The sequence below is a fragment of the Bos grunniens genome, chromosome 11, assembly GCF_055505025.1.
Source record: "Bos grunniens cultivar Pamir isolate PY7600 chromosome 11, Bosgru_T2T1.0, whole genome shotgun sequence".
Lineage (NCBI taxonomy): Eukaryota > Metazoa > Chordata > Mammalia > Artiodactyla > Bovidae > Bos > Bos grunniens.
Genome location: NC_141175.1, coordinates 6333691 through 6616519, shown reverse-complemented (window position 1 = coordinate 6616519; position 282829 = coordinate 6333691). Strand labels below are relative to the sequence as shown.

The window sequence follows — 282829 nt, the reverse complement described above, 5'->3', positions numbered from 1 at the left end:
TCTGGGCAGGAGCAGAGTTGGGGTGGGCGTGGTGACGGCTGGGGGCGGGGCTAGGGCGTGGTGACAGCGGGGGGCGGGGCTAGGGGTGTGATCATGGCGGCGACGGGGGCGAGGGGTGGGGCGTGGTGACTGGGGGTGGGGAGAGGGGCGTGGTGACGGTGGGGTCCGGGGAGTGGGGCGGGGCGTGGTGACTGGGGGCGGGGCGAGGGCGTGGTGGGGGCCTGGTGACTGGGTAGAGGCGAGGGGCGGGGTGGGGCGGGGCGAGGGGCGGGGAAGCAGGGGTGGGGCGGGGCCGGAGCGTGCCAGTCTAGCGGTCCTCACGGACCGGCCGGATCTTCATCTCGGAGAACTTCAGTGAGTACTGCCAGCCAGTCCAGGAGGACCACTCGACGCCGTCGGCATAGGAGGCGTGTGCGCCGCGCAGGTACTGCCCGTTGAGGTTGGATGTGTGGCAGTTGCGGTACCACCAGGCGCCGCGGTAGAAGGCGGCGCAGTTGTTCTCCGAGTGGTCACTGTCACGGTCCTTGGTGGTGAACTTCATGCCGCTGTGCTTCAGGAGGGAGTCCCCTGCGCAGGTGCACACAGGTGTGTGTTCAGTGGGGCACAGGTGCGTGCACGTGCTTCCCGTGCACGATGCACACACGTGAGCATGCGCGCACCTGCCCCTTCCCACACCTTTGGTGTCCACAGGCAGCCCCAGCGCCCCCCTGATGGTCCCGGCGGCTGTCCCCGCAGCCTCTCCCTCCTTCTAGCTTTGTCACACACCCTTTCCCGGGTTTTCTTGCCTCGGCCCTGGGAGGAGAAACCCAGCCCAGAGTGGGTGGAGAGGCTCAGCAGAGCTCAAACTCCAGATGTCCTGATTCCTGGCTCTGGGCTCTTTGCTTATCTGCAAAATGGGTGGTTCTGTGGGAGAGGCCCTGCGAGCTTTATGTGGCTGGGATGAGGACTAGCTGGGATTTGGTGGTGGTGATGAGAAGCCTTGATGCTGGCCCGTGGCCTAGAAAGACTTCCTTTGTCCTTCTAGCTGCGGAGGTGGCTGGGCTGCCCCGGCCCTTCCCCACCCCCCACTGCAGCCTGGACCCCTACCTGCCGTGCCCGAGTAGTCGGCCACGGTGAGCGGGTATCCATCTTCCTCAGGGTCCACAGAGAAGAGCCCCACACCAAAGCTCCCATAGTGGGCATAGGCTGTGCCATTGTCAAAGTCCTCTAGGTCCACATGTAGCTCATAGGCTGCCTGAGTGGTCAGAGCATGGATCCTCTTGAGCCCTGAAATACAGGAGAGAATGATGAGAGAAGTTGGGGGCTGAGGAAGTGACCTCCCTGTAAAGAACCAAGGGGAGATGAGAGCTAAGCTGGTGTGGCTGGTGACAGAAAGGAACAACCACCACCAAGGGTGTACTTTCAGCCCTGGGCTACTTCCTTCTTCCTGCAGAGCTGTGTTTGGCAGGAAACAGGACTGAGGGTTTTTCATATTTTGTGTTTGCTTTAAATCAGGCTGTGCTTCCCAAATGTTTTAAGCTGAAGGCTGGTAGAAAGGCTGCAGGAGTCAAGAGGAGTCTGGAAAACCTTCTGGGTTAGGGGTGATGGTGCCTTTATCTTCTCTGACACTCTGGGCTCTGGCCATATGGGATCTGGTCCTCAAATGCACTCCCTGGCCTGACAGCCTTTGCACATGCTGTTCCCTCTGCCTGAGACACTTTTCCCAACTCTCGTCACCTGCTTTGATGTTCTTTAGTCGCTCAGTTCTGTCCAACTCTTGGCAACCCCATGGACTGTAGCCCACTAGGCTGCTCTGTCTATGGGGTTTCCCAGGCAAGAATACTGGGGTGGGTTGCCATTTTCTTCTGCAGGAGATCTTCCTGACCCAAGGACAGAACCCACATCTCCTGCATTGGCAGGTGGATTCTTTACCACTGAGCCACCAAGGAAGCCCCGTCACCTGGTTATTTTCTGTTCATTTTCAGATCTCACTTCCTCAGGAAGACTGCCTGACTTCCTGTCGAGGTGGAGGACCTCTGCCAACCCAGGTGCCCCCTGTTGGTGTTTATCATTCTGGTCCCAGCTGCCTATTTCCATGTCGGGCTCCCCCACTCCACCAGTGTGGAAGCTCCATGCGATCAACATGACTGTCCCGCTCACTGTGGAACCCCAGCATCTGAGGTGGGCCAGCTCACAATAGGTGCTCAATAAATGCTGGCCTAGTGGACGAGAGGCAGAAGACCATGCCTGGCTCTGGACACCCCTCAGCATACCCTGTCCTACTTCCTCCCCCACCTCCACTGTCCCTCCCCTCTTGCGCTCTCCTGTGCCCACCCTAGGGTCTCATGCCAGGCCCTCCCCTTCCCCTTCCACCCCACTCCCGCCACTCACACTCAAGGTGCTTCCCTGCCAGTTTGATTACCTCTTGATTAAGAGGGCTTTTAATTAAACGCCTTACAAGTTATCAGCACCAAGTGACATTTCATCAGCCTGTCCCTCCTGCCTTCCTTTCCTGCGTGGGTCAGTGTGTGCATGCCTCCAGGGCGGGAGGGCTGTGTGGGCTCCTCCCCAACCAGCCCAGAGGGAAGACTCCGGTCCAGGTCCAGGGCAGAGAAAAAGGAACCATGACGAGAGCAAAAGCCGTCCAGACAGCCAGAACCTCCCTGCATCCACTGAGGACCCGGCTGCCAGGGGCCTCGTCTCCCTGGGCTAGAGCCTCATAGCAGCTGCTGGCCCTCTCTGGGCCCCAGGCTGCACGCCTGTGGAGTGAGGGCCAGAGGGCCTCCCAAGCTGCAAAGGGCAGACCATAGGCACCGCTGACAGAAGCCCCCACCCCCCAGACAGCACTTACAAATGCCAGGCGCTGCTATGAGCGCTTCACGTGGATTAATGAAGCCGGGGGGATTCGAGTGAGTCCGATTTAATTAAAGGGTCCCTGTACAGCTCTTAGAACAGCGCCTGGCCCACTGCACACATGATCCAGGTGTTTGCCACTGCTGTCGTGATCCAGTAGATGGCTGCTAGTATTATCCATGTTGCATAGGTGAGAATGAGGCACCAAGAGGTGAAGTCACTGGCCCACGTCACACAGCTGCTAAGTGGCAGAGCTCAACCCAGGCAGGCTCGCCCAGACTCCATGAACTCATTTAGTTCTTGCCCAGGACAGATGATCTGATCCAGGTATAGGGCAAGAGGGAGCCCAGCCCCAGGGGATGCTGGAAGATTCCTTTCCCCACCCCCGAGTGGGCCCCATGGACCCCCATTTGGACAGCACTCTGCCGGGATAAGCAGAGTTCCACTCCTTAATGGGCCAGCCCAGTGCCTACGGGGGGGCCCGGGGCAGGTGTCCTGAAGGAGGGGCTGGGGTCTCCCTCCTCTCTACCCTTCCTCCCCTCAAGGCCCCCTTCCCCCTGCCTCCACCTCCCTCATCTTTACTCTCTGGGTTTCTCCAGTCCTTGTTGATCTGCCAAGATGCTCACAACCCCCCACTTCCCTGGGCCCCTTGGGTGACTGGAGTTCCATCCCCACCATCCATCAGAGTTCAGATCACAGCGCGTGAGGAGGAAGATGCAGAAACATACTTAGACCCCCATCGTCACCCCAGTGAACTCCCAGGTGGATTAAAGAGCTGAACCTACCATCGAAAACTGAAAAGGCATTTTAAAAATAGACATTTTTATGACACTGAGAGAGAAAAACAGGGCCTAAAACTCAGAAGATATGAAGGAAAAGACTAGCACAATCAACTACATAAAAAAAAAAAAGTTAAAACTCCTAGGAAATAAGCAATAATGTTACCAAAAATAGAGAGGCTGAATGACAAATGACTGGGAGTAACTATGTATCAGGGGTATCTGACAAAGAATCAATAACCTTAATATATAAAGAGCTCTCATAACTCAATAGGAAAAGAGAAAACACTGGATGAAAAGGTGGCAGGGGAATGTGGAAAAGCAGAGGCAGGGCACATCACAGGGCAGCTGAGGACTGGGCTCCCACCGACATTCTCATCAGGGCTCCCTGCCTGCCAGGAGCTGGCCAAGGCTCCACTCAGATGCTTTTCCTGCACTCAGTGGCTACTGACAGATTTCAGTTAAGATGCCAGGAGTGGCAGGGGCACCAGTGCTGCTCTGGGGGGGTGGGTGCTGACCCTCAAGGGGAGCGTGAGGGTTGTCCTGGTCTTCCAGCACCTGCATCGGCCACAGAGGCCTGAGCTGGGACAGAAACCAGGTCCCAGGGTGCCCGCAGCGGGACAAGCACACATCCTCGCGGGACCCACCCACAGCGAGCGCACCGCCCTGGGATTCCTGCTCCTAGAGCACATTCCACTGGACGCTCAGGTCCCCTTTCCATGCAGAACCTGGGAGCTGACCTGGGCGTGAGGAGGTCATGGAGACCTGGCTGGCATCCATGTGAGGAGGGGGCTCATGCCTGACAGCGTGCATTGCACAGGGAGAGGGTGGGCCAGGCGTCAGGCAGGGGTCTCACCTAGCCAGTGCTCCCCCGTGAGCTTGCCGAAGCCATCACGGTATGCCTCCCAGCCTCGGAAGAAGTTCACGGAGCCATCCTCCCGTCGCTGAAACACCTGAGAGCGGATGAGAATGGAGAGCTGGTCCCAGCCTTCCCAGGACCTCACATGCGTCCCCTGGCCCCCCACTGCACCTCACCTGCCCACTCGGGGAGCACAGGGGCTGAGCCTCAAGTCTCTCAACAGCTCTCGCTGGGACCTGGACCCGGGAGGCTCATGGTATTCCAAGGCGGGGGGACTGACCAAATGCCCCCAGGCCCTCAAATGCCCCCTCAAGGAGGAACTGGGGTGGACTGGGGTGCAGTGGAGAAAGCCAGACTTCTAGACCCACTCTGCTGCCTTGCTGTGTGACCCTGGACTGGTCCCATCCCTGCGGGGACCTCAGTTTACCCACTGGTCAAATAATAAGCGGGTGAACAAGGGTCTCTGTACCTTTTCCTGGGTCAAAACAACACTGAACAAAAGCCCATTCTTGAGTTGTTAAAGCCCAATAACACACACACACACAGGGTGTCCCTGGTGGCTCAGATGACAAAGCATCTGCTTGCAATGCAGGAGACCTGGGTCCGATCCCTGGGTCAGGGAGATTCCCCAGAGGAGGGCACAGCAGCCCACTCCAGTATTCTTGCCCCGAGAATCCCATGGACAGAGGAGCCTGACGGGCTACAGTCTATGGGGTTGCAGAGTCGGACACGACTGAGCGACTGACACTTCACGTAACACACACAGAGACACACACCCGGGCTTGGCTGGGTCTCTCAATGCGCCCTTGCTGCATTCATGTACATCCCCACCAACTCTATTAAAAAGCCCCTGGTAGGGGATCGGCAGGGGGCCCTGGGAAAGCTGAGCCCCGGCCACCTCTCAGGGGAGCACCAGAAGTCCGCAGCCAGCCTCCGGGCCGCTTCTGTTCTTCATTTTAATAACATTCTTGATTTGGGAGTCCGGAATCCCATCGGTTAAATTGCTTTGAAATAAGTAGCACGCTGGTCCAGGCCAGAGCTGCCTTGAGTATTTACAGGATCCGCTGACAATCCTGTTCCCCAGCTCGCAGCCCCCCGCCCCCCCTCCGCCCCCAAGCCTTTCTGTCTAACAAGCCTTTTTCTTGCTCATTTGCAGAGGCAGCACTCGCCCCCACCGCCTCCATCTGCGCCCGCGTCTGAGGTGTTAGAGGTTTGGCCGCGGCACAGAGCCACCCGATCCATTACTAAGCAGCCGGGCTTCAGCCGCCTGGAACCGCCCTGTGCCGCGTCTGCCCGCAACTGCAGGTCTGTCCGCAGGGCACCGTCCATCACCGCGGCTGCTTGGGCAGCTCTGACGTCAGGTGGCGGGAGGGGAGGGAGGCGGCGACACCTTTTTCCTTTGCTTCGCTACCTTCAGCCCGGCCTGGCCCTGACACGTGAAAGCCCTCAGAAGGGACGCGAGCAGAAGGAAATTCGATCAGGCTCGGAGATCAGAGAGCCGGTGGCGAGCGGGTATTGATGGCTGCGGATTGGGACCCTGAGCACGCGCCCTTTGAAAGGCCTAATCCTGGCAGAAGCTCAGACACTCCCCCGAGAAGGCCTGGACAGCAGAGCCTGTTTCTACAAGAAGAGCCGGGCTGGGGGTGGGGTGGGGGGAGGGCTGCAGGGGCCGAGGAAAGGGGCGGGGCGGGGAGAACAGTGGTTCCCAATCTGGGCTCTACAGCTCGGGTTCTGCCACTTAGAGTGCCAGCCAGTGACGCTGCCTCGCTGAGCCTGTTTCCTCATCTGTAAAATGGGGATCTCAGCATCAAACCCCCCTGACCACTGGCTGTAGATAGCTCAGATTGTTAAAAAACAAAAACAAAAACTGCCTGCAATGCAGGAGACCTGGGTTCAGTCCCTGGATGGGGAAGATCCCCTGGAGAAGGGAATGGCAACCACTCCAGTATTCTTGCCTGGAGAATTCCTTGGACAGACCAAGGGGTTGCAAGGAGTCGCACAGGACTGAGGAAGTAACACTTTCACCCACAGACAGTCCGCTCAGGGCCTGGCACATGGGCGGTGGTCAGCCCATACCAGCCAAGGAGACCCACAGCCCCAGGACACGGGCCACCAGGGCCTCCCCTCCTCCCTTCTCTCCCGGCCCCCGCCCCAGGCCATATTCCTCCCAGACTTGGGCGTGTCTCCTCCAGAACTGTCCCAGGGGCCTGTCCCAAGTCTATTCCCCCAAATGTCCCACTGAGCACATCCATGTCAGGCACCAGCTGGGAAATCCAAGTCAGGGCCCTTGGGGCAGGGAAACACAGAGTGAGGCCTAGTTGAGGGGATTCCCGCCCAGGCTGGAAGCAGGGCAGATCAGAGGAATAGTGGATGGCCAGAGGGGCTGGCTTCTGGGAGGAGATCCAGGGTGACCCTGGAGCAAGGGCCCATCCTGGCCCCCACGTGTCCCAATGTGTGGCCCAGGAACATCATTCCTGCCCCCGGGGCCACGCTTGCCTCGCCCACCCTCAGCTCACCCCCCAGACCTCAGCGAGGAATAAATCACAGAGTAGTTGGTATCATTATTGCCATCACTGTTGTTTTTCCTGTTCCCGCTATTATGAAGTGGAAAGTGGGGGTGTCACGCTTGCAGGCATAGGCAGAACATGAACCCTAGCCGCTGGGACAGACAGACCGGCTTGGGTTGAGAGCTGACCACAGCCGACGCTCAGGCTAAGTTCTCCTTGTCCGGTGCACACACTTCCTTACCCCTACCCCAGGAGCCCGGTTCTGGGTCCCCTGACCCGCCCCACTTTCCATTCCAGGAGATAGAAGCTCGGACACTGGCCAGAAGTCAGGCAGCTATGGGTGGACAGTCTGACTCACCCCTCACTCCGTAGCCTGGGGCCATGCTGGACACCCGGAAATCCGCGTCTCACCACCCACATCCACATGCTCACTTGCTACCCACCAGGGGCGTCCCAAACCTGCCCCCTTGTCTCCTTGCGAGGCCTCTCAGGCCAAGAGCTGATCTCTCAGCATCCTCCCACCTTCAGCCCCGCTTTCCCGCTCCCTTTCCAGGTTGGGTGCCGGTGGCAGGCATGGCCCCGGCTGGGGCTCGGTCTGGGAATGATCAGAGGTGGTGAGCACACGTTCCAGACCACGGGGCCTCCCGGCTGCTCTCCTCCACCTGGGAAGCACCTGCCGTCACTGACAGCAGCAGATGTCTTGACAGTCCGCCGCAGCTCAGAGGTCAGAGCATCGTTTGCCAACACGGGCGCTCTTCCGAGTGGTAACAAACCATGACCGACCCCTTCCAGGGCCGAGACACAGCTGTGGCGCAGTTCCAAAGAAGTGGCTTTTAGACTCTTGGACCGTGACCCAGGGAAATGTAGTTGACATCCTGACACACATACTCACAGCTCTTTGTATCTGAAACAAAAGCTTCCCGAAACGATACTTGTCCTTCAGATGGAGGGGTGTTAATATTTTCCACCCTGTTCTTCTGTTCTATTCCACTCCATTTCATTAAAAAAAAAAAAACAAAAAAACAAAAAACCCATGTTGCTCACAACCCATTAAATTGATTTTTCCACCAGCCAATGGATCACGACCTGCAGTTTGAAGTTGTCGGCCTTTGCCATGGGCTGTCTTGATCCCATAGCTCCAACTCTGGGTGACCGAGCATGCTGGGCAATGGCTGGGATCTCAGACTCGGAAGCCCTGGTCTTGCCCTTGAGCTGACCACGGCATGCCATGCGTTCCAGGTCGGCACAGGCCACAGGTCATCCGCAGGTCCTCCCAGGCTCCCAGGAGTGTTTTCTCTAACTCGGGGTTCAGGGTGAACTGCAGTTGTGGCTTCAGATTTTTGGAAACCAGCTGGGCTTTGGGGACCCTGGAGGGCCAGATGTCACCCACTAGAAGGCCTTCAATTACAGAGCAAGGATCAGCCAGACAAGAAGATACAAAGAAGAAACAAGGGACTTCCCTTCTAGTGGTTAAGACTCCACGCTTTCACTGCCAAAGGCCTGGGTTCAATCCCTGGTCGGGGAACTAAGATTCCCACAGGCTGCTCAGTGTAGCAGGGGGAAAAAAAATAAAAAGACCTCTTGGAACTTCCCTGGGTTCCAGTGGCTAAGACTCGGCATTCCCAATGCTGCGGGCCCGGGTTTGATTCCTGGTCAGGGAACTAAATCCCCCATGCTACAACTAAAAGGTCCCACGTGCTTCAAGTAAGACCTGGTACAGCTAAATGAAAAAAAGGGGAGAGGCAGGTAAAGGATTGAGGCGTCCACCTCCCCCTCCTCTGTCCCAGCCATGGAACAGGAGTCTCCATTTAGGCACAAAAGGTGGGGGAAAAGTGGGGAAACAAACGATTAATTTTAGGGCTAAAATATCCACTGGCCCAACTCTTGGGGCCTCTCCCTCGGGTTCTGGCTGCAAAGTGATTGATGGAGAAACGCTTCTGCGGCCTCTTGGGCAGATGCCACGAGTGGGAAGACAGACGGGCGCGTTTTTCTGGTACGGATTCTCAGAAGCCAGCCGCCTGCCGCCCGGCATCTTCCAAGTGCCGCTCAGGGAGGCTCTGCCAAGGGAGCGCTGGGCCCACATGGTCCTGCAGATGGTGCCCGGAGGTTTCAAAGGAAGGAGCCGCTGCATTTGGGCGGCAGGAGGGGGTGGGGGGAGGAGCAGAGTGGCCGACTGTCCCCTGTTTGTCAGACAGGCTCCTGGGGCCTGTCTCGCGCTCCACAGGTTCAGTGTCCTCTGGGCCTCTTCCTCCGATAGGCCCCGGCTGATCTCGTTAGCCACGCCGCCCAGAGTGCGGAGACCTCCTGAGAGTCAGGGTCTGGCTCTTTGGTCACCCCAGTGCCTTCAAGGATGATCTCAGTCCTCCCCACCACAGCCCAGGAGGGAGGGGTTCATGCTCCCATTTGACAGATGAGAAGACTAAGGTTTGGAGAGGTGGGGCCACCTCTGCGGAGTAGGAGTGGTTCAGGGCAGGGGCCCACTGAAACCTGAAGTAGGGAGACTGACAGTACACAAAGCTGAGGGTGGCCCAGGGGGGCCCCATGGCTAAGGGGGTGGACGTTGCCCCCCAGGCCTGTGAGCCCCCCATCCCTCCTCATCATAGCTGAGCTGAGCGGGTCCCAGGAAACGCACTGGGCTGGCACCCAGGAGATCCAAGTTCTAGCCAGGCTCCAGCCGAGGGCCATGCGACCATCTGAGTCTTGGTTTCTCTCTTCCGCAAAATGATAGGGTTGCTGCTGCAGACCCCGTGTGGTGTGCCTGGACTGGTGGAGGGACTCTGACTCTCAGAGAGCTCACAGCCCCAGAAGAGAGGGATGCACAAACCAGCAGCCTCAGGGCAGAGCAGCTCCCAATCTGAGGTGTTCTTCTGATCTTCGTGCCTCAGTTTTCTCATCTGTAAAACGGGAATTGTAACAGCTCCAACTCAGCAGCATACGGGTGACGTGGTTAAATGGGCTGGTTGATAAGAGTCCATAAGGGTCACACTTGTTACATTTGTCCGGAGCTCAGAGGAGGATGAGCCACCTGTTGGGATGGTTGGGAGGGTGGGGTCCTAGAGGGCTTCTCGGAGGAGGAGACGTTTGGGTGAACTGCAGATTGAGCAGGGTCTTGGCAGGTGGTCAGAGGAGCTGAGGCGCAAGAGACAGGCACAGGGTGGGTCCAAACACTATGAGGTGGTGGGGGGGGGGCGGTCTCTGCCGCCATTGAAGGGTCCCCAGGAGGCAGCATCTGAGATTTTTCCTCAACTCTGATGAAGTTGCTGCGGAAACCAATTACAGGCAGAACTGTGTTGGTTGTGCTCCACCAGCCTTCCCAGGCCTCCTGAGCAGGCGGTGCCGGGAGGAGGGGTGGCAGGCGATGGCAGAGGCGGATTCTTGTCTCTAAAGAACAAAGAACTTAGACGTGGAACAAACGCAGCCCTTCAAAGCAGGCCCCTGGGGATGCTCTGCCGGCTTTCCCAGGAGGCAGCTGCTCCTCCAGTCCTTTCTGGACACCTCTGGGCAGCAGCTCCCAGAGCCTGGGCTTGCTAGCAAGAGCACTGTTGCTGGAATAAGGCTGAACTGAGTTCAAATCCTGGCTGTGCCTCTCATGGGTTGTGTGACCTCAGACAAGTCACAGGACCCTTTCTGAGCCTTAGTTCCCCTCTCTGTAAAAAAAAAAAAAAAGAAGGTTCCAACAGGGACTTCCCTGGGGGTCCAGTGGCTAAGACCCCGAGCTCCCCATGCAGGGGCCTGGGTTTGATCCCTGGTTAGGGAACTAGACCCCTCACGGCACGACTCAAGATCCCGCAGGCCACAACTAAGGCCTGGGCAGACAAGTAAATAAATATACATGTTTTCAAAGGCCCCATCAGCAGCCCCTTTGTCAGCCTCGCAGGGTCACAGTGAAGATGCCATGCAGGAAAAGGTAGGTGTGAGCCCGGTGGGGTCGGGGAGAGGCACGGTATGTCTAACCTCCCTCTTCTTCAGAACCAGCCACCAAAACCCAGAAGGAAGTGGGCCCACTCCTTGTCTGTGACTGCAAATGGTACCCCTGGGCCTGGCGCCCCGCCATGTTTCCCAGGCTTGGCAGGCGGTGGCTGTCGGCTCCAGGCAAACAGCGCTCAGAGCTGCCATTTATCAGATGCTGAGGCGCCGGGCTGAGCTCCACGTGTACCCCCCCACCTCGTCTACGTTCAAAGTTTGAAAAATCCTAAACGCTCCCAGCGGATCACTCATGGACCAGAGGGGTGCCGTCAAGCAGTGGACGTGGTCATTACTAGCGTGCGCTTGGAGGACTCCCCCAGAACACTGGGGAGCTGGGCGACAGCCACTGACGTCACGGCAGGTCTCCTCCTGCCTCCGCAGCCCCTGGGACACAGGGAGGAGACCGCACCCTGGCGGACCCCCAGGTCCTGCTAGGCAGCGCCCCTAGTGTGTCCCACAGCAACACCCCCCCATCACCTGCATCCTGGCATCCTGGCTGAGGCTGGGAGCTTTCATCTCTCCTGAGCCTGATCCCCTGCTGGGCTGGGCTCTGTTCAGGGGTTCAGCTCCTTTGATGTCTTCCCAGTAAGAGAAGGATTTTCCTCAGCCTGGGGAGCACAGGTAGGGAGGGAATGGACACGGTAGGAGGGGAGGTTTGCTCTCGCAGTGGAGCCAATTAGAGGCCCGTCTGAGCCAGCTGACCCTGCACGGCAGTAAAAATGCCTGGCAAAGAACGCAGGCTCGGGCACTCGGCTGGTGGGGCCGGGGGAAAGCTGGCGGCACCGTGGATCTGAGCGGGGGGCGCAGAGCAGAGTCAGTCCTGTTGCAGGTCCCCGCGGTAGGAGACGCTGAACTGGACCTGATTTCTTGACCTCGACTGGTGATTATGCAAAGATGAGGGCTTGGCAATCACGCCGGCTGGCAGCTCTGCTGAAGCAACCCTGGTGGGGACAAGGCTGTGTCCCCGGGGCCGAAGGGCAGGACAGTGGGGGATCCAGCCTGCAGACGCTGGCTGGACCCTCCCTCCAACCACAAAACCCGAACCAGGCCCTGGGCCTGGTCACCCTGTTCCCCAGCCCTGAAAGGTGGCCACGTAAAACACAAGGGCCACCCCACTGGCCAGATGAGGAAGGGGACGCCCCAGAGGGAATGTGACCTTTCCAGTCTCTCAGGGCCCCGGGGATGAGCTGGAAACGGCTGCTTCATCCCACGAATCGCCCTTCCAAATGAGGAAATTTGGCTTCTGTTTTTAACACATCTTCCTCCTCTTTAAAAACACCGCTTGGGATTCCCCCAGTGGTACAGCAGTGACGACTCTGCCTTCCAATGTAGGGGGCGTGGGTTCGATCCCTGGTCAGGCAACTAAGATCCCACGTGCTGTGGGGTGCAGCCAAAATGGTAAAAAATAATGAAAGACACTTTGACTATAAGATCCTACAGGGTAGAGCCAGTTCTTCTGTTCTCAGGGAATCCCTAGGCTCAGCAAGGACCCTTGGTGCCCCTCCCTCTTCCTCTGCCCCTGCCCCACAAGTGAGCAGCCTGTGGGGGATTCTGATGGCCCCCCCACCATGAAGAGCACTACTTTATTCCCATTTAACAGATGAGAAAAGTGAGGTTCCAAGAGGGGAAGTTATGCTGCCAGAAGATGCCAATGGTTACCCATCCGGCAAGTATTTAGGAGCACAGATGGTATGGAAGCACCATGTGGACGCCTGAGCTACAGGGGCCACCAGGTGACCAGCTGCCCCTGCAGAGCTCTAGCCTGGTGGGGACACAGACGGACAACCCGTGACAGGTGCAGAAAGGGAGCATGAGTGGGGGACCCGGGAGGACTCTCAAATGACCCAGCGACCAAGCTGGGCCCCTTGCCCAGGGTTACAGGTGAGCAGGGGCAGACTGTGCATCCTGCCTTCCTCCTCCTTTTGCGGGGCGGGTGTCGGTGGGGTGCACGGGGCAGGGTCAGCAGTGGCCTGGCTGATCAGCTTGACCCCGTGTGGCCTGGGTCACTGGTCAATGATGAGTGTGTAGAGGGGCTGGGGCTCCTCCAGGGCCAGTGAGCAGAGAGGCCACCTTGAGGCCTGTGTCCCCCTGTCCCTCGACCTCATTCCCACATGGCGACTCCCACGCCCTTTGCAAGGGTTCAAGGCCCCTGCAACCCCAGCTCCAAAGCTGCTCGCACACTCTCCACCTTGGCTCCACATCTCTGGGTCACTCCCTCCCAAGAGCCCACCGTGCCCCCAGGGAGAAAGCCAGACTCCTATAGCATCTGCAAAACCATGCTAACCAGGCCGTGCCTGCTTCCCAACCCGTGCCCGGCCCCCCGAGGGCTACGCCAGCAGAACGGAGCCACCATGGTCCCAGAACAAGCCCTGCCCCACTCCGTGCCACCTCCGCACGTGTTCCCTTTGCCTGGACATTGTTCTCACCTCATCTCCCTGTGCCCCAACCTCCCAGTCCAGGAGCCTCTCTGGCCGCCCCAGGCAGGGTAAGGGGGCTCTCCTCTGGGGTCTCCCTGGACCCCTAGCCCTGCAGCCTCCATACAGGTTGGCTGACTTGTCTAGCTCCCTGCAAGGCTGGCACCTTGCTGCGGAATCCTCTGGCCCGTGGTTGGCACCCCATAGTTGAGCCATAAAGTGACAAGTGACACCGTTGACAGTTGGTTCCACGAACTTGCATGAGGCTGGGCTGCTTATTTGCCAGGTGCGTGCATGCTGAGTCACTTCAGTTGTGCCTGACTCTTTGCGACACTGTGGACTGTGGCCAGCCAGGCTCCTCTGTCTGTGGGATTCTCCAGGCAGAAATGTTGGAGTGGGTTGCCATGCCCTCCTCCAGGGGATCTTCCCGACCCAGGAATTGATGAACCTGCATCTCTTATGTCTCCTACATTGGCAGGCAGATTCTTTACCACTAGCACCACCTGGATGACCTTGAACAAACCTCTTGCCCTCTCTGAGGCTGCCCTGTGGGTCTCCAGGGGTTGGAGGAGGGCTGGAAAAGTGCCAGCAGGGCCACAGTATATAAAGTGTAAAGTGCCCCTAGGCAAACAGGGATGCTGCCTGCCAACCTCTTGCAGCTCCGGCTCTCTGAGAAGCAGGTTCTGGTTGGTGTGTCTGGCCCCAGGCACCCTGTCCCCGAGTGTTGGCACTTGAGGCCCGGCAGTTTGGACATGGAGCCTAAATGAGGATGGATGGTATTCGGGTCCGGCAAAGCAGCAGCCAGCTCCCTCCCAAACAGCAATTGAGTTTCCGAGAGATTCCGTGCGGCAGAGAGGTGATCCTGACAGACGCCCAGAGGTATCCGGGAAAAGATTGCTTTTGACGGAAGCCCAAATGGATATTAACGTCTGTGGGCCTCGCTAGCCCTTCTCTGCTGAGAATGGCCTTTCTTCCAGGCTGGCTGATCCAGATGTCTGGGTGGGAGGGCTGGGCAGACCTGTGCACCTCATCGACTCCCCTCTAATCGCCCCCGAAGCCCAGGCCCAAGAAATTACTCGCCTCCCAACCCCAACCCTGATTGACTTCCCAGGAGACTGGCTTCCACTCCACCCGAGTGGAAGATGCATGGTCTGGGCCGGCATCCTGGTCTTTCATTAAGCCTGTCCTAACCCTTAACTCTGATTTCTGGGCTCTGGCTGGTGTATCAGAGCTGTTCTGCCCGCCGAGGGGGTCCCAGAGGTGGAGGCCATAACTCAGATGCTCTGAGATAGGAAAACAAAAGTGCTTTTAGGCTCAGATGTGAGTCCAGTGCATTTAAATGCTCCTCTCTCCGGAGCTTGTAGGGATATTTAGAAGAATGTTTGTCTTGGGGTCCTCGGGGGGCTCTCAGCGGCTCTCACACCAGCTCCTGATGGCAGCTCTGCCCTCCGAGAGCATCCGCTTGGGCCCTGCCCACCTGCCTCACTCGGGCCTCCCCGTCTCGCCTCCTGCTCCATTTGGCCAACCCCCCTGCCCTCACCCTTGTATGCCAGCATGCACCCCCAGGCGTTTTAGTTTTGTGGCTACATTCCCCCTGCAAAGCCAGAGTTGAGGACTTGCGGCGCAGACCAGGGGAGACCTGTGTGTCGACCCTGCTGTAGAAGGGGCTTCTCCGCTGTCCAATCAGGAGACCTCCAGGTCTTCAAACCAGGGCCTCTGCCCCGCCACGCCACCTCCTCCTTCTCTTGGCCCCGGGGAGGTCTCGGGCCACCTGTGGCTCTCACCCTTCCCTTTCCATTGCTCCCAATTCCCATCAGGGCAGGAATCAGGAGGTGCAAGGAGATGGCGACAGCCCTTCGCCAGGAGACCCTGGTGGCGGGGGGGGGGCTCTCTGCTCACAGCAGCTGTGCTGCTCCTTGTGTCTCCTGCACACGCACCGTCTACTGAGTAACTGAAAACCTCCGCCCTCACATTAGCAGCCGTTAGTTCCAGGACCCAATCTCAGCAACCCCCACCCCTCCAGAACCACTGTCCAGGGTGGGGGCGGGGGCTGCAGGCTCAGGGAGTGGAAGGCGGCTCCACTCAGACATGGGGATCTGACACCTGCTCCCAAGTGGCCCCCACGTGTCAGCACATGCCCGCCACTTGCCCTGTGGAGGCTTTGGTGAGATTACGGGCAGGTTTGTGATGGCTGGTGAGCCTCTGGGCAGGGCCAGGCAGAGCACCCCGGCTCACGTGCACAGCCTCCTGGATCACCCCAGCATCTGCCCCGACCATCTGCAGGGCCCAGAGGAGGCGGGGCCTGGCCCAGCCGGCCGCACACTCGGGGAGACTCACTGTCCAGCCGCCTCCATCTGTGCGCATGTCGCAGTAGACCTGGAAGCCGGCGGGGTCGTGTGTGGGGAAGACGGAGTAAACGCCGTCCTCCTGCTGTCCGCTCAGGAGGACGTCCAGACAGTCACGTGGCCGAGAGCCTGAGACAGGGAAGACCGTCAGGGCACTGGGCCCCGCACCCACGTTCCTCCCCTCTCTCCTGTGTCCCTGGGTCTCTGACTTGTCTGTCCAGCAGTGTCAGGTGGGCTCCAGAGCACTGGCCTTGGGGGCAGACTGTGGCTCTGCCTCTCCCTTGGTGGATGTGGTGAGTGAGCACCCTCTCTGAGCCTCAATTTCCTCATCTGGAAAATGGGTGCAGTGAGCTCCACCTCATCGGGCAGGGAGAGGGGTCAACAGGAGGGTATAGGTAAGGTGCTCAGGGCTGCCCGGCAGCAGGAAGTCCTCGGCACACAGAAGCAGTGTAGCCTTGTCAGTGGGGCAGGTGGGGGACGTTGTGGGAATGAACCTGGGCACCCAGGTCATGCAAGGAAGGCAGTCCCCACCTCACTCACCGTTGGCGCAGCCGCGGGGCCGCGATCCCCTGGCAGGTGCCCTCTGAAGGTCAGCCTTGACGTGGGGTCGGGCCAGCCCCCGGTCCCTCTGCAGGGCGTCCAGGACATCGCTGACCGAATTCACCAGGTGAGCCATGTGGCCTTGGCTCTCAGAGAGAAGCTGTGGGGCACAGAGGTGGGTGGAGCTCTGGGTGGGTGGAGTTCCGGGTGGGTGGAATTCCGGGTGGGTGGGGCACTGGGTGGGTGGAGCTCCTGGTGGGTGGAGCATTGGGTGGGTGGAGCTCCTGGTGGGTGGAGCATTGGGTGGGTGGAGCTCCTGGTGGGTGGAGCACTGGGTGGGTGGAACTCCTGATGGGTGGATCGCTGGATGAGTGGAGCTCCTGGCGGGTGGGGCCCCAGGTGGGTGGAGCTCCTGGTGGGTGGGGCTCCGGGTGGGAGGGGTTCCTGGTGGGTGGGGCCCCAGGTGGGTGGAGCTCCTGGTGGGTGGGGCTCCGGGTGGGTGGGGCTCCTGGTGGTGGGGCCCCAGGTGGGTGGAGCTCCTGGTGGGTGGGGCACTGGGTGGGTGGAGCTCCTAGTGAGTGGAGCACTCGGTGGGTGGGTCGCTGGATGGGTGGAGCTTCGGGTGGATGGGGCTCCGGGTGGGTGGGGCCCAAGGTGTGGAGCTCCTGGTGGGTGGAGCACTGGGTGGGTGGAGCTCCTGGTGGATGGTTTGCTGGGTGGGTGGAGCTCCTGGTGGGTGGGGCTCTGGGTGGTGGGGCCCCAGGTGGGTGGAGCTCCTGGTGGGTGGAGCACTGGGTGGGTGGAGTTCTGGGTGGGTGGAGCTCCGGGTGGGTGGAATTCCGGGTGGGTGGGGCACTGGGTGGGTGGAGCTCCTGGTGGGTGGAGCATTGGATGGGTGGAGCTCCTGGTGGGTGGAGCACTGGGTGGGTGGAGTTCCGGGTAGGTGGGGCTCCTGGTGGGTGGGGCCCCAGGTGGGTGGAGCTCTTGGTGGATGGAGCCCTGGGTGAGTGGAGCACCCGGCAACACCTCTGGCGCACACATACTAGTCCTCAAGGTGGAGGCACTCCCCTGGTGCAAGCCCCTGATTTACTCTGGCCGCCGCCCACGGCGGTCTCAGCCCCGGTGTGCAAAGGAGGGGGCTCAGGTGGGAGGGGACACCTGTGCCGCTGCTGCCTGCAGGCCCCGTCCTTCATCCATTTCTGTGCCTTCAGCCCAGCTGAGCTGACTAAAGGAGACCCCGCTGTTCAAATCCCAGCTCACCCACTTGCCAGTTACACCGCTGCAGGTGAGTGATTAACCCAGCCTTGAGATGGGGCTAACCTAGCCTCCCTGGCCCAGCTGTCTTGGGGATCAGTCACAGCGTGCGGCCCCCAGCAGGGACTCAGCACTCAGCACCTGGGTGCCTGCCTCAGTATGGGAATTCATGAGGCACCTTCCAGATTACAAAACACCTTCACTCAACATCTCTTCTTATTGCCCAGCAAGGCTACAAAGCAGGGGTGCTGGGTCTGCACTCCACAGGTGGGACCCTGGAGGCCTGCACCACCCCATGAGAACCCGGCTTTGACTTTCCAGGGCTCTCTGATGTCCACCCCTTCACCTGACCCCATAGCAGTGCCAGGTAGAAGGGCTTGAGGTGTCATCCCTTATTACAGATGGGGAAACTGAGGCCCAGAAGGGGAGGTCCCTGTGGGGGACACACTCAGGCCATGACCCGCGGGCTGACTGGCAGGAAAGGAACCCAGGGCTGTGCCATCGTGCAGGGAGCCTAAGGTGGGGGCAGGCCGGGCGGTGATTTGGACCCAGGCTCTGGTGTTGATTCTGAGTTTTGGCTCAGGACCCTCCTCCAATCACTTTCAAATAACCCTGGAAGGGTAACCAAACCCCTTTCACATTAATCTCCTCCCCACGAACCACCGCAGTGGGCCCTGTTTTCTGGGGAGGGGGGAAGGTTCACGACAGCATGTGTTCAGTCTTCCTTCTCGATTTGTACCATCCCCACTGTGATTGCGGTCCAGAGGTTTGGGGCTCAGTTAGTGCAGCTCTGTTCCACCTGGGGTCTCTCGGTTGTGCCTTCTGTGGTCTGTCACCTCCCCACCCCAGGGCTCCAGGGGGAGGGAGGCAGGGTCACGGGCAGACTGCAGCCAGCCAGTGAGCATGCAGCTTGCTGGGTCTTTACACACCGAATCTGTCACTGGCCAGATAATAGCTCGTTCGAGGAAGGGAAATAGAAATATACAGTGCCAGCAGTTCACAAAATATGATTCTCGGCTTGTCCGGGAGCAGGGGCCCGACAATGCTTTTAGTTTCCTTGTCAGTTTCCCCTCTGCTGAGCAGGTGATTCAGTGGGGGCTCAGGCCCGGGGAACAGGCACCCAGATGGGTGGAGAGAGCATTGAGGCGGGGTGGCAGCTTTCTCCTGGGGTTTTATTGCAGTGTCCTGGAGACAAGCCCCATTGGAGGAGCCCTGCGGTGGGATGCAGGCAGCCCCAGGGAGCAGGGGTAGGGGGCGGCCCTGCAGGATGTAAGCAGGAAAGATCACCGAGCCCATCGGTTCAGTCAAATCTGTACTGCCCATCCTTCTGTGACGAGGCAGACACACTCGAGAAACTCAGGCACGGCCAGCTCTTGCTAACGGGCAAGGAAGACCTCAGTTTAAACCAGCAAATGATTAAAGTTGAAAATGTACATAAAAACATGCCCCGAATTAATGGGGAAAGTCAGTCCCTGCTCGCTGAGCCGCACAGCTGCATTCAAGAGGACTTGGCGACTTTCAGAGGCAGTGAAATCGGAGCTGCTGCTTCCAGCACTTCTCAGTTGTTGGAGCTTAAACAAGTCGCTTTGCCACACTGAGCCTCAGTCTGCCGCTCCGCAGAATGGGGATAACGATTCCCTCCACTTCCTGGGCTTCCCCTGTAGTAAAGTAAAGAATCTCCTGCAATGTGGGAGACCTGGATTCGATCCCTGGGTTGGGAAGATCCCCTGAAGAAGGGAAAGGCTACCCACTCCAGTATTTTGCCCTGGAGAATTCCATGGACTGTATAGTCCATGGGGTTGAAAGAGTCAGACTTTCACTTTCACTTCACCACCTCCTAGGGCTATTGTACTACAAAGTGCTGATTACACACAGTGTGGACCAAAAAAAAGATTTTCAGTGGTGGCTCCCCATAGGCTGAAACTTCAGTTTACAAAGTTTCTACCATCATAATAAAAGAAGTGGGAATGTGTAGACAACATCTCTCACATGCCACACGCCCACCAGGCCCAATACAGCTATGAGTGACAGCATCCTACTGGGCATGGACCGTGCTAGCCCCATGTTACTGGTGAGGAGGGCAGTGCCCTGCCCAGAGAGGGCACTGGAGGTGCTCAGGGACGCACAGCTGGTCCTCGGTGAAGCCTTGACTCTACTGACTCAAACCGTGAGGGCAGGAACACTCAGCTCTGCCGCTCCTGGGCCAATGGGTCTTAGACACCTGTGCATCAGTGCACAGGAGTCACCCAGGTGCTTGTCGACCTGCTGGGACCCGGGGGTTTGGGGGTGAGGTTCAGGGACACGCCTTTTAATGAGCAGCTCTGGTCACTCCAACAGGGAGTGCCGTGGGCATTCCTCTGAGAAGCCCAGGTCTCGGGCTGACAGCGGAGGGTCTGGGAAGCTCGTAGAAGGGGAACTAGGAGCTATGGCAACACAGCTCTGCAAGACACATGGTCTCTGAAATCACCTTGAGTCTGTGGGAAATGAGTCAAATTAAACATTCTTGTGAGAAGTGAATATATCAGGTGAGCTGAGGCAGTGCTGGGCCCCAGAAGAGCCATTAGTCTTCCGGGGACGGCTTTAGGCCTCCATGCAGGTGAGCGGGTGGGAGGCCCAGGGCTCCCACCCAGTCCCCCGCCCCTGCCCTGAAGGTGAGCATTTGCGGGCAGGCCAGGCTGTCCAGGGCTGAGCCACGGGGAGAGCAGAGTGAGGCGCCCACATGCCCCAGAAAGTCTGGAGGTCTCCCCGAGTCCTGAGGATGAGGGGCAGGGCCGCTGCAGATGGAGGGGCAGCAGGAGGGCAGCTGAACATCCCCCCAGGATGGGGAGGCCGCTTCCCCATCAGTCACCTAGACAGGATGACGAGGACTGTAATTTCTCCAGCTGCAGCCTTCGGGGGAGGGAAAAGGCCCGTCACTCTTGAGCTGGTGAGTGACCAAATGCCTGGCCATCTCACATGTCCGGAATGTGGACCCATGGCAGGGGTGGGGCTCGCCTCCCAGTCCCTAAGGACCTAAGTCATGGGGGTGGGGGATGGGCAGCAGCAGGGTAAAGGCTGGAGGCTGGGCAATGCTCCAGAGGCCAGATGCCAGGCCTGACCTGGCCGCTGTGCACAAGCATGTGGTGAGTCGCTTCAGTCGTGTCTGACTCTTTGTGATGCTATGGGCTATAGCCTGCCAGGCTCCTCTGTCTAGGGGATTCTCCAGGCAAGAATACTGGCATGAGTTGCCATGCCCTCCTCCAGAGGATCGTCCCGACCCAGGGATCAAACCTGTGTCTCTTATATCTCCTGCATCGGCAGGCGGGTTCTTTACCACTAGCGCCACCTGGGGAGACCTGGCCACTGTACCCCGGACAAATCACTGCTCCGCTCAGGCCCTTAGTTTTCTCTTCTGGAAAACAGCAGAGGGCCAGTGAGCTGATCCTGAACCCTGATTCTATGAGGGGGAAGATTCTTGCTGGTGCTGCAAGCATGGTCAGTGTTAGAAACCCTTCACCCAGATCCACCTGGTGCTTGCTGGGACCTACCTGGCTGGGCTCTGGTGGGGGCTGGAGTGGGGCGGAGGTGTTGGGGACACACTAAGGGTCTGGTTGAGCTCTTCAGTTGGTCCCCCCTTCCCTGGAAGGCTGTGGGCATCAAATGGCAGTGGATGGGGTGACCTGGCGGAGGGGGTACGGCTCTCTCTGGCCACATGGCACAGCCGAGGGTGTGGGGGCTTGCCACTGGGCACCACATGACCGTGAACTTCTATTAGCCTGATGACCTTGAACTTCTATTAGCCTGATGGAGGCCACATCCTGCCTCTCCTGTGTCCACTGGCACGGGAGCACCTGGGAAGCCCCTCCAGGCCTGGATTTGACTCGATGGATGGATTTGACTGATGGAAGGACCACTGCATGCCATGGAGATTACACTAACACCCAGGTCACCAGGATGGCCGCACAAGCTGTGTGACCTTGGGTGAGACTCTCACCTCTCTGAGCCTCATCTGCTTGTCCACAGACAGGAATCACAACAGCCCCTGGCCCTGGGACGGAGTGATGCTGAGGGCACCAGGCACTCAGCAGGGCCAGCAGGTGGTGGCAGCCACCCCACCCACCCCTGCCCAGACCCCGAGGGAGGCACAGACCCCGAGGGAGGCACAGACCCCACCTTACCTGGATGAGGCGGCCCTGCTCGCTCTGCAGGGCGCTGAGCCCCTGGCCCAGGGCACCGTGCCCCTTCCGCAGCCCAGAACACTCGGCCTGTAGCTCCGAGGCCCGGGCGAGCAGCCGAGGGAGCTGGTCTGCCAGCGTGTCCAGCAGCTCCTGCTCCTGCTCACCCGGCAGCCGCGGCTCGGCCTGGCGCTGGCTCAGTGCCTGCAGCACGGAGGCCTGGGCGCCCTCCAGGCGGGCGAAGCCATCGGCGAGGTCAGGGCACCGCGGGTCAATGAGGATGCTGAGGTGCGAGCTGTCGGCCCTGTCCACGGTGACCAGCGCGCTGTTGGCCCCAGCCGGCCCGGTGCTGACGACGGGCGGGGGCGCCGTGCCGGGCACGCGGGCGTGGTTCAGGAGCAGCACAGCACCGGTGACCGCCACAGCCAGCAGCACGGCGAGGGACAGCAGCACGGTACACAGCACGCAGCTGCAGCTCGGCCGCTGCGGGCCAGCCCGGGCGCATGGACGCAGAGACGGACAGGGACAGACGGGAGAGAGAAGGAACAGCGTCAGGGGCAGACCCGGGCCTCCGGCTCCAACCCTCGGACGGGGCCCTCTGCCCTTTGTGAAGCCTGGACGAGCCTCCTTCTGGGGCATGAGAGAGGGGAGTCTTGGAAAAACAGCCCCAGAAGGGAGACAGAGAAACCAAAGACGGCGAGCTCGAGACAGCAAGAGAGGCAGGGAGACAGAGATGGGGATGGCGACAAGAGGAACCAGGGCAGAGAGCCAGGAGATAGAGGGACAGTCCCTTCTCCCTCGCTGCCCCTGCCCCAGGTGGGCACATCGCCCCACATGGAGCCCTCCCAGGTCTAGTAAGGGCGAGCGGGAGGTGGACTCCCACTCTGCAGCCAGACAGGCCAGGCTCAGGTCCCCAAGCTGTCATTTTCTGCAGGGTGACCTTGAGTGAAGGTCTTTGCCTCCCTGAGCCTCGGTGTCCTCATCTGTGAAATGGGGGCAATGATGACTCGCCTACCCCATAGTCAGGCGCCCGATGCCGTGCACACTCGGGAAGGGGGAGCTGCGATGGTGACACAGCGATGCTGCAAATCATCGCGCTGTCTCAGCGGAATGGATGCCTTGGGGTCATGGGCTGCTGTCACTGACGGTCTTTTCAACCCAGAGCACCCACACCCCGCGTCCTGAAGCCACTGCAGGCCCACGAGGCTGCCATGAGTCCCCAGGCCGGGGATGGCCTCCCGAGCACCTCCCCACCCCCTTTCCTCTCCTGCCTGCCCTTCCTTCCTCCCCCTCTTTCACAAAGCACCCCCGCCACCCCCTGGACCCAGTACAGCTTGTAATTAAAGGAGGCACCGTGATGGAGCACAAATCCAGACTCACTGGCCCGCATCACTCACGGCCCAAGGGAAGCCTGCAGAGCAATCACAGCCTTTGACACACGGGGACACTGAGGCCCAGAGAAGGCCAGGGGCTTGCCCACGGTCACCCTGCAGATGAGAAGCTGGGCTTGGACTGGACCCCCCACCTCCCGCCTCTTCCCGGGGCCAGGAATGTCCAAGCGCTGAATTTGCCCCACATTTTCAACTTTCTGAATCCAAGAGGCATCTTTAAATGAGTTAGTATATTAAAGCACTTGGAGCCATGCCTGGCATACTGTGTTTGCGCAATAAATATTAGCGGCTTTTATTATCTCGTGATCAATGTGCACAGAGCATCTGGAGGTGTCGGGTTTTTTATTTTCCACCCAAAGTGCTATTTCTGTGTCACTGATGCTAGAATGTCCCTTCCCCCCCTTTTTTTTATCTCCATATCTCAACATCTCTGACATATGGGAGGATCTTACAATTGTGATTGACAACTTTCTTTCTTGGTGATACATAAAGTAGCCTCTAGGGACGTCCCTGGTGGTCCAGTGGTTAAGACTCCATGCTTCCACTGCAGGGGGTGCAAGTTTGATCTCTGGTCAGAGAACTAAGATCCCATGTGCAGCAGGATGCAGCCAAATTAAAAAAAACAGCCTCTTATATACAGTGTTTTTCTATGAGAAAATATGGTAGAGCAAATAGCTACTTTTCCCTAAATTCAAATTCTACAAGTAACTCCTGAATCTCCCATTTGGCACCAGAGGAGGAAGGGGTCAGGGGTCTGTGTTGTTGGAGAGACAAGGGAGAGGGTTCCTTAGCCTGTCCCTGCAGTGATGGGACTCAACATTCTACCCCACCTCTCCCCACACCTGCCCAGACATGCTGGGACTCCACACAGTGGGACAATTTATTCCAGCCAGACCTGAACACGTCAGCTTCCCTCCGTCAGCTCTACACAGGCTGCTCCCTCGGGCCGAGGCATCAGCCTCCCCTGCTTCTCTTCCACAGCTAAACTCTCTTTTTTCAGGGCTCAGCTAGATGTCACTTCCTCCAGGAAGCCTTCCTAGACTGTTTCCTCAGCCCTCCTCCCAGTTTGGGTGAGGCTCCTCCTCAGTGTTTCCACAGCTCTTGCTCCCAGCTGAAAAACACAGTCATCACCTTTGACTGCATTCATTCACTCAAACATCCATTCAGTATTACCAGGTGTTCCCCCTGAGCCAGCGTCCAAGCCAGTCCCTGAGGGGTAGCAGTGGACAGTCATGCCAGCCTTGCCCGTAGGGACCTCGTGTCCCATGGACTATGACTCTTACCCTCTTTGGGGGCATGGGTCCCCTTGGAGATGATGAAAGCTGTGGATACAAGAAAGCTAGAATTCTGGGGCCTGCAGAGCCCAGATCTAGGAAACCTGCTCTAAACCGTGAGCCCCCCCACTCCCCCAAAAGGCATAGAGCGGCTGGTTGTTGGATGGATGGAGGGCAGGACAGACGGGCTAGGTCATTTCTCCATGACCTTGTTGGCGTGGGAGGAGGTGAAGGCCCTGGGACCCATGGTGCGTGGCAGGGCAGAGGATCATGACCTCCATGCTGAGCCCTGTGCCCACCCAGGATGGCCTGGCACAGAATGAAGTTTGCCTCCAGGCTGCCCCAACCCTGCCACGAGTCGGCAGGATCCACAGGGGCGGGCATTGCATCATCACCACTATTACTTGAGTTTATGCTGTGTTCCCACCAGTGAAACCTCCAAACATCCCCTTGTTGAGGTTGGTTACATTTTGCAGATGGGAAAACTGAGGCTCAAAGAGTGAAGAGCCTTGCCCAAGGTCACAGGAGCATGTGAACCCAGGCCTGGGTGACTGGGTTCAAACCCATCGCCCGTTTGTGCGGCTGTTGCTGAGCCATCTGACCACAGTCCTGCCTTGTGGGAAGCCTGGCCCGGGTTTGAAACAAAGCCCTGTGTCAGCCAGTGAGTCCCTGTCAGTCCCCTCCCGGACTCCATCGAGAGACACCTTGCCCCGAGCAGCTCTGAGCGCCGTCCTCCACAGGAGAGCGTTAAGGTCCCCAGCTGGGGAGGCAGAGCAGCCAGCCACGTCCCCCATGTGCATCCCCAGGTCCTCTTGGGCATCTGCTTCCACCCAGGCCCTTGGTCCCTGGCGGGAAGGCCAAGGGTGCAGAGGGGGCGTGCTGCAGAAGGCTGCAGGGGGTCCCCTGAGGGGTAGGGGGATGCCGGAGCCTGGAGATGAAACCGGCCACTCAGCAGAGGAGAACCAGTCTTCAGAGATCACCTTAAACGTGAAGTGCTGTTCGCTTTTATAGGCTGCAGTTTACGTGCCTTGCAAAGAAATCTATCCGAGACCATAAGGGGGGCTTCGGGTGCGCGCTGCCCGGCGGAGCGTGTGGGGGGCTGGCGTTTAACTCATCAGCCCTTGGCCGGGGCAGAGCGGTGCATGCCTGGGGTCCCCACCTCCCGGGGCAAGGAGCCTGTAGTTTGGGAAGGCATCCCAGGAGGGGGGTGGGGGGCATTCGAGGAACCCCAGGGTCTGAGACCTGCTGCTAGTGCTAAACGCCTGTGCAAGCTTCCGGCTGGGGGGATGTGGCTTCGTCCCCTGCATCAGCCCTAGTGCTGGCCCGTGGTCCAAGGCGGCCCAGGACGCCCCAGCCAGGGTAGGACATGGTGGGCTCACGCCAGGGGAGGCAGGAGGAGAAAGCCCCAGAGCTGCCTCATTAGAGGGGTGGTATGTGTCCCGACTGCCTCCTCTGAGTCCCCAGCCTCCAGGGATGGCCACGGGGTCTGGCTGAGACTAAGAGAAGGAAGGGCTCACGGCTACAGTGCTCTGCCTGCACTGCACCTCACTTCTTGTTTTTTTTTAAGGCCATACTGTGCAGCATGTGAGATCTTAGTTCCCCAACCAGGGATTGAAACTGTGCCCCCTGCACTGGGAGTGTGCAGGGGGCCACCACCAGGCCACCAGGGAAGTCCCTTTCCCTATTTTTTTAAGGGAGCTGGGTTGTGGTCCCGTGAGTAGGCTGAGACTACACTTCTTGTAGCAAAGTGGGAAGAAGAAAACCTCCCCGAGGGGGAGGCCAGGCAAGGTGAGATCCAGGTGCAGGCCGCTCCCAGCCCCCCATCTCCTAGGAGCACCCCAGCCCCAGAAACCCACTGTGTGGGTCTATGTTGAGAAAGCCAATGTGCGGCAGTGTGGTCTGAGCCTGGCAGAGACTCAGAGTTGCACCTGGGCTCGTGGATCGTCGCGAGCAGGGCAGCCCAGCCCCTGCCCAGCCCAAAGGCCCTGGGGGAGTCTTCCTCCTCTCTCCCCAGGAACACACATCTGCTGCCCCAGCCAGGCAAACAGCGCCTGACCTGGGCTGGGCTCTGATGCTCTGGCCCTGGCAGAAGGAGGGTCCCAGAGACCCCTTAAAAAGAGGAGGTGGTTGTTCTGCTTAAAATTCTGGGTGGGGTCCCAAAGATTTAGGAAGAGGGCCTGCTGGCTCACTCTATGAGTCCTGGGGGAAGAGCTCCCTGTCTTGCCAGGGGCCTCTGAACATGACCCACGTTGAAGGCCATCTGAAGCCTCAGGCCACCAGGAAGTCCCCAGGAGACTGGCCGGAGGTGTTCTAGGGACAAAGAGGAGGGTCTGGGAACTGCCTGCGTCCACCCCTCCCGAAGGAGCTGAGCCGCCAGCCTTGTCACTCCCCATAGAGCACTCAGCTCTGAGTCCATTTCTGATGAGGGAGGGTCTCTTGATGTATCTTGTGAGGGTCTTGCTCACCCTCCCCACCCCCCAGATCTCCAGGCCTCCAGCCCACTGACCCCTAAACCAGGCTCATTCCACTTCAAACCTGAGCCCTCCTGAGAGTTCCACCCAGGGATGGTATCAGCCTCACCAGCCCCCTCCAAAACCGGGGACCTCCCTGGGCTCCCCTCCCTCACCCCATCCCCAGCCAGCACCTGGCTGCGTACACTCTTACCTCCTCGAATCCCCAGGGCCCCTCTGTTCCTATGGCCCCCCAGCCCTGATATGGTCCAAGCCCCATCGTCTGCTTTAAAATCACCTCAACCATCTCCCCGTTAGCCTCCCCACCTCCTCCCAGCCCTACCAACCAATACCCCACCCAGAGGCCCAGGACCCTCCTGATGGCAAAAAGCCCAGGACGCTCCGGCCAGACCACTGCGGGGCTGCGGAGGCCTCAGGAGCAGGTCCCGCCCCACCCCCAGCCTCCGCTATTGCAACCTCCCCCAACCCCCACTCCTGCCCAGCTCTCTCCAGCCGCCTGCCTGCATGCTAAGTCCGACTCTTTGCGACCCTATGGACCATATCCCCCCGCCAGGCTCCTCTGTCCGTGGGATTCTCCAGGCAAGAACGCTGGAGTGGGTTGCCATGCCCTCCTCCAGGGGATCTTCCCCATCCAGGGATCGAACCCGCATCTCTTACGTCTCCTGCACTGGCAGACGGGCCCTTTACCACTAGCATCACCTGGGACGCCCCCTCTGTCATTTCCCCCAACACACGTTGGTGTCACAGATCCGACAGATGCTGTCCAGCTTAAATGCCCGAGTGGTCTCTGACCTCCCACCCCAGCCTCCGGCCTCCTCATCACTGCCGCACGCTGGTCTGGGGGTGAGTTCCATGGAGAGGGGCCCAGGAAACAGAAGGGGAAGGAAGGCCCTGTTCTCTTCAGCCTCCTTGTCGTCCAACCCGAACACAGTGACCTCCGCCCAAAGCCCAGGCAATGAGGACCGAGGCTGCATGGTTTTCTTTACAGTGCCCATCGAGGTTTGTCATAATCCCATGATGCGAGTGTGTTCCTCCCAAGAGACTCTATAGAAGTTCCCAAGGCACAGGTTTACAGCTGTCTCTCCTAGAGGAGGGAGCGACTCTATAAATAGCCACTGAGTGAATTAAATGCAGCAGGGTTTAGGTTAGACATCAAGAAGAACTTCCCAATGAGAACTGTATTCCCTGTCTGGAATATTTTTCAAAGTTTTGAAAATATCAAGAGACACTGTCTGGGACGGTTCAGAGGTTGACCTCCCTGTGGGGTGGTTTGACTCAGGGATTGCTCAGAAATGAGCCTCCCCGCCACCACCCCCCCCACCCTCCTGCAACAAGAGGAGATAGTTACAGGGTGACTTTCTGCCCCACACTAGAAGATTAGGAGAATTGTGACTATTTCTGGGTCCTTTTATCTGAGCAACTCCGAACTCCTGGCAAATATCCCACCATCACCTGCTGCCCTAAGGGTGTGAGAGCCCCTTGGTTTCACAGGGGAAGGAGTGAAGCTCTAATGAAGTTGGCACCTTGTCCAAGGTCACTTGGCAAGTGAGGAGCTGAGGCCGGACAGGCCCAGGACACAGCCGGCCTGAGGCTGTCCGCAGAAACAGCAACACTTGGATGTAGGCCCTTCAATGGCAGTGGGTACGGTGTGTGCCCTGGGGAACCACGCACTAGGTACCAGAGCCCTCTCCTTGGGAATTACATAATGTGCCCGAGCAGGAGGAGCCAAGGGCAGCCAGCCTCTCTTCCCTTAGTCTTCCCAAAAAGGCTCATCAGCCACCCAAGTTCAAGTCCTGGTTGCAACTCTCAGCCTTAGTTTCCTCATCTGTTTAATGGGTTGATCATTCCTGCTGCCAAACTCTGAGAGTGGTTTGATTCAGAAACGAGAAGTTATGCAGATGAGCACAGCTGGCACTCAGACTGTGGCTTTGGCACCTTTTCTGGAGGAAGTGCCTTGTTAGAGAACCTCAGTCAGAGTCTTCTGGAGGGAACTGGGGGGTCATATTGCTTTCCCTGGTGGGCAAAGGGGTGATCAGGACATTGACAGCCTGGCAAAGGGGTCAGGCTGCTCTGAGAACCACCTTCCTCAAGGGTGTACAGCGCTTTACAATTTGTAAAGCATACCATTATTTCACTCAGCTCTTGTTAAGTCCTTGTGAAGTGAGGAGGAAGCAGTGATTGCTGTTCCCATTTTACAGATGGTAAAGCCCAGACTCAGAGAGGGGACATAACTTACCCAGTCACAAAGCATGTCAGTGGTGGAGATGAAACTAGAAGCAATGGATGCAAGAAGGCCAGGCCCAAGGGAACCCTGGTTCCCTTTTGATGGTGGGCACAGGAAAGGGCTTGCCTCCTACCTGAAGTTTCAGACAAGCCTGGAGCTGGCAATGGGATAGCCTGTCTAACATGTTGGATCACCAAAGGGGTGGAGTGAGAAGGTGGTGTTTGATATTGGCCCAGGCCGCTGGGACCACAAGCTCTTGGCAGCCTCCGATGCCAAGGGGCAGACAGCTGAGCTCTGGCCTGGTGGCAGTTGGAATATATACCCCACGACGCAGCAGAGAGGCCAGGGCTGACCCAGGAGGCCTTAAAGCCACATTTCAAATACATCCCCCAGAAGCCACCTCCCCTTGAGACACATCAGCACTTGCTGCTCTCCCAGCTCCTTCTGGCCGGGCTTCATGCAGCTCAATTCAGCAAAAATCCCTCAACTCCCGGTCTGAGCTGCATGGAAAGACAGGAGCCTGGACCCAGGGGGAGACCCCAGGATGGGGGCCCAGAAGAAGCATATGTGCAAAGGGAGCTCCTGCTAGAGGACGGACCAAGGCTAGGGAACAAGGCAGGGAGATAAAGGCAGCTGAGTGGCACAGGCTAACTGCTGCTGGGAATCAAGGTAAAGCCCACGGGGCATCAGGCATCGGGGAGGGCTTCCTGGAGGAGGTGGCATCTGAGTAGGTTTTGAAGTATATGTAGGGTTTCCCTGAATGAAGTGTATGTGTGTGTGTGTGTGTCTGTGTCTGTGTGTGTGTGTGTTTGGGGGACGATGAGGCAGCAAACGTTTGGAAACAGGCAGTCTGGTGTCATTTGCTTGTTGGCAAATGACAAGCAGTCAGTACCTGTAAGGGGGCTCACAGGAAAGGGGAATGGACCAGGAGGTATTGGGAGAGGCATGGAGTCAGACCCGGCTTTGAAACTTTGCTCTTCCGCTAACATGCTGTGTGACTTGGGTGCATGCCTCGACTTCTCTGCACCACCATTCTCCTGCGACAAGGGCACATGCACCCCTGCCTCCCCACCCAGGCTGCTGCCGACAGCGAGGTTGTGCAGACGGTTGGGAAAGGGCTTTGCAAAGTGTGGAGGCATGTGGCTCCAGACAACGCTCACTCAGGCTGCCGCTCCCAAGAGAGTGAGGGGCCCGCCAAGGCCCGCCCCTGCCACCCCCCTCCTGCCTCTGCAAACAAGAACTGTTCCTTCCCCAATGACATCTGTCTGGGAGAAATTTGAAATTTAAAACGGGCAGCTCCATTATTTCCTCTCCTTGGCTAGCAGACCTCGGCATCTCGCCTGCCTGCCCCAGTCCCTTGGCAGCCCAGCCTGGGGCGGCCCCGGGGCTGCCCCTCCACTCGGCTTCCCATCCCTAGCCCCCTCTCCGGCCAGCCCTGGAGCTCTGTCCTCACCCCCCTTCCAGTGCACAGCCCTGGGCATCTTCCACGGCCCCCTGAAGAGGGGGCACAAAGCATGGGATGAACAGACCTGCAGCCCAAGGACCTGAGGTTCAAATCCCAGCAGAGCCACAGGCCGGGGGCAGAAGCAACTCTCTCTGAATCCTGCTTCCCTTGTCTTAGGGCTGGAGAATCACAGTATCCAGTGTTCTTACAAGAGGCAAATATTTATTGATCCTCTGCTGTATGGGGGTAGGGATAGGCTGGCTAAAGTGTGAGGATTCAGAGGAGATGAAGGGGAGGGGGTCGCATGCCAGGCGCCTGGCACGGGGTGCTGCCCAGGGTGGGATACTTAGTAAATGGTTCAGATGCCCATTGTAGAGATGAGGAAACAGAGGCTCGCGCTCAAGTGCTGGTGACACTGTAAACTCTGTGGGTCCCTTACTTTCTCTGTGCAGGCGTGCACCTGAGTCCGTTGGAGGAGCAAGGGGGCTCCTGCAGGGGTGCCGCCCCCATCGGCAGCCCGAACCCCAAGTTCAAGTGTCTCCTCTGGAGCCGAGGAGGGTGCCCGCCCCAATTCGGGCCTGTCGAGCCTCACGGGAGGTACGCCCCAAACTCCAGCCCGGGTCCCCAGCCCGCCGGCTGGAGCCGCCACCGCCTCGCCCACCGCGCGGGACCCCCGTATCCCCACGCCCCGGGCCCGCGGGTACCTGCGGCTTGTCGCGCGGCCGGTCCTCAAGTTGGGAAGCGCCGCCCATGGTCTTCCACCGGTCGTTGACCATCTTCCGGCAGGACCGCCGGCGGGGACGCTGGGCGAGGCGCGCCGCTGCGGAGCGCAAAGGCGCCGAGGTGGGCGCGGGCTCGCTCTGTTCGCCGGCTTCCCGCCTCGGTGCCCCGCACCTGGACGGCCCGGGCCAGCGGGCGGGTGTGCGAGTGTGTGTGTGTGCGTGTGTGTATGCGTGCCGGCGTGTGCGCGGGTCTCTGCGGGCGACAGCGGGAGCGGGAGCGCGAGAGCCGCCGGCCGCCCGCCGCCCGCCCGCCGCTCGCGCTGCGCGCCGTCCCCGCTCCCGGCTCCCGCGCCTCCCCTGCGCGCTCCTCCCTCCTCCCTCCCTCCTTCTCAATCTCCGTGTCTTTTTTGTCTCGGACTCTCTTTGCCTTTTATTGCTCCCCCGCTCTCCCTCTGATACACACGCACACACCGCGGACGGCAATGGGGAAACTCCACCTCCCCAAAGGCTAATTAATAGAGAAGACGCGGGCGGGCCGAGACCCCCGGGGCCAGCCCGGGAGGATAGCAAAGAGCTGCGGCCAGCCCTCCTCTCTCCGGGCCCGGAGGGGCTTGAGAACCCCGGGGGCCGCCTCCTCGCAAACTTCCTCCCGGGCCGGACCCGCGCCAACTCACCGTGCGCGGGGAGCGCGGCGCCGGGCAGGCCCCGGGGTCGCCCCCGAGGGGGCCTTCGGCCGTCTCCGGGGAGTGGCGCCGCGCTCCTCCCGGCCCCCTCAAGGTGCAGGGGCTCACCCTGAGACCCGTCGGGGTCCGGGGGGTGGGGGCCAGCCGAAGGGCGCCCCCTTCGGGTGTCCGAGATATGGGTCCTGGTCCCGGGGCAAGTGCGCCCAGGCCCGGAGTCTCCGGTCACCAGGGACTGCCCGCTCCCGACCCCGACCCGCGAGGCCGGCCCTGGGGGCTCCTCAGCCAGAGCCGGTAGGCCTGCGTCCGGTGCTCGCGGACGGACAGCCGGCCCCACGCCTTCTTCTCGCCCAGGCGGCCCGCGGTGTCGCGTGCGAGCCGCTCCGCGCTCTGCCCGCGCTCGCGGCCGATCGCCCGCATTCCCCCGGCGCGCCTAGCGCTGCCTCGGCCCCCGCCTCCTCCTCTGTCCGGGAGAGGAGGGATTTGTGCCGGGAGGGGGCTTCTTAGTCGCCCCCTCCCACCGGCAGCACTTTAAAAAGCATTTAATCCGCCCGGTGTAGCCTTCAAAGGTAATTGACAAAAGTCCTTAATCTGCGCTGTTAACGAGCTGCTATTGTGACTCCTGACCGGGAGGCGCCCACACGACCGAGGCCGCACTCCCAGCTGGCCGCCCCCTCCCCCGGGCCACCGACTGCCCCTCCCCCGCCCCTCTCTGCGGGGGCCCCCCATCTTCGGCTCCCCCAGCTTCAGAATAGACTCCCGTGTTCCCTTCCCCACGCTTCTCCCCAGAGCTGTGTTCAGGTTCCCGGGGCGCCTTGGCCCACCAGGCTGTTCCCTGGCACCGTCTTCGTCTCTCTCCCACCGGCTGCCAGTCTGTCGCCCCGTACTCGTCCCTCTCCCGGGGCCCTCACGAGTGCAGCAGACTGCCTGGGGGTGGGGGCCCCAGAAAGCTGGGGTTGGGGCGCACTCGCTGCCCCTGGAATCCGAGTGGACTGTCACTCACCCACAGAAGGTGGATTCCCAACCTGCCAGCCGCCTCCTCCTTCCAGAGCTGTCTGCCGGCCTCACCTGCAGCCCACTCCCCAGGCCCAAGGGAGGCAGTCGGGCCACCTGGGAGTTTGGGTCCCCCAGCATCGACTGGGAGTCGGGGACCTGGGTTGGAGTCTTGGTCCCTGGGCTCTTTCTCGATGTCATCTCTCACTTGAGGCCTTTCCAGTAGGTTAAATGGATTGGCAGGGGGGGCCATCAGCCTTGCGGAGAGGCATGTGGTGGCCAAGTGGCCTGGGGCAAGCAGCTGTGCCTCTGAGCCTCGGTTTCCCCACGGTTGCTAAAGGGCCAACAGCACCCTCTTCAGAGGGCTCTTGTGAAGTTCTGAGAGTGCGTTGAAACACTTGGCAGGATGAGACCTCAGACTTTCCCACTGTGACCTTGAGCAGATTCCCTGTCTTCTCCAAGCCTGAGTCTCCTCATTGAACAAGAAATCACCACCTCCCCCTTCTAAATGGGGACTTATGAGGTTTGTAGACGTGAGGCGGGAACTGCAAACCTGAGTCCGATTTGGGGAGAGGAGGTAAGCTCCAGAAGTGTTTCTGTACAGACAGAAGGTCACCCTTCTGGAGGACCCTGAGCTGAGATTCTGAGTGGAGGGGGTGCTAAGGGCCAGCAGAGTTTTGGGGGTATCTGCTCTGGATGGGCGGGGAAGACATCCTAGAGGAGGGGGTGGGGTACTGGGCTGTGAAGGTGGAGACACCTGGAATGTTGGGGGCAAGGCATTCCAGGCAGCAAAGCCGCAAAGCAAAGGCAGAGGATGGAAAATGACAGCTCCCTGGCACAGGCAGGTACCAACCAGAGGACACCAGCCAGAGGACCTGCTCCCAGGCCTGCAGAAGGGCGGTTGGACAGGTAAGCGGGGGCCACCTAGCGGCTGCTCATGGCACTGTTTGCGGTCAGCCTGCCTCACACGCTGGGCCACAGATTCCTCAATTTCCCGCCTGCGGGGGTGTGGTGAGTGCATGTGTGGGAGTGGTCTTCACCCATGACCCCCGCTGTGATGATGGCCCCTGCTCAGCCCCCCCAGGAGAAGAGCCCACCCAGAAGAAGGAGCCCACCGGCGTTTGCTCAGCGCCTTACAAGATACCCTGTCTGGGGGAGAGGAGGGTCTGCCCTCTGTTTGTGAGCTCCAGATCTATGTGAGCAAAAGGGCAGCTGACCCCATAGAAGGGCCAGTGCCCCTGCCTCTAACTTCCTTTGGGCACAGTTGGTGTCCACAGAGCCCCCGGGAGAGCCCAGGTGTGCTCAGTGGACTCAGGGCTGGAGGAGGGCACTCCAGCCAGGACCTCAGCCAGGACCTCAGGGAAGCTGGAACCCGGGACCCCCAGGCTGCTCCGGGACCCCGCCCACTCCTTACACATCGCCTCACCCTTCTCCCTCTGGTTCACTGATTCCCCGTGTTCCTGTCTTTCCTGCCTTTGGCCACTTGGACATGATGGCCGCACCAACAGAAATCCCTCGTGGGGGATTTTTAAATTCCCAAAAGAAGTGCTCTGATTCATCCTGCTCATCTTTTGGAGCCAGGACATGTCACTCATAGGTCATCAGCTGTCTTTGGCCAGGTGCCCACCGTAGTGTGAAGGAGGGGATGGCTGTGGGGTCCTGATGCATGGTACCCCCTTTTCTTTGTAGGGAGGGGGTACAGGACAGGCTGTGAGGCCTGCCAGCCTGAGAGGGATAGAAAGGAAGAGACCCTCTCATCAAGGAGATGAGCGTGGCCAGAGATGCCGGGTGACAACATTCAGGGTTACTGCTGTCCGACTGGCTAGAATCCATTGCCCCTCATTCCTACACTCAGCCCTGCTCCGGGCACAGAGCATCCTCCCAGCCACCCTCATAAGTGAGAGCTATTGTTATCCTTGTTTCACGGATGACAAAATTGACTCCCAAAGGTAAGTTACATAACTTGGGTAAAAGTGCTATTAGCAAAAATGATATAAATAATAGCTACCATTCAGAAAGCATTTTTCATGTGCTGTGTACCGTTCATTAGCAATAGATCTTAATTCATGTGGTTCTCCACAAAAGCCCGTGGATGTTATTGATATACCCATTTCATAGATGAGGCGACTGAAGCTCAGAGAGGTTAAGTCCCTCAGCCAAGATCACATAGCAGCTGACGGAGCCAGAATGTGAACTGGAGTCTCCCACTGCTGGAGCGCGTCTTCCTTTCTTCCTCGCCTCTGTCCTCCTGCTTGGCCAGCGCTGGGCCTGAGCCCAGCACTACGAAGCTGGCCTGTGGCAGGAGCTCAGCACACGTGGGCTGAATGTTGAATATGCTTTGTCTCATGGGGCCCTGGGGACCGGCTGACCGGGAGGTTGGGACCTCTGGCCTTTGTCCACCCAGCCTCTGCCCCGGGCTGCCTAGGGTGCTTGACTCTCACCGTAAAGCTGTCTCAACTTCACTCTGACAGTCACATTTATCATTAAAAATAAATTTATCTTGGCTTCCCATGGCATGGAAAGCTACCGTGCAGTGATTCAATGGGCTTGTCACCCCTCACGGTTAGGCACGGGGAGCGGAACAACTGGATGGTCTCCAGCGCTGGCTCTTCATTTTCTGCGGCTGGAGGCAGAAACGTACAGTGGGCTGACATTTAATTTAGAATCCAACATACCTTGACATAAACCCATAATACAAAGGCGGGGGCGGGGGCGGGGGCTGCCAAGCCCGCGGGGGTGGGTGGGGGGGCAGTCCAAATGACAGGGCGGATTTCTTTCATTTTATTTTTTATTTTTGCTTTGTCAACACTGAGTGGTGATGACAGACTAGAGGCCGCGATCAAAGGCAGGAATTAGCATGGAGTGAACGTGCGTGTGTGAGCTTTTGGCGTTGATGCGCTGTGCATGGGCGGGGGGGTCTGCACCCCGGGGTCCCCTGGGATGCTGTGTGTGGTCACCTCTGCCGCCAGCCTGTCGGAGGGTGCCAGGGAAATGCAGGCTGAGGCTGAGGCTGAGGCCGGAACCTAGCAGGATAACTCGGGCCTGGCGGGCGAGACGGGACCTCCCTGTGGGTCTCAGTGTCCCCAGCCCTCTTCCCACGTCCTCTGAGATCAGCGCTCTGGAAATACGGAGCAGGGAGGGAACACTGGTATTTTTAAAGCTAGAGGCAGAATTCTGGCTTTTTATTCAGCAAAACATCCCGATGGACTACTTGGGTGTAAAAAGCTGAGGCTCAGGCTTCACTGGGGAGGGGAGGGCAGGACCTGGAGAGGCGGGGAGGTAAGAAACTCAGGGAGAAATGTGGTTTCGGCAGAAGCAGCTGGAAGGGGAGGGGATGTGGGGGAGGGGAAGGGAGGCAGAGGGAACCAGAGAGGGAGGGACTGAAGCCCACCCAGCCGCATGGGGGCCTGGGGAGAAGGCTGGCCTGGGAACCCCAGCGCTGATGTGAGTGTGAGCGGGATGTTTGTGGTTTCCGAGCTGCGATACAGGAGAGCGCATCTGTTATCCCCCAGTCTTTGGTTAAGAGTCTGCTTTGCTCAACAACCTGTGTTGGAAAGGCTTGGGAGAAATGAAGGGAGTGGGCCCTGCCCCTACCGAGATCAGCGCAAGGCACAGTTAAGGGTCGGCTATGGCAGGGGACGGGAGGGATGCTACGGCTGTGGTCCAGAATTCAGGCCAAGCAAGAAATCCAGCCGGCAGGTGACTTAAGCTTTCGTTATAGAGGAATCAGGATAGGTGCTGTTTTACTGAATGCCCGCTACGCACCACGTAGGTGATTTGAATTTTCTCACGGAAACCCTGGCCGGTACCTAAGAGGCAGATTGCTAGCATTTCTTATGCCACTTCACAGATAAAGGAACAGCTGAAGCAGGCGAAGGCTGAGTGCCTTGCTCAAGGTTATACATCTGATAAACGTCACAGCATCAATTTGACCTCCGCATTCTGGCCCCAGAACCCACTCCTTTAGAATTCGGGGACCCCTGTATGGTTAACCCTCAGGTTCCCAATGTTTGTTGTTGAATGAAAGAAACTGGGTGTAGAAAAGAAAATATCTTGCAACCAGTGGCCACATCCCAACCTACACGTGGCCAAACTTTCAAAGACGGCGTGCCTGTTTCTCTGCTTGTCTCCTGTTCTCTGTGCTATGATACTGGTTCACCATCTCGAGTCCCTGCACCATCTCGAGTCCCTGCTAATTCTGTTGGTCGTTGAGTCTGCCGACCCTCACTCGTGGTGACTGCTTCCCCGCGTGTTCTGTAATTTTGGATCGCGTGTTCCAATTTGGTCAAAATTTTATCTTTGGGAATCCAGTGTGTTCTGAGCTGAGAATTTGTCCTTCCCGGGAGGAATGGCTTTTGTTTCCATTAGATAACCGAAGATACTTCAAACTCAGAGCTACTGTAAGTTCTTATCTTGTATATAGAACGAATTCAGACCCCAGATCCTCATGAAAACAGATTTCTGTTTGGTCATCCAAAGTGGAAACTTTTTCCTGGGCCTTTTCCCTTCCCAAGGTGGAATTTTTCCTAGTCTGCCCATCTCCAGGCAGGTTCCCTGGCCCCTGGTTCTTCTTGGTTTCTGGCCCCTGTTGATTCCTTCTTTATTTTTCAGTCTAACTACACATTTAAAAGAATATCTACGATATCATATCCAACTTTTGCAGCTTTGTTGTTGTTGTAGTAGGTGTCTGGGGTGGTATTTAGTCACTAAGTCGTGTCTGACTCTTTGTGACCCCCTGGACTGTAGCCCGCCAGGCTCCTCTGTCTGTAGAATTCTCCAGACAAGAATACTGCAGTGGGTTGCCATTTCCTTCTCTTGGGGATCTTCCTGATCCAAGGATTGAGCCTGGGTCTCCTGCACTGCGGGTGGTTTCTTTACCGACTGAGCCACCAGGTAGGAGTCTAGTCTACCATATTATTAAAAACACAAGTCCCTTCTTCTCTCAAGACTTCCCTGGTGGCTCGGACGGTAAAGCGTCTACCTACAATGCAGGAGACCCAGGTTCAATCCCTGAATTGGGAAGATCCTCTGGAGAAGGAAATGGCAACCCACTCCAGTACTCCTGCCTGGAAAATCCCATGGACAGAGGAACGTGGTAGGCTGCAGTCCATGGGGTCACAAAGAGTTGGACACGACTGAGCGACTTCACTTTCACTTCTTCTCTCATGCTTATTTACTTTTTTTAACTAAAAAAATAAATAAATTCTAATTTATGTATGATAAAATGCACAGCTCTTTTTTAAAGATTTTTTTGATGTGAACCATTTTTAAAGTCTTTATGGAATTTGTTACAATATTGTTTCTGTTTTATGTTTCGGTTTCTTGGCCTCAAGGCAGGTAGGAATCCTAGCTCCCCGACCAGGGATTGAACCCATACCTCCTGCATTGGAAAGTGACGTCTTAACCACTGGACACCAGGGAAGTCCCCAAATGCACAGATCTTAAGGGTAGAGTTTGGTGAATTCCAGCCATCACTCCTGTCCTTTCTGTCAGCCTAGGAAGTTCTCTCCTGCCCCTCCCCCATCACACACGGTCCCCCCAGAGGTGACCACTGCTCTGACTTCTGTCACCACAGCTTCATTCTGCCTTTTCTTAAATTTCACATAGTGGGACCACATGGCGTGTGTTCCTTTGGATCTGACTTCCTTCCCTCAGCGTCAGGCTGAAGAGACGCGTCCATGTTGTGTATTTCAGTCGTTTGTTCCTTTTTACTGCAATAGTATTTTATTTATGGTTCTGCATAATTGGCTTAACCACTTCGCTGGTGATGGACGTTTGGGCTGTTTCCACGCGGGGCTGTCAAGCCCGGCGTTGCTGTGAGCATTTGTACGCCCGTGCTGGTACACACATGTACACAGTCCTTGGAATCGCTGGCTGATAGGGTGGGAGGAAGTTTAACTGTATAGGAAACAGCCAAGTTGCTTTCCAACATGGCTGTGCACCCTGACACCCCACGGGCAGTGTCTGGGGGGTGCAGGTGGCCCGTGACTTACACCTGGCTTCCTCCTAGGTGTAGGGCGCCTGTGGGTGCCACATGGGTGATGGTGGCTCTCATGTGGGTGTTCGAAGCCCCATCGCTTGTTCCCTGTCATTCTGCAGACATTTCCTGAGCACCTCCCCTGCTTTGTCCCATTCATTAGGGCCTCGGGATGGCTGGGCGTCCTGCCCGCTGGTGCCACTCTGCCCATCAGGGTGCCCTCTCCCAACACACCCGCCTGAGGGTCTGTCTCGTGGCTGTGGTCGGGAGGCCAGCTCGGCTGTCGTCTGTGCTCTGAAGCTGATGTCTTGCTCAAACCTCAGAAACCTGTCAGCGTGTGGAAGCGCCTGTCAATCATCATTCTATTTCCCAGTCTGCCCCTCCCCGCTCTCTATAGCCGCACTGCCCAGCACCCAGCAGCATCAAGGGCTGAAGGCCGTGCCTCCTGAAACAGTGGTCCAATTGCTTCGCAACGTGGTTGTAAGCCTTTGCTCCTCCCATTAGCAGCATGAGGGGGAAAATAAAATTCAAAGCCCAAATTGGACTTCCCCGGTGGTTCAGTGCTTAAGACTCCATGCTTCTGCTACAGGGGGCACGTGTTTGATCCCTGGTCATGGAAATGAGATCCCACATGCTGCATGGCCCAGCCAAAACAAAACAAAAAACCCCAAATCTCCACGAGAACAAGGCTCCAGCCATACACTTGTGGCAGATGTATTTCCTTAAACTGCTCCTTCGTGTGGGTGGGTACATCCTCAGTCTCCTCCTTCACTGAGGGTGTGGCCCCGGCTTTCTGCCGGGTTCTGACTCCCTGCCTTCCCGGATCTCAAGGCCTTGGAGTGGGAGGTTCCAGGTAGCCTCTGTCCCTTGCTGCAGGTCTCACCTGAGTGACAGATGAAGCTAGACAGAGAAAGCCCGGCAGGCAGACAGACCCCAGGGAGGTCCTCTGGGCCAGAACATCCCAGCAGGGATTGGCCTGCCCTCTACCGGGGCCCAGGGCTCAAGAGCCATGGTTCCCATACCATCCGTGTCCCCTTCTGGAGACCCATCTGGAAGCTCTGCGCACCCAACACCAGACCCGCTGAGCACTGGCTGAGAAACAGATGGGACAGACTGTGGCAGGGGCGACCATGAGGAGCCCAGGGATGGGAACACTCAGACGGGAGCCTTTCGGGCTTAGATTCGCAGGTGATGCCATCTGTCCATCTGTGTTTCTGTCTTCAATCTCATCAGTTTTTCCAGTTGTAAAAATCACCTAGTTTAGCTGTGTCCAGACACGACTCTGGTTACCATTTCGGGGTTCTTCCTTCTAGTCTTTTTTCCAAGTATTTGCCAGAGACTACAGGCTGTGGGACTAGCAAAGGCTTGGGAGTCTATCTGTATGTACCGATACATAACACAGACGGGAGAGGATCTTGGCAGTGTTTTTCTGGGCAGGCCGGTGGGGCTGAGATGGAAAATACCAGCAGCATTTATTCAACATTTACCAGATATCAGTGCAGCGGGCACTGCTGCATCTCTGTCCATGTGGGTACTCATGGTTCCAGAATGTGCTGTACCTTCTCCCCAAAGGGCAGCCCTTGGCCAATGACAGAGTGGAGTCAGGAGCTGCTGCTGCTGCTAAGTTGCTTCAGTCGTGTCCAACTCTGTGCGACCCCATAGACGGCAGCCCACCAGGCTCCCCTGTCCCTGGGATTCTCCAGGCAAGAACACTGGAGTGGGTTGCCATTTCCTTCTCCAATGCATGAAAGTGAAAAGTGAAAGTGAAGTTGCTCAGTCGTGCCCAACTCTTAGCGACCCTATGGACTGCAGCCCACCAGGCTCCTCCATCCATGGATTTTTCAGGCAAGAGTACTGGAGTGGGGTGCCATTGCCTTCTCTGGGAGTCAGGAGAGTGAGGGGTAAATCCCCAGCTCCCTCACTGTTTGTTGAGTGCGTGGTCTGGCCCATTTCCCAGAGTCCCCCGGGGCTGGTGCCCCAGATGCCACGGTGCGATCTGATACACATTCCCCCCACCATGCTGTCTGCCTCCCTGCTGCCATGTCACCCTCCTCCTCCCCTGGCCGCACTTCCTGGGATCACCTCCAAACAAACCGCTTGTGTTTACGTCTCTGCTTCTGGGAAAGCCCACGTAAGGCAACCAGGTGTTCTGTGTATAAGCTTCACCTGCGTCTCCATCCCTTCTCACAGTCATTCAGCAAATTCTAGTGTCACCGCACTCCGCTTGCTGCTGCTGTGTGCCAGATGTGGACCATGACCCATGCACCGATGCAAGTGGCCCGGCATCTGTGCCCCAGTGACCAGGTCTCACCCTTGACCCAGAGGAGGGCCCCAGGCAGCGGTGGAGATGGTTATTTCTGGCACACATCACGTTTCACCAGATGGAGGGCCTGCGGTACATAGCTTCGCGTAACCTAATTGTGAGAGTTGGCCCATGTTCTTCGTGATTCCAGAACTCACTGTTAGAGTTAGGCTTGTGTCAGAGCTTCCCGGGTGGTACAGTGCCACCTGGCAATGCAGAAGACATAAGAGACACGGGTTCCATCCCTGGGTTGGGAAGATACCCTGGAGAAGAAACGGCAACCCACTCCAGTGTTCTTGCCTGGGAAATCCCATGGACAGAGGAGCCTAACAGGCTACAGTCCATGGGGATCACAAAGAGTCGGACACGACTTAGTGACTAAGCAATACCACCACAAAGCTATCAGCCAGTATGTACGGGAGGGGATCTTTGCACCAGGAGCTGAGCTTAGCCTGCTCAGAGAGCTGATTCATCAGACCCTTACAGGTGCCCATAGCTCAGTCCTGTTATTCTCCCCATTGACAGAAGAGGAAGCGGAGGCACAGAGAGGTCACCGCTGCAGACAGGAGATTTACATCCGGGTCATCGGACTCCAACTCCAGAGTTGGGGTGGGAAGGGGACATGGCATTTACAAGCCTGGCTCATTTTTAGACATTTATCTCTATTTTCCAGTTGTTGTAAACAATGCACAGCTAACAGCCTCCTACCACCCCCCATTGCTGTCGGTCTTGCTAATTACTTCCTTAGGGTGGATTTCCAGGAAGAGAATTACAGGGTCAAAGGACAGGACTGTCTTTAAGACTCTTCATCCCCATCGCCCTGCTCCGGCCTTGCTTCTGGAATCTCTGGCCTTCTTTCCCACACTGTCTTGAGCCGAGCATCATTGGGAGGTGTCCAGCCTTGGCCTCCTTCCGCCTGGCCCCCGCGTGCCCAGATCTGTCCCTGACCTCCAGCCTGACATCCCGGGTCCTGTCTTGTATCCCCGCCAAGGAGGCCAGAGGCTCTCCATGAGTCAGCTTTTTTCCAGAAAGGATGGTAGAGGAGAGGACAGGAGGGTCTTAATGGAGGGACCGTGGCTGCTCCTAGCACACAGTAGGGGCTTGGTTATCTCTAAATGAATGAACAAACAAACAAGATGCCTGGCCTGCCTGGATCCACTGCTGGTTGCCCAGCAGCTCCTTATGAAGCAGCTTTCCCATGAAGCAGCTTCCCCACTCTGGAGCCCACAGGGCCAGCAGCCATGCCCACAGGGCAGCCCACCCCCCACCACTGGTGGGCAGGAGGGAAGGGACCCCTCAGTTTTGCAACCGAAGCCCCAGAGCCATCCCTGGTCCCATCTCACTGTGCATGTGACAAGTGCTTTTCTTTCTGAGACAAGTGCTCCAGCCAGGGCTCCTTTGCTTAAGCCAGGTCCCTGCCAGGACACCTTGGAGCTCACTTTTCTGGTCTGAACAAACCAGGGAACAAAATTGCCTATTATATTGGTTATCAACTGCACCATTACAAATTACCCTGAAACCTAGCAGCTTGAAACAACAAACACTTATCATCTTACGCAGTGTATGGGGGCCAGGACTTCAGGAGCAGCTGGGCTGTGTGGTTCTTGCTCAGTGCCCGCTCTGGAGGGTGCAGAGAAGATGCTGACGGAGCTACATCATCTGAAGGCTTGACTGGGGCTGGAGGACCCACTTCCAAGGTGGAGAGCGCATGTGGCTGCTTGGCGGGAGGCCTCAGTTCCTCCTCACCACATGGCCCTCTCGAGAGGGTGACGAGCATCCTTACAGTATGGTCCCCGGCTTCCCCCATAGGAGCGGGTCAGAGAGAGCAAGGAAAGCCACCGTGCATTTTATGATCTATGGTTAGAAGTCATACTTCATCATTTCCTCCACATTCTGTTCATCAGAAAGGAGCCCCTATGGACAGTCCGCACTCAGGGGGAGGGGAATTAGGTTTGCCCTAAGAAAGGAACGGATATTTTTTTCAAAAGCCCACTGCTGCTGCCTCCCAGGGGTGCTGAGAATACATGGAGATGGGTCTGACAAGCTCTGAGCCTGGCACTGGCACCCGCAGGCCCTCTGTTTTATTTTATCTACCCAGCACCCAACCTGATTACAATTATCCAACACCCAGTCTTTGTCAAATGGCACCAACAGCTGAGTCAAAACTGGGATCCAGAGTGGATTTGCCTGCAGCCTCAAAGAACTGGTACACCTGGGAGATCCCGACGCAGGCAACTAATGCAAGAGGACTTTCTGCCTTAGGTGTTCAGGAGGAGAAATGAGGCAGGGTTGCCTGGAACAGTTGTCCAGGCTGTGCACTGCACAAGGGCACCTGGCTATGGGACTTCCTAGGTGGTCCAGTGGCTAAGACTCCGAGCTCCCAATTCAGGGGGCCTGGGTTCAATCTCTTGTCAGGAAACCAGATCCCACATGCCACAACTAAAGATCCTGTGTGCTGCAACGAAGACCCAGTGCATCCAAATAAATGATAAATTAAAATAATTAACAAAACAAAAAACAAGGGCACCTGGCTGAAAAAGGTGGTAAGAACTGAAATGGGCGCCTTTCCCTAATTCACCAAAAGCACGGGATGGGATGATGGGGCTGCAAAGGCCTTAGTATGTGGCTAGAAGGCAAAGATTTGGAGAGGATGGTACAGGCTCACCCAGAACATTCAAACCAGCAGTGGTTCCCTGGAAAGACTGAGACTCTGGACCCAAGAGTGTGGCTAATGGGCAGGAGGGGGTTAAGTTCAGCTCAGCAAGGGGAAGGGGCCTTGTCACCATGCCGACCTGAGATGCAAGGGTGAGTCCAGCAGCTCCATGGACGCTGTCACCTTGGTCCTGCTGCCTCCTGGGGCCGGGAGAAGGGCCCGGCCAGGAGCCTACTCAGAGGGCTGGAGTTCTGCAGGCACAGAACTGGAGCCACCTGCTCCTGGGGTCCGGAGAGCGCACCCCAGAACCTCCAGCAGTAACCAGAGCTTGGCAGGAGGGTTGGGGCCTGCCGGGGGCCGGGGGGGCCTCTAGATGTACCTGGTTCATCCCGGGGGCCCACAAGTAGCTGTGATCATCTCCACCACCACTTCTGGGGGTGGGGGTGTGGTAAGAGCAGCCTCTGGAACCTAACCCCAAAGCAGGCACCATTTAGCCACATCAGGCCCCACAGTGTCAGAAAGGAGAGTGGGAAGCACAGTCCCTTCCCCATGCTGATCCTGCCCTGCGTGGGCTCGGAGGCCCCTTGCTCTGATCACGTGAGGATCCTGCCTTCTAGGCTCAGTCCAGGCCTCTCGCTCCCAATCCAGGGCCTGGCTCACTCGGCGTGTCCAACCCCCTTCCCTGGCATCACTGCACTGGGCTCCCACTTGCCTCCTGGCTTGCACCCTGGGGCCTGTCCTGCCCCCTTGGCCTGAGCTTGGTTGTACTGGGACCCCCACCCCCGCCCCAAGGAGCGCTTCCAACACAAGGCCTCACTGGCAGCCCTGCCCACCTTCCAAACCCTACAAAACCCTTGGCCTAGAGCAGGAACAGCCGTCCCCTGAGGGTCTGCCTTGTGCCCAGCAGTCAGGGAGGCAGACCGCCCCCTCCCTCCAGGGCACCCAGGTGATGGGAAAGAGCAGGGAGTGTGGGGACCACAGAGGAGGGGGTTGGCTCAGGGCTGTGCGGGGGTTGGGGGGAAGCCAGGGCCTCCCAGATGCCCCCAGCTCCTGGCACCAGCTCTGTTCTGCCCGGAGCCCCATGGCTGAGCCCTGAACTCAGAGCTGACAGCCATGCTAATTCCGTCTCAGGCTGGCAGCCGCCCCCGGCCGGGAGGGGGCACTGAGCCACCCCGGAGAGCTGCTTCGGAGTCCCCATTCGTTGTGGATGGCAGAGTGGTGCCACTGGGAGATTAGCTACACCCGGCTGGTCCCCAGCAGCCGGCCCCCCGGCGCTCGGAGAGGAGGCAGTGGGCTATTAAGGAGAGTCCTGGGAAAGGGGCTAGGCGGGAGGAGGGCTAATCAAGCCTCCTGATTGTAATTGTCCGAAGGTGCCGGCCTCCTCGTGAACACGCAGACCGCACGGCCTGCCTCTGCGGCTCCGCGGGGCTTCTCCCTGCTGGGGCCTTGCTGGCTAATGTTCTTTCGGCATAACTCTATTTAAATTCACATTTCCATCATCCCCCAGAGGAGCCGGCGAGAGAGCTGAGCTGCGTGGTATAAGCCAGCAAAGGATTAGATGGGGTGGGTGTTATTTTTTCCTTTTCTTTTCCTTAGCGATGGAGGTGAGGTTATTGCGGGTCACGGTTCTAGAATCCTGCACTATCAGAGTCAGAAGGGCCATCAGGCTGTCCAGTCTAACTCCCTTCAATGTCTGGGGGGGGAACTGAGGCCACAGGGCCCTCAGCACATGGAGCAGGGGCCCCTCCCCAGATTCCTTCCGGGGCAGGTGTCCAGGAAAGACCCAGAGCCCAGATCTCTTGCCCCTTTGGAACTGGCAGGTGAGACCACCTCCCTTGAAGCTGAAGCCTCCCAGAAGCCCCCCAGAGGCCCGCCCCTCCCCGGGTGCTGACTGAGCAAGCTCCTGTCATGAGTCACCTTTCTCCAGAGCACAGCTGGGGCTTTGTTTGCTCCATCAGAGGCCCCCAGGGGCTGGCAGAGGCCATGGCCTCCAGCATGCGGAGGAGGGAGCGGGTGAGGGGTCATCAGACGGGGACCCAGGCATGGGGCCAGCTGTAGCTGCCAGGCCAGGAATGTGGCTCCCTGGGGAGGCTAAGCTGATGGGGGAGGGAGAGGGTGGGGGGCAGAGGGGGACCTGGAGGGAGGAGAGGGCCCTCCCTTCATCCTGCTGCCCACCTGGAGGGTGTGGGAAGCGTAGGGCAGAGACAGGCGGCAGCAGGGGAGCGGAAGTTAGCTGCGTTTGGGATGAAACTCATGAATGCCAAAAATGTTCAGAGAAGCATCTGGTTTTGTTTTTTTTTTTCAATCTCCCCCATTATCAACAGCTTGGGTGCTGCGCAGGGGGCTGCAGCCCAGCCTGGAGGTCCCCCCCGCCAAGAGGCCCTACGGGTTCTGTGTGCGATGACCTCCTCCAGGCAGCCAGGCATGGCCCTGGGTTGCCTGGTATCCCTGGGACCCACAGCTCAGCAGCTCAGAACGGCTCTTCACCTCCGAGGCTCCTCCTCTGAGACCGGTGGGCGAGGGGGAGCTTTGGCTTCTAAACCACCAGGATGTGCTGGGTCCTCTCCTCCAGGGTGAGGACGGTCCATCCTTGGGTGGGGGGGATCGGTGGCAGGGTAGCCTCCTGCGTGGATCCCAAGGCTCTGGGCTGCTACCACTCGCCCTAGCGTGAGCCCTCTCCTACAAGCCTATGGACCAATATGTTGTCCCATTCCATGGCCTGTGCTGAGTCCCGACCCAGGCTCAGAGAGGTTGAGACATCCACCTATGATTGCACAGCCAGGAGGTGCCCTCATCGTACCTTGGGCTGCCTCCATTTAGGTGAGGCCTCAGACCAAAGTAGGAAGAAGGCGGGTGGCCTGAGGCCAGGATGGGCTCTGCTGACCACCTGGCTGGGGACCCTGGGCCCAGACACTGAAGAGGGATCTCCAGCTTTTAGAATCTTCCGACTGCTGAATCTGAGGACCAGAGGCTCTTAGAATCATGAAATCATGGGCCTCCCAGGATGTTTGGGATAATATTTAAAAAAAAAAAAAAGAAAAGTGAGAGATAGCAAATGGCAAAGGAATTTGGTAATTCTTCCCAAATGTGAGCACGGCTGATTCCTTTGTGCCTCTTGGCGGGTGGGTGCGGGGTGTCTGGGAGGGGGTTGGAACACGGAGGGGGCTGCTGGAGAGGCTGCTAGGACACCTGCTGCTTCCTGAGCCGGAACCAGAGACCGACACCCACTCCAGATGTCGCCCAGCCCCCCACCCACTCCCACCTTTTCCTGCTAACTCCCACCCCTGCGGCTGGGTCCCTGCTAGCCTGGGATGCCACTGTGACCAGGACGAGCCCCCAGCCCAGTGCCCCCTCCCCCCAGGCCCTGCCCCACCTCCCCCATCTTCAAATGAAGTCTCTGGATTTGATTTTAGCCGAGATACTCTGTTTAAAAGAGATCTTTTATGGAACCCTGCGGTTGGAGAGCAAAGTTGTTCTGAGGGGGTGGGGTGGGGGTGCTGAAAGCCCCTGGCTCCCTGCTGACCTGCCAGCCGCCCTCTTCAGCCCCTCCTGCCTTCAGCCCCGCAGAGCCGCTCCGCAGAACCTGAGCTGGCAAGAGAGACATCTTTAACCCCTGGCCTGGAGGGATGCTCTGCAGAGGTAACATCAAACCTGCCCACACTGGAAAACCCTCGGAGTCTAAGACAATGGGTCAGCTCCTCAGATGCCAAGGGAACCTGGGCTCCTTGCCAGGTTGGCCAGCCACTCTGCTCGCATCTGTGACCAGCTGAGCAGGGGCCCAGATGTCGGCCAGCAGAGATCACTGAAGGAGGTGGGGGTTGGTGTGTCTGCTCTGAGAAGGGGCCTTTCCCCCCAGCCTTGCCCTTGAAACCCTCCATGGAGCAAGTCTGGGAGGAACTCTTGAAACCTTCCGTGCGGCAGGTCCTAGAGGTTAGGACGTGTGTGTGCTGGACTGTGGGTGCAGGTCATGTGTCATCTCTGCGCAAGGGATGACCAAGGGCTAGAGATGCTTCGGCAAGTCTCAGGGACTCCCAGTTGGACCTTGGGAGTTGAAACTTGCAATACTTGGGGCTACATGGTGCTGCTCTGGGACCCAGGGGACCAGGCCTGGCCCAGGGCAGGTGCTTATTAACTACAGATTAACTGACACAGAGGGGGTCATCTCTCATCTCGGCCTGAAGCTGGGCTCCTGGGTGGTGCCAGGAGTCTTAGAGCAGAGCCAGCACCCCTTGGGCAGTGAAGGGGTCAGCTGGTACGGGGGCTCACCCAAGAGCTATCGAGTGTCCTCTGTGAGGTGTAACTCTGGGAGGCAGGAACCTCCTTAGGGGTCTGACCTGGTCAGGAAGGGTCAGTGGAGGAATTGAGGAAGTGACAAGGAATAGAAGAGATGGGAAGGCTAATAGGTGTTACAGGTGAGGAGGGGAGGGAGCCAGGGCCCTGTGATGGGGATGCGGGGGACAGCTGGGAGGGAGGGGAGGGAAAAGGTGTGTGATAGGGGCTGGTGGGAAGAGCGGTCAGACTCCACATCCCCTGCATGTCCTGCTGGGGACAGAACTGGGAACTCACTGATGGTTTCAAACAGGCACTTGGTGTAATCAGATGGCACTTCCGGAAGTCCATTCTGATGACAATGGGAGATGGACTGGGGGCCCATGAGCGGGCTGCACAGGGGTCAGGAGAGGTGCTGCCCACTTGGACCAGCCTGGGGAGAAGAGGGGGAGTTGGGAGGACAGAGTTGGTGGGGCCTTAGGAAGGACAGTGTCAGAAACAGGTGAACAAGAGGTGGGTGTCAAGGGGTGACCAAGCTGGCATCTGGTGCAGGCATTTCAATGATGGGGTGCTATTCAACAAGGAACCCAGGTGAGGATCAGGCTTGCGGGGGGAGCAGATGTAGATCTGAAGCTTTCTACTGATACCCTAAGCTGGGGGGAACCCTTGAAACCTTCCATGCGGCAAGTCCTGAAGGCAGAGGTCCATGTGCTGGACTGTGGGTGCAGGTCATGTGTCATCTCTGCACACGGGATGATCAAGGGTTAGAGATGCCGTGGCAAGTCTCAGGGACTCCCAGCTTGAGAATTCCAGGTCACCGTCCTGGGCGGGGCACCTGCCATGTGGCCAAGGAGAGCTTCCTCCATCAGGTGGCCAGGGCAGGATATCAGTAAGGACTGGTGGCCTCCTTGTGGGAAACCCCTGGGGTCCCTGGAAGGCTCTGGGTGGCTCTGAGAGTAGACAGAGGCCACACAACCATGTGGATGGTGCTGGTTCAGCCGCTCAGTCGTGTCTGACTCTTTGCGACCCTGTGGACTACGGCACGGCAGGCTTCTCTGTCCTTTACTGTCTCCTGGAGTTTGCTCAAACTCATGTCCATTGAGTGGATGACGCCAGCTGACCATCTCATCCTCTGTCGTCTCCTTCTCCTCCTGCCTTCAATCTTTCCCAGCGTCAGGGTCTTTTTCAATGAGTCAGCTCTTCCTTCACATCAGGTGGCCAAAGTATTGGAGCTTCAGCTTCAGCATCAGTGCTTCCAATAAATATTCAAGGCTGATTTCTTTTAGGATGGACTGGTTTGATCTCCTTGCAGTCCAAGGGATTTTCAAGAGACTTCTCTAGCACTACAGTTCAAAAGCATCAATTCAGCCTTCTTTATGGTCCAACTCTCACATCTGTACATGACTACTGGAAAAACCATAGCTTCAACTAGACAGACCTTTGTCAGCAAAGTGATGTCTCTGCTTTTCAGATGGTGAGGAGCAGCAAAGTGAGTTCTGTGGCTCATGTGGGTTCGTCAGAACTCATAGCTGCCTGGCCGCTGGGATGTAGGAGGGTCAGTAGCAGCTCTTCTAAGATGCCGTGAATCTATGAATCTGTGACCTCTGATTCCCAGACACTGATCTCTGAGTCAGGGATTGGGGCCTGTCACGAGCAAAACTCCCAGGAGGGCTGTCTCCATGCCCCACTCCCAAGGATGCCTCCTGCTGACCTCTCGCCCTCGGCAGTGACCCCTAACACTAGTGGAGGGTCAGAGGATAGAGACGAGGTGGGGGGCAGCCTTCCCACAAAGGTCCCACAGGCTGGGGACTGCTTGGAACGGGGCCAGGCCAGCCTGAGTTGCGACCCTACTCACACAGCTCCTCAGACATCCGCATGATATTAATAATGGAAGGGCCTGCACTTGGCTCCCGAAGGAGCTTGGAATGCCAAGCTGTCCCACCACAGACAGATGAGGGGACTTGGGTGGGAGGGGGGCTGCCATGGGCAGGGTGGCTCTCCTGCAGCCTGCCCCCACCCCTGGGGGGCTGTCTGAGCCTCTGTAAGAATGCTTTGTTAAGCCCCATTAAATATGCATCGCCCCTTTAAACTTTAATGGCCTACTTTGAGGTGTCACATTTTTCACCTCCTGGGATGAGTGAGGGTTGAGCTGCTGAGAGTTGATGTCTGGCACTGGGTGGGGACACCCCTCGACCAGGGCCTGGTCCCTGGACAAAGCACAGCTGGGAGACACTACCCACGGATGCCAATCTAACCCTGGCGAGGGAGGGTCCTTCCAGTAGAGTTTCTTCTCTGGGCAAAGCTGGGCCAGCAAACTTTTCCTGTAAAGGGCTGGCAGTAAATGCTTTAGGCTTTGTTTGCATGTGCGTCTTAGATTTCTTTCTGCAACCCTTTAAGCACGTGAACACCTTTAGCTTACGGGCTGGAGTTGAATTTGACTGTGGGCCATAGTTTGCCAATGCCAGGGCTACCATAGTGTGCCCAGAGAGGGAGGAGCAAAGGGCTTTGGAATCAGGCAGACCTGGGCCAGGAGTGGTGACCTTTGAAATAGTCACCAAGCTGTGCAACTTCATTCCACCGATCAGAACAGGTGCCAGTCGTGAGTAGGGTCCCTGCCTGGGTCCTCCTGGCTCTGCTGCCCAGCCCCCATCCTGTGGAGAACCTCCACCTCATGACATCTGTTTTCTCTCTTATTATAAAGTGAGTACAAAAATGGGGCCTCAAAAGACTGCTGTGAGAAGTAAAAAAGATGGGGAAACACTGACCAAAGCAAGCCTATACCGCAGGCTGCCCGTCAGAATCATCCCAGATCCTGAAAAAATACTCTGGGCAAAACCACCATGAAGCAACAAAGCGAAGTTGTCTGCTTTTGCCACATCTGTTTAACGTAGTGTTAGAAATTCTAGCCAAAGCAGTTAAGCAAGAAAAAGATAAAAGGCATCCATCAGGGAATCCAAATCAAAACCAGAGATACCACTTCACACTAATTAGGATGGCTATATATTAAAAAAAAAAAAAAATCGGAAAATAGCAAATGTTGATGGGGACATGGAGACATTGGCTTTCTGTGCACTGCTGGTTACAACGTAAAATGTGGTTCCTCAAAAAATTAAAACTAGAACGATCAGGAATTGCACTTCTGGGTACATCCCGAGAAAATATATTCCCAGAAGAATTGAAAGCAAAGTCTCAAAGAGATATCTGTATACCCACATTCATAGTAGCTTTATGCACAATAGCCAAAAGATGGAAGCAGGGACTTCTGTGGTGGTCCAGTGACTGCTGCTGCTGCTGCTAAGTCGCTTCAGTCGTGTCCGACTCTGTGCGACCCCATAGACGGCAGCCCACCAGGCTCCCCCGTCCCTGGGGTTCTCCAGGCAAGAACACTGGAGTGGGTTGCCATTTCCCTCTCCAATGCAGGAAAGCGGGCCAGTGACTAAGACTCCGCAGTTTCGACTCAGGGGGCCCAGGTTTGATCCCTGGTCGGGGAACTAGCTCCTACATGCTACAGCTAGAGATCCTGTGTGCGGCCACTAAGAACTGGCACAGTCAAATAAAGAAATATAAATATTTTTTTTTAAATGGACGCAACCCAGTGTCCATCAGTGGAATGATGAATGGACAAACAAAATGTGGCACGTCCGTACACTGGAAAATTGCTGAGTCATAGAAAGGAATGACGTTCTGATCCCTGTTACAGCATGGCAAACAAAAAAGCCAGACCCAAAAGGTCGAATACTGTATGAGCCCATTTATATGAAATACCCAGAATAGGCGAGTCTGTGGAGACAGGAAGTAGAATAAGTAGAATAAATGGTTGCTGGGGTCGGGGTGGGGACTGGGGGAGGTGAGAATGGAGACTGACCCTTTAGTGGATATAGGGTTTCCACTGGGATGATGGAAAAGTTCTGGAGCCAGATGATGGAGGTGGTTGCAGGACATTGTAGATATATTGAATTCCATCACGTTATACACTTTAAAATGGTTAAAACAGCAAATTTTATGTTTTGTGTTTTTTACCACTATAAACAATTATCAGGAGATATTCAGGCTGGTGGAACTGGACTGTGCTGTGTGAGACACAGGAATCTGGGCCTCTGATGTGCAGCCGGGGTTGGGTGGCAGACATCTAAGGGAGGGGTCTTCAGGAAGTGCACGTTTGGAGAGGAAGCTCTCGGGAGAGGGGGAGTGGGACAGAGAGGGGAGCACTTTCTCTCAAACCCTGTTCTACTGAGCCCCAAGGCCCATGCAGCGTGTACACTGCAGGAGGGCTGGACCACTGAGCCAGTGCTCTGCAGAAAGAGTCCCTGGTGGCTCAGTGGTAAAGAATCCGCCTGCCAATGCCAGGAGACGTGGGTTCAACCCCTGGTCCAGGAAGATCCCACGTGCTGCTGAGCAACTGAGCCCGTGTGCCACAACTGTTGAGACTGTGCTCTAGAGTCTGGGAACCGCGACTACTGAGCCCACTTGCCTCAAGTACTGAAGCCCAAACGCCCCAGAGCCGGTGCTCCACAATCAGAGAAGCCCCCTCCAGGAGAAGCCCAAGCTCCGCGACTAAAGAGTAGATCCCGCTTGCCACAGCTGGAGAGAAGCCCTCGCAGCAACGAAGACCCAGCAGGCCCAGAAGTAAATCAATTATTCAAAAAAAAAAGAAGAAAAAGGAAAAGAGTCCAGCTGCTGCTTCGCTGGATTATGGTGACAATTCCTAGACCAGGGTGGGGAAGGCCTTTTGCTCCTCGCGGAGGCAAGAATCCAGGACCAAGCTCCAGAGATGTGACCACACCAGTGTGGCCACTGAGCGAGGCCCTGGGCCCCAGGAGGTGTTGCTGGGCGACAGGCCTGTCCTGGAGGGTGGGAGGGTGGTCGAGAGTGTGGGCTGGGGTCCCAGTCCTGCCATCGCAAGCCGTGTGACCTGGATCTGACCCCTCCCTCTCCCAGCTGTTGAACAAAGCTGTGAAGATCTCCCCTTCCTGCAGTGGCGAAGCTGAGAGGGGCAGCGTGTGGGCCTGGCACGGGGCGGGCGTCCAGCAGATGCTCCAGTGGTGGCCGCACGGATGCGGCCCAGGCTGGTCTGGTGGGGCGAGACAGGCAGGCCCCTGAGACGGATGTCCAGCTGCAGCCCCCTGTCCCCTGCCCTGCTCTGGGGGGCACACCAGCCAAGATGTGAACCTCGCACAGATGAGGGTGCACGTTATTGCTGAGCTTGGAGGAGGCCTGAGGTCCCACAGTCCACGGATAGCCAAGGACACTCAGAACAGCCTCCGAGGAACAGTGGAAGGGACAGGAGATAGCTGGTTTCTAAAATGTTGTTTAGTTATCAGTAATCTGTGATAGCCAGATAATTCACAAGTGTTCAAGAAGGGAAAGAATGAATGAGTGAGCGGATGGGGGGATGGATGAGTGAATGGTTCTCTGCCCTCCAGGGTGGACGTTCACCTGGTTTTTTTTTTTAATTTTTTTTATTTTATATTGGAGTATAGTTGATTTACAGTGGTGTGTCATAGCAAAGTGATTTAGCTATACATATTTGTATACCCGTTCTTTTTCAGATTCTCTTCTCATGAAGGTCATTACAGAATATTAAGTAGAGTTCCCTATGCTATACAGTAGGTCCTTTTTGATTATCTGTTTTATATATAGGAGGAGAGCATGGCAACTCACTCCAGTATTCTTGCCTGGAGAATCCCTTGGACAGAGGAACCTGGGCGGCTACAGTCCAGGGAGTCACAAAGAGTCAGACACGACTGAAGTGACTTAGCACGCACGCCGTGTGTATATATTAATCCCAGCCTCCAAGTTTTTCCCTCCCCTGACCATTGCCCTTTGATAATCATACGTTTTCTATGTCTGTGAGTCTGTTTCTGTTTGGTAAATAAGTTCATTTGTATGTCTTTTTTTAGATTCCACATGTTAGTGACATCCTATGATATTTGTCTTTGTCTGCCTTACTTAGTGTGATCATCTCTAGGGCCATCCATGCTGCTGCAAATGGCGTCATTCCCTTCTTTTCATGGCAGAGTAATATTCCGTTGTGTGCGCACAGGTCTTCTTTATCCATTCCTCTGTTGATGGGCGTGTAGGTTGCTTCCATTTCTTGGCTATTCATTCACCGTACTTAACACAGGACTTGTGCTGTCTGCTCCTAAAAGTGGTAGAAACATATTTTAAGGTTGAAAGAACAGGAAGGGGCCAGTGTCTCATCTCATCTCTGCGAAGGCGGTTCTGCGGCCTCAGGCGAGTCACTTCTCTTCTTGACCCCCCGTGTTCTCATCTGGAAATGGGGTCTCTGTGCCTCACTCACTGCTGGACTCCCCGGGTCCCCAGATGGGCCTGGCACATCAGAAGTTTCTGGAAAGGGTAACTGCTGCTGGACTAGTCTCTGTGGTCGTCACCTCATTTAACCCTCGAGATCACCCTGGGAGGCGAGAGCTGGGCCTCCTCCATTTCGCAGATGTAGACACTGAGGCCGGTGAGAGGTGGGCTGGCCCCAGGTGGGAGGTCGCAGCCCCGCCCGTCCCTCTGATTGTCACTCTGAGCACTGGGGTAGGGGTGACCACATGCCTGCCCCACTGCCTTAGAGCCGGAGGACCAAGGACAAGACCTCGAGGCTGGAATGACAGCGGGCCCAGGACTCCAGCAGCTTCACTCGAGCTCCCCAGGAGGCTCGGACTCCACAGCTCTCCTCCCCCGCCTCTTACATCCCTCTCCCACAGCCCCCCGATCGTGTGCATCCCCCGTTCCCCGGGTGTCCGCCTGCAACCCTGTCTGTCTGTCTGTCCCTGTCTGTCTGTGCACGTGTCTGTCACATGTGTCTGGTGTACGGTGGGGCTGGTGGGTGTCTCAGTGTCTGTCTCTCTGTGTGTCCCCCTGTTGGTCATGTATTTATCTGTGTCTGTCTCTCTCCATCCCCCTCTCTCTGTGCATTTCTACCTCTATCTCGCTCTGTCATACCTCTCCATACAGAAGTGTCTCTCTCTAGTCTCGTTCCTGTTAATCCGTGTCTCTCAGGGTCTCTCTGTGTCTCTCCGGGTCTCTCCATGTCTCTTTATGTCTCTCCAGGTCAGTCTCTCCCCCTCCCTCTGTCCCTCTCCTTCAGTGGAATATCGATCAACCCAGTTTATTATGCCTCGCTTCTTCTCAGAACATTTGCCTTTGAAATTGCAGCAGGTGGGCTGTGGCCTCAGGTGGCCCTTGGAGCTGCACAGGCCCCCTGGCCTGCTGGGGACCCAACCGGAGGGTGCAGGGCCCACCACCCCCACCCCCTATTTGTGCAGTCCCCAGTCGGCCCTCCCGACGTCTCTGTCAGCACCTGCGGCTCCTAGGCTGTGGGGACCAGATGAACAGATGCTCTACTATTTGGAGGGAGAGCCGGGCCGGGGTTCCTGCACCCCCATCTACCTGCTCTGGCCCAGTAGTGGCCCCATCTTTCCATGTCAGCTTTCCTTTGCGAGAGCTAGTCACATGTCCGTGTCTAACTTCCAGAGGGCACGAGCCGATGCCCAGTGTAGGGCAGGAATGACTCTTTCGAGACCTCATCCCCAGGCCTGCCTCCCTGTCCCTGCCCCTTTGTTCCCTTAACCCCTAAGTGGGCAGTGTGATCCGAACCTCAGTCACCCTGCCATATCCACGGGCCAACCATCACATATTCACAGGTCCTTTTCTTCAAATCCACTCGTTTGTTTGTTCGCTTTGCCAGGCAAGGAGAGGGGCCCTAATTCAGGAGTGTCTAACTGTCCCCCTGCACACGGAAGATGCTCCAAGCATGCAGGGCCACGTTGGTATATATCCAGGGCTCCCCCACAGTACCTGCACCGAAAGTCCTGATGCATAAAAGATACATGAGGCCCTGAGCTATGCTTTCCGTGGCGAGACTTGTATTAGACATGATGCAGAGTGTGGAGTGATGGAAGTGTGTGATGTGTGCGCCTGTCACATCTACAGTGAGCCCCGTGCCTTCCTAGCAGAGAGCAGGAAACAGAGGGGACACCAACATCTGAATGAGGACATGCCAGCCCCATGAGAGGCCATGAGTGGGGGGGCATGGGTGAGAGCCCAGGGCTAGGCACCTGGCTGTGCTGGTTTGAATCCTGGCTCCACCACTGGCCAAGGGTGTGACTGACAGCAAGTAAGCTAGGGACTCTGGTGTCTGGCCGGGTGCATGCATGCCAAGTCACTCAGTCATGTCCAACTCCTTTCAACCCCATGGACTGTAGCCCGCCAGGCTCCTCTGTCCATGGGCTTCTCCAGGCAAGAATACTGGAGTGGGTTGCCATGCCCTCCTCCAGGGGATCTTCCTGACCCAGGGATCAAACCCACGTCTCTTAGGTCTTCTGCATTGGCAGAGGGTTCTTTACTCCTAGCACAACCTGGGAAGCCTGTTAGGTCCCCAGAGCCCCCCAGTGGCACTGGTGCCCATCTGCCAGCTCCTCCAGCTTTGCCGAGAACTGTTTACAACCATTGGCTTCAGTTTACACAGAAGCCCAGCCACTCCTCCAATGAGACAAACGCCGAGCGTACAATCTATGTTCCCGTGCTGAGCCTAGGGCCTGACCTGAAATCACACCCTCATTGGCCTTCTCTCTATCCTGGTCCTGCTTCCCCTGTTCCTTCTGGCTTCTCCTGGGAGCACTTCCTTCATAAAATCACTTGCCCTGAAATCCTCGACTCAGGTCTGCTCCTGGAAGAATCCACCTAACGTAAGCAGGTGACTTTGCCTCTCTGAGCCTCACTTGCCTCATCTGTAAAATGGACGTGACATTCCTCACTGCTAGCATGAGGGGCCTTAGCATAGGGCCTGGCACACAGTAAGGGCTCACTAAATGAAATCTCTTCTGATTACTGTGGAACACACCGCAGTCCTGTCAGTAGGGTACTCAGGAATGAGGCATTGCCCCTCGGGCAGTCGGGGTTGGTTGTCCCAGCTCACTGGCTCAGTGACTGGGGAGAAGCAGCTTTAGAAATGTCTGTTGGGACTTCCTGGCGGTCCAGTGGTTAACTCTGTACTTCCACTGCAGGCGGCAAGGGTTCGATCCCTGCTTGGGGAACTAAGATCCTGCGTATCATGCAGCGTGGCCAAAAAAGAAATGTCTGTAGCCGCCTCTGAGTCCTGTCCCACCCACCTTTTCCCATCAGAGTTTTCGTCCTTGGCTCTCTGATTAGAACTGCTCTGCCCAACTCTCAGGCCATGGGTTGGTGCCTTGGGGGTGGTGAGTTAGGAGAGCGGGTTTGTCCTCTAACGTGGCCATTTCCTGGAGGCGTGGCCAAGGCCATGCGGGGCTCCGGGTTAGAGAGTGATGACGTTTTACGGTGAAGCCATCCGCATTCCAGGCGGCCTCAAGGGTCTCTGAGCAGAGGGCAGAGCCAATGGGCTGTCAAAAAAAAGAGTCGTGGGTGGGGGCCGCCTGGACCCCCCCCCACCCCCACCCCAGGACACCCACCTGGGTCTGAGATAACCCAACTGGCTGAGAACCCCTTGGCAAGTCATGCTGCGCCCTGCCAAGCTTGTGGCCATGGCTATAAAGAGGGACAACATGCGTGAGTAAGGGGTCAAGGCAGAGACGTGCCCTTGCCCCGAGCAGGCCAGGGTTAGCCTCTCTTCCCAGTCCAAGGGAGATGATTTGCTGTTCTGCAGGCTGGTTCAAAGAAAAGGAAAAGGAACAGGGAAGCTGGTCTCGGTCCTGTGCCCTCCAGTTCTTGGGTGGACGTCCCAGCCAGGCCATCTAGCCCACCACAACCACGATGAGGGCGGTGCTGGCCTATTGGAGGGGGTGCCCACTAAGGGCAGCATCTCACTCAACCCCCTACCCCAGGGGGAGGGACACTATTACACACACCCCACCCACCCTGTTCTGACGAGGAAAAGGCCACCCGCCTGTGAAGAGGGGAGTCAAGGTCAACCAGGGTGAGCTCTAACCACTGGACTGCTATACCCAAGTCTGTGGAATCACTGACCCACACTGGTCCCTCCAAGGCTCTGCCCCTGCCCCCTGGGGTGGGGAGACATATGGGACCCGAGGACTTTCCCCACAGCCGGGCCTGGCTTCCCCATCCCCCCAGGACATATCTCAAACCTGCAGTTGGGGTTTTCCAGCTTCCCCAGAGCTGCCTTTATTCTTATTAAGTCGGCAGCCCCCTGTGGAAGGAGGGCGTCTGATTCCTTCTGGCTCTTCCCTCCTACCCTGCCCCTCCCGCTCCCACCTTTCATCACAGGGAAAAAAAAATCCCAGGAAGATGACTAACATCAACTCAGCCTGAGTTGCCAAGACAACCTACCCTGCCCACCGCTGGCTGGCGGGAAGGGAGAGAGGCTGGAGGGGAGACCCCCCCCCCGACGCCGGCTCTCCCCCACGGCCCCCACGCTCCAGCGGGGCACCCCTGCCATGGGGCTTTCAGCCCCACTCGAAGGCCACGGCTTTCATCTGCGGGACACGGTGGTCGCGGTACATTTCATTCCTCAGGTTCCTGGTGCTGAGATAATTGAGGAGGGAGAGACGAGCCGATGGAACGAAATCCTCTCCTCTGTGGAAGGAGCTGGGTCACGCTGCTTCCTCTTGCTGCCTGCTGCCTGGCCTGTCTCAGGCGGGGATGTGCGGGCAGGATGGCACAGGGGCCAAGACGAGGGGGCCCTGGGGGTCAGACCTGCCTGAGCGCCAACCCCAGCTCCACTGTCTCTAAGCTCCGTGATGCTGGGCAACTTACTTAACTTCTCTGAGCCCCAGGACTGACCCAGACACTAGTTATAGTCTTCAGGTGTTCGTTGGGACATCAGACAAGAGATGGTGTGGACAGCCCCTCCCGGGCACGTGGCACCCAGGAAGCGGGCAGTCAGTGACAGGGGCTGGTGTGGATGCTGCCCCTCCGCCACAACCGCAGCCTCCGGAAGAGAAGGGGTTGGATGGTCACGTGGAGCCGGCTAGGTACCAGGCCCTGCTCGGGGCCCCAGGAGGAAGCGTCAGACCCTGCGTGCGCTTGGTTTGTGTAACGAGTGGGATCCCGAGAGAGCGAGAGCTACAGCCCTACCGCATTCTCTCAGCAGGGAGGGCGAGGTGGTGGAGGCCCGCCAGGCTGGTGTGACCCAAAGCCCAAGGTCTTCCCCGGAGCCCGCCTTCTGCAAGGAGCAGCCCCGCTTTGTGGCTTCAGCAGCGGCGGACACGGGGCCTGCAGCGGACAACGGCGGGGAGACTGGCGCCTCCTCCAGCCCTTGAAGAGGTCCAGTCTCCTAATGACCACCCACTCCTCCTCCGACTCTGGTTGGGCCTCTTCCAGGGCGGTGGCCAGGCTTTCTACCCACCCCACTCTGTCCTCGTAGTGACCTCAGAACCGCAATAAAAGCCCTGAGAGACACACAGAATCCAATCACCTGTCATTAGGAGTCCTCCACGTCGCCTCTAACGTAGAGGAAGGAGAAGAGTCCCGGACGGGAGGAATCAGTAAACTGATTAGCTGAATCCAATCCTCTGGGGAGGGGGAAGACGTGGTGGGGGGCTTCAGGCGGGCTGAGCAGAGGAGAAAGAGGGGCCCAGCAGCATGAGCCCACCAGCCAGGGGGGCCCAGGGAGCCCCGTGCTTTCCATGCTGGGTTAGCATCTATCGGACCCAAGAAGCTTTTGGGTGGCAAATAGGCACCCCGAGACTTCCCTGGTGTTCTGGTGCTTAACAAACTGTCTTGCGATGCAGGGGACGTGGGTTTGAGCCCTGGTTGGAGAACAAAGATCTCACATGCTGCAGAGCAACTTAGCCCGCGGGTTACAACTACCGAGCCCTCTCGCCACGACTAGAGAGTCCTTGCATCATCACAGATGATCCGTGTTCCACAACCAAGACTTGGTGCAGCCAGATAAATAATATTAAAAAAATAAAGAATAGGCATCTCCAAGAGAATCAAAACAGCAATATCAATATCTTTGTCTGAAGTGTGTGCGGGTTGCGTGGCTTACGCATTTCTAAGTTTCAGGAGCATTTTGCTGTTTAAAGCTCTAGTTCAGCCTTGTGATTCGAATTTAAAATATGAGACTGAGCACTTGATTTAGACTTGGGATTTCCGGCTGTACTCTCGGGAAGTTTGGAAACAGTGCTGGAGTTTATAGATTCCGTATATTAGATGTACAAAGGATGCACTTAATTCTGCAGTGAGGCTGGCTTCTCAGTCGGATCACTGCAGTACCTAAAGGAAAGCGGGACATATTCAATCTGTTTATGCCGTTTCAAATGCTTTAAGGAGTTTGATTAACTAGTTTTGTAAATGGGAACAAACGGTAATCAGTGGCCCTTGAAAGAGATTGTGTAGATGTGCTACATTTATAAATATAGAAATAGAAATAAAATAGCTAGATGTAGACTGACCTTAAGAAAGCACAGCATTTTTGTTTTTATTTTTATTTTTTGGCCACACCATGTGGACTGCGGGATTTTAGTTTTCCGACCAGGGCTTGCACCTGGGGGGTCTTCCCTGGTGGTCCAGTGGCTAAGACTCCACTCTCCCAACGCAGGGGACCTGAGTTCGATCCCTGGTCAGGGAACTAGATCCCACACGTTGCAACTAAGAGTTTGGGTGCCACAACTGAAGCTCCCCCGTGCCGCAAGTAAGGCCTGGTGCAGCCGAATAAATAAATACATAAAATATATATATTTTAAATGGCTTGAACCTGTGCCTTCAGCAGTGAAAACTCAGAGTCATAACCACTGAACTGCCAGGGAATTCCCAGAACAGCATTTTTTAAAATATGAAATATTCACGAATCAGATCTGAATGTTTAAAGTCAAAGGCATTGTCTGAGTCACCTTTTCTTAGAACAAAAGTCACCCAGGGAACAAAGCAATCCCAAGGCTACATTCGCGCCTCCTTTCTCAACTTCCTCCCGTGCACCCCACCTGCCATGTCCCTTCCCAAAGGTGAGCTCTGGAGGTGACAGCCTGCTTGAACTCGTGGGTTTATGGTTAACAGGATAACATCTGGCTTCAGCAGGAAACACCAGGACCTTTGAATCTGGCTTTGGTCTCTGATGGCGGGGCTGCCCGAAGCCTTTAGCTGACCCTCCCAGAGGGAAGAAGCTCCAATATGAACCAGGAAATGTTCAAGGTACTTCACCAGACAGCAAGAGCTAACACAGCTACGGTGTTATTATGACCAGGGATAGTAGCTCATGCGATCACCATAATGACCCATTTCACAGAGGAGGAGCCTGAGACACAGAGCTGTGGGGGGCAGAGCTGGGACTTGACTCCAAAGAGTCTGGTGGCAGAACCTTCACTCTTCATCAGGCTCTTCTCCTTCAGCCTCTCCCCCAACCTCCCACCTCCGTGAAGCAGACACTGTGGTCCCATTGTGCAGATCAGTCAACCGAGGCTCAGAGTCTAGAGACTGGCTCAAGGCTGCGTGGCCTGCACGGGACAGAGACTCTGCAGCTTGTGGCCCTTCCAACATCTGTGCAGCCCAAATCCAGCGGGGCAGATGATTTCCACCCACAGTCCCTGGGTGGTTCTGATATAATTACAGTCATGGCCAGTGTTTTGCAGGCAGAGCACAGGGGCTCAGAGTGCATGGAGCAGGGAGACCGGGACTGGTCTGGGCACTGGAGTGGGTGCAGGGGAAGGAGACAGTGGGGAAGGGGCAGGCCGGTTCCGGGTGGGCAGCCCCTCAGAGGTGTTTCCTGGCTTTGGACTTATTTCTGAGACCAGCTGGAGGTGACTGGGGGGTTCTGAGCTCAGTTAGACTCATGCTTGAGGGCTGTCTGTCGCGGGAGGGGAGCAGGACCAGACAGGGCGACCAGAGAGGGCACTGGAGCCTGGGTCAGTCTGATGGCTGGAAACTGAGCCAGGTAGGTGCATGGAGATGGGTTCAGAAGGCAGCCTGGATGGGTTTGAGGAGAGACTGGACGTCAAGGAGGACTTCCAGGGCCTGACCGGGCCCGGGCACCTGTGTGGACCACCCCTCTCCACACGGAGACCCTGGCCCATCGCACCAGGGCCCAAAGCCAAGGGCCTTCCGCTGGCCTGGAGGGCGACCAGAGGGACGCAGAAGCACGGCCGCAGGGCCGGCTGCAGCAAGCCGGCTGCCCTGAGGTGCCCTCACGGCGACCTGGACCGCTTAACACCCCCCAGAGGAGTCCGGGTAATTCAGTCTCTGCGTTTACTCCCACGGCGAGTGCCTCTGAATCTTTCAACTTGACTGCTGACTGTATCAAAATTCCCGTGGTAATTGGATCAGGTGCAGTATTTTCCATGACGATATTAAATCAGGCCTTCTGCCCGCGTCCAGAGCGATCCGTTTCAGAATATAAAGACACAGGAGATGGCATTACCCGAGGAATTTTTCCTCCTTTAAACTTTCTCCCCTACTCTTAATCATGGCAGCTCTTTATTTGTTGCCAAATAAATTGGGTCGTCCTCCCCTCTCCCAGTTATCAGCCAAAGGAAAGGAAAGACGCCTGGGGGTCGAAGAGGGAGGCTGGCAAGGGTGTGGGGAGGCAGAGCCCAGGTTTGCCCAGGACTGTCCCACCTCTAGGGGACCCGTGGGCCCAGGCGGAGTGGTCAATGGTGTGTGTGTGTGTGTTGCAGGGGGAAGCGGGGAGGTGTGGATAACCAACCCCTTCACTGCCCCTGGTCTCTCCATCAGGCCCCTGAGAGGGTCGCATGGTGTGAGGGTCACGTGGTGGGAGGGTTGCGTGGTGGGAGGGGGTGCTTTGCATTGGATGGGAGTCCTTGGTCGGCCAACCTTCAACGGGGGACTTTTTGCCCCCAATATTTATTAATATTTATTTATTTGGCTGCATCAGATCTTAGTTGTGGCACACAGGATCTTTATCACGGCATGTAAGATCTCGTTACCTGACTGGTGATCGAACCCGGGCCCCCTGCGTTGGGAGCACAGAGTCGTAGCCACTGAACCACCACGGAAGTCCCAAGGTGGGACCTTCTGCTGATCTGTAACCTCCATGGGAGAAAGCTCCAGGTCACAGCAACACTCAGAGCTGGGAGTTGGAAGCGCAGAGGCATCTAGTTTTTTGGAAATAAAAAAGATGGGGGTGGGAACTATTAAGGTCACACCAGGGGTTGAAGAGGCCACATCAAAATGGCTGTGGTTCCCTGGAGAGGGAAATGGCAACCGACTCCAGTCTTCTTGCCCGGAAAATCCCATGGACAGAAGAGCCTGGCAGGCTACATACAGTCCGTGGGGTCGCAAAGAGTCGGACACGACTGACCACACACACACAGTCAAAAATAAAATTTTTTTTTTAATGGCTGTTGTTTGGAACAAGACAAAGATGGTGGTCGCATGACCATGTGTCTGCAGTATTTGTTACCAGATCGTGTGCTTTAAAACGGTTACTTTTGGGACTTCCCTGGTGGTCCAGTGGTTAAGACTCCGCTCTCCCAGTGCAGGGGGCCCAGGTTCCATCCCTGGCCAGGGAACTAGATCCCACATGCCAAGAGTTCAGATGCTGCAACATTAAGATGCTGCGTGCCACAACTAAGATCCAATTCAGCCAGATAATAATTTTTTTTAAATGGTTACCTTTATGTTACATCGGAGAAGGCAATGGCACCCCACTCCAGTACTCTTGCCTGGAAAATCCCATGAATGGAGGAGCCTGGTAGGCTGCAGTCCATGGGTCGCTAAGAGTCGGACACGACTGAGCAACTTCACTTTGACTTTTCACTTTCATGCATTGGAGAAGGACATGGCAACCCACTCCAGTGTTCGTGCCTGGAGAATCCCAGGGATGGCGGAGCCTGGTGGGCTGCTGTCTGTGGGGTCGCACAGAGTCGGACACGACTGAAGCGACTTAGTAGTAGTAGTAGTAGTAGTTTATGTTACATGAGTTCCATGTTCATTCAAAACAGTGGCTCCACCAAATGCCATGTTACCTGCCACTGACTTGTTTCAGTTATTCGACCAGTACTGACTGAGCTTCTGTTCTGTGCCAGACACTGGTGTAGGCTCTGGGGATGTAACATGGAGCAAAACACATGTGCTGCCCTTGGAGAGCTAGCATCTGGTGGGGTGCAGGGGAGACAGAGGACAACAGAGGGGAAGGCCCAGGCACAGTGGGGCCCATCGGGACCTCAGCTTTTACTGTCAGCAAGCTGGGAGCTTTGGGAGAGTTTTGAGCAAAGGAGAGTTTTAACCTGACAACTGATCCCTCTGGCTATTGAATACAGGATGGACTAGAGGGGCCAGGGACCAGCCTAAGGACCCCAGATGGGAGGCCAATGCAGTCATCTAGGTAAGAGTCAGTGGTGAAAATACAAACAAAAGCCACAGTGAGATCCAGAACATAGCCACCAGAATGGCTAAAATTAAAGACAGATATCACCAAGTGTTGACACACACCTGGAGCAACTGGAACTCTTACACATTGTTGTGGGCGTGTGAAATGTCACTGCCAATTTGAAGACGTGCTTTATATTTTCTGGTAAAATTAAATATACCTCTACCTACCCTACAACCCAACAATTCCACTCACAGCCATATACCCAAGAGAAATGAGGGCTTATATTCCCAAAAAGATACGTACCAGTAGCTTTCTTAGCAATTGCCTCAAATTAGAAATAGCTTAAATGTCCATCCACAGGAGAATGAAAGAAACAAGTGTGTATCCACAACAATGAAATATTTCACAGCAATGAAAAAGGAGGAGCCCCGGATATACTCAGTGACATGGATGCATCTCCTCTACCCTAATGTCAAACAATTAGAAAAGAGACATTGCTGCTGCTGCTGCTGCTGCTGCTAAGTCGCTTCAGTCGTGTCTGACTCTGTGCAACCCCATAGACGGCAGCCCACCAGGCTCCATCCCTGGGGTACTTCAGGCAAGAACACTGGAGTGGGTTGCCGTTTCCTTCTCCAATGCATGAAAGTGAAAAGTGAAAGTGAAGTCGTTCAGTCGTGTCCGACTCTTAGCGACCCCATGGACTGCAGCCCATGGGATTTTCCGTCCATGGGATTTTCCAGGCAAGAGTACTGGAGTGGGGTGCCATTGCCTTCTCCGAGAAAAAGACACTAAAGAGTACATATTAATATTATACAGTTGCATTTTTCTGAAGTTTTAGAACCTGTGGAGTGACCTGGAGTGACTTAGAGTCACAGAGGTGTAGCTCCCTTTGGAAAGGTGACAGTGACAAGGAGGGAGCCGGAGGGGACTTTCCCCAGCGACCCATGTTCTTGGTCTTGATCCTGGTGGTGTTTTTACAACGAGTGTGCTTAGTCACTCAGTTGTAGCTGACTCTTCTCAACCCTTTGGAAGGCAGCCTGCCAGGATCCTCTGTCCATGGGATTTTTCAGACAAGATACTGGAGTGAGTTGCCATTTCCTTCTCCAGGGATCTTTCTGACCCAGGGATCCAACCTGAATCTCCTGTGTCTCCTGCACTGCAGGTGAATTTCTTACCCACTGAGCCATTGGGGAAACCCCTTTATAGGTACATACCTATGGAGAAGGAAATGGCAACCCACTCCAGTATTCTTGCCTGGAGAATCCCATGGACAGAGGAGCCTGGTGGGCTACAATCCATGGGGTCGCAAAGAGTTGGACACGACTGAGTGACTAACACACACCCATGGAAAAATTCATCAAGCTAGCGGACAGCTGACTCATTGGAAAAGTCCCTGATGCTGGGAAAGATTAAGGGCAGAAGGAGAAGAGGGCGTCAGAGCATAAAATGGCTGGATGGCATCACCAATGCAATGGACATGAACGTGGGCAAACTCCGGGCGATGATGGGGGACAGGGAGGCCTGGTGTGCTGCAGTCCATGAGGTTGCAGAGTCGGACACGACTGAGCGACTGAACAACAACTTGTACTTGTTGGTACATCTCACTGAATGTGAAATATACCTTGGGGGGAAAAACAACTGTCATAGGACGAAAGAGAAAGAATCCAGGCTCCAGCCAGGTATCAGGGTGATAGGTGTGCCGACGGAGGCAAAGGGCCTGTAGAAACTCACTCCCCGTCTGCGAGCTCGCCGCTTCCAGGCCCTCACACCTCGTGATGCCAGCTGCCGCCTGCCCTTCCCCACAGACCCCGCCCCTTACTCTGGGTGGAGGCACCTCAGCTGGGCCGATGGGCACTGAAGGGGGCAGGTGGCCTGAGGAAACGCATATTTATCTGGGAGACTCAGCCCGTTTGTCTGATGGGGGAGGGGCTGGTGGTGAGCACCAAGGGACCAGATTCCTGATTATAACTTCATCACGGGCGCTGGCTATTCGGGAGGCGCTGATATTTATGGAATAAATACGACGCGATTTATGACTGTATCTCCCTCTGATGTCCCATCTGATATGCAATTCAATTTCTTTTATTGTCTTTGGGCTCTTGCCATGGAGGAGAATGCATAAATAAATAAATATATGGGCAAATGGCAGCCGGCAGGCTGGGCCGGGTCTGCCAGCCCGCCGTCTCCAGTCCCATATTAGGCCCATCGATCACGGGTTATGAAGCCCAAGCTTGTCCCCCGGCTGGGATGGGGAGCAGACGTGCCGGTCACTCCTAGTTATTTAGGGGCCCCCACTGGCAGGCTGCCCTGCCTGCCCTCTACCTGCCAGAGGGCCCATGCAGCCCTGCTCAGGACCCAAGGCAGTGCCAGTTGCTTGCAGGGACCACCATCCCACCCCCAGGCCCAGGTGTCCCAGCTCTGCCGTGGTGGAGAACACCAAAGACTGCAGACATGTGCTCCTTGCCTGCTCGCCCGTGGGGAGCCCACGCCAAGTGCCAGGCCATGCTTCTGCTGTGGAGTCAAACCACATCTTGAAAACCAAGCAGGGGGCAGCTCTGAGCCTTGGGGGCTAGGGTAAGCCCCCCTGCCTGATCCTTGCCTCCCCATCTGAGGAAAGGGCAGCAGCCTTCATCCCCTGGGGCAGCGTCCAAGACACGGAAGGCTGGCACACGCTGTGTGCACTGGGCTGGGTGTTCATATAGGTGCTGTCCGGGCACCGGCGGCTCGAGGGGCCTTGGGAGCGGGCAGACCTCAACCCTGCCCTCAGCCAGCCCTGCTCTGGGGCTGACAGAGGGCTCTGTGGCCGGGCCCTGGCCCTTTGCTGAGGACACAGTTTGGAGAGGCCTGAGGCAGGCTTCAAGGCTGCCTTCTGCGGCTGTCTGTGGCTCCGTCTCATGCGGACTCCCACACCCCGCGATCTCAGGAGCCTGCAGCGAGCGCCCCTCCCTGGGCCCCTCGGGGACAGTCCTCTAGAGGCCTGAGGCTGTGTGCCCCCTCCGTCTGTGTCTTCCCAGCCTGGCCAGGCCACAGGCTCTATGACCACCCCGCCCGAATCCTCAGGCTCCGGGGCACATCCCTCCTCCACCTTCCCCCTCCCTCTCCCCCCAACCTCCTCCTTCCCCCCACCCTCTCCCCTCTCCCCTCTCCCCATCGGTTCTAGTCTCTCTTCTTCCTCCAGCTCCCATGGGGCCTGCCGGCTGGACCCCTCGTCTCACGGCTCCACAGCCTTCAGCTGGGCTGTGCTCACCCCCAGCTCCGGTCCTGCCATGCATCACACATGCCACAGTTACACACACACACACAAAGACACACAGGTGCCCATAGCCCACACCCATATGCAAAACACACACACCCATGCATGCATGCACACACATGCACACGTGTGCCCATGCCCCACATTGATCATACACACACACACATCCCCCATGCATGCATGTGCACACACAGCCATGTGTGCCCGTACCTCACATTGATCGCATGCATACATGCCACATGCTCACATAGCACTCACAGCTCATGCATGCACACACGCGTGTGCACGTGCGCTTGTGCGCGCGCGCACACATATCCAGATGAAAGCCTGACAGCTCCCGCACATCCCTGACACAGCAGTGTGGGAAAGAAAAGCAATTGCAAAGAGGATCTCCACTGAAGAGAGAAATTTCCCTGCTGGGGGCAGGACAGACAATTGACCTCAGTTGGGAAGGAAGAGGTGGGGGTGGTGAGGGTGTGCCAGCGGCAGGAACAGCGTGTGTGCAAGTGCTCTGTGACCCAGGCAGAGCACCTCGGATGCTCTTGGAGGGAGTTCTAACCTGACATGGATGCTGCGGGCTTTCCTTTGGGTGGTTTGTCTTGGAAATTGGGGGACGTGGGGGAAGGGCAGGGCGGAGAGGCTGCTAGAGAGTCTGAGAGACCTGAGTTCAAACCCCACCTGACCACCACCCCGCTCCCCCCTCGCCAAATAACTCTGGGTGAGTCACTTTGCTCCCTGAGCCTCAGTCTTCCCATCTGAAGCATGGGTCGATATTGCTTCCTAGTAGGATCCCGTGAGGAGGAGCCTGATTGATATGATGAGGGTGAGGGTTCACCCCTCCAAGGCTGCAGCATATGGGGGCCTCTAACCCCCCAGCCCCCACGGCTACCACTGCCTGTGGGACCACACTCTGCCCTCCCCTCTGTCCTCCAGGTGCCCCCCAACGGCCCACACCCTCCTAGGGGAGGCACAGACTTGGCAACCTCACCGCTTTATTTTCTAGATGTTCCTACTCCCACCTTGGCCTTGGATTGGCCCCAGCAGGTGGCATAAATTTTCCACAGCCCGTGAGGGAGCCCCATTAAACCAGCACAGGGGATGCTAATGGCCCCACCTGGTCCCAGGCCGAGAATCCCAGCCTCTCCCTGACATTTGTAAAGTTCACATTTTCAAAACAGAGTCACGTGAAGGGCAAGGTGTGCTTGTAGATCACGTTCCTGTCGTGGGTCATGGGCTGGGGAGCTCCCTTCCTGCCCTCGGCCTTCACCCACATTCACCAGCAGCCTCGCCCCCAAACCAGAACCTGGGCCTCGCTGCCAGATTACTTTATCCCTCTCTCCTTCCCTCCCTTCCATCTACTTCCATACACTCACTCATTCACCCCATATATTCAAGGGCCACCGAGCGGACACCCTGCCTGGGGTGCACGTCAAGGACAGAGCAGGCAGCCACAGGACCCTCGTCCTCTGGGGCCAGCAGCCCAGTGGGAAAGAGGAACACGAAACGATGATGGGTTAGAAGGGCCATGAGGTCAGGGCTGGAGCGTCCTGAGAAAGCGACATCATCTCGAAGTCTGAGGCCCAGAGTGGGAGCAAGAGTTGGGCTGCTGAGAGGAGGCAGAGACACCAGCAGGTGCCAAGGTTCCTGGGGTTGGAAGGGACCCGGCAAGTCTGAGGGTCTGGAAGGTGCTGGACAATGATGCAGGGGTTCTGGGGTCTCAGGATCTGAGTTCTCAGAGGCTGCCTTGACCCAAAAGGAATGTGAGCTCCTGCAGAGGCATGCAGATCTGGGGGACAGACAGGGGTCTGACTCAGGTCTGGGGGTCCCATCCTGTTCCCAGCGGTGCTCACAACACTGATGAAGAGTCCCTGGGGGAGCTGGAGGCTTATCTGTGCCTTCCCCTCCCTGGCTGGGTTCTGGCGCTGACTTATAATCGCTGTTCCCTTGTCCTCAGCTGAAAGAAAATTGCGGAAATGCAATTACTGTTTAAGCTGCGGCGGGGACTGCTGGCAGGGATCAGTGTCTGCATATAACCGGTCACTCCGCTGAGGACGCTGTGCCCTCATCTGCTGCTCTGTGTCCCATGGATTCATCCCACCAGTGTCCCCGCTGGGCAGCGGAAGGGGTGGGGAGCACAGATGCCCACCCTCAGGAAGCTCCCAGTCTGCTGGGAGAGGAAGACCACAGAAAGACAAGCAAGGACGAGTCGTGTGTCGGTTGTGGTGAGGGTTAGGGAGGAAAACACCGCCCCGTGCAGGAGCAGGAAACTCAGGGGAAGGCCAAGAGGACGGTCTGGGTCGGATCTCCATGTGGGGACCCTGGGGAAGGGAGGGACGCGGAATCTGGGGGAACAGTGCTCTAGGCATAAGGCACAGCATGTGCAAAAGCCTTGAGGCAGGAATGTGCTCCGTGTGTGTGGGAAGGAGACCCGTGTGGCTGGAGCTGAGCGGCCAAAGGGAGAGGGTGGCAGGTGCAGTGGGCGAAATGGGGAGGGGGCCCCCAGATTGTGCTCCTAGTGGGAGGGTAGGGGCCCTAGAACTGGGGGCAGAGGCCGTGTGAGGAGAACCAGGGAGAGGTGCTAGCCTCCCACGCGCACGCACGCATCCAGCACAGTCGTCACCTTTATCATTGTCTTCTCCATCATCACCACCATTGTCACCGTCGCCATCTTCATCACCACCATCAGGATTCACTCATCCGTTCATTCACCATCCTCCCATCCATCCATTCAGATGCTCTCATTCTGCACGTACTTTTCATTCACTTACCATCCCTTCATCATGCATCATCCTTCATTCATTCACTAGGCATTCTGCAAGCACCCACTTTGCTGCCTCCCCAGGGGATGAGTCACACCCCTCCTGCCTACCCTCCAGGGGCCCCTAGTCTGGCAGGGGTCGGGTGGGTGTGGCAGACAACTAAGAAAGCCCACAGAAGAGCAGCTGGGCTGTATGATCCACCTACAGTTTGGGCCCTACATCCCGGTATTCCTGGCTGACCTGTCTCTGGTCACTTCAGCTGTGCGTGGGCAGTGTCTGGCACAGCAGAGATGTGACTGAGTGGGCTCGGCCACGGAGTCTCCCCAGGGAGTGCCAGGCCCAAGGATTACTGCAGTGGACCCTTAGTATCCAGAGGAAGAGGGAGGGGACCTAGAAGGGGCCAGAGGCTGGGTCTAGGGCTGGAGCCTCTTACTGGGGGGGAAGGGGAGTGACTGGCCCCTTAGGAGAAGTCAGAGAAGAGAGGCTGCTCTCTGGCAGCCCCCACGTGGAGTCCAGGTCTTCAGCAGGACATGTGAGGCTGGCCCTTGCCCACCCCACCAGCTTGCCCTTTGTGCCACCCCCAACCCGTCTCTTCCCAAACTCCTGTCTCCAGCCACTCTGGATTCCCTTCAGTTCCTCAGTTTTGCCTGTAAGCCTTATACATGCTGTTTCCCTCTCTTGGTATGTTCATTTCCATCCCCTTTACTGGCGGTCTCCTCCTCTCTGGGTCTTAGCTGAGACCTCACCTCCTCCAGGAAGCCTTCCCTGACTTCTCCAGACCAGGGTAGGCACCTTCTCTTTATTCTCACTTCCCCAGAGCTTACTCTGATCACTCTGTGTTGTCATCACCAGTCTATTACTGGGGCCTGCCAAGTGCAGAGACAATTTCACTAATGCATCATTCTGTCCCCTGTGTCCAGCCTGGGCCCTGGCATGTGGACTCAGTAATTGTCCAGCCAGTGAATGGATGATGAGTGGACAGCCAGTTATACCTCCTTTGCAATCCAGCCTCTGGTTCCTGTACCACCCAGAAGAGGGGGGCAACATTTACCCATCTGGGCCCCCTGGATTTGAAGGGCTATCCAGGGTTGACTCAACCCTAGACCCAGGCCCTGCTCAGGCTGGGGACAGAGAGGGGTTGAGACAGTTGCTGCACTGAGGGGTGACATGCCTCGAGGCCAAACATGTCCCTGGGCCTGTCTGAGCTTGTTAACTCCAGGGAGAAGATGTTCACTGAGGGTGACAGCTGAGGGGCCCCTGTCAGCTCCCATCAGCATGAGCCCTCCCTCTCCGCCCTGCCCCCGTTCCCATCTTTCAGGTCTGCGCTGTGCTGTCACCTCTTCCAAGAAGCCTCCCCTGATTGCCCAAACTAAACTTACTTCCTTGTCCTGGCCCCTTGTCTATTTCCTTCGTGGCTTTTACCATGATGTCACTACCTAATTTATCAATTTGTTTCTCGGGTCACTGTCTGTCTCCCTAATTGTCTAGGAAACCACGTGAGATTGTGAAATACCCACTGCCTGTACCATGGCAACTCCAGTGGCTGGCACAAGTGCAGTCTAAAGGGGTGAATGAATGAATGAGATGAGAGTGAAGTGGAAAGCGCATTGGCTCTGGGACCAGGCATATAGGGCTTGAATCCAGGCTCTGGGGTGGACCAGTGGGGTGGTCTTGAGCAAGGACCTGCCTCTGGCTGAGCCTTGGCCTGCCTCCTGGTCTGAACTTACCTGCAGCTGGTGTGCTCAGCCCAGCTGGGCCTGGCTCCCAGAACGCCTCTGCGATGGCCACCTTGTCCTTGCTCAGAGGTGCAGGATGGTCACTGAGAGGGGCGGAGAATGATCACAGTGTAGACAGATGGGCTTGGGCCTGACAGCAGGGTCCTAGGGAGCCGGTGTAGCCCTCCAGACCCCCACTTTTGACCTCCTGCTTGTCTGCCTGTCTGCTGAGCAAGTGAAATCTACCCACTTGACAGAAAGGAAGACTGAGGCCCATACATGCAGACAGAGAGCACAGACTTAACTGCCTTGGATCCAGACAGTGCATCATGAAAAATCACCTAGACCAATGCTTTTGCTGTCCCAATGGGGAAAACGAGATGCCCCAGAGGGACAGTGCCCACTCAAGGCACCACGATGACTCTGGGCCAGCCCCGGCTCCTTCTGAGGCTGGGGGCTGGGGCTGCTCCTCCTCTACTAGTGCCCTCCCCCCCCCGCCCCCCCGCCCGACTCCAACAAGGCTATGGAGCTGTCAGGCCAGATCAGCAAGGTCCTGGCTCCATCTCCCCAGATTTAATTAACAGGCCTTTCAACTCTGTCCTGAAGGAATCTGCTCTCTTCTGTCTTCTTAATTAACATTCATTAAGCAAATCAGAACAGGGCTTTTCTCCTCCTCTCTTTGCCTGGAAGGTTTTAACCCTTGGTAGGTTGACTGTCTGTACCTCTGCTTGCAGCTCCAAGCGGGAGGTCAGGCCTCTGCAGGGGTTCCCCAGGTCCCCAGGATAGGCAGAGCCCCCCACCCACCCACCCCCATCAGCCACACCCAGGCAGCAGGGCCACCTCCCACAATACCTCCATGCCGCCGATTCTTGAAGGAAACTAACATGGGTTCTGCTGCTCAAGAGGCTTCCCAGGCTCCCTGCCATCGTCCCAAGACGATGAGTTAGGACACTGGGCAGGTTGTGGGCCCTCAGCTCCAGGCTGCAGGAAAACTGAGGCCATGTGCACCCGTGGCTTCTGTGGCCCCACAAAGACCTGGGCTTCAAGTCATGTGTGTGCGCAGACAGGGCACAGGCCGCAGGGCACAGATCCTTTTGCTGGGATCATGGCAGGTCCTGCGTGGAGCTGACCTTCAGACTAGTCTCTCCCTCTCCTTTCACTTTTTTTTTTTTTTAATTTTTGGCCATCCTGCTCAGCTTGTGGGGTTTTAGTTCCCCAACCAGGGATCAAACCCATGTCCCCTGCAGGGGAAGCATGGAGTCCTAACCACTGGACCACCAGGGAGGTCCCACTCAGCGCTTTCCCTTGATGGAGGGTTGGCGGCATGCATCTTTGGTTGCCCTTTTGTGGTTCCTAATGGCGACTCCCACGGTCTCCTGGCTCACTTCCTGAAGCTGCACAAGTGTTTGTTGTCCCTTTATCATGCAGATGTGAGGAGTTATCCTGAGATTTTGTGGGTGCACAGACACCCCATGTTTGGAGGCCACATTCCTAGATGGCTTCCTGGCATCTGGGAACCCCAGCCCCTCCTTGACTCCCATCCTGGGAGGAGCTGACCCCAGGGATGGGAAAGGCCTGGGAGAACGTCCTCAGTGAACCACGTGCCCTCTCTGGGCCTCAGTTTCCCCATATGTGTAACCAGTGCCCTTGGGGCCCAGTGACTTTATTCTGGTCCATGGTCCACCGTCTGTGCAGGACAGCAGAGTTGGCCTTGGCCGCCAGGGGGCGAAAGGAGCCGGTCCTGTAATGTGGCCAATGTCGCCACCTGGTGGTGGGTCGGAGGGAACAGGACCAGCCAGACTGGGAGCGCTGGGAGGAGACCTCGTTCAGGCGGGACAGAGGTGGCTATCCAAGGCAGGATGGTCCACTGGAGAGCTGCTTCCAGGAGCCGGGTAAGGCCAGGGAGCACCCAGCTGATGCCTCTTAAAGGAGCCATCATCTCAAACCCGGCTCCTGTAGGATAATCCTTTGCCAGCCATGTGGTTCCTGCTCAGTCCCCAAACATTCCCTGAACTGTGTGTTCACACAACGGGGACACAGGGTGAGGTACCCAAGGTCCCTGCCCCCCACAAACACACAGCCCTCAGCAGCCGCAGAACCTCTTCAGGACAAAGCCCCAGTTCATCACCATGGTGTCCAGCATCCCACTTAATCCGGCCTCTGCACCCTGCTCCAGTCTTAGCCCCCAGGACTAGCACCCCACCTGGAGCTGCAAACACACATCAGGCTTCCCTAGCCATTCAGACCTTTGACCCTTTGCACACGCTGTGCCTGAGATGCCCTTTCCCCCGTTCATCCATTACCATGTAGTTTGCTTATCACGTCTTCTGGGAAACACCCTCTAGGTCCAGGCAGAACCATCTACCCTGCCCTCCTTACATCCCAAATCCCCCACGCACAGCCTTCTCTTACATCCTATCACCCTCTTCATGGACATCAGTGGCTATGCTGTCTACTTCTGCTTTATTGACTACGCCAAAGCCTGTGACTGTGTGGATCACAGCAAACTGTGGAAAATTCTTCAAGAGATGGAAATACCAGACTACCTGGCCTGCCTCCTGAGAAATCTGTATGCAGGTCAAGAAGCAACAGTTAGAACTGGACATGGAATAACAGACTGGTTCCAAATCGGGAAAGGAGAACGTCAAGGCTGTATATTGTCATCCTGCTTATTTAACTTATATGCAGAGTACATCATGCAAAAATGCTGGGCTGGATGAAGGACAAGCTGGAATCAAGACTGCTGGGAGGAATATCAATAACCTCAGATATGCAGATGACACCATCCTTATGGCAGAAAGCGAAGAATTAAAAAGTCTCTTGATGAAAGCAAAAGAGGAGTGTGAAAAAGTTGGCTTAAAACTCAACATTCAGAAAACTAAGATCGTGGCATCCAGTCGAATCACTTCATGGCAAATAGATGGGGAAACAATGGAAGCAGTGACAGACTTTATTTTCTTGGGCTCCAAAACCACTGCAGATGGTGACTGCAGCCATGAAATTAAAAGATGCTTGCTCCTTGGAAGACAAGCTATGACCAACCTAGACAGCATGTTCAAAAGCAGAGACATTACTTCGCCAATAAAGGTCCATCTAGTCAAGGCTATGGTTTTTCCAGTGGTCATGTATGGATGTGAGAGTTGGACTATAAAGAAAGCTGAGCACCGAAGAATTGATGCTTTTGAACTGTGATGTTGGAGAAGACTTGAGAGTCCCTTGGACTGCAAAGAGATCCAACCAGTCCATCCTAAAGGAAATCAGTCCTGAATATTCTTTGGAAGGACTGATGTTGAAGCCGAAACTCCAATACTTTGGCCACCTGACTCATTGGAAAAGACCCTGATGCTGGGAAAGATTGAAGGCGGGAGGAGAAGGGGACGATAGAAGATGAGATGGTTGGATGGCATCATCGACTCATTATGGACCTGAGTTTGAGTAAGCTCCAGGAGTTGGTGATGAACAGGGAGGCCTGGTGTGCTGCAGTCCATGGGGTCATAGAGTCAGACAAGACTAAGCAACTGAATTGAACTGAACTGAATGGATCCTCCTCCCACTTCTACCTTCCCAGTCTCAAGCAAGAACATCTGATAGTCCTGAGCATGTTTAGAAATTTATTCCTATTTTCTTTAGAGTTTTTCTGGGAAAGGCTACTAAGTTTTATCAAGTGTTTTCTCTAGCATGTATTTATATGAGCATATGGCTTTCTCTCTTGGTTTACTAATTTTAATGAATGGAGAATATAAGAGGACATCTCCTGGGGGTGGGGGAAGGGAAGGCTTCTCTCTCAAGTGATGTTTGCGGATGAGACACAAATCCTTGGTCACAAATATCAGGTTAGAACCTCTGCTTTAAGAGCAGAGAAAAGCCAGCAGCAAAAGCAATTTTTAGAGTTAATGGAACCGTGCAGACGTAAGGAACCATTGTAGGATCCTGCCTAGGGTGACTTCACTGCTGGGAGGAAACATGCAATGGGAAAGACCGGATTTTTAAAAACCCGCATGTCCCCTTTTATCTCAGGACTTGAAAGGCACTGGGGAGAGGTTTCCACGTCAGCAGCCATTGAAACCTCACAACCGCGGTAATGAGCCTGTATCACCACCCATCCCATTTTACAGATGAGGACACTGAGGCTCAGAGAGCCAAGGTTCTCCCAGCAGAGCCAGGGCAAGGCAGCCGCGGGGCTGAGTCCCCAGCCGGGCACTCCCGGGCACGTCCACCAGGTGGGAGTGAGCGCCCAGGGACGGAGCGGTCGGGAGGTGGGGTGCTGCCCGCCGTCCGTCCCTCCCTCCCGCAGTGGGGCCCGCCCGCCGAGGGGAGGCGCGGTCCGCGCCCACCGGAGGAGCCGGACACGAGGCGGGCGCGCAGAGCCGGGCGCGCACGGCTGAGCGCAGGGTCGTCGGGGGGCCCCCGACCATGGGCACGGCGGCGGCGCTCCTGCTGAGCCTGGCGCTCCTGGCGCCGCGCGCGACTGGAGCGGGCATGGGCGCGTGTTACGACGGCGCGGGGCGCCCGCAGCGCTGCCTGCCGGTGTTCGAGAACGCGGCGTTCGGCCGGCTCGCCGAGGCCTCGCACACGTGCGGCCGCCCGCCCGAGGACTTCTGCCCGCACGTGGGTGCCCAGGGCGCGGGGGCGCCGTGCCAGCGCTGCGATGCCGCCGACCCCGCACGCCATCACAACGCCTCCTACCTCACCGACTTCCACAGCCAGGACGACAGCACGTGGTGGCAGAGCCCGTCCATGGCCTTCGGAGTGCAGTACCCCACCTCGGTCAACATCACCCTCAACCTTGGTAAGCGCGCTCCGGAAGGGAAGCGGGGGCGGGGGGGAGGGGGCGGCACTACCGCCCCCTTGTCCCCTTTCCCACCATCGCGGGCTACAGGTCCCCTGGGTTAGCTATAGGATCCAGATGGGGGGCAGGGGGCGTTGCTCAGGAATGGGACAGCGAGTCCTGGCCTGCTGCAGTCCATGGGGTCTCAAAGAGTCCGCTGCTACTAGGCGACTGAACAACCACCACAGCAGGAATGGGACCTATGTCCGGAGCTATCTGAAAGGATAAACTGATGGGTGTCCCTTGGGTCTGGGAGGGGTGGGAAGCCTCCTGGGAGCCCTTTACAGAGCAGTGGATTTGGGTGCCAGAGCCGTGCCAAGATTGTCCATCCTAGACCCAGAGCTGTTCTGGGTGAGGAGGGGGGTGACCCACCTGGGGTCAGCTGGTCGGCTATCTGGGGCCTAGGCTCCTCGTCCTGGCTTAACGGGTGCCTTCCGGGGTTCAGTGAACCCCTGAGGTTGTGTGCCGTCCCTGGGGGTGTTCTCGGGGATGGAGCCAGCCTGTTCATCCCAGGGAGGGTTATCTTCAAGGCAGGAGCCAAGTTGCACCGGGCTGCCGGGTAACTGGACCAGATGGCCTGGCCCCTCTGCTGTGTCCAAGCCTCCCTCCACCCAACCCCAGGCCAGGGCGCAGGAGCCCTCGTGTGTGTTCACTAGTGGCCAACTCTGCGACCGCATGGACTGTAGCCTGCCTGGCTCCTCTGTTTGTGGGATTTTCCAGGCAAGAATACTGGAGTGGGGTTGCCATTTCCTACTCCAGGGCACCTTCCCGACCCAGGGATCGAACCCATGTCTCTTGGGTCTCTTGCATTAGCAGGCGGAGTCCTTACCACTGCAGTGTCTGGGAAGCCCCTTAGGTCCCTGGCAATCAGAATCCAGAGTCTGGACCCAGCCCTTCACTCCTGGCACTGCCCCCATTGCAGGGAATGGAAATAAAACATGCCCTCCTGGCCTCCCACCCCCTCCAGACCCCTCTCAGGGAGGGAGTGTTTCAAACTGTCCCTACTCCCTTATCTGTGGGTTCAAAATCTCCCAAAGCTTTGAGAACTCAGAGTATTTTTATACACTCATTTTGGCTGCTCGACCTGCCCTGAGGCTATTTATAGACCTTCTTGATCCTAGAGTGAATAGTCATACGTTTGGTTACTGAGATGTTATTTGAATATGGCTGTTGGCCCCAGACCCAGCTGGGGGTGTTAACACAGTCCATGGTAAAAGGACTGTATCATCTCTCCAAACTCTGGAAAGTTCTGAATTCTACACTACATCCAGAGCCTGGATAAAGAATTACGGGAATGTATCCCTATTTTTCAGATGAGAAAATTGAGGTTCAGAGAGGTTAAGTCTTTGGCCCAAAGACACAGAGCTGCTCAGTGTTACCGGCCTCTGTGTACATCCAAGAGCCGAGCATAAACTCCTTGACATGAGTTCCACCCACCTGTGGAGTCTGTTCTTCCCAGCTCTGGGTGACAGTGCCTTGGGGAGGGCTGGGAGATGGGACTGAAGTGGTGGGTGGGGGAACCCTGAGCCTTCTCAGAAGAGCAGGCTGGTGCTGACTGCCACCCCAAGAAGCTCAGTTGCTCTGGGGTCTTGACGGGCCTTGACACCTCCCATTGACCTGCCAGGCCTGCCAGGTGGGGCTTGTCGATGGAATGGGACAGCTGGGATGGGGCAGGGTCTCTATCCAGGAGGGCGACAGGAAGCCAGTGTGGGGAGAGAGGCTGGGGGAACTGGCTGGACTGGCCTGGCAGGACCCCAAGGCCACAGGAGAAGGAATCTGGGACTGGGTGGAGGCTGTGGGAGACACTGTGTTCCGTGACAGAGGGTGTGGGGTTGGCTGATGTGGGGCTTGTGTGGGTGGAGCCCAGGGCAGGCACAGATGAGGCGGCAGGGGCGGGGAGCATCGGTGAGTTTCATCTGGGGCACTTCCTGTTTATTCTCGCTGTGTGCAGGGCCCTGTGTGGGGCGCGCGCACACGCACACACACATAGACACACCATACACATGTGCACACATGGTCACACACGCTGCATGCACGTGCACACACACACCACACACACATGCAATACACACCCCGCACATATGCACTTACCACACACACACACACACGCACACATATACACCATGCACCACACACACCACGTACCACACACACACACACACACGCACACCATTGTTCTTCCCATGTATTCTCGGTGTGTGCCGGGCCCTGTGTGGGGCACACACACACAGACACACACACCTTGTTCTTCCCATTGTGTTGTGTTGTACAGCACCAGGCAGGCAGGAGGGGCTCTGGAAGGGTCTGCACAGTGAATGAATGAGTGAGTGACAGCATCACCTCCTCCATCCTGTGCTCTGGGCCCAGCTCAGGGCTCTCTTTTGCTGCCTTGAGGACTCAGAGCAGGCTTTGCCCTCGGGCCCAGCACAGCCACTCGCTGCGTGACCACCACCCCCTCCCCGTGCCCTGTCAAATGGGGTGAGAGCCGCCCCTCCTGGGGTGGTTGTCCCGGCCCCCCGGCTCAGGTCGGCCCAGTGCTTACAGGAGCTGGGGCCGTCCTTGTGTGTGACCAGGGGCCTCTGCTCAGAGCGGCTCAGGCTGCGGCTCCCCTTGAAGGCGGCCTCTTCCAAAGGGCTTGAGAAACATTCGCCCAGCAGGCTCCCAAAACACGTCCTGACCCTGGGTTCCGTCTATGCAGGAGGGGTGCTAGGGACCCACAGCAGCCCCGGACGTGCCCCGTCTTTGGTTCCATTCCACTTTGGTTCTCTCTACCCCGAGCCACGGATGGCACAGTAACGGGGAGAACAGGTCTGGGGTCTTCAGGAGCTCCCAGTGGGGGCCCGATCTCAGAGGAGGTGGTTGGGGGAGCCTCTCCCAGCCCTCGGGCCGCCTCTACCGACCTCACCCCCTCTCCTTGGGTGGCAGCTCGGGAGTGGGGGCTCGAGTCTTCTGGAGGGAGAGGGGTGAGGGGCGGGGGAGGGACAGGCGGCCGTCAGCCCTGGAAGGAGGTCGCCGCTTTCCCAGCCCCCCACAAGCTTGCAGACATCTGCTCCGAATCCCCGAGTCCAGTCGCCCAGCTGAGCCTTCCTGTCTGGGATGAAAGGCAGCGGTGGGGGCTGGCGGCTCCTCGGCCTCCACGGAGGCCCTGGGAAGTGGACAGGCTGGAGCCGGGGGTGGGGAGAAGTGTGAGGGGGGAGGTGGATGTTCATCGGGGGATCCTTCCCATGTGCTGGGAACCCCACCAAGCCTGCACCCCCATCCCAGCACCATCTGAACCTGTATAGACAGGGAAGCTGAGGCTCTGAGCGTGAAATCAGTGCCTAGGGTCCCACCGGATACCTTGGGACCCTCCCCACCGTGCTCTTGCCCTTGTGGAAGGTAAGCGTCCAGGTTAGGCCCGTCAGAGCCTCAGCCTTTGGCTAGGCTCCGGTCAGTGGGGTCTCCCTTCTGCTTGTCCATTTTCTTAAATTCCCGAGAACCTTCTGGAAGGACCCTTAAGTCCCTGAGCGGGTGAGCCCTGAGCCCCCGAACTTGGGGAAGGCTGCAGGGGTGTGGGGGATGGGCTCCTTGCTGGGGGCTGCCCAGGGTGGACCAGTTCTCTGGCATCCAGCATCCGGTCAGCATCTGCCCTGGCATCATGGAGCAAGAAGATAAGCTAGGCCCCTGGAACCGTGTGGATAAAGATTTACGCTCTGGGGACATACCCAGAGTGGACCTCCTAGAGATCTGAAGGGTGGCGGGAGCTGAGAAGGGAGGACCTTCCAGGTCAAGGGAACTGCACAGGGGGACTAGGAGGCCGCTCTGTGTGTTCTTGGAACTGGCGGTCTGGCCGGCCAGAGTGGAGGGAAGGAGAGGACAGCGGGGCCTGGCCCGGTGGGAGGTGACGTCAGAAGGACCTGCCGGCCCCTGTGGAGCCCGACGCGGGCTGCGTCTTCTGAGCCTGGCTCCACTGCGTCTTCCTGTCGAGTGGGCGTCCGTGTTTGCATTGGACCAAGTCCTCCTTCCTTCTCCCTGGGGGCTCTGGCTGGAATGCTGGGGCCCCAGGCAGGTCAGGGGGTCAAGGCAGCAGCCACGACTAGCTTCCACCACAGAAGCGGCCCCCCACGGCCCTGGGCCCAGCTGGCCCTGGCCGCCTCGCCCGGCTCTGGGCTCAGGATGGACCCGGCTGTTGTAGGAGCGGGAAGTCCCCAAACCCAAGAGGATGCAGACAGGCTCTGGATCGCCCCCTCTCCCCAACTCTGGCTGCGTCACCTCCACGTCAGCAGGGCCCATGATGGCCAGAGACTGCCTCTGTCCTCTCGGTCTTTGCCTTTGCTGTTGCATCGGCCGGGATGACTTCCTGTTCCCGACTTCTCTCGGATCACCCGTATCATTCATAAAACAACCGAGTGCCTACCACGTGCCGGTCCCTGTACCAAGCCCTGGGGATGCAGCAGTGGACAAGCTGCTCTCTCCCCTGCTAGGCTTTGAGATCACCTCCTCCAGGAAGCCTCCAGGTTCTGGCACTGGGCAGAGGGCCTGCCTCTGTGTTCTTGCAGCCCTAACCTTCCCTTGTCCCAGTTTAGATCATGAGCTGAGCTTTTGGTTCGTTCGTGTCCATCCCTGGCTCCAGGCTGCAGGGAAAATGCCCGTTTTCACAGCTGTCCCCCAGCACCCAGGGCAGGGCGCCCTGTGCACTGGCGCTGTTGGTTGGGTAGGTGAATGGAAGAGCAGCGAGCGTTTAGTCACGTGTGTGCCAGGGACTCTTCTAAGTGCTTTGCGGTCATTTATTCACGAATCCATCTTACTGTGATGCCCGTTTTGCAAATGGGGAAACTGAGTCACTCCGCTCCAAACACACACCCAGTTCACACGAGGGAGGTTAGGTATTTCACACAAGGCCACAGAGCCGGTAAGCAGGCAGCGGAGCTGGAATGTGAACCCCGTTCATGACGGCCGCATTGTGTTCCTCCCAGGAACAAGGAACCTGTGGATGAATGCGTGAATGAATGACCACCGACCCCCCCAGCCTTCCAGATAAATCCTGACTTCTGAGCTGTGGCCTCACCCTTCCTCCTCGCCCTGCCTCTCCTGCCCAGCCCGGGGCTCCAGCCGCTTCACCCCCACCCTTCCCCTGCTCTCTCTCGACTCCCCACCAGCCCTGCCACCAGCTGTGCCCTCTCCCCGTCTCATGCCCCCTGGCTTTGTCAAGTGGGGTCATGGTCGACATTTGGGGCTCCGCCTGCACCTATAGCCCAGGCTCCCACCTGGACCTTGACTGGGTCATTCAAGCGTTCACCGGAAAGTCAGCCCTTGAACGTCGCGCGGGGTCCGAAGATAAAGGCGCCGTGTAAACCATGCCCGAAGCAGCATTATCCACAGTGTCTGGGGCCTGCAAGTAGCCCGGCGTCCACCCACGAGTGAACAAGCGAAATGTGCCCGTAGTCACACAACGGGATGCTTTCAGCCTTAAAAAGGAAGGACACCCGGGTCTGACCCCTGCTGCTACGTGGATGAACCTCGAGGGCGTTATGCTCAGTGAAATAAGCCAGACACAGAAGGATAAACGCTCCATGATTCCACTCATAAGGGTCCCTAAAAGAGTCACGTTCATAGAGATAGGAAGGAAAATGGTGGCTGCCAGGGGCTGGGGGCGGAAAGAAGGAGTTAGTGTTCAATGGGTATGAGGTTTCGGGAGAAGGAAAAGTTCTGAAGATGGAGGGCGGAAATGGTTGCACAACAATGCAAATGTGCTTAATACCAGTTATTCATGTGCTTAACAATGATTAAGATGATAAGTTGTATGTGTATTTAAAATTCAAAAGTAAAAGCATCCTTCTTTCCCCTGGTGTCTCACCTACCAAAGCAAGGAACTCAGGAATCAACTGCAGTTCTTCCCTCCTCATCCTCTGACTTCAGCGTTCACCAGATCACTAGACCACTCTCTGGAAGTTTCCTTGTCTTTGCCTCCCTCCCCATCATGCCCACTCAACCCCTCACGTGTTTCCTGATTTATTGCAACGGGCTTCAATATCCTGCCACGTCTCTTTGCAAACATGTATTGGAAGAAAAACTATGATGAACCTAGACAGCATATTAAAAAGCAGAGACACCACTTTGCCAGCACAGGTCCATATAGTCAAAGCTCTGGTTTCTCCAGTTGTCATGTTCGGATATGAGAGTAGGACCATAAAGAAGACTGAGTGCTGAAGAACTGATGCTTTGACATTGTCGTGTTGGAGAAGACTCTTGTGTGTCCCTTGGACTGCAAGGAGATCAAACCATCAACCCCAAAGGAAATCAACCCTGAATATTCATTGGAAGGACTGATGATGAAGCTCCAATACTTTGGCCACCTGATGCAAAGAGCCGACTCATTGGAAAAGACCCTGATGCTGGGAAAGATTGAAGGTGAAAGGAGAAAGGGGCGACATGATGATGAGATGATTAAATAGCATCACCAACTCAATGGATATGAGTTTGAGCAAACTGGAGGACACAGGAGCCTGGCATATTGCAGTCCATGGGGTCACAAAGTGTTGGGACATGAATTAGCAACTGAACAGCAATAACAACAACATTTCAGTCACATCTCTGTTCAGACTAGACCTCAGAATCCTTCTTAACACAAAGCCATAGGAAATAATCAGACAAAACCTGTTCACTCTCTCCCCAGGTTAGATAATAAACTTGGCAATTTTGATCCATATTTGGGGTTTAGACTCTCGGCCCAAAGATGAGGGAACTGTCATGGGCCCAGCCCTGATCCAGCCAGGCTGTCATGGTGTCTGGTGCTGTGACAGACACCCAGCTTTTCACGGGGATTCTAGTTCTAGTTTAGTCGCTCAGTCGTGTCCGACTCCTTGCCACTCCATGACTCCCAGCATGCCAGGCCTCCCTGTCCATTACCAACTCACGGAGTTTACTCAAATTCATGTCCATCGAGTTGGTGATGCCATCCAGCCATCTCATCCTCTGTCGTCCCCTTCTCCTCCTGCCCACAATCCCTCCCAGCATCAGGGGCTTTTCCAATCACTTCATGGGAAATAGATGGGGAAACAGTGGAAACAGTGTTAGACTTTTATTTTTTTGGACTCCAAAATCACTGCAGATGGTGACTGCAGCCATGAAATTAAAAGACGCTTACTCCTTGGAAGGAAAGTTATGACCAACCTAGATAGCATATTAAAAAGCAAAGACATTACTTTGCCAACAAAGGTCCATCTAGTCAAAGCTATGGTTTTTCCAATGGTCATGTATGGATGTGAGAGTTGGACTGTGAAGAAAGCTGAGCGCCGAATAATTGGTGCTTTTGAACTGTGATGTTGGAGAAGACTCTCGGGACTCCCTTGGACTGCAAGGAGATCCAACCAGTCCATCCTAAAGGAGATCAGTCCTGGGTGTTCATTGAAAGGACTGATGCTGAAGCTGAAACTCCAGTACTTTGGCCACCTCATGCGAAGAGTTGACTCATTGGAAAAGACATTGAGCTCCAAATTGCCAAGAGCTAGCCTGATTCATTAGAAAAGCCCCGATGCTGGGAAAGTCGAAGGCAGGAGGAGAAGAGGACAACAGAGGATGAGATGATTGGACAGCATCAGTAACTCAATGGACGTGAGTTTGAGCAAGCTCCGGGAGATGATGAAGGACAGGGAGGCCTGGCGTGCTGCAGTCCATGGGGTCACCAAGAGTGGGGCTAACACGGGGTGGGAGAGGCAGAGAACCGTGGACAGCCAGGCCCCAGGAGCCCTCTGTGGCGCCCCTGCAGGCCGGGAGCGGCTCTCCCCACCTGGTTCTCATGCCCTTGATGGGCAGGGCAGACACCCCCGCGTTTCCAGCTCAGCTCCCCACCCTACCCCCTCCAGCCCCATCCCCAGGCCACTGCGCCCCAGATGGCTCCAATTAAAGGGCTTTGTTTTGTTTCCATTTTCCCAAAATAAGCCTCTCCTTCGGAGCTCCCTGTGCTCGGCCAGCGCCGGATGTGGGCCGGCCTGCTTCTCTGACTGCCCTGGTGTCATTCCTGTCGGGCTTTATGGCCCAGCTGGCTGGAGAGGACAGGGCCGGGTGCCGCTGGTGCTGGCTTGGCTGACTTCAGCGGTTCTCAGGGGGCACCGGCACCCGCTTCCTAGGCAGCCCTGAAAGGAGGGGTGTCTGGTTCGGCGACTTTGGGGCCGACAAGCCTGCGGTCGAGTAGAGACTCAGCTGTTTTCCACGTGACCTTGGGCGAGTCCCTGTCTTCTGCCCAAGCCTCGGGTTCCTCGTTAGCGAGACGCACACAGCGATGGACACGTTCGGGGGTCTCTGAGATACAGTGTACGTAGAGCACTTAACAAAGTGCCTGGTGGGACTTCCCTGGCGGTCCAGTGGTTAAGACCCCAACCTTCCGATGCAGGGGGCACTTGTTCAATCCCTGGTTGGGGAACTAAGATCCCACATGGCTTGTGGCCAAAAATACATAAATGCAAATTAAAGAAGACTTAAAAAAATAATACAAGGTGCCTGGCACATAGTAGGTACTCAGTAAATGGCGGCTGCTGTTAAACAGACTTATTCAGAGGTCGTGAAGAGCAGAAACTCTGTGACAGCCTCAACCATGTTGTCGGGCTTGCCTGTCTCCACTTGCTCACTGGATTATACCCTCCTAGAAGGTGTTAATAAAAATCATGCTTCATCTGGCAAGCATTTATGGAGCACCTACTGTGTGCTGGGCTTCCTAGGTGGTGCCAGCGGTGAAGAATACTCCAGCCAGTGCAGAAGACCTAAGAGACCCAGGTTTGATCCCTGGAACGGGAAGATCCCTGGAGGAAGAAATGCCAACTCACTCCAGTATTCTTGCCAAGAGAATCCCATAGACAGAGGAGCCTGGCACGGGCTATAGTCCATGGGGTCACAAAGAGTCGGACATGACTGAGCATCTGAGCACATACTGTGTGCTGGGAAGATCCCCTGGAGGAGGAAATGGCAAGCCAACTCCAGTATTCTTGCCTGGAAAATTCCATGGACAGAAGAGCCTGGCAGACTGAAGTCCATGGGGTTGCGAAGAGTAGGATACAACTGAGTGACTGAGCACGCATGCACTGTGTGCCAGACACGATGCTCAGCACTGAGGATTCACTGCCCCTGTCCCCAGGGTCACAGTCTAGTGGGAGGGACGTGCAGGTCTTTACAGAACAGGGTGAAGAGACTCGGGGAAGCTGGGGAGCACCAGTGAGACACCCAAACCCACAGCCTGTGGATGAATAGCCATCAGGAAGGTTGGAAGAAGGTGGTTCCACCCAGGACTCAGGCTGAGGCATGTGATCAGTCTGCTAAGCCAGTGGGATGAGCAGGGATGCATGGTAGCCAGCCAGGTGAGGAGCAGAGGGAACAGCATTCTAGGCAGAGGGAACAGCATGTTGGGTGGCTGGGAGGTGGGAGCCATGTGGTCCTGAGCAGTGTCGCCCCCCCCCCAGTTAACAGTTCGGGATGACACCAGTGTGTTCCCAGCTTTCTTGATGGGAGCACAACTGTCTCAATCACCTAAAGCCCTACCGGCCCCACAGCTTGCAAGGGTCTAGGTCAAAGCTGCAGTTTTCATTCTTGTTGCTGCTTAGAAGACCTCAGTTCCTTTCCCAGCCTTTGGGCTGCCTTTGGCAGGAACCTTTTCATCACAAAGCAGGGATCACCCTGCTTTCTTCGCCCTTCTGATTAATTCTTGTAACAGAAAGTCGCTGCCGTGCCTCTGTGATGTTCCTGTGTCTTCTCTCGCCTCCTGGCTTGGCAAGGAAAGGGAAAACCCGTGATGTTTCCGCGCGTGTTAAGTTCCTCGTTTGCATGAAATCTCGGTGGCTGCCTTTTTCCAATCACGCTTCTCGCTGCCAGCTACCTTTTAAGTGGCTCCAAGCTCCCCTCCTGCGAGGTGTCTGGCTGGATGTTTACAGAGGAGCCTGGGTCGGTGGACCCAGGACAACCTCCACGAACATCCTTTCATGAACGCACGTCTGGGGCGGGTCCCCACCTGGTTCCAAGGCCTGACGCCTGCTCAGAACAGAAGCCGCCACCCCAGACACTGGCTCTGTGTGGGACACATGCTTTCTTTTAAGGGACTCGGAGTGGCAGTGCCAAGCTGTGCTGTAACTTTGAAAAACATCTTAAAACAGAACATGGCAAGGCGGTTGCTTTTTAAAATTTTTTTTTTAAAAATTTGTGTTTTCTCCAGTTTTTAAATTAGAACAAGCTTTGTGAGAAAAAAAAAAACTGGGAAAATGCAGAACAATTGAAGAAGGAAGAAGAGTCCCCGAGTCCTCTGCCCTGAGGACAGTCATGCTTACGCGTTTGATGTCTTTCTTTTCTGCCTCTTCTTCGGGGATTTTTAAATATCATCTGATGATTCCGAATGTAGGATCGTTTGTCTCCTTTTTTCATTCAGCATTTTGACTTTCCCACGTAATATAAACTCATTGTCAACTGTTCCGGTGGATTCAACCAGCCTGTGAGTTTATGCTCTACAATTTATTGAACCCTGATGGTTCCAGTTTTTCCCCTGTTATAAAAGCAGTTCCTTGATGAACTAACTCCTCGATTTAGGTTCAGTGCCTTGTTTGACTTCCCAGAAGTGGGATTTTCTTTTCTTTTTTTTTTAACCAAAGACCGAGAACATTTTTATGGCTTTTCATCTGTGTCGCCACGCTGCATTCCCGAGGGACCAATATATATACTTTGGCCCCAATTTTTCTTTTATTGTGGTAAAATGCATGTAACGTAAAATTTATTACCATAACCTTTTTTAAGTGCGGAGTTCACCGGTATTAAGTACTTTCACGTAGTTGTATAACCATCACCACCATCCACCCACCGAACTTTTTCATCTTCCTGAACTGAAACTTTGGGATTGGAATGAAAACTGACCTTTTCAGTCCTGAGGCCACTGCTGAGTTTTCCAAATTTGCTGACGTACTCAGTGCAGCACTTTCACAACATCATCTTTTAGGATTTGAAATAGCTCAACTAGAATTCCATCACCTCCACTAGCTTTGTTCGTAGTGATGCTTCCTAAGGCTCACTTGACTTCACATTCCAGGATGTCTGGCTCTAGGTGAGTGATCACACCATCGTGATTATCTGGGTCGTGAAGATCTCTTTTGTACAGTTCTTCTGTGTATTCTTGCCACCTCTTCTTAATATTTTCTGCTTCTGTTAGGTCCATACCATTTCTGTCCTTTATTGAGCCCATCTTTGCATGAAATATTCCCTTGGTATCTCTAATTTTCTTGAAGGATCTCTAGTCTTTCCCATTCTATTGTTTTCCTCTATTTCTTTGCACTGATGGCTGAGGAAGGCTTTCTTATTTCTCCTTGCTATTCTTTGGAACTCTGCATTCAAGTGGGTATATCTTTCCTTTTCTCCTTTGCTTTTTGCTTCTCTTCTTTTCACAGCTATTTGTAAGTCCTCCTCAGACAGCCATTTTGCTTTTTTGCATTTCTTTTTCTTGGGGATGGTCTTGATTCCTGTCTCCTGTACAATGTCACAAACCTCTGTTCATAGTTCATCAGGCACTCTGTCTATCAGATCTAGTCCCTTAAATCTATTTCTCACTTCCACTGTATAATCATAAGAGATTTGATTTAGGTCATATCTGAATGGTCTAGTGGTTTTCCCCACTTTCTTCAATTTAAGTCTGAATTTGGCAATAAGGAGTTCATGATCTGAGCCACAGTCAGCTCCTGGTCTTGTTTTTGCTGACTGTATAGAGCTTCTCCATCTTTGGCTGCAAAGAATATAATCAATTTGATTTCGGTGTTGACCATCTGGTGATGTCCATGTGTCAAAATTCTCCAAACTAGGCTTCAGCAATATCTGAACCGTGAACTTCGGGATGTTCAAGCTGGTTTTAGAAAAGGCAGAGGAACCAGAGATCAAATTGCCAACATCCACTGGATCATCGAAAAAGCAAGAGAGTTCCAGAAAAACATCTATTTCTGCTCTATTGACTATGCCAAAGCCTTTGACTGTGTGGATCACAATAAACTGTGGAAAATTCTGAAAGAGATGGGAATACCAGACCACCTGACCTGCCTCTTGAGAAACCTGTATGCAGGTCAGGAAGCAACAGTTAGAACTGGACATGGAACAACAGACTGGTTCCAAATAGGAAAAGGAGTACGTCAAGGCTGTATATTGTCACCCTGCTTATTTAACGTATATGCAGAGTACATCATGAGAAACGCTGGGCTGGAGGAAGCACAAGCTGGAATCAAGATTGCTGGGATAAATATTAATAACCTCAGATATGCAGATGACAGCACCCTTATGGCAGAAAGTGAAGAGGAACTAAAAAGCCTCTTGATGAAAGTGAAAGAGAAGAGTAAAAAAGTTGAGCTTAAAGCTCAACATTCAGAAAACGAAGATCATGGCATCCAGTCCCATCACTTCATGGGAAATAGATGTGGGAACAGTGGAAACAGTGGCTGACTTTATTTTTCTGGGCTCCAAAATCACTGCAGATGGTGACTACAGCCATGAAATTAAAAGATCCTTACCCCTTGGAAGGAAAGTTATGACCAACCTAGACAGCATATTAAAAAGCAGAGACATTACTTTGCCAACAAAGGTCCGTTTAGTCAGGCTATGGTTTTTCCAGTGGTCATGTATGGGTGTGAGAGTTGGACTGTGAAGAAAGCTGAGCACCAAAGAATTGATGCTTTTGAACTGTGGTGTTGGAGAAGACTCTTGAGAATCCCTTGGACTGCAAGGAGATCCAACCAGTCCATCCTAAAGATCAGTCCTGGGTGTTCATTAGAAGGACTGATGTTGAAGATGAAACTCCAATACTTTGGCCACCTGATGCGAAAAGCTGACTCACTGGAAAAGGCCCCGATGCTGGGAGAGATTGAGGGCAGGAAGAGAAAGGGACGACAGAGGATGAGATGGTTGGATGACATCACCGACTCAATGAACATGGGTTTGGGTAGACTCTGCGAGTTAGTGATGGACAGGGAGGCCTGGCATGCTGTGGTCCATGGGGTCGCAAAGAGTCGGACACGACTGAGTGACTGAACTGAACTGGACTGAAACTGTCCCCATTAAACACTCTCGCCCCCTTCGCTCACCGTTCTACTTTCTGTCTCTATAAATTCAACTACTCTAGGGCTCCCTTCAGCAGTACATATACTGAATTCAGCTACTCTAGGGACCGCATATAAGTGGAATCACCCAGTATTTGTCCTTTGATGACTGGCTTAATTTGCTTCACATAATGTCCTTGGTGCTCATCCAGGCTGTAGCATGTGTTAGAATTTCCCTGCTTTTCAAGTCTGCATACTATTTCATTGTGGGATGAACTACATCTTGTTTCTTCATCATCTATCCATGCACACCTGTGTTGCTTCTACCTCTCGGCTGTCGTGAATAATGCTACTGTGAAGATGTGCGTCCAAATGTTTCCTCAAGACCCTACATGATTCTCTGGAGTATATCCTCAGTCGTGGAATTGCTGGATCATATGGTAATTTTATTTTTAATTTCTTGAGGAACCGCCAAGCTGTTTTTCATAGCAAGCGCATCATTTTACACTCCTACTAACAGTGCACAAGGCTTCCAACTTTTCTACATCCTCGCCAACGCTTCGTATTGTTATCTGCTTTAAAAAAAAAAATAATAATAATAGCCATCCTGGGCCCTTCTCTGGTGGTCCACTGATTGGGACTCCATGCTCCCAATACGGGGGGCCAGGGTTCAATCCATGGTCAGGGAACTGTATCCTGCATGCTGCAACTGAAGATCTCACATACTGCAACTAAGAGCTGGGGCAACCAAATAAATTTTAAAAATAGAATAAAATAATAGCCATCCTAATGGATGTGAGGACCAATTTTTAAAATATATAAGACAAATTTATGGAAACATAATTTACCATACAATGCACCCAATTCAAGCACACAATTCAGTGCTTTTTAATATTATTCATAGAGTTGTATACTCGTCACCACACTCCATTTTTGAACATTGTCATCACCTCCAAAGAAACCCTATACCCATTAGCAATCATCTCCCCCCACGTATTCTCCCACCCTCGAAACCCTGAAAACGACTAATCTACTTTCCATTTTTCTGACCGTGCCAATTTGGGACATTTAATATAGGTGAAATCATACTGTATGTAGTCCGTGGGATTAACTTCTTTTTATTTTTGACTATGCTGGGTCTTTTTTGCTGCTCGGGCTTTTTCTCTTGTTGCAGAGAGGGGGCTGCTCGCTAGTTGCGGTGTTCGGGCTTTTCACTGCCATGGCTTCTGTTCTTATGGCGCACAGGCTGGAGCGGGCTTCTAGCTGTGTGTACGGGCTTAGTTGCATGTGGGATCTTCCTGGACCAGGGATGGAACCTGTGTCTTCTGCACCGGCAGGTGGATTCTTTACCACTGAGCCAACCAGGGAAGCCCAGCTTGCTTTATTTATCATATTGTTTTCAAGGCTCATCTCCACTGTAGCCTGTGTCGGCTCTTTACTCCTTTCTCTTGCCAAATAATATTCCTTTGTGTGACATACCACATTTTATTTTTTCATTTATCTGTCAATGAATGTCTGAGTTGTTTCCGGTGTTTGGATTTTATGAGTAATCCTGCTGTGAGCATCCGTGTGGAGGTTTTTGTGAGGACGTATGTTTTCATTTTGCTTGGGCACACGCCTGGGAGTGAGATTGCAGAGCCACATGGTAACTTTATTTTAACCTTTTAAGAAACCCCCAGACTCTTTTCCAAAGCAGCTGCACCATTTTACACTTTTACCAGCTGTGTCTGAGGCTTCCAGTTTTTCCACATCCTTGCAAACACTCCTTTTTGTCTTTTTATTATATCCATCTTAGGGGAGTGAACTGGTATCTTGTTGTAGTTTTGGTCTGGGTGGTCATGTTAAACATCTTCTCCTGTGCACATTGGCCATTTAAATATCTTCTTTGGAGAAATGTCCATTTTTTCAGTTGGGCTGTCTGTCCTTTTTTTTTTTTTCTTTTGGTGGAGCCGCATGGCTTGCAGGATCCTAGTTCCCTGACCAGGAATAGAACCTGTGCCCCCTGCAGCGAAAGCACCAAGTCCTAATCACTGGACCCCCAGGAAAGTCCCCAATTATCTTTTTATTTTTGAGCTGTAAGAATTCTTTATACATTCTAGACAAGTCCCTTAACAGATACATGCTTTGCAAATATCTTCTCCTATCCGGTGGGTTGGCTTTCCATTCTTTTCAGGTGTCTAGAAGCACAGGAGTTTTTGATGAAGTTCAGTTCGTCTGTTTTTCCTTTTGTCACGTGTGCCTTTGGTGTCCCATCTAAGAAGGCTTCACCTAACCCAGGTCACGAAGATTCACTCTTTTGTTTTCTTCTAAGAGTTTTATAGATTTAGTTCTCACCTTGGGCCAAGATGTTTTAAACAGAAGACTGAAGTGACTTGTCCTCAGTGGGTGAGGAAGACTGTGGACAGTGACGGGGGCAGCAGCAGCAGGGCAGGCCTCCTGGGGTATCCGAGACCGGGCAGAAAGGCCAGGGGGAGGAGGTGGATGCAGGAAGGGCTGGGGTATCCGAGACCGGGCAGAAAGGCCAGGGGGAGGAGGTGGATGCAGGAAGGGGACCTTGACAAGTTCTATGCTGCTCAGTCGTGTCTGACTCTGTGCGACTCTACGGACGGCAGCCCACCAGGCTCCTCGGTCCAGGGGGACTCTCCAGGCAAGTATACTGGAGTGGGTTGCCATGCCCTCCTTTAGGAGATCTTCCCAACCCAGGGACTGAATCCATGTCTCTTAAGTCTCCTGCGTTGGCAGAGTCTTTGCCACTAGTGCCACCTGGGATGCAGGTTCAATCCCTGGGTCGGGAAGATCCCCTGGAGAGGGGAATGGCTACCCGCTCCAGTATTCTTGCCTGGAGAATCCCATGGACAGAGGAGCCCGGCAGGCTACCGTCCAGAGCATCGAAAAGAGTCAGGCACGACTGAAGCGACTTAGCACGCACGCACGACTGTTAAATTGGGAGATAAGGCCATGGGTCCAAGAGATGGAGACTTCTCTTGAGAAATTTGGATTGAAGAGAAGTTAGATGGAAGCAGAGGGAAGAGTGGAGTCCCAGGGGAATTGCATTAGGATTGAGGGGGCTTGAAACAGGCTTGTGTCCAGACTCCAGGGGTCTGAAATCACTGGGAGGGAAGGAGGTAAAAAGGCACAGGGGGGACGTCTGGCTTTGTTGGGGTGTAGTAAAAGAAATAACTTTCTAATGGCAGAGCGGACTTCAGGATGTGGCACTATCCCATTGCTGGAGCGATCTGAAGCAGAAAGAGGTGGCTGAGTCAGGGGTGTTACACTGCTGATTGCTGTGCGGGGAGGCAATTGGCCTAATTAAGGGATGGCAAATGCCTGGGAATCATGCCAGCATTGTCCTCTCCAGTGTCCCTGACAGGCATCACTAATGGATCATGGCGTGCCCTGCACAGTGCTCCAGACAGCCTCTAACGATCCATCCAAGATAGTTTCTGCAGCCCAGCCGTTCTGTTCTCCCCGGACCAGGATTCTGACTCTCCCTTCCCTTCTGTAAAATGGGCCCATGTCTCCCCACCGCAGGGAAAGCTTACGAGATCACCTACGTACGGCTGAAGTTCCACACGAGTCGACCTGAGAGCTTTGCCATCTACAAGCGCAGCCGGGCAGGGGGCCCCTGGGAGCCCTACCAGTACTACAGCGCCTCGTGCCAAAAGACCTACGGCCGGCCCGAGGGCCTGTTCCTGCGGCCGGGCGAGGACGAGCGTGTGGCCTTCTGCACCTCCGAGTTCAGCGACATCTCCCCGCTGAGCGGGGGCAACGTGGCCTTCTCCACCCTGGAGGGCCGGCCCAGTGCCTACAACTTTGAAGAGAGCCCTGTGTTGCAGGTTGGAGGGGAGTGGGGTTGGGGGGTTGAGGGGAGGGGCTGGCCCGGACACTCAGGTCCAGGGGACCAGAGGGAAGGCTGAAAGGGCAGGAGGACACGGGGGGTGCTTCGACATCCCCTGGTTTTTAGATTCTGAACAACAGAAGCTTTTGTTGTGCCTAAATCTTTTGTGAATGGCTGCTAATGAAAGAGATGGAAGAGGGTGCCCTGTGACAGCCACCAACTCAGTTAACCCCTTTCCCCTGGGGAAACAGAGGCTCAGAGCAGGGAAAGGGACTTTCCAGGGGCGCCTGTGGGTGGGTGGAAGGGTCCTGAGGGTCCTGACTCCTAGCTGGAGCCCCTGCCAGAGCTCCCCACTCTGGGATGGATGGCCGTGCCTGCCGCGTGTGTCTCCAAGGGCTGTGACGAGGACGAAAGGAAAACGTGAAAAGCACCTGAGTTTGGACTCATGGAGTCGTGGTTTCCATGCTGTCAGGCGGAGCTATCCGACAGGACTTCTCGCAGTGACAGAAGAGAATGATCCCAAGCTGCACGGTGCGCTGGGGGTTGCCACGAACCACGTGTGTCTGTAAGAACACGTGAAATGTGACTAGCCCGACTGAGGGACTGAATTTTCCACTTTATTTTAATGAATTTTAATTACTAGCCCCATGGGGCTGGCTGCTGCCACCTTGGACAGTCAACAAGAAGGTTGCCAGCAGAGTGAGTGGCCTTTAAGAGATGCTTATTCACCCTTTGAAGATGAGATCGTAGAAGCTCATTGATCTTATCTCCGTGACTGTGGCAGTGGGTGTGCACCAGGTCCCCCTGTCTCGCCCGTCTGAGTCCATTCAGGTTTCTGACCCCGCCGGTGTCGGCACCGCCTGGGACAGTGAATCCACCTGGATCTGTGCCATCTTGGCAGCGGGGGCCCCTGTCTTCTTGCCCCATATGTCCCGGATGTTATCCCTGATGGAGAAACAGCCTTTGCAGAAATGAGCCCGTTGCGGCCCCCCAGGCAGAAACCAAGGTCAGAGAAAGAAACCAAGGCCAGAGACAAAGAAAGGCAAGGCCACCCTCCCCTTCTGTCCCCTCTGGGTGCCTCCAGGGTGGTGCTTCCTCTAAGGACGGGGAGCATTTGGGGTGGGGGTACCCAAGGATGTAATCAATTGTGGTGTTGGAAAAGATTCTTGAGAATCCCTTGGGCTGCAAGGAGATCCAACCAGTCCATCCTAAAGGAAATCAGTCCTGAATATTCATTGGAAGGACTGATGGTGAAGCTGAAGCTCCAATACTTTGGCCACCTGATGCGAAGAGCCAACTCATTGGGGAAGACCCTGATGCCGGGAAAGATTGAGGGCAAGAGAAGAAGAGGGTAATAGAGGAGGAGATGGTTCGATGGTATCACCAACTCAATGAACATGAGTTAGGGCAAATTCCTGGAGATAGTGAAGGACAGGAAACTCTGGTGTCCTGCAGTCCAGGGGCCACAAAGGGTCAGATACAACTGAGCGACAGAAAAGCAACGAAGGGTGTGTTCGTGTGACTGCTGCGTCTTGGATCCCTCCGTCCCCCGGGGAGGGGGCCACAGGCCTGGGGTAGAAGGCTGGCCCTCTGCAGGGTGCTGCCTGGGGCAGAATCACTGCTGCCTGGAGCCGAAGCCCCCGCCTCCTGCTACTTACCATTGCATTCTGGCCCCCAGCTCTGTCCAAAATCAACGCGAGAGCCCACTTGCGGTTTTAACTGGGCCATTGCAGAAGTTGCAGAAGCCCATTGCGTGTGTACATGGGGTCCCCAGTTTGCCCAGAAGTGACCTTCAGGGAGTGACCCGAACAATTTGGGCTAAGGGAATAAATTCCCCTTCCCTGTCCCAGCTCCCTTCCTGGTGTCTCAGGGAGAGTCTGATGCTGTTCCCATGGTCATTGTCTTCACAGACTGATGAGCAGGTCATAGGCTGCAAAACAGATGCAGGAACCCAGAGGAGGGCCACTGCAGGCCGAGACCTTGGCGGGTCATTGCCCTCTGGATTCCACTGATATGATGAGGGCGTTGCCGTTACATGCAGGAAGGCAGGCTACCTAGTGGCTAAAGCTGGGACCCTGGGGGTCAAACACGAATCCCAGCTCCTCGCACACCAGCCCTGCAACTTGGAAGCACAGTACTTACCTTCTCTGAGCCTCAGTCTTTCCGGTTATGTTGTTCAGTCGCTAAGTCGTGTCTGACTCTTTGCGACCCCATGGACTGCAGCACACCAGGCTTCCCTGTCCTTCACTATCTCACTCTCTCCCAGAGTTTGCTCAAACTCATGTCCATTGAGTTGGTGATGCCATCCAACCATCTAATCCTCTGCTGCTCACTTCTCCTCCTGCCATCAATCTTCCCCAGCATCGGGGTCTTTTCCCATGAGTCAGCACTTTGCATCAGGTGCTTCAGCCTACTCATCTGTGAAACATGGCTCAGAATAAACCCTCCCCATGGGGTTATTGTGAGGACCTAAGGAGAATGCGATGGCAACCCACTCCAGTACTCCTGCCTGGAAAATCCCATGGACGGAGGAGGCTGGTGGGCTGCAGTCTGTGGGGTCGCTGAGAATCAGACATGACTGAGTGACTTCACTTTCACTTTTCACTTTCATGCATTGGAGAAGGAAATGGCAACCCACTCCAGTGTTCTTGCTTGGGGAATCCCAGGGACCGGGGAGCCTGGTGGGCTGCCGTCTATGGGTCGCACAGAGTTGGACACGACTAAAGCGACTTAGCAGCAGCAGCAGAAAGTCATAACCACACAGTAAGTGTCAGTTATTGCACCTTCCAGCTTAGACAGCAGTGATTTGAGTTCTCTACAGGCACTGTCTCCAGACAAAGAAGACTCTTAGAGCATCAGCTGTGCTCTGCTATGTTCCCACCCAGGCCTTGTCCCTTGCTTCTCAGCTGCTTCAGGGACCCGCAAGCAGCATCAGCAACACCTGGGCACGTGTGGAAATACAGAGTCTCAGGCCCCACCTCTCATCAGAAGCTGCTTTTTAACCAGATCCCTGAATGCACACTGACATTTGGGAAGTGATTCAGAGAATGACACCCCCGGAGGAGCTGACAAACTCCTCCGAGCACTAAGGTCCCCTCTGAAGTTTTCTGGTGCCAGAACATCTCCTTTGCTGAAGCATCCTCAGGCAGAGGTCCTGGGCCCCAGGTCACGGGCTTGATCGTTGCTGAGCCCGAGGGGGGACCAGGGAGGCCTGCTGGCCTGAGTCATGCTGGGGTGAGAAGTCAAGACTCTGCCAGGAGTTCATTTCCTGTCCTGATGGGCCTGATTGCTAAACCAGGGGCTCCTGGGCTGAATTAAAAAGGTGATTAACATTCAGCTGGAGCCACCTCTGATTGTGACAGTGGGCCGATGAAAATGTCAGCCTTCACGTGGGCTCTCCCCCACCACGTCCCCGCCAGCTCTTCCAGGGGGAAGCCTCTCCTCCCGCCATCAGCAAGCATTTACCAAGTTGTCTGCCCCGGGCCAGGCAAAGCCTGGGGCTGGGGATGCCGCGAGGACCCCGAGTCCCTGTTCTCGTGGGATTGTGTTCTGGTGAGACACGTCACCTGGGGCAAGGGCCTTGTCTGTGGGAGGCTGCTCCTTAGCCCGTGAGAAGCCTGTAAACCCAAGGCCCTGGGACGCGCCCTCCCTTGGCTGACCTCTAGAGTGGCAGTGCAGTTCTACTGGGAGGAGTCAGGGGACGCGCACGACACGGTTTTAAAAGGGCTGCTCCAGCCCTTTGCCCAGCACCTCAACCACGTGGCGGACTCCACGCCCCACCCCTAACATTGGCTCTTCCTCCTCCATCACCCTCCTGGGACCGACGTCATCCCTTGTCCCACTTCACAGATGGGGAGGACGTGGAGTTTCTGACCTGCTTCCCCGAAGTTGCAGAGTCAGGATGGGGCTGGGCCCCCAGGTTGACATGACCCCAAAGCACAGGCTTCTTATTCCTGCAGTGCTCTCGGGGTTTGTCTGGGCTGGGCCTGTCCCTGCGTGTCAGGAGAGCCCCCCACCACCACCCCCGGGCCGCAGGCTGGACTGCCCCACAGAGTAGGGTGGGAGCGCACCCTGGAAGCAAACGCTGATGGCGCCCCTTCCCCTCCATCTTGCCCCCCAGGAGTGGGTCACCAGCACGGAGCTCCTCGTCTCCCTGGACCGGCTCAACACGTTTGGGGATGACATCTTCAAGGACCCCAAGGTGCTACAGTCCTACTACTACGCCGTGTCAGACTTCTCGGTGGGCGGCAGGTAGGTGGGGGGCAGGGCGGCGGTGGGGACGAGGGTGGCTGCCGTGGAGGGTGAAATAAGTGAAAGGGGAAGTGTCAGTCGCTCGCTCAGTCACATCCAGCTCTTTGTGACCCCATGGACTGTAGCCCGCCAGGCTCCTCTGTCCATGGGATTCTCCAGGCAAGAATACTGGAGTGGGGAACCATTCTCTTCTCCAGGGGATCTTCCCCATCCAAGGATCCAACCTGGATCTCCTGCATTGGCAGGCAGGTTCTTTACCGTCTGAGCCACCGTGGATGCTAAAGAAGCCATTTCTGGTGCTCTGAGTGATGGGGGGTTTGGGGAGAAGCCAGAGCCTGGTCCCCTGGGTCCAGCATTCAAGACCTTCACGACCTGGCTGCATCCCGCCTCCCGCACCCGTCCCGCTGCTTTTCCCGCATGAGCCGTGTTTCTGCACCACCCGTGGGACACGCCAGCCCTTTGCACCTGCAGGTCCTTCTGCCTGGCGGCCCCTCCCCCTTCCTTTCCTTCCTTTTTTGGGCATCAGACAGGTGCCACATTTCATGCCACATTGCTGTGTGCAGCCGTGTTCCACGCTCCCGTCTAATTCACCTACCCACCGTTCCATGGGACACGTGCTCCAAGTAAGGCTGGTTTACAGTGGCCTCGAGCAGGCCCGGGACCCCCAACTTTCAGCTTCACTTCTTTAAGCAGCACTCACGAGCTTATAACCAATGGAGCTGATCAACCCTGTTCTTCCTAAATCTTGTAAACTTGGGTACAGTAGGGTTTCCTGGGGACATGCGTATTGTTGAAAAAGGTTTTGAGGCATCTCTGCACAGGAGGAATGGTTCAGGCTGCTCCAAAGCCCCTCGGCCCATGACCTGGAAAGGTCGCTGTGGGAGGAGCCGCTGTACATCCATGCTTCTCATGGGGGTCGTCAGGCCCTGCTGTCAGCACGCCTGGTCCTGGCTCACATACTCCTCGAGCTTCAGTCACTGCGTGTTGTCGTTTGTCTGCTTAAGCATCTCGTCTCTCCAAGAAGCAAGGGTCATCGACATCTCGGCCTGCCTTACATGTAGGCGCCCGGTACTGGGCCCTCCAGGCACATGTGACATCCTTAATGTAAATGCTTATCAGGCTCCTTGGAATGGAGAAAAGAGAAAGATGTGTTCTGGCCCCAGGCAGACAGTCACCAGATTAGACCGCAGTAACCACAAACTGATTAAAAACCCAGTAACCATGAACTGTGGTGTTGGAGAAGACTCTTGAGAGTCCCTTGGGCTGCAAGGAGATCCAACCAGTCCATCCTAAAGGAGATCAGTCCTGAATATTCATTGGAAAGACTGATGCTGAAACTCCAATTCTTTGGCCACCTGATCTGAAGAGCTAACTCATTTGAAAAGACCATGATGCTGGGAAAGATTGAAGGCGGGAGGAGAAGGGGATGACAGAGGATGAGATGGTTGGATGGCATCACTGACTCAATGGACATGACTGTGAGTAAACTCCGGGAGTTGGTGATAGACAGGGAGGCCTGGCATGCTGCAGTCCACGGGGTAGCAAAGAGTCGGACACAACTGAACTGTACTGAACCACGCCCCAGAGTAACAGGGATGGGAGACCAGGCCAAGGTGTGCCATTGGTCAGGGGGACCACCCTGCAGACGGGGACCCCGCAGGAGGTCAGGGAGCCCCGATGAGGCTGGAGGAGGTGAGGGGCAGGCATCCTAGTGAAAGAACTAGTGTGCGAGACCCAGGCTTGAGGAACGAGGTGACAACCCTGTGGCTGGAACGGGGACGCAGAGACGGCCGGAAGCGGTCAGTGGGAAGCTGCTGAAGGATTTGGCCAGGTAGCAAGAGGATTGGATTTCTAAAACACCCCAGTCTCTGACAGCATAAGCGGGGAGACGAGAGGAGAGAGAAGAAGTTGGTTGTGGAACTTCCCAGATGGTCCAGTGGCTAAGACTCTGCACTCCCAATGCAGGGGGCTCAGGTTCGATCCCTGGTGGGGGAACTGGATCCCACATGCCTCAACTAAGAGTTCGTATGCCGCAGCAAAAATCCCACATGCTGCAACCAACACCAGGCATAGCCAAATAAATAAATATAAATATTTTAAAGAAGCTGGTTGGGCATAGAGGATGGGAGAGGTGTGGGTCTGAAAGCTAGTTAGGATGGGAAGTCAGCTCAATATGGGAGTGGTGGCCCAGGGGGGTAGGGAGCAGGGGCTTCCAGAAATCAAGGGTGCTTGGAGGGGTGGAGAGAGATGGGGGTGTCTGCGAAGGGAGCACAGGTCCACTTCCCGCACTCAGGGCATCTGCACCCCTCAGAGGCGGAGGCTCGAGAGTGAAGGGGAAATGCGGGAGTGTCTGTGAGGACCCCTCTGCCCCTTCTCCCCCAACTCCCACACTTGACTCAAGTCAAACCACCCTGGGGCAGGGCCCCTCCGAGGACAGTGAATGGTGGTGAGCTACAGCACCTACTGTTAGGGGGCTTCAGGACAGAGAACATCTGGGTCCCAGCTGCCAGAGCCAGACCACCCTCAGGCCAGCAGCTGGCTAGGGACAGTGGCCCAGCAGCCTGTGTCCCTCAGTGGCCCACAGAACTTCAGTCCTTCCCTTGAGATCGGAGGGCTTCATGGAGGAGGCAGTGTTTGCAGCATCCCACTGGGGCCGAGAGCAGTCCCTTGTCCTGAGATGGGTGACCGCTGTCTCCTGAGGCTACCTGGTGCCTGCCTCACCTGCCAGAAGTGCTGGGCATTACCTGCCTACCCTGAGCTCCCAGAGAGGAGCCAATGCCCCACTGGCAGTGGTTGGAGAGTCTTCAGCGCCCACTTAGGATGGAGCATGAAACGCACCTTATGGGGAGACAACAAGTGGCCACAGAGGAGTGTCCAGGAGCTCGGGGTCAGTGTGGAGTAGGAGAGAATTGGGTTCAGATTCTAGCTCTGCCACATAGCATCCGTCACGTCATGACCTGAGCCTCAGTTTCCTCTCCTGTGAAATGGGGATAGTTATAGTCCCTTCCACAGTGGTGGTGAGACTCCAGACAGACAACGTGAGCTGATTGCTCAATTAGGGGCTGAGACAGAGAAGTCTGGGAGCCGGGAGCCATGGCCATCGTCTGAGCGGCCCAGTCTGGCCACTGGGGTTGGGGTGACGGTCCCACAGGGTCAGGTTCAGCGGAGCAGGCTGTGTGATCCCTTGGGCACCTTTGTTCCTGCCTGATTCCACCTGTGTGACCCTGGGGGAGGGCGGGCGGGGCAGGCCCAGGACTGCCCTCACAGGCACAGCCTCACCGGAGCCTTGAGATGAGTTGGGGGCTGTCCTACATGGGGGGCAGTCTCCTTCTCGTCCCTTTAGATGCAAAGGAACGGGCATGGGGCGGCCTCCCTGGCTGCCCCCGCCTCCACCCACTGCCCTGAGAGCTGGCCCACCCCCTCTCTACCCAGGAGACCGAGATGACTTCTTCCCCTGGGTGTAGCACCCTGAGTGTGGGGTCCTAATGGGCTTGTGAAGACGTGGTGGGTTTATACGTGGGCGGAGCTCAGAACAGCCCGCTGCGGTCGGCTCTGTTCCTGTTGCCCTGAGCCCAGAGTAGGTGTGGAAGAAAGGTCGAGTGGTAGAGAACCCACCTGCCAAGGAGACATAAGAGATGTGGATTCGATCCCTGGGTCGGGAAGATCCCCTGGAGAAGGGCATGGCAACCCACTCCAGCATTCTTGCCTGGAGAATCCCATGGACAGAGGAGCCTGATTACGGCCCATCGGGTCACAAAGAGTCGGATACGACTGAAGCGACTTGGCATGCAAAGCTCCGAGGCTGAGCGGTAGAGTCGGGGCTCCCCTGAAGGCCGGGGCTACCTGCTGATTAACCCTTCCTCTGCTGGCGCCTCCCCCAGTTTGCAGACACCCTGCCCCCATGTTCTGTTCCCAGGTGCAAGTGCAATGGGCACGCCAGCGAGTGTGGCCCAGACGAGGAGGGCCGGCTGGCCTGTCGATGCCAGCACAACACCACGGGCACGGACTGCGAGCGCTGCCTCCCCTTCTTCCAGGACCGCCCGTGGGCCCGGGGCACGGCGGAGGCCGCCAACGAGTGTCTACGTGAGTGTCCCGGAACTTTGGGGGCCAGAGGCAGGGGGGTTGTAGGCTTGGGAAACCAAGCCCCCAGCCCTGCTTCTGGGTGGGCTGGCAGCAGCTTGGGGCTGTCACCCCCACATAGGGACCAGGACGAGCCGAGGGAGAGCTGGACGGGGCGTTTGATCCTCAGCCCTTGCCCCCACACACAGAGCCCCAGACCCAGTCTTCCCAGTTGAGGCGTGCGGGGCGGGAGGGCTGAAAAGGACCCCCAACTTGTTCCTTTGTTTTCACCACTCCAACCGCAGCTGCTAATCAAAGCCAGGCCACCCCGGGCCCTGGGAGGGTGCCGACCTGCCCACCCAGCCTCTCCTGCAGGCCCCCAGGCAGCCCTGGGATGCCTGACCCGTGTGATGTGGCCGGGGCTGCCTAACCTCAGAGACGCACGCTGCAGAGGCTGGTGGCACTTTACCTTCCCCGCTGGCGGCTCTTCCCCGCCTGGCGTGCCCCCTCTAGCCTCACTGTGTCCCCAAGCCCTGCCTGCCTCCCCCTCCCCCAACAGTCATCTGACTTGCTCGGGGCTCCCAAGTGTAGCTGGCCGTCGCTGGGCACCAGACCCCGCCTGGTTCCGCGCTGGTGGGAGGCACATCTTCCCACGCATGTGCTCCTGATGGCTCGGCCTCTGGACCCACTGTGCTCTTGGGCCTGGGCTGCTGACACAGAGACCCAGCGGGGAGGGAGGGGACGGTCTGTTCCACGGAACCGGATGCTGTCTGCAGGAGCTTCCCAGGGCCACCGTGGCCCTAATGAGTTCCTTCTGCCCTCGCTGGCCTGCCTCCACCAGGAAGTCCTCCTGGAGCCAAGGAAGCTGGCTGGCTCACCATTCCCAGTCAGGGCTGACTCCATGGTGGGGGCACCAAAGGCTGTGTCCTCACCCCTGAGATCACATCTCTGTCCTCCCAGCCTGGAAGCTGGGCTGTATGCCTGACCCCTCTCACCCACCAAGTCCAGGCAACCCTGAGCCCCGATTTTGATCACATTCACGCCCCTCCAACCCAGCTAACTTTGTCCTTCTGCACAGCCAATACATGGTCCAGCCAGTCACCCCTCCTCTGAGCAGCTAAGACCCCACCTCCCCACTCTCAACCCCCTCACCCCTATCCCCTGCTTGCACCACTTTCAAATGCAAATGCAATTGCAGTCGTCCACTCCAAGGTGAAGTCCTTGCTCCAAGGTGAAGTCCACTGACCCTGACTGCCCAGCCTCCTGGATCAAGCCCTGGCTGACCTCTTGACCTCATAGCTGCCCCTGCACCCCTCTCCCTCCCATCACACTGCACAATGACTCGCTGCCTCCCACCCCCACTCTGGGCGAAGCCTGCTCCTCTGGCTGTGTCACAAAGGGCCTCTCCTTCCCCTCCTTCTCCTTTGCCCTCCCACTTCCCTCCTGCTCTTCCTCCAGGAAGGCTGGAGCCTCCCTGCTTCTCCCGTCACAGCCCCGCCCCTGCAGGATGTTCACCTGCTTGCTGCATCTGTCCTCCGTCAAGCAGTGCGACCGTGTGCAGGAACTGGGCTCCTACCGTTCACGGGTCTGCCCCACGCTGGGCTCACCATGGGAGCCAAGACGGAGCTGATCCGTGATACATACTGTTTTTTGAAAACATGTATTAATGAGTGAATGAAAGGTGACTTGTATTTTTCATGCCTCTGAGTGTCCTCATGGTCACTGGGGATCAGATTCACACACCATTACGGCTTGGGGGGTCCACAGGGGGAGCCAGGCTGCTACTTTAGAAGGTAACCTGTCTGTGATCCATGATCAGGTGACTGTATGTCCTGGCTTGGCTGGGAGGGTCCTGTGTTGGGTGTATTTTATTAACAGTGCCTCTCTTCTTCTTCTTGAGAGTGTCCTATTTTGGAAGATCAACCACCTGGTCTCCAGATCCTTGATCAAGCCGGGCCTGAACTCCATCCTTGACCTTCCTCCTTAATCCTTGACCTTCCTCCAGCTGCCTGCTCACTCACCAAGGAGGCTGATCGGCACCTGCTCCCCTCCTACCATGTGCCACAGCCTTACACTCACACCCTCCCCCGCCTCCTGCCCACAGCTTGCAACTGCAGCGGCCACTCTGAGGAGTGCACCTTTGACCGGGAGCTCTTCCGCAGCTCAGGCCACGGTGGCCGCTGCCTGCACTGCCGTGCCCACACAGCTGGGCCGCACTGCGAGCGCTGCCAGGAGAACTTCTATCGCTGGAGCCCGCAGACGCCCTGCCAGCCCTGCGACTGCCACCCAGCAGGTGAGTGAGCCGCACTGCCCCGCCCCCCCAACCTCACCCACCACCACGGGCCCCTGCTGCCCTGTGCCCTTCCTCCCCAGGCTCCCTGCGCCTCCAGTGCGATGACTTGGGCACCTGCGTCTGCAAGTCCACGGTGATGGGCTGGAAGTGTGACCGCTGCCTGTCTGGGTTCCACTCGCTCAGCGAGGGCGGCTGCAGGTGAGAGTGGCGGGGGCGGTAGGTGGAAATGGTCCAGCAAGGGCACATGGCAGTGAACTTGGGCTGAGTGACGGGAAGCAAGTGGGGGTTCCTGAGCCCCTCAGAAGGCAGAGTTGATGGGCATTTGGATAGATGGATAGAAGGTGGTACCAGGGAGCAGAAGAGGAAGCAGAGATGAAGGCTGACCCCCGAGGTTCTGCTTTGGGCATCTTGGCAAAGGGAAGCCATTCATAGCAAGGGGGACACAACTCAGGAAGACGCTGAGTCTGCAGTGCTCGCGGTGGGGAGGGGCACTGATGGGGACAGAGACAGGCAGGGGCTGCTGGGGTCTGGACCTCAGAAGAGGGATCTAACACATCTGCTATCACTTGATTGAGAAAATACACAGTGACCAAGAAAATGAAGCCGTTATAAATTCAAAAGCACTTTTAAATGAATTTGGCTTTGGTTAATTTCAGCAGTCTTCTTGTATATTTGAAAGGCAGTGGAAATGGCATTGGGAAGGTGGGGGAGGCTCAGATCTCTCATAGAATACCCAGTGGTTCCAGCATAACACTTGTCATTGGGTGGGGACCGGGATGCTTCTGCAGGGTCTCTCTGGCCTCTGGACCTTTGCATATGCCACTTCTATGACCCCAGAGCATTCTCCCCTCACTCAACACCCACTGCCACCTCTCCCTGGCCTGTGTCTGAACAAAGTCCTACTCATTCTTTAGTTGTCAACCAAGGTACAATCACTCAACTTCATCCCCACTCCAGGCATCTCACTGGTGCGGCCATGGACTCATGTATGTTCTCTCTCCGTAGCTTGTATCAAAGTCCAGCATCTACCTGTTTGCTGTCCATCCTCACTGGACTCTAGGCTCTGTGAGGACATCCATCTTGTCAGATGGATGGGTAGACGGATGGGTGGATGAGAGAACAGGTGCGTGGGTGGGTGATGGATAGAAGGATGGATACGTGGATCAGTGGATGGAAGGATGCACAGATGGGGGAGTGAGTGGATGAATGAACACACGGATGGATAGGTGGGTGGGAGGGGGCAGATGGTTAGCTATTCAGGTGAGTGAATAGGTCACTTCCTTTGCTCAGAGGAAGCCAGGGGGCAGGCTCTTGGGTCAGCCTGCCTCCTGTTCCTCTTGTGCGTCAGGAAGGATAGAGAGATTCCTTCCAATGAGGATGGGCTATTCCCACTCTGGAGCTCTCTCGTTGGACACCCTCCTCTTGTCCTGTCTCTTTGGCAGACCCTGTACCTGCAATCCTGCGGGCAGCCTGGGCACCTGTGATCCCCGCAGTGGGCGCTGCCACTGCAAAGAGAACGTGGAAGGCAGCCTGTGTGACAGGTGGGTGAACTGATCCAATAATAAGCCTGCTGGCAGTGACCTCGGTGGTGGTGGGAGAAGCACAGGGCATGGTCCTCCCAGACTTGGGCAACCTCACCACCTGGCTCTCTGCTTAGAGCACAGCGAATCTGACACCCAGGAAATCATCTAAAGACTTTATGACACTGCTTATCCTGTGACACACCACCACTGATAGTTCATAAGCTGTGAAAATACATCTTCTTGAAAAGAAAGAGCTAGAAATGATAGGAGAGATCATCTAATCCAGGGATAGCAACCACATCCTACTGGTACCACAATCCTCCCATCTCCGGCCCAGGGCAGACATCACTAATGGAGCACTACCACAACCCTCCCATCTCCCACCCAGGACAGACATCACTAATGGAGTGCCACTACAACCCTCCCATCCCACAACCAGGGCAGACATCACTAATGGAGCACTACCACAACCCTCCCATCTCCCATCCAGGACAGACATCATTAATGGAGCACTACTATAACCCTCCCATATCCCACCCAGCACAGACATCACTAACGGAGGGCCATCACAACCCTCCCATCCCACACCCAGGGCAGACATTACTAATGGAGCACCACCACAACCCTCCCATCCTACACCCAGGGCAGACATCACTAATGGAGCGCCACTACAACCCTCCCATCTCCCACCCAGCACAGACATCATTAATGGAGCACTACTATAACCCTCGCATCTCACACCCAGGGCAGACATCACTAATGGAAGGCCATCACAACCCTCCGATCCCACACCCAGGGCAGATATCACTAATGGACCACAGCAATCTTTACCACAAGCTCTACTGTAACCTTAGAATCCTTCTCTATGCCCTGCTCCAAGAAGCTCCAACCAATTGAGCTGAGACTCAAGCTTGTTTGCCATCTTTGCCATCCTGTCGTGGTACAAATGGAGCCTCTAAAGCTCAGTGAGGCAGAAGGGCTTTTCCCTAAACTTCCTGCTTCAGGTGTTCCTGGGCCTCCTAGCCCCAGCAGTGGGCTGGGGGACAAATGCTGGTTTATATTCTTGGGCATACTTGTCTCCTCTTCCTGGCTTCGTCTCTGACCTCTGAAAGCTTTGCAGTCAGCATGGGGCGTGCCAGGGCCTCTTTGATCCTCTGGCCACAGGCTATGTGGGAGAACCTGGCCCAGCAGTGCACTGTGGACCCCACTATTGCCAGATCGTGTTGGGCCTCTCCTGGGTCAGGAAGATGCCCAGCCTTGACTCTCACTTTGGCCAGCCCCAGGCCTCTTCCTCACCTTGTCTGCGTGTGGCTTGTGGGTCCTGGAGGGGGAGGTGGACACCCTTCTGGGTCTTCCTCCCGTAAGACCTCTCAAGCTAAGGAGACAGAGTGGAGTTGGAGGGCTAGATCCCACTAACTCTATTCCACTGCCTCTACCTTGAGGAGGTTCGCCTCTCAGCCTCACTTTACCCATCTGTGAAATGGGAGGACTGGGTGACAGGTTTGTTGGAGCAGCCCAGCATTGAGGTAACTGGCAGATTCTCATGAATCAGATTCCTCCACCTGGGTTGGTCTGAATGGGGTTTCTGGGCAACCCCCCCAACATCGTGCAAACCAGGAATCTGCATTTGTATAAGGCATCTGCAGGGCTCATTGGGAAAATGGCTGATTCTGAGGCTGGGGTTGAGAAAATACAAGATGAGCCTGAAGCATTTTGTAGAAAGCAGAGAAGTGCTTAAAAACAAAACCAGACAAAAACAAACCCTCAAAAGCCCCAAACCAGGACGGGGGCCTGTGTCAAAAGGACATAAGCGCCAACCTGGAAGAGTTCCCAAAGCTGAAACAAAATAAATAATAACAATATTGGATTATAACCCAAGAATAAAATAAATATCCATGAGTCCACACTGACATAAATAGATGCCTGAATAAATAAATACACGGGGACAAATCCTCCTTACAGCAGAATTCCACAGAAGAATTAGAAGTGGAGAAGGAATGAGGGGAATACAGAATCACAGTTAGAATATCAGAGTAACAGTCACTGTAGGCCTTAGCCCCTAATAAATGCTGAAATTCATGGGCAGAATTGAAGGAGAAACAAGATATTTGCATAGCCCTCAAACATCTCCCTCAAAAAATTTACCAATGACTGGGACTTCCCTGAAGATCCAGTGGTTAAGACTTGGAGTTTCCACAGTACGGGGCGTGGGTTGGACCCCTGGTTGGGGAACTGAGATTCCTCATACCCTGTGCCCCGCCCAGAAATTTCCTACCCACTCTAGTGGTTTCACCATAGGCCCACAATTCTTTGATTATTTCCCCCTCCCAGAGGTGGAGCTTAACTCCCTTCCTCTTGAGTCTGGGATGGATTTAGTGGCTTGCTTTTGACAACTAAAATATGGCAGTTTTACAGTGGAGGAACCTGGTGGCCAGCGCCTTAACCAAGCGGTGAAGGTTAACATCCCCAGTGATGTCATACATGACCGGTGACATCATACATGATCAGGACATCACACGGGTAGCAGTTACCCCAGTAAGATGTGACAAGAAGGGCACTTTCTCCCCCCAAACCCTTGGCCCCAGTCAGATTATGAAAAACCTCAAATAAACCCAAATGGAGGCATGCTGCAAAGTATTTAACCAGTACTGTCAAAAGTGTCAAAGAAAGACCTACAAGCTATTACAGATGAGAGAGTAAAGATTCAGTGAAATACACCACCATGCCCTGGATCAGATCCTGAAGCAGAAAACAGGCATTTGTGGGAAACGGGGAGAAATCCTAATAATGTGTGCTGCTGCTGCTGCTAAGTCGCTTCAGTCGTGTCCGACTCTGTGCGACCCCATAGACAGCAGCCCACCAGGCTCCCCCGTCCCTGGGATTCTCCAGGCAAGAACACTGGAGTGGGTTGCCATTTCCTTCTCCAATGTTTAGTAAATAACATTAATCAGTGTTAAATTCTTGGTTTTGATAAGCGCACCCTGGTAAGGTCAGACGTTACAATTAGGAAAAGCTGGGTAAAGATGCCATGGGAATTGTGTCTGTCATGTTTGCAACCCTTCTCTAAATTTGAAATTAAAGAAAATTCCCCAGTGACTCCAGGCTGCAGTTGGTCTAGCTGGGCTCCCTGAACGTAGCCAGTTCACAGGCCCCCGGGGGCGTGTCCTGCCTCCCTTGCAGATGTCGTCCGGGTGCGTTTAACCTGCAGCCCCACAACCCCGCCGGCTGCAGCAGCTGCTTCTGCTACGGCCACTCCAAGGTATGTGTGGCCGCTGCCCAGTTCCGGGAGCACCACATCCTCTCCGACTTCCACCAGGGTAAGAAGTGGTCCCCGCAGCCTCCTCCGAGGGCTCTGCTGCCAGCCCAGGTGGGATGGGCAGGCCTGCTTTGGGGACATCCAGTGATGAGGGGGATGGAAAGGAGGGGCAGCCTCAGGCCCCAGCCCCGGCGCCTCCCACAGGCCCACACAGTGGCCATGCCCCTCTGTGCCCTTCTGCACCCCCAGCACCTTCCTGCACCCCGGCTCCCTTCCAGTCCTTGCCTACTCCCTCAGTCTCTAGTAGGAGCAGGGGAGGGATGGGTATATGGCAGCCTCTGGAGTCTGAGGGGGATTTTCATTTCCTCCTCGGACCCCTTGGTATATCCTAGCGCTGGGGATCCAGGCTTGGTCCCCTGGCCTCCATTTGTTGAGCACTTGCTGTATGCTTGACACCCTGCTGAGCTTGTTACATGCATAGAACCTGAGGGATTCCCTGGCGGGTAGATACTCTCATTCCCATTTTACAGATGGGGCAACCGAGACCCAGAAAAGAGAGGTGACATAGTTTAGCTGTTGGCACCCCAGGTTCATCAGCTCCTGAGTTTTGCTCTTCATGGCCGTGCACGGCCTTCTTTCTGAGTCCAGGGTCCAGGGTCCCCAATTCCAGGTGGCTCTTTACAGCAGGAAAGCAGTGGCGCTCTGAACTCTGCCAAACATCATAGCCTGAGTGGGTCCCAGCCATGCCCCACTGAACCTCCTCCCCCAACCCCACCTCCAGCATCTCCAGGGAGATAGAGCCTCAGGGCCAGTTCTGGGGCGCCCCAGATGCAGGGGGCAGTGCGCCCTCTGCTGGACTGAGAGGGGCTTGGAATGGGGACAGCCCTGTGGTCACCTGGCCCAGAGTCAAGGATGTCAGCATCAGATGGGACTTGTTTTAAAAATCTTAGGAGAGCATCGTGATCTGTTCTCACTTGGCCCTGGCTTTGGCGATTCAGCCTCAGCATCCCATGTGATCTCACAAACACCCTCAGCCAGCAGTTCTCAAACTTCTGGATCTCTGGATCCCTTTATGCTCTTGAAAATCAGAGAAAATCTCAAAGTCCTTTTGTTTATGTGGGTTGTGTTTTCTATATTAAACATTAGAACAGTAATTTTAAAGTATCTGTGCATCAATTCATTTACAAATGACCACAGAACACTTATAACAAAAAAATAACTTCCGCCTGTGAAAAATAACTTTTTAAAAGACAAAAAACTTGGGGACATCCCTGGTGGTCCAGCAGGTAGAACTCTGCACTTCCACTGCAGAGGCTGAAGGTGCGATCCGCGGTTGGGAAACTGAGATTCCATATGCCATCGTGGTGTGGCCAAAAAGTTAAAAAAAAAAAAGACAAAAACCTTTGAGAAGAGTGGTACTACTCATGTTACCTTTGTGCACACCTCTTTAAGCCCTGGCTTAATAGAAGTTAGCTGATTCTTACCACGGCTTCTGCCATTTAGTCTATTGTGATATCACACATCTTGTAGCTCCTGGAAAGTTCTCAGCGTGAGAAAGAGAATGAAAAATGCAAATGACATTTTAATGTTACTAAAAAGATTGTTTGACCTCATGGACGCCCCTGAAAGAGTCTTAGGGATCTCCCAGGGTGTTCAGACAAACTTTGAGAACTGCTACTGGGGCCATAAGTACTTCATTGCCCCCCTTATGCATATGAGAACCTGGCCTCAGAGAGGTTAAGTAACTTGCCCAGGGTCACACAGCCAGCAAGGGGGCAGAACCTAGCCTAGCACCGAGCCTAGCACCGAGGAGCTCTGGACTTCCCCTTTCTGACCTCTTTCCCTTTCTTCTTCCCTCCCTCCTCACCCCTTGGGAGCCCCAGGTCTCCACCCTATTCTCTAGCTGTCTTCTGGAGAGTCTCCCCTGGAGGCCACTTGCTGTGTGCCTGACTGCTTGGTGAACTGCTGGGGTCGGGGGAGGGAAGTGGACCGCACTGGGACTGGGTTCCCACCCCCACCTGGCCACTTCCTAACCAGGGAGCCTCCTTGGGTGCAGTGAGGTTCGTGGCACACACACTTGGAAGGACAGGGGCGGTGAGGTCACAGGCGAGGGAGTTCTCTGAAGACCAGAAAAGCAGATCAAGCCCGATCTCATTAGAGACGGCTCACCATGGGGTTCTGGGGCCATGTCCTGTTATCTCAAAGTCCGTTGATGGGGCAGGGCGGGCTCAGAGGTCAGCCATGACCTTGCCCCATCAGAGGTGAGTCCCTGAAGCTTCTAGCTTCTCTCAGGGCCCCGTCCCATCCCACAATCCCGCCCTGATCTGGGCTGGGGCTCCAAGCTGCCTAGGTCTGGGCACAGAGCAAGGTCCCGGCCGGCTCCCACCCCCACCTGGCCTGTCTCTAGAGCAGTCTCTCCCTCTCTGGGTCCTGTTGTTTCAGGCAGCACTCACACCTCTGGGGGTCATCCTAGGGACCCAGGGAAGGGTGTGAAGGGGGAGGGGGCAGAGGTCACCCTCCAGGGCCTCACGGGGGGCTTGTGTGTGTTTGCTGTCCAGGAGCCGAGGGCTGGCGGGCCGGAAGCGTGGGGGACCCAGGACATCCTGCACGATGGAGCCCGGGGGGGCTCCTCCTGGACCCAGAGGACGAGGAGGCGGAGCTCACAGCACCAGGTACCCGGCACAGGCAGGGGCGGGGCTGCCCATGTACTTGCCTTGTGACCGCTGTCACAAAGTGCCACCAACCCAGTGACTACAAATGTGCTCCCTTAGTGTTCTGGAGGTCAGAGTGTGAAACGAACTTGCTGGGCTGAAATCAAAGTGTGTTCTAGCTGTGTTCCTCCTAGAGCTTCTGGGAGAGAGTCCCTTCCCTGGCCTTTTCCAGCTTCTCAAGGTGGCCCGCACCCCTCTGCTCATGGCCCCTTCCACTCTGAGGGCAGAGGCCTGAAGGAAGGGATGATGGGGTGTCCACTGATCCCCTTTCCTTCTGAGTTGTGATTTTCCGCTTAAGTGAAAGTGAAAGTCGCTCAGTCGTGTCCGACTCTGTGATCCTATGGACTATATTTAAGCGCTTGACTAATACAGAGAAACAACAGAGTCAGAAGGCTAGGTGAGGGCCCCTGGTCCTTGGTGTATGTGCCTTTTTTCGGCTAGAAGCAAGTTCTGATTCCCGTGGAAAATGTGGCCCGTAGGGCCATCAGCCCCCCAGCTTAGTCACGCATGTAGCTCTCCTACCTGGGACTTGCTGGAGCCTCACTGAACTCCCACATACGCGGGTCCCTGAGGACTCTGAGCTCATGGGGCGTCTGGCATTGTGAGTGCTACATGAACGGGCAGACAGGTACCACCAGAAATACGGTGTCTCCACCACCAGGCATACTGAATCTCCCCGCTCCCACACAGACTCTGTTGTCCCCTGGCACGTCACTTCCAAAAGCCAAGTTTCAAGACAAAAGTCTTAAGAATGTCAAGATAGGATAACCAACAAGGACCTACTGTATAGCACACGGCGCTCTGCTCAGTGTTATGTGGCAGCCTGGATGGGAGGGGAGTTTGGGGGAGAATGGATACATGTATGTGTATGGTTGAGTCCCTTTGCTGTCCCCGCTGAAACTATCACAACATTGTTAATCGGCTATACTCCAGTATAAAATAAGTTTAACAAAAAAATGAGTGTCAAGATAGCGGCAGCAGAACATTAAACTGGGTGTGGGGCCCCCGGTGATTGGCAGGGTCACATGCCCCTGAAGCCAGCTCTGGCTGCGGAGATGTCGGCAGGCTACCCTCAGGATCTTCTGTGCAGGATCCCTTTGAGTTTGTAGTTTTATCTTTTGAGAGTTTAATTGCCAACAAAATCAATATAGACATTAAAAATCCAGCTAATTAAGTGAAGACTATCAAAGCCTTCATCTCTTGTCTTCAGAGAAGTTTCTGGGAGATCAGCGATTCAGCTACGGGCAGCCCCTCACATTGACCTTCCGGGTCCCCCGCGGCTCCTCACTCTCCACGCAGCTGAGGCTGGAAGGGGCGGGCCTGGCCCTGACTCTGCGGCATTCCGGCTCACCCCGCACCCCGGACTCCGGGCAGGCGGGGGAGGTACGGCTGAAGTTCCTGTAAGTGTCCTGCTGTGTTCTGAGTGATGGGGTCGGGTGGTCGGAGTGGGCCCTGAGATCCAGGCACATCCGTTCCCCTGTGGTCTGGGGCGTCCTGCCAGGGGGTTCTTGGCACCACCGGCCCCTCTCACGACCCCTGGCCTCAGGATCTGCTTTGACCCCTCCCCGGGCCAGGCTGCAGGAGACCTCTGAGGACGTGGACCCTCCGCTGTCTGCCTTCCACTTCCAGCGGGTGCTCGCCAACCTGACTGCTCTGCGCATCTGGACCAGCGGCCCCCACAGCACCAGCTCTTCCGGTCAGTAATGACCAGGACACTGTCCAGCCCCCAAACAAGCGAGGCCCCTGGGGGCTCTTTCATCATAGCCTTATGGAGTCTTCACAGCCAGAGATTATCGTCCCCACTTTAGCACAAAGGGGTCTGAGGCTCAGAGAGGTCGAGACACTTGCCCAAGATCGTATAACCAGTAAGGGCAGTAGGAGTGGATGCTGAGGACAGAGGCAGGGGCTGGACAGGTGAGGAGGCTGAGGATGGACAGCTCTAAGGGACACAAAGAAACCAAGAACCTGACGTGGCCACACCAGGGTGGAATCCACCACTGCCAGGAGGCTGGACCCTGCAGGGCTCTTTGATAATGATGACCACAGGGGCCAGGCCAGGATTCCCCAAGGGGTCGGCTCCCCCTGCTGGTCATTAGAGGTGTTGCACCTAGAAAAAGCCTGGTTTCCAAAACCTCTTGGAGAAGGCAATGGCACCCCACTCTAGTACTCTTGCCTGAAAAATCCATTGGACGGAGAAGCCTGGTGGGCTGCAGTCCATGGGGTCGTGAATAGTCGGACACGACTGAGCGACTTCACTTTCACTTTTCACTTTGACGCACTGGAGAAGGAAATGGCAACCCACTCCAGTGTTCTTGCCTGGAGAATCCCAGGGACGGGGGAGCCTGGTGGGCTGCCGTCTATGGGGTCGCACAGAGTCGGACACGACTGAAGTGACTTAGCAGCAGCAGCAGCCAAAACCTCTCAACCAGCCTGCTGAGTCATCACAGCTTCAAGCCTACCTTCTCACCACCTCTCATCCTGGTCACTGGGTGATCGCCTTGGTGGCCCTCTCCCTGTCCCTGGTTCCTCTCTCTTTCCTAATGTACTTTCTCTCCTCCTCCCCCACCCCGTGCCTATGTGTGCCTAGACCAGGCATCCTCTGTATCCATTTTTAGAACAGATCTGTGGCTCAGTGATAAAGGATCCACCTGCCAATGCAGCAGATGCAGGTTCAATCCCTGGGCCAGGAAGATCCCCTGGAGGAAGAGATGACAGCCCACTCCAGTGTTCTTGCCTGGAGAATCCCATGGACAGAGGAGCCTGGAGGGCTACAGTCCATGGGGTCACAAAGAGTCGGACATGACTGAGTAGCTGAGCACACAAACATGCACCCCTTTACTATCTGGAAATTCCCAGATATTATAACCTACCTAGACACAATTTTTAAAAATCAATATAATATGTTAACTGTAATACACAATAAATTAAAAAGTGAATGATATTTAAAAATAACCATATGGGGACTTCCCAGGTGGTCCAGTGGCTAAGACTTCATGTTCCCAATGCAGGGGACCTGGGTTCAATCCCTGGTCAGAGAACTACATCCCACATCATGCTGCAAATAAGAGTTCACGTGCCGCAACTAAGAAGCCCACATACTGCAATGAAGACCTGTGTGTGTGCGTGTGTGTGTGTGTGTGTGTGAGTGAGTCGCTCAGTCATGCCCAACTCTGCAACCCTGTGGACTGTAGCCCACCAGGCTCCTCTGTCCATAGGATCTCCCAGGCAAGAGTACTGGAGTGGGTTGTCTTTCTCCTCCAAGGGATCTTCCTGACCTGGGGATCGAAACCGGATCTGCTGCATTGCAGGTGGATTCTTTACCATCTGAGCCACCAGGGAAGCTTCATATAAAGGTCTTTTATCCTCATGCAAGCATGTCTTCAGGTCAGATTCCTCAAAATGGAAATGTGAGGCCAAAGAGTGTTTGTTTTCTGTTTTAACGCATGCTTCAGCAAGGCTGTACCTATCTATATTTTGATGCCAACTGTCCACTCTCCTTGTCTATTTGCCTGCTCTAGTTTTTCTCTAGCGTTAACAGATAGTTTTTCTATTTTGCCTCAAGTTTCTAGTAGTTTTCTGTGGGAAAGTTGGTCTGATGGGAGCTACTCCTCTGTTACTAGAGGCTCCCAATTCATCTTCATACATCCCCATGTGTGAGTTCCCCAAGCCACCATCCTCCACTGTCACTGGAAAACGCTCACCAAGCTGAAGGTTGTGAACAATATCAGTGTTTACATGTACATATTTATTTGGCTGTTTATTTATTTATCTGGGTCATAGTTGCAGCATGTGGGATCTAGTTCCCTGACTAGGGATCGAACGTGGGGCTCCTGTATTAGGAGCACAGAGTCTTAGCCACTGAACCACCAGGGAAGTCCCGTAAACGTATGTATCTTTAATAACCAGTGAGAGTAAGCGTCTTCTTGTAAAATTCCCAGCCATACATATTTCTCCTTCTGAAAGTTACCAATTTTTCCTGTGCCCTTTGTCCTTTTTTTTTAATTGCAATTGACCCATCGACTGCCTTTGTGAACGTGGGCCAGTGCCCTGTTACACAGGTGAGTAGGAAGGTTTGGTGGAGAAACACGTGCATGGAGCTGTCTCCTTCTCTCTCTCTCTCTCTGCAGGTCCCGTGCTTCTGACTGAGGTCCGGCTCACATCCGCCCGGCGGGGGCTGTCCCCACCAGCCTCCTGGGTGGAGACTTGTTCGTGCCCCCAGGGATACACCGGCCAGTTCTGTGAGTCCTGCGCTCCAGGATACAAGAGGAACACGCCCCTGGGGGGTCCCTATGCCAGCTGTGTTCCCTGCACCTGTAACCAGCATGGTACCTGTGACCCCAACACAGGCAAGTCTCCCTGCACTTCCGCCACCCCCAGGCCACCTGGGCTACTCCCAGAGCAGCGAGAAGAGCACTGACCTGAATGCGGCCAGCTGCGCGTGTGTGAGTGATCACTGATACTGATAAGACGGTGTCCTCAAGTTCCTCCATGTGCTAGGCACCTTTTTATAAGCTGTATCGTTGGATCCTGCAAAAAGCCCTGGAGGTGCCAGGACCCTTCCGGTCCCATGTCACAGGTGTGGGACCTAAAGTGCAGGGAGGCGGCTTGGCCAATAGGTGGCAGAGCTGCTCCTCTCTCAGGTCACTGCCAGTGACGGTCACCCCCACTTGCAGCAGAGGAAACCCCAGCGGGGAGACCAGTGGCCCTGGGCCGGAGCTGCCAGACTGGGCCTGGACACTGGCCTCTCACATGGGAGGTGGGAGGGCTGGCGCCTTGCTGCTCTTCTGCAGCTTCTAGGGTCTCTGCAAAGGGAAATGCCTTTTCCCCGCTGTCAAAGGACAGTAGCCTGGGAATCAGCAGGCCGGCCGGGGTGGGGGAGCACCCACAGCATGAAGGGCTCCTTCCTCCTGGTGCCCAGGCAGGCATCACTAGTTGAACCAGATGGAGCCTCGTGATCCTTCCATGCGGGGCTCTGGGAGGGTCATCTCATGAGATGGGACTGGTTTGTTGTCCCTCAGAGCCCCTTGCCTTGGCACAACTTCCAGCTCCTTTTGGGCAGGTCTTCATCTGTAAAGGGTGGGGGCACAGTGGTCACTGCTGCCCTTCCTGGGCAGATGGAGGAGTAGTGAGTATGCGGGTGCTGGGCAGAGACAGAGGCCATGGAAAGCACTCCTGGGTGCCCCCCGTGCTCTGCTTGTCCACCCCGGATCCTCTCTCTTTCCTCTATTCACCCCAGTCCTTGATGAGTGCTGCTGGGGGGGCGCCTCTGGGAAGGGGTGGTCTTGCTTAACCCCTTCTGAGCCAGGCTCCTCCCTTAGTCCCTGGCAGTGGCTCTGAGCAGACTCTAGACGCCATGGGGCTAGAGAAGGGGGGTTGCAGTGTCCCCTTCATTAGAAACCAGTGGGCAGGAATTCCCTGGTGGTCCGGTGGTTAAGACTCCACGCCTCCACTGCAGGGAGCCCAGGTTTCATCCCTAGTCGGGGAACTGAAGATCTGTTGTACATAAATAAATAGAAACCAGTGGGCAGGGAGGGGAGTTCCATTCTGTGAGGCCAAGAAAGCCTCTAGAAACCCACAGACCCCCTAAATGGGTTTCCTCACATTAAGGCCGGAATCCTGGGTCCGTGTCACTGTCCCTGAGCTTAAGAGGGCTTGGAGGCTTCAATTTACAGAAGGAAACAAAGAAGCCACTGAAGAGGGGGAAAAAGAATACTAGAAGCAAACACTGGCGGTATCATCAGCTGGTTCATTTATGGGTTTCGGGTTATCAAATAATAATGATGACAGTAATAATTGTGTGTCAGAGGCTGTGTATGGCTGCACTGAATTGTGATGAAAACCTGTTGAGATCAGAGTCATGTGTGCCCATTTTGCAGGTGAGGAGGTTGAGGCCCACGGGTGCCCAGCTTCACATGGTCAGTAAGTGGTGGACGTGAATGAAGGTGGATGCTTCATCCCTGGGCCGTGCTGCCTGCACCGTGGAAGAGGCCGCACCCCAGTTCCCACCCCAGGACGTGCTCGGTGGCCCCCGCGCAGGAGCCCGCCCGTCTTGTGCGGGGTCTGGGTTCAGGCGTGGTGACCAGGTGCTTGTCTCGCCCCTCAGGGGTCTGCCTGTGTGGCCACCACACCGAGGGCCCGTCCTGTGAGCGCTGCTTGCCAGGTTTCTACGGCAACCCCTTCACAGGCCAGGCCGACGACTGCCAGCCCTGCCCGTGCCCCGGACAATCGGCCTGCACAACCATCCCAGAGAGCGGAGAAGTGGTGTGTACCCACTGCCCGCCGAGCCAGAGAGGTGAGTGCCCGGGGACCCTGTCTCTGCCAAAGCTCCAGGAGTCAGTCCTGGGTCCACAGATGAGGGAGGCCTCACTTAGGGGTGTCAGGCCTGACCTTTGGGAATCCTGAGTCTCATAGTCTGATAGCCAGGGCCGTGGGCTGCTGTGGGTTCCTGGCAGAACTTGGACCACTGAGCATATCCAGGTGGGAGTTTGGAAATCGTCGTGTCCAGCCCTTCCCCAACCCACAGAGCCTGGATTAGTAGCTTAAGACGGAGCTCTGGAATCTGTATTCCTGTCATGTTCCTGGGAACATGGGAATTCCCAGGCAGTCCAGTGGTTAGGACTCGGAGCTTTCAGTGTCGTGGGCCTGGGATCGATCCCCGGTCGGGGAACTAAGATCCCACAAGCTGTGTGGTGTGGCCAAAAAAACAAATGTAGAAACAAATAAATAAATAATTTTAAAATGTCTCCAGGTCATGTGTGATGCAAAACTCCCCCCTCCCCAGTCCTCTCCCTGTTCCCCATTCCTGCTCCAGGAAGCAGAGTCATCCTAGACATCTGATAGTGTAAAAAAAAAAAAAGTACACAAGAGCTTTATTGAGATATTATTACTATACCCCCTGACTCACCCATTTAAAGTGTGCAATTCAATGTTTTTTTTTTTTATATTTGCCGTTACTGATTTTTCAAATTTTAGCAAAATACGCATAACTTGCCGTTTTGACCATTGTTAAGTGTACAGTTCAGGGCCTTAAGTACACTCACAGTGCTGTGTAACCATCACCGCTATCCACCCCCAGAGTTTTTTATCATCCTAAATAGAAATTGCAAGCCCATTAAATGATTATCCCGTAGTCCCCCCCCCCCGCCCCCTCCTCTGGCACCCACCGTTCCAGTTTCCATCTCTCTGAATGTGAATATCCCAGGCACCTCAGGTAGGTGGACTCAGACGATATTTGCCCTCTGTGTCCGGTTTGTTTCACTTGGCGTAACGTTCCCGTGATCTCAGATACCTGGTTCTACATTTGGGACCACTCTGAAAGCAGCTCCCTTGGGACTGCCCTGGCGGTCCGGTGGTTAATACTGCATGCTTCCAATGCAGGGGTTGCAGGTTCGTTCCCTGGTCAAGGAGGTTCTGCATGCCATGTAGTATGGCCAAAAAAACCCTGAAAGCAGCTCCCTGACAGCTAGCAGGTTGGGGAGGTGCTCCAGAGCAGGGATCCCCAGGAACTGCAGGAGTGAGGTCCCACCTCAGGACCCTGCCCCTCACCATCATGCTGCTCCTGTGTTTCCATAACCTTCCCCACATTCCCTGGCTCCCCACCTGTGGCTTCCCCCAGTCTACAACTCAAGGGGACTCCACTCAGTGAGAGAGGGCAGACAGAGAAGTTACCCAAGGGAGGACTTCCAAGGAGGAGGACACTGCTGTGCACAGGAGGAGCCCTGGGAAGAATGCGAGGGTGGACATTAGGGCTTTGTGCCAGCTCACGTCTTTATCACGCCAGCATCCTTCAGGTCCCGCCAGAGCTCAGCACACAGGGGACTCACCCACACAGTCTGGTCCGGGACTGACCGTGGTCAAGTCCTGATCCTTGCCTGCCTCGCTTGCCTACCACCCTGACCCCTCGCAGCTGCCTCCTGCCCGGGGAACTGTCCTCAGCTGGTCCCGGGTGGATGGCAAGTTAACTGCAGGGACCACATTCTTCATCACTGGCTTCAATCTGCCCCTTGGCCATCTCACTCCATCTCTGTTTCAGAGTTTCAAAGCCAGTCTACCCTCTACCTTCTGAACTCCATTCAGATTTTTCTTTTCCTTCCTTTTCTCTCTTTTGTCTTCTCCTCCTTAGTCATCCACTTCTCCATGTTCAAGGTTGCCTGCCTTTCATCGCATTAACTTGATTTCCACCTTAGTGACAAACTTTGAGGATGTCGGGAGCCCACAGCTGTTTTTCACAATGACTGTAGCTACTTTTTAGATTATAATTTAAGTAATACTCATTGTAACCAATGAGTAAATTGTTGGGAAAAGTGTAAAGGAACATGAGTGCCTGCAGGCACGAAGATCATTTAAGATGCCCACCATCCTACCGCCCCCAGGTCCCCCATCGTCTGTTTCATGTGGATATGCACAGAGAGGTAGGCATGTTTACCAAGAACAGGCTGACACTGCATGAAGCCCGTGGAACAAGGATGGCCCTTGATGCCTCATCTGTGTTCAGGGTGGACTTCCCAGGCCATGACCCTCCAGAAACCTCCTCACACACTGTCTTTTCCGAGACTCACAGTAACCCTAGGGCTGGAAGATGAAGCCACAGCACCAGATCAAACCCAGGAAGCAGGGCAGGAGTAGGAAATAGATAGTCCAGAGGGAGTTCAGAAGCCATGAGAAGCAGAACAGGCAAAGGGGCCGGAAACCACAAGGAAAAAGCAACCCCAGCTGAGGGAGAGAGATGGGGGAGGGGACGGTGACAAGGAGGGTGGCAGTGATGTTGAAGATGGAGGCAAGGAAGATGACGACAAAGAGAGGGATGAGCAAGATAAGGGTGACGATGATGAAGACCATCAATTGATGCTAATGATGAAGGTGGAGATGGTGGTAAAGGTGACGATAACGAAGATGCTGAGTGAGGATGGAGAGTGATGCCCAAGGCCATGAGGAAGATAAGGGTCAAGATGATGACCGTAGCGATGAGAATGATGGGTGAAAATGATGACATGAGGTGACGTCCACAGAGCTTCCTTGGCGGCTCAGTGGTAAAGAATTCATCTGCCAACACAGGAGACGCGAGTTCAAGAAGATCCCACATGGTGTGCAGCAGCTAAGCCCGGGTGCCCCAACTATTGAGCCTGTACTCTAGAGCCCATGGGCCACAACTACTGAAGCCCACGCACCTTAGAGCTCTGCTCTGCAGCCAGAGAAGCCACAGCCACGAGAAGCCCTCGATCTGCGATAAGAGAGTAGGTCCCACTCTCCGCAACTAGAGAGAGCCCGCGGGCAGCCGCGAGGACCCAGCGCGACTGGAAACGAATAATGCTAAATCAGCCACGGGCGAGAAATCGACCAGACCCCGCATCATCCGGCTGCCACTCACCTCTGCAGATGAAGGTCGTGATGACGATAATGATTATGTGAGGAAGAGGATGGTCAAGGCGCTGATGAAGAGAATGGTGAATGAGGACCAGATGGCTAGGAGGGTGATGATGGTGAATGGGTAATACCAGCCACTGCTGCTGATCATGAACCATGTGCCAGTATCTGGGCTTAGTGCTTTGCTCGCCAAACCTTCTCAAGGGTCCTTTGAGGTTGCTGCCTTTATTGTCCCTGCTTTGCAGACTCGGAGTCCAAGTTCAGCAAGGCCCAGCGGCTCGCTTAAGACCACAGGGCCAGCTGGTGGCCCGGCTGGGCCCTGGCCCCAGGTCAGCCTGACCCCAGAGCCCGTGCTCCCCTCCACCAGGAGCCTTGCAGGAGCTCTCTTGGGTTCCCACCCACCCTCACCCCTCATGGACCCAGCAGGCCAGGCCCCTCGTTTCTGCTCCTCCACACAAGCCTTCTTTCCCAGGGCGGCGCTGTGAGATCTGTGATGATGGCTTTTTCGGGGACCCACTGGGGCTCTCTGGGCGCCCCCAGCCCTGCCAGCCATGTCAGTGCAGTGGAAACGTGGACCCCAATGCTGTGGGCAACTGTGACCCCCTGTTTGGTCGCTGCCTGCGATGCCTGCACAACACGACAGGTGCCCACTGCGGGCACTGTCGGGAGGGCTTCTACGGGAGCGCCCTGGCCCCTCGGCCTGCAGACAAATGCACACGTGAGTACGAGCCTCCCAGGCCCGCGGGGCAGGGCGGGGCGGGCTCCTTCTCCACCAGGTCCAGCCGGCTGTTCTGCAAGGCTCCTGTGCAGCCTTAGGCAGGTTACTCACCTTCTCTGTTGCCTTGCCAAGAAAGTATAAGGGTTTGTTTTCTTCTCCAAGGTTCTTTCAGCTTCGGGATCTGATCAACTCTGACCCTGTGACTTTTTTGTTTTTTTTTTTCCTGCCCGGATGGTTTAGCACTGATCTCACGCTCTGATGTTGGCACCTGAGACTGTCCCAGATGGCCTGTGGCCCTCATCATTTTGTCCCGCCCCTGGGCTTCCAAGATGCTCAGCCCTCTGGGCCTTCGAGGCGTGCACCAGCTTGTGGGAGGCTTCCAGGAGTGGCCCAGGGAGAAGCTCAGCATTTGTGCCCCTGCTCCATGCAGCCCCTGTCGGCCTCTTGTTTTAGGGGGGCCCAGGAGAGCAGACTCAAGTGACTCAAAACAGTGGGAGCCGGGTCGGCCCCTGACCCCCACAACCGAGTTTCTGGCCTTCTCTGCAGCCTTGTAGGGGGCTCAGAAGGGCCACCCGCCACCATGGCCATCTGACCTGTCTCTCCAAGGACATAGAAAATGGGCTGAGACTAGCACCGAGCCCTGGAGCCTTTTTTCAGAAATGGCAACCCACTCCATCGTTCTTGCCTGGAGAATCCCAGGGACAGGGGAGCCTGGTGGGCTGCCGTCTATGGGGTCGCACAGAGTCGGGCACGACTGAAGCGACTTAGCAGCAGCAGCAGCAGCAGCAGGAGTCTGAGCTGAATGGGAGTCATCTCCCTGGGCTCCCCACCTTCTCTGCCTCTCTGGAACCCCCTCGAGGTGGAACAGATGATCTGCAGGGTGCCCTGACACCCTTTCCTTCCCCTACTCCCATCCCACAGCCTGCAGCTGCAACCCGGAGGGCTCAGTCAGTGAGCAGAGACCCTGCGACCCAGTGACCGGCCAGTGTTCCTGCCTGCCCCACGTGACCGGACGGGACTGCGGCCACTGCAGCCCAGGCTTCTATGACCTCCAGCCCGGGAGGGGCTGCCGGCGGTGAGTGGGGTGCAGCTGGGGTGCCCTTCCCCTGGGGGTCCCCCCAGGATGGAAGAATCCACCAGGGAGCCTCCAGGCCCACTGCCAGGTGCCGTGAACTGATGGGGGACAAGGGGACGATCCCTTGGGGGTCAGATTCACCGCCCTGCCAACCCAGGATTCAGGCCAAGAGCAGCCCTGAGGGACGTCCAGGCGGGCGGGAGCTGGTTCGGGCTCTGCTTCCTTGCTCAGTAACTCGGTCGCTCTGTGACCTTTGTGGCCACAGCAGCAGCTTAGATAGCGTATTTAGGGAGCAGCGGAGGGCTCCAGGGACATGCCCCGTGAAACAAATCGGTTTCTTTCTGACCAGACTGTCTGTCTCATGCTTTCAATATGCTAATTGCCTTGTGATTTTCCAACTGAAAGGTATAGTCCAAGATGTATATATGAATATGTCCCCATACCCTTTTCGGGAGGTGGAGGGGGAGAATTTTGTGAGACTGTGCTTCCTGGGCTACAGCTTGGAGGAGACTGTTGGACACGTTCCTGCACAGAGAAGGGACCTCGTCCACAGAGGGCATGGTCCCGAGGCCCCATGCCAGCCTAAGATGACAGAGGCGGGGCTGGGAACGGCCTAGAGCTTGTCCCAGACCAGGGTTCCTTCCCTTCCCTTATTGTAGCTGCAAGTGCCACCCGTGGGGCTCCCGGGAGGACCAGTGCCACCCCAAGACCGGGCAATGCCCCTGCCGTCCAGGCGTCGAGGGCCATACCTGTGACCGATGCCAGCTGGGTTTCTTCGGCTTTTCTGTCAAGGGCTGCCGTGGTAAGGAAGCCGGGTCCTTCCTGGGCTGCCCAGAGACGGAGGCTTCTAGGAAAGAGGATCAGTGGGGGGATGGCTGAGCAGCAGGAAGGAGACAGATCGGATAAGGGGCAGGTCTTCTTGGAGTAGATGTGGGAACGTGGAGTGAATGAACAGAGCAGAGGAGGGGCGCAGAATCTAATCCTAGATGCTACTACTGACCTCCTGAGTGCCTGGGGCCATCAGATCACCTCTCTGCGTCTCACTTATACGTGGACTGCATGGCTGTCCTAAACCTGCCTGGTCCTCAGATCCCGGGGACACTGAAATAACTCAGGTTCTTGATCATCGTCTCCAACCTTCTGAATCAGTCTCCTGGGAAGGACCCAGGAAGGTACTTGAGCTGCCCACGGGGATCAGGAGCATCTGGGTGGCCAGAGTTGCAGGGCACCTGGGGGTTCTCGTGTGGGGTGGCCATCAGGGCTCCCAGTGCCATCTGCACACCCCTCCCCCAGACTGCAGGTGCTCCCCGCTGGGTGCCACCTCGCCCCAGTGCCACGAGAACAGCACGTGTGTGTGCAGGCCTGGCTTTGTGGGCTACAAGTGTGACCGTTGCCAGGACAACTTCTTCCTCACGGCCAGCGGCAGGCAGTGCCAGGAGTGCCCATCCTGCTACGCCCTGGTGAAGGAGGAGGTGAGCCCTCCCCATCTAGGCCCTGCACAGGCCGGCTGTACCTTCTGTTCATTTCATGCCCCCAGCGAACGCCTGCTCTGTGCTGGGCGCCAGGAAGTGCCCACTTATCCTGAGCCCTTGGTCTTTCTGGGACTACCGGCCACCTCCTTCTTGTGCCCACCCAGCCATCTGGCTCAGCTCTCCCCTCTGCCCTTTCCCGGTTCCTGAGTGGACAAGAGAAAAATGGGCCCGGCCTTATGTCCTTCCCCCCTACCAGGCTGAGGTCTCACACTTACTCACATTTGGTGGGATGAGGACACAGGTGGCCCTTCGTGGGGAGGGTCAGAGGGAGGGCGATGCTCATGCTGGAACACAAGTAGAACCTCAAGCAGGGAGGTGACGTGGAGCAGGGGTCAGGAGCATGACCTCTGGACCCCAGGAGCATGACCCCCAGCCCTGTTAGTGGTCACGTGCCCAGGCAGGTGACAGCCTTGGTAAGCTTCAGTGGGTCTCTCCTACTCCAAAATGGAGATGCTTCAGACCTGCGACCCCTTTCCTGAAATCAGTGAGGCCAGCTTTTGGAATGATGGTGCTGTAGAAAGATAGGATGGTGTGTGATGGATATTGGGTACCACTCCCAGCAGTGCCTGGGCCAGCTGCCCTAATCAAGCCCGTTGATACATCTGCAGGAACACAGGTGAATGTTCACACCAAGAGGGTAGATAAAGATCACAGGTAGCCTTGTTCAGAACATTTACACCATGAAGGGAAATAAAGATCATAGGTAGCCTTGTTCTAAGTGAATTCAGGGATTTTTTTTTAAACCTGATTTTGCCATCCTATGCAGAATGGAAATCTTTGAGGATTTTCAGAGCATTTTGGACTTCAGAATCAAGGAGAGAGCTTGGGACCTGTATCCCCCACCCCTTAGGGTGGTTGCAAGGTGAACGTGAGCTGGCGTGTGGCTGGTGGTCACTCACACCTGGCTCCTAGCAAGTGCTCCTTAAATGCATTTATTGTTCATATGATTGAAAGAACGGGGCTAGGAGATGGAGCAGAGTGCTCTCATTCCGTCTGCAAGGATCGCGTGTCTGCTCCATGCCAAGTCCTGGGGACATGGCAGGACAGACAGAAATCCTCCTGAGGCTTCCCTTCCCACCCCCCATCAGCAGGGCAGAGGTGTGATTGGCTGAATGCCAGAAGGCAACACTTGTGGGGATGGCAGGCCAGGAAGAAACCAACAGAGCTGTCCAAGCAGGACTTCAGGCCACCAGCCTCACACACCCTTCCCTCCCTGACCCCTCCAGGCTGCCAAGCTGAAGGCCAGGCTGACCCTGATGGAAGGATGGCTGCAAGGGTCTGACTGCGGCAGGCCCTGGGGACCACTGGAGATTCTACAGGGAGAGGCTCCACGGGGGGATGTCTACCAGGGCCCCCACCTGCTGCAAGGTACAGCGGGAGAGCAGAGTGGGAGACTGGGAGGCCAGGGGAGGGGGCTGACCGGTCAGATGCTCACCGTGGAGCCCCTCAGTGTGGCCTCAGGATGCTTCAAGGGCTCTGGGCTCACCCCTAGAACTCGCTTGCTGGTAGAGCATGTCTGACCTCCCCAGCTGGGTGAGCCCCTCCTGCCGTGCAGTCCTGTCACCCCACGGACCTCTCTTTCAGTATCCCTTGCCCTGTTGTACTTTTTAGCTTTGTTAAGATCAGCCTCTGACTACAGCCTCAGTCCCCATGTCCCCTGCACCACCTAGCCTATACCCGTAAGCTCAGTGAGGGCAGGGGTTGGGTTCATTCACTGAGTCAGTCACTCAACGAATGAACATCAAGGAGCTGTCCCAGGTGCTGAACAGGTAAAGTTCCTGCTGCTTAACTGTTGGCCACTTTGTTCACTGCTGTATCCCCAGCATAGAAAAGTGAAAGTGAAGTCGCTTAGTCGTCTCCGACTCTTTGTGACCCCATGGACTGCAGCCTACCAGGCTCCTCGGTCCATGGGATTTTCCAGGCAAGAGTACTGGAGTGGGTTGCTATTTCCTTCTCCAGGGGATCTTCCCGACCCAGGGATTGAACCCGGGTCTCCCGCATTGTAGGCAAACACTTTACCATCTGAGGCACCAGCACAGAAAGTGAATGGCAAATAAGAAACAAGACTGTCATTAAGTCGAGGTGAAATTTGGCCCTGGGACACTGATGGGGGCATCAAAAGCCAGTTGGTTATTTTGTCAAGTTTTATGTTCAAAAGCACCTGTACTCCTGCACCAGCCATGGGTGAGCTGAGCACTGGTTTGCAAGACTCACAAAATAGGGAGCTATCAGATGCTGTGCATTCAATGTCCGCTCTGAGCCATGCTGTGGATTACAGAGCTGACTTGGTGGGGAGGGTTTACTGTTCTCTCAGGTTCAGGAAGTACTCGCAGTGGCTCTAGAAGGCTTGGCTTCCTTCTAGTCCTTTGTCTGTGGCTGACTTCCTGCGTGGGGGACCTTGGGTCATGATCTGCCATCTCTGGACCTCAGCTTTTGCAGCTGTAAAATGGGGGAGGCTCTTCCTTTAGAGCCAATGCTCAGGCCTGGTGGGGGAGTCAAGCTGTGCCCAGGAGTAGAGGCCACAGTTGGGGCACCTTGAGGCTGTGGGCTTTACTGTGAAATCTCGACTGCTCTGTGACCCCTGGGCTGGGGGCTTTCTGCAGGGGCCCAGGAAGCCTTCTTGGAGCAGGTGACAGGACTTGAGGGTGCTGTGAAGGCTGCCCGGGAGCAGCTGCAGGCGCTGGGCAGGAGTGCCCGCTGTGCCCAGGCTGGAGTGGAGAAGACCTGCATCCAGCTGGCGGACCTAGCGGCAGCACTGGAGTCCTCGGAAGAGGAGATTCTGCATGCAGCCACCATCCTCGCATCTCTGGTACCCTAGGGGACTCCCTCCCCAATCCCTCCCCTTGACTGAGCCTGGGGCATGTCCCCGCTTTGGGAGGCTCAGTTTTCTCATCCGCAGAATAGCGGGTCACACAGTGGCTCCTCTGCCCATTCAGTGAGATGATGTTTGCAAAGCACAAGGCATATTCCAAGTAGACAGTGAATGCCCAGCCAGTGGCAGGCGTTGTTACTGTTGTTTCCAAGCTCTAGGGCTCCGCCCCCTGGATGCTGACTTTGCAGCTGGCTCTGAGCATTTATACATTAAGTGGCATGGCCCAGTTCTCCCAATAACTGAGCCAGATACAGCCCTGAACCTTCAGGGATGGGCCATCAGCTCCCTCTGACTTCCTTCTTTTCTCTAAAGGTGATTCCTCAGGAAGGGCTCGGCCAACCCACCAACTGGAGCCAGCTGGCCACAGAGGCACATGCCCTTGCCAGGAGGTGAGCCCCAGGCCACCGGGAGCTTGGTGAGGTCCTGTTCACAGAACCATGAAGGGAGACCAGCCCTTCTCCTGAGGGCTTCCAGGGTTGGGGCCAGCCCAGTTGAGGTGTCCCCACCCTGAGAAGTTGGAACCATTGAGTACAGGGCTGTATGGTTGGGGAGAGCTGTGCAAGATGCTCACAGCATCTCTGAGCCCAGAGACGTGGGGGTGGGATGCGGGTGGAGCTGCTGTATTGAGATGTAAGCCATGCAAGTCACCTGTTTAAACTGAACAGTTCAATGGTGTTCAGTATATTCACAGAATCATGTTATTATACCATCTCCACAGTCAGTTTTAGAACACTTTCGTCACCACCCCCCCAGAAACATCACTCTCCATTCCTCCTCACCCTCCCCAGCCCTTAGTAACCACTCATCTGCTTTCTGTCTCTAGATTTGCTAACCTGGACATTTCATACACATGGAATCATACACGTGGTCTTTTGTATCTGGCTTCTTTCACTTAGTGTAAATTTTCAAGGTTCATCGGTACTGTACCTTGTGTCAGTACTTCATTCTTTTTTTTTTCACAACCGAATAGTATTATTCCGTGGTTTGAATGTGTCACATTTTGTTTATCCAGTCATCTATTGATGGATATTTGGATTGTTTCATCCTCTGCCTTTAAGGAGCAGCTTAAGATCCTAAAGACACAAGGTCTGAAACAATGTGTCCCTTTGGTTGTACTTTATGGACGGTAGGTCCATTTTATGGATGAGCAAAGAGACTCAGAGAGGTGAAGTGACTTGCCTAAGAACAAATGGTTAGCAGTGGTAGAGCCGGATTCAAACCCAGGCTGTCTTGACCACTCTTTTCTGCGCTGTCTATATTAGGGTGACCGTATAATCTGTTGTCCAAGCTGAGATTTTACGTGTGATGAAAGGCCCCATTATACATTTTGCCAGGACAGCAGGCATAAGCCCAGTATAACAGGAAGAAGGGGCGTGGGTCCTCTTCCCATCAAGTCTTCGCTGCCTGCCAGGCACAAAGGGTAAAGGAGCCTGGCCCCCATGGCTGCACTCTGCGTGGGATGGTGAGAGGCCCACACAGGGGGTGTGGCTTTGCACCTAAGCCCCGCTCCCTGTGAGCTACTGGTAATGGTCAGGCGGGTATTTTCACACAGCCACAGGGACACCGCTGCCAAGATTGAGGCCACGGCTCGGAGGGCCCTGCTCGCCTCCAACACCAGCTATGCACTTCTCTGGAGCCTGGTGGAGGGCCGAGCGGCCCTGGAGGCCCAGCAGGAGCTGGAGGACAGGTGAGACCTCCCACGTGTGGGGCGGAGCCTGGGTTGGCTTCCTAGAGCCTACAGGGCCTGACCAGAGGCCAGTGGTTCCAGAAATGCCTGCCTTCCCTTGAGTCTTGATGTTCCCTGGGGTGGGGTGGGATGCCTGGGGTCTTGGGTCTGCTTGGTCGTGAGTTATAGGAACCCACTCATGCCTAGAGGAGGAAATGGCAACCCCCTCCAGTATTCTTGCCCGGGGAATCCCATGGACAAAGAAGCCTGGAGGGCTATAGTCCCTGGGGGTGGCAAAGAGTCGGACATGACTGAGCACACACACTCACGCCTGGGGGTGCAGCTCAGCCTCTGGAGAGAAGGGACGAGAAACGTGAAGGAGGAGGGTCCAGGTCAGCGCCTCCTCCCCCACCCCACCCCCACAACTTCCCCACCCCCACCCCAGGCCCCTGGGGAGTGCCTCTCAAGCACTAGCTTTCTTTTTGGCCCCTGATTCTCTGCTGAGGAGGGAGTGGCCCGCTCCTATCACCCTCATTCAGAGGGTCAGCGAAGACCCACCAACGTCTCACTGAGCCCAAGTGGACTTCCTAGATGAAAGACTCTGATTGGCCCAGCTTGAGTCAGGTGGCCCGTCCTGAACCAATCAGTATGGCTGGGCAAATCACATGACTCACTCCCAGAGGCAGGGGCGCTGGTTCTCTAAAAAGGGATGAGGGATGGGAGTGACCTCAGGGCGTGGCTTCCCTCATAGCTCAGTCAGTAAAGAATCTGGCTGCAGTGCAGGAGACCCAGGTTCAATCCCTGGGTCAGGAAGATCCCCTGGGGAAGGAAATGGCAACCCATTCCAGTATCCTTGCTTGGAAAAAAATCTCATGTACAGAGGAGCCTGGTGGGTTGCAGTCCATGGGGTTGCAAAGAGTTGGGCACAACTGAGTGACTAACACTTTCTTTCTCAGGGGTGGACCACTCCAGCAGTACCCTTGGTTGGGGGAACTGGCGGGGGGCAAGATGTGGACAGCTGGACCGGAAAGCTATCTTAGTTGACTGATTATAGCACTTTGGGGAAAAAGGCCCCCAGAGTGATCATGCGACTCAGGGATCTCTCTTTACCTGGAGACCAGCATGCCCAAGGTCACCCAAGGGCATCAGGGCCTGGGCTGCTATCCCTCTGCCAGTGCCAGGCCTTTTCCTCTTGGAGATTCATCTAGAGGAGCCAGACATTCACATAATGTGTGACTCTCAAGTGGAAACCAAGCGGGAGCCCCTTCAGAAAAGCGTGATTGAATTAAGTGAATGAAGGAACAAGAATGCAGTGACTCTGTGGCCTTTTCATTCATTAGAAAGCTGCCAAGTGGCAGCCAGCTTCTGAGGCCAGCTGCTGGGTACCCACTCCACAGATGGTGGCTCTGCCCGGGAAGTCGCCAGAGCCCTCTTCCATCAGGGATTCCAGTGGGGGCAGGGGGTGCGGCCGGGACAGCGATCGGGAGGCACAGCCTGCACCCGCTCACAAGCCACCCTGCCTCTGTCTCCCCCCAGGTACCAGGAGGTACAAGCGGCCCAGAAGGCGCTGGGCACGGCTGTGGCAGAGGCGCTGCCCGAAGCTGAGAGGGTGCTGGCCGCTGTGCAGCAAGCCGGCGTGGCCGCGGCCCTGCACCTGGCCTCACCTTCCGCCCCAGCATCACCGGTCAGCTCGGCTGTCCTTGGAGCTCCGCGTTGGGTGGGAATAGGGGAGAATGTGGCGGCTGGGAAACCAGTGTGGCCCTGGCCGAGGCAGATGACGTGGCTTATTTTTAGCTCAATAGTGGTTGATTAAAAGATAGGGCACCTCCATGGCCTGGCAGAGTGCCTGACTGGCACAGAGCTCAGCCAATCTTAATTATTGAAAATAATATTAAGGCCGAGGCCCCTTCTCCGTCACCGTGGCATTGGCAATGACACCAGACAGACATGGAGTTAAATCCCAGCCCCACCACTCAAGGTCTGTGACCTTGGCCAAGGCCCTTCCCCCTCTGTGCCTCGGTTACTGTGTCGGATGGAGCTCACCCTTTAGGTTATTTCTGGGCTGTATCCATCACGGGCGGGGAGGGCATTCATGCCTCACCTCTGGATAAATCAGTTCATCATGACTTCTCAGTAATCCTGAAATCCCAAAACTGGGGAGCTGAACTTAAAAAAAAAAAAAAGACTAAACATATAGAAATGTATCTGGGACCCAGCTGGTTGGGACTGACGGGCCCCAGGCTAAATGCTCAGGGTCCTTGGTTCTCCCGCTGTGTATAAAAAAGGAAAACATGGGTAGTGATATGTCTGGCTCTGAGTGCTGTCCCAGATACTACTGAAGGTGTTAGGTAAGAAGCAGTCCCCACAGAACAGTCTGAGTTCAGAAGTACAGGTTATTGATCCTCTCCATTAACACCTTTCCCCTCCCCAGAGTAAAGCTAGACAAAGGGCCAGTTGGATTGGACTAGATACTGGTTTTCAGGCCCCTTATCCTTAAAAGGAGCCCTACCTCAGATACTCAAACATTCCTAGGAATCACTCTGCTTGCCTCAAACAAACAAAACCAGGAGGTCACTGCTCAGCTAGGATTCATTTCTGCCATAGAAAAAGAAAACGATATATTGAGGGTGTTTCTCTGACTGGCTGTTTCCAGGTATAAGATTATGAGGAATCCTAATCTACCTACAGTTGGTGGCTTCCCCTGTAGCTCAGTTGGTAAAGAATCTGTCTCCAGTGCAGGAGATCCAGGCTCGATTCCTGGATTGGAAAGATCCCCTGGAGAAGGAAATGGCAACCCACTCCAGTATTCTTGCCTGGAGAATCCCATGGACAGAGGAGCCTGGAGGGGTATAGCCCATGCTGTCTCAAGAGTCGGACACAACTTGGCGACTAAACCACCACCACCACCTACAATGGACCAGTCCATGTATTTAATTCAGGCTGGAATTTAGAATCAAGTAGGGAGTCTGAGGGAGGAAACACAGGTCAGGAAGGTCAGCTGAGTTGCCTGAGGCCACGCTTCTAGAAATTGCTGGGGCTGGAATCAGGCCTCAAGTGACAGGTTCCCCAGCCTGGCTTCTCTCGCCCTGGCTCCTCTGCGTCTTGGGGGTCCACATGCAGCCTGACCCCCACCGTCTCTGCCCCTGGGCTTCTCCCATCCTTCTGCCCCTTGAACCTTTCTTGCTTGAGCCCTCCATCTCCCGGCAGCCTCAGAAGTCCCAGGCCGAGGCCGTGAGCCTGAAGGTGCAGACGCTGGAGAAGACAGTCACATCGAGAGAGCACATGGTGACCGAGGCTGCCGGGTCCCTGCAGGCCACCGCCCAGGCCGTGCTGCAGGAGATGGAGCCCCTCACGCAGGTGGGCTCTCATGCTTTGAGGCAGCACCTGGAGGAGGTTGGGGCTGCCCCAGGCGTGATCTGGGGTCAGGGATAGCAGGGGAGGGGGGGGCAAAGACCAGAGCAGTTCTTTCTGCCCCTCCAGCGCCTCCCCGCCAAACTCCAGACAACTTCAGTTAGCATGTGCCAAGGCAGGAGGTCCTGACTGCCTGAGAAGGAGTGAAGGTATGAGAGGAGGCAGGATGGTTAGACAGACAGAGCACCAGCAGCATCCAGGGCCGTGCCTACCAGCCTACGCAGTGTTAATTACGTCTGGGAGGAGTCTCCTTCATTCAGTCTTGAATTCGTTAGTTCACTTGCCAGATATTTTAGCGAACACCTACATCACTCCAGCATTCAACCCCACAGTTGACAGCCCCGAAGCGGAGGGGGTGCTAAGTAATCAGGGAACTCAAGAATTATGAGGTGAATTTAGCCCAACCCAGTGGTTTCCAGACTATTAAGGTATAAGCACCCCTTCAAGTGTGTTTTTTTTTTTTAACTTTTCATCTGAAAATCATTTTAGACTTAGAAAAAAGTTGTGAAGAAAGTCCAAAGAATTCCCCTATACCCTTCACACAGATTCCCCTTCTGTTAGCATTTTACCTAACCACCTTATAAAGATCAGAGTAAAGAAATCAACATGATATTTACACAATGAGCCTGATTTACAGACTTTATTCAAATCCATCATCCACTTATCCCAGCAGTGGCTTATCCCACAGACATCTATATTGTCCTTTTAAAAACAAGGCTAGGGGGGAAGTTTGCTGCCAGCATCCAAAGAGCTGGGCCTTGTGCCTGTCACACACTGGGTGAGCTGTGCTATGTTAGGGTCTCCTGGGGTGGTACTCGTTGATCTAGTCCATCCCCCTGGTCCGGGGAGCAGATGAGGCCGCAGCAGGGTCAGGACCAGACCCCAGTGACTAGCCCGAGCACAGTGCCTCCCACCTTCCTCTCCCAGGAACGCCTCTGCCAGGCGTTTGGAGTAAGACTTAAGACATGAGGGCTCTTGGGCAGCATCTGGTACCTCTTCAAACCCACATGATTGATTGATTGATTGACCAAAATTCATGTGACATAAAATTACCCCACTCTTTTTTTTTTTTTGGCAAGGCTGTGCAGCATGCAGGATCTTAGTTCCCTGACCAGGGATTGAACCCATGCCCCCTGCGATGGAAAGGTGGAGTCCTAACAACTGAAACACCAGGGAATTCCCTAAAATTACCCATTGTAAAGTGTACAACACAGTGGCATTTAGCACACTCACCAAGTTGTGCAACCATCACCTCTCAGTTCGGAAACACTCATCACCCCAGAAGGAAACCCTGGAAGAGAAAACTTATACCCGTCAAGCAGTCACTCCTCAGCCCTCCCTCCCCCAGCCCCCGGCAACCACCAGTCTGCTTTCTGTCTCTGTAGATTTACCTCCTCTGCACGTTTCATACAAATGGAGTCATGTGATACGGGCCCCTTTGTGTCTGGCTGCTTTTGCTTACCGTAGTATTGTCCAGGTTCATCTACGTTATGGTACATATCAGCACGTCATTCTTTTACATGTGATGATGTGTGAAAGTCACTCAGTCGTGTCTGACTGTTTGCAACCCCATGGACTATACAGTTCATGGACTTCTCTAGGCCAGAATACTGGAGTGAACAGCCTTTCCCTTCTCCAGGGGATCTTCCCAACCCAGGGATTGAACCCAGGTCTCCCACATTGCAGGCAGGTTCTTTACCAGCTGAGCCGCAAGAGAAGCCCTGAATAATATTCCACCATGTGGATACACCACATTTTGTGTATCCATTCATCCATCAAATATGTATTCTTTTGAGTATCCAGCCTTATTTAGTGGTGGGTTTCCTTGGTAGCTCAGTCAGTAAAGAATCCATCTACAATGCAGGAGACCCAGGTTTGATCCCTGGGTCTGGAAGATCCCCTGGAGAAGGAAATGGCAACCCCCTCCGGTATTCTTACCTGGGAAATCCAATGGATGAAGGAGCCTGGCGGGCAACAGTCCGTGGGGTCACAAAGATTTGGACACGACTCTTAGCAACTAAACCACCACCATCACCTTATTTAGTGACAGTGGGGAAGAAACTAATTTCCTAGGAGTAAAAGTTGTGTAAGAAACAGATTCTCTGTTTCACATCCTCTTGCTGAGATACAGCAGCATTCTGAAAAGAAACTTTCAGTCATCCATCTTTTTTTTAGTTCTTCGGTTCCAGTGTTCCTTTAAGATTTTGTGGGACAGATAAGCTCTTGGGAGAGATATTCAAAGTTTAACATTGATAGAGTAAGACAAATCAGGTAGTCCTGGTAAACAGTAGAATTCAGCGTCCATTTTGGTGCCCTTTGGGGACCTTGTATATGTGGGTTTGGTGCCCACCCGACTTGGCTCTGCCCAGAACACCCCCAGCACCACCTGCCCAACCTCTCCCATCTCTCTCCAGCTGCACCAGGAAGCCAGAGCCGCCCTGACCCGAGCTTCCTCATCTGTCCAGGCTGCCACGGTGACTGTCATGGGAACCAGGACTCTGCTGGCTGACGTGGAAGGTATGTGTGCCCTGCTTAGCCCCAGGCTCATCAATGCACAAATGCGCATGACAGACACCAGGGATAGGGCCTCACCCTGGGCAGGCCTGGCTGCAGGGGCCAGAGGTCCAGTCACGTGAACATGAGCCAAAGAGACCGTTCCCTGGGCCTCTCAGGACTGCCCTTTCCTGTCGCTGCTTGTCCCTCCCCATCTCGCATACCACTCACCCGGTTCTTGCCCACATGGCCATCTGTCACCAGACCACACACAGAACCCCTCAAGAGCAGATGAGAAGAGAATCTGATGCCATCAGCTGTCCGTCCCTGATCCAGGCCACTCTGGCTCAGTTACCTGGTACAAAAATGGCTGCCCTGGTCCAGTGTCCAGTGGGGCTCTGGGAAGGGATTCGGTGTTGCTCCTTAGAAGGGAGCGTAGGTTGATGCCAGTCCAAGTCTCTCTTGAACTTTAGGAAAATGAGGCCAAGTGCCCCCATTTTACAGATGAGTAGACCAAGAAAGGAAATTCTGCTGCATGAAATGTGGAACAGCCCTTAGCCTGTAACTGTTCCGCCAAGAGAGGGTTTGTGTTCAAATAAGTTTAAGAAATGGAACGTGCTGTAGATGTCCCTGAGGCCTTGCAGTGCGCACCTGAGAGTACTAAAGGCTCTGAGAAGTCCTGCAATAAAAAAAACAGGTTCACTTTTTATTGGCGTGCCTCCATGGAGCATGCGGGATAGTTCCCCCATCAGGGATTGAAACTGTGCCCCCTGCAGTGGAAGCGCAGATTCTTAACCACCGACCACCAGGGAAGTGCCTCGGGTTCACTTCATATAAACTTAGTTGACATTATGCCCTAGCATTTCTCAACACCCTGTAGAATTAGGACTCCCCAGCGTGCCCTTTAAGAAACACCGGTTTTTTGTGTGCAAGAAGCAAAATAGATCTAACCTTTGGATTATCCTCATAGAATGGTTATGTACTATTACGTCCTTGAAAATTATAAGGCTTGATTCTTTTTAAAATTTTACTTTGTCTACCATGGGGGGCGGCCCAGAATGAGATGGTTAGATGGTTAGATAGTATCACCCACTCAATGTACATGAATTTGAGTGAGCAAGCTCCAGGAGACAGTGGAAGACAGAGGAGCCTGGCATGCTGTAGTCCATGGGGTTGCAAAGGGTCCGACACGACTTAGCAACTGAGCAACAACTACAATCATCAGTACCCCTTGGGATAAATTTCCCTTAGCATTTGATCTCAGAGGAAAGGGAGAAGTCTTTCTCTATGGAGAGACACTGCCTTTTATTAGATAATAAAATCCGTGTGAACTGTCAAATTTCCCCTTTTGTCCTGGCTGCGAGGAGGCTAACTGGTGGACAGAGCATCTGGCCCTGCACTGGCATGGTCCTGTTTTCTGGCACTTCTCACTCTTCCTCATCCCCCAAGTTACCTATGGCCCTTGGTTTTTCATTTTAATGGTCCAGTTGATCTATCATGATAAGCTGCCTCAAAGCCTTTGTAGAAATGGGTGGTCCATAAAAACAAAGAACTGGGTGGATCTTTCTATATACCGGGCTGTGGCTCCCATCTCCACTGGCCCAGGCGTTGACCATCATGTAATCCTGTGACTTGTAAATAGAGTTGGCCCAAAAGTCCATTTGAGTTTTTCCATAAGATATTCCATAACCGAAAACAAGATCCTCCCAACTGGTTCAGTGGTACAGAATCCACCTACCAATGTAGGAGACTCAAGAGACTTTGGTTCGATCTCTGGGTCAGGAAAATCCCCTGGAGGAGGAAATCTCAACCCTCTCCAGTATTTTTGCCTGGGAAATTCCATGGACAGAGGAGCCGGGCAGGCTACATACAGTCGATGGGGTCACAGAGTCAGATAAGACTGAGCACACACTCATGCAACCAACTTTTTTGCCAATCTGATATCATAGTATCACGTCAATCTTTACACTCACAGAGCACTATGTCTCATTTAGGTTTTTCCTGGGTGATCCTGAGAAGTAACACACACAGATCTCGTGTGTCTCACTCCTCTGCTCACATTGTCCAAGGGTCTGGGGACGGTCAGCTTCCGGTGGGGACCTCCTGTTGGGCTCTCCAGGCGTGAGCCCAGCCCTCCTGACACAGCCTCGGCTGGGTTTACAGGAATGAAGCCAAGGTTTCCTCGGCCCAAGGACCAGGCCGCGCTGAGGAGGAAGGCGGCCATCGTCCAGGACAGGATCCTTGCAGACTCGAGAAAGAAGACCAAGCAGGCAGAGAGGATGCTGGGAGATGCGGCTTCTGTCTCCTCCAGGGCCAAGCAGAAGGGCAGGGAAGCCGAGCTGCTGGCCCAGGACAGTGCCAAGGTCAGGGCCAGGGACATGACTCCTGCGGCATCCGTGTCTTCTGGGCCTGGGGGAGGAGTAGCATAGAGGAGGTGCCCTTCTGTGGGGCAGCTGCCCTCACACATTTGCTCCCTTCTGTGTGCAATGCTGAGTACTCTGCACTTACCAGGGGCTCCCAGGCTCTGAGCTCTGGAGCTTCACACAGGTGACCCTGTTGATTTCGCATGAAAGAGATGTCACTGCAGTCCCCATGGGACGGGCGGGGACCCTCGGGCCAGCCTGGTTCAGTGGCTTCAATCACATGAGCAGGACTCACACCTCGGTGTGTTGGGCTGTACTCCCTAAACCTCTCGGCTTTTCTTGTTTAATTGGCGCCAAATTTGAATTGATGTGAGTCTCCCCAGCACCTTCACTGGCTTTGTTGCTTGGGTCCCAAGTGAACTGCCTTTATTTTTTTAAGTGTATTCTTTTTAAAAAATTAATTAATTTGACTGAATGGGGTGTTAGTTGCAGCACTCGGGATCTTTCATTGCGGTGCACAGACTCTGTAGTTGTGGCACTCAGGCTTCAGTAGTCGTGATATGTGGACTTATTTGCTCCGAGGCCTGTGGGATCTCAGTTTCCTGACCGAGGATCAAACCCGTGTCCCCTGTTATTGCAAGGCAGATTCTTAACCACTGGGCCACCAGGGAAGTCCCCTAAACTGCCTTCACAGCTGCCTAGAGAAAGTGTTGGATTTGCAGGCGCCCCCAGGCTTGGTTTCTGGTCCTGTCATTTCGATTTCAGCCAGCTCCTCTCTTCTGCAGCTCTGATTCCCCATCTGTGAAATAGCTGGAGTTTCTCCTCAGAGGAGAGATGGGTAGAGTCCAGCAACCTACACTGTGCCAGCATCTGGTACATACCTGTTGAATGAATGAGTGAATGAGCAAACAAATAAATGATCGTGAAGTGATGAAGTGAAGTGATGACCACTTGGCATGATGACCATTAATATCCTTTACCTCTAAAAGGACTCTCTTGGGGACTTCCCTGGCAGTCCAGTGGTTAAAACTTCACCTTCCAGTACAGGGGGTGGGAGGTTCAGTCTCTGGATGTGGGGCTAAGATCCCGCATGTCTCGCAGCCAAAATATAAAAAAAAAAAAAATCCATAAAATAGTAGCAATATTGTAGTACATTTAGTAAAGACTTCAAAAAATGATCCACATTAAAAAAACAAACAAACAAACTTAAAAAAGGGAAAGGACTCCTTCCACTCACCCTCCCCTCTCTGCTGCCTCCCACCAACAGCTCGCCAAGGCCTTGCTGAGGGCAGGGAAGCAGGAACACCGCCGGGCTAGCCGGCTCTCCAGCCAGACGCGGGCGACCCTCGGACTGGCCTCCCGGCAGCTGCCGGCCTCAGAAGCACACAGACAGGAGCTGGAGGCGGCTGAGTGGGTACGAGACCCCCATGCCTTTTCCTCCTGGTCCCGGGAACCAGCTGGGAGCCGCTCAAGCTTTTCCTTTCCCCCTGCCCCTCAAAAGGATGGTGCCGGGCTGAGCCAGATGGAACGGCAGATCCGGGAGTCACGCACCTCTCTGGAGAAGGACATCAAAGCCTTGTTGGAGCTGCTCGCCAGGCTGGGTAAGGAAACCCCACGGCCAGGCCCTGGCCCTCTGGGTCCCTGGCACACCTCTGGGATCTTTCTGTGAGGCCCAGTCCAGGGGAAGGTTGTCTCCTAGCCCTCCTATCCATTGCTTCCCGCATCCTGAGCCTTGTGGTCAATTGCAAGCATTTGTAACTGCTCCAGGCCCCCTCACATAAGGCAGGGTTGGGGTCTAGAAACAAGCTCACTTTGTGCCTCCAGGGGCTGCTAGTCAGGAGGAGGGAACACTCACTACCTGCACAACACCTGTAGGCACCAGGTGACTGGATCCGCCCTCAGTGGTTGAGGATCTCAGAGAAGGAGAGAGAATGTCACAAGAGCAAGCGTAGCACTGGGGACCAGCTGCTGGCTTGGGATCAGATAGACCAGGATTCAGGTCTGGCACTTTGCCTTCCTGGGCTGTGAGATCTTAGGAAAATCACTCACCCTCTCTGAGCCTCAGTCACCCAGTCTGTGAAATGGGGTCACAGAGGGTAATTTACAGAGTGCTTGCCACACAGTGTGGCGTGTGCGTGCCTGTGTGGTCAGTCGCTTCAGTCGTGTCCAACTCTTTGTGACCCCATGGACTGTAGCCTGCCAGGCTCCTCTGTCCATGGGATTCTCCAGGCAAAAATACTGGAGTGGGTTGCCATGTCCTCCTCCAGGGGATCTTCCCAACCCAGGGATCGAACCCACGTCTCTTACATCTCCTACATTGGCAGGTGGGTTCTTTACTGCTAGTGCCACCTGGGAACTGTGATGAGTCAGTAAATCATGAAGGGGACAGCCCCCAGGACGCGGAGCCCTCGAGCAGGGGTGAGGGGCTCGACTGCCTGATAGCAGTTAGGCTGAAGTGCTAAACTTCAGTGAACTTCAGGGAAGCAGTTGGCTTCGCTGGTAGCTCAGTTGGTAAAGAATCTGCCTGCAATGCAGGAGGCCCTGGTTCGATTCCTAGGTCGGGAAGATCCTCTGGAGAAGGGATAAGCTACCCATTTGAGTATTCTTGGGCTTCCCTTATGGCTCAGCTGGTATAGAATCCACCTGCAATACAGGAGACCTGGGTTTGATCCCTGGGTTGGGAAGATCCCCTGGAGAAGGGAAAGGCTACCCACTCCAATATTCTGGCCTGGAGAATTCCATGGACTACAGTCCATGGGGTCACAAAGAATCAGACACGACTGAGCGATTTTCACTGCTGAAGTGAACAGCATGCCGTTTTAAAACACACAAAACATTAAATTTGCCATTTTAACCATTTTTCAGCATACATTTGAATGGCATTAGGTACAACATTCACCTTCCCATGTGGCCCATCACCACCACCCATCTCCAGAACTTTTTCATCATGCCAAGATGAAGCCTGTCTGCATTATACACAAAGCCCAGTCCCCCACCCCCAGCCCCTGGCAACCCCTGTTCCACCATCTGTCTCTGTGAATTTGGCGTTGTAGGCACCTCACCTAAGTGGAATCATACAGTGTGTTTCCTCTTGTGCCTGGTCTATTTCACTCAGTGTGACATCCTCAAGGTTTGTCCATGGGATAGCATGCATTTCAATTCTCACTGTCAATAAGCCAAAGGGAAATCAGCATGTTCTGCATTTCGCCTGGACACCAGACCCCCACTCAGCTATTTGCACACACGGTCGGATCTCATTCGAACCTTTCCAGCCAATGATCCTGATGCTCTTGCTATTCTGCAGATGAGGAAACCGAAGCACAGGGAATTTAAATAACGTGCCCGGGGTTCCACAGCCAGTCAGTGGGTCACGCTCAGGTCTGACTTGACTCAGAGTGTGTCCACTTGTAGCCACGAGTCTATACCCACAAGAACTCAGCACACTGGACACGATTCAGCCCAGCCTGAATCAAACGCTGTGTGTGGGTAAAGCCATTCTCACCACTGTTGTCATTCACTCATTTACGCTGGCACTGGGGTTGACCCGGAGGTGCAGGAGTGACCACGCACACCTGGACCCTGTCCCCACCCCCAGGAGATCCAGCTGGGCAGGCAGAGCGGAGGCTGTACGCTTCTCTGAGGCCAGGCTGTTTGGACTTTCCGGTGGATGGTGGGGCCTCTGAGGGTCTTTGCTGGGAGCATCTTCCCTCTGCGTCTTCCCAGCCCGGGCTCAGCTGCTACAGCTGCCTGCCCTCCAACCCAGCCTTCGTGGCCCAGGAAACTCAGGGCCACGGGAGCCTGTGGGGTCCTGTGGGATTCAAAGCCATTTAGGGGACTTCCTTTATGGTGGTCCAGTGGCTAAGACTGTGCGTAGGGGGCCTGAGTTCAATCCCCAGTCAGGGGACTGGATCCCACAGGCGGCAACCAAGCGTTTGTGTGGCCGCAACTAAAGATCCTGCATGCCGAAACGAAGATCGAAAAATCCCACGTGCTGCGACTAAGACCGGACACGGCCTGATTAATTAATTTTTAAAATGCCATTTAGAATTTGTTTCCTTGTCTCCACCACTCTCCCACCTGGCTCAGCTGTCTTCCTGTTGAGTGTCACCTTAATGACAAGCTGACAAAGCCCAGGCAGGGGAGACAGCCGGTGGATTCCATGCCACCATCATCACCAAGTTCCTAGGTGAGCACCCGGCCCCACCCACCTCGTTTCACACTTGGAGAGGCTCCGGGGGAAGTCCTTCACCCCAAGCAGCAGAGCTAATCCAGGCCCCAGGGCCAGGACTAGACCCCCACTGCCCGCTTCCCAGGCCTGCAGCCCCTCCTGTCCCACGCCCCCTCATTCTCATGCCAGAGACCTTTCTTTTCACCTGGTGTCCCTGCATCCCAGGTGAAATCCATCCATAAGCATTCGCTCTCAGCGAATCGACCGCTTGGGGGAGCCAGCAGACACGTGGGGACCTCTCTCTCACACACGCTGCTTTGTAGATGAGGAAACCGGGGCTCAGGACTCACCCAAGGTCTTCTCTTCTTTAACAGTAAAAGTAATACCAGTACCAAAGCTTAACAGCTTCTCCATGCCACCTGAGGAAAACTTCCAAGGTTGGCATATAAGCTTCAGTCAGTCAGTCAGTTCAATCGCTCAGTCGTGTCCGACTCTTTGTGACCCCATGAACCACAGCACGCCAGGCCTCCCTATCCATCACCAACTCTCAGAGTTTACCCAAACTCATGTCCATTGAGTCAGTGATGCCATCCAACCATCTCATCCTCTGTCGTCCCCTTCTCCTCCTGCCCTCAATCTTTCCCAGCATCAGGATCTTTTCACACGAGTCAGCTCTTTGCATCAGGTGGCCAAAGTACTGGAGCTTCAGCTTCAACATCAGTCCTTCCAATGAATACCCAGGACTGATCTCCTTTAGGATGGACTGATTGGATCTCCTTGCAGTCCAAGGGACTCTCAAGAGTCTTCTCCAACACCACAGTTCAAAAGCATCAATTCTTCTGCGCTCAGCTTTCTAAGCACATAAGCTTGGTGGGGTACAAACCCAGCCCAGGCCCTCACCTACCTCACCACGCTGCCCTCTTGGGCTCTTGCTTTCCTGGTAGCTGGTGGGGCAGTTGGCATCCTGAAAATTTGGGGTTGGGGAGGGCCCTCCATGGGTGGGGAGCCAGCCCCCTCCCTGAGGCTGTCTATGCTCTTCTGTCCAGGGTCGCTAGACACCCACAGAGCCCCAGCCAGGGCCCTGAACGAGACCCAGTGGGCACTGGAGCGTCTGAGGCTGCGGCTGGGTCCCCCGGGGGCCCTGCAGGGGAAACTGAGCCTCTTGGAGCAGGAGTCCAAGCTGCAGGAGCTGCAGATCCAGAGCTTCGAGAACGACCTCTCAGAGATCCGCGCCGACAAGCAGAACTTGGAGGCCATCCTGCACAGCCTGCCCGAGAGCTGTGCCAGCTGGCAGTGAGGGCTGCTGGGCCCTGAGGTGCCCCCAGACCCCGAGGTGCCCCCTTCCCTGGCCCAGGGCCTGCACACCCCCGCAGGTGCGCTGTGCAGACACACCCACCAGAGCCTGCTGCCTGGCACCCTCCCGAGTCCGTGCTCACACCCCCTCCCCTCCGGCAGGAGTGAGTGTGCATTCAGAGTTCACCCAGGCGGCTACGGTGTGCACACCCCCAACAGCGTGCACTCCCTCGCCGTACACGCCTGCACACGCACAGGTACGTGTGGGCACCTGCGAGTGTGCACAGTACACACATGAACTAGTCCATCCGCGTGTGTTGCGCCTCCCCGCTGGACTCTGAACACCCTGTGACACTGACATACCCGGGCAGGGTCGGTACCCAGGAGGCTGAGTCGGGGGCCATCTGCAGAGATCCAGGGCGGGTTCAGCCGGAGCCCGCAGCTCCAGACCTGCCCTCTGTCCTGTAGCGCCCCCACCCCTGACCTATCTGTCATCCACCACGAACACACAGCCCAGCCGAGGGACCAGGCAGGTCAAGAGATGCAAGATGCCAAGGCTTCTCATCAGAGGAAGCTGAGGCCCAGGGCTCCTGGGGCCCTAGGGCAGCCTGCTTGCTTGGCCGGCCGGCCGGGGTGTGGCCCACCCTGGGAAGGGGCCTCGTTGTTGGTTTCAAGGAGTGCCTCCCTTCTCAAGATCCTGGGACTGGGTCGCACTCACTAAAGGAACCGCCCACCCTGGGCTCGCGGCCCCTTTTAGGGTCATGACCCTTTAAAGGGTCCTGGCCTGTCCAAAGAGCTGGGTCTCATGGCCTGAGAGGGCCTGGGTTTTGGAGCTCTTTGTGACCCTGCCAACCCTGGTTGGCCTTTGACCGATCAATACTTCCCAAACTGGCCCTGCAGCCCTGCGGCCCCACCTGCCACAAGGCAGGCCCCGCCAGGTGCTGGGCAGGGAGGCCTGGCTGCCTTTCTACCCTGTCATGCCGGGGAATCCCCATGCGGCCAGGCCCCCTGCCGACCTCTGCCCAGGAGTCTCGGCATCTCCTCCTGGCTCTCTTACCCTTCCCTGGGCCCTCTTCCAGCAGATGGCAGGGCCCTGGCACTGGGAGGGTGGGCGCCTGGCACAGGGAGGAGCCTAGTCCCTTCCCGATGCCCTTCCTGCCTCCCAGGCAGCAGCTCAGACCAACTCTGTTTAACCAGTTCTGTTTAACGCGGTAATAAAGGACTCCCTTACTAGCTGGTGGTGTGCCACTGGTCCAGCAGGGGCCTGGGCTGTGGGTGCACCCAGCGAGTGAGTGGCAGCACATTCGGTGACGCCTCTCGGTCTACATGAGGGGCTAGGACGATGGCAGAGCTGAGACCACCGGCTTTGCCAGTGTCTTCCCATCGCAGGGACTCCGCAGGGGTCCTTCGACCCCAGCCATCTGCCCTCTCCTCTCTGCTCCAAGGGGCTTATTAGACAAAGTCTCAGGGCTGGGAGGGGGCTTCTCTGGTGGCTCAGACAGTAAAAAAAATTACTTGTGATACGGGAGACCCAGCTTAGATCCCTGGGTCAGGAAGATCCCCTGGAAAAGGCCACAGCTACCCATTCCAGTATTCTTGCCTGGAGAATTCCATGGGGTCAGACACCGCTGAGTGACTAACACTTTCACACTTTCACAGGGGCTGGGGTAGTATGTGGGGTGGGGTGCAGAGAGGTTCTCAGCTGACCCCTGGCTCAGGCTGGAGACACTGAGGCAGGAAAGGAACTCAACACCGGCGTCCAGTGGTGCAGGAAGGCTCAGGGAGGGACCCAAGTGAGGAGAGGAGGGCTTGGGGCCAGGCCTCAAAGGGTGGGGAGACAGCAGGGAACATTCCAGGCAGGAGAGTGGGCAGCAGCCCAGCATTTGCAGGGTGGGGGCCTGGCCTGCACGGGTCACTCTGAGAACCCAGGTTGAGGGTGGGATTCTGGCACATGCTCAGTCAGGGCTCTTGACCACAAGGACCACCCCCCTCCTGCTCTGGTTTAAGCAGAAAAGGGGGGTTTGTGGCCAGGGGCTGGAGGCTTACCTCTCCCCTCCTTTCTGTCTCTCCCCTTGTTCTCTGCCTCTGCTCTCTCTGCGTTTACTTTCTTCCTCTCCACAAAGCAGCTTTCTTTGCTTTTCCTGTGCTTTGATGGAAGAGAATGTCCTCACTACCCCTACCGCCTCCACCCAGACCCACTGTGGCCCCTCTGTTGACTTGTCATCAGGTCAGATGCTTGGCAGAGACAGGCTAGAAACTGTCCTGATTCCAGCTTTCCATGAGAGACCAACCCAGCTCAACCAGATTCCCCTACTCCTGATCAGAATAACAAGGGTCTCTCTGAGCTTCCCTGGTGGCTCAGATGGTAAAGAATCTGCCTGCAGTGCAGGAGACCCAGGTTCGATCCCTGGGTCAGGAAGATCCCCTGGCGAAGGGAAGGGCAACCCACTCCAGTATTCTTGCCTGAAGAATCCTGGCGGGCTACAATATCATAGGGTCACAAGAGTTGGACACAACTGAGTGACTAGCATTTTGACACTTCCTTTCTTTCTGGGCCCAAGGCCGTAATGAGAGCTGGGCTGTGCCTCTCCCATCTCTGCCAACCTCTAGCGGACAGCATTCAGAGAAGAGATGTGCTTCTCCATGGAGAAACCAAAAACTGAGGCCAGGGTTGGGGGGTGGGGGGTGGGGGTGACATGGTGCACAGCAGTGACCCGAGGAGTGAGCAGGTAGATCTGGGTGGGGAGGCCAAAACAGGAGGGTTTCACTCTCCCAAGAGTTTGATGATTGATGCCTGTGTAAGTGGTGCCAAGGAGATAGGGGTTCTTTGAAGACCTCTAGGGCAGGGTCTGATGCCCCCCAACCCCTCTTCCTGGCTGACAGAGGCACACAGCTGCTCTGTTGCCTGCTCTTGGCATTCCACTTTTATCTGCCCAAGCCATGCGGGGCTCAGCAAAGCCCTATCCCAGCATCCCCGACGGGTGGAGAACAGGCCTCTTCTCTGTTCCGTGGTGACATACCTCGGGCCTGACATCTCATGACTCATGCAGTCCAGGCATGCTTGGTGTGGAGAGCCATTCTCTGGCCCCAGAGGTGGGGCTGTGGCTGGGTGGAATGTGGCAGTTGCTGAACATCTGGCTAGGCATGCAGCCCAGCAGCTAAGCAGTGGAAGACAGGGCAGCCTTTGCCCTGCTGAACCAAGCAGCTCAACACCCAGGGCAACCAGCTGTCTGAGTCTGGATCAGGAAGTGCATGATCAGGGCCCCATTCTAAGTTTGGATGTTACCCGAAAGGTTGCTGGTTCGGGCCCACCCAGGGATGGGCCTATACTATGGGGCTTCCCTAGTGGCTGAGGTAAAGAACCTGCCTGCCATGCACGAGATGTAGGTTCGATCCCTGGGTCGGGAAGATGCCCTGGAGGAGGAAATGGCAACCCACTCCAGTATTCTTGCCTGGGAAATCCCATGGAAAGAGGAGCCTGGTGGGCTATAGTCCATGGTGTCGAAAAAGAGCTGGACACGACTTAGCGACTAAAACAACAAGCATTCTAAGTCCGCCCTCTTCTCTGGCGTCCAGACGAATCATTTCCTTTTAACCCAGGGTTATAACTCCTACCTGCTTAAACCACCCTCATGGTAATAAAATTTATAACAGCCCCAGCTGGGTGAGATGCATTGTTTCCTCCATTCTGCAGACCAGGAGACTGAGGATCAGAGAGGTCAAGTACCTTGCCCAAGGTCACACATCTGGCCTATATCCAAACCCTAAGTAGGGGTGAATGGGCCTGTGCTGGGGAGGTGGGGCCTGCTGCCCTGGCATCAATCTCCACCTTGGGTTGTCCCGTCTCCACCAGTCTCCACCTGTGTAGCCCTCTCCTTTGGGACAGCCTAGCCACTTCCCTCCCCAGAAGCAGCGGCAGAAAAAAAAGAGAACCAGCTAGTCCCAGGACTTCAATCCTAGGGGTGAAAATGGAGGCTTTCTGCACCCAGTCCCCAGGGACCTGCTCACTCAGTGGACGTGTGGGTGGGAAGTGGTGACCAGGTATGCTCTTCGCCTCCCCTAGTCCCTGTCAGTGCCTGTGACCCATGCATAATTAATTGTTAGGAGTGCCACTGGGGCTTCCTGGTGTCTCCACGGTAAAGAATCTGCCTGCAATTCAGGAGACTCAGGTTCAATCCTGGGTCAGGAAGATCCCCCGGAGATGGGAATGGCTATTCATTCCAGTATTCTTGCCTGGAGAATTCCATGGACAGAGAAGCCTGGAGGGCTACTGTCCATGGCGTCGCAAAGAGTTGCACACGACTGAGGGACTAACCACTTTGCACTTCCAGTTCTTGAGACCTGCTGTTTCAGAAATTAGAGGCTTGGTTTATCATCCTGGTGGACCTGTACTCCAGGCTCCAACTTTCTGACTTTTCTATAACGTGGAGCGGTGGAGTCCTATTTCACAAAGTTTTGAGGATAAAATGATGTAACACATATATCCTGCGTTGATCTGGCAAAGCGTGCCTGGTGCCCAGTGAGTGATCAAGAAAAAGGTTTTATTAACAAAACACCAACTCGTTCTAATTGATTTCAAGTGTCGGTGATACCCGAGAGACACTTTGTCGTTATGCATTTTCTCAGCAAGCTACAAGCTTGTACATCTTTCAAAAGTTAAGAGGAAAGGCTGGGAACGTTGGGCCTGCCTTTCTGAAAGTGCGTGCTGCGCAAAAGGCGAAAGGAGAGTTCAACTCCCGGCAACTGGGACCTGCATTAGATGGATCCTTGGAGTCATTCCACGAAGTGAGTACTAAGGTCGTCCCCGTCTGTTTAACGGGAAACCGCGGCCGGAGCGGGAACGGACTGGAAGAGGTCCCGGGCACTAAGCGAGAGGGAGGCGCTCCCGGGCGGCCCCCGCGCGGTGCATTTTCCGCGTCCTCCAGCAGAGGGGCAGGCCGGCGGGCTCGGCGTCCCGCATAATAGCCGCTTTGATGCCGGCGGCGGGGAGCAGAGGGGAGGGGAAGCGGGGCGGGCCGGGCGAGGGGGGAGAGGGGAGGGGAGTGTCCCGCCGCCCGCGCCATCCCTCCGCCCTTCGGTCCCGCCGCCACACGCCGCGCGAGCTCGGACCAGGCGCCCGCCCCTCCTCCTCGTCCCTCGTTGGCGGCCGCGAAGCCCCGAGCCGGCGGGAGCCGGGTGCTCACCATGTCGGTCGCGTTCAGCAACAGGTTCCAAGGTAGGCATCGCGGTCCCCCCGCCGGCCCGCGCCCCTGCCCCGCCCCCTGGCCCGCCGGCCCGCGCCTCCGCCACCCCTCCGGCCCGCGCCCGGTGGCCCCCGCCCGCCACCTGTGCGCGCGGGGCGCTCGGTGGGGTCTGCGGCGCGCGGGGAGTGGGCGCGGGCCGAGAGCGCGCGGCCCGGAGAGAGACCCCCGGCTTCCCCGGCCGCCTCTTTGTCTCCTCCAGGAGGGAAAGCCTTCGGTTTGCTCAAAGCCCGGCAGGAGAGGAGGCTGGCCGAGATCAACCGGGTAAGCGAGCGCCGCTGCCTTCGCTTTTCCAGCTCCACGCTGCCGCCCAGGGCAGCTTGCCAGTCGCCCCCAAATCTCCGAGCGCCCCATGGGGTGGGTCCCACCTCCGTCTGCTGTGCTAGCTGCAAAATCAACCCTCCCCCCCTCCTTCTCCCGGGCTTTCCCCAATTTCCTCCCTCCAGCCCTGTCTCCGCGCCTCCAGGTAGGTCCCCCTCCAGCCCCTCCACCTCCCTCTGGTCTCGGGTTGCAAGTTGTTCCTCTCAGACTAGGGAGGTAGGGCCCTCTCTGGAGCTCTGATGGCAGCCCAGCTCACCCGCCCTGGGCCCCCACCCCCCACCGCCTCCCCCTCCCCGGGCTGGCCTGGGATCTGACGCAGGGACTTGGCACTGGAAGGGCCCCCCCCCCCCGCCCCCGATGTCTGAGTTGTCCCCTGTTTTACAGCGGCGGAGGGAAGAGAGGCTCAGAGAGGTGAGGTAGCCGCCCAGGGTGGCACAGCAAGTCTGGGTCAGGCTGCTGTTAGGACCCCGGGCTCCAGACTCACAGGCCAGTGATCTCGCCCCCCAGAAAATGTTGGCCTCCTGGCTGGTCCCCCCACTCCCACAACTCCTTCTCACTCCAGCGCTTTTAGGAAAGGTTGCCTTAGATACTTGATGCTTTTCATCCTGATCCTGGTGGATTTCTATAAAGAAATCCTTCCGGCTCTTGCCAGACACACAATGGGACGTTTTAGACCTTTGCTTAAAGACTACATTTAAACTCTAAAAGAAAGGGAAAACTGTCAGGGCCTGCTTGGATTGGTCAGAACTCGAAGGCAGCACCACAAGCCCTGGGCTCAGATCTGGTCTCCATCGTGTACCAGTTCTGCGGTCCCTAGCAAGGACCTCTCCTCACAGAGCCTGGGTCCCTCGAAGGGCTCAGCAAGGGAAGGAATGTCTTGTGATTGGTCCAGCGCCTGGCCCGGTGGGAGAGAAGACTTCCATGAGTGATATTCAGGTGACTTCTTGAGGAGGATGTCCCAGGTTTCTAACTGGTGGCAGAGTCATGGCCACTGAAACAAGGCTGGACATTTCCCCTGCTGGTTCCCTCGGGCTGCTGGGCATCCAAGATCCAAGTGCGGCTCAGAGTCCCAAGTGGACAGCGGTGAGGGTCCGGGGGGTCCTGGGGGGAGGCCGTGTGGAGGCGGGTCCAAGGGCTGCGGCACAAATGTAGCATTAACTCTCACCCGGGGCTTGCAGTCTGATTTCCATGGACTGTCTAGAACTAGGCAGCCTGCCTGGTTTCATTTCACTGGCTGTAGGAAACCCACGGAGGGCTCTGGAGACCCCAGGGTCCCACCAGGTTAAACTCTGGCCCCCTCATCATCATCCTACACCTGGCCTCTTGGTGCCGTCTTGAGTGCAGCTGGACATCCGGACCTGGACGTCTGTCTGGCTGGGACTCTCAGGGGTCCAGGCTGCTGGGCTCCCTCCCAGGTCCCTCCGCAGCTGGCCCAGCCTTGGTGTTGGCTGCTTTTGCCCTCTGGACGGGAGCCTGGAACCCTGACCTCATACAGCCCCCTGGGCCACTCAGCCGGCCAGGTTCCAAGCCAGTTGAATCCACCCACAGCCAGAGGACCCCGAGCCAGAGACAGCTGGAGATGGGAGAGAGGTGACTATAGTCGGACAGGCCAGCGGAGCCGAGAGTGTGCGGGACTTTCCATGCCAACCCTGCCCGTGGGGGATGGGGCGACTACGTGGGGTGGGGGTGAGGCTACAGGGCTGTTCTGGGAGGTGTGCTGACTTGGCTCAGAAAGGGGAGGGACTGTGGCTCTCAGGGGCCAGTCTGGACAGCACTGAGATTGGAGATGGTGAACGAGAGAGGGCTATGTCTAACCACCTTGGGACCCCAACGCCCAGAGAGGGCAAGCAGCCGGCCAAGGCTACACAGAAGCCAGTGACAGAACTTCTGGTCTAATGTCCTTTCCCTGCCTGGATGCTATTCTGAGATCCACTGTGTGAGCCCAGGCTGGGCTGCTGGGATCTAGGCTCTGGGCTCCCAAGGAAGGAGGCACCAGGATGAAACCAGAAGCTTGAGCTGTTCCCCACCACAGCAGCAAGGTTGTCCCACCATAGTTGAGAGTCATGGGTGGAGGGGGGTGTTCACTGGCTCTGTGACCTTGGGCAAGCCTCTTGAGATAACGGTAATATGTTTGTTGTGATTTTTCAGCTGAGATAATCTATGTAGAGTACACAGGAGAGCTGCCTGCTGCCTTGATTGTAATCAGTGGTTTGTTTGGGACTACAAGGTGCAGGAGTGGAAACCGGGGGCAAGGTCTGAGATAGGCTGGCTGTTCAGCCTGAACCAGACCCCTTTGTCTGGCAGAATCTTATCTTCCCCTTCCTGAACTGGGAGCAGAGATGCCTGCTCTGTTCCAGGTCCCTACAACGATCGTCACTAGAGATGATCAGACTGAAGCTCCTTGCAGACTCTCGGGAAATCACTGTGTTTGAAGGTCTGAGTCAATTTCACATATGGCCATGGCCATGGTGGAAGTTCCCTAGGGTGGATAGATTCTTACTGTTGTTCAGTCGCTCAGTTGTGTCTGACTCTTTATGACCCCATGGACGGCAGCACGCCAGGCTTCCCTGTCCTTCACTGTCTCCCAGAGTTTTGCTCAAACTCATGTCCCTTGAGCTATGATGCCATCCAGCAGTCTCATCCTCTGTCACCCCCTTCACCTCCTGCCCTCAGTCTTTCGCCCCATCAGGGTCTTTTCCAATGAGTCAGGGACCCATATTAGCAGCCCAGATTGCCTGCCTTTGGGGTGCAGCTTCATTGCTCCACTGAAGTGGGGCTTTTGGGGTGCTGGGCTGAGCAGCTGCCCGGTGGCCCTTTGAAAGCTGGAAGGCAGGAAGGTCAGGGCTTCATGACTCACTGTATGTGTTTGGGCATCGCTGTGCCTGCTGCCTGGGGCAGAGCCCAGCCTGGCGATGAGCTCTGGGGGCTTCTCTGGGCCAACAGTTTCTCTGTGGCCTTTCTCCTCCCTGGGATGGGCCAGTTTCCAGAGGGCAGCAGGGTAGCTCAGTCTTGGCTATTGTTATTATAAGGGATTCAGGAGTCGAAAGAGAAGGAGACTTGGGTGGACCCAGAGGTCCTGGTGGAGCTGTATGAAAATGCACTTTTGGGGGGTTTCACTCTAGTTTTTGCTGTCATTTTCTGCGCACTTGGCATGTGCTTGGCAGTATGCCAGGCGTGCTTGGGACATTATCTCGTTGGATCCTCACTCCCACCCTGTGAGTGTCTGTTCCATATTGCGTGAGGCGAGACTCAGAGGGGCTGAATATACTACCTGGGCTTAAACAGCCACATGAGGCTTCCCAGGTGGCTCAGAGAGTAAAGAATCCGTCTGGAATGCAGGAGACTTGGGTTCAGTCCCTGGATTGGGAAGATCCCCTGGAGGAGGGAATGGCAATCCACTCCAGTACTCTTGCCTGGAGAATCCCACGGACAGAGGAGCCTGGCAGGCAACAGTCCATAGGGTCGCACAGGGTCAGACACAGTTGAAGCAACTGAGCATGCACATGCACACAAGTAGCCACACTTGACCCCAGCCTTTCCTCTCAATCTCTGAGCTTGACTGGGGCTCCCTTGTGGGCTCCCCTCCATGCTGTGCCTGTGTACGTCTGTGTGTGTGTGTATGTCTGTGTGTGCCTGTGTGTGTGTGTTTGTATATGTCTATGTGTGTGTCTATGTCTATGTGTGTGTCTGTGTGTGTCTATGTGTATGTCTGTGTGTGTCTATGTCTCTGTGTGTATATCTGTGTGTGTCTGTGTATGTCTATGTGTGTGTATGTCTGTGTGTGTGTGTGTTTATACATGTCTATGTGTGTGTCTATGTCTATGTGTGTGTGTGTGTGTCTGTGTGTATGTCTGTTTATGTGTATCTGTGTGTGTATGTCTGTGTCTGTCTCTGTATGCATGTCTGTGTATGTCTGTGTGTGTGTCTGTCTGTGTGTATGTGTGTGTGTCTGTGTGTGTCTATGTCTCTGTGTGTGTCTGTGTGTGTCTGTGTGTGTGCATGTGTGTCTGTGTGTGTGTGCTTGCGCGTGCGCATTCTCTGCACCACTGGAGCCGGCAGGACCTCCTACCCCCCTACATAGCTGACATTCCCCGCACCCTGATGGCATGGCAGGTGACCCCGGGTCAGCCAGACCTGGCCTTATATGGCAACAGGACAGATTCTCTCCAGCTTCTTGCAGGAACCAAGGGAAGCTATGGGACTGGGCGGGTGCCCCTCAGAGTGTCCTTAGCCGTGGGACGGAGCAGGAGCCTGGAGGGTGGTGAGAGCTGCGGCTTGCACCAGCCAGAGGCCGGGAGGCTCATTTACAAAATAGCTTGCGTTGTGCTTTTGCTCCAGGCCTGGTGCTTAGCGCGCCCCATCTCACTGACTCCTCTCAGTGCAACGCCGGATGAGGTGGATGCTCAGCAAGAGTCTGTAAACATCCTCGTGAGACAAGGATTATTCGGCCACCCACTTTAGAGATGAGGAAACAGAGGCTCAGCCAGGTGAAGTCACCTGCCCAAAGCCACCCAGCCAGGAAGTGACAGAGCCGGGATTCTGTCTCCTGACACTGCCCATGGCTCGGCCTGTCCACCAGGTGGCTGGGCCTCGCTATGACACAGGCGTCTCTTGCTTACGTGGATAAGGATCTCTGGCTGCCATCCCACCCTCTCAGCCCTCCAGGGTCGAATGAAGGGCACTCGGCATTCCCTCTAGCATTTTGGTGCCTGATGGTTAGTCAGAGCCCATGTGCCACCTGCGCCAGGAACTGGGCACAGCAGGCCGGGTAGCTCTGCCCAGGGGGTGCTTCTCCCTGGCCCCTCCCCCAGCAGCGGGAGACCTCTGAGCCCTGACCTGGCACTGCACAGGTATGTCTCTTGTCCTGTGGACTGGCAGTGCTACCCTGTCCCCTGCCCAGGTGAATGCCCAGCTGGCATCGCTGGGCACCCGTCTCTCTTGCTCTTCCTTAATATATTATAAGGGAGATGATGGTGATAAGCAACCACGTGAGCCTCTGAGGATTCAGTGTCCCTGCAGGTCCTGCCCCTCTCGACCTTAGAGTAGCCATGTCACAGGAAGCCGGAGATGGAATTTCTGCAGGGTCTGCTTCATTCGGGCAGCTGGTGGGGTGTTTTTCTCCAGCTGCCCCATCTACTGGCAAGCACACCGTGTCCGGATGAGGCCCCAGAGCCACCGTGGGGGAATGTGAGCCTGTTGTCCTCGAGGGTGCACATTACAGGCACCTGCTACACGCCAGGCCTCAGGCCGGGCATCCGTGACCTGGCCCTGGCCCTTTAAGAGCCTGTGGGCTGCATCAGAGGCCACAGGGCCAGGCATGGTGCCACCTGTCCTTGGGGTTTTCTCCCAGGGCTTCGGCCACCGGCCCCTTGGATGGCCTCCAAGATGGTGATATCTGCCCGCCCTAAAATTCTGCTGCAGCTAATACATAAAGACACGCCTGGAGGGCCGGGAGCAAGCATCCGGGAGCAAGTGCTAGAGGTACCAGCCCAGAAAGGGAGTTATGTGGGGTTGGGGGGTGGGACAGGGCAGATGGCGAGGATCGGGAGGCCAGGACACAGCATCCTGGGGCTGCCAACTCCTGCTGGTTCAAGAAACAGCCCCTTCTGGGCATGAGCTCTCAGGGGGTGAGGGGAGACTGGTGTGCACCAGAGAGTGTAGATGACCAAGAGAGGCAGCAGTGAGCCCATGCAGCTGCGGGCACCATCCCTGGGGTCTGAGATGGGCGCACTCTGTCCTCCGTGGATGGCCCATTACTACCAGCTCAGCCTGGTCTCCAAGGACAAAGCCAAATTTGCCCTGGAGGAGGAGCGACCAGGGGTCAAGGCTCACCAGAAGGACTTGATGGCATAATGTGAGATAGAGTCGTGGGTGGGCCTCTTCTCTGCCCTTCCGCCATACACAGTTGTCTCTTGGTGTGGCTCGAGTTTGGGTGATCCAAACACACAGTGATAACTGCTGCTGCTGCTGCTAAGTCGCTTCAGTCGTGTCCAACTCTGTGCGACCCCAGAGACGGCAGCCCCTGCTAACCCTTAGTAAATATACTGGGCTTCCCTGGTGGCTCAGACAGTAAAGAATCCGCCTGCAATGCAGGAGACCCAGGTTCAATCCCTGGGTCAGAAAGAACCCCTGGAGAAGGAATGGCAACCCACTCCAGTATTCTTACCTGGAGAATCCCATGGATGGAGGAGCCTGGGGGGGCCACAGTCCATGAGGTTCACAGAGAATCAGACATGACTGAGTGACTAAGCATACACACAGCAAGTATACTAGAAGTGAGGATTTTTCTATACAGTTCACTCATTTAATCTTTATACCAACCCAGTGAGGAGGTTCTGTTATTATGGTTCCATTTCCCAGGTGAGAAAACTGAGGCCCAGAGTTGTAAAGCAAGTTGCCCTGGGCCACAGAGGTAGTAAGTGCTAGAACTGGGATTTGAGCCCAGGCAATCCAAGTCAAGCTCCCTACCCCATCCCTCTGCCGAGCATGCCCTGCACTTGCTGGAGGAAAGATGGTTTGGTCAAGACCTTGCCCTCTGAGGCCTGTTTCCCCAGCTGTTGACAAAGAGGACCAGCTGGATCTCTGAGGAGTCCCTTCTGGATTCTGTGACTGGGTGGATGTCGGAGCAGCTCTGCCACCTCTGGGGGTCTGGCCCGTGGGCAGTGACCTCCTGGCTCGTGGCTTCTTGTTTTCCACCCCAGGCTCTTTCCAGCTTGCATTTCCTGGTTCTTTGTTAGGAACTGACCAGGCCCCCAAGGGCTCTAGACTGTCTACTCTCAGAGCCCAGCCGGCCCCTGAACCCCTCATACCTGGATGCTCTGACAGCAGTTTCTGCAGCCTGAAAAACTGGTCTGTGGGGACAGTGGGTTGGAGTGGGGGCGGGGGATGGGACTAGAATGAAACATCTGCACACACGCCCCTTCTCAATCCCCTAGAGGGCTATAGAGTGGTTCCCTGGCCTCTGGAATAACCTCTTTCTGTAGCTGCCCAAGAGGAAATACTGCCCAAATCCCAGTATTGACCTTCTTTGCCCAGAAACCTGTGGCCAGGCCTTGTTAGGGGCAGGGAGGGAGCTGGGATGGTGAAGGCAGATAGACCTTGAATTGTGAAAACACTGTGATCTTGAGTAAGCTGAGCAATCTCTCTGGACTTCCGTTGTCTTATCTGGGAGATGAGGACACCCGGAGAAGGGAAAGGGCAACTACAACCCTTCAGGCCTGAATTGGGGGAGGGGGTTTCCTTCCTAATCTGTTTAATAGTTGATGACAGTCTGGATGATGAGCTGGGGGTTATAAGTGGATTGAATGTATAGAAATGTTAAATGATAATAATACAATAAATTGTTGTTTAGTAACTAAATCGTGCAACCCCATGAACTGCATGCCAGGATAATAATAAATCGCTAACATTAATTTAACGTTTACCAAGTGCCAGGCACTGAGTTAAGCACTTTAGGTATATTTACCTACCTACGTAATACTCAGGACAAGCTTATGAGGTAACTATTTTTCTCCTTCCCAGGTGGCACAGTGATAAAGAATTCGCCTGCCAAGCAGGAGACTTGGGTTCAACCCCTGGGTTGGTAGGATCCTCCAGAGAAGAGAATGGTACCCCACCCCAGTATTCTTGTCTGGAGAATCCTATGGACAGAGGAGCCTAGTGGGCTGCAGTCCTTGGGGTCGCAAAGAGTTGGACCTGACTGAGTGACTGAGCATGCAGAGATGAGGAAACTGAGGCCCAGACAAATGAAGTTGTTTCCCCACGGCACTCAGTGTGTTCAAACCTAGGTGTTCTCACTCCAGCTTGCCCGCTTGTTTCTGTTTTTGGTGGTGGTGGTTTAGTCGCTCAATTGTGTCTGACTCTTGCGACCCCATGGACTATAGCCCTCCAGGCTCCTCTGTCCATGGAAATTCTCTAGGCAAGAATACTGGAGTGGGTTGCCATTTCCTCCTCCAGTTTCTTTCTTTGTTTTTCTTCAAACATCTAAGGTGACCTTCTAGTTCCATCTCCTCTGCCTGGGGGCCCAGAGCTAAGGCAGGGGCTGCTGGGGTCTGGAGAAGGCACCCGCCCAGTGGGCATGGCTGTGCCCTGAGGCTGGGCAAGGATGTAGGGGGAGGAGCCTGGAGGGGGGAAGCTGCAGGCTGTGCATGAGCAGGGACCAGGAATCCAAAGCTCTGAGGTGAGGTGGGAGCTGGCAGCCCAGCCAATAGAGCTCCTGTTCCTGCCTCCCGCCTTTCCGCCTCCCCACCCCCTGCCAAAGGCATGGTCCACACAGCTGCCCCAAGCCCGAGGTCAGCATGGGCTGACCCGTAAACAGGTCAGCTGCTTCTCCCACCCATAGCTGCCCTGTGGCTCAAGCATTTGTCACTGTTGCCACTGAGGGAAAATGCCATTCCAGTCTCAGTCCTCTCCAGCCTCTGTCATATGCATAAACATGCTTTTGCAAAGCTGCCTTTTCCATTTCAGGAGGGAGGGTGGAGAAAGTCTTCTTGGGCTGAATGCAGTCCTCCCTGCTCACTCACTGCTCACATTTACTGAGCACCTACTATATGCTGGGAATTGCCGGGTGCTAGGCATCCGTGGGGCAGAGACAGTAAACACATCCTCCTAGAATCTGTTACCAAGAACCTGCCTTCTCATAGCATTCTTCCAGCACCCACTGCCACTTCCTTCCTTCTACTCCTCACCTCTGCTCAGGGAGGGAACCCTAGCCTCTGCTGTGGAGTTTCATCCCAGCCCAGCCACTTGCCAGCTGTGCTGCCTTGATGTTGTTCAGTCGTAAAGTCATGTCCGACTCTTTGCGACCCCACAAACTGCAGCACTCGAGGCTTCCCTGTCCTCCACCATCTCCCAGGGTTTGCGCAAACTCCTGTCTATTGAGTCGATGCCATACACCCATCTCATCCTCTGTCGCCCCTTTCTCCTCCTGCCCTCAATCTTTCCCAGCATCAGGGTCTTTTCCAATGAGTCAGCTTTTCGCATCAGGTGGCTAAAGTATTGGAGTTTCAGCTTCAGCATCAGTCCTTTCAATGAACACCCAGGACTGATCTCCCTTAGGATGGACTGGTTGGATCTCCTTGCAGTCCAAGGGACTCTCAAGGGTCTTCTGCAGCACCGTAGTTCAAAAGCATCAGTTCTTCAGTGCTCAGCCTTCTGTATGGTCCAATTCTCACATCCATACATGACTACTGAAAAAAACCATAGCTTTGACTAGATGGACCTTTGTTGGCAAAGTGATGGCTCTGCTTATTAATATGCTGTCTAGGTTTCTCATAGCTGGAGAAGGGAATGGCAAACCACTGCAGCATTCTTGCCTAGAGAACCTCATGAACTGTATGAAAAGGTTACCTTGATGAGAAAGTTGTTTATCCTCCCTGAGTCTCAGTTCATTGACCCTTCCTGCAAATATTGGCCAAAAAGTTCATTTAGGTTTTATTACAGGAAAACCACTTTTTGGCCAAGCTAGTATTGACTGAGCACCTACAGAGTAGAACCCAGCAGGGGCAGACAGCTAGTGGACAACACCCTTAATAAGCAATTACACTGTAAATTGTGTTAAGAGATAACTCACTGTGGAATGCAAGGTGTTATCTTAAGGTGGATCGGAAGTGGGGGCGGGGTGTCCAGGAGGCTGTGTGGCATTGAGAGGGTGACAGTTGAGTAAGAACCAGAAGGAGGTGACACGCAGCTGTGTGCGTTCCAGGCAGGGGACACAGCTGCCATCCCGCGGTGGGAGCGCACCTGGCATGGGGGAAGCAGAGACAGGAGGCAGGATTGCTGAGGCACCCACTCTGGGGGTGAGAGCTGGGGAGTAGAGGGCAGAGTGAAATAGCATGTTAGATGGTGATCAGTGCTAAGGAGGAAATTGGCTTTATCAGTGAACAGACAATATAGTCTTGGACACCTAGGGCTCTCTGCTGAGAGCCGGGCCCAGGGTCAGGTCCAGAGAGGGGTGTGGCTATTAAGAACCCTGCAGTTCAGGCTGAGCTCTTGCACTTGTGTCTGATTTGTCTCCAAGCCTACCCCCTTGAACGCCATCTGTCTGGAATCCGTAGAGGGGAAACCTTGAAACTCAGACTGGGTCTTGAACCCACAGTCTTTTAACTAAGATCACACACTTGGTCTCAGGACTTAATGAAGCTCAGGTTCTCCATGTCTCATCACAGAAAGAATGAGAGACGAAGTGATAGGTAAGAAGTGGATTTACTTAGAGAGAAACACTCCACAGACAGAGGGAGGGCCATCTCAGAGAGAGGGAGCTGCCGCAGGGTACTACGGAGTTGTCAGTTTTTATAGAGTTGGGTAATTTCATAGGCTAATGAGTGGGAGGAGTATTTCAGCTCTTTTGGGGAAGGGGTGGGGATTTCCAGGAATTGGGCCACCGCCCACTTTTTGACCTTTAAAGCTGAGGCCCCAGGTCTAGTGGAAGTCCACTCGGCCACCGTCTTGGAGCTATTTGGTTCTAATCAGTTTATGTTGTGTCCTCAGGCTGTGTCATTCTTTTAAAGTCATCCCCTGCCCCCTTCCCTCCTGTTTCAGAGGTGGTCAACATATATTACAGACAGGCTCCAGGTTGGTGCAGGATTTCTGGTCAACCAGAAAGAACAGGGGAGTTCAGAGGGCCCCCAGGTCTCTCCCCAGAGGATCTCAGATGTTGGGCTTTGCCTGTGCTCTTGTGCTTCCCCAGGAAGGCTTTCTAGTTCCTAACATGATCAAGTGAAGGGGTCACAGGCACAATGTGGTGAGTAGCCCAAATGGATTCCACTTAAAAATTCAGAGATTGTGAACTTCCTACTTTTACGAAATATCCTTTTCTGAACTCATGGCAACCGTCAATGGTCATTGTTTAAAGACTCAACTTGGCAAAATAAAATCTTGGACGGCCTATATTCACACTTCCCCCTATTTTTTTTTTTTAATGTTTCTGCTTTACCCCAAAGGCTGGAAACCCCTGACTGGTTGGTACCTCTGCCAGACAGATATGGCATCTGTGACCCCGGGAGGTGCCTGGTTGGCACAGGGTCACGGACAAGACTTAGTTGTCCTGCTTTTGGTCAGAGAATGGGGGGGCAGGGGAGAACAGCTAGAGCTATGAGAGGAAGCCGAGAGGAAGCCAAGGGGAAGGGATGGACAGACAGAGCCAGCCGACAGGAGGGCAGTCTCCCAGGCTGCAGGGGAAGGTTCCAGCTCAGCGGAGCCAAGTGCATGCAAGTCTGTGCATGGTGCATGGTAATGAGGCTCCGAGTGAGGCTACGGCTGAGCCAGCTGGACCCCATGGGCCCCGGGGCTGCCCTCCACCTACTTAGCTGCTGGAGCCACGGGCCCTGGGGTCCGATAGATGCGTGTTCCAAACCAACCTTGAGCTTTCACCTTGCCTGGGAACCTTGGACGTGTAATATATTGACCACTTTGGTCCTATTCTGACCTGCAAACTCGAGTAACGGTGGCTGTGAGAACTGAATGGGATCGCATAGTGTCTGCCGAAAGCAGAGGAGCAATCAGAGGCCCCCTGACCCAGCCAGAGAGGCCACATTGGCAGGGCGGTGAGGGGGTTGCCTCCTACTCTGTCAAAGGATTCTGAGTTAGTAGGGAGGAACTTGAACCCTCGAAGGGATCAGATGCTGCCCCACACAGAGTTGTACCTGTTGTTTACTGAGCAGGGACGTTCGAGCCTGGTGCTAACTACCCGCAGACGGTTGTCTCCACTGAGGGGTAGGTGCCTGAGGAGGTGGGTACCTGTGTGCCCATTTTGCAGCTAGTAAGCAGGAGGCTGAGATCCAAACCCAGAGAGCTTTATCCTAACTAAGGTGCTTGTCATTCTCCCACTCTACGCTGCATTTACAAAGACTGGCTGGAGAGGTAGTGAGTTCCCTGTCGTAGGAGATGTGTAAGTATAGTGTATACAGTGTATCTCATAGTGTCTGCCGAAAGCAAAGGAGCAATCAGAGGCCCCCTGACCCAGCCAGGGAGGCCACATTGGCAGGGCGGTGAGGGGGTTGCCTCCTACTCTGTCAAAGGATTCTGAGTTAGTAGGGAGGAACTTGAACTTGGTCATCATTTAGCGGGAAATGATGGCAGGAATTATCAGAAACAGGTTGCATGATTGACCCAGATAATTTTGTTTTCATTTAAAGATCACTTATTGAACTACAAGTATATATTTATATGGGATGTTCCAAAATTTTAAATTAGAATTTTGTAAGCTCCTCCAAATTAATTTGTAAGATATATTTTTCAATAGTAGTTGGCCTAGTCATAACAGGAAAAACATTCAAGAGAATTGTAGAAACCCAAGTTTAGTATCATGATTACCTCTGGGAAGGGAGAGAAATTGGATTAGGGAAGAGCAGAGGGGAACTTCAAACTGTGTATTAGTTAGACCTAGATAATGTTTAACATTTTACTTTATTTTAATGTTTTTGGCCACACTGCATGGCACGTGTTCGAACAGGGATGGAACCCGAGCCCTCTGCACTGGACGCGTGGAGTCTTAACCACTGGACTGCCAGGGAAGTCCTCTAACATCATGTTAAACAGGGACTTCCTGTAATTTTATGATAAGGACCCTGTCTTACCCTCCTCGGTCTCACCTGCTCTGGTCCCTCAAAAACTGTTGAAATAATGGAAGGATGGAGTCACAGCCATGTCCATGTGGCTCAGTGAGAAAAGCAAGGTCCAGGGAAGTAGAGGGGAAATTCTGCAATTCTGGTGCCACGATGGGAGCACACCCTCTGCTTCCTCATCTGAATGCAGGTTCTAGGGCCACTTGAAGATGAGCAACAAGGGAGGTAAGACACAGGAGACCTGAGTTCGATCCCTGGGTCAGGAAGGTCCCCTGGAGAAGGCAACGACAACGCACTGCAGTATTCTTGTCTGGAGAATCTCATGGACAGAGGAACCTGGAGGGCTACAGTCCACGGGGTCACAAAGAGTTGGACATGACTGGACAACTAACACTTTCAATTTCAAGTAAGACACCTGCCACTGTGCCCAGCCTAGCAGGTGCTAATTGTTAGTTTTTGTTTTAAAGTCGGATGAATGCCTGCTCACTGCCCATTTTTAAGTGTTGGGATTAAAGATGCATGCTCTAAGTCAGACAGAACCGAGCTGAAGCTCTGGCTCTGTGAGCCTCAGTTTCCACATCTGTAAAATGGGAATAGTAATTATAGCTACCTCCTGGGCCCACCAGGAGATCCAGAGTGAAGGTGTGGGTAGGTGCTTCATTCTGGGACTGTTACTTAATCCCACTCCATCTCCCCTCAACCCCATCTGGTTCTGAAAGGGCTCAGTTGAGTTTCTCGAAGCTTCTGAGGGGAAGGCGGACCCTGTTTTACAGATGAGGACACAGGTGGGAGGGTAAATGACTTCTGGAGAGAGAGTAATAATATTAATAATATAATAGCTATTGTTTATTGAACTGCCAAGATTCTTGTATATACTCTCCTTGGATTTGCAGACAAGAAGAAGTTAATGATAATTATACCCATTTGGCAGATAAAGCAAGAGATTCAAAGAGGGGTCAACTGGCTTAGGATCGCCTACTTAAGGAGTTCATGCTGGAACCATGTGACTTGCCTTTGCAGCTCACGGCTTTGTGGAACTTGAAGCTGGGGTGCCCAGAGGGGAAGCCCAGGCCCCTGTGCCCCTACTTCAGAGGCTGACTGAAGGTGCTTTGTCTTCCAGAGCAGAACCACTGGGCCTCACCCCCAGCTGCTAAACAAACTTCCTACCCACGGGCTGGACCATGCAGGTCTGCCCCTGAGGGTTGACAGGAGGCCAGGATAAACCTCAAAGCCTCCCGCCCAGTCCGGCCAAGCCCAGCCACCTGGCAGGAGGGGCAGCACCGGGCAGGGGGCTGTGTGCTGGTGAGCTTTGCCTGCTGACTGCCTGCTCCTTGCTGTCCTCTTCCTCCGTAGGAGTTCCTCTGCGACCAAAAGTACAGTGATGAAGAGAACCTGCCGGAAAAGCTCACAGCCTTTAAAGGTGAGCTGGGGCTGGCTGCCCCCCGCCCCCAGGAGAGCTGGGTGGCCCCCCTTGCCCTCACACATAGCGTTCCTCATCCACGAGGCCAGGCTGCACCCCAGTTTCATCCAGAACACCCCACTTCCAGGTGGACTATGAGACAGGGTGCCCAGCCCTGGGGACACCCCTCGCCCACAGGCCCCAGACCCGCCCTGGCCCTCTCTCCCCTCCGCTGCCCAGCGTGGCTCAGGTTGGCTCCTGCCCGTCACTGCCCAGGCCCGCCCTGCTCGCTCCCGGGGCCCCAGGACACAATCGGCTCTTTGTCACTGCGCTTGCCTCCCCTCCTCCGCGGTGGAGCGTCTCGGGAGCCCCTGTGGAGAATGGACGTTTGTGTCGCCACAGTGGGGCAGGGGGCAGAGTTTCTGCCCATTGAATCCCCAGCAGCACAGGATGAAAAGAAAACAGGGCCTAGGAGCCCGCGCGGGGCGGAGGCGGCAGAAAGGTCCCTCTGTTCTGGGCCCTGGTGCTTGGTTCCCAGCCAGCGGCTCGAAAGGAGAGGAGCCGTGCACAGAAGGAGCCGGACAGACCTACCTTTGGTGCCTGGGAGATGCACTCCAGGTGTGGGAGCCCTGGGCGTGCTGGGGAACCACTCGAACTTGGCCTTGTGGGCATCCTCGCTGCTCCAGGGCAGAGAGCTGGCCAGTGCTCCTTGGACTGCTTACAGCTCAGCCGTCCTTAAGGCAGGACACCAACGGCTGAACATGTGCTGACCACTGACCTTGTGCTCAGGGTTGCAGATCTCCCTGCCTCAGCCCAATCCAAGCCTCAAGGAGATGGTGCAGATGAAGAAACTCAGGCTCAGAGAGGTGGTGTCACTTGCCTGGGGTCACACAGCTCACTACTGGCAGAGTTGGGTCTTGAACCCATACTGGTCTTACTCCAAAGCCTCTGCTCTTAACCATTACACAATTGGTGCTTTTTACATCATAAAGAAAGAAAAAAGGAAGGAAGAAGGAAAAGAAGTAGAAGACAGACACCCCCGCCCTGGCAGGTCCTTCTGCCCCTCCCCTCCCTGTGCCAATGCAGAGCGGCCGGTCTCTTTCCTTCTCCCTGAATACCAGCAGGGTCACTCTTCAGAGGTGGCTCTGAGAGGAGGGATAGAGGTCCCAGGGGATCCACGCTCCTGGTCCTCATTGGGATGTAGGATGGGGTCCATCCTGGGACCACAGGAAGATACCTAGGAAGTGAAGGGAATGTGGAAGTTTTAAATCACTCACTCATTTTATCTCCGAATGAGCCCTACTAGGCACCAGGCCATTTGGGACCTGGGGGCACAAGGAACACACACGGGGCGGCCCCCTGGCCAAAGGAGCCCATGTCCTCGTGGGGGAAGGGTGGTGAAGAGAGAGCAAGGGAGTGGAAAGTGTGTCAGATGATAGCAGGTGCTTTGTGGGGGTGACGGGGCCCAGTTAGAAAGGTGGGGGCCCCTGAAAGCAAGAGGAAAGGCCCTGAGAATTCCTGAGGGACATTCCAGGCAGAGGGGTGGCAAGGCTAAAGCAGGAGCAGGTGGGAGATGGGCCAGGAGCCATAATATGCTGCTGGGGGGAGCAGGGTGGGATGGGGTGGGATGGGGGGTTGAAGGGGAGAGGGAGGCCTGGAGTCTGGAGGGCAGATGCTTGTGAAGGTCACAGGGCCTTGCAGGTCACTGGGAAGATCTTGGCTCTCTCATGCTGGCTGCTCGGTGCAGAAGACACCCCGAAGGTTCCGCCCTCCTGTGGCAGGGGCAATCTGCCCAAGGCCACAGGACTTCCCTGCACACATTGCCTTGTCAGGAGATACCAGGCTCATTCCTCCGACCCCTTGATCCCAGAGGTTGAACTCCAAGTCTGTAGTGAGGTTTGCGAGGAGTGTCCGGGGACCCCTGGGCACTATACGTGCCACACTGCGGTCAAGGGCGGGTGCATGGGCATTTGTCCCAAAAGAGCATCAGGTTCTCAGTGAGGCCCATGAGCCCCCCACAAAAGATCAGAACTGTGGGGACTTCTTAGCTTGGAGGTTCTCTCACCCAGCTGCCCATCTGAATCACCTGAGATGCTCTGAAAACCCACCAATTCTGGCCCCCAAGATCTGCTTCCCAAATCCTGCAGATCCGCCTCCCTGGGGCCGGGTATTTATTTCAGTCTCTTCACAGATGGTTGGGATGCGGCCAGCCCGCACTGCTAGGGGCCTGGGGGAAAGCAGCTGCCCATCTTGGCAGAGGGTCAGAGTGGACCCTGGGCACCTTTCTCTACCTCGCCTGCTGTCAAAAGGTGCAGTGGGGTGAGCCCTTTCTCCAGAGACAACAGCTGAGATGACAGGACTTGCATCGAGCCCCCCTCGTGGGATGAGGAGGCTGGTATGGGCCCCCTGAAGACCCAGCCAGTTACCCCCCAGGGGAGTCACTGGGGCCCTGCTAATGCCAGTTTTTGCTCTGTGATTTCCAGAGAAGTACATGGAGTTTGACCTGAACAATGAGGGAGAGATTGGTAAGTGAGACCCCAAGGGTGCTGGGCCGGGGGAGGGGAGGCAGTTTGATGGGTCAGGGGTGGCAGGTCAGAGAGTCCTCCTGCCTCACCAGCCTGTGGTTTCCTAGTGGACCCTCCTTCCAGCATTTCTTCTCCTCCTCTGTCTTCTCTCGTTTTTCTCCTTTTTTGAATATTTGTATCCTGTTTTCTTTAAAAATGAAATGTGAAAGTGTTCGTCATTCAGTCATGTCCGACTCTTTGCGACCCCATGGACTGTAGCCTGCCAAGCTCCTTTGTCCATGGGATTCCCAGACAAGAATACTGGAGTGGGTTGCCATTCCCTTCTGCAGGGGATCTTCCCCACCCAGGGATTGAAGCCGGGTCTCCTGCATTGCAGGCAGATTCTTTACCATCTGAACCACCAGGGAAGCTCTTTAAAAATAGGGCGTTACTAAAATTAATACATCATCACTATAAAATGGTTTGGAAATCACCACAAAGCACAGCGACAAAATACATCGCCACAACCCCACCTCCCAGAAATAGCTTCCTTCCATTCTTTGTGCTAATCACAAGCAGTTTTATACCGCTTTAGAACCTTTTTAAAAAAAATAATATATTGTTTGTATTTTGACATATGATTCATTTTTTTGAAATATAATTAATGGCTGCATAATATTCCATTGTGGGAATGGACTATAATTTATTCACCCAACACCTTAGCATTGCCTTTTCAGACGACGTCTGGTTTTAAGTCTTACTGATAATCCCATGAAGGATGTCTTTGTGCGTGAATCTCTGTCCACACTGCTGATTATTTCTTTAGAGTATATCTCAGGAATTAGGCATTCTGGGTTAAAGGCTTTTGAAGCATCTTGCCAAATTGCCATCCGGAAAGGTCTTGCCAATTTAGTTTGGCCCACAGCGTGTGGGGAACAGTTCACTCCTTCCTGTAGAGCGTTGTCCAGCTTTCATTGAAATGTCCCGGACATCCTGGCACCTCGGTCTGACATCAGTATGGCCCACCCTGCCTCTCCGGGGAGCTGGTCCACCACTCCCCCGGCCCTAAAATTGGCCCCTGCCCTACCCCCACTCCACTGTTTGCTGACCCATTGTTCGTGGAACAATCCGAAGGAAATTGCCTCAGATCTTGGGAGCCAGGAGGTCAGAGGCAGCAGCTCCTCGGGGTGCCTCCCTTGTTTTTCTTGAATTTGGTTCATTTGTTGGCTTTCTTGTTCTGTGGGCTGTTCTGGGCCCTGTCTCCCTTCCAGCAAAGTGGAGCCTGGGACTGTGGGGTGGGAGAGGCAGGTCGGGGAGAAGCTGGCAGCCAGCACCGGGAAAGCAATTTCTGATGCGTGGGTCAGGCCGACTCTCTGATCCCACTTCGCTGGACTCAATTTCCCGGGTGGCTGGAGCAGGGGACTCATGTTCACCCGAACCGCAGGCGGCAGCAGAGAAAAAACAGAATGAAGAGAAGCTGTGTGTCAGGGGCGTCCTGTGCATCCTCACTCCACATAATCCCGTTGACTATTTGATCACTGATGGCAGGAGGTTCAGAGAGATTAAGGAGTTTGCCCCACATCCCACGGCCAAGAATAGCAGAGCTGTATTCCAACCCATGTCTGCCTGACTTTAGAAGCCCACGTCCCTAACCCCTAGTCCATACTGCCTCTGAAGTGGGCAGGGAGGGTGTGATGGGCTTATTCTTCTGAGAGGAGAAAAGTCATTGCCTGCAGTCTCCAGGGAGGGGCCATCCTCCCGGGCTTCTTCTGGGCATGGGGTGCTGCCTAGGAGCTTCCCAACTCGGCCCAGCAGCCTTTCCCCACTTAACAGATCTGCTTCTCCTCTGGCAGATCTGATGTCTTTGAAGAGGATGATGGAGAAGCTTGGGGTCCCCAAGACCCACCTGGAGATGAAGAAGATGATCTCGGAGGTGACAGGTGGGGTCAGCGACACCATCTCCTACCGAGACTTCGTGAACATGATGCTGGGGAAGCGGTCGGCGGTCCTTAAGCTGTGAGTACTTCCTGCCTCTCCTGGAGTCTCTGGAGGCAGAGTCACCATGTGTGGAGAGGTTCCTGGCTCGGGCTTGGAAGCCTCTGACTTACTGGGCAAGGTTCTTAACTTCGCTGAACCTGATGTCTCTCATCTATCAAATGGTCCCGTTAATAAGTACCTTGCTGGCAAAATGAGCCCATAGCAGAACCTAGTAAAATCAGTGCTCACTAAGTGGCGGCGGTGATGGTGATGACAATGACGATAACTGCACAGCTGAGACCTTCTGACCCTCAGCTTCCTCCTTTGTAAAATGACTCTACTACCCCACAGACTGTTGTGAGCATAATCTAGGGCCAAAAACCAGCTCAAAATGTAGGTAGTGTTCAATCTTGATGCTGTTTCTTTTTTTTTTTTCAATTCTGCTTCTTTAAAAAAAATTTTTTTTTGGCTACAGTGGGTCTTTGTTGCGGCACAAGAGTCTTTTGTTGCTTCTCAGTTGTGGCATGCAGGCTTCATCACACCACGGCATGTGGCTCTTAGTTCCCCGACCAGGGATTGAACCTATATCCCCTACCCTGGAAGATAGATTCTTAACCATTGGACCACCAGAGAAGTTCCTCTTGTTGCTACTTCTTGCTACTGAAATGACTTTGGGAATATTACTTTCGGCCCCTGAGCCTCAGTTCCTTCACCTGTAAGACAGAGATGATCATGTGTATCTCGCATGAAGTGTTGTCCTGAGGGTTAATGAGATAATGCGTATGAGGAGGAGTCAAGTCCAGCACCTGGCTGATGGCAAGCACCTAGTGTGTGGTAACCAAAATCCCAGTTTGCATGTACTTCCCCACTGGAGAGCAGCAGAGAAATTCCTTGGAGAGTCCCAGAGTATTTGTTCAGACTGTAAAGGACACTTGCTTGGATTTTATAAGATTAATTTAAAAAAAAATGGAAACAGTTGATTTATGATATTGTGTAAGTTTCAGGTTTAGAGCAAAGTGATTCAGTTATACATGTGTGTGCATGCATGCATGCATGCTAAGTCACTTCAGTCGTGTTGCTTTGGAACCCTGTGGACTGTAGCCCACCAGGCTCCTCTGACCATGGGATTCTCCAGGCAAGAACACTGGGGTGGGTTGCTGTGCCCTCCTCCAGGGGATCTTCCCGACTCAAGGATTGAACCCACATCTCTTGGGTCTCCTGCATTGGCAGGTGGTTTCTTTACTACTAGTGCCATCTTGGAAGCCCAGTATGCATATATTTCTTTTCAGATTCTTTTCCATTAGGGGTTATTATGAGATATTGAATATAGTTCTCTGTGCTATACAGTAAATCCTTGTTGTTTATCTGTTTTATATACAGTGGTGTGTTTGTGTAAGATTAACTTCAAATGTACCAATGTAAAATATACCTGTCTCATTTTACAAAGAGTGAAGCTGAGTGACCTGCTCATGAGCCCATGGGTTCAGGCTGGTCAGAGCATTTAGTGTGGGGTGGGATGATCAGGAGGTGTGCTAGGAAGACCATACAGGTGAGATCACACCGCACCTGAGAGGCTAGGTGGTAGCAATAGGAGTGATGATGCCATTAAAATGACACCTAAGAGTCAGTGGATATTTACTCTGTATTGGGCCCCAGTCTGTATGTTGACTCCTTAGATTTGTCATTTATGAATTCAGTAAATATTTATTGAACACCACCTCTGTGCCAGGAATTATGCTTGGTGCTGGGGACCCATGAATTGCTTACATTCTAATGACAGGAGACAGACAAACACAAAGCAAAAACCCCAAACACCAGGTTGCAATAGGGCAGCACACAGAAAAATAAAGTGGGCAAGAGGAATAGAAAGAGGCGGGGTAGTGGACGGGGAGGATCTCAGTGAGGTGACGTTTGACCAGAGCCCTGCACGAGGGGGATGTGAAGAGATGAGGTGGTGGAAGCTGCACGTGCAAAGGCCCTGTGGCATAGCCGTGCTTTGATGCTCAAGGAACAGCACAGAGGCCCGTGTGCCTCGAGGACACCGAGTGAAGGATGAGTCTGCAGAGATGGGCAGGGGCCAGATGATGTGGGGCCTTGTAGTCCACGGTTGATTTAGCATTATTTGTTTATTTATTTTTGGCTGTGCTGGGTCTTCATTGCTGCATGCAGGCTTTCTCTAGCTGCAGTGAGCGGGGGCTACTCTTCGTTGCAGCGTGCGGGCTTCTCATTGCAGTGGCTTCTCTTGGTGCAGAGCAGAGGCTCGAGGCACACAGGCTCAGGAGTTGCATGGGCTCCAGAGCACGGGCTCAGTAGTTGTGGAGCCCAGGCATAGTAGCCCTGTGGCACGTGGAATCTTCCCAGACCCGGGAATGAACTCGTGTTCCCCTGCGTTGGCAGGTGGATTCTCATCCACTGCGCCACTAGGGAGGTCCCAAGGAGCTGACTTTTAAACGGTCTCTCCGACTGCAGTGGAGGAAGAGTGGCCGCAGGCAGGTCATTAGGAGGCTCATGCACTTGTGCAAGTAAGAAATGAGGTGCTCAGCCTGGAGGGGCTGAAGTGCAGGTGGGCAGGGGCTGTTGGAGTCGGGAGTGATCTTGGAGTTAGAGCTGGCAGGGGTGCTTCCAGGTTTAAAGGAAAACAAGGAGTCTGATGGCTGTAAGGTCTGAGTTCTGAGTGATGGTGCAGTTTGCTTTGAGAGAAGAGCAGGGGGCAGGTGGGAATTGAGCTTAGTTTTGATGTATTGACTTGGAAGTGCCCCTAGACACACAGGGGGAGAGGTTGAGGAGGGAGCTGGCTGTGCAGGTCTGGTGCTCAGACAGAGGCCCTTTGTGGACGATCGAACTTTGGATGGGATTCAAAGCCAGGGGGCTGAAGGAGCCTACCCAGGGAGGGAGGGAGACCAGAGGGAGGAGAACACTGTCGCTTGGAACAGCTCCAGGATGTGAGCACTTTTGGCATCATCACATTTAGTTGGAAACACTGAGCATGTGTTGAGTGTCTTGCTTGTGGCACCAGTTGGGAAGGAGTAGGGCTGGGATTCCTTCCTGAGGCTATACCTTGAACCCCCACCCTCTGCTCCCTAGACTTTACTGTCAGAGCAGTGGGAGATTTTTGAAGATCTGGGTTTCGAGCAGAACCACAGCGCAGACTAGCCCTGCCTCCTCCAGGCAGCGTGGTCGGGGGAGGCACATGACCCAGAAGTCTGAGGTCTCGAATCTCATTCTGTCTGTGTGGCTCTGAGTCACATGGCCCCTTGGCACCTCAGTGTTCTCTGTAAAATTGGACCATCTGCCTGCAGAGGCTTCTGGGAAAATCCCCCTGGAGAGAGGATGCAAAGGCATTCTGTGGTGGACCCTGCAGATGTGAGGGCCGGGATGATCTTTCCCTGGACGAGGAAAAGAGTTCTAATCCTGTTTTGTGTTGTTTTCTTTTTCTTTTCTCACCACTTCCAAACCAGAGTCATGATGTTTGAAGGAAAAGCCAACGAGGGCAGCTCCAAGCCAGTCGGGCCCCCTCCAGAGAGAGACATCGCCAGCCTGCCCTGAGGAGCCCTGCCTGGACCTCCTCGCCCTCCCCACTCTCTTCCTCCCTCCTGATCTCACCCTTCGTGACTCACTGTGACCTCTTATTCATTTTGTTTGGTCGTCGTGTGTTTGTTTTATCAGCAGAATCAGTGATCTCTTTGTATAGCACAAATGATCTGCCTTAAAGGGGCCCTGGGTTGGGGAGTCCAGATCGCCTCCCTCTCTTTTTCCTTGCGTCTCCCCTCCCTGTGCAGAAGGGCTCACATTAAACCAAAAACCAGACGGAACAGGGCCAGGACAGGGAGACCAGAGCCTGTGATTCCCGCACTTGAAACTGGCACTCTTTGCCTTCCAGGTCTCTGAGCTGAGTCCTGGCATCCTGGCCTGGCCCTGGTGAAGACCTCAGCCCACTTTCAGAAGACCCTAGAGTTGGGATAAGGCTGTAAGGTCTCGTTAGGGTTTCCTCAGACAGGGATCTTGGGTGTGCTAGAATGTGGCCACGAAGTGTCACACCTCCCCGGCTGGTCTCCCCCAGCCCACGCCTTGTCTTATTCTCCGTGAGGTGACAAAAGGAGATGAGGAGAGGGGCTTGGCAATGTGAGCCCTTCCAGAAGGTTCCAGAGGAATCCTCTAATCTTGCCCCCGGCCACACCTTTACAGGCAGCTCAGAAAGAGGCTGCAGCACTCCCCTGACCCTTGCTGGGGCTCCAGAGGTAGAGGGGATCCTGGGGCCTTGGGGCGGGGTTCAGCTCAGTCTAGTCCCACCTTTCAGGGAGGATGTCGAGGGCGATAGGGTAGGAGGGCGAGGCTTTAGTGCTCATGGCAGAGAGAGGCAGCACACCACTGTGAAGCCAGGAGCTGAGAAATAGGGTGCCTGATTTGCTTGAGACCTGACTCTGCTTCCCCATTTGCCTTCACACCTTCCTTACACCATTCATTCATTTGTCTTCATTCATTCACTCAGCCACTCAACAGATATTTATTGACAACCTGTTACAAGCTTTAAGCCCCCACCCCCACCCCACTTTGTCCTGACATGTCTGTGCCCACTTTCTCTCTGATTCATCACTCTCTTTCCAAATCACTCAAAACCTTGAGCCTGGGAATTGGATCAGGGTCACCTGTGTTTTTTATTGCGGACTGGAGTTTTAGAGCCCTGAGCCACCCTGTGGGTTAGCTGGGGCAGGCCTCTCAGTTCACAGCTGACAAAACTGTGGTGACCCACAGGGATTAAGTGCCTTGTCCAAGGTCAGGGGTTTATCTGGAGATGGGGGATCTGGACTGGGGCCTGGGCCTTCAGATACCCCCTGCCCCTGCCTCATCTCTGCTCTGGGCTGGCCTCAGTCAGTGATGAAAACAAGGGAAGGGACAGGGAGGGGCAGTCTCCTAGGTCAACCCTCGGGGAGGGCCCTGGGCCAGGATTCACCCTTCCTAGTGCCTCTGAGTCAGGATCCGCGGGACCCCCAGCCTTGACCCCACCTGTATTCTGTAGTCCCTTCTCCTGCCCACTCAGGACTTAGAGGCACTCATCCATTGCACATGTTTATAAGCACCTGTTACCAGCCAATACTGAAAAGGACAGACTCATGGAATTTAGAGTCTAGTGGGGAATTCAGACCCTGGTGATGAATGTTGGGAAAGAGGAAGCTATGAGGTGACTGCATTGCAATCCTGGGGGCCTAACTGGGCCCAAGACTGGGCAAGAGTCCTGCAGAAGACTTTGAAAAACCTCAAGTGGGAAGGCCTGGGGGCTGTTGGAGGCTGGAGCCAGTATGAGCTCCCCGTGGCTCCTCTGACCCGTAATCAAGGACCCAAGGAGCTGACTTGACGACAGTTTTTGAGGAAGTGGAGCAGGTAGGGGGTGGGGAAATGGCCAGGTTGGATTAATCCACTGGTCTTGACCAGTTCAGGAACAAGATTATTCAGCCATGACTGGCTGATCTTCAGTCTAAGGAAGTACTTCAAATGCATAAGCCTAGTTGAAGTTTAAACCCCAGCAAAACATTCCTCCCTGTAAATGTAAAATCTCACCCCCACATCTCCTCCCCTGCTCCCCCGCTACCCCCGAGATCCTTAGCTGAGAAAGTGTCTGTCTCCTCCCCTTCCCACTGCCTCTCCTTTCTGGGACAGGCTGAGACGTTTGAGCAAAGAAATGCCTTCCTTGACCATTCATCATAGTGTATCTGTACCTCACTCAGACAGGAGGGCAGAACCATCTAGGCTTAGTGCAGTGGTTACACACTTTACAAGATTGCAGGAAGCCTCTTTAAGGGAGGAGAGCAAGTGGGTGTGTTCTCAGCTTTTCGAAAGAGCAGGAAAGTGTTCTCTCATTGGATGGGGAGTGTCCTGGGAAACCCCACCAGTTCCTTCATCATTTCTTGGAATTCAGCTCCTGAAGGGAAAGGGTCTCAAGAGTGGTTCCTGGAAAGGGAGGTCTGCATGTATTTCAGACTGTGGTTATTAGCTATAGGACTCTTACTTCTTTGGCTAAGGGCTCAGCTTCTTAGATGTTCAGCTGCCTTTTTTCTGAAAGACCAAATCTAACTAATGTAACCAGCAACTTGGGGACTGCCAAGTATGGCATTGTCCCTGCCATTCAAAAGGAAGGGGTGTGTCAGGCAAGTTCAGGGGGATGCAGTGTGTGTGTGTGCATGTGAGTGTGTGTGATACTGGATATCATCTCTACAGACTGGAAATAAAACACACTTATCAATGTCTTGACTGGTGTATTCTGGGGATGGTTCTGACACTCAGGAAATTCAGAAGAGCTAGCTCATATAGTGACAAAGTGAATGAATATATCTGTGTACCAGGCTGTTAGACATTGAACTTCCTTTACTGCATACAGCAACCCCATGAGTAAGGTTCTAGTGTATCAGCCTTGCTTGAAAAATGAGAAGCAGGCTTAGAGGAGATAAGCAGTTTGCTGAAAACCAAATAGTAAGCAGCAGAATACGCCCCCTGGAGCTGAGCCATGTGATCCAAATTAAGAATCTGCCCTAGAGCGTCTATAATAAAGAAAGTCAAGTCGCTCAGTTGTGTCCGACTCTGCGACCCCATGGACTGTAGTCTATCAGGTTCCTCCATCCATGGGATTTTCCAGGCAAGAGTGCTGGAGTGGGTTGCCATTTCCTCCTCCAGGGGATCTTCCCGACCCAGGAATCAAACTGGGTCTCCCGCATTGCGGGCAGACTCTCGTCTGAGCCACCAGGGAAGCCCAGTATTCCACTACAAAAATCTCTCCTTTGGACTGTGTAATAGTTGGCAATCAGCATATCCAGACATGCTGAATTCTAATCAGGCCTTCACCACTTTTTGACTGAGGGGAACCGGGGAATCTTCTTGACTTTTCTGTGCTTCTAGTTGCCTCATCAGTTAAATGGCAACGATAATCCCTAGGTGACTAGGACGTCTTGAAGATTCAATTACACATGGCTCAGTTGGTAAAGAGACCGCCTGCAATGCGGAAGACCTGGGTTCAATCCCTGGGTTGGGAAGATTCCCTGGAGAAGGGAAAGGCTACCCACTGCAGTATTCTGGCCTGGAGAATTCCATGGACTGTATAGTCCATGGGGTCGCAAAGAGTCGGACACGATTGAGAGACTTTCACTTTCACGGGCTCTTGCTCCAGAAATGACTACCTTGAAAAAAGTAAACAAAGCTGATCGCTGGGGTCCTTTAATCTCCCCTTTCAGCCTTCAGAAACACCAGGGGCGAGGCCCCGTCCCATCAACTTTCTGAACAACTTTTCCTTCCACACCCCGTCCAAAGCCTTTCTCAGAAGCTGCCCCTTGGAAATACTTGTCAAGTTCCTAACACCTTTGAAATCGAAACTATTAATAACCACCTACATCCAAAGATTACTGTGAAGCCTCAACGAAACGAGCGTGGATATCTCGCGCTTGCACTACAGACTAAAGGAAACCCACACGAGGCGAACCCACGCCACCTGCAGACGACAGCGGCGGCCGGGGAGCAGCCGGGCGCAGGCGCAGTGACTGCCAGGCCACGCCTCCTACTCTTCCGAGCCGACCAATGGGAGACGGCTGCTAGGAGGCGGCCGCGCGACTTCAGAAGGTCCCCTCAGCTTTCCTCAGCCACGCCGCGGATCGAAATGTGTGCCGTCACCAAAAGCGCGCCGGAAGTGCGAGTTGTGCAGCTCGTCGCAAGCTCTGAGGGGAGGAAGTTGGCCTCGGAAAGACCTGGGCTGCGTGGGCCAGGCCGCGGGCGGCGGTGGTGGTGGCTCCTTTCACCAACTGAGGGCCGCGCGATGGGAGACGAAATGGATGCCGTGATCCCTGAGCGGGAGATGAAGGTCAGGTGTTGGCCAGGGCCTCCCACCCTTCCTTAATCCTGGTATTGCCTTGGCGCCTCCCTGACCCGGGAAGCGCGGGTGTCCGCTGCCCCGCCTCCTGGCTGAACGGTGTGAGGCGATGCAAGTTCTTGTTACCGCGTCCTGGAGCGCTCTGCCGTGCAGCGGGCGTGAAAGCCCCACGGAATGTACTTTCCGCGTCCCCTGTTGGTCTTGCGCGAGCTTCCTGAGTTATCGTAGTTACTTTAATGTGGTCGTCGGAGTATGGGAATAACTGTTGTTTATTGAGCGTTTGCTTGCATGCCAGGCACTGATAACTATCACAGCGACCCTAGGAAGTACTTGTTAATGTAGAAGAGCAAATAGAGGCTCGGAAAGTAACTTACCCAAAGCCGCCTTTGACGGGCGGACTGAAATCTAGGTTGTTGTGAGCAGTTTTAAAGATTCTCTCCTCTGTCGCTGAACTAGTTCAAGCCTGTAACCCAGGCTTGCTTAACGCAGAGCAGGGATCATCCCTTATCCTACAGGCGCTTTTGTTTTTGTTGTGTTTAGTCGTTCCCGACTCCTTGGGACACCATGGGCTGTAGCCCCCTGGATTCCTCCGTCCATGGGATTCTCAGGCAAGAATACTGGAGTGGGTTGCCAACCTCTCCTCCAGGGGATCTTCCTGACTCAGAAATTAAACCCATGTCTGCCGCCTTGCAGGCGGATTCTTTACTGTCTGAGCCACCAGGGAAGCCCACAGGTCCTTTAATTAACTAGAATTGGAGGTCCGTTTTTGGTACTGGAAATCCTCCTGAAGTCAGGAAACTTGAGAGGATCAGATGATCCCAATTTCAGCTCAGTTCAGTCGCTCGGGCATGTCCAACTCTTCGACCCCATGGACTGCGGCACTGCCAGGCTTCCCTGTCCATCACCAACTCCCAGAGCTTGCTCACACTCATGTCCATAGAAAGGAAATATTAATAAGTCATGGGAAGATTTTAGGCATTTGAACAACAACTCACTGAAATGCATTAGGAAGTAGTAATCCATACCATGTTAAGAGTAGAAGTCTCTTCTTGAGAATCTCTGCCAAGGGTGACCAACCCAGTGAGAGTGTGCCCTGTTCCTCATGTAGGTTGGGGCAGAAGGATAAAAAGGTTTTAGAACCACAGACTCAGAAAATGGTGGTCTCACATTGAGTTTCTGATTACCAAGACCCAGAGGTTATCAGGATGAGAATTAACAAAAAACTGAAAACTTTATGGTGCTGGAGAAGACTCTTAAGAGTCCCTTGGACAGCAAGGAGATCAAACCAGTCCATCCTAAAGGAAATCAGTCCTGAACATTTATTGGAAGAACTGATGCTAAAGTTGAAGCTCCAATTCTTTGGCCACCTGATGCGACTGACTCGTTGGAAAAGACCCTGATGCAGGGAAAGACTGAGGGCAGGAGGAAAAGGGGGCTACAGAGGATGAGATGGTTGGGTGGCATCACTGACTCAATGGACGAGTTTGAGCAAGCTCCAGGAGTTGGTGATGGACAGGGAAGCCTGGCATGCTGCAGTCCATAGGGTCGCAAAGAGTCACAGTGAGTGACTGAACTGAACTATGGTCTCACCTGGAAAGCCGTGTGGATTTCTCATCACCATATGCAGTTGTAATTAAGAAGATTATTTCAGTTACTCTTTTACCAAATATGTTTAAACCTCACATCCAAGTAAATTAGTATGTGGGGATCCTGTAGAAAACACCGTGTAGTGTAGTGAGTGAAAGGCGCTCGGTCGTGTCCGCCTCTTTGCGACCCTATGGACTATACAGTCCATGGAATTCTCCAGGCCAGAATACTGGAGTGGGTAGCCTGTCCCTTCTCCAGGGGATCTTCCCAACCCAGGTCTCCCGCGTTGCAGGTAGATTCTTTCCCACCTGAGCCACAAAGGAAGCCATAGGAAACACTGTAAAGGTACACAAATGAAGGCTGAGAAAGGCTGTCTTTGGTTTTTATGTCTTTTAGAGTGTAAGCAAAAGGAGACTTACATTCTTTTCACTAAAACCTTGATTTAAAGATAGGTTTAGAGTTGAAGGGGAAAAAATATGTATAGTACAACTTAACGTGTGCATGCTCAGTCGCATCCAACTTTTGCAAGTCCATGGACTGTAGCCCACCAGGCTCCTCTTTCCATAGAATCTTCTAGGCAAGAATATTGGAGTGAGTTGGCATTGCCTCCTCCAGGGGATCTGCCCCACCCAGGGGTCAAACCGGCCACACAGTCTTTACTCGCAGGGTAATATATATTTTGGTGTACCAGAATATGACAGATAAGCTAATGTCCTGTTTTCCCTGAATTGATCTTGTTTTGACCCTGCACCATAGGATTTTCAGTTTAGAGCACTGAAGAAAGTGAGAATCTTTGATTCTCCTGAGGAGTTGCCCAAGGAACGCTCAAGTCTGCTTTCTGTGTCCAACAAATATGGCCTGGTCTTTGCTGGTGGAGCCAGTGGATTGCACGTTTTTTCTACTAAAAATCTTCTTATTCAGAATAAACCTGGAGATGATCCTAATAAGATAGGTAAGTTACTTGGTTTACGTTGCATGATAGAGAGAGGAGCATAGTGAAGTGCTAATGTCATTTGCTTCTCAAGTTTACATAGTAAAAGTAAAACTACTCTTAGTAGTTTTGGGGGTCCTGAGGTTGACCCCCAAGAAGAGGAAGTGCTAGATGGGCTGCTGGAAGCCTTCCTGGGTGTTCTCGCTGGTCCTTTGTATTTCTCTTCTGATGACTTGTTCCTCTGAACTCAGAGGGAAGAACGGCTTACCTTTGTGCCACACATTTTTTTTGTTGTTCAGTTCAACTTGGGTTCTGGCTCTCTAGGAGAAGAATTTTGCTGCATGGCCTTTTAGTTGTCACGACAGCATCATCCAAACACATGGGAACGTGTACTGTTTGGAGCATTGTTGCAGAAATATGGTACAGGACTAGATTGAACCAGGGCTGTGGTCACAGTTGGTTTCCCCAGGCCGTATGAGGGAGAGTCCCTACGATACTCAGTGCAGCATTAGCCATCTGTAAGGAAGCTGCAGTGCTTCTGCACAACGTGGTATCAGGGTGCGTACGTTTATGTAGATGCAAGAATGGTTTCACATAGACCTGAATAGAGTTTGTGGCTTATGCTTCAAACATTCCATTTTCTGCTCTCTGTTTTTTGTTTTCAGTCGATAAAGTTCAAAGCTTGCTGGTTCCTATGAAATTCCCGATACATCACCTGGCCCTGAGCTGCGATAGCCTCACACTGTCCGTGTGCATGACGTCCAGTGAATATGGTTCCGTTATTGCTTTTTTTGATGTTCGCACATTCTCAAATGAGGTACGCTGCCGGCAGATTCTAGGGACTTAGGAAGAGTGCCTGGTATTGAATCATAACCTAGAAGTTCCTGGTTGACCTTTGAATTCTTTTTCTAGATTTGAATTCGGGTTTTTAAGAGGTCCTTAATTATAGAATCATAAATCAAGATCTTTGCGATAATAGGGACTTCAAGAAATTATTTTGTAACACCATCTGCCCCAGGGTGCTATCATTTCTCATTTACACTTGAGACAGCCAGAGCTCAGGGACTCTAAGTGACTCGCCTGAGGCCACAGAGTTAGTAGACAGTGTCAGAAGTTCCTGCATGCTGGGTCTCTGGCCTCCTCCTGCAGTGTTCTTCCATCCCAGGCTGTTTAGTAATGGTAGTAGTAAGATTGAGTGTTTGTATTGACCGCATGCCAGGCCCTGTGCTAGTGCTTTGCGTGCCGTGTTTTCATTCACGCCTGCCCCTCTTGGCTCTATACTAGCCTTATACACTCGGTATCATGGTCTTCATCTCAGAGATAGAGAAACAGGCCCAAAGAGTTAAGTAACCATCCAAGAGTACAGCAGTACTTGGGGGGTTTTGTTTGTTTGAGGCACTTTTTTTTTTTTTTAAGTAGAAAGGAATTTCTTTATTCCTCTCCTGGGGAAAGGGGGATGCAGCAGGCTCATGCCCCTGAAACACCATGCCTCAGCTCCAAAGGCTTTGGCAAGGAGTTTCGCAGCAATGGCTCAACGGCGGGGTTGCTGATAGAAGATTAGCGTGTGTGCGGGGCCTGCACGCCTTTAATGTGGCCTCAGGTGGTCTCTCTTTCTTTCTTGTTTTATTAAACATTTAATTTTGTTTTGGGATATAGCTGATTAGCAATGTTGTGATAGTTTCAGCTGAACGGTGAAGGGACTCAACCATACGTATCGAAGCACCTTTTATATCATTAATCTTTCGTTAGCCTTCGACAGCAGATCGTTCACTGAGGCTATTTTGGAATTTTGAAGCCTGCTGGGGCTTCTGCATACCAATTAAAATAAGCTCAGTATTTTAAGATGAACACTCTCTAAAATTCAAGGACCCAACACTATTAAGAAGCAGAGTCTCAGTTTTTATTTTGTTTATGCTCTTTATCCATTATTTTGCATTTGCATATTCCCTGTTGAGAGTCCCTCTGAGTATGCTACAATAATTGATGGCCATTTTCAAAATTATGTTAAAATTGTCTGTAACAAATAGACTGTTGTGTAGAGCTACAGTTTTTTTTCATGGTCATGGGGAAAACCGAACTGTAATTTGAAAAAACTTGCATATTCAATAATTTCCTTGGACCATTGAATGTCTCTGTATTTATCTGTTTATTTTTGCCTCTGGGCATTTGTTTTAAAAGGCTAAACAGCAGAAACGTCCGTTTGCATATCATAAGCTCTTGAAAGATGTGGGAGGCTTGGTGATTGACATGAAGTGGAACCCTGCGGTCTCCTCCATGGTGGCAGTTTGTCTGGCCGACGGCAGCATTGCAGTCCTACAAGTCACAGAGACAGTGAAAGTGTGTGCGACCCTTCCTTCCACAGTAGGAGTAACGTCTGGTGAGTAATGACGTCTTTTACTCTGTAACATATGGTAATGGTCATCTATTTAAAAATTAATCTCTGAGGAAAAAAGCAAATGGGGCTCTTTGTCATACTTGTTTTTTTGGTAGAAGTGGAGAGAGTGTATTTTATTTCTGTAGTTACTGTCCTTGAAGCCACACAGCACACATGATTCACCTTCAGTGTGCATGGGCTTTCTGGTGAAATGTTTGGGTATAGAAATGTTTGGTTTAGAACTGTGTTGTTGAAATAATTATTTTGACCTAAAAGATCAGACTCTGAAACGGTCATTTATACCTTAGGGGGAAAACATTAGAAAATATCCAATAGAAGCAAGAGAAAGATTTCTTGATATTTGAAAACCTTTTCTACCCTCCTCGATTTATCTAAAAATTGGAGTTTTCTGCACTTTACAGCTTTCTGGGCAATATTCCATTGAAAAAGCCTTTTTAGCAACTGATTCAGTGGCCCAGTAACAAATCACAATTCAACTGTGTCATCGACATGATGTTTCTTTTTTTACTTTGCCAAGTAAGGATGACCCCACAGTCTTCCATGGACTGACAGAAAGAGGAACACAAAGTGGTAATTGTTGTCATTTAGTCGCTAAGTCATGTCGGACCCTTTTGCAACCCCATGGACTGCAGCACGCCAGGCTCTTCTATCCATGGGATTTCCCAGGCAAGAATACTGGAGTAGGTTGCCATTTCCTTTTCCAAGAGATCTTCCTGAGCCAGGAATCAAACCTGCACCCCCTGCATTGGCAGGTGGATCTTTTACGCTAAGCCACCAGGGAAGCCTGAAGTGGTGATTACATGGCTGTTTTGGTACATATCTCATGGTTTGCTCCATTTTCTTCAGTTTTTAATTGGTAGTATTTTCTTCTCTGTCCAGTGTGCTGGAGCCCCAAAGGAAAGCAGCTGGCTGTGGGGAAGCAGAATGGAACTGTGGTCCAGTATCTTCCTGTAAGTCTTGCCTTGGGCTTCAGAGCGTTTTTATCAAGTAACTGTTTTGGGGTTGGTTTGGTAGTATTTTTGCTGTTTTTTCCTATTAAAATATAATTTATGTTCATTGCAAAAAATCTGTCTGTACCCAAGAGAATGCAGGAAAGAGTTGTCGCGTGTCCACTCTGTCATCCTTTTCCTGTGGTCTTCCAGAGATAATATTCATGAATACTCTTCAGTATAAATTGGCAGAGAATCTGTGTATGTCTGATCAGACCTGGTTGAGAAGGAGAGGCTCGCGGGCAGTGCCGAGGCCCGTGCTGTCGTGTGTTCCTCCTGTTCTCTGCAGGGTACAGGGTGGTGAACGTGGCGGAATAGGTTTGAGGTTCAGGTTCTGTTTCTTCTTTACCGTTACAAAAAGTTGTTACATGAAATTTGGTACACGTTCTTTTAGGGCATTGGCCTGTAAAATGATAATACAGTTGTTGGATTTTCGGTCTGGGGATTGCTTTGTTTGACACTGTTTTTTTCAAATCTCTTTCAGACTTTGCAAGAAAAAAAAGTCATTCCTTGTCCTCCATTTTATGAGGCAGACCATCCCGTCAGAGGTAACACATCTGCCTTTCTTACTAGGCTGACGTCTAATGAGGCACTGTCTGTAGTGCAGAAATGTTAGACCGTGTGAGGTGCCTGCATACCGGCTCAGGAAAGTGCTGGTGTCCTGTGTGAAAACTGTCATTGTTTCAGTTAGCTAATTAGGTCTCGATCCCTGGGATGGGACGATCCCCTGGAGAAGGAAATGGCAACCCACTCCAGTCTTCTTGCCTGGGAAATCCCCTGGACAGAGAAGCCTGGTGGTCTACAGTCCACGGGTGGCAAAGAGTTGAACATGGCTACATGACTGAGCACAGCGTACACACACGATTAAGTCACTGTAACGGTAATTCTCTAGTAGGTACCTGTGTCACGTGGTAAATGACGTTAAATGGATCCTGACTTTTTTTTTTTTTAATTAGAATTCTTCATTATTTGCTTTGATTATCATCTGCTGGGGGTAAAATACCCCTCTGGAATGAATTTGGGCTTTTTGAATCTTTGTGAATTATATTTAGTGAAGTCTAGACCTTTTTAAAAGCTATAGTAGTTGGATATTTATCTATGAGCTGATAGTTTTATAATGTACAGGGGTTATCCCAAGCACAAAGGTGGTTTATTAGGATGTGTGTCTTTCAGTTCTGGACGTTCTGTGGATCGGCACATACGAATTCACGATAGTGTATGCCGCGGCGGATGGGACCTTGGAAACGGCTCCAGATGTGGTGATGGCTCTGCTCCCGGTACGTGTGAAAGGGGTGTCTTGATTATTTGAGAATTATAGAAGTCTTCTAATAAAGTTAGAGGCTTTAGGCGTCTCTCTCCTTTCCTTACTGGCAGTGGTACCACTTGAGGTGTGAGATTTTTTTAATGCTGCACTAGGGGCCTGAGGACCAAAATGGTGGTGTCCACTTAGAGCACGTTCTATTGTTGAGTCACATGGTGAAAAAATCCTCAAACTTTAAGCTGTAAACTGTGAGTTGTGATAGGTGTTAATCTGATGAAGTCATTTTAGAAAAGCAAGAAAATACCTTGATTTTCAAAATTCATTCACTTTTTCAGCGACTGAACAACAAAGTGTGTCAATATGCAGTGGGACCATTTTTAATCTTTGCCAATTGGATATGAGAAAAAAGTGCCTCGTTTTTATTAACTCTTTTGGGTTCCTGACAATATCAAATTTTAAAAATAAGTTTGTTAAGGTGCCTTATTTCAAGATTCAGAGAAGGCAGTGGCACCCCACTCCAGTACTCTTGCCTGGAAAATCCCATGGACGGAGGAGCCCGGTAGGCTACAGTCCATGGGGTCGCTAAGAGTCGGACACGACTGAGCGACTTCACTTTCACTTTTCACTTTCATGCTTTGCAGAAGGAAATCGCAACCCACTCCAGTGTTCTTGCCTGGAGAATTCCAGGGACGGGGGAGCCTGGTGGGCTACAGTCCATGGGGTCGCTAAGAGTCGGACACGACTGAGCGACTTCACTTTCACTTTTCACTTTCATTCATTGGAGAAGGAAATGGCAACCCACTCCAGTGTTCTTGCCTGGAGAATCCCAGGGACGGGGGAGCCTGGTAGGCTACCGTCTATTGGGTCACACAGAGTCAGACACAACTGAAGTGACTTAACGTAACGTATTTCAAGATTAAGATTTTCTATTCCCAGGGATAATACTAACACTAGCATTTGCTGAGTACCGTTTATGTTCCATGCACTGGATTAGAAACTTTCTATGTATCCTTTCATATCTCACTTAAAACAGCCTTTGATGTAGATTTTTTTAGGTTCATCATTTGTTGTTGCTGTTCAGTCGCTGAGTCGTGTCCAACTCTCTGCGACTGCTTGGACTGCAGCACGCCAGGCTTCCCTGTCCTTCACCATCTCCTGGAGCTTGCTCAGACTCATGTCCATTGGGTCGGTGATGCCATCCAACCATCTAACCCTCTGTTGTCCCCTTCTCCTCCTGCCTCTGATCTTTCCCAGCATGAGGGTCTTTTCTAGTGAGTTGGCTCTTTGCATCAGGTGGCCAGAGTATTGGTGCTTCAACTTCAGCATCAGTCCCTCCAGTGAGTATTCAGGATTGATTTCCTTTAGGTGTAGGTCCATCATACATAGGAGAAAGCATTATCAGAGAAGTTGAGTAATCTATCCATGCTGAAGTGATAGACAGGTTTGAATTCAGTTTGGTCCATGGCCAATGTTTCTGTTCTTTGTATTGTCTTTATAGTGTGTCTATGTATTTTGAGTGTATTTTTTTTTTTTTTTTTTTTAGTATATTTTCTCATAAAACTTAAAGGATTTTATCTTTTGAGATTCTTAACTTTGTAGGATTAAAGAAAAATCACCCATGAGGTTTTTTTTTTTCTCATTCTGTTCAATGTAGAAAAAAGAGGAAAAGCACCCTGAGGTGTTTATGAACTTCATGGAGCCCTGTTACGGCAGCTGTACGGAGAGGCAGCATCGTTACTACCTCAGCTACATTGAAGAGTGGTGAGCTGTGGGCGAGGGGGCACACCTGAGCCATTTTGTCCTGCTTGTTCTGCTTTGTCTCCTCTCTGTGAGAGAGGAGAATAGAGGTTGGAGATGCCCTAAACATATATTCAGCTCATGTTGGATAATGCCTTTCTGACTACTACATCTGTTTCCCCAGTCTTGAATTACATAGCGTGAATACACACTAAACTTAAAAATCCCATTTTCTCAATAAGTCCACTGATGACTTAAGAAAATACAGATATTTAAGGAACATATTAAAAGTTTCCCTCTGAGCTGAAGTGTCCCTTTGAAAGCTGGATTTCTTGAAACAAAGCTTCTCTTCCTTCAGTTAGGTTATTCTCTCCTAAGGGTGGTATATTTGCTGGGCTCTGAATTGATTCTGTAGTGTCTCCCCTTTGTCTTAAGTAAGGAGACAGTTGGCTGAGTCTCCAGGGCTCTGACCTATGAACTAAAAAGTAAAGCTTTATGTCCAAAATCTTACCTTCAACGAGGTAGAAACGCTCGCCTTTCTCCTTGACATCTAGAGGGAAGCTTTGTAGGTGTCACCACTGACTCAAGTCAAGGTACAGCTATTGCGTTTGAATTTAATGGCCTTCCGGTTTTATTCTTTGAAGGGATTTAGTGCTGGCAGCATCCGCGGCTTCCACAGAAGTCAGCATCCTCGCGCGACAGAGCAGCCAGGTAAATGTTTCTCTTTTGCCACTTTTCTGTGATGTTGTTCTCAGAGATTTTGGAGGGTTTAACTGTGAGGTTAAGATTTAGCTGAAGTCACACCCCTTTTATTGAGTTTCCGGATGAGAGCACAGCTTAAAAAAGCTGTTGGCCAAATGGCTCGGGTATTGTGTTGGACAGACTTGGGTGTTAGATTCAACAGTTCCTTCAGTGTTATCTGAAGCCCTCTGTTTGCACCCTCCATGAATACCTCATAACCATGGTCATAATCAAATGTATTCCAATAGGAGTGTACCTGGGTGTGTAGGAGGCTTTTTCTGCTTTGTTCTGTTTAACTGTCTTTATTTTCTCCTTATTACTTGAATCTGCCTCTTCTATTCAGTGAACTATAACCCATCCTTGACTATGGAAGAGACATGCAAGTCAGACCAAACTGTGACTCTTCAGAAATACCTTGTTTGGAAAACCACCAGAAAGCTAAAAGCATCTGTGTAGACAAGCCCCATCTTCTTCTGCTTTGTGCTCCTTGCAGGCCAGAGTGGGCTGAGGTTGTCATGGTACACTACCCTTATGCAGAGTGACTACACAGGAGACACAGCTCCTCAGCCGAAAACTTTCCCGTTTTAAAAGTCTACCTGGAGTTTGAAAATGTTCTGTGCATCCTGTGCCTCTTCAACCATTCAACATTTATCCACCCTTCTCTTGAGTGGCAAGGCGGCCCACCATGAGTGCTTAGCTCTCAGAGTCCAGCACTCTTGATTCGCTGCTCTTGGGTTAACTTCAGTAACAGTCTCCTGATAGCACAAGTATTTTGTGTATTCACACATTAAGAAACTCTTTGATTTTTGCTTTTTATCAGAGTAATTTATGTTCATGGTTGAAAAGTCAGGTAGTGGAAAAGGGCTTATACGTGAAATATCAGCCCTTCCCATCCTGTCCTGGTCTGTCCCGTTCTCCAAAAGAGACTATTTTTAACTTGTGGTCTCTCTCTCTTAATGGTTATCTCCTTATCCCGAAATAATAATCTACTGCATCACTGGTTATCGATTGTTAACTTTAAATTATTGGCCATGATGCAAATGAGGATTTAGCTCACATGTGGCCTTTAGACTTCCCCGTCCTTCCTTTCAATAGGATTAGAGCACTGTTTTAGTCTCTTCTACTTGTTACCTTTGAACTTTAAGTGATCATTTTTACCTTCGATTCTTAAGGTTTTACCGCGTACACTGTGAGAGGACCATCTCAGTACCCACCCTTGCCTTTGGCACACCTGCTCCACGCCCACCTTTCAGCTGTTATCACCTGCATCTCATATTCCACAAAACCAAAGCTGAAATTGGTGTATTTTGCCCTGTAGTGATTAGCAAGCAGTCTTTGTTTTGTGTATTGTTGTATTGCCGATTGTTTTTCAAAGTTGGAACCCATTTCATTTACTAACGTTATTGTGAACGTGACTGTTCACTTCATGCCTAAGGCTTGGATCACGATTGTTTTCTTTCCTGAACAGTTTTTTTGTTTTTCTCTTTCTCGTTGAAAATTATTCCTCCTTTAATTCATGCTGCCCAGTTTTGAAAGCATTGAAAGTTAGACAAAATGTCCATGATTTTTAAAAACCAGGAGTCATTTGTTGTAGGGAACAGATCCCACGCAAGCAAACATGAGCCAAAGGGGAGTTTATTGGAAAGATGTGGTGGCTTCTCAAGGAATCCAGTGGCAGGAAGATTGACCAGTGTGAGGAAATACACTGAGAATTAGGAAGACGAGCTGAGGTCACCTTCTGTCTCTGTGGTCGAGTGAGCACAGGGCATCCAGCAGCTTTCTAGGCTGTGTGCTCACGGCCGCAGTCATTGTCACCTGGCGCTCCTGGTCCCCATCCAGATTCCTCAGCGCAGCTGCTGACTGGCTCCATGCGGCTGTTAGATGGTCCCCCTGTGTCAGGAGTCCACTTGGATGTGGAGGACACGTCAGAGAATGTTCGTGATAGTGATATTTATTCACCAGACAGGAGCTTTGTACACCAGGAACAGATAGAAAGACTTGGAAAAGGAGCCCCTTGCTTTCTGCGGGGTTCATAGCTTTTAGACTGTTTCCAGATTTTAGAGTCCCAGGGAATGCAATACTAAACCAAGTGAGTTCCCTTTTTCTCCTTTCCTGTTTGAACAGTGCTGGAGAAAGCTCTAACCAACACTGTATCTTCTTCTACTTGTTCTTTTTTCCAGAATAGTTGGGAATCTTGGCTGTTGGAGGATTCTAGTCGAGCTGAACTGCCTGTGACAGACAAGAGTGATGATTCCTTGCCCATGGGAGTTGCCATAGATTACACTAACCAAGTGGAAATCACCATCAGTAAGTATAGTCTGTCATAGCTAAGCTACGTGCAGAAATAGTCTTCTTCCCATCGTGGTTAATATTCAAATCCAGCTCTACATTTTCACGATGGAACTTTCTCTGCCATGCGCTTTAGCTTGTCGTAGCGTGTCTGTGTAAAGAGTGAGACAGTGTGCACTATACCACACTCGTCTGATTTAAGTGGATATTCATTGACCGAGGTCACACACTCTGTGTGTCTCTGTGTATGTAAGAATATGGCTAAAATACAGAACACCGACTTCATAACCTTGTTTCTTTGCCCCTCCCGGTTTCCCAGGGCCTCCCAGGCAGGTGGTGTATCCCAGTACTTGGTTCGATGGCTTGGATAAGAAAATGGAGGCCTCAAGCACAGACTTCCAAATGGGGCCTGAGCATGTGCTCTGAGTCTGTCTTCTCCCCTGCTGATATCTTGGCAGGGCTGCAGTCCCATGAAATGTGAACGTGAGAAACGGATCTAGAGAGCAAGCTAGTGGTTGCGAGCAGGGAGAGGGAAGCCGGGAGGGGCATTATAGGAGTTGGGGAGCAGGAGGTACGAACCGCTGGGTGTGAGACAGACTACAGGGAGGCGGGGCACGCGGCCAGTGTAAGTGGGGTGTAACCTGTAAAACTTGTGTAAAGAATTAAGAGAATTAAAAAAAAAAAGAGCCAAGGAGACAGTATAATGAAAAGGCAGCGGAATGGAGTGGAAAAAAAATCTATAAAGCATGGATCTGATAAGGGGTTAATACCCAAAATATATAAGGAACCCATGCAACTCAATAGCAAAGCGAAACAAATAACCTGATTAGGAAATGGACAGAGGACCTGAATAGACATTTTTCTAAAGAAAGCATACAGATGGCCAACGTACATTAAAAGGTGCTCGACATTACTAATTACCAGCATAGGGAACTCTGCTCAATACTCTATAATGACCAAGTGGGAAAGCAATCTAAAAAAGTGGATGTGTGTGTGTATATATATACACACATATATATATGACTGATTCACTTTGCCATACAGCAGAAACTAATGCAACGTTGTCAATCAGCTACGCTCCAATAAAAACTTTTTAAAAGTTTTCACCACACACACAAAATGGTAACTACATGAGCTGAGCGATGTGTTTATTAGCTTGACTGTGGTAGTCATTTCACAGAATGTGTGTCCTTCAGATCATGTTATACACCCTAAGTACATAGCCATTTGTATTTGTCAGTTTTATGTGAATCAAAGTGGGAATGTGTATATATATTTTTAAAAAGGCATATACTATGTGCCTCATTTTAGAGAGGTATCTGCATCAGGCACCACTGAGTTCCTTGTCCTTTCCCTGACCAGACTGTTTGGTCTGATTCACTCAGTTACTTTTGATTCTCACGAAGACTTAATTGACAACATACGTGCTTATCATTCAACTGTGAAGGACTGTAAAGTAATTGGACTCACTTTGCCATGTCCTTCTGTGCGTTTTCCCCAAGAGTCTCTTCTGTCATTTTTCCTGGAGACTCCTGTGTTGGTCGGGGGAATGCTGAACCTGTCTCCCTGACACCAGGACACACATGAAAATCAGAGCTTTGGGAGAGTCAGAGCCACTACGCAACTGCTGGTGTTGCTCTGTGCAGCTGGCAGTACACTGGCTGGCTGATCGCAGCTCTGCTTTAAAGAGCAGATTCATAAGGGCTGTTCAGATCCAAATCAGAGTGAACCAACCGCGGCTTGTGTGCAGATGAGTCCAGTGAGACCCCTTGCACTTCAGGCTGTCTTCGCCTCCCACTCAGGGGCCCTTCCGTTGACTTGGCTCTTCTATTACCTTGGTTTTCTTTTTTAACAGATGAGGAGAAGACTCTTCCACCTGCTCCAGTGCTTATGTTACTTTCGACAGATGGTGTGCTTTGTCCTTTTTACATGATCAATCAAAATCCTGGCGTAAGGTCCCTCCTCAGGACACCGGAGCGGCTCTCGTTGGAAGGAGAGCGGCAACCCAAGTCATCAGGTGTGTGCCTCCACTGCCCGCTGCACCCCGGTTGTGGCCAAGAGGGGGTCCTGCAGGCTCGAACAGGAGTGTCTGCTGGGATGAACACTGTGAGGTCGAAAAGTGTTATCGTTGTCAGCCAGTCTGTCTCTTCAAGGCAGGACCAGTCTTCCCCTTGAACAAATGCACATACTTTCTGTCTCTCACCCCCAAGCTTTATTCACCAACCTTTACTTTAGAGAAAAAGGAAGCTCAACCCGATGGATCCCATTAGGTAATTTACTGACAATACCCTGTTGTAAGACCCCACATTATATGATCTGAAACCCAACATGTTTAATGTGAGAAATTGGTTAAGTGATTGTACATCCATACAGTGAAATGCCATGTAACAGTTAAAAATGTTATATTTATTAACAGAGAAAGGGCAGAACGTGCCATGAAAGAGCACTATGATTCCTTTTTTTGTGAGAAAAAATATACATTAAAAAACAACTTGTAAGATACTAAAAGGTAGATAGTGGCTACTGGTGAGAACATAGAAATTTTCTTTTCTCTTTGTATTTAATTTTCTTTAGTTCCTCCCCCCTGCACTCCCCCGTCCACCCCCGAAGGTATCGCTTAAGTGAAAGTGAAGTAAAAGTGAAGTCGCTCAGTCGTGTCCGACTCTTAGCGACCCCGTGGACTGCAGCCTACCAGGCTCCTCCGTCCATGGGATTTTCTAGGCAAAAGTATGCATGCATATAAATGCCAGTCTGCATTTTCAGCATTTTCTCAATGACAGTCACCTGTGAGAACAAAATAAACTTTTTTAGAAGGTCATTGTTTCATATTTTGGAATTTCACTTGTATTTCTCTTTTTGAATTCTGTGAGTATATAACTAGTAAGCTTTTTCTCTTCTAATATAGTTTTTAAAGCTCATAGTGTAACCAATTCTATATCTGGTAAGAAATATGTGGACCAGTGGGTTTGGATATGGTTGAGAACACTTAAGAGTGTCTTACCGCACTGCTTCCCAGTGCAGAGTGAATTGTACATCATAAATAGAGCCGCTTGGATACTTGGGCTCCTATCAACTGTCAGTGTGACCCCAAGTAATATACTAGGTGCCTTGCATAGACTGTATCGGTGCTGTTGTGTTGGAAAATCTCAATACAGTGTGTACTCTTGAGTTGTTTTCTTCCCTTTAAGTGGTCCTGAGTCCCCTGAACTCCCTACGCCCAGTTTCTGGGTCCATATGTAATAAGCAGTGTGCCCTGTGAAGTCAGGAGCCTGGGGAATGATGTTTGTTTCTTTTTCTTTCTTTCTTTTTTTTAAAATACTTATTTGACTGCTTCAGCTCTTTGTTGTGGCCTGTGAAATCTTCCGTTGCAGCCCACGGTCTCTCTAGTTGAGGCACACGGGCTTAGTTACTCTGTAGTATGTGAAATCTTAGTTCCCCAATCAGGGATTGAACCTGCACCCCCTACATTGCAAGGCGGATTCTTTACCACTGAACCACCAGGGAAGCCCCAGGAAGTATTCATAGATTTACTTGTATTTATACTTTCAAAGAAGTGTGAACATTTACTTGGGGTTCTCTGTTTTCAGAAAGTGGCATTTTTATGTGCTAAATCACTTCAGTCATGTCCGACTCTTTGAGACCCCATGGACTGTAGTCCACCAGGCTTCTCTGTCCTTGGGGATTCTCCAGGCAAGAATACTGGAGTGGGTTGCTCTGCCCTCCTGCAGGGAGCCTTTCCCGACCCAGAAATCGAACCTGCATCTCTTATGTCTCCTGCACTGGCAGGGGATTCTTTACCACTAGTACCACCTGGGAAGTCCAGCATTTTCATGGTTGTATCCTAAGCATTTCATTCTTTTAGATACAGTGAGGATAGACTGTCATCTCTGACAGTTTGAAAGAACCAAGACCTATAAATATTTGGATTGAAAAATATTGCTTTCTTAGTTATTTGGAGATTAATTTTGGAGAATTTAGAGAATTAACTTGTTTATAGAAAGTTTGGAAAATAGAAAAAAATTTAAACTTGTCTTTTTTCTTCCAGTGGTTTTTCATAAACGTCTTTCTTCATAGTTGTGATCATATTATATACATAGTTGGTATGCAGTTCATTTATTTAAATTTTAAGTGTTTTCCAGGTTCTTATGCAATTCTTATGATTTATTTAAGAATGTTTAATATTCTGTTGAATATATTTTACCATTGGGTTGTATTAAATATTTTTCATTTTTTAAGTTATTTCATAGGCATTATTCTTAGAATTGGGATTACAAGGTCCATTTTTTATGATTTTTTTGAGACTTAATGTTTTCTCAAAGATTGCTAAATTAGGTACCTGGTAACAAAAAGTTTCAGGTTTATTTTACCCCTTCACCTAGAGGATTATATGTATTTATATTTTGGTAATTTAGAGAACCAAAGTATGCCTCATTTAATTTGTGTTTGACTAGAGAGAATGTATATATTTTCTTCCTGTGAATTAGATTCCCAGCGTTTACCTGTTAAAGTCTCAGGACCTCCCTGGTGTTCCAGTGGTTGGGACTCTGTGCTTCCAATACAGGAGGTGTGGGTTCAATCCCTGGTGAGGGAACTAAGATCTCACATGCTTCGAGGCATGGCCAAAAAATTTGAGAAATAAATGAAAAATTTAAAGTCCCCAAAGTTTTTGTTGTTGCTTTTATATTTTTGTTTTTTTTTAATTGGTTAATTTTTGACTGCACCGGGTCTTCACTGCTGCGTGGGGTGAGCGATGCTGAGTTGTGGTGGGCAGGGGCTGCTCTTTAGTTACGGCGCTCGGGCTTCTCATTGTGGTGACTCCTTTTGTTGTGGAGCCCAGACTGTAGGGCACCAGGGCTTCAGCGGTTGTGGCGCATGGGGTTGGTTGCCCCAAGGCATGTGGAGTCTTTCCGGACTAGGGACCCAACCCGTTTGCCCTGCACCGGCAGGCAGACTCAACCACGGGACCATCAGAGAACTCCTCAAAAGTTTTTTAAAATCTCAATTTTTATTTAAAAAATAAAACATATTACTGTCATCTGCAGATTTTTTTCAGTATACCTTTTGGTTGTATGCCTATTTTTGTACTTAGTCAAATCTTTATCTTTTGTGATTTTGGGGGTCACTTTTAGGTTTACCAGCTTGTTAGACACTTGGACTTAATTCACTTTTTGCCGCCTTTGTTTTGAGATACAGTTTTATATATCCTTTTGTATATCTCAAAACAAAGGAGATATATCTTTGATTAAACTGGAGTTGTTTTAGTGACTATTAAGAGACGTAGGTCTGAGTTAAAGTTTTTTCCTGATAATAAAATATTGCAGAATGACTTACTTTTCACTGTGACATCGAGAAGTGTTTTTTCTATATTACTCAAGTTGATGTTTATGAAGACCTGTTAGTCTAATGTCTTTCTGCATTTTATTTTTCCTTCAAAGTTTTAGATATCTTGCCATATGGAATGTTTGCTATGGAAAGTTCAACATCAGCTCACATTTCTTCTCCCCACAACTTTTGGAATGAGGACCAATTATTTCTGGCTTCCTTCTTCCACCAACCCTTTTCCACTTGCTTCCTGCGATGTGAACCTCCAGTGTCATGGCGTTAACTTGTCTCTTCCCTTTTCCTCCCTGTGTTTCCTTGCAGGAAGTATTCCCACTACCCCCACCTCCCCTCAGGCCCCGCAGAAGCTCGATGTGCCGGCCGCCGCGGCGCCTGCCTCTGTGCTGCCTTCATCACAGGCCGCCCCCACCTCCACCTTCTCTCTGCCGTCAGCTGTGTTCTCCTTTGGTTCTTCATCTTTGAAGTCCTCTGGTTCTGTCCCTGGGGAGGCTCCTCTGAGTTCCAGTGGCTCTGATGGGGCCAAAGCAGCCCTGGTCTCTGGCACTTCGCCCTTCCCTTTTGCTCCTCCTTCTCAAGCCTCCCTCGCGCCCACGCCTGTGGCCTCTCCCATGATGCCCTCAGCTGCTTCATTCTCCTTTGGATCATCGGGTTTTAAGCCTACCCTGGAAAGCACACCAATGCCAAGTGTGTCAGCTCCAAATATGGGAATGAAGCCCACCTTCCCACCGTCAGCTCCTGCAGTCAAGGTCAACCTTAGCGAAAAGTGAGTAACACTTCAAGTTTGACAGGTAGAGATAGCGCTTGTTTTTCACTTTCATGTGGGATCTTAGTTCCCTGACCAGGGATCTAAGTTCCTCACATTGGAAGGCAGATTCTTAACCACTGGACCACCAGGGAAGTCCTACGTGTATCTTATTTTTTCACTTCTGTACCTGCTTGTTTTGTTCTCACCACCAGAATATAAACCTTTTGAGAAAAGTAGCCCTTATACCTTGTACCCTTTCACATAATTGCCATTGAGTATAAATACTACCAGCTTCCCCTTCCACTCTTCTGTATCTTCCCTTGTTACTGTGGAGGGGATGCCGGCCGCTGTCACTGTTGATAATAAGTTGTCATGCAGCCACTTCATTCTGAAGGTTGCCTAGTATTCCATTGTGTAACACTGATTTATTTCACTAGTCATCTGATACTGTATACTTATATTCTTTACAGACATTTGCTCTTCTAGGTGAAACTTACTTCCCCTTCCTAGCAGACCGTCAGCATCCCAGAGATAGTAACCTGCTCTCATCTTCCATTTTCCTTCCCCAGAGATGATCATCCCACGAGTCCTCAGTAATTTCCTTGACAAAGGGAGGGTACTAAACTCTCCAAAGTCCAGTTGAGTCCCACCTTCTCTTTTCACTCGGCCTGATAGGATAGACAGTAAATGTTTTATATCATGGTAAACTTAGTTTTGTCATCATATTAAGTATTATTTGATATTTTCATTCCAAATAAGCAGATGACGAATGTTTCCATGCAGCCTTCACCTTTTGTAAGAAATAGCTAAACATTTGCCCTTCCTAAAGGCAGAAGAGTCTAGGAAGTTACCTTTTGATGATCACTCATTACGGTTGCGAACAATCCCACAGCAGCAGGCTGTTCTGACCCACTCGGGCTGCCGTTTTCAGGTTCACAGCTGCAGCCACCTCGGCTCCTGTTCACAACTCACAGAGCACAGCCTCGATGCTGCCCTTCTCGGCCTCCAAGCCGGCTTCCTCTGGACCTCTCAGCCACCCTGCGCCCCTCTCGGCATCATCCAGTTCGTTGTCATCCAAGTCCTCAGCCACTCCGTCTGCATCAGGTATGATTTTAAGCAAACATCTTCAAAGCTCAGTCCCGAATTCCCAGATTAGCATTTCTCCAAGTTATTTAAAAATCCTAGCCAACATGGCTGGACTGGATTCCTTTTTCTTGCTTCCTGTAACTCACACTGAAGTCCAGTGCCTTTTGTACTCCAGTGTGGAAAAATTCATAGTGGCTTCAGTGCTTGTCTCTGTCTTGTGGGGCATTTGTCTTCACGTAGAGCTTGCTGTCCATGGAGGTCAGTCACCAAGCAAGTCTTGAAGACACATAGACGATAAGGAACCTGCAGAGGCTTTCTGCTTATTCCTCTGGTGACTGTCCTGGATTTTCACACTCAGCCCTACCATAAGCAGATTTTTTAAATAAAGATCATGATAATGGTTATATCCAGGTTGAAGTGCATTATACAGCTCAACGAGCAAATGTACCCACCCTGTCTTTTTCTTCTTTCAAACCTCGGAAAGGCTGCATATTATAATCTGAATACCATTCCTTTCCCTGAGAGTCAGCATCATGCACTGCTCCTTTATGTCTTTCTTTCTTTTTTAAATATGAATTTCTAGTTTGGTGAGCTTGGATTTTTTTTCTTTTTTTAAGACAAATTACTTTTTGGCTGCACTGGTGTTTGTGCTTTGTGCAAGCCCTCTCTAGCGGTGGTGCGCGGGCGTCTCATCACAGAGGTGTCTCTTGCTGCAGAGCGCAGGCTCTAGGGCACGCAGGCTCCAGTGGTTGCAGCACACTAACTCAGTTGCTCCCCAGCATTTGGAATCTTCCTGAACCAGAAATTGAACTCTTGTCCCCCACATTGGCAGGCAGATTCTTAACCACTGGGCCACCGGGGAAGTCCTGTGTCTTTCTTTTTTAATGTAAATTTTTTTCTAAAACATTGGAAAGTTAATCACAGATATGAAACACTTCACCCCTAAGAACTTCAGTGTCTCTCTCCTAAAAACAAGGGCACTCAATACATTATCACACTAAAGAAATTTAACAGTAATTCAGCCTGTAGCCCGATTCAGGTTTCCAGTGTTGTTCCTGTAATGTTCTTATAGCTTTGTTTTCCCCCTTTGTTTTTCTAAAAGCCACTCAAGGGCTACACGCTATATTCCGATTTTGTCTCGTTAGTCTCAAGCAGTCTTACCGTTTTTGTCTTCCTCAGCATTAACATTGGTGAGATCAGGCCAGTAGTTTTGTGGACTGTCCTTCAGTGGATTTGAGAGTTTCCACACAGTGAAATTTACATGAAACATTTTGAGCAGTAACACCACATAGTTGATGTGTGTGCCACATCACGTGATTTCCTTTTGTCCTGACATAAGTGACATCATTTCGCTCACAGTTGTGGTGGCGTCTGTCAGATATGTCTCTGTTTTTAAGTTTGTTGTTTGCTCATGCCAGTGATAATACCCAGCCAGACGTACCTGCATAGCCATTTGGTGTTTGAGTGCCAGGAATAATTTTATCTTGGTAGATACTGAGCAAGCATTGAGCTGTATAAATTCCTGAAATCCCTCTTAGCTTGATCAAGGACTGCCTTGTAGCATTTGTCAAAGTCACCTCATTCTGGGACTTTTCACCAGATTCTGGCAAGTACTTGTCTATGACCTGAAGAATTAACAATCCTTTTCACATCTCTTTACACTTTAGGGTAGAAGAAATGTACCACACCGCATATACACTTTCTCCCTGTCTGCTGCTCACCACCCATATCTCCCTACTGCCATTGCTGTTATTTAATTCTTAATAGTTTGGTGGCTCCTGGATCATTGGATTGTACTCTAGACCCACTGGGGGAGTCCCTTCTCTCACTGTTTAATCTGGTTCTCTTGAGATGAGGCTTGGATACAAGTTTTTGGTATATTTGTTTTTTAAAAGCTCCTGCTGCTCAGTCACTTCAGTCGTGTCTGACTCTGTGCGACCCCATAGATGGCAGCCCACCAGGCTCCCCAGTCCCTGGGATTCTCCAGGCAAGAACACTGGAGTGGGTTGCCATTTCCTTCTCCAATGCATGAAAGTGAAAAGGGAAAGTGAAGTTGCTCAGTCGTGTCCGACCCTCAGCGACCCCACGGACTGCAGCCTTCCAGGCTCCTCCGTCCATGGGGTTTTCCAGGCAAGAGTACTGGAGTGGGGTGCCATTGCTTTCTCTGTTAAAAGCTCCTAGGTGATTCTTATGTGCAACAGACTTGTCCTAGAGGATTCCAGGAGAGTCCCGAAGGCTCTGTGAGTTCTTCCTAGGGATGGGAATTGTTGCTCTCATGGTCTTTAAACTTTGTCCCCAGTTCCCAGAGGTCATCAGGCTCCTCTGTGAGGATTAGGGATGGGCTGAGGGGACTGCCTCCTGGGCCTGCACACCAGTGCGCATACCTGTTGTCGGAGACACTCCAGTTTACCTGCTTTACAAGGGAGCTTCCTGTTTTAAAATGTTATGTGTGTTTTTTAGGTATTTGGAAACCGTGGATATCTCTTTTGGTAACCAAGATCATAAATGGAGGCCAGGGACAGTGAAAAACTTATTTTATTAGATTTGAGGAAAGGATATTCGTGGTGGAAGAAATAATGGGAATGAATACTGTTTGTTTTGACTGACCTCTTGTTCTTACAGGGAGAGCTGCTCAGGGCAGTCCAAGTCCGGTGCCCTCAATGGTCCAGAAATCACCTAGGATAACCCCTCCAGTGACTAAGTCAGGCTCTCCTCAGGTATGTTTAAACTCAGCCTGCAATACTGTGTTTATTAATTTACTGCCCCAAACATACATGTTTATAAAGTGAGTTTTTTTTGGTTTTAGAATTCACACCTTTGCAAAAGTATTTCGGACTATGTGATAGGCAGTACCAAAGTGGGAGCTATGAATGTTTGTAATGCCTGCTCATAAAAGCCATGTAATGCGACCCTAGAATCTTAGGCCTGTTCTCTCTGCTGACTCCTGAGCTTATCCATGCTATGTCCCATTTGTGGAACCCTACTCATGTCTGAAGACTGTAGTACACCACCTGATTTTTTTCTGTCATTCCCAAAGTAATCAAGAAATCTCCCACTGCCCTCTTTTTTTTCTGCCTTTCCATTACGACTTGGTTCATTTTATTTAATTTTTTACTAACATAGAGTACACATAGGGGGAAGGAGGATACAGGTGACACATATCCACCTGGTTGAATTGCCACCAGCTGAGTACACCTTGGTATCCCACACCCAGAACAAGAAACAGACCATACTGGGGTCCCTGAGTCCCCCTCCTGTGAGCCCTTCTAGACATTACCCTTGCCAAAGAGGTCTCACTGTCATGATTTCTAATAGCATAGCTTAGTTTAGCCTGTGAGTATCTTCTGTAGAATGGAATGATTCAGTATACATTCTGGTATCTGGCTGTTTGGCTCAGTGTTATGTCTGTGAGGTTTTTCCGTATCGTCGTTGCTGTCTGGAATTCACTGGGCGACTATTACTACAAGTTTCATCCCACCCTTGATGGACATTTGAGTAGTTTCGAGGTTGAAGTCATTGTGAATCGTGTTGTTATGACCACACCAGTTGATGTCTTTGGGTGAATATGTGTATGCGTTTCTAGCAGTGGAATTGTTAGGTCATAGAATATGCATATATTCCTTCTTAGTACATTCCCACTAGGCGTATTTGAGTTCAGCTGCACATCCTCACTCAGAGAAGGCAATGGCACCCCACTCCAGTACTCTTACCTGGAAAATCTCATGGGCAGAGGACCCTGGTGGGCTGCAGTCCATGGGGTTGCTAAGAGTCGGACACGACTGAGCGACTTCACTTTCATTTTTCACCTAAATGCATTAGAGAAGGAAATGGCAACCCACTCCAGTGTTCTTGCCTGGAGAATCCAAGGGACGGGGGAGCCTGGTGGGCTGCTGTCTCTGGGGTCGCACAGAGTCAGACACGACTGAAGTGACCTAGCAGCAGCAGCAGCAGCACATCCTCACTAGTTTTGTAGTTTACATTTTTACATTTTTATTTTTAATGTATTTTTATTTACATTTTACGTTTTTATTGTTGTTGTATTTTGTGGTTTTAATTAACATTTCACAGATGACTAGTAAAATTGAGCTTTTTTTCATCTGACTATCTTCTTTTCAGTGGTGTCTGTACAAGTCTTTTACCTGTTTTTCCATTGGGTTGTTTTTCTTATTGACTTGTAAGAGTTCATTCCTAATTGGATATGCATATGCATGTGTAAACACATAAACATATAATACAAATACTTTCTCACTCTCTGAATTGCCTTTACCTTCCCTTGAGGTCTCTTTTGATGACAAGTACTTAATTTTAATGTAATTTAATTATTTTTTTAAGATGAGTACTTTTTGTGTTCTGTTTTGAAAATAATTTCCTGTTTCAAGGTCAAAAAGATATTTTCCTAAAAGTTTTATTATTTTACTTTTCGTATTAGATCTACAGTCTATCATCTCAGTTTATTTTTATAGTTTAAAGAGAATTTTCTGTCCATTTCCCGCTTGATTATTTGAGTGCCCTCAGAACAGGAGTCGTATCTTTTCCTCTGTCTCTCTCCCAGTCTGCTTCCTTCCCCACCCCAGCACATACCTGTGCAGGCTTCACAGGAAATGCCCAGTTTACAGCTGTAGCTTTTGGCATAATACGTGACATGTGGCATTTATTAAATAAAGCTGTTCTACTGAATGCTTATGCAACCTAAAAACTCTTCTATATGTTCACTGGTGAAGGTAACAAATCACTTGAAGGTCCTGTCAAGTTATAACATCTCTAAAGCAGAATTCTTTTTTTTTTTTCCCCATTATTTATTTATTTGGTTGTGCTGGGTCTTAGTTGCAGCATGTGAACTCTTAAGTTGGGGCTTGTGGGATCTAACTCCCTGACCAGGGATCAAACCCAGGCCCCCTGCAATGGGAGCACAGAGTCTTAACCACTGGACCACCAAGGAAGTCCCAAAGCAGAATTCTTGATCTGTATTTCCCAGGAACCTGGCCTTGTTCTGGTAGTCCCATCTTGAAAAGCACTAACCTGGCAGTTTGCTCCAGCCCCTGGTGCGGAAGTCATCCTGGATCCCTCTCTGTAATAGCGCCTGCCGTGGTCCACACTAGCAGAGGTCTTGCCAGCTCTGCTCTGTGGTGTGTTATTTGTCATAAATCCACATCTCTGTCCCTGTTGATATTGAATTTCAGGCCATTATCATCTACCCTCAGTAGCCTCCTGACCACTCTGTTTCTTCGCCTGCCTGTCACTGTCATCCATGCTCTGTTGAATAGCAGGAGGACTCTTCTAATATCATAAATCAAAGGATAGTTTCAACTCTCCTAAAACTCCACTAGTAGTTTTCCAACACACAATAAAATCCGGACTCCTTGGTATAGTCTTCCATGACCTCCCTCTGCCTGCCCCCAACTCCCTCCCTGACTTCATGTGCCCACATTCACTTTTGCCCCGAACTTGCCAAAGTCTTTTTCTGCACTTGCTTTTCTTGCTGCCTGGAGGTGCTTACCTAAACTTGCCATAGCTTTCTCCCTTACTTCATATCTCAGTGCAGAGACAGTGCTCAGTGAAGGCTTTTGGGCCATCTCATCTGAAGCAGTGTTTTCACTTTTATTCTCTCTATATGTTCCTGTTCATTTTTTTCGCGTCACTTGCTGCAATTACTGAAGAATTGTTTACTTCTGATTATGTCTTGTCCCAGTGGAAGGTGAGTTCCGTGAGAGTAGGGACCTTATCTGCCTTGTTTACCTCCATCTCCACTGTCTAGAACATGCCTTATACCAAGAAGGTACCCAGCAAACACAGGTTCAAAAGACTGAATGGTGGAACGGTAACGGTATTGTGAGAGTGCTACACCTGTGGCAGACACTGAGCCACCTACTCCAGGAAGCCATTGCTTGTAACATCTTGCTTGGGGTGTGGGACGCATTTTTAAACCTTTGCCTTTCATTTCAGCCAAAATCACTTCAGCCTCCTGTTACAGAAAAGCAGGGACATCAGTGGAAAGAGTCAGATCCTGTGATGGCTGGAATTGGGGAGGAGGTAAATTTGTTCCTGCAGATTTTTTCCAGAAATAGCTCTGATAGTGAGACTTGAATGGCTCTGGGTGCTGACTCCTGTGTGACTGTTTTATTCTGGCATTGAGCCTTGGCGTGTCCTGGGAGTCTCTGCTATTAGTGGGCCCAGAAGCCGTGACAGGACTGCCACACCATTCAGACTGAGTCGTCTCCTCATTTGTGGCCTTGACAGATCGCTCACTTTCAAAAGGAGCTGGAAGAATTGAAAGCCCGAACATCGAAAGCCTGTTTCCAGGTGGGCACATCTGAGGAGATGAAGATGCTGCGAACAGAATCAGATGACCTACATGCCTTTCTCTTGGAGATTAAAGAGACCACAGAGGTTTGTGTTTTTGATGCTCTTCCTAAGTTAAACATTGTCATCCTGATACTCCATGGGCATATATATTTTCTCTCTTAAAGGACACTGGTAGTGTTTTTTATGTGGACGAGTGGCTCAGCCAGGAATGCCTGACTTCAAACCCTGCCTTTTGTTTTAGTCGCTAAGTCGTGTCCAACTCTTTGTGACCCTATGGATCGTAGCCCGCCAGGCTCTTTGGTCCATGTGATTTCCCATGGATACTGAACAATAAACTCTGTGACATTGTGCAAGTTATTCTAATAGCTCTATGTTTTATTTTTTTCATGTGGAAAATGGAATAATAAGTACTTTGTATCCCATTGGCACAAGGCATTCCATTAAAGTTTATTCTAGTTGTTAGTTTAGTTTAGGTATATTTGAAAATTTACTAGCTTTTTTTCTTGGTATAAAAGCAAACTTTAATGAAGATGTTGTGGGCATTTACAGGAGAAAACTTACTGTCTTTTATAGTCAATTGTTAGGTTATAAAGTGTTAAGTTTAAGAAAAAAGCAGGATACTCAAGAGCATATACAATGTAAAAATAACAAATGTTTGCTGTTCACTGTATTATTTACTGTGTTACTTTTTTTTTTTGGCTGCTCAGGGTCTTAGCTATGGCATGTGGGTCTAGTTCCCCAACCAGGGATCAAACCCAGGCCCCAGCATTGAGAGCTCTTAGCCACTAGACCACCAGGGGAGACCCATGTGTTTCTATTATTACTCTTTACTATGTGCCAGGCATCTCAATATTATCTCAATGAATCTTCACAGCTTTTCTGTGTGGTAGGCACTGTTGTTCTTTCTGTTTTGCAAGAACAGGAAACCTAGGCTTAGAGAGATGAAGTGTTTCCCCAAAGTCACCCAGTTACTGAGTGATGGTGCCCGGATCCCAATTCAGACTGCCTGACTCCAGAGTTCTTGTCTTAAATATCGAGCTTGGAAATAGGAAAGTTCTTGAGGGTGGGGGAGGGGTAAATTGGGAATTTGAGATTAAGAGATACACACTCTATATATCAAATAGATAGACCACAAGGACCTACCATATAGCACAGGGACCTGTATTCAATATCTTGTATTAATAATAACCCATAATGGAAAAAAATCTGAAAAAGAATTATATGTGTGTGTGTATATGTATGTAAAACTGAATCACTTTGCTGTACATTTGAAACATTTTAAATCAACTATACTTCAATAAAAATTTTAAAAGTTAAAAAAGGAGAATTCTCCAAGGTTTTAGCAGTGATCATCTTTATTTATTTATTTATTCTTTATTTTTCGACTGCACCCTGCAACATGTAGGATCTTAGTTCCCTGACCAGGGATTGAACCCACACCCTTGGCAGTGAAAACACCAAGCCCTTCCTTACCACTGAACTGCCAGAGAAATCCCAGTGGTCATCTTTAGATGGAAGGATTACCAGTATTTTTATTTTTCCTGAGTTTCTGATCATTAAGGTTGTATTTTTTTAATGAGAAAGGAAAAAGAAAAAAAAAATGAACGTTAGTATCTTTCTTTCCAAGCAGAGAAATCAGTTTTGGCTCTGTTCAGATGTTCATCTTGTTAAATATTTGAGAAGCACCACCTTGATCTAGCAAGAAAGGTTTATTTCTCAGAAATAGCACTTTTGTATCAGCCCATCCTTGTACCTTTTCTAGTCTCTTCATGGAGATATAAGTACCCTGAAGACAACTTTACTGGAGGGCTTTGCTGGTGTTGAAGAAGCCAGAGAACAGAATGAGAGGAACCGTGACTCTGCGTATCTGCACTTGCTCTACAAGAGGCCACTGGACCCCAGGAGTGAAGCTCAACTCCAGGTAGGAGAACCTCACCAGAGCTGCCGAAAACAGACACCTAGACGGGCACGCTTCTCTGGAAGGTCCAGGTTTGCAGGACTTCCTGGACAAAGTTGTTCATTTCCTCTGAGTGCTAACCCACTTCATATATACCTCCTTGACTGTAACAAAGAAAACAGCACTTTCCCCCTTGAGGTTTTTTGGATCAACAAAAACATAATTTTTAATTAAATCTTAAGCATGGTAGAAAGTAGCTGTTGAAAAAGATATATTTAGAAATCAAATCAGGAATAATAATAATTATTAATGTAACAGCTATTTATTGGCCTGAAAAGAAAAGGTGTTGTTTTCTGGGAAAGAAGGTTGGGAGAGCATTCAGAAGAAACAGCATGAGTTCATGCAGAGATACGGTCACATTTGAAGTGTCCATAGTCAAGGGCCTTCCTCTAGTCACAGAGTACTGAGTTGAAATTTGTGTTTGATGCTAAGGTTACTGCTGCTTCCTAGAATCAGCCTGACTCTTTTAAGTGACATTGTCATCTTCAGTTAGGGCACATACCCTTGTCCAAGAATGATTTTGAAAATACAGTTAAACACAATAAGATCTTGGTACAGATGTAAAAGTATTTCCCAGTGTATAGTACTTCATCTTCATTTGTATACACATTTAATGTAATGCTTCATTTTCATTAGTGGAATGCTCTATTTTATTTATTTTTTTTTACCAATTATTTATTTATTTATTTATTTTTTAATTTTTGAGAGTTAAGTTATGGCGCCGTAAAGGTTAACACTAGATCACAATTTAAAGAAAATTATTGAAGGCCTAAAATGAATTAATAGGTAAGACTTTTAATAATGGTAAATTCCATTTCTAGTACTGATACTATTCTTTGTTTTTGAGAAATGACTTTACCCCCACTGGTGAGATGACTTATGCATTCTATTCTGTGAATAGATAGGTGCAGAATTATTTTCAGTGCTGTTTTGTAGGATAATTTTGTCTGTATTACAGTTAATTTCATGGGTGGGAGAGCAAAATCTAAATGGGTGTACTGTTGGAGTAGCAGAGTACAATGGAAAATTCCTAGGCCATGTGGAGCTACTTTACAAGAGCTGAAAAATGAGAACTAAGCCAGAACATCGGTTCCCTAGAGGCCCTGGGCTGACACACCCTTTCTGTTTCCCTTTTCTTAACACTATCTCTCTGTCACACACTTTAAAAGTTGGGTTTCTCTAACATTCTAATGATTATTTGTTGTTATTTAGTCACTAAGTTGTGTCTGACTCTTTTGTGACCCCGTGGACTATAGCCCACCAGACCCATCTGTCCATGGGATTTTCCAGGCAAGAATGATAGAGTGGATTGCCATTTCCTTCTCCATCTGGTGATTATATTAAAACGTGTTATGTTTTCCTTATTCCTTGTGGTTCTCAGTGTAAAAAGACTTCAAAGTCATTTTAACTGTTTTGAGACACAATCCTGCAAACTCCTAGAAAACCGAGTCATTTTGCCATTTCATTTTTTTCTTGCAGGAAATTCGGCGCCTTCATCAGTATGTGAAATTTGCTGTCCAAGATGTGAATGATGTTCTAGACTTGGAGTGGGATCGGCATCTGGAACAAAAGAAAAAACAAAAGTGAGCGAGATCTCTCACCCACCATCTTGATAGTGCTGTGGCCTTTTAAAAAGATCGTCTAAGAGGGTTTCTGAAAACCCTACACAGGTTCTTTCTCTTTGACACAGTCATTATACATCAAGAAATTCTATGGAATAATAACATTGTTCACAATAATACATAAAAGAATTTACAGCACAGTTAATGAGAGTGAAAAATTGGATTCAGCCTAGTTATGCAAAAGTTAAGAGTAGCTAAATCTGACCACATTTTTCTCTTAAACAAAATACTGTGTAACCGCTGAATCTCATATTCTCAAAAAAAAAAACATGTTAAATATCTTTTCTGAGAAGGCAATGGCACCCCACTCCAGTACTCTTGCCTGGAAAATCCCATGGACGGAAGAGCCTGGTAGGCTGCCGTCCATGAGGTCTTGAAGAGTCGGACATGACTGAGTGACTTCACTTTCACTTTTCACTTTCATGCATTGGAGAAGGAAATGGCAACCCATTCCAGTGTTCTTGCCTGGAGAATCCCAGGGATGGGGGAGCCTGGTGGGCTGCCGTCTATGGGGTTTCACAGAGTCAGACACGACTGAAGTGACTTAGCAGCATACAAAATATATAATTGTGTAACTGTAATTATTAGGTACAGCATATAAAAAATGAAAAAGTTAAGACATGAAGTCATACTAGATGACCTCAGTGTGGAAGTCTAATGTAAAAAAAGGCTGGTAATAAATCTATCAGAATACTCATTTAGAGCTGCAAGATGGGATTCAGAGGGGTTTTTCTTTTACACTTTCCTGTATATTCCAGATTTTCTTTTGCAGGAAACATTGCTAATTAGTTTGGATAACTAAAAGGATGAGAGGAATGACAACAGATAGAGGAAACCCTTCTCTTGTAATCTTCTGTCCATGGATGTTTGGTTTGATGCCTTGTGTTTTCCAGAAGGAATAGAATGCAGTACATTGTGAAAGCAATAAGGTGATGTGAAAAACAGGTCAGCCCTCCAAATGCTAGATTTCTGAAACACCTACACTTGATCAGTGTGATTAGCCTTGTAAGGAAATAAACAGGAAATGATCTGTTTATTTGTTTACAAAACTGTGAGGTCACAGACTTAAGTAGGCAGCCCGAGTGTTATGTCAGGGGCAGGGGTAGAATGTGTTTAAAATCCAGTAAACAGAATTTAATAGATGATACTGTACAGCGTGGAGAAAGGTTTTGTGCCTAACCTGAGGAACCTCAGAGCCTAGGTGTGGTAAGACAGAGGTGAAAATTGATCTTCCCAACACTGGCAGGGGCAGATTCTGTGGCCTGGAGCCCTTGTCCCTGGGGGCAGCTGGCCCCCTTTAGAAGAGGTTTCAGAGTGCACTCCCCTGTTGCCAAATTCATGTTCCTCCCCAAGTGAGAGAATGGCTTGACCTGACTGCGTGAACGTTCTGCTCAGCTTGACGTTGGAATACTGTTGTCTAATTAATACGTTGACTTTTTAAAAAGTGCATGAGGCTAACAAGAAAAGCCAGGCTTTCTTCTCCTTTAAACAACCCCATGGATTTTCTATTAATACTTAATGTGCCTTTTTTAAGTTTCCTTCCTGCAGAGTTCTGATTCTTAAATCTATACGGTTTGCTGGAACGTCTCTCTTTTAGACCCTTCTCTAAATATTATCTGGAACCCCACTGAAATGCCTTTTAAAAATGTATGTTGAGCTAATGACCTTGTCACCAGAAAGAAAGGGACCATTGTCCTTTTCTCCTTTTAATTCTTTTGGGTGGCGACCCCCGGCTGCCAAGTCGTGTGCTGTCCTCTGTCTCTTGACGGCACTCTGAAGATCAGCTTTTTTTTTTAATTAATGAGTCTGTTTTTGGCTGTGCTGGGTCTTCACTGCTGCATGCAGGCTGTCTCTAGTTGTGGACAGTGGGAGCGACTTTCCAGTTGTGCTCGGCTTCTTACTGAGGTGGCTCCTCTTCTTACGCAGCACACGTTTCGTTGCTCCATGGCATGTGGAATCTTCCCGGACCAGGGATCGAACCCTTGTCTCCTGCATTGGCCGGTGGATTCTAAACGACTGGACCACCAAAAAAGTCCCTCTTAGTAACTTCTTGATGTTTCTTTCCCACTAGTGGTTCTTCATTTTATTATTTTCACTGTTACAGTCTTTTCTTTTCTTTCCAGTGGAAATTTCTTTTATTTGAACCATTCTCATACATTCTTTCCTCCTTGCTCTAAATAGGCGCCTGCTTGTGCCAGAACGAGAGACACTGTTTAATACTCTTGCCAACAACCGGGAAATCATCAACCAACAGAGGAAGAGGCTGAATCACCTGGTGGATAGTCTCCAGCAGCTCCGACTTTACAATCAGACCTCCCAGTGGAGCCTTCCCTTGGATGTTCCCTCCCAGAGCACCACACACAGGTGTGCAGGAGAACACGTCTGTTAATGCCGCGTGCACTCAGTAAATGAGGTGGGATGAGTGAATAAATACACAGAGCAAAGTGGACTAGTTGTCGAGTAGTTTAGATGTGCGTTTGAAAGTGACTCTGCTGTCTTTCATCTGTGTGATTGTGGTCAGATTCCTCACCCTCTCTGATCCTTTTTCCCTCTGCCAAAAAGTGGGGCTAACAATAGCCTTCTCAAGTAGCTCAATGGTAAAGAATACCCCTGCCAATGCAGGAGACGCAGGTTCGATCCCTGAGTCAGGAAGAGCCCCTGAAAAAGGAAATGGCACCCCACTCCAGTATTCTTGCCTGGACAGTCCCATGGGCAGAGGAGCCTGGCAGGCTACAGTCTGTGGGGTCGCAAAAGAGCTGGGCACGACTGAGCACTCGTGCACTCAGGGAACTAACAATGTGCACCTCATGGGGTTACTGGAGGGTTTAAGTCTTTAAAGCACCTAGTAGTATGCCTCGGAGAAGGCAATGGCACCCCACTCCAGTACTCTTGCCTGGAAAATCCCATGGACGGAAGAGCCTGGTAGGCTGCAGTCCATGGGGTTGCTAGGAGTCGGACATGACTGAGTGACTTCACTTTCATTTTTCACTTTCATGCCTTGGTGAAGGAAATGGCAACCCACTCCAGTGTTCTTGCCTGGAGAATCCCAGGGATGGGGGAGCCTGGTGGGCTGCCGTCTATGGGGTCTCACAGAGTCAGACACGACTGAAGCGATGCAGCAGCAGCAGCAGTAGTAGTGTGCCTGATGGAACAGGCCCTTGATAGATAATAGCTGGTACTATAGTCATAGCATTATTGTTTAATTGAAAATTAGCTGTTGGGATTAGGTTGATCAACTTGTCTGGAAACTCAGATTTGTCATTTTGCAAGTGTGGAGATTTCAGACCCTGCTTAGACAGTTTACCCCTGAAGTTACCAAAGTGGTAACTGCCTTTAGTCTAAATGTATAGATTTTAATTGCCCTTCCTTCTAGAGCCCTGTTGGGGTTGTGTTTGCTCTGGGGTGGGATGTGATAGTGAGACTGTGATCATTTTCCCTTTGGGTTAATTCGTTGTTTGGTCAGATTTTCCATTTCCATTTCAGGATGCTCTCATCTCTTGCCTTTGTATTTAGGAGGATAATGTGTCATCACCATTACCATGAGTCCCAATTTCTCAGATCATAGGTGGTTCATATGTAACATTGTCCTCTTTCAGTTTTGACAGCGACCTCGAAAGCCTGCGCAATGCTTTGTTGAAAACGACTCTAGAGGCTCACCCCAAACCATTGCCTAAAGTACCAGGTAAGTGCATTCTCCCCAGTCTTTAAACTCTGTTCTCTTTCTGACCTTAAAAACCAAGTTTTAAGCATTTACGGGTTCACGAATTTCTTGCAGCTAAACTGTCCCCCGTGAAACAGGCACAACTGAGAAATTTCTTGGCCAAGAGGAAGACCCCACCAGTGAGATCCACTGCTCCAGGTAGAGGAACCCGGGCCTGAATTTTTAGGATAAACTGTATAGTACATTGTGTGGGAGTAGGATGGGGTTTGTGTGTGTGTGTCTGTGCGTGTTTTTCTTTGGTTCTTAATGGGAGATAGAGGAAGTGTCTCCAGAATCTGTCATCCATCTGCATATGGGATTAAGAAGAAGCTTATACATAGTCAACTCGGGGTGGTTGTTTTGGCTTTTACACTGTGTTTTCCATAGTCCTCAGGTTCTGTGGCAGTGATTGCCAAGGATTTGGGGGGAAGCTGAACTGGTTCCATGGGTCCTAGCCTTCACTTTAGCTAGAAAAGCTTTACTTTTCTGATTCGTGTCGGATTTTGAGTAAGGCTGCATTTGAAAAAAGACATGCTCAGTAGACACGCGTGACTAGTGGCAGTCTAAAGAGAAATGCAGACATAGGGCATGCAGGTGCTGGTGGTTATGAATGGACTTGCTGAGGGACTGTGCTGCACGTTGACTTGCCTCAGAACACTTCGGTGTGGTGCTGTCCAGTAGAGCTTCCTGCAGTACTTGTGATGTTGGATCTGTGCTGTCCAATACAGCAGTTAACCGGTGGCCATTGGGTACTTTAAGGGGGATGGTACAACTTAGAGTTCAAATTTTTCATTTGTTTTTCATCTAAATAACCACACATGGCTGGTGGCTACCAAATTCACATTGCAGCCTAGCAGTAGCCCTAGTATGTTTTTTAATTAAAAAAATTCTTTTGGCTATGGCTGCCAGGCAAGACCACATGCGTGGTTTTCACTTGCAATTGTTTATATTACGTTTGAAAAAAGTGAACCCGTTAGTTGCTCAGTTGTGTTTGACTCTTTGCGCCCCCATAAACTATATAGCCGACCAGGCTCCTCTTGACCATGGGATTCTCCAGGCAAGAATACTGGAGTGGGTAGCCATTTCCTTCTCTAGGGCATCTTCCCGACCCAAGGATCGAACCTGGGTCTCCTGCATTGCAGGCAGATTCTTTACTGTGAGTCACCAGGGAAGCCCATGTTACACTCACATTATGACACGTAAAATCTTGTAGAGTGATGTGTCCGTAGGGCAAATAAGTCAGTAAGTATTAGCAATACTTTTTAAATAACTTGAGGAGGAGAGAGGGCTGTTTTTTGCTTGATTTTGGTGTTTCCAGTACACAGACAGTTACATGACTTCTGAAATTCATGGTAGAAAGTAACATGGCATAAAGCCTTGCCCTGTAGTTTATGGAAGGAGCAAAACAGGGAAAGTGAGAATCGATTTTAGTGATTTTTTTTTTTTTAAACTAATTGTCTCATTCAAAAGAAGCATTGGATTTACCTGGCATTGTTTGAGACCCTCGGAACTGAGGATGTGATGTCTTCTCCGGTTTGTATTAGGCCTGTTCTTAGAAGTTTGTTGTTGGAAGGCAGGGACACCATTGTGACTGCCTGTTCACTCTGCTGTGGGAGTTGGTTGCTTTTCTGAGGTGGCGTTGTTGCCCGTGAACTTCTGCTTTTACACCAATGTGCATCCTGTCTCCCACCTCACATTTTTTTTGCCTAACAGTCAAAATGTTCTTGTCCTATACAGCTCAGTTTTGCAAAACCCATTTAAGCAAAGACTATCTTTGTTCACGTTCAACTGCAGCTGCTTCCACTTAAAATAAGTAATAATTAAGTCGCTTTACAAATTGGATATTTCTCTAGCGACAGTGAAAATTACATAGCTTTTGGACTCGAATTGTCTCAGTTATCTTTTGTTTTGGGCTCTGTAGCCAGCCTGTCTCGGTCAGCCTTCCTGTCTCAGAGGTATTATGAAGACTTGGATGAAGCCAGCTCAACATCATCCATTTCCCAGTCTCTGGAGAGTGAAGACACACGGACATCCTGTAAGGATGACGACGCAGTGGTCCAGGTCCCCCGGCACGCTCCCGTGGTTCGAACACCTTCCATCCAGCCCAGTCTCTTGCCCCAGGCAACTCCTTTTGCTAAATCTCACCTGATTCATGGTTCGCAGGGTATGATGGGAACTTCAAGTAAGTAAACAGTGGGACCAGAAACAATCTTTTCCCTAAGAGGTTCCTAACTCATGAAGGAACTGTGGCTGGGTTTTATTACTAGCACATGCAGAAGTGGTGGGTTCTAGCCCATTTCTGCTGCTGCTGCTAAGTCGCTTCAGTCGTGTCCGACTCTCTGTGACCCCATAGACAGCAGCCCGCCAGGCTCCCCCATCCCTGGGATTCTCCAGGCAAGAACACTGGAGTGGGTTGCCATTTCCTTCTCCAATGCATGAAAGTGAAAAGTGAAAGTGAAGTCCCTCAGTCATGTCTGACTCCTAGTAACCCCGTGGACTGCAGCCTACCAGGCTCTTCCGTCCATGGGATTTTCCAGGCAAGAGTACTGGAGTGGGTTGCCATTGCCTTCTCCGCCATTTCTGCTAATCCTTTAGAAATTACGGACAGAGTCAAGAGATGTGTTCCCCTTGAAAGTGGTTGGTGGGACACTGTGAGGAAGAGGAGGCGCTTCAAGGCTCACGCTGTTGCCCCTTTACGTGGAAGACAGTGTGTGCCTTTCTGACCTCGGCTCATTTCAGCTTGAAGCCATGTCCTGTCTCAGGGCTTACCAGCCATGGTGCTCATTATCTCTGGTGGCTTGTTGACGGGACCTATGTTAGGCTGTTAGATCTTCAGCTCAGAGTGTCAGGACTTTGTACTGAAGTGACTCCTAAGTAGACCAACCTAGGCATGAGGTACTAGAATGGAGAGATTTGTGAGAGAAGAGCTAACCATTCATTGCTCTGTATGGGCATAGAAGTTATATCTCACTCAGTGTCAGAGGAAATGATCATGTAACATATTTTCTCCAGTAGAAGTGGGCAGACAGCATCCAGCATCCTTGAAAGATAAAAGTGCCAACCTGTCAGTTTGCCAGTATTTTCTGTTAATGCTTAAGGATATTAAATCTTCGCATTTTCCCTGCAACCTAACATGGAGAATTTACCATTTTAATTTTTGTGTGTGCTTCTGTTCTGACCCACTGTATCACTTAACTTTACTTTTTCCCTCAGTGTCTACACCTGCTAGCAAAATTATTCCCCAAGGAGCTGATAGCACCATGCTTGCAACAAAAACAGTGAAGCATGGCGCACCTGGCCCTTCGCACCCCATCTCTGCCCCGCAGGCGGCCGCCGCAGCAGCACTGAGACGGCAGATGGCCAGTCAGGCGCCAGGTAAGAGCACCGGTGCAGGGGCTGATGCTGAGCTGTCTGAGCCACAGGCCAGGACATGGGGGCCAAGAAACGGCGGGCCCTTCGCTGCCTTTCAGAAAAGAGGACTGATGTGACAGCTCTCGCCTTCGCGGGGAGACTTCTGAGAGGGCAGCGACTCAGTTGGAAACTTGCCCTTAAAGGGCTGTATAAGATCTACCATGTTCAGTTAAGTTCATTTGCATCATTTCTTTTTAGATTCAACACAAGGATTCATCCCTGTTTTTGAATAATGTCTGCTTTAAGCCCCAGAATTAATCTTTGCTGTTAGATCACCTAATAATGTTAGAGTTGTCTCGTAGTATTTTAAGGCTCCGAGCCACCCTTTGCAATGAGTGTACGTGTGCCCATTTTGCTTTTGAGTAATGCTCGGTTTGGAGAGGCGAAGGTCACCAACCAATATGTAACAAAGCCCAGACTCCAACCCTGTGTTCTTTGTACTGAAGTACAGCTTTTTCTTAAGATTGCAGTTTTAACCTGGAAACGTGAAGCTCTAAGGAACTAATCAGCTCTTGCATTTTGTCAGTGGTTTGTGGCTCTCCATAATCTTCTACATTAAGATTTCTAGGTAATTTGCCTTGGAACTTCAGTTAATCAGTTTTTACAAGCCAGTGCTTCTCAACCAGAGGCTTTTTTACTCTGCCTGCTTCCCCTCCAACAGTTGGCAGTGTTGCTGCCCTGTAGTGGGTAGAGGCCAGTAATGCTGCAAAGAAACTGCCAAAAGCACAAGAGAACCCTACAACAAAGGATTATCCATCCCCAAACGTCAGTAGTGCCAAGAGTGAGAAACTTGGCTATAAATCATATTTTTGTTTTAGCTGAATGAAGTTTTTTAGTTTTATAACATATGCCAATTTACACTAAAATTTTAAAAGATGGAAAAGACATGGTGGTTTGATTTAGCCAAAAATAGTTGCCATTAGATGATTATAGATCTCTAGGGAAAGTTCAGATTAAAACCCTTACTAAGACATCTCAAATAGATATGAAACAGCAAAAACAAGAGAACTTTTTAAGGTACTTTTGAGCATTCTGAAAAATATAAGAAACCCTTGATGTTGTAAATATTAGTTGGACCAAGCAGGATCTTAGCATTGTACTGAACAGATCCTAAATCAAGCTGATTGATTATTTATCAACTTCTAGTCTATCAGGATTTAGGATTAGTCCATTCTCAGCAGGAGGTGGTGTGATCTCTATTATCATTTCAGAAGACATTATTCAAAAACAGGTTTCGAAGGTGTGGGCACCTGTGAGTGTTAAGGATGAAGTATGTGCAGTCATAAGCAGGGCATCCCTGGTGACTCCTGAAGGAAGGGGTGAAGTGAGCTGCCATAGAGCCACCATCCCACCTGGGCTACAAGTTCACCTGTGCCCCACAGTAGTTGGAGAAGATCCAAAAGCTTTGCTTAGGCCTTCTTAATAGTTATTTATAACATGTCATAAAGTCCTGGGCTACAGTTTTAAATTATAAGACACATACAAAAAAGGTATGAAAGCTGATAAGCCTAAGGTAAGTAGGTGTCAAATCAGTCCCTGTTACCATTCCTTAATTCAGGCCTTTTGGCCTCCTTCTCCATTCTGGTTCAATCTCCATTTTTCATATTTTATTCACTGTGTCTGTCTCACTAAAGCATGAACTTCTTTAAAGAAGAAACTATATTTTAGACATTTTTTGTATTCCCAGCACCTAACAGAGTCTGACAGTAATAAGCTCATGTGAAAGAGTGGTTGAATGAATGAATGCACGGTGGAGGCAGAAACACTGGTAATCCTCTAGCTGTTTCTGCCCTTTTCTAGGACAAGCCAACAATATGGCAAGCATCTCAGCTCTGCTCTATAAAAGCTGGCTGGTGAATTCCTTTTTTCTGAACTAGTACATTTGATTAAATTGCACAAGCTTCATTGAATGATCTTTATGAAGGGCGTAGGCCAGGTGTTCTATTCAGCACAGTGCTGCAGAACTACCTAAATTTCCTTTATATAATAAGTTTGTGTTCTGCTTGTGTCCTAGTTATTCATTAGACCTGGCTAGAATTTTGATCCTGTATTGCAATTAACGTGCCTTTCTCTTCTCTATTTAAATAGCTGTCAGTACGTTGACTGAATCAACTTTGAAGAATGTCCCTCAAGTGGTAAATGTGCAGGAATTGAAGAATAATGCTACAGCCCCCTCTGCAGCAGTGGGGTATGTTACTGCCTCATTAGCGTGTTTAAGCCAATGAATCATTCTGCATAGCGTAGGGCTGCCTGCAGGGAGCAGCAGTGCTGTTGTCCCAGTGTGACTTCTTCCTGCAGAACTTGAGGTCCCAAGAGGAGCGGAATGGACAGCTAATCTCAGGCACACAATTGGGTTTCAGGAAATTGTCCTCTCCAACTGGCAGTAACAGTTGCCTCATAAACTTTCAAAGTCTTGGTGTTACGTACTCAGTGTGCCGTTTGCCGTATATAAGTCTGCATGTGGTACACGTTACAGTTATTAAGTCAGGTAAGGTGGACGGTTTGATTTATTTTTTTAAATACTCTTGGGGCTCCTGAGTTGACACTTCAACTCTAACGCAGACTATTGATTGTAAAAACCCAATGATGGTCTCTCCTCCCTTCCTTCCCCTCTCCAGGCATTCGTGTTTTTTCAAGTTTCTCATATTGTTTGTATGAAAAAGCAGTGGTTTAAAAGGCAGAAGCTCTGTTTGGAGACTTCCAGTTTCTCCCATGCCACATCTAAGAGCTGGATCATTGCTGCCAGAACTGACTTTTAAGTGTGAATGTGTGTTTAGAATTCAAGGCATTGACTCCCTCCCACTGGTGTGGGCGGCACGGTTCATAGAACATGCCCGTGTCCTGTTGCTCCCAAGTATTTTGTAGCCAGGAGCTGTGCAGTGTGGCTCAGGGAAGAGTTGAGGGCTGTATCCTCAGTTTGAATGTAGAGATCATGAGGACCAGGGTCATTCAGGGAGTTAGTGTCTGGTGCCTGTGACTAGTCCAACTGCAAGAAGAACAGCCACTAACCCTGTGTTTTTTCCAGTTCACATGAGCCCTCTCCTCCCCCACCCCAGGTCTGCTCACTGTTCTGTTTTGGCTTTATCAAGTGGCCCTACTTCACTAGTCCACTGGCCTTCTCTTTTTTCCACATTGGCCCATTTATCAACACTGCCAGGAATTTCTTAGTTATCTCAGGGCCATGCTAACAGCCAAAAACAAGCCTAGCTTTCCTATCTTATAGTGACCTTGAAGCTTCGGTATGCTGTTTAGACCAAGATGGCATTTGTGGTTGTTGTGAATTTCTCAAGGGAAAGAACTATGCATTAGAGTTTGGGAATTATAGCCAGATTCCTAGTGTAGGGTAGGCAAGGAAAAGCCACCGCAAGGCAGAATCTTACATAAGACAGGAAAAGCCAGCTTAATGGTGAAAGAAACATGGTCTGGTATTTCTGGAATATTTTAGCTGTTCTCACAATATGTGAGAAGCACCTCTTGATGATTTCCTTTATCTTATCTCAGGCTGTGTTTTCCTCCAGTGATTCATCTGAGCTAATCATCGATATGAGCTTTGTTAAAGGAGCAATTCTGGGTTTGCCCTTTTTTCTGACTTAAGAAAAATAGGCATAGAAGTTTAAAAAGAGTTGAAGAAACTCTTCTTTTCTCCACAGGATTGGACTCTGGTTATTATTTAACTTGTATGCCCACCATGGCACCTGGAATGTTGTTTCTTTTTATTATTCTTGTTGAATTCTTGTTGAATAATAGGTGAACTAAGCACAGTTGGTAAGTGGAAACTGATATTTACCACCTTCCCTAATAAGAAAGCTTGAGAGGGAATTATACTCATTATAAAATCACTTACTTTCAGATTCTGTTAAGCAGTAGTTTCCTGAGTGTTTTTTGTATTTGCTTGTTTTGTTTTTGTTTTTGGTGGCACCTCACGCCTTTGTGGGATCTTAGTTCCCTGACCAGGGTGGAACCCATGCTTCCTGCAGTGGAAGCATAGTCTTAACCACTGGACTACCAGGGAGGTCCCTCCTAAGTGTATTTTAACTGTTTAATTTTGCATTTCACTTCTCCTGAGTAACATCTTAAAGAGATTTATTATAGGATGAGGTTATATGTTTCTGCCATTGATATAGCTTATGTTCACTGGCCTCACCCCACTCACCCCTTATATTCACTGACCAGCCATCCTGTTTGCAGGAAGAGGGCTTATCTGGGGCACACTCATGCTAGTTAGACTCCTCTCCAGCACTCAGGCCCTTGATTCAGCAGATTCCCAAGGGGTGTCTGCCATGAACATGATAACGCCCTGGGTATTTGGGGTCCAGTAGTCAGTAAGACCAGAGAAGGCGATGGCACCCCACTCCAGTACTCTTGCCTGGAAAATCCTGTGGACGGAGGAGCCCAGTAGGCTGCAGTCCATGGGGTCGCTCAGAGTTGGACAGGACTGAGCTACTTCACTTTCACTTTTCACCTTCATGCATTGGAGAAGGAAATGGCAACCCACTCCAGTATTCTTGCCTGGAGAATCCCAGGGACAGGGGAGCCTGGTGGGCTGCTGTCTATGGGGTCGCACAGAGTCGGACACAACCGAAGCGACTTAGCAGCAGCAGCAGCAGCAGTCAGTAAAACATACCAAGTCCCCACGTTCACGACACTTAGATGTTAGCAAGAAGGCAGCCCCTAAGCTACCCATTTCACATCAGTTATTTAACTGTAGTATAATGAGTTTGATGAAGGAGAGGTACAGGGTGCTAAGAAGGCTCACAGTGAGGCAGTCTGGGGCTGACGAGGTTGGGAAGGAAAGATGTTTCAGCTGGAAGTTGAGCGGTGACCAGAAGTTGCCAGGCAAAGTGGAAGAAGAGTGTTATAAACAGGAGGTGCAGGATCTGTGAAAGCCCAGACCTGGGAAAGGGCAGAGCAAGTCTGAGTGCAGGTGAAAGGCCAGTTTGTCTAGAGTTCTGGCAGGAAATGGAAGGTAAATGAAACAGGGCCAAATGAGGTGAGAAATATGGTGGAATTTTTTATTGGTTTGTTGTTTTCCAAAACACACCCAGATCATCATTCCTTTCAAGAATTTTGGCATTCGTTTCTTCGTTCTTTCTACAAATACTTAAGTAGCATTTTATATATGCCACACACTGTTGTAGGTGCTGAGAATAACACAGTTAACAAAACAGACCCTGCCCCCCAAAATCCCCAAACCCTGCCCTAGTCACAGAGAGACAGATGACAAGTAAAATTCATCTAAATACAGTATTTTAGAAGGGGATAGGTATGACGGAGAAAATTAAAGCAGAAAAGGGGTTTAGGGGCTTTTGTCCAGACATGGTTGCAGTTTTAAATAGAGGCAAAGAAGGTGCTTCTCCTACGTGACTAATGACTAACATGTCTCAGAAATACCAGACCATATTTTTTTCACCACAAAACTGGGGATTCTCCTGTCTTATATGTTGATAATACTCTGCCTTGCAGTGGCTTTTGACATTTTACATTTGAATAAAGACCAGAGAGCAGGCTCATGAATATCCTAAGGAAGAAAGCCCCAAGCACCAGGCCTGTAGTGAGAGCTTGTCTGGCAGGTTCAGGATGAAGCCAGGCAGCCCCTGGTGGCTGGAGGGAAAGAGGAGGAGAGTGGGGTAGGGCCGGGTTACAAATCCAATAACATCTGGTAAGCCTGGTTGAGGACCTAGCTGACAGCTGGATGCTGAGTAACCTGATCTAATTTACATTTGCTTTTTTAAAGCAGTTTTAGCAATTTTTAAAAATACTGGGCCATAATTAACACACAGTAAAATTTACCTTTTTGTAGTCTAAAATTCCACGAGCTATGATAAATGCAGATTATTTTGTTGACCTGTGGGTTTGGCAGGAAGTTTCTGGTTCTTATATTTAGAATAGATGAGAAGGGCTGGAATGAAGAAGAATAAAAAAAGGGAGAACAGTTAAGAAGCTTTTTCTTTTTTTATTGTGGGTAAATATATGTATAACAAAATTTATTATTTTAACCATTTTTAAGTGTCCAATTCAGAGACATTAAGTATGTTTACAGTGTTGTATAACTGTCACCCTATCTGTTCCAGAACTTTTTCATTATCTCATACAGCAATTGTACCCATTAAATATTAACTCTTTATTCCACCTTACTTCTAGTCCCTGGTAACCTCTAATCTACTTTCTGTTGCTAAGAATTTGCCCTATATGTAGTATTTGTCCTTTTATATCTGGCTTATTTCACTCACATTTTTAAGATTTATCCATGTTGTGAAGTGTTAGTCGCTCAGTCATGTCTGATTCTTTGTGACCCCATGGACTGTTTGTTATCCACCAGGCTTCTCTGTCCATGGAATTCTTCAGGCGAGAATACTGGAGTGGGGAGCCATTCCCTTCTCCAGAGGATCTTCCAAATCCAGAGATTGAACCCAGGTCTCAGGCATTGGAACAGATTCTTTAGTGTCTAAACCACCAGGGAGGCCCATGTTGTAGCATATATCAGAATTTCATTCCTTTTATGACTGAATAACATTCCACTGTATATATATATCCTGTTTTACTTATCCATTCATCTGAAAGTGGACACTTGGGTTGAGTTGACTACTGTGAATAATGCTGCAGTGAGCATTGTTGTACAGCCCTGAGTCCCTGCTTTTCAGTTATTCTGGGTAATGTTTTAGGAGTAGAATTGCTAGAGCATATGGCAGTCTACTTTCTGAGCTAAGTGTAGTTCAAACTTTTCCAAAGTAGCTGCACCATTTTACATTCCCAATAGCAATGTATGAAGTTCCAGTTTCTCCACATCCTCACTAATATGTGTTATTGTCCATCTTTTTGATTATAGCTATCCTAATGGATGGACACGGTATCTCCTTGTGGTTTTGATATGTTTCCCTGTGACTAATGATATTGGATGTCTGTGTGCATATTAGCCATTGTGTCTTCTTTAGAGAAATATCTCTTTAAATCCTTTGCCTGTTTTTAAATTGGGTTCTTTATCTTAATTGTTGAGGTGTCATTTTCTTTCTTTTTTTTTTTAATATTTATTTTTATTTATTTGGCTGCACCAGGTCTTAGTTGAGGCACATAGGATCTTTGATCTTCGTTGAGGAAGATTTCTTTTTAGTTGGAGCATGCAAACTCTTAGTTGCAGGATATGGGATCTAGTTCTCTGACCAGGGATTGAACCTGGGACCCCTGCGTTGGGAGCAAGGAGTCAGCCACTGGGCCGCCAGGGAAGTCCCAGGGTGTCATATTATTTATGTAATCTAGATTCAAGTCTCTTATCAGATATATGATTTGCAAATATGTTCTCCCATTCTTTGTGTGGTTTTCACTTTCTTAATGGTGTCCTTTGAAACAACAGTTTTTAATTTTGATGAAATTCAATTTATTTTTTTCTTTTATTGCTTGCACTGTTGGTGTCTGTTATATGTTTAAGAAACTATTGCTTCATGCAGGATCATAAAGATTTACTCCTGTGTTTTCTTCCAAGTTTTGTAGTTTGAACTCTTACATTTAGGTCTTTGATATGCTTTGAGTTAATTTTTGTAAAATACTGTAATTTGTGGTCCAATATCTTTCTTTTGCATGTGGATACCCAGTTGTCCCAGGGCCTGTCTGGTGGCTCAGTGGTAAAGAATCTGCCTGCCAATGCAGGAGACATGGTGCCATCCCTGGGTTGAGAAGATCCCCTGGAGAAGGAAATGGCAGCCCACTCAAGTGTTCTTGCTGGGAAATCCCATGGACAGAGGAGCCTGGGGAACTACAGTCCATGGGGTCGCAAAGACACGGCTTAGTGACTGAACCACCACCACCCAGTTGTGCGGCACCATTTTTGGAAAAACCTTTTTCCCCTTGGATTGTCTTGGTACCCTCGCCACACTGATTGGTTTTCTAATGTTAAACCAATCGTCAGTAATAATGTATTCAACTTTTTAATATATGGTTGGACTCAATTTGCCAAAATTTTGTTGATAGTTTTGCCTCTGTCTTAATGAGGGATATTGGTCTGTAGATTTTCTTTTCTGGTAATGTCTTTCTTGCATTTTAACTTCAGAGTAATACTACCCTTATAGAATGAGTCAGAAAGTGTTCCTTCCTCTTCAATTTCCACTAAGAGTTTCTGTAGCTTGGTTACTATTTCATCCTTAAATTTTTGTAGAATTCACCAGTAAAGTTATTTTGGCTTGGAAATTTCAGTTTCTTTAGTACATATATGACTGTTAAGCTTATCTACTTCTTTGGTAGTTTGTATATTTCAAGAAATTCATTTCACTTGACTTGTTGAATTTATTGGCATGTTTTTCATTAATAGTCACTGATTATCATCCTTTAAATGTATATAGATTTTATTTTCCTCTTAATAGTAATTTGGGTCTTTTTTTTAACCTCATCAGTCTAACTAGAGTTTTATCAATTTTATTGATCTCAAAGAAGCCAGCTTTTGGCTTCATTGATTTTTTTTTTTCCCCTTCTTGATCTTTATTTCATTTTCCTGCTTACTTTGGATTTTATTTACTCTTCTAGTTTCTTAAGGTGAAAGCTAAGGTCATTAATCTGATGCTGCTCTCTTACAACACAGGCATTTGGTGCTATAAAGTTCTGTCTAAGAACTGCTTTGGCTACCTCCCACAGATTTGAATGTTATTTTTTCATTTTCATTTAGTTCAAAACATTTTGGGTTCTTTGTATACATATGGGATATTTAAAAGTGTGTTTCTAAATAATTGGGCATTTTCTTGATATCTTTTTGTTATTGATTTTTAATTTAATTTCATCATGGTTAGACATGTTTTGTATGACTTGAATTCTTTAGGTTTTATGGAGACTTCTTCTATGACCCAGAACTGGGGTCAACAAGGTTTTTCTTTTTTAAAGGCCATACAGTAAATAATTTAAGCTTTTGGGAGATACAGTCTCTGCCTCAACTACTCAACTCTGCCATTGTAGCCTGAATGCAGCCATAAACAAAACGTAAATGAATGGGCATGGCTTTATTACAGTTCAACTTTATTTACAAAAGCAGGCAGCTGGTCTATTGTTTCTAGTTTGCCAATCTTTGATCTAGAATGTCAGTCATCTTGGTAAATGTTCTGTGCCACTGCTCTTATTGGGTGGCATGTTCTATAAATGTCAATTAAAGTACTTCAGTTCAGTTCAGTCACTCAGTCTTGTCCGATTCTTTGCGACGCCATGGACTGCAGCACGCCAGGCCTCCCTGTTCATCACCAACTCCCGGAGTTTATCCATTGAGTCAGTGATGCCATCCAACCATCTCATCCTCTGTTGTCCCCTTCTCCTCCTGCCTTCAATCTTTCCCAGCATCAGAAGCTTTTCAAATGAGTCAGCTCTTCCAATCAGGTGACCAAAGTATTGAAGTTTCAGCTTCAACATCAGTCCTGCCGATGAACACTTAGGACTGATTTCCTTTAGGATGGACTGGTTAGATCTCCTTGCAGTTCAAGGGACTCTCAAGAGTCTTCTCCAACACCATAGTTTAGAAGCATCCATTCTTCGGTGCTCAGCTTTCTTTATAGTCCAATTCTCACATCCACACATGACTACTGGAAAAACCATAACCTTGACTAGATGGACCTTTGTTGGCAAAGTAATGTCTCTGCTTTTTAATATGCTGTCTAGATTGGTCATAACTTTCCTTCCAAGGAGTAAGCGTCTTTTAATTTCATGGCTGCAGTCACCATCTGTAGTAGATGATGATAATCTTCTGTCTGATTATTCCATCAGTTAATGAGAATAGTGTTGGTATTTTCAAGTGTAGCTATGGATTTGCTTATTTTTCTTTCAGTTCTAGCTTTTTTTTTTTGCCTCATTTGTAGTTCTGTTGTTAGTTGCATAAATGTTTAGGATTGTCACATACTTTTGATGAAATGGAGGTAGATGTATGTTACAGTGCCATTTTCTGCCTGTGGTCCTTTGATTTCTGTTTTCAGTTGTGGAACAGAACATTTCAGGTGAATTTCTGATGATCTCTTCTCAGGTGCATACTGCTAGTAGAATACCGTCATCCAGAATATGATAATTCCAAGTTTGGTGTTTGCATCTCCTCCTGAACATGTCTAGCTGTTGATTTCCATTGTTTTGGTTCATGATCATGTACAAGTCTTTGAACACATTTATTTAGCAGTATACTGTCCTTTTCTGCTTGCTCCGTTAGATCATGGTGGATCTGACTTAATCAGTTCGTTTACTAGCTGAGTGCATGAACAGCATTTATTTCTCTGCTGGGTCGTCATGTGGCCCAGTGTGTAAATACTGTGAATCCTATTTTGCATGTTTGGGGATTTAGGACACCCAAGAGATTTACGGCTTTATCACAAATAAACAGAAGAATAATTGCACTTAGTCTGCTTCATGCATGATTTAATCTACCATCATATCATAACTAAGTTTGAGATATAAATGTTCTAAAGTCGGGTAAATTGCTGCTTTTATTTTTATTCGTAGTTTTTTTTAGCTCATCTTTGAGAAAGCATGAAAGATTTGTACCTCCCTTGTGACTCTCATGAGCTGCAGTCATTTTCCCACCTAAGGTTGCTGTGTCTGCCCAGGGATTTCTCAGTCCCAGCCTCTCATGCATACATTCCTTTTCTTGTTGGAGTGTAAGCAGATGGGGGGGCGTCCCTGTGTACCTGCTCGGTTGAGTATCTCGGGGGACCAGTGTGCATTTCTTCAGAGAGGCGCACATTTGTAGTTGCTTCTCTCTTCAGTAGGAAAATAAAGAGGGTTTTATTGAAAACAACTGCATTTTTTTTCCTTCTCTCTGAATCTAATAAAGTTTGGGAAGATTTTCGTGTTATTCCAAGAGAGTATCCTGAGGTAACTGTAAGATTATTAAGATGTTTGGTAATTTTTTCCCATAAAGCATGGGTTTATTTTTGTCTTTTCTCTCACAAGTTAACTTTTTAATGGAAAATTGTTAATCCTCCTTAAGCGAAAGTTCTGAGAAATAAAACCAGATGCTACAGTTGTTACTGCTATACCTATCAGTCAGAGGAGCTCTGGACAGAGGACAGATACATTGATGAAAAGAGTTGCTCCCTGGAGCCACGAATAGAGCTTTGTGTTGAACAGGGGATTTTTTTTTCCCTCACATATTTACACTAAGTGGGCTTCCCTGATGGTTCAGTGGTAAAGAATCTGTCTGCAGATGCAGGAGATCCAGGTTCAATCCCTGGGTCAGGAAGATCCACTGGGGAAGGAAATGGCAACCCACTCTAGTATTCTTGCCTGGGAAATCCCATGGACAGAGGAACCTGGCAATCCATGGGGTCGCAAAGAGTCAGACATGACTGAGCAACTAAACAACAGCAACAACAAAATTAACACTAAGTAGTTATTAAAATAACAGTTCCATGCATACTATGTTCACGGATAACAAAAGATGGTGAGAACTCTTTCTACGTAGACAGGATGCACTTTTCGTATTGACACTACAACAAAAGTGCAGGTTGGGCACGGAGCTGTGGTTGGTTTAACTCTCCTGTGTGCTGACGTGGTGAGCTCTCGGGGCTGGTTGCTATGAGAAGCTGAGAGCTCTGCTTTGAGAAGATCATATACACCCCGTCGATCCTGATGAACATTTTCTGAGACTTGGAAAAGAGAATCAGGAATTTCCCACATGGTCTGGAATGGTGGTGGGTGATGGGGAGGAGGTGGAGAAAGCTTTCTCTGCAAATAAGAAAAAGATCTACTTCTGAATATCCATAACTTTTTTTCCTTAAAATTTCAGGAAGAAGATACATTTTAAGGTCATTGCTTTGACTTTTGCTAAAGACCAAATTTCATGTAAAGAATTTATTCTTCAATCAGAAACATGTCAAATGATTTTGATTAGGGTCTGAGACATCTGTGTTCTACCCCAAAACTGGTATTACCTTTTTGCACAGAAGGTGGCTCGGGGTTGAGGATGAATTTCCCCCAGTCATGCCTTGCTCCTGAGCGCTTGCTTTGTGTTTTCCAGTTCTTCAGGGCCATACTCTGCAGCCAAAACGCCTCACCCGGTGTTGACTCCAGCGCCTGCCAACCAAGCTAAGCAGGTAAATTGCTGATTTTTGCTTTGCTAATGTGACATGCAGTGACTGTCCTTGTAACTGAAGACAATCTGGTACTAAGTCCCCGCACTGTTTATTTTTTATTTTACTTTAAAAAATTTTTCCCACGTCTTTTAAATGAACTCTGAAAAAAACCTGTGATCCTTTCCCCACAATTTATGATGGTTTTGAGCTAGTAGGTCAGTCAGGACCCGATGATGTCTTTGTTGACCATGTAATATTCTGCATCTGGTAATCTTGGGTCATAATTCTCTGTATGGAGGGTATCTGTATGGAGTTCAAGTTTACTTTCATTTGTCTTAGTTAACCCATACAACAGCCGTATAGACAAGACAGATGTTCAGCTACGTTTCACTAATGAAGAAACCAGGGCTCAAGTGACTGACGCAGGCTTCCACCGGTAGTGAATGATGGAACCAGGGCTGGAACCCATCTTGCAGCTTCTCCCTGCCCACTGCTTTGTTCATTGGACCTTTCAGTATCAGCCTCCAGGGAACAGAGTCTTCTGCTTTCTCCTATCATCCCTGTTTTTCATACTTTGCATCTTCAGTGATGTTTGTTATGTCTACTTGCAGGCTTTTGCCTGATAAACATGGTCTCTTACAAAAATAGGTTATATTGTAGACACTTAAACAATCCAGAAAAAAATAATAGGAGATGGCGGAAAGGCAGATCAAGCCCTCTCTGAAACTTTCCCTAAAAAAACCTGGTTTCTCTGCTACTCAACTCTGTCTCTAGAAAGGTCATTTTAGACTGTGTTTGAGATTGACCCTCAGAACTTGCCTAATGTGAGTTCTCAGACATGGCCGTCTCCTCCGTAGTTTGCCCTGACTTAACATGGCGCTTCAGCAGTTCTCAGACGTGGCCGTCTCCTCCGTAGTTTGCCCTGACTTAACATGGTGCTTCAGCAGTTCTCAGACGTGGCCGTCTCCTCCGTAGTTTGCCCTGACTTAACATGGCACTTCAGCAGTTGGCACTGGTCTTTCTCCTGGAGCTTCCCATCTTCACCTTGGAGGACACGTGGCGAGGCACAAATCGTAACAAACGAGAAAAAGAACATTGACTGGAGATGGAGAAGTTGGGCAGTCCGGCTTCTTAAGCTTACTATGAGTTTTGTTGAGAGCCAGGATGTATTTCATTCATTTACTTCTTCCTTCATTTGTGTTTCAAACACGCTGATGCCTTTCATGTGCTGAGCAGTGCGTTAGGCGCTGCGGACGGAACTGCAGGCTCGGCAAGCAGGACCCTGTATTCTTGTGCTTGTGGAGTATCCCCGTCTCTGAAGTGATATTACATTTAAACATACTGACCTAAATTGAAACTGAAGAACAAAACTTAACTAAATAGAAGTGTTTGTGCTTGCTTATTTTAAATTATGTTATCATTTCACATGTTCCTTTATTCCAGAGACTGTTTTGTAGGTCACATAAATGTTTTCCTCCTATTACAGGGATCGCTGATAAATGCCCTAAAGCCATCTGGGCCCCCACCAGCATCCAGTCAGTTGTCATCTGGTGATAAAGCTTCAGGTCAGTTTGCACTTTTGTTTTAGTGAAAATAAAAGGTGAAAGATGTTTTCCACAGAAGAATTTAATTGTTCTAGATCACAAAGGCAGTTAATGTGAAATAAAGTAAAGACATATTTGAAAAGCCTCAGGGGATGTAGAATCTCCAGAAAGTGCCCTTTGGCAGCCCTGTAGACTTCTGAAATAGGAGAGCAGTAGGAGAAAGCCTGCCTTTAAACGTTTTTCCTAAAAGAAGCACCTGCCTTGTTGGATATCGAAGTTTTGAGAGAAGTGGATCCAAACATTGAACTCTTATTTCTTCTACTAAAGGGAAAGAAAAACTCTCTGGGTTTTTAAGGACAATTCAAAAGCCAGTAAAATATAGAAAGTAAAATGGATCCGTTACAATATAAATGGAGAGCCTCCCTGGTGGTTCAGATAGTAAAGAATCCACCTGCAATACGGAGACCTGGATTCGATCCCTGGGTTGGGAATATCCCCTGAAGGAGGGCATGGCAACCCACTCCAGTATTCTTGCCTGGAGAATCCCATGGACAGAGGAGCCTGGTGGGCTACAGTCCATGGGGTCACAAAGAGTGGGACATGACTGAGTGACTAAGCATAGTACACGATAAGAGGATATAATCCAGTATTGAAAGACTGTAGCTTCACATGCTTCCAACACTCAGGCCTCTTCACTGAAATTAGCCTTTACAGTCACCATAAAGTGCTCTGAGCAGGCATCCTTGCTGGCCTGAGCCCACCTCATGCAGAAGCGTGCTTGTGCATCCAGCCTAGCTTAATGTAGGCCTCTTCTGTTGGCTCCTGTCAGAGCCCACTTCACTTGGCGTGTGTCACTTTTTGCTTCAGGGCTCTTGTGCCACCCACAGCCCAGCATTCTCCCTGTGCTCTGAACTCCAGCTTTTATTTTGATTCTTGCTCTCAAGTGGGTCTTTAAGCTAATAAATTCTGTCAGAGATGCTGAACTTCACATGAGTAGTCTGCCTACCATAATCTCTACATAGTCATGCTATCATCCCAACTTCCTCTGTAGTCAGAAGCTTTCTCATTGCATATTGGGTTTATCCTCAGTAAATATTCCTTACACTCAGAAGAAAATCATTGTGTAGCCAATGCTGTATTCTAGAATTCAGACTAATGCACAGTTTTTATCATATAAGCCTTCCATGAGAAGGCCGTATGTAGCACTTCTCGACTAGGAGCTAAAACTTTAACTTAGAAGCGAAATTTTAGTGCAGTTGTCAAAGACTTTTGAATCATTTAAGATTCAAATTAAGAAGTTTGTTTCTATTTCTGGCTAATATTTTAGAAGAAAGTTTGAAAGATTATATATCCTAACCTCTTTCAAGGATTTTATTGGAGAGTTTTTTGTCACTCTTGAAATTAAGAATCAAGAACATCTCAGGGGCAGTTAGCATGACTTGGAAAGAAATTTCTAAGATTCGTCATTCAATGATGATTGTGAAACATTCGCTCTCATTGCTAGATGTCCTTCTGTTTCTACTTGCCAGAAACAGACTTTTTTTGAGCAGGAAAATTTCCCTGAAAAACACTATTTAAGAGTTTGCAAAAACTTCTAACAGCAACAAAAAGTCATCTCTGAAACCTCTATAGAATAATTCCCGTATTAATTAATAATGGAAATACCTTCATTGTTTTCCTGATTTTAAAACTGTTACAGGACCACAAAAAGTCTATGGTGTGGAACTATATAATGTAGAAAATGTGTAAGTTCCCTATTCCAGAGATAACAGCCCTCAAAGAATTGATGTGTATCTGTTGGTTTCTTTAAACAAAGATAGCCATATCCTGTATATACTGATCTGTAATCTGTCCCCTCTCCTCCCTCCCCCCAGGAAAATATCATGTTTATCTTTTCAGATCTGGTACAAGTCTGCCTCTCTCATTTTAATCCATTCGCTGTACAGTTGTACCCTGTTAAGTTTTTACCAATACTCTGCTGATAGTTCAGATTGTTCTTAACTTTTCAAAATTATAAGTGAGGCTACATTAGACATCCTTGTACACATCACATTGTGCTATAGTAGTGTTTTAGATAATTTTGCAAATCTTTACTCCATACTTATATAAAGAGAAGATGCTTTTTCGTATTGTTTGGGTTGGTTTGATTTGGGCTTCTCAAATATCATTCCCCCAGCCCCCTTCTCCTTTTAGAAAGAGAGGGAAAGGTGGGGGAGAGAGTGTGGGTAATGCCCCAGCCTGTTAGCAAGCAGCCACAGTACACCAGATGTGGGGAAGATGACGGATTACACTTTAACTCTCCACATTTCTCTGTGTGACAGCAGTCGAGTTACCTCTGTAATAAAAAACAAAGAAGCAGACCTGTGATTAACTAATAGTAATACAAGAAGTCTCTGGAAAATACAGAGATGCGGCAAGAAAGCCAATAGCCGTGAAGTTGCTACTCAGAGATATTTCACATGACCTGTTTCCCCTTGGAGTTTCTTTTCCTTTGATATATATCACATTTCAGTATTTGCAAAATCTACTTTTAAAGCCTTAGATTTGAACTGCACTCCAGTTACTTTGAGGTCTTTCCTGGAAAGGTAAAGTGGCATGCCTTGGTTTGAAATTGACAGTGATGGAGCCAGAGAGCCCATTCAGAGACCGTGAGCACGGCTGAGTCCTCACTCGCCCCTTGACTGCCGACCTACAGGAAGCACGTGACCTGGGGCTGCACTTTGCACGGCACTACGCATTCAGTGCCGCAGAGAATTAAACTAAAATGGTGTTTGGTTTTTTGTAATGCTCTTATTTTTTTCCCCTAATTCCAGGACCAGTGGCAACCAAGATAGAAACAGCTGTGACTTCTACCCCGTCTACTGTTGGGCAGTTCAGCAAGCCTTTCTCATTTTCATCAGGGTCAGTTGTGAACTTAAGTTTTGTGGCAGATCACCAGCATCCTTATAGATTGCTTCTCAAATCTTATAGTCAGTGGGTATACTTATATGAAGCCAGAGTTCTTATCTCCACAATGACACATTTAATGATAGTGGGAGTAGCTTAGTGTCCTAATATAAATCTGTTTCCCCTTTTCCGTTCAATTCTATATGTGTGTTCTTACTGACTTGTTTGTTTTGTTGTTTAGGATAAGGCTTGTTTGGGTAGTGGGTCTGTGGTTGCTCTAGTTTATCACACAGATCTTTTCATTCTGACACCATCTGGCAGCTGGGTGAGACCTTGGATTGGCTTCGCTGCCCTGAGGGGTCATGTTGTACTAGACTGCTGAGCAATCAAAACAGTGGCCATTTAAGAATTTGGGTTTTATATAGATGTGCGGAAGTCCATTTCTGTTTCATTTTTTTAAAAGTGATGATGTCTGTACTTGTCAAATTGAGTTACTTTTAAAAACAAAAGGGTCTTCTAACCCTCAGTCCAAAGGAAGTTCTTATTAACGTTGGAGGGGGTGTACCTTTTCACTATGCTGTGAACACTCATCATGAAACCGGTGAGAGTTGGCAGAGCCTCTCTCTGCTTGGGGTGGAGTTAGTCTCTGTGTGGCTGAGATAAATACTCATCCAAAGATTGTTTTCACCGTGAAGGGTTGCACATTCAGTTCCGTTAGAAAAGCCTCAAGCTCTTCCAGTTTATGCTTTGTAACTGGAATCACACTAACCACAGTCTCTTTTCCCTGCTGTGAGTTTGTTTCTTGAACACCCTTCTGCCTAACACATTACGAGAAAGGAGGGTGTTTGAATAGAATTTCAAGGGGGACATTATATATATTTTCCTGTAAATCATTATGTTTTCTACTCCCCAAAGGTAGTTTGGAGCACAATTTTAGAGAGTAGGTCAGTTCCAGGAGCTATTGCATCTTTTAATTAATCTTTACTTCTGTGAACCTGATAATCTTCTTCCCGTCTTTAAAATAACCTGCAGAGGTTTGGGTCATGGGTCAGTTGCTTACCTCTGTTACATCAAATTTCTTTACCAGAGTTGAGACAAAGAAAGAGATTTGTTTTCTTTTTTTTTTAAGGTGAAAAAATATTTAACACATCTTAGGTGGTCTTGGACCATTTGATGAAGCCAGTGACGAATTTAAAAAAAGAAACCTAACTCTACTCTTTACTGTTACTCTGTTTGATATGCTTGGCCCCTTCTGTTTTAAAGCTTTTTATCAGGTTGGCCAAAAAGTTCATTTGGGGTTTTCCATAACATCTTACAGAAACACCCAAATGAACTTTTTGACCAATCCAATAGTTTTTAATTTGCTATTTGAACTTTTCTCAGAATGAGTACTCCATTCTGGCTTAACTGGTGCTGGGTTTTCTTCTTTGGCTGTAGTGTCTTCACTCACAGTGTGAAGAAAATGTACAGAAAGAGAGGAGAGGATGAAAAGAGTCGGAAAGGTTTTTGAGGGACGTTTCCTGGCAGCCTAATGGTTAGGGTACAGCTACAGCGCTTTCATTTCTGTGGGCTGGGTGCGGTGTGGGTCAGGGAAGTGAGATCCCACAAGCCACTTGGTGCAACCAAAATTTTTTTTTTAAAGTTTTTGAACCAAATTTCCCAGCCAAGGACTAAGCGTTTTATCCGAACAGCAGAGACGGTGGCTTCCATTTCATACTGTCTGTTGTCTCCCCCAGTGGCATGTGCTGTCCTGATGTGCTCCCTGGGTGGGTCATAGGCTCCTCCTCATCTAGCCCGTCCCGTCTCCCTCACTAGGCAAGACACCCGCTCTGGCCACCATCCCAAGGCACAGTCCTAGTGCTCCTTCACTTTCCTTGAAATAGGTCCCCACCCCCTCTACCATGGAAAGCCTGGATGTTCCGCCAAGGCCTCCTCACTTGCTGCTCCCCTCTCACCTCACGCACAAATCGCTTCCCCTCCCCACCACCCCAGCTTTGAGAGCTCTGCTCTGCTGCTTCAGAGTCAATGTGCTTGTTGATATTTATCTATGGATTGCAGGTCCCTGGAGAGTAGATTATGTGAATGAATTATAAAATGTACTGTTAAAAGGGCAATGTTGTGCCTTAAGTCTGTTCATTTTTAACTTCTTTTCTTCCACCCCCTAGGACTGGCTTTAATTTTGGGATAGTCACACCAACACCGTCTTCTAACTTCACTGCCACACAAGGTACAGTCTCTGCAGAGTCGCCTCACTTTGGTGTTTCCCTCTAAACAAGTGCAGGTTTGAGGGGGGCAGGTTGGTTGACATTTTACTTGCTGCCGCATCTTGCTTAAAGTATCTGCAGTGAACTTGGTGTTGATATTATGCATTAGAAATAGGCTAGATTTTAGAAACTAGGGAATGACTTTTGTCTTCATAGTTAAAAACTCAGAAAGGGTTTGCTTTGAGAAAGGCAAGGCTGTGCTTTAAATGTGAATGTTTACATGCAAATTAAAATTTCTTTCTCCATCTTTGTCTTATGGTATTTAAAATTATATCAATTTTTAATAATCATAATATGTAGTGAAACTATATGTAACTTTGTTCTGTATTTTCCCAGTTTCCTGTAAAGTGTTATCATACTTCCATAATTTAAAAAAAATTTTTAAATGAAGTCAAAATTGTATCAATTTGTAGGTTGAGATAGGCAATGGTAAAGAATCCACCTGCCAAGGCAGGAGAGACACAGAGATGCTGGTTCGATCCTTGGGTTGGGAAGATCCCTTGGAAGAGGAAATGGCAACCCACTCCAGTATTCTTGCCTGGGAAATTCCATTGACAGAGGAGCCTGGTGGGCTACAGTCCATGGAGTCCGACAGGACTGAGTGACTGAACACACACACAGTACTACAGAAATGAAAGACTAAACGCATCTTTTTTCCTTGATAACCTATCAGGAAGCACACTTGTCTCGTGCATGTCGGTGCATCTGCCAACATCTGTTGTTGCTGTTCAGTCACTGCGTCGCGTCTAACTCTTGCAGCCCCATGGACTGTAGCCCGCCAGACTCCTCCTGTCCATGGCATTTTCCGGGAGTTGGTTGCCATTTCCTTTTCCTGGGGATTTTCCCGACCTGGGGATCGAACCTGAGTCTCTTGCGTTGCAGGCAAATTCTTTACCACTGAGCCAGCTGGGAAGCTCAGACCGACATCTCCCAGCATGTTTTTAATGTTTAAAAGACTTTGAGGACCTATTAGAAACCAGATGTATTTTTTAAGTGCCTTCAAGTTCTCAGTTCAAAGTAAATGAGTTTACTTCTGTTTTAAAAAGAAAGCTTTTATTATAAGTGTTTATATTTTTTATTAAAGTAATATGTTCTAGAATCACACATTGTACCCTTAACCATTGCAGTTCTATTTCCTTTTGGGGTTTTTGCTTCTACCTTTTCATTTAACACAATCCTTGTGAGTTTTCCAATATTAATGAGTCTTGTTTAAATGTCTTGCGGATGTGCCATAATTTATTTAACCATCCCCCTCTTGGACGGTTCAGGCTTTTTCCAGGTTTTCCTATAATAAATAAGACAATGACCATCTTTCAACTTTTCCTTCAGCACCTATTTTTATGAGTGCTTTTCTTTGTGTCAGCCCAAGTGATGAACGTTTTTTGGTAAAAAAGGGATCTCTTAAAATCTGCTAGAGGGATATTCGGGAGCTGAAAGCATACCAGACATCCTAAACCCAGTCTTTGTGCGGCACTTAAAAGGTTGTTGATTTCATTCTATCTTTTCTGTCTGGAGCAGTGATTCCTAAACGGTTCTGCCCACTTAGATGTGGCAGAATACCGTTGAGGCCCACTCCTCTCCCCAGTCTCACTTTCTAAAAGAAAAACAGCTCAATGGTATAAAAAGATTGGCAAGAACAAAATAATTGTCAGAAATCCTAAATGAAATACATTAGGAATAAAACACAACAGAAATTCCATAACCATTGTCATTAATACCAGAACAGACAGCAATCCAAAATCACAAGCAACTCAGTACAACGCCAGTGACACAAAGCGGGGTTTCTGGAAGCTACCTGCAGATAGCAGGGCCTTTGCAGTGCTCCCAGGCGTTTGTGATAGCCAGACTTCTTAAAAGTCTGGCACTTGCAACAGACCAGTTTCCGTTTATAAATATCAAATTTTAGTCTTCTTTGTTGACCACTTTTTTGACCAGGCTTTGTGAGTACTTTACCTACATTTTATTTCATCTTTGCAACAACTCTATGAGGTGTGGCTATTATTATCTGTCTTCCAAATGGAGACACTGAAGCCCAGAGAAGTCAATTAACTTTTCCAGAGTGGCACAGCCAGCAAGTGGCAGAGCCCTCAGCCTCAGCCCCTCATGTCCTTGCCCAGCAGACCACAGTGCCACTGTGAGAGCACTCTGTGAGGAGAGCACTAGGAAGTAGCCCTTAATTGTAGGTAAGAAAGATGACCTGTGGCTTGACACTTTGTCCATAAAAGCAAAGGAAAAACTACCATATGGAATCAATTCCTTGTCTTGTCAAGAAGAGGTCCATAGGCTAGCATGTGCTGAGAATGTTATTCCTGAGACACACACGCGGGAGGAAATGTGCCTGAGGTCTTTTCGTTTCTCTTGTGGACAACTAGGTTAACTTCAGGTACTCTAGATATAGGTGTGTTTGTTGTGACTTAATGGTGATAAAAAGAACGTGCGTTCGTCTCACCTCAGTGAGACAACTCAGAGGTCATGTCCCCACGGAGAAGCACACATTCTGTCCCCGTCAAGGACGGTGCTGTCAGAACAGGCTGTCCTGATGAGGTCAAGTGAGGAGAGAGGCCCTGGCTTAGAGAAGTCAGTGAGGCTGTGATCGGTCATATTTTGTGACAGCCAACCCATCTCCTAATTTCTTTTTCTTGCCAGGGTCAGCACCCCCCACCAAAGAGTCAAGCCAGCTTGATGCGTTCTCCTTTGGCGGGGGAGGCAAGCCTTTCTATGAGACCGTTCCTGAAAGCTTACCTTCCACGGGGACGATGACATCAGGTAGCACGGGAGCAGCTGGTGCCACGCCAGGAGAGTCCGCCCCATCCAGCAGCAGACCTGCAGCCCCTTCTGGAATTTCTCTCTCCACCCCTGCTGGCAAGCTGGAGGCGCCACCGTCCAAGCTGGGTGAGCTGCTGTTCCCAAGCTCCCTGGCGGGAGAGACTCTGGGAAGTTTCTCAGGATTGCGGGTCGGCCAAGCAGACGAGCCCACCAAGCCAGCCAGCAAGGCGCCGTCCCCAGGCGTGACCAGTGCCGGTGCACAGCCCACCAAGACCCCTGCCGCCCCCTCCGGGTTCAGTTCTCCCAGCCCTGCGGCGCTGGGGAAGCCTGCAGAGCCCCCCGAGTCCACCTCTGCGGCGGCACCAACAGCAGCAGCCAGTCCCAGCCCCAGCAGCTCCTCAACGGGCGTCTTTGGCAACCTGCCACTCACCAGTGCAGGCTCCTCCGGGGCGATCAGTTTTGGGGGCCTGTTTTTCAGTGGTAGCAAGACCAGCTTTTCATTTGGAGGCCAACCAACGAGCAGCACAGCACCCTCCTCCACCCCGCAGTCCACCGCCACGCCCCTGCCCACGTCACTCCCCACCTTGCCGTTTGGCAGCCCCCTGAGCTCAGGGTCTGCCCCCACCCTGCCCACGGGCTCTGGTAAAAGCTCAGAAGCAGCCGCGTCATCAGCTCTGCCCGAGAAGCCAGGCAGTAATGAGGCCTCGGCATCAACTGCCTCCCTCCTGGGGCAGCAGCCACCAACCCCGCTTCCCCAGGCTCCGCTTCAAACTCCCGACTCTGGGAAGAAAGAGCCTGTTCTTACCCAGCCTGCCGTCAGCAGCCCTAGCACCGAAGCGGCCAGTACCAGTGTCCTGGTGTCTACGGCTGAGGCTGCTCCAGCAGCCCCTGGGGTCCCAGACGTCAAGACGGAACTGCCGTCCCCAGGCCCCACCGTCTCTGTGCCTGGGCCAGCCACCATCTCAGCACCTGGAGCCTCAAGCAGCATCCCTGTGGCCCCAGAAACATCCAGACCTGCCACCACCTCCAGTGCTGTTTGCAGTGCTGCTCCAGGCCCAGCCACGGAGACCCCGGTGTTTGGGATGGCCACTTATGACTCCTCTGTCTTCACTCAGCCTTCCGCTGCCAGTTCCAGCTCGGCTTTCAGCCAGCTCACCAGCCACACAGCCACCGCCCCTTCGGCGACCCCCATGTTTGGGCACGTGGCCGCCAGCACTGCCCCCAGCCTGTTTGGGCAGCAGACAGGCAGCATGGCCAGCACAGCGGCCGCCGCGCCACAGGTCAGCAGCTCAGGGTTTGGCAGCCCTGCCTTTGGCACCTCCACCCCAGGGGTCTTCGGACAGCCGGGCTTTGGGCAGGCCCCGGCCTTCGGGCAGTCGACCAGCAGCCCCACGAGCAGCTTTTCCTTCAGTCAGCCTGGGTTCAGCTCTGTGCCTGCTTTTGGTCAGTCCGTGTCCTCCACCCCTACGTCCACCAGCGGGAATGTCTTCGGAGCCTCTTCGAGCACCAGTAGCTCCAGCTCCTTCTCTTTTGGACAGTCATCTACAAACAACGGAGGTGGGCTCTTTGGCCAGAACAACCCTCCTGCTTTTGGTCAGAGTCCTGGCTTTGGGCAGGGAGGCTCCGTGTTTGGTGGCACCTCGGCCGCCACCACAACAGCATCATCCTCTGGCTTTAGCTTCTGTCAAGCTTCAGGTAAGAACTTACAGGAGATTTTTCCTTGGTTGTCCTCCGTATATGAAACATTTGCAACAAGTCTACATTGCTTTGGAAATGAAAAGGAAGTGAGGGAAAACAGAAGAGGTTCTGTAAAGTCTGTAAGAGGGCTTGGACACTGGCGGCCCTGGGCGTTTCTTTGGTCTAATCACTGTGGCTCCAGTCTTGCTTCTCCGCAAGTTCTCCACCAGAGTGCCAATTTCATGGGGGAGAAAAACAAGTTTAAAGTCATGGCAAGTAATGAATGATTCATGAGTATGAAATGTTAAATTTGGAAGGTGTTTTAGAGGTCATTATGTCCAAAACTGTCAAGCCTGGAGGTGACTGATCTAATGTCTTTCGGTGCCAGTGGTGGAACCAGACCCAGACTCCAGAGCTCCTCACCCTAGCCCTTTGTTTCATTGTCTTCTGACACCATCTTGCATCCTAGAAGAGCAGATAGTGACATTTGAAAAGTTGGGTTTTTTTTCTATTTTCAGTATAATTTTTTAAAAATCATTTAAGTTTTATAGTTTTTTCAAGTAAAACATAATCCTCACTATTGCATGTCCCATCTTAGCAGCTGCTTTTACTCCAAAAACCAATAGATGGGACACTCCCAGAATCTTTTCTAATCTTCCTTTCTCCATGGTTATCTTATGAAAGGCATTTCTTTAGCAGTCAGGCTCAGAGGGTGAGGGGGGAATCAAAGGTCATTGACTTCTTGGTGGGCAGGGTTACAAACAACTGCTAGTTCATTCCTTTGATGAGAATGTATTTGAAGCTGGCTCATAATTTATTAGAAAGGAAGTCTGTTCCTTCCTGTCTTCAATAACTATTTGCTGAACTCCCAGTATGTTCCACTACAATAAAGGATGCAAGACACAGTGATGCCCGAGAGTTTTGAGATCCACCTAGTGCCTTGTGCAGAGGCTGGTCAGCCTGCTTGAGTGATGGGAAGTGTGGCGGGTTGGTCTAAAGCACAGGCAGAGACAAGGCCTTGTGGGTCTTAAAAGAGAATAGGATATTTACCTATCTCTAGCGCATCTTTTGTTCTGCAGTCAAAACTTGAGAATCCTTGTCTGCAATCAAAACTATTTCAATACAACCGAGAACCTCTGAAAAACTCTTCCTTCCTGTGATAACTAGGAGGAAAGATGCCTGCACAGCCTCCTCCAGCTGTGATTGAGGCACTGAGACCTGCCTGAGCTCCCCTACCCAGGCCAGTAGCAGGAATTAAGACTGGAACTCTTGCTGTCTAGCTCCTTGTCTGGGGCTCTTCTGTTACAATATATAGTTCTGCCTGGTTTCCCAGGCCCCGTTCAACCCAGCACCTAGAAGGAAGATAAACAGCTCTGAAAGAATCTGGCGCTTGAGATTAGAGGAAACCAGAGAGTAGTCATACTCATGATATTAAGTCAGTCATTGGAAACACTTCTTAGCAGCTATGAGTCTAGGGAAAAGCTACTCAGAATCCTCAACCCCACCCCCTGGGGTTTGGTAGAGACAAGGATTCAGTCCCTGAGGCTTTGAGACTTTTTTTTTAACTGTTATAAAATTTCAACAGTGAAAAAAAAGGTTTCAAAACTATTTGCCCGTAATTTTCTCCATTTCCTTGGTAGGGAAACAGATTTTACTCTTGAAATGATTTATTCTGAGGTACTTTCACATACCTGAATGGCATTTAAAAACCAAAAAACAAAACTTTGATGTATAGAAGTTTCATTCGAATTAAACTTCTGTTTTCTTTTATTTTATAGGTTTTGGGTCTAGTAATACTGGTTCTTTGTTTGGTCAAGCAGCCAGTACCAGTGGAACAGTCTTTGGCCAGGTAATGTGGATATTTGCCTCTATTCGGGCCAACACAATCAGTCCCGTTTGCGTTGTGCCTGTATATAGGATGTAATGTGTTGTGTGTCCAGCAAACAACGCTGAGGTTCTCAAGCTCTGCCTTCCGTAGCTTCATTGGGGGCACAAAAGTCTCTGCTTCTGATTTGAGAGAATCATTCCAGTGTTGATCCTCGTTTGAAAGTCCTCTCGGAAAGTGTTTTAAAGCACATTGCCTGGTTTCTGTCAATCTTCTGCCTATTGTGACGTCAGGGATTGGCATCTATGGCCTGTAATCGAAATCTGCTCCTCGGCCCATTTTTTTTTTGAAGTGGTTGTTTAAACAATAATAAGAATATGCAACAGAAATTGTGTATGGCCCCTGTGCTAAGCAACATGTAGTCCAGGAGCTCCTTTTGGTGATTGTCTGGCTAGTGGTTATCTGTGTGCTGGGCCTGGTTTTTAGTGATGCACACACATAGACTTAAAATCATCAGTGCTTGAATAAGGCAAGTGCTGTCATTATCCCCATTTGACAGATGAGAACACTGAGAACCCAAAGGGGTTAAATTTACTGTTATAGAAGCCAGCTGCTTTTACTTTTGTTTGTTTGTAAATATTTGTTTATGTACTTGGTTGCTTCAGATCTTAGTTGTGGCATGCAGAATCTTTAGTTGCAGCACGCGGGACCTAGTTCCCTGACCAGGGATTGAACCTGGGCTCCCTGCATTGGACGTGCAGAGTCTTGGCCGCTGGACCACCAGGGAAGTCCCCAGTCCAGCTGCTTTTATTTATTTATTTGTAATTAATTATTTTGGTTTTGGTTGCACTGGGTCTCTGTTGCTGCTCTTGGGCTACTCTCTAGTTGCAGTGTGCAGGCTCCTCATGGCAATGGCTTCTCTTGTTGCGGAGCACAGGTTCTAGATACACAGGCTCAGTAGTTGTGGCGCAGGAGCTTAGTTGCCCCCCTGGCATGTGGAATCTTCCCAGACCAGGGATCGAACCTGTGTCCCCTGCATTGGCAGGCAGATGCTGCTTTTAGATCAAGGACCTTCACAAGGAGTCCTTCCGAAGAAAGGTGCTCTGACATATTGGAAATGACTGACTTTCTAAAGGTAGAATTGACGTTTGTGCAGAAGCTGGAGAAAGTGGTGGCCATGTTATATGCTTCTTCCAAGTCCTCAGTAGGAGATTTTCTTTTTCACCTTTCTCCTAAGAAGATGGGCTCTGCCCTAGTCAGTGATCTTTGACAGAAAGAAACAGAACTTTTGATTTTCAAGTTCCCCAGTGAAAACAGCTAAAAATGGCTAGATAAACCAAATAAACCATAGATTGGAAAGCACTTATAAGCTAACAAGGTATTTTACCACACCTTATTAGAGGCGAAATGGGAACTTGTAGAAGTGAGTGGCGCACAGAAGCCAGTTCTGCCCTGAGAGCATCACTAGTCTGAGAGCACTCGGACTTCCTGTGTTACCAACCCCAAAGGACAGAGGGGCAGGCTTCACTCTCCCGGGCATGTGCAAAGTGGGAGGGCTGAAGAGCCCCTGTCATGGTCAGCTGTGACTGCACCTCTCTGGTCTTGTAATAAACACGCAGCCTGACCTGCTCCAGGGATGGTAGTGTCTCCAAGACGTCTGGCGGGACAGCACAGGCCACACTGAAGAAGAGTGACTCTAGGCCTCCAGTAATTTTTAAGGACATTGATTCCCACACGTAAATTCGTCACAGCAGGAAATAAGGAGCTATGATCAAGAGCCAGAACAAACATGAGACACACATTTGCAAAGACTCCCTAGAATATAAAACAGCTGTGTTTTACATGTTGCAAAGAAATAAAGGACAAACTTGAAAATACCAGTCAAGAATCAGAAGTTACAAGAAGAGTCATAGCAGCTTGGAAAAAGAAAGGAATAGAACTTCAAGGAAACTGTTACAATTAAAATTTTAACTCAGCAGATCAGACCCAGCTGAAGAGAATAGTAATATACTAGATCACAGATCAGAGAACTTTCTCTGTGAAGGACCAGATAATGAATATTTTAGACTCTGAGAGCTTATACTGCTTCTGTCGCAACTACTCAACTCCACCGTTGTGGCACAAAAGCAGCCACATGAGAGACTGAGGACAGTTATTTTCCCATGAAGCCTTATTTATAAAAACAGACGGCAGGCTAGATTTGGCCCATGGGCTGGAGGTTGCTGACCCTTGAACTAGAAGGTCAGAGTAGGTTATCTGGAATTCATCATGGAGAGCATAAAAGATGGAAAATACAAAAGAGAAAGCAAAAACGCTAAAAGAGAAAATCTAATGTACATTTAATCAGAAGGAGAAGAAAAAGAATGTATGCTATTAGAAGAGAAAAAGATAAGATTTCTAAAACCAACAGCAAATAGTAACCCATAGATTCTGAAGTCCAACATATACCAAGCAGAATGTATAAAAGGAAATTGAATCTAAGACCTGCCATAGTGAAACTGTGGAACTACCAATATAAAATATTAAAAGCACTCAGAAAAAGGACAGGTTCCCTTCAAGGCAGCAACGCTTGGACTAACAGCAGAGTTCTCAATGGTGGCAATGAAAGCCAGACATAACCTATCTACCCAGAATTTTTGAACCCCCCAAAAAATCTGTAAAATGCAAAAAAAAAAAAAAAACATCTGTACATAATGAGGTGAAATCAAGACACTTTTCGGGCAGATCCTGAGAGGATATATGCCCAGCAGACCTGAAGGAAATTCTAAAGGATATTCTTCAGGCAGAAGGAAAATGTGACCTCGCTAAAATTACAGCTTTCTTAATTTTAGGGTAAAACAAGCCATGAAATAGGAAAATTGTAGCCTATATAACCAACAGAGTAATCATATTCAGATATAAACAATACAAGTCAAAAGGAAAAAAGACAACTGCACCCCCACCAGAATGGCTAAAATTGAACGGCTGGTGGTACCCCAGTACCTGGGAGGAAGCAGAGCAGCTGTAATAGAAACACTCACAGCAGGAGTGAAAGTTCATAGAATCACTTTTCTATCAAAACTAGATACATGGAACACCTGTGTATCTACTCCAGATAAGCAGACTGTATCTACTCTAGATAAGTAATGCACAAAATCAGAATGCTGATTAGTCTTAGGACATAAAAAGTGAGGTCTGGGGGAGCCACCCAAAGTACTAACAGTGTTTGATGTCTTAAATGTTGAACATCATAAACACTTATATGCCAAAATTCATTGAGCTTGCTACACATAAGATTGGGACAGCGGAGAAGCGCACTGGCTGCGACGGACCACAGAAAGACTCTGCACTTGGACATTACCAGATGGTCAACACTGAAATCAGATTGATTATATTCTTTGCAGCCAAAGATGGAGAAGCTCTATACAGTCAGCCAAAACAAGACCAGGAGCTGACTGTGGCTCAGATCATGAACTCCTTATTGGCAAATTCAGACTTAAATTGAAGAAAGTAGGAAAAACCACTAGACCATTCAGGTATGACCTAAATCAAATCCCTTACGATTATACAGTGGAAGTGAGAAATAGATTTAAAGGACTAGATCTGATAGAGTGCCTGATGAACTATGGATGGAGGTTCGTGACATTGTACAGGAGACAGGGATCAAGACCATCCGCATGGAAAAGAAATGCAAAAAAGCAAAATGGCTGTCTGGGGAGGCCTTACAAATAGCTGTGAAAAGAAGAGAAATGAAAAGCAAAGGAGAAAAGGAAAGATATACCCATCTGAATGCAGAGTTCCAAAGAATAGCAATAAGAGATAAGAAAGCCTTCCTCAGCGATCAATGCAAGGAAATACAGGAAAACAACAGAATGGGAAAGACTAGAGAGCTCTTCAAGAAAATTAGAGACACCAAAAGAACATTTCATGCAAAGATGGGCTCGATAAAGGACAGAAATGGTATGGACCTAACAGAAGCAGAAGATATTAAGAAGAGGTGACAAGAATACACAGAAGAACTGTACAAAAAAGACCTTCAAGACCAAGATAGTCACGATGGTGTGATCACTCACCTAGAGCAAGACATCCTGGACTGTGAAGTCAAGTGGGCCTTAGAAAGCATCACTATGAACAAAGCTAGTGAAAGTGATGGAATTCCAGTTGAGCTATTTCAAATCCTGAAAGATGATGCTGTGAAAGTACTGCACTCAATATGCCAGCAAATTTGGAAAACTCAGCAGTGACCACAGGACTGGAAAAGGTCAGTTTTCATTCCAATCCCAAAGAAAGGCAATGCCAAAGAATGCTCAAACTACCGCACAATTGTACTCGTCTCACATGCTAGTAAAATAATGCTCAAAATTCTCCAAGCCAGGCTTCAGCAGTACGTGAACCATGAACTTCCAGATGTTCAAGCTGGTTTTAGAAAAGGCAGAGGAACCAGAGATCAAATTGCCAACATCCGTTGGATCATTGAAAAAGCAAGAGAGTTCCAGAAAAATATCTATTTCTGCTTTATTGACTATACCAACGCCTTTGACTATGTGGATCACAATAAACTGTGGAAAATTCTGAAAGAGATGGGAATACCAGACCACTGACCTGCCTCTTGAGAAATTTGTATGCAGGTCAGGAAGCAGCAGTTAGAACTGGACATGGAACAGCAGACTGGATCCAAATAGGAAAAGGAGTACGTCAAGGCTGTATATTGTCATCCTGCTTATTTAACTTATATGCAGAGTACATCATGAGAAAAGCTGGACTGGAAGAAGCACAAGCTGGAATCAAGATTGCCAGGAGAAATATCAATACCCTTAGATATGCAGATGACACCATCCTTATAGCAGAAAGTGAAGAGGAACTAAAAAGCCTCTTGATGAAAGTGAAAGAGGAGAGTGAAAAAGTTGGCTTAAAGCTCAACATTCAGAAAACGAAGATCATGGCATCTGGTCCCATCACTTCATGGGAAATAGATGGGGAAACAGTGGAAACAGTGTCAGACTTTATTTTTGGGGGGGCTCCAAAATCACTGCAGATGGTGATTGCAGCCATGAAATTAAAAGACGCTTACTCCTTGGAAGGAAAGTTATGACCAACCTGCTGCTGCTACTGCTGCTAAGTCGCTTCAGTTGTGTCCAACTCTGTGCGACCCCATAGACGGCAGGCCACCAGGCTTCCCCGTCTCTGGGATTCTTCAGGCAAGAACACTGGAGTGGGTTGCCATTTCCTTCTCCTAGATAGCATATTAAAAAGCAGAGACATTACTTTTCCAACAAAGGTCCGTCTAGTCAAGGCTATGGTTTTTCCAGTGGTCATATATGGATGTGAGAGTTGGACTGTGAAGAAAGCTGAGCGCCGAAGAATTGATATTTTTGAACTGTGGTGCTGGAGAAGACTCTTGAGAGTCCCTTGGACTGCAAGGAGATCCAGCCAGTCCATTCTAAAGGAAATCAGTCCTGGGTGCTCATTGGAAGGACTGATGCTAAAGCTGAAACTCCAATACTCTGGCCACCTCATGCGAAGAGTTGACTCATTGGAAAAGACTCTGATGCTGGGAGGGATTGGGGGCAGGAGGAGAAGGGGACGACAGAGGATGAGATGGTTGGATGGCATCACCGACTCGATGGACATGAGTTTGAGTGAACTCCGGGAGTTGGTGATGGATAGGGAGGCCTGGCGTGCTGTGATTCATGGGGTTGCAAAGAGTCGGACACTACTGAGCGACTGAACTGAACTGAACACACAAGATTTGTGAACTCAATAGAAAATGGATGAGAGACTTCTTAAAAAAGGATAGTGTTAGTTACACAATTTTGTGGAATGTACTTAATGCCTGAATCATACAGGTAAAATGCTTAAAATGGTGCACCCTACCTGGTTGGTGGTGCCTGTCTCATACGAGCCAGGGACAGAGCAACTCCTTGTTTATCTGAGCTTGGCGTTTGGCCTGTGCCCATGCCTGGTGCATGCCCTGGACACATAGTGGAGGGGAAGCTTAAAATGGGAAGTTTTATATACATTTTGCCACAATATAGAAAAAGAAATAAAATATTTTTTGAAAAAGGATAGCCAGAGGACCATAAGTATATTCAACTGAATTAGTAACAGAAACAAAAACCTCAAAGAGCTACCCTCCTGGAAGACAGCACACGTTTTAAAGCCCAGCAATACCAAATGCCAGCGAGCGTGCAAAGCAGCAGAGCTTACATACACTCTTAGTCGGTGGTATGTTGGCACAATCACCTTGGAAAATAGTCTGGCATGATCGGGTAAAGCCCTGCAGTTCCACTCCTAGTTTGTTCTGTAGAGAAACTCATCTGTGCACCGGGATACAGTGTAATAAAAACTACAGACTGGAAGCAACTCAAATGGTTATGGATATACCATTGGGCAGATAAACTTAGATTATCCTGTAATAGAATGTTACTACATTGTGAAATATGGCTGTGAAAATGAACACATTAGAGCTGCATGGGTGACTTTCACAGGCCTTAGTTTTTTCTCTCTCTCACAGGCATACTTTGAGCCAAGAGATTTAAAGCCTATACTGTGATAAACTCCATAATGGTTATTCCCCCACCCCACCACCACTTCATGTTCTTCTTTCACAGAAATTAGGTTTGCCATTGGAAAGGCTGGAAATTCAAATCAGTGGGTTTTTTTTTTTTTTTTTTCCTATCATGGCAGGGGCCTTATCTGTTATAGTCATTACTGTATCCCCAGTGCTTCAGACTATGGGTAGCACAAGATGAGTGTTGTAAAAATGAATGAATTTTCAGGTCGTAGGGGTATTCTCAGAAGACTTTAAGGATACAAGGTAGATTCTGGCCAGGATATAGAACTTCATTTTCTTCATAACCAAGAAAAATCCAGTTAGTATGACTATCACACTGGTTTTACGAGTGTTAGAATTATCTAGTGCTGTTTAACAAATTACCCCCAAATGTAGTAGCATTCTCTAGAGGTTGGCTTGGTGGTTATTTCCCACCTTAACTGGAACTCATGGCATCTATATGTGGCTTCTCTGTGTGACCTGGGCTTCCTTACAACATGGTGGCTGGATTCCAAGGAAGACTATTCCAAGAAAAAGGGAGCCATACAGAAGCTATCCTCAGAAGTTGCAAGCATCATTTATACTGCATCTTCTTATTTAAGGCTGTCACAGACTCCCACCAAGCTCAAGGGGAGAGGACTAAACTTCAGCTCTTGCTCTAGAAGAGCATTTAGGTCTGGAAATATTACTGTGACCATCTTTGGAAAATATAATCTGTCACATGGCCTATCAAGGCATGGCAGAGAGCCTGTCGAATTGATTTCTAGAGAGGGGAGTTAGGTGTGGGTGAGCTTGATGGTACAGCAGCCTCTGGGAGTAACTGTCAGGACTGGGTTTCGAAAAGTGGAAGACAGGCCTTGCTGAAGGAAGTATACTGGCTGGGTAAGAAGCCAGAGGACAGTCTTGGCAACAACGAGGGCAAACACGTGACCAACAAACACGAAAGGTGATCAATAGTGTTAGAAGCGTTAGGAAAATGAGGACCAAAACCACAACGAGACACCACTCCACATTCACTAGGAAGACTATAATTTAAAAGCAAACCAAAGAATAACATGCATTGACAAAGATATGAAGAGACTGGAACCTTCATGTACTTCTGGTTGAAACAGAAAATGGTACAGCAGTTATGGAAAACAGGTTCCTCAAAAAGCTAAACATAGAACTGTCATCAGTTCAGTCACTCAGTCGTGTCCAACTCTTTGCAGCCCCATGGACTGCAGCACGCCAGGCCTCCCTGTCCATTACCAACTCCCGGAGTTCACTCAGACTCACCTCCATCGAGTCAGTGATGCCATACATCCATCTCATCCTCTGTCGTCCCCTTCTCCTCCTGCCCTCAATCTTTCCCAGCATCAGGATCTTTTCAGATGAGTCAGTTCTTTGCATCAGGTGGCCAAAATATTGGAATTTCAGTTTCAACATCAGTCCTTCTAGTGAACACTCAGGACTGATCTCCTTGCTGTGCAAGGGACTCTCAAGAGTCTTCTCCAACACCACAGTTCAAAAACATCAATTCTTTGGCGCTCAGCTTTCTTTATCGTCCAACTCTGTCATATGAGCCAGAAATGGTGCTCAGACACATGTTCCCCAACGCTCATTGCAGCATTATTCACAATGGCCAAAAGATGGAAACAGCTCAGTGTTCATCAGTAGATGATTGGATAGCCAAATATGGTATATTCATACAGTGGAATATTATTCAGTCTTCAAAATGAATGAAGTTGTTCTTCATGTCACATCACAGATAGATAAATTGTGAATACATTATGTTAAGTAAAATAAACCATAGATAAAAGGACAACTATTATATGGTTCCACTTATATGAAATACTTAGAATAGGTAAATCCATAGAGCTGGAAAGTAGATCAGAGTCTACCAGGGGCTGGGGGAAGGCGGGACCAGAGAGTGAGTTACTGGTTATAGAATTTCGGTCATGTGATGAAAGAATTTTGGACATAGTATTAATTGTTGCATAACATTGTGAACATAATTAATGCCATTCGGCTGTATATGAGAAAATGATTAAAATGGTAAGTTTTATGTCGTATATATTTTACCTCAGTTTTTAAAACTTAGATGTAATATACCATAACCGTGGAATTTTATACTTTAAATCAGTGAGTTGTGTGGTACGTGCATTGTATCCCAATAAAGTTACTTTAAAAAAGACTGGAGTCTGAAAGACTTGCAGGTTCAATGTAAAACTGCTCTATTCACCCCTCCCACCCTTTGCTAAGAGTAAGCAGGTAAAGCAGAAAGAACTTGCAGTCTTGCGTCCTCCTGCTCCCTAGAACTGTTTAACCCAAGGATGACACTGCAACTCAGCTGCCTCCTGGCTCCAGGCTCCAGCACGTATACAACAAATAACCCAAATCCTAAGCAAAGACAGTGCTGGGCTTACCAGGGGTGAGTTCATTCTAAATCTGTGAACCATTAGCTCCTCACTTTAGGACAGAGATGAAAGAGTGGTCTCTCACTCTCTGGGGAAATTATTAGCAGTCCTCAGTCACCACAACACTGTTCTTCTATGGTAAGCCTGCTGTACCTAACAAAAAAATTTTGTAATGTATGAAGAGGTAAAACAAAAAGGGGGACCTGCAGTCATATTTTAGAAATCATCAAAAAAATAATAATAACCTTCAGATGACCCACGCATTGGAACAAGCAGGTATAATAACTATTGTGCTCAGGTATTTACAGGAAAATAAAAGAATGGTTGAATAAGGAATCTGAGCAGAGAAATGGGAATTACGAAAACAGTCAATCCGTATCTGAAGTTTCAATACAGTATCCAAAATAGAAAATGATTCGTTTAACAGCAGAGGGAATACTACAGGAGAACAATGAACTTGAAAACATGTCAGTAGAAATTACCTAAACTGAAGCTTAGGGAGACGGAAAAAAAGATTGGACAGAACATCCGTAACCTGTGCAACAGTGTACGGCAATTCAGCGAGGTGTCATCAAGAGTCCCGAAGGAGAGGAGACAGAATGGGAGAGGAGAACATTTTTTGAAGAGACAATGGCCAAGCTTTTTCTTATTTGTTGAAAAACTGGAACCCACAAATGCAATAAACTCTGTGACTCTGAAACAGAGTAAATATCAGAAAACCACCCTTGAACACATTTAGTTAAACTTCTGAAAACCAAATACAAAAAGAACTTTTAAAGCAGCTAAAGAAAAAAAGACTGATGACATAAAGAGAAATATTGTGCAGTTAATAACAAGGCATTAAATATATGACAACCATAGCAAAAAAGCAAAAAAAAAAAGTTTGCTACCCTGGAGTAAATCAGTGCTGCTCAACTGGTGTCTGTTTCCACCCCTAAAGGAATTTCACAATCACAGTGTCTGGAAACTTGTTTGAGCTTCATGAGTGGGGATGCTACTGTAGCCATCTAGCCAGGGATGCTGCTGGACATTCTGTAGCCCTCCAAAGAATGATGTGGCCAAGAATGTCAGTAATGTCATTGTGAAGAAACCATTAGAAAGACAGAGATTTTTCAGAACATGAACCATAAAAGAAGAAACTGAAAAGTTTGTTGGTGTTTAGTCACTAAGATGTATCCGACTCTTTGTGACCCCGTGGACTGCAGCACAGCAGGCTTCCCTGTCCTTCACTGTCTCCTGGAATTTGCTCAAACTCATGTCCATTGAGTCAGTGGTGCTATCCAGCCACCTCATCCTCTACAACCCCTTCTCCTTTTTCCCTTACTCTTTCCCAGTATTGGGGTCTTTTCCAGTGAATCGACTCTTAGCATCAGGTGGCCGAAGTATTGAAGCTTCAGCTTCATCATCAGTCCTTCCAGTGAGTATTCGGGGTTGAATTCCTTTAGGATTGACTGGTTTGATCTCCTTGTTGTCCAAGGGACTCTCAAGAGCCTTCTCCAGCACCACAATACAAAAGCACCAATTTTTTGGTGTTCAGCCTTCTTTATGGTCCAACTCCCACATCCATACATGACTACTGGAAAAACCATAGCTTTGACTATATGGACCTTTGTCAGCAAGGTGATGTCTCTGCTCTTTAATATTCTCCCTAGGTTTATCATAGCTTTCCTTCCAAGGAGCAGTCTTTGAATTTCATGGCTGCAGCCTATGTCATATCTGTAGAATTACTGAAACTTAAGAACCAGCCAGGAGAAATATCAGTAACCTCAGATATGCAGATGATACCACCCTTATGGCAGAAAGTGAAGAACTAAAGAGCCTCTTGATGAAAGTTAAAGAGGAGAGTGAAAAAGCTGGCTTCAAACTCAACATTCAGAAAACTAAGATCATGGCATCCGGTCCCATCACTTCATGGCAAATAGATGGGGAAACAGTGGCTGACTTTATTTTTGGGGGCTCCAAAATCACTGCAGATGGTGATTGCAGCCATAAAATTAAAAGATGCTTACTCCTGGAAAGAAAAGTTATGACCAACCTAGACAGCATATTAAGAAGCAGAGACACTACTTTGCCAACAAAGGTCCATCTAGTCAAGGCTATAGTTTTTCCAGTGGTCATGTATGGATGTGAGACTTGGACTATAAAGAAAGCTGAGTGCCAAAGAATTGAGGCTTTTGAACTGTGGTGTCGGAGTAGACTCTTGAGCGTCCCTTGGACTGCAAGGAGATCCAACCAGTCCATCCTAAAGGAGATCAGTCCTGGGTGTTCATTGGAAGGACTGATGTTGAAGCTGAAACTCCAATACTTTGGCCACCTGATGCGAAGAGCTGACTCATTTGAAAAGATCCTGATGCTGGGAAAGATTGAAGGGGGGAGGAGAAAGGGACGACAGAGGATAAGACGGTTGGATGACATCACTGACTCAACGGACATGGGTTTGGGTGGACTGGGAGTTGGTGATGGACAGGGAGGCCTGGCGTGCTGTGGTTCATGGGGTCGCAAAGAGTGGGACACGACTGAGCGACTGAACTGAACTGAAGAACCAGCAAGACCAAACGTGGACAAGATGTAGAGCAACTTGATCTCTTAATGCACTGCTGGTGGGAATGCAAAATGGTGGGATCACTTTGGAAAACCATTTGGCAATTTCTCAGTAAGTTAAATATACACTAATTTTTATGGTTAGCACTTCTAGGTGTGTACCCAAAGGAAATGAAAATATATGTTCACAGGCAGACTGGTATCAGAATGTTCCTAGCAGCTTTGTGATAGCCCAGATGTTCATCATGAGGAGAATAGTAGACCCTGTCATCCTCACGCAGTGGAATACTACTCAACCGTAAAAAGGGAAGGACAAGGCCTGCAGCCACGTGGATGGACCTCAGAAGCATATGTTGGTTCTAGCCAGGTCAGTTAGGCAAGAAGATGAAAGAAGTATCCAGAGTGGAAAGGAAGAAGTAAAACTATATATGTTCAGATAATATCATATATATAGAAATCCCAAAGGAATCCACTAGAGGACTACTAGAAGTAATAAATGAGTCCAGCAAGTTTGTAGGATGCAAGGTCAGTGTATAAGATTTTAATTGTATTTATATACATTTGCAACACACATCCAAAAATGAAGTTGAAATTAAGAAAACAGTTCTATTTCCAGTATCATAAAAAGGAGTAAAATACTCAGAAATAGACAGAAGCACAAAACATACTCTGAATACGCGAAAACATTATTTCAAGAAATGAAAAATGATCAAAATAAATGGAAGGACATCCTGTATTTATGGATTGAAAGATTTAGTGTTGTTAAAATGGCAATAGAGAACCAGGGCTTGGAAAATTAACATTCATGCAGGAATTCAGTAATGAGTAAGAAAGACAAAAGTGGCTGTGTCCATAGAGCTTACCTTTGATGGGAAGTGGGGGGATCAGTCTTTAAGACAGTTTAATTTCAGGTAATTTTAAGCACTACGAGGAGAGGAACTTCTCTGATAGTCCAGTGGTTAAGACTCCACGCTTCCTATGCGGAGGGTGCGGGTTCAGTCCCTGGTCGGGGAACTAAGATCCCACATGCCGTGTGGCGTGGCCAAAAAAAAAAAAAAGCAAAAAGAGTCCTATGAAGAGAACAAGATGATGTGGTAGTGTTCAGGGAAGCTTATTTAGGTCCCATAGTCGGGAAATGCCTTTCTGAGAAGGTCTCATAAATATCTCTTTTTACATTTGTTTCTTTGATTTAGGATCAAGTCAGGTTCATTCACTGAGACTTGGTTGATAGGTGTCTTCAGGGTCTCTGATTGCCCTTCCATGTCTGTCCTTCTTTTCTTTTTCCTCAGAATACAGCTGTTGAACACAGCAGGCTGTTGGTCCTGTTAAGATCGCCACACTCCTGTTCTGATTACATCCCTGTGGTGTAGCTTCTGAGTAACTTGCTCCTCTGTCCCTTCCTGTGAAATGGTGCTTAGGTCTGGAGGCCGGATGAGATTCTCAGGGTTTTTGGCAATTTTTAAATTCTGAATCTTGAACACTGACTCCCTCTTTAATGATGTAAATGTACTGTTAGTTTTTTGGATGTGGTAAGTTTGTTACGGTTTCTGTTTTGGAGCTTTACACGGTGGATGGAATGATAAGATGTCTGCTTCATACTGATCGAGGATCAGGGGCAGAACATGGGGCTATGGGTGATGCTCAGCTGGCTGTGAGTCATGGGTGAAGCTAGGTGGTGAGGACGTGGCTTCATTGTGCCCCTCCATATGGACTTGCGAGGTCTTCCATAATTTAAAGTTCTTAAAACTATTGACTGTAATTAAAATGAATGGGCTATTCTAACCCACTTCTGAGGATGTAGTTTAACTCTCAATTCACATTCACTTCAGTGAAGTGTTACCCACTTCTACTCATTTCTACAGTTCAGTTCAGTTCAGTCGCTCAGTCGTATCCGACTGTTTGCGACCCCGTGAATCGCAGCACACCAGGCCTCCCTGTCCATCACCAACTCCTGGAGTTCACTCAGACTCACGTCCATCGATTCAGTGATGCCATCCAGCCATCTCATCCTCTGTCGTCCCCTTCTCCTCCTGCCCCCAATCCCTCCCAGCATCAGTCTTTTCCAATGAGTCAGCTCTTCGCATGAGGTGGCCAAAGTACTGGAGTTACTCATTTCTACAGATAGCCATTTTTTTTTTAATCATATTTTTTAAAATAGAGTGAACCATCTGAAGTTGCTGGGGTTTGTGGGGCTTTTTGTTGTGGGTTTTTTTTTTTTTTTTTCCTGTAGGGCAAAAAAAGGTCTATCTATTGGCAATTTTCCTGTTTCAGCTGGATTCATGGAAGTCAGCTGAGAAACCTGGTATTTTCTGTTTTCCGCACACATGCATATTTGTCATGTCTTCGTTCCTTTGGAAGTCAGTTCACTAGTTATCAAAGCCTGTGCTCTTATAATTGGATTTCATTCCAAGTTTTAAAAACCAGTCGTCATTAAATGGGTGTAGTAAACAGTTTCTGTTGTTTTTGAAGAAGTTTAAAGGGGCGGCGGGGAGAGACAAGCAAGTACCTTAAGTAGGTCGCCCTCAGGTAAAAATGAGCCTGTCCTGTTCCAGGCACAAAAGAAGGCGGGGGATAAAGGGTGATGCTGAGAGATGGGCGGGACCAAAGCATGTAGTTTCTTTTCAGAGTTTGTAAGAAGAGTGGAGTGACTGGACTGCTGTTTTCAAGTGTTCTAGCTGCTGTGTGAGCGCGGGTCACGGGAGCAGCACGTTGGTGGACCTGTCCTGCGGTCCAGTCTTGGGCAGTTCAGACTGAGGGAAGGGACTGCATCCCCCAGAGCAGGGGCACGCTGGGAGCATGTCTCAGCGACCGCCCGCTAGAGGTTTGACTTCTTTGGGGGATTAAATAATTACTCGTAAAGCCCTTAGAAAAGTGCCTAGCACAGAGCAAGTGCTCAGTCGTTGGTTGGTTGTTAAAATACCAACAGCCATTTCTGAGCATATCAGCTACATTTGAGGCACTTTTCTAAAGGGCACTACATTTCTAGCTGATTTATGTCACTCAGTGTTTGGAGGTGAGCAGTTTACTTTCCCATCTTACAGAAGAGGGGCTTTGGCACCTCTCCACCTGCCCACCCCTAGAAGGGGGCTCCTGTTAGGTTCCTGTACCACCCGTCTTCCTTAAAGAACCAGTTCCTCAACAGAAGTACATGTGCTGGATCCAGCTTTGTGTCAGCATGCGCCCTACATTAGCAGCACCCTCAGAGTGTGAGATTTGCAGATTTGGACAGAATTCAGCTGTGGTCATCATTTCAACAATAGAGCTAATTTAAGCTTATTTCTGCAGCACTGGGAAAGTCATCATGAAATAAAAGAGCACAAATTGGGAGAAAAGACAGTGTAAATCACTGATAGTCGGTTGCTGATGAGTTCAGCCAAACACAGGATGAATGAAAATAAGTGTTGCCCATCATAACCTAGAAATGTATTTAAACCTTCACATTTGGGGAGCTCCCAAGGGTTGGGTTTCCCTGCCCCAGGAAGCAGGGCAGGTGAACTGTTCGGGCTCCTACCTACCACGAGTGATGTTTCCAGAGAACTGGCAGTGTAGAATAACTGAGAGCGTGTGATTGTAGGGAGCCTTCCCATCCAGAGTTGGGCTTCCTCTCTGGTCGTTGGGACGCCTGCACCGGCACTGACCAGCGCTCCCTCGCTCGTCCCGTCTGCACAGCTGTGAGCGCCTGCTCTCTGGCCGGGGCCTGCCCTCTTACGTGGCCTCTCATCCTCCCGGCTTCCTGTCCCTTTTGTCTTCCAGCAGTCGTCCTCTTCCAGCGGCAGCGTGTTTGGGTCTGGAAACGCTGGAAGAGGGGGAGGCTTCTTCAGCGGCCTCGGAGGAAAACCCAGCCAGGATGCAGCCAACAAAAACCCGTTCAGCTCGGCCAGCGGGGGCTTTGGGTCCACAGCTACCCCAAGTAAGTTCAGAAACTTTCCTGGTCTCTGGGTCCCCTGATGTCATTGTCATTCTCCTGGCAGTATCAGAGCTTCAGTAACAAGGGTAGCAAGGGAGGAAAGGTCTGGAAGGCCCACTTAAAATCTCTCCCCCAGAGCAGTGCGGTCTGTTTTGATTTTGTTTTTTATTTGGGGTTTTTAATGAGATGTCCTATATAGCCATGAAAAGACATCAGAGCTGCAGGGAGAGAGGATCTATGCACTGAGCTACTCCCATCGTCTCTCCCAAGGCCCAAATTGCTCTGTTTCTTAGGATTGAGATGACTTGAAATGAATGCAAGCAGACAGGCATAAAAGAGAGCAGCCGAACAGGCTGGGTGTGCTCGGAGGAGCATCTGGATTTTCATTTGTGTCGGACTCGCTTTGAATTTGCTTTAAAATGCAGCTACTGTAGAGAAATGTCACACAAAAGTTGAAGCCATCATTATTTCTCAGCTCTTACACTTTTGTCTTATTTTCAAATGAAGCTGTGTCTTTGTGCTGGCACTTTCTTCTTCAGCTAATTCCTTGTTGATCTGTCGATTCGTGATTGGAAATGAAAGAAATTTGTTTGTTTAAATCTTCTAAAAAAACAATATTGTGCTGCTGCTGAAAACTGAGTTGGGAAGTCAGGCACCTGTCAATCTTCATCTTAGCTGCTCTCATTAAATATGCGCCACCAGAAGCTTCTCTCATCTGTGTGATCATTACATGATCACACTCATTGGGAAATGATTACACTCATTGGGAAAGACCCCGATGCTGGGAAAGATTGAGGGCAAGAGGAGCAGGGGACGACAGAGGATGAGGTGGTTAGATAGCATCACCGACTCAATGGACATGAGTTTGAGCAAACGTAGGGAGATAGTGAAGGACAGGGGAGCCTGGCGTGCTGCAGTCCATAGGGCCGCCAAGAGGTGGACACGCCTGAGCGACTCAACAACAACAAGGCATCGAGCCCAGTTCTCCAGATGGGACAGAGGTTTCCTTGATAATGAGGCTCATGTAGTTACAAGCAAAACTCTCTTTCCTGAGACTCATATATTGACAGGTCAGTTATTTTGATGTCACTGTTTATCTAGTAATATGTAAGGAAAGGTTGTAGTAAAGATACACACACATCTTTAAAGTTGTAAAATTATATAATCAGAAATTTTTGTTCTGCTAGTAGGAATTTAGAACCTAAAACAAAGGGATCTTAGAACTCGAGTTCAGTAACAGTTTTTGAAAACTGTAGGGTGGATTTCCTTTAGGGTTGACTGGTTTGATCTCCTTGCTGTCCAAGGAACTCTTAAGTCTTCTCCAGCGCCACGGTTCGAAAGTATCAATTCTTCTGCACTCAGCCTTCTTTATGGTCCAGCTCTCACACCTGTACAGGACCTACTGGAAAAACCATAGCTTTGACTAGATGGACCTTTGTCAGTGAAATGAAATCTCTGCCTTTTAATATGCTGTCTAGGTTTGTCATAGCTTTTCTTCCAAGGAGCAAGCGTCTTTTATTATTAAAGTGTCTTTAATTTTATGGCTACAGTCACTGTCCACAGTGATTTTGGAGCCCAAGAAAATAAAGTCTGTCACTGTTTCCATTTTTTCCTCACCTCTTTGTCATGAAGTGATGGAATCAGATGCCATGATCTTAGTGTTTTGAATGTTGAGTTTTAAGCCAGCTTTTTCACTCTCCTCTCTCACCTTCATCAAGAGGCCCTCCAGTTCTCCTTTGCTTTCTGCCATAGGGTGGTGTCATCAGTTTTAGATGTGGCCATCCCCACTTTACCAATAAAGATTTGGATTCAGAGAGAGGGTGTGGGCTTCCAGAGGTAACAGCCATTAAGCAGTGTAAGGAGGATTTCATCCAGGCGTGTGTGTAGAGCTCTGATCCACCGTGTGGCCTCCTGAGATCTTCCAGCCCTGCCATGGAATGGAACTCCTCCCTGTGCACCTTGTCTGATGGCCCTCATGCTTGCTTTGCATGGCATTCATTGAACACACTCCCCTGCAGATAGATATCAGAGCACAGATTGCGCAGCCAGCAGCTCCCTTGGTAACATTTAGACCCCGAGCTGCCTAGTCCTGGAGCTGCCCTCTTTAGCCCTGAAAAATAATTGGAACTAACTATGCAATGATCTCAAAAGACAAGCTAGGGACATGACTGGTGCTTGGTGCTGGAGTGTTCTGTATCCGAAGCTCACACTGCAAAGGTTTCTTCTCTCTTTCTTCCCGGGAGACTCTACCTAAGACACAGGTAAACCCTGGGGCTATGTGCATTATGTGTGAGGAAACCATGACTCAGGAAGGCTTAGTCCTTTCCCGTCAGTTTTTAGGTTTTCTAAGCCAAGGCTGACTGTACCACTCATTTATCCCACTGTAATATCTTTGAACATCCTAAAGACCAAGGAGTCTTAAAGAGATAAAGGGATAAAGAAGCCCAAAGGCTTGTAAATGTTCTCTGACCTCCCTGGAATTCAAGTTTTCCAACACAGTCCCAGTAAAATCATTTCACCTCTGTAGATGAAATGGCTAGAGGAGATCTAGCCTCTAATCTTACACTTGAATTTGTTTGCTATTTGGAATTTTTGCCTTGTTAGCACTAACAAAGTCAGAAAATCGCTACCCTCTCTTCTTGAAATACCAAATGAAAGGAATGGCTGGGAAGCCTGGTTTTTGTTTCCAGTGTCAGGTGCACCGCCATTGAAGGGATCTAATGTAATCTTCAGTCACCTCGGATCAGGAAAGGATCAGACTGCTCAAGAGGGCATTTTGCAGGCTCCGCTAGGGGATATGTAGTCCCCTGGGACCATATATGATGGTGATGAAAAGGAATTTGCTACCCATGCATGCTGTCAGTGCCTGACATGCTTATAGCCAAGCTCTTAGACTGTCAGCAATAGTTTACAGAGCAGGTGACCATGCCGTGGTCTGGGGCTGTGTGTTACTGGCTCATGGAAATTAGAGATGGTTGGGTCCCTGAGATGAGGCTCTGCACTTGCTGGATTGTGGATCAAGAGCATTGAAACTGGAAGTGTTAACAGACTTGCATCTCACACTGAGGTTGGATTGGCAGCAGAGCAAGAAGAGAGGCCCTGACCTTGACAGGTTAATGGTGGACCCCCTCTTCAGACAGCTCGTCTTGGAGAGTCACCCTCCACGCTTCTCCCATCCGTCACCCTCCTGTGAGCATCTGTCTGGCCCATGCAGGTGTCTGTACGTCTCTCTTGGTGACATGCAGTCAGCTCTCCATACCCACACAGAGCATGTCATTGCAGCCTCCTGTCCATGCCTGTGTCTGAGCAGTGATCCTCTTTAAAGAGAGCGGTTTGCTGCCTTACTGTGGGTGCAAACTCACTGTAATAAAACACCCATCACAGCAGGGTGGGGAAATGTGAGTCATCCCTCCCCGCTTCTCCCAGTAAAGGGTTAAAGAAAAATTCCTGTTACATAGCATGCTGTTTGTACTCCCCAGGAGCTTCCATGTTTTTGACTTTTGGCAGGTTATATGTTGCCTGGCAGATTTGCAGTACCTATAACAAAAAACTTGACCCCCATCTTGATTTTTAGGAGCTCGATTCCTTTTTTCCTTTAATTCTTGGAGCCGAGTCAGTGTGTAGCTGAGGGAGCAACCCACCAGATAAGCATCTAAAAGGTCAAGGGCTTACTCTGAATCCCTTAGAAAGATGAAGTGAGAGTGGAAGTCCTGTTCTTCAGAATATCCCAAGCTTCCATCCACCCAGGAGGAGGAGCAGTGGGATCTTTCTTATTCTGCCTGCATTCTCTGTGCAGAGCCAGCAATGGCAGGCATGTAAGAGTAGAATTGGAAGTCAGCGTGCTCAGTTTGAATTCACTCTAACTTTGTTTTCTCTAGTTTTGACAAAATTTGAAGTTGGTCTTCATGTGAGGAGATCCATGAACACCAGCCCTGTTCTGCAGAAGAGCCCTTCCTTGGAACCTGTTGCCTTCCTTTGTTTTGTGCCTGTAACGTCATATCAGGAAATCCTGAGCCTGGGCACTAAAGTGATTACAAACTTGTCATGAAGATACACACACATCAAAGGAGGTTTCTGTCTCACTGCCACCCAGCATCCTTGGATCCTAGACTTCTCTGTCACTCCCTTCTCCCCAAACGCCTAGTGAAATTTCTTCCTTCTCTGTTTTGAGGAGTACGTAAGGACATCTTTCTCCCTCTGACTTCCCTCACACATGTTCTTCATCTCTTCAGATACCTCTAACCTGTTCGGAAACAGTGGAGCCAAGACATTTGGCGGATTTGCCAGCTCATCATTTGGAGACCAGAAGCCTTCTGGCACTTTCAGCTCTGGAGGAGGAAGCGTGGCCTCCCAAGGCTTTGGGTTTTCCACTCCAAATAAAACAGGTACTGCTCTGCCTATTTGCTTTGCTTATTGTTACATGTGTATTTAATGTGCATAGACTTCTGGAAGCAGAGCTCTCCAGGCCGGTTTTCGAGGGAGGTGACTTGGAATGTTGATGAAGATGCTCTTCTGCCAGATTCATTCTCTTCATTGAGCGCCTACTACATTCCTGATGCTGTTCTCTGTCTCCTGAGACGCACTAAGCGCAGAATGCATGCCATGCAGCCCTTAACAGAGTTTAGTGTCTTTGCAGGGAAGAAAGCATTGTAGATATTTACAGTTGCATTTAACAACCAAAGAAGGGAGCCTGTAAGACTGTAGCTTGAAACATAAACAAGAAAGCATCCTGAGTCATATTTGCTTGGGTGCCCATTACCTGTGATGGGTAAGACAGATGGTCCGTGTAATCTCTTAGGTCTGTATCATTTTGTCTTTCCCAGGTCACTTTTCTTTAAACTTTTTATCGAGTATAATCACATAACTATACCACATGCTCTTGTATGTATACAGTTTTCATAGCATAATGATACAGCCCAATTAATTTTCACTCTTAGAATATGCCTACCTAGGAATAAAGAACATTGCAGTACTACTTTTTATCCCAGCATTACTTTTAAAATGTATATTTGTAAACTGTGTCGCTTTTTTTTTTATAATCATGTATTATTATACTTGCAATTAAAGATTTTAAAGAACAGTACATATTGACCTGCAAAAAAAATCCTTCATCTCTGTCAGCTGCCCCGTCTATCCTATTTCTATGTCTGAGATCTACAGAGGGGCTGCATACCTGCCCTTGTCTTGTGGAAAATTGTGTGAAAAGATTTTTGGGGGCAGGGAGGCTTAACCTGCTGAGAAAGCAGTTCGTTAAAGCAAATGCCCCACAGGTGAGCAGACAGGATACTTCCCCCAGGTGTGTGTTGGGGACTCTCTGTGGGGATCGTAGAGGAAGGACCCTCCCGAAGGAGCAGCCGCCTGGATGCCTCTGACGGGGGAGCGTGGCTGCCCCGAATTACTACCTGGAATCCCACTTTTCAGAACCGAAGTTGCTGCGGTGTCCTAATGCACTGGGCACCTTTACTCAGCCCTGTGCCTGGCGAGGGTTAGTCTTTGCTAGCTTTTGATGCTCTCTCCTAGAATCTGAAGTGGAGTAGGAATGAGCACCACAGCTGCATTTTGCAGCTTTGAGTGATTTAAAAACACTTCCTGCAGAGAGAGATTTAAAAACAAAAGGGCTGCAAATCTTTTGGTCCCAGTTAACAGGGCAAAAGCAGAGACATTACTTTGCCAACAAAGGTCCGTCTAGTCAAGGCTATGGTTTTCCCTGTGGTCATGTATGGATGTGAGAGTTGGACTGTGAAGAAGGCGGAGCGCTGAAGAATTGATGCTTTTGAACTGTGGTGTTGGAGGAGACTCTTGAGAGTCCCTTGGACTGCAAGGAGATCCAACCAGTCCACTCTGCAGGAGATCAGCCCTGGGATTTCTTTGGAAGGAATGATGGTAAAGCTGAAACTCCAATACTTTGGCCACCTCATGCAAAGAGTTGACTCATTGGAAAAGACTCTGATGCTGGGAGGGATTGAGGGCAGGAGGAGAAGGGGACAACAGAGGATGAGATGGCTGGATGGCATCACCGACTCGATGGACGTGAGTCTGAGTGAACTCCGGGAGTTGGTGATGGACAGGGAGGCCTGGCGTGCTGCGATTCATGGGGTCGCAAAGAGTCGGACACGACTGAGCGACTGAACTGAACTGAACAGGGCAAATAGCACTTGACTAAGATAGTTTAGTTTATTAATCATCAAGACCTTTTAATTTATCTTTTGAGGAACCTGATCATGTTTTCTTCAACTCTTGTGTCCTCTCTGTTGTTCCTTATCCTGGGGTCACGTCCCAGTTGAGTTGAGAACTTGACCCTTTTATTTTTTCAATCTGAGAGAAAATGCATCCACCCACTTTTCAGACTGGTTTTTCCTATTTGATGACTTGCCCCATGGAACCACCTCAACTGAGGACTCCAGGAATTTCAGATTGTGGGTTTGGGTAGGTCTCTAAAAAATTCCAGAAGCAGCCCTCCTCCCTTGAGTACAGTTGCAGTAAAAAATAACACCACTGGAGATGATTTGAACAGAGGACAGGAAGTGGGACAGACTGACAGTGACCTCCTGCTGCCCCAGTCCACTGGGTTCACTCCATGTTCTGCCGCCGGAGTTACTGGCTTTGGTGGCAGTGGAGGGGGCAGAGTGGTGGTAAGGTAGCTGGGTGGTCGTGTGGTCACCCTGCCTTTGTTCCCATCCAAGCTCTGCTGCTCACCAGTGGCTCAGTCTAGACATGGGGCATCTTCTCTGAGCCTCAGTGTCCTCGCCTGTGAAGTCAGGGTCGCAGGTTTACAGGGAGGATTGAAACTGGTGAACAGTACCTGGCACATGGAGGACCCTCAGTAAATCGGATATCTTATTGAGTACTAAACTTCTGTCTCTTCTGGAGAAGAAAACATGAAAGCGTAAGCATCTAACAAAATTGGAACCCTCAGCATCAGCAGTGAGTTGTCCGTCTCCAACAGTGAAGCCCGGGTCCCCGTTCACTCTCTTCACTCCTTCTAGCTGTGGCGTGGGTCTGTCGTTTTGGGGCATTGTGTGTGCCCGTGTAATCTCCTCTCTCTATCCAGTGAGTGTACTTTCTGTATCGTGGTGACTTCTCATTTTTCACTCACCTTCCACCAGGAACTCTGAACAAGATTGAGTACAGAGTACTAGGTGAAGGTCTGTGTGTCCAGAAGTGTAACCAGACCCATGATCAGTCTTAAATAATTCAACTGCAAGGGTTTTTTAGCACTTTTTTTTTTTTCCAGTCTGTTATATTTGTAACCCAGCAGTCTCCATTATCATGGCTTGGAATTTCACTCGAGGTTTTAAAATACAGACTGTAGACCCAAACGTGAGCCTGAACAGAAATCGCCTTCTCAGTTGTGCTCCTGCTGTTCCCGGTGAATGAGCAAACGACCGAACCACAGAGCAGCAGCTAACTAAGGCATTCAGCTGGCAGCTCTTCATATCCAGCATTTGCTCCTGCCTGATGCAGGCGGCAGAAGCTTGTGGGTGATTACACTCATAATAAGAAGGCCTGGGTGATCCCTCTAACACCGGGATTCACGTTCCACTTGGGCGAGAATGAGGGCCCCATCTCCCTGGTCCAGTTGCCTCCTGGCTTGGCCTGGGCCACCATTCCTCCCTTCAGAGCACATCTCTTGTACCGTTTTGCTGTGTTCTGTTCAATAGACGCTCAGCGAATGTCTCTGCTAATGTCCTAGAACGGTGTCAGCAGAGTCTTGGGGTTTGGGAATCCTCCTCGGGGGCAGGAAGAACAGTCAGGCAAGGGCCTTCTGTCTTGCCGCCTGACAGGCATCTAGCAGTCGGGGGAGGCGGCCCCAGGCACACCTGGCCCTTCGTGTTCAGCCACCTGCGGGGGTGCCGCCCCCGTGGGCCTGTGTCCACAGGAGCAGCAGCGCTGGGAGCCTGCCCTCGGGCTGGTAGACTCAGGGCTCGCCTTGCCCACTGCTGGAGGGTTTTGTCTCATTCATACAGCAGCCACCCTCCAGACAAGAAACACAGTGTGCCTTTTCTATTGAGGAGTAGTTCCTGCCTGCAGAGAGAGAGCTTTTTGTTAGTTCTTCTGTGCAGGGGGAGGGAGACTCCTGAGACAGATGGAGAGGCATCGGGCTGTAAATAAGTAACGAGCGCCTGGCCGAGCGCCAGCGCCCCGCGGCGCTGTGTCTCCTCGGAACCCTGCTCGCAGGTCCTCCCTGAGAGGGGACCGTGAGCCTCTAGTTCATGTTTTTGTGAAGCTAGGGACCTTGCCTATGTGATGATAAGTAATAAACTCTGACCATTTTGACAACTGGGTAGAGATTGAATCTCTTGAGTGTGACTTTTCAGTGGACTCTCAAAACGTAGCAGGGCGCCGGGTGGGGGTCTGACGTGGCCTAGCTGGTTTTCCTGGCAGTCGGACCTCACGAAATGTGGAGCTAACGAGTCCAGCTTGCCTCGGGAAGGCCCGGGGATCTCAGACACACACGAGGTCTCCTGGGTTCTTAGAACTCCAAGTGTGCTCCTACGTGGACCGCAGACCCTTCTGCTGGAAATGGAGGGGTGGCGATTTGGCTGGGTTTGGGTTTATTATTTTGCTGATAGAAGGGGTGTTGCCCTTTGCTATAATTTTTTGAATTTGAAGTTCTAACGTATTTTCCCCTTTCTCCTTCTTCCTCTTTTGATTTGGTTTCTCACTGCTCATTGTCTTCTCTTCCTGTCTCCTCCTTTCTTTCTCCCCGTTTCTGTTTGTTTGCCTCTGTTTTGCTCAGGTGGCTTCGGTGCTGCTCCAGTGTTTGGCAGCCCTCCTACTTTTGGGGGATCCCCTGGGTTTGGAGGGGTGCCAGCATTCGGTTCAGCCCCAGCCTTTACAAGCCCTCTGGGCTCGACGGGAGGCAAAGTGTTCGGAGAGGGCACTGCTGCCGCCAGCGCGGGAGGATTCGGGTAAGCCCCCCGGGAGAGGCCAGAGGAAGCCCCCAGGCTCGGGTCAGCAGAAGCACTGGGGCCCAGTACTCCTGTTTTGAAAAGAAAATTCTTCTGTTTCCCCTTTTCTTGACTAAGCTGAAATTCCCTTCCTCAAAATCCGCAAACCAGTCATTCCAGGATTCCTGTTCTCTGCAGGGATAAGGCTAGACTCTGTCCACTACTTGGTGGGCATGAGCCGTATTCCTGTCCCCTGGTAGGTGGCTGGCAGAGCCCTGAGCTCCCAGCAGAGATAAAGGATTGGTTAAGGGAAGAAAAACAGTCTCCCCTTACTGCAAGATTGCCCCTCGTGTGGTGACTTCTGTTAGGAAATTCTGAATAAACCGTTTTTACCAAATTCTTTTCTCTTGGGATTGTTGTCCCTGAGCAGACAGCTCCTTAAGTCCCCTGCTCCACTGCAGACCCCCCGCGTAGGACAACAGTCCACAGTCCCCGGGCCAGCTTCCACAGGCACTATCTGGGCCCTGGACACATTGCAGAGTCTCCATGACCGCTCTGCCTTCAAGGCTGCTCTTACTGCTTGGGGTATATCCTCACTTGAAAATGCCATAGTAGAGATTTGCTTCAGAGGGCCCCAGAAATTCAGTCTGGTTACCAAAACCCCAAGGAGAAAATAGCCTTCACCACATCACAAAATCCCAGTAAAATATATGTGGTGATGACTACAAAGTGTCTTATTCGCAGGAAGTATGGATGTCTGAAGTTACTGTCTGCTGGGCCTTTCACAGCCCTCAACCCTGGCTCAGGACTCATAACACTGCAGAGCTGGCGGGTGGGGCCGGGCCATTTGGGAGCACTGTCAGGGCACATGGGATGAGTGCTGGCAAGGTGGGAGCATCTTTGTCTTGAAAGTAAACTCAAATGGAGCCCTTCCTCACACCCTCCTCACCTCTCCATGAAAGAGGCTGGTGCGGACATGCTGGCAAGTTTCAAGGAAAGTAGCGAGTTGATACATTGCTTCTTGGATTTCATGTAGAGACTGATGGGTCTCTTAAGCTGCTCCGGGGAAGTCAGGAAACCCGAACTTAAGGAAAGCTTTGAAAGGAGAGTTGGGGTCGATTTAAACCAGTTTTCTGGCAGGTTCTGACAGATACTGCTCTCTGCAGTGACCGCCCAGCACGTGATATTGCAAAGTTGCCGGAAGGTTTGTGGTTGACTGGGAATCTTGAGGTTTTTATTTATTTATTTGAAACCAGCTGTTTTCTTCGCTAGCAAAAAAAAAAGGATTAGGTTCTGCCCTGGCCAGGGGCTCGCCCACATAAATCCTGACTGGCTGGTTAGTTCCGAGTTGTCCAGCAGAACCAAGCACCAGTTTTGGTGTGACATCTCCGAAAGAGCCCATCGCCGTTCTTCAGGTCCCTGTCGTGAGTCTGTCTCTGACCCCGGCTGACACCTGAGAGCTTCCCACAGCCATGTATGAGAGGCCCAAGGCATGGGTGAGATTAGCCCAGGACCAGTGACGTGGAAGTTCCAAACAGCAGAGGAAAACCCAAACATGGACAAGTGGGGTTTCATACTGCAGCCCTTTATTTTTCTTCACGAAGCTGAGGCAAAGGTTTGCTCTGGGCTCTAGCCTACTTTTTCTGAGAGGCTGCCAGTTTAAACCAAGCTTGTCACTTCGAATCATGTACGTCGCGCATCCTGAGACTCAGGAGTGGGGCCGGGGCTGTCGGGCAGCAGAGTGGCCGTGTGGCCATGCTAACCGCAGTCTCTGCTCTCACCGGGACGCAGGTTCGGGAGCAGCAGCAGCACCACGTCGTTTGGCACCCTTGCCAGTCAGAACGCACCGACTTTTGGATCGCTGTCCCAGCAGTCTGCTGGGTTTGGGAGCCAGAGCGGGGGATTCTCAGGCTTCGGATCAAGCGGAGGAGGTGGGCAGCCCAACCACTCCCTTCACTGTGGTCTCTCCTTTCGTTCCTTCAGTAAATGTCTGACAACCCTCACCCCTACCCTGACCCTCCAAAAGAATGAGTGATTTTACCTGGCTATTCAGTCTGGTACTTGAAAAGCTGAAAGTACTGGAAAGATGCAGTTTTCTTTTTGGGTTTTAATTAGGCTTGTTAACACTGTGCTGTTTCTTACCAAATAAAGAAATGGCTGACTTGACTTTTCTCTCAAGATTTGAGGACCCCAAAAAATAGCCATTCTAACTAGACCTTGACTTAAAAGTCTAAACCAGAAGACTCAAAAGATATAGAAGAAAGTAAAAATAAAGAGGTAGAGACCTTACAAAATGTCTTTCATTTGTTTGACACCCTACTTCTTCAGATAGTAGAATATCTTTGCAGCACACTTACGAGATGCAAAAGTTAGGTATTATTAATTATTATTTTACAAATGACACAGAAACCGCAAGGGGCCAGTCTGCTCAAAGGGCTAGACAGACAGCAGCAGGGCTGCCCCTTGGACCGAGTGTCTTGCTGCTCTGGCCTCAAGGAGAAGAGAGCCAGTGGATGGGGAAAGTAGAAAAAGCACGCTTTCTTGATGAAATGAGTTCGTGTAGCATCAGCAACACTGAGAGGAGGCCTGCCATGACCCTCTGCTGGCCACGGTGGAGGTGGGACAGACCCTGAAGCAGCCAGCAGACCGCGCCCCTTCCTGCCCCCACCCCCTCCCAGCCTGGTCTTGCGGGAGGAGGGCTTCCTGTGGAGACACGGGGAGGGGACCAAGGCGCCCTAGAGACCACCTTTGCCTTTCGGGCGTCTGTGTTCTAACTGCACCCTTTTCCTCTTTTTCAGGATTCACCTTTGGATCTTCTAACTCGTAAGTACCCCTCTTCAGTTTTGAGTCATTAATAAGGGTGGAGGCCTGTGCAGTATGTGAAAACGGTAGTTTTGGTCTCTTTGTACAGTTTGGTATCTATTTTTCCTGTTTAAAATCTTGTCCTGGAAACGGCATTTCAGCAGCAGGTTTTGGGCTATGTGGACTTGCTGCTCTCAGTAGGCATGTAGCTGGAGGTTCCAGGCCTGGCCTTCTCCCGGGCCGTGTGTAAGAGAGAGGACGGTGCCTTCTGCTGAGCAGAGCCTGGAAGGCAGAACCCGAGAGATGCTTGTCCTTATTTCCCTGTTCATTCTCAGAAGCTCCCTGGGCTCCAAGCCCATCCCCAAGTCCTGTTTTTCTGTCCTCACTCTTTGCATCTGCCTGACACTGGAAATTCCGAGTCCTGCTCTTTGAACACAGGCAGTTGCATGAGCTCCAGAGCCCTTCCTGGAGCAGGAGCTGACCTGCCTCTCCTGGCACTTCCTTGCAGGTCTGTCCAGGGCTTTGGTGGCTGGAGAAGCTGAGTGGGTGTTGGCGCTCCTTTCCGTCTCTGCGACCCAGTGCGTTCTCAGCTCCCCTTCTCTGAGAAACCCTGCAGCAGTCCTCTGAACTGGATGCTCTCGTTGAAATACAACCCCCCCCCAAAGAAACAGCAGAAACCAAACTCCAGAGATGCCTGCCTGCGTGCTCTGTGTTGCGTTTTGTGTTGGTTGTCCCCCCTGCTATTAAACTGTTCGGTCTGTATCCACACGGAATGTGTATGGGCCTCCTCCAGTCACAGCCAGGAGAGAGGTCCCCCATTTCTGGGCTCTGAGGAGCCTGCACTGCCTGCCGGCAGCCAGCAGCATCTCTCTGCAGAGGTGGCCTCCAGAAGGGTCCGGCGCAGGCTGTGGCCAGGCCGGGGCTTCTCCCAGACGGCCCCCCAGAGAGAAGAGGTCGCGTGCCAGCCAGCACCTTTTTGAGGCCGTGACTTGCTGTCTCTTCTTCACACCTTTCTGCTGCTGGGCATCAGGTCCCTCGAGGTGCCAGCATGGCGACTAGTTGGAGGGAAAGAAGCTCACCGACACGGGCATTAGCCGAGTCTCGGAAGCGGCACGAGCCCCTCGGAGCTCAGGCAGCTGTGAGGAGCATGGAAGCGGCAGGGCCTGCAATGGTGGCGCTGCCCTGGGAAGCCCTCAGCCCCTCTTCCCGACTTGGCTGTGGGCGCTGAGCGTCCCACAACTGATTCTCACACTGTGGCGAGGAGGTGGGCAGTCGATTGAGAAACCGCTTTCACCTCCAGCAGGCGCTGGTGACGTGGGCCCCTGGCTCCTGTCTGTGAACCGCAGTGCTCGCAGACCTGGGTAGACCCAGGAGCTGAGACGACGTCGCTGCTGCCCTCGGCCACCACACGCGTGTGCTAGCATGGCCTGGAGGTCGAGTTCAGTCTCGTTGAAGTGCTTGTGAGGCAGAGTTCTTCAGATCTGGGCGTATTTAGTTCCTAGGCCTGTGACACCCTAGGCGGTTGCTGACAGACAAGGACTGCCTCGCACCAAGCGCAGGCAGAAGCGTATGTTACCTTTCAGGCTCAGAGTGGGACAGCTTGGCCATTAGCAGGGGAGGGGGGGAAAGGGACAATTATTTAGATTTTCGTATATTGGAAAGTTGTATTTTGAAACATTCTAATAAAAGTTTTCCACGCGATTTAGTGTGTCACGTTGCAGCCAGCATGGCCTCGCTGCTAATGTGGGCTTGTCGGGAGGGTAGAGCTCGGTGAAGAGCCGGGGCCACAGCCTGCCCTGCCAGCTCCTACTCTGCCAGGGGCTGTGGGTGACGCACACCCACAGGCCCCAGGCCGGCAGCTTCTGGTTCAGCCGGACTGAGATGGGGCCTGGACACCTTGGGCTGAGGTCGGCGGCTCCTGCCGCTTGTCAGAAGAGGAGTCTGCCGGCGCAGCACGCTGGGTTTCAGGAGCCCCAACGCAGGACTGGGTCCCTGGTGACTTCCCCTGTTTTCTGTGCAGTTTGTGAGAGAAGAGTGAGCGTCTGTTCGTCCGTTGTGCTAAAGAGGGCGTCTGCCTCCTTCAGAGAGCCTGGACTTCAGTCCTTTCATGGGGACCCTTTTGGTCCTCGAGGAATTGAAGAGCTCGTCTCCACCTGTTCTTGCGGGAGGCCCCTCAGCCACGGAACTGGTTGCCAGACGTCCACGTGCCCGGCCCAGGGTCCTTTGCTCCTGCACGTGTGCTCCTAACTTGTACGCGGGGCCATCTTGAGACAAAGGACTTTGTCATGGTGCTGGGCCGGTGGGGGCCTGGCTTTCACCGAGCAGCGTGACTGAGTGACAGGTGCTGACCTGCCCCAGCATGTCCCCCTGCTGACTGGCACCCACACAGAGCCATCTCCTGCCATTCTGTTTCCCCCCCAGAGGCACTTTTTTATAAATAGAAGCTGGTTTGGCCTAAACCCTTGACCTCAAATTCTCTGCGTAATCCCCCATCGAGGTGGCATGTGACATCTCTCCAGAAGGCCGTATCAGCTGTGCTCAGCCAGATAAGGTCCCACACTCACCAGAGGGCGGCAGCCCTGAGGAATGCGCGGCTGGTGTGAGAGCCCCTGCGAGTTCCTTTTTTGGGGTCAATTTCACTGGTAGGTGGCAGGGGCCATCTCAACACGCAGCCAGCACGCATCCCCTGAAACCCAAGCTCCCAGGATGTCAGGTGGGGAGTGCAGCCTGCCCAGGGAGGAGGTGGCGGGGTTGCGCCTTTCCCAAGTAGGGGCAGACAGAGAGCAACCTGTGGAGGGAGGGGGGTCGTGTCCCAGTGAGACGCCCAGGACGGGGGTGCCCCCAGCTCTCGCAGAGCGGCTGGTGGCAGCAGAAGGTGGGCAGTCACAGCAGGCTGGCTTTGTATCTCTGCTTGTGTAACTCAGGAAAGGCAGGAAGGAAGAGGAGGATTGCAGTTTAATGAGCTAGGTCATGTTTTGCTGGACTTTATCAGACCTAAATGTCGCTCATTTATAACTGGTGCTTCAGAAGGCAGTGCGGTGATAGAGGCCAGAAATTGAGTTTCTCAGGGGCCAGACGAACCCAACTCACAAACTGGACGCATGAACCAAGTCCCTTTGCGTGTAGCTGTGGCTGTAGAATCCCCAGCACCTGAGCGGGTGACCCCTCCACCCTATTCCCCCCACCCCGCCCTGTCCCCACAAGCATCCTGGTTCTGTCTTCAGCTCTACTTTCTGTCTCTGGCAACCCCCAGAGATGTTTCTGAGTCAGGTCTCTGGCGCTGTGGAGAGGGTGTGGGCGTTGCAGGCTGATCTCAAACCCTCACTGGCTCCGGGACCGGGACCAGTTTTCCCTCTTAGTGTTTCTCGGCAGTGAGATCCCAACCTAGGGGGCCCTTGTGAGGATGAAAGGAGGGTCCACCCCTGGAGCACCCAGCACAGAGTAGGTTCTCATTAAACGGTGGCTCTTCAGCCTACAGACCTCGCCCTACATCCCAGGTAAACAATTTTGGATAGATCCCCACGTCAGCCTCATCTGGTTTGTGATGGGCATCTTCCACCTGTCTGTCCAGCCCTAGGCTAAGCAGATAGGGGACCACTCTGGCTGAGGGGTCATCCCTGCTTAACAAAGCTCTAACGCAGGTGGGTCCATTTCCACCTAAGGTGCTCGTCCAGCAGAGCTGAGTTGGTCCCTTGAACCTGTTTCCAACAAGCTTCACAGGTGATTCCCACGAAGATGGTCCGTGCTCCACGTTTAGAGACAGTAAATACTTTCTCCCTAGGGAACATTCAAAAGAGACTCTCATTCTCATGGTCATGAGTCCAGGGTGAGAAATCGAGTACCATGGAATGACAAGGAACAACAGTAGCGTTGACAGATCTCAAATCAGGTGCAAATCGCCAGCCTTTGCCATTAGGTTTTCTGGCTGGCAGAGTGAGAGTGTTATAAGGGCCAGTGCAAGGCATGATGAGCTCTTTCTTTTAATGTAAGCTGATATCAAGAGGTTTTTAGAAGGTTTGGATGAGAAATTGGCCACTCTAATTAAAGGACATGATTTAGGTTGGTCTGTGTTACATACAAATGCTTTGGTCATGCTGGCAGACCAACTTTTCAAAACCATTAAAAAGAAAGAAAAGGACACCTCTATAAAAATTATGAGCCTTCACTTGTGCCAGTTAAGTAATCAAGGTCCGTCAGTGGTTAACAACTCTTGGTCCGATCCATAACTCATAAAGAAATCTAGTGTTTGCTTTTACTGTTACCAACTTGGTCACCTAAAAAGGGACTGCAGAAAATTTTTAAAAATCGAGGACAGACTAGATTTCAGACCAGAATTTCAAGTTAAACAAGAATTAGGGGAAAAAGGGATTTAGGGCTGCTCTGAGGAAACCTGGAGAGTCTTCCCCCTCCTCCTTTCTAACATCCTTGGGGAAGTAGAAATGAATATACAAGGAGAAACGCTTAAAACCTTAGTAGATACAGGAGCCACCTTCTCAGTTTTAAACCCTACCAAAATCAAAGGCTCCCGCCCCCGGAGTAATACCTCAGTGCAAATAGTGGGAATTTCCAGTGCACCCATAAAGGCTTTTAAATCATTACCTTTAGAGTTTTACTTAGCAGAACTTCAAAAACATTCCTTTTTCCTAGTAGAAAGTACCCCTAGTCACCTGATAGGTAGAGATTCGTTAGAAATATATGGCACCCAGATTTCTTTTACTCCTAAGGGAGAAATGCTTTGAGGTCTGAAAGATCAATCAGATTTCTCTCTTCATATAATGTTTATAGCCCATGATAAAGGTGATGCAGAGCAAGGAAAACTGCTAGGCTTAGTGCCTAAAGAATTACGGGCACGTGATCCTACTGACACAGGGAGAATGCGTCCCGCATCACCATTAACATTACCATAGACCAAAACAACCCCTGCCCAAGTCATCACCACCCACTGAAGCAGGAAGCGTTAGAGGGAACCCTAGTGGTGGTGGTTTAGTCGCCAAGTCGTGTCCAGTGCTTGCCAGTTCTCAGACTGTAGCCCACCAGGCTCCTCTGTCGATGAGATTTCCCAGGCAAGAGTAGTGGAATGGATGCCATTTCCTTCTCCAGGGGATCTTCCCAACCCAGGGGTCGAACCCACATCTGCATTGCCAAGTGGGTTCTTTACTGCTGAGCCACTAGGGAAGCCCATAGAGGAAGTAAAACCCTTGATTATCAGCTTCCATTAAGAAAGGCCTCACTAGCCCTGGTAACACTCCCATCCTGCCAGTTAGAAAACCTATTGGCAAAGGTTGGAGATTGACACAGGATTTGAGGTCTAGCAACGCTATTTTTATTCCTTGTCGCGCTGCAGTACCTAACCCCATACCTTACCGTCCTATATCCCTAAAAACAGTGACTTCTTTTCTGTGATAGATCTCTACATACTGAAGTGCATTCTTCAGTATCCCTGTGAATCCCGATGATCAGTATCCTTTTTTTGCCTTCACTTGGAATGAATGGCATTATACATGGACTCTGATGCCAGTGGGCTCCACTGAAAGCCCCACTTGCTTTTCTCAGGTATTAAAAGCAGATTTAGATGATCTAGTTTTTCCTCATATATCAGTCTTGATACAATATGTAGATGACTTGCTGTTGTGTTTAAATTCCTTAATAGATAGTCAGCAAGACACCCTGTACTTGCTCCAGAAGTTAGCTTCAAAAGGACATAAGGGGTCCAAAGAGAAACCAGTTGGGCTTCCCTGGTGGCTCAGACAGTAAAGGGTCCATCTGCAATGCAGGAGACCCGGTTTGATCCCTGGGTCAGGACGATCCCCTGGATAAGGGAATGGCTACCCACTCCAGTATTCTTGCCTGGAGAGTCCATGGACAGAGGAGTCTAGCGGGATACAGTCCATGGGGTCTCAAAGAGTCAGACACAACTGAGTGACTGACACTTTCACAAGGCTAATGTAAAGAATTCAGGACATGTGATATCTAAGGGTGGCTTTTAATTGATCTAGACAGAGTAAAGTGCATGCTAGCCTTCCCTGCCCCGAGAACAGAAAGACAACTGAGAGGCTTTCTAGACCTTGCAGGCTACTACAGGAACCGGATTCCAAACTTTTCCCTAGTAGCTCAACCATTACATGATTTAGTTAAACGTTTAAGACCAAACTGAACCTCTTTGCTGGGAAACAGAACATTCTAAAGCTGTGGAGACCCTTAAGGGCCTCCTGGTAAAGGCCCCAGCCTTAGGACATCCAAATTAGGATTTACCCTTTTTCCTTTGTCCATGGAAACCAGAGTGCTTCACTAAGGTATTATCCCTGCGGCATGGCGGCTCCTTCCAACCAGTTGATGTTACAGCCTGCAGCCAGATGCGGTAGCCAATGGCCTTCCTCTGTGTCTCCAAGCTGTCAGGGCAGCAGCTCTGATGTGTTGAACCACAGGAGAGAGAGTTCTGAGTGACCCTCTCACTGTCTTTGTTCCACACTGTGTGGGAGCCTTACTAAACTCTCAGCAAGTCGATTAACTTCTCATAAGAGTGTCCTGCTCTCACCAAACATGACTCTCCACAGGTGTAACAAGCTTAATCCAGCCGCCTTGCTCCCAGAAAAATTGGATGAGGAAAAGCACTATTGTATTGTCGCAACTAACAGTCTTCTACTTCCTAGGATTGACCATGGAGAGAGTCCAATGAATAATCCTAATCTTATTTTATTCACTGACGGTTCATATTTACGAGGACCTCACGGAGAATACCAGGCTGGCTATGCTGTTGTATCTCCAGTGTCCATCCTCGAAAATGGTCCTTTGCCTAATGTCTCTTCCATCCAACAGGCTGAGTTAATAGCACTGACCAGAGTGTGTCCGTTGGCAAGAGGAAAGTCTGCCAGTATCTACATGGACAGCCGCTGTGGTTTGGGAGTAGCACGTGATTTTGGTATGCTTTGGAAACAAAGAGGGTTTCTGACATCCTCAGGGCGGCCCATCAGACACGGGAAGCAGGTTGCAGAGCAGGGAGATGCCATCCTGCTGCCGTGCGCCCTTGCTCTCGTCAAGACCCCGGGTCACTGAGCGGCTGACGCTGCTCAGGCCAAAGGAAACCCTTCAGCGGATGGTGCCACCAAGACCGCAGCCTCTCGTAATCAACAACCAACTAACCACTGCCTTTTCCCTTTCAGTCTCCAGTAACCCCACTAACACATTGTTGAAGTTTCAGAGAACAGGAGCAGGCCAAGAAAAAGACACCTGTATACAGAAGCGGGGGAGGTTTCAACCGCAGCAGAGTAGGCGCAATGGGAAACCTGCCCTTCTGTTTTCAGCCCAGTATCCTGTTTTACGATACATTCATGAGTAAACTCCTTGGAACCCAGATAAGATGGTGTTGTGGGGTAAACACTATTTCTGGACGCCTTTCTTTACCACAGCTTGGAAGGTCTATTCAGGATGCGATTCGTGTCCAAAATATCACCCAGGAAAGGCCCTTCGTGGTTCTCAGGGAGGTTTGCCGTGACCTGCAAGTCCTTCTGAAGTATGGCAGATTGATTTTAGAGCAGAAGCCTCCCTTGCAAGGTTGTCAGTATGTTCTTGTCATGATCTGTGTGTTTTCACGCTGGGTTGAGGCATTCCCCTGCAGAAGGGCCACGGCACAGTCAGTCAGGAAGCTGCTTTTAGAAAGAGTGAGTCCCATCTGGGGAATCCCCCCAGAACTACACAGCAACAGAAGGACTCATTTTATTGGACAGATTGTTAAGGACATTTGTAAAATTTGGCCTATTACGCAACATACCCACTGTGCCTATCGCCCCCAGTCTTCTGGGTTAGTAGAAAGGGAAATCGAACAAATGAAGACTCGGTTGGCTAAAATAACGGTTGCTTATTCCTTTCCCTATCCTGCGACCCTTCCATTGGCTTTCCCCAACCTCAGATCCACTGCTTTTGGCTAACATCATTTCTCTCCCTTCGAGATTATCACAGGGAGACCAGTGAGAACGGATGAAGGGTTTGTATGATCCTGTATTACTAAAGGGAGATACAGTACATAATTGCAAAGTTTTAATCAAATTATTAGCAGGACATCCTAAGCTTGCTTCCGAAGCTTATCACAGTAATCTGTCCTCATATGAAGATCAGATGTCCCGTGACTTACAACCAGGAGAGTATGCATACTGGGAAAGACAAATCTAAAGGGCTCCCTCCTAGATGGAAGGGCCCTTGTCAGGGTCTTTTAACTAGCTCATGTGCAGCAAAACTGAAGGGTATTGATTCTTGAATTCCTGTTTCCCACCTAAAAAGGGCTCCTGAACCAGAATGGTATGTAGCAAGAACTGCTGACCTCAAACTCACTTTAAGGCGTCGTCCTAATGAGGTAGAAATACCAACGCCAGGACCCAACAAAAAGAGACTGCTACCCCAAGATGCTGGACCTGACCTGTATGATTATTCGTAATGTTTTCTTCTCAGTTTCTTGGACTCTTACAGATGAATCAAATGGACATGATCTTATGCAGATTTTAAATCAGATTGTTGGCTTTGTGGTCAATTGCCTGCATCCCGTACTTCTGGTTTACCATGGTGGGTTTCTCCCTTCCGAGGCTCTGATTGGATGGTTCTTAGAAAGTTTATTTTAGAAGAAAGGAATTATAGTTCTGTCTGGGCCACCATTGATATCACTAGATGGGACCCACTCACTCGGCCAATCAAACATACCTATTCTGACCCTGGCCATATATACGAAATTTCGCTTTAGGTTACTCAAGCTACATCAGAACAACAAGCTAAATTTCAGTCAAAAAATGTAAATTCTGTGCTCTCAGGAGGGACCCTTCCCCAGTTGTGGGATGGATTTGTCTGGCTAAAACACCAGGCTATTGTTGTAAGTTCTCTAAAGGCTCCCTATGCTGGGAACAGTCAAATCATACTAACTAGCCTAAGAACACTAGAAAATTAGACTGGGTGCCTTATGAAAAATGCCAGTATATCATTTCCCTTAAAGATAGTGATTGGTACGGAACAGATTGGATCAGACAACCAGAAATGTGCTGGGTGGCACCTGCCAGGACCCAGTGGCTCTGTGGGTCTAATCTGTGGCCTTGGGTGGCTGGGAAGGTGTACTTTAGGGTTCCCTTGGTCTCAGGGCCCCTTATGTACAAATTTAGATGTAACTCCAGCAAATTTACCATCCATCCGAGCCTGACGAACTGAGGGATCTGTGTTCTACCGGCATGATCATTTGGCAGCTATTTTTGTGCCTTCCCTAGGATTGGAAGATGTAATTTCCCACATTGAAACCTTAACAAAATTCACTCAGAAGCCTTTAAATGATAGCAACCAGGCTATTAGCCTGCTAAATTCTGAGGTCTCTATGATGAGGAAAGCTGTCTTACAAAATCAAATGGCCCTTGATATCCTCACAGCATCTCAAGGGGGCACCTATGCCAAAGTTCAATCCGAATGTTGTGTTTACACACCAGGCAAATCATCTAATGTAACACATTTAATGACTCATCTGAAAAATCAGATGGCTGCCTGAGATGATCCATTTCCTAACCTTGGTGATCTTTAGGGAAGATGGTTTGGCTCTGGAAACCCATGGCTTAAATCCCTGCTTGTAACTTTAATAGCATTACTAGCTGTATTACTCACAATTTTGTTGCAGCAAAAATAGAAGTGGAATTTTTCCTGAGAACGAGGAAAGTAAAGAGAACTGTGAGCAGACTAGAGAAGAAGCAAATGGGCCTGAAAGAGCTGATCACTCCTGGCTTTACTTTAACTGTTACTAATCTGTGCTCTAGATCTCTCAAAACTAACCTGCACCCACTGCCCTAACTCCGCGTGAGTTACACCCTGCACCGACCTCCCCCAACTCTGCATGTTGCACCCTGCACCGACTCCCCTAACTCTAGGCAGATTACATCCTGTACCTGGTGCTTACCTTCCCCACGCTTCTTTGCAGATCACCCCTGTAGCTTTTTGCATTTTAGAAAGAAGGACGCAATACCATAAACCAGAGACAGACCCACGCACCGGCCTACCTGATGCCAGCTCTGACCATTTTGAAACAATGCCAGAAGAAGAATGAAGACTCACTGCTTTGCGCTTATCACTTACCCCCGACCACGAGCCCTGTCTGTGCGATCCCCTCAGATTCCCCATGGTAGGCGCACGGTTCTTGAGGCGCTAGCCTGCTGCATTCTCCCTTCAGCCAGCTGAGAACTAAAGCCATCTTTCTATTTCCTCCAGACCCTGTCTCCATAATTTTTTATTTGGTGGGCAGAGAAAGCCAAGATTTTGGCCAGAACTATTTTATAAGATTGTTGTCGAGTTTCCCTGGTGGCTCATTGGTAAAGAATCTACCTGCTGATGCAGGAGACATGGGTTTGATCCCTGATCCGGGAAGATCCCACGTGCCCCAGGGCAGCTGAGCCCGTGGACCACAACTATTGAGCCTGTGCTCTAGAGCCCAGGGATCACACCTCCTGAAGCCCACACGCCCTAGATCCTGTGCTCTGCGACAAGAGAAGGCACTGCAGTGAGAAGCTCGTGCACCACAGCTAGAGAGCAGCCCCCACACCACAAGTAGAGAAAAGCCCGCACAAGCAGTGAAGATGCCCCACGCCAAAGATAAATAAGATTATTCAGAAAAACAAAAGATTGTTGTCTCTTGCATTACACGGTGTGTAACCAGGCCCCTGGCCAAATTAATGATGGCTAAACATCTTGAGTGCAGCACTTTCACAGCATCATCTTTCAGGATTTGAAATAGCTCAACTGGAATTCCATCACCTCCACTAGCTTTGTTCATAGTGATGCTTTCTAAGGCCCACTTGACTTCACATTCCAGGATATCTGGCTCTAGGTCAGTGATCACACCATCATGATTATCTGGGTCGTGAAGATCTTTTTTGTACAGTTCTTCTGTGTATTCTTCGGAGAAGGCAATGGCACCCCACTCCAGTACTCTTGCCTGGAAAATCCCATGGATGGAGGAGCCTGATAGGCTGCAGTCGATGGGGTCGCTAAGAGTCGGATACGACTAAGTGACTTCCCTTCCACTTTTCACTTGCATGCGTTGGAGAAGGAAATGGCAACCCACTCCAGTGTTCTTGCCTGGAGAATCCCAGGGACGGGGGAGCTTGGTGGGCTGCCGTCTATGGGGTCACACAGAGTTGGACACGACTGAAGTGACTTAGCACTTAGCAGTCTGTGTATTCTTGCCACCTCTTCTTAATATCTTCTGCTTCTGTTAGGTCCATACCATTTCTGTCCTTTATCAAGCCCATCTTTGCATGAAATATTCCCTTGGTATCTCTAATTTTCTTGAAGAGATCTCTAGTCTTTCCCATTCTGTTTTCCTCTATTTCTTTGCATTGATCACACAATAGCACTCATCTCACACGCTAGTAAAGTAATGCTCAAAATTCTCCAAGCCAGGCTTCAGCAGTACGTGAACCATGAACTTCCAGATGTTCAAGCTGGTTTTAGAAAAGGCAGAGGAACCAGAGACCAAATTGCCAGCATCTGCTGGATCATCGAAAAAGCAAGAGAGTTCCAGAAAAACATCTATTTCTGCTTTATTGACTATGCTAAAGCCTTTGACTATGTGGATCACAATAAACTGTGGGAAAATTCTGAAAGAGATGGGAATACCAGACCACCTGACCTGCCTCTTGAGAAACCTATATGCAGGTCAGGAAGCAACAGAATTGGACATGGAACAATAGACTGGTTCCAAAAAGGAAAAGGAGTACGTCAAGGCTGTATATTGTCACCCTGTTTATTTAACTTATATGCAGAGTACATCATGAGAAACGCTGGGCTGGAAGAAGCACAAACTGGAATCAAGATTGCCGGGAGAAATATCAATCACCTCAGATATGCAGATGACACCACCCTTATGGCAGAAAGTGAAGAGGAACTAAAAAGCCTCTTGATGAAGGTGAAAGCGGAGAGTGAAAAAGTTGGCTTAAAGCTCAACATTCAGAAAACGAAGATCATGGCATCTGGTCCCATCACTTCATGGGAAATAGATGGGGAAACAGTGGAAACAGTGTCAGACTTTATTTTGGGGGGCTCCAAAATCACTGCAGATGGTGACCGCAGCCATGAAATTAAAAGATGCTTACTCTTTGGAAGAAAAGTTATGACCAACCTAGATAGCATATTGAAAAGCAGAGACATTATTTTGCCAACAAAGGTCCATCTAGTCAAGGCTATGGTTTTTCCAGTGGTCATGTATGGATGTGAGAGTTGGACTGTGAAGAAAGCTGAGTGCCGAAAGAATTGATGCTTTTGAACTGTGGTGTTGGAGAAGACTCTTGAGAGTCCCTTGGACTGCAAGGAGACCCAACCAGTCCATTCTGAAGGAGATCAGCCCTGAGATTTCTTTGGAAGGAATGATGGTAAAGCTGAAACTCCAGTACTCTGGCCACCTCATGCGAAGAGTTGACTCATTGGAAAAGACTCTGATGCTGGGAGGGATTGGGGGCAGGAGGAGAAGGGGACGACAGAGGATGACTTGGCTGATGGCATCACTAACTCGATGGACGTGAGTCTGAGTGAACTCTGAGAGTTGGTGATGGACAGGGAGGCCTGGCGTGCTGCGATTCATGGAGTTGCAAAGAGTCGGACACGATTGAGTGACTGAACTGAACTGAACTGAAACATCTTGAAGAAACAGATCACATGTATAATAACACAGAATAATTGTAACAGTGTGATTCTAGATATGGGAAGAAGCAACAAGGGATAGATCTCCTGGACCATAATAGGTTAGTAGATCGAGGATCCAGAGAAGCTTTAATATCAGAAAGTGAAAGTGTTAGTCTCTCAGTCATGTCTGACTCTGTGACCTCATGGACTGTAGTCCACCGGGCTCCTCTGTCCATGGGATTCTCCAGGCAAGAATACTGGAGTGGGTTGCCATTTTCTTCTCCAAGGGATCTTCCCAACTCAGGGATCAAACCCAGGTCTCTTGCATTGCTGCTGCTGCTGCTGCTGCTGCTGCTAAGTCGCTTCAGTTGTGTCTGACTCTGTGCAACCCCATAGACGGCAGCCCACCAGGCTCCCCCGTCCCTGGGATTCTTCAGGCAAGAACACTGGAGTGGGCTGCCATTTCCTTCTCCAGTGCATGAAAGTGAAAAGTGAAAGTGAATTTGCTCAGTCGTGTCTGACTCCTAGCGACCCCATGGACTTCGGCCTACCAGGCTCCTCCGTCCATGGGGTTTTCCAGGCAAGAGTATTGGAGTGGGGTGCCATTGCCTTCTCCCTCTTGCATTGCAGGCAGATTCTTTACCATCTGAGCCACCAGGGAAGCCCTTTGATTATCTCCCAATGAGCCTAATCCAAAAATTAACACCCAGAGTGACGCATCAGTAAGAACTTTTGCCTGATATAGGATGAGCCTCCCAGCACTGTGGGGGACAAAAATGTGTCACGAGATGTCTCCCAAATATTGATCGAATTCTGGACTAAGGGGAGGAACTGAGAAGTGGAGTATTTCCCGCCATATCAGTTGACAACGAATATCACAGTCACCGCAATTGCAGCTGCCAGGGAAGGTGAGCTGGTGAGCCCTGAGGGACTGCAGGGAGGAAAGAACACCTGCCATCTAGCAGCCGTCAGACCGCAGCCACTCCTCCAGCGAGCCCGGAGGAAGCTCAGAATGTGAAAACACAGGAAACTGGCCCCAGATGGCTGAGGCGCATACAAAAGGGGTGATTTCAGAGCGCCCAGACGCTTGCCTCCTCCCATACATAGAAAAGCACTAAATTCCTTAACTTAGGAGATCTGGTTTTCTTTCATTCACAAAAATACGCTTGACATTCAGACTCCCTCCCGGCGTTAAGTCCTAAAAATCTCCACCAAGTAAAGCAGAACCCTCAACTTTAAGGTTGCATGTTATTGAGTCAACAGGGCTAAAGGATCTTTCTGAAATCATTGATGAGAAGCACCGAGTTTTAAGTTTCAGCTGCGTTTTGGGCACCTGCTCAGAAGAGAAGGCACAGGTGGGCCGTCACCTCCTTCCCCTGGAGGCATTTCTGACTGCAGCTTCGGTGAGGTGTCCCCGGTTAACGGGCGCAAGGAGGCCCCCTCCCCGACTCCATCCCGTCTCCCACACTGCTCATTCCCACTGTCTCTTGTCTCCACGTCATCCTTTTAGACAAAGTACCGGAGGAGGAGGAGAGGCAGCTCTGTCATGCTTTCCTCTCCAGTTCCATCAGCCCCAGGGTTCCCACTCAGTCTCTTGAAGCCCCTGTCTGGGCTTCCAGGCACCGGCCGGCCCTCCCACTCCTGCTCCTTCTGTTAGAAGGTGTCACCTGCTGAGAGAGAGCAGGGTGGGTGTACCTTCTGGCCCCAGGTTCTTCCAACAGTCCCTTCCTCCTCCTACCCTGGTTCGCTGATTTGTTCTTTACTCACATGGTCGGGGGGGGGGGGGGAGGGGGTGGGGTGCGCGGTAAGCAATCAGACTGAGATGGTTTTAGCCCCCAAACCTCCGCTATCTTCAGAATGTTTCCTGTGGGAAGATTGTGCATGCGGGCTAAGTCGCTTCAGTCGTGTCCGACTCTTTGTGACCCCACAGGCTGTAGCCCTCCAGGCTCCTCTGTCCAGGAAATTCTCCAGGCATGAATACTGGAGTGCGTTGCCATGCCCTGGATCTTCCTGACCCAGAAATTGAACCTGCATCTCTTATGTCTCCTGCATTAGGCAGACGGGTTCTTTACCAGTAGCGCCACCCAGGAAGCCCGGAAAGTTTGTATATTCATCCAAAACATAAAGGGTTCTGTGGATCAGATAAGTTGGGGAAAAGAGTGAACAGAACAAGATTTAACAGATCTTTATATTGAAGGACTCTTTGTGTGTCTTTAATATGCAAATTTGCTTTGTAAATCAATAAGATGAAATAGTCTTCCATTTTCCAAACATCGTGACCGTGGAACCTTTCTTCTGGAACCAGGTTCCTTGGAACTCATCTTTGCTTCGTCTTGGGTGTCTCTGGACAAAAGCAGAGCTTATTTATTTCCTGAGGGCTGTGTTTCCGAGACGTTCCTCTCTCGTATTTGATGATAACGGGAGTGAGAATTCATTCAGTGATTACCAGGCACTGCCTGTCCTGAGTGCTTCTCGGACATTTTCAGGTGTAACTTAAACGTCTTTCAGATGAGAATGAGGCCAAGTGAAGAAGCAGTCTGCTGAGTCCCAAGCATGCGTAGCGGTGGAGCCAGAAAGGAACCCCAGGCGGTGCTTCCGGCCTGCCCCACCCCACAGCCCCCTGCCCTCAGCTGGGCCAGGCTATCATCACTGGCTCTCACAATCGTTCTTCCTGAAGCTGATCACCCCTTTTAGAAGAAATGCCTGCCCAATTGTGCCAAGGGCCCTGCCAAGCCCCTCACACGCCTGTCGTGTGCACCCCTCAGAACGACGTTGAATGTGGACTCCAGTAAACGCTCTTCGTGTCGTGTAGTCACTGGCTCCAACCTTGTACGTGATCATCTGTCAAAGCTGCAGCCCCCGGGGAGGCGGGTGTGGGGGCAGGGGCTGAGTCCGTTGAGCCCGTGTTGGCACACGCCGTCCACAGATGGGGACTTGCCAGCCGCTTTCGGAGGAAGGTGATCAGACCCTGGAGGAAGCAGCTGGCCCCACGCCCTCTGGCCGGCTAATCCCCTCCTTCCTGCACCGTCTCTTCCGGGGGGTTCTGGCTTTGAGGCTTTCCAGAGTCCCCGGGGAGGTCAGCCACAGACCCACCGAGGCGGCAGTGGCTCCATTGTTCAGCCCCTCCCTCTGTGCTTATAAATAGAATCCCATCCATCCCACAGCCCCGGCCGGAGATTCTCCACATTGTTTGTGGCCCTGGATCGCCAGCTGCAGAGAGCAAGTCTGTGCAGGCGGGGTGGGGTGGGGGGCTGGCCGGAGCCTCGGGCCCGCTTCGCAGCAGGCCGAGCTCATCCTCCTTTGGGTGGTTTTCACAGCCATGCCTGCCATCGAGAAGGTCCGAGAAGAGAATCCTTACCGTGGCCTGCGAGTCACACATGCAGGCCTGCCTACCCCGGCAGCCCCCTCTTGCTTCACCACCTTCCTCTGCAGGCCCTCCTGCACTTCCTCTTCCTCCAACGGCCGGTGGGCCTCCCTGCCTGCTCAAGGCTCTTCCACACTCGTCTCTGCTGCTGGGCCCTCCACTCACCCTGCAGGTCTCAGCTTGAATCTTTCTGCTCCCCCACCGGCGGCCCCCGCCCCGCCCCAGGCTGCCTGCCCTGCTCAGATTCAGCTGTGTCCCTCCCTGCTGCCATTTTGAGGCCCACATCGCAGTTACAATTATTCGTCGGTCGAACGCGTGGATTGTTGGTTTGTCTGGTCTGTTCCATGCCTTCTCCCCCCGCACCCCCAATTTTCAGCTCTGTGTGGGCAGAGGTCTTGTCAACCTTGTCTGTCCACAGCCCCCGATCGGGCCAGGGTGGTAGAGTCAGAAGCTGTGGGCAAAAGCCACCCAGGATGACTTTCCAGGAGCAAATAGGAGTTCCTTCCCCACCTCCCACCCAAAGCCAAAACCCAGCAGGGGAGGACACGGGGGTGGGGGCAGGGCTGCTGTTCAGGAGTGTGGAGCCAGCTGATCACACCAGGGCCACACAGCGTCCCCCAGCTGGGGGCCTGGCTCTTGGCTCTCTGCGCAAGCTGGCTGGAGCCCCCCACAGGCATCACTGCAGTCGCTGGCCCTGCGATCCCCACCCTGCCCGGTGGCCCCCGGGTTCTCAGCATCCCTGGACAGTGCTCGCTTGGGGCTGGACTCGCTGTCTGTGGCCCGCAGCAGGTGGCATTGGGGGGCACAGGCCAGACACAGAGAGGTCTGGGTACAAAGCTGTCCTCCTGAGACTTTCCAGCTGGAACTGGTCGTGTCCTCCGGCCAAGTTAGAAGCAGGCAGAGGCCGCACGCCTCTCGGAGCAGGTGTGCACTAGGCCGTGCCTGCGCATCACCGGTGGCTTCCCGGGGAGATGCGAGAGACCCACGAGCTGTGGCAGCCCAGCTCAAGCAGGTGAGCCCCCGTGCCCGCCGCCTGTGCCCCCCACCTGGGCACAGCCTGCCATGCTTTTATCTGCTCTGTCCCTAAGGAAGGACAGGCCTCAGGCTGAAAGATACTCGGCCCTTGCTTCCGCCTGACTCATTCTGGCGCAGGAGGGTGCAAGCCTCACACACACACACACACACACACACACACACACGCATGCACACACACCTGTCCAGGCTACACACACACACACACACGCATGCACACACACCTGTCCAGGCTACACACACACACACACACACATCCAGGCTGCAGGTTCCCTGCAAGTAAGAGCCGCCAGATCCACGACTCACACCGCCATGCTCCTCTCCAGCCCCACTCCTTGCTAATCTGCCCATCCCAGAGCCCTCCAGCTGGCCCGGGGGGTGCGGGAGGAGCAGGAAGGGCCGCGGTGCCAAATTTTGAATCACTGGCTGCAGCTGACAGAAGGAGCCGTGTGAGCCGATGGAACAGCTTGGCTGTCACCACCCGGCATTTTCAGAAGCACTTAGAATTCTCAAGTTCTGGGCTGTTTTGCTTTCAAATCGCTTTCATGCTCTGCGTTTTAGGGAACAAAGATGTGCCCCAGTGTAGGGAAATGAAACTGCTATAATTGCAAGTTTCTACCTGCAGCGCAGCCCAGACCTCTGCCACCAGCCCTCCTGCCCAGGGCCCACGAGGGCCACGCTCCTCTCTTTGATCGAGTAGCAGCAGTTGCTCCAAGCTGCACTCAGGCCGGCTCCTCGTCTCCCCTTGGGGCTTCGAGCAGCTGATCCGCCCCCTGACCCCTGACTCTTGTCTACAGCTGCGGCTTTCTTCATCTTGAGTCATTCTGGAAACAGGAATAAACATCATCTCTGAGACATTCAAGCCAAGTGGTGAGTGTCGCAGATGGTGGCACTGGCGGTCGCCGTCCACAAGCATGTACTCACGTGTCCTACTTCCTCTGTGCGTCTGCACAGCCGATCCCTCGTTAGACGGCGCACCCGTCACGTTTCCTCCTGATGGGCAGTGGGTCCGACTGCTCCAGCCACAGGCCCTCTTCTCACCAAGTGTGTTGCTGGCTGTGGGATGTGTGTTCTGGGCGGAGGCAGGCCCTCCCGTGGCCTTGGCACGCAGCAAAGCCAGCCCCGGCGGGACTCAAAAGAAGCGCAGCCTTTGGGGGCTGAAAATGGTCATGTTCGATTCCATCCTCAATACACAAGGGAATTCAGACCTAAAAACAGGAAGAAAGTGACTCAATCCAGCAAGTAGAGTTTATTGGTTAAGATCATGTGGACACAAGGAATTCTGGGCTAGAATTCCATCCTCGCTGTGTGACTTCAGGCAAATCACTTAACCTCTCTGAGCCCCAGTTGTTTCACCTATATAAAAAGGGGAATGATTTTTAAAAAGGGGAGGAATGATAATATATTTGTCCAGATTTGTTGAGGATTAAATGAGACATTATGTGTAAAGCTGGTATTATTATCCTCACTTATTAGACTGAGCGCAGCAGCCTGAGTTCCCCATACCTGACCTACTTCTCATTTACTGCACATAAGGAGCCTTGCGCTCAGTATATGACAATAATCGAAGAGCTAAAATGAGTCTGTTGCAAGCTCTGAGGCTCTTCTCTGCTAGCTGTTTATACTCCACAACAAATGAGCTTGACTGCCCAGAGCTAAATCTTTCTCAGAGCATTACAACTCAAAAAGATATGTGAGATAGGTCAGCTTGTGCAATAGATGTTCACTGGATAAGAAAAATAACCACAGTCAAACTGTGGTCAATGTTTTATCTTCACATTTTCAGCCACGGGCCCTGAGAATCAATTATTCAAAGTTGTATGCTGGGACTCTAGCTATACATGGGTCCCTGTGGTCCTGGAAGGTGTTAGGGGGCAGCAGGAACATGTGGCCCATCTGAGACTCTGGCTCCACAGGTGCCTGTCGCTCAAAGGTGCAAACCGTGGGTCCCTAAGTGCCTCTGGGTGTCCCTAATGCCCTCTCTGCACACATTTCCCCAGTGAAATGGCACCCGTGAAGGTGAGATCTCACTTTTCATTCATGCATGTTAAAGCCAGCTCTCTCAAAGTGCACTGGGCCTGAAATTGGAAACTGCAAATACACAGAAATTAAAATTCTGCCCCGAAGAAGCTTCTAGTCTGACTTTTGTAGTAGAGATCAGCCTTTTCATGATGGTGTCCATCCACTCTCTCTTGGATATAAAATCACAATGTACCTCGGACTTCTCTCAAACTCATTTCTCTTGGAAGTGGCTCTTCTTGCCTATAAAGGAGTTGTTTAGTCGCTCAGTTGTGTCCAACTATTTTGCAGCCCCATGGACTGTAACCCACCAGCCTCCTCTGTCCATGGGATTTCCCAGGCAAGAATACTGGAGTAGGTTGCCATTTTCTTGTCCAGGGTATCTTCCCGACCCAGGGATCAAACCTACGTCTCCTGTATTGGCAGGCGGATTCTTTACCACGGAGCCACCAGGGAAGCTCTATAAAGGAGTATTTTGTGCCAAAGTTATTGGATTAGGGAATTTGGAACAAGAAAGGACCCCAGCTCTGCTCATCATTTAATGTCAATCAGGGCACAAGAAGAACTGGCCTGAGCAGATAGAGCTAATCTATGCAAGTAAATTGAATTTCCAATTGGATTCTTAATCAAAGATGTTTATTTTGTCTTACCCGCTAAACTTCTGTCAAGAACAAATAGAACAGTCAGAGTACACTCAGCTTAGCTACCTGGTAACGGGAAACAGGACCATGGGGACCTGTCTTACGGTGGTCCGTTGCCACTTGTAAGTTTATTAATGCTGTCCGACAGTGACTCCTGTTTGTTTCCTGGCACTAACACCAGATTGGATGGGTAGGAGAGGGCAGAGGACTCGAGGGGAAGACAAAACCACTCATCTTTAAAGTAAACCTGTTTCAACCTGTATGCCAGAGCTATGGACCAAGTTCCCAAACCTCTGGGCAACATCCTCTAGAAGGGTATGTAGGTCTAAAAATGGAAGTTCGTCTTCAACACAGAATTCCTTAGATTTCCTTCCCGTGCAAGGAAAATGACTTAGAAAAGGTTACCCACATGACGTATTC

The 282829-nt window shown here is 51.3% G+C and overlaps 4 protein-coding genes and 1 non-coding gene across 11 annotated transcripts; 4 read left to right on the top strand and 1 right to left on the bottom strand.

Moving 5' to 3' along the window:
* Positions 1 to 160: 160 nt before the first annotated feature.
* Positions 161 to 31309, bottom strand: FIBCD1 (fibrinogen C domain containing 1). 2 transcript variants are annotated; one of them, XM_086323452.1, is made up of 7 exons: positions 31159 to 31309; positions 21654 to 22133; positions 16243 to 16402; positions 15695 to 15831; positions 4468 to 4564; positions 1087 to 1266; positions 161 to 567 (listed from the first exon to the last, which is right to left on the bottom strand). In XM_086323452.1, the coding sequence occupies exons 1-7, from the start codon at positions 31228 to 31230 to the stop codon at positions 308 to 310; spliced, it is 1386 nt and encodes a 461-aa protein (XP_086179578.1). In that variant the 5' UTR covers positions 31231 to 31309; the 3' UTR covers positions 161 to 307. The 2 variants fall into 2 exon arrangements, with proteins under 2 accessions (XP_086179578.1, XP_086179577.1); XM_086323451.1 differs by lacking the exon at positions 31159 to 31309 and having other exon boundaries at positions 21654 to 22328.
* Positions 31310 to 76324: 45015 nt separating this feature from the next.
* On the top strand, positions 76325 to 143958 carry LAMC3 (laminin subunit gamma 3). Of its 2 annotated transcripts, none has more exons than XM_086324510.1 (28): positions 76325 to 76779; positions 93372 to 93676; positions 97799 to 97929; positions 101846 to 102012; positions 104093 to 104281; positions 104362 to 104479; positions 105724 to 105822; positions 108985 to 109121; positions 111619 to 111732; positions 112982 to 113171; positions 113346 to 113467; positions 115899 to 116117; positions 117875 to 118063; positions 121607 to 121852; positions 122774 to 122927; positions 123587 to 123729; positions 124221 to 124399; positions 125686 to 125827; positions 127063 to 127268; positions 127644 to 127720; positions 128884 to 129018; positions 130534 to 130681; positions 132205 to 132354; positions 134823 to 134925; positions 137065 to 137264; positions 138532 to 138678; positions 138766 to 138865; positions 140130 to 140357. In XM_086324510.1, exons 1-28 carry the CDS (start codon positions 76404 to 76406, stop codon positions 140138 to 140140), a joined length of 4497 nt encoding a protein of 1498 aa, XP_086180636.1. In that variant the 5' UTR covers positions 76325 to 76403; the 3' UTR covers positions 140141 to 140357. The 2 variants fall into 2 exon arrangements, with proteins under 2 accessions (XP_086180636.1, XP_086180635.1); XM_086324509.1 differs by lacking the exon at positions 140130 to 140357 and adding an exon at positions 142479 to 143958 and having other exon boundaries at positions 76326 to 76779.
* A 3855-nt stretch (positions 143959 to 147813) lies between these two features.
* On the top strand, positions 147814 to 172967 carry AIF1L (allograft inflammatory factor 1 like). 3 transcript variants are annotated; one of them, XM_086324511.1, is made up of 6 exons: positions 147814 to 147940; positions 148168 to 148229; positions 162203 to 162269; positions 164732 to 164773; positions 166606 to 166768; positions 170188 to 172967. In XM_086324511.1, exons 1-6 carry the CDS (start codon positions 147910 to 147912, stop codon positions 170273 to 170275), a joined length of 453 nt encoding a protein of 150 aa, XP_086180637.1. In that variant the 5' UTR covers positions 147814 to 147909; the 3' UTR covers positions 170276 to 172967. The 3 variants fall into 3 exon arrangements, with proteins under 3 accessions (XP_086180637.1, XP_086180638.1, XP_086180639.1); XM_086324512.1 differs by lacking the exon at positions 148168 to 148229; XM_086324513.1 differs by lacking the exons at positions 147814 to 147940; positions 148168 to 148229 and adding an exon at positions 160823 to 161255.
* A 1322-nt stretch (positions 172968 to 174289) lies between these two features.
* NUP214 (nucleoporin 214) lies at positions 174290 to 264424 on the top strand. 3 transcript variants are annotated; one of them, XM_086324506.1, is made up of 36 exons: positions 174290 to 174569; positions 176922 to 177117; positions 177762 to 177913; positions 179275 to 179473; positions 180371 to 180441; positions 180965 to 181028; positions 181654 to 181757; positions 183396 to 183502; positions 184123 to 184189; positions 186400 to 186526; positions 188364 to 188525; positions 192152 to 192611; positions 193525 to 193697; positions 196302 to 196396; positions 199623 to 199709; positions 199917 to 200066; positions 201745 to 201903; positions 203419 to 203522; positions 205743 to 205925; positions 207158 to 207243; positions 207337 to 207420; positions 209183 to 209443; positions 210475 to 210636; positions 212761 to 212860; positions 222638 to 222713; positions 224179 to 224257; positions 227050 to 227137; positions 229288 to 229349; positions 232033 to 233847; positions 235608 to 235678; positions 250880 to 251033; positions 255263 to 255415; positions 259771 to 259942; positions 261713 to 261852; positions 262720 to 262744; positions 263232 to 264424. In XM_086324506.1, exons 1-36 carry the CDS (start codon positions 174369 to 174371, stop codon positions 263263 to 263265), a joined length of 6423 nt encoding a protein of 2140 aa, XP_086180632.1. In that variant the 5' UTR covers positions 174290 to 174368; the 3' UTR covers positions 263266 to 264424. The 3 variants fall into 3 exon arrangements, with proteins under 3 accessions (XP_086180632.1, XP_086180631.1, XP_086180633.1); XM_086324505.1 differs by having other exon boundaries at positions 250877 to 251033; XM_086324507.1 differs by lacking the exon at positions 262720 to 262744 and having other exon boundaries at positions 250877 to 251033; positions 261713 to 261879; positions 263232 to 263491.
* LOC147362393 (small nucleolar RNA SNORA48) lies at positions 241498 to 241616 on the top strand. Its single transcript, XR_015137513.1, has one exon. It is a non-coding gene; the product is annotated as a small nucleolar RNA SNORA48 (small nucleolar RNA).
* Positions 264425 to 282829: the final 18405 nt, after the last annotated feature.

Coding starts and splice junctions, on each gene's coding strand:
- AIF1L (XM_086324511.1), top strand. CDS start 147,910: ATGTCGGTCGCGTTCAGCAACAGGTTCCAAG. Junction 147,941..148,167: donor GTTCAGCAACAGGTTCCAAG/GTAGGCATCGCG, acceptor TGTCTCCTCCAG/GAGGGAAAGCCTTCGGTTTG. Junction 162,270..164,731: donor AAAGCTCACAGCCTTTAAAG/GTGAGCTGGGGC, acceptor TGTGATTTCCAG/AGAAGTACATGGAGTTTGAC.
- FIBCD1 (XM_086323451.1), bottom strand. CDS start 22,289: ATGCCCCAGAAGGAGGCTCGTCCAGGCTTCACAAAGGGCAGAGGGCCC. Junction 16,403..21,653: donor AGCAGGGCCGCCTCATCCAG/GTAAGGTGGGGT, acceptor TGTGCCCCACAG/CTTCTCTCTGAGAGCCAAGG. Junction 1,267..4,467: donor CACGGGGGAGCACTGGCTAG/GTGAGACCCCTG, acceptor CCTGTATTTCAG/GGCTCAAGAGGATCCATGCT.
- NUP214 (XM_086324507.1), top strand. CDS start 174,369: ATGTGTGCCGTCACCAAAAGCGCGCCGGAAGTGCGAGTTGTGCAGCTC. Junction 200,067..201,744: donor AGATTAAAGAGACCACAGAG/GTTTGTGTTTTT, acceptor TACCTTTTCTAG/TCTCTTCATGGAGATATAAG. Junction 227,138..229,287: donor CCTTTCTCATTTTCATCAGG/GTCAGTTGTGAA, acceptor TCCACCCCCTAG/GACTGGCTTTAATTTTGGGA.
- LAMC3 (XM_086324509.1), top strand. CDS start 76,404: ATGGGCACGGCGGCGGCGCTCCTGCTGAGCCTGGCGCTCCTGGCGCCG. Junction 130,682..132,204: donor CTTCCGCCCCAGCATCACCG/GTCAGCTCGGCT, acceptor ATCTCCCGGCAG/CCTCAGAAGTCCCAGGCCGA. Junction 137,265..138,531: donor TGGCCCAGGACAGTGCCAAG/GTCAGGGCCAGG, acceptor TCCCACCAACAG/CTCGCCAAGGCCTTGCTGAG.